At 39.0% G+C, this 257,734-nt stretch overlaps 6 protein-coding genes across 18 annotated transcripts; 2 read left to right on the plus strand and 4 right to left on the minus strand.

The window, feature by feature from the left end:
• Window positions 1–6,364: 6,364 nt before the first annotated feature.
• On the minus strand, window positions 6,365–107,163 carry LOC127662383 (DNA (cytosine-5)-methyltransferase 3A-like). Of its 6 annotated transcripts, none has more exons than XM_052153518.1 (24): window positions 107,040–107,163; window positions 105,222–105,399; window positions 99,413–99,517; window positions 90,552–90,852; window positions 73,836–73,882; window positions 72,688–72,834; window positions 42,289–42,609; window positions 40,376–40,534; window positions 33,867–33,974; window positions 33,596–33,752; window positions 30,981–31,130; window positions 23,377–23,421; window positions 23,208–23,287; window positions 21,005–21,117; window positions 20,731–20,914; window positions 15,507–15,591; window positions 13,463–13,608; window positions 12,363–12,444; window positions 11,992–12,140; window positions 10,172–10,257; window positions 9,865–9,936; window positions 9,697–9,766; window positions 9,487–9,605; window positions 6,365–9,170 (listed from the first exon to the last, which is right to left on the minus strand). In XM_052153518.1, the coding sequence occupies exons 2-24, from the start codon at window positions 105,297–105,299 to the stop codon at window positions 9,029–9,031; spliced, it is 2,946 nt and encodes a 981-aa protein (XP_052009478.1). In that variant the 5' UTR covers window positions 105,300–105,399; window positions 107,040–107,163; the 3' UTR covers window positions 6,365–9,028. The 6 variants fall into 6 exon arrangements, with proteins under 6 accessions (XP_052009478.1, XP_052009477.1, XP_052009481.1 ...); XM_052153517.1 differs by having other exon boundaries at window positions 12,354–12,444; XM_052153521.1 differs by lacking the exon at window positions 72,688–72,834 and having other exon boundaries at window positions 12,354–12,444.
• A 1,852-nt stretch (window positions 107,164–109,015) lies between these two features.
• dtnbb (dystrobrevin, beta b) lies at window positions 109,016–175,806 on the minus strand. 6 transcript variants are annotated; one of them, XM_052153722.1, is made up of 21 exons: window positions 175,564–175,806; window positions 173,500–173,575; window positions 171,365–171,432; window positions 170,320–170,400; window positions 167,735–167,948; window positions 165,626–165,711; window positions 163,991–164,145; window positions 163,764–163,869; window positions 161,247–161,413; window positions 159,945–160,069; window positions 134,219–134,293; window positions 122,640–122,733; window positions 122,276–122,361; window positions 121,153–121,266; window positions 119,501–119,597; window positions 118,705–118,725; window positions 114,499–114,658; window positions 113,234–113,323; window positions 113,097–113,150; window positions 112,831–112,864; window positions 109,016–112,719 (listed from the first exon to the last, which is right to left on the minus strand). In XM_052153722.1, exons 2-20 carry the CDS (start codon window positions 173,559–173,561, stop codon window positions 112,851–112,853), a joined length of 1,869 nt encoding a protein of 622 aa, XP_052009682.1. In that variant the 5' UTR covers window positions 173,562–173,575; window positions 175,564–175,806; the 3' UTR covers window positions 109,016–112,719; window positions 112,831–112,850. The 6 variants fall into 6 exon arrangements, with proteins under 6 accessions (XP_052009682.1, XP_052009683.1, XP_052009681.1 ...); XM_052153723.1 differs by lacking the exon at window positions 112,831–112,864 and having other exon boundaries at window positions 173,500–173,549; XM_052153721.1 differs by lacking the exon at window positions 112,831–112,864 and having other exon boundaries at window positions 163,764–163,866.
• Window positions 175,807–177,539: 1,733 nt separating this feature from the next.
• LOC127662506 (putative Polycomb group protein ASXL2) lies at window positions 177,540–202,651 on the minus strand. The gene is made up of 12 exons (XM_052153707.1): window positions 202,507–202,651; window positions 199,554–199,636; window positions 196,195–196,303; window positions 195,162–195,306; window positions 190,269–190,387; window positions 189,254–189,377; window positions 188,209–188,349; window positions 187,969–188,129; window positions 187,751–187,847; window positions 187,254–187,359; window positions 184,240–184,876; window positions 177,540–183,415 (listed from the first exon to the last, which is right to left on the minus strand). Exons 1-12 carry the CDS (start codon window positions 202,561–202,563, stop codon window positions 181,535–181,537), a joined length of 3,660 nt encoding a protein of 1,219 aa, XP_052009667.1. The 5' UTR covers window positions 202,564–202,651; the 3' UTR covers window positions 177,540–181,534.
• A 6,020-nt stretch (window positions 202,652–208,671) lies between these two features.
• Window positions 208,672–216,429, minus strand: LOC127662508 (kinesin-like protein KIF3B). The gene is made up of 8 exons (XM_052153712.1): window positions 214,713–216,429; window positions 214,515–214,616; window positions 214,301–214,423; window positions 213,084–213,202; window positions 210,390–210,506; window positions 210,195–210,303; window positions 209,050–209,207; window positions 208,672–208,943 (listed from the first exon to the last, which is right to left on the minus strand). Exons 1-8 carry the CDS (start codon window positions 216,150–216,152, stop codon window positions 208,844–208,846), a joined length of 2,268 nt encoding a protein of 755 aa, XP_052009672.1. The 5' UTR covers window positions 216,153–216,429; the 3' UTR covers window positions 208,672–208,843.
• Window positions 216,430–219,308: 2,879 nt separating this feature from the next.
• On the plus strand, window positions 219,309–222,133 carry slc30a1b (solute carrier family 30 member 1b). The gene is made up of 2 exons (XM_052153725.1): window positions 219,309–219,891; window positions 220,777–222,133. Exons 1-2 carry the CDS (start codon window positions 219,309–219,311, stop codon window positions 221,625–221,627), a joined length of 1,434 nt encoding a protein of 477 aa, XP_052009685.1. The 3' UTR covers window positions 221,628–222,133.
• A 16,504-nt stretch (window positions 222,134–238,637) lies between these two features.
• LOC127662510 (transmembrane protein 62-like) lies at window positions 238,638–255,699 on the plus strand. Of its 3 annotated transcripts, none has more exons than XM_052153715.1 (14): window positions 238,638–238,949; window positions 242,043–242,154; window positions 242,275–242,397; window positions 243,666–243,711; window positions 245,717–245,858; window positions 245,946–246,070; window positions 247,327–247,449; window positions 247,619–247,774; window positions 247,964–248,123; window positions 250,762–250,875; window positions 250,998–251,097; window positions 251,192–251,272; window positions 251,615–251,733; window positions 252,882–255,699. In XM_052153715.1, the coding sequence occupies exons 1-14, from the start codon at window positions 238,755–238,757 to the stop codon at window positions 253,200–253,202; spliced, it is 1,917 nt and encodes a 638-aa protein (XP_052009675.1). In that variant the 5' UTR covers window positions 238,638–238,754; the 3' UTR covers window positions 253,203–255,699. The 3 variants fall into 3 exon arrangements, with proteins under 3 accessions (XP_052009675.1, XP_052009676.1, XP_052009678.1); XM_052153716.1 differs by having other exon boundaries at window positions 250,998–251,082; XM_052153718.1 differs by having other exon boundaries at window positions 251,615–251,758; window positions 252,882–253,004.
• The last annotated feature ends 2,035 nt before the right edge of the window (window positions 255,700–257,734 follow it).

Consider the following 257,734-nt stretch of genomic DNA (forward strand, 5'->3'; position numbering starts at 1 on the left):
CTTCATTCATGTTAAGGAGAAGAAAGAAAGTCATGCACATCTGGGATGGTAAATGATGAGAGAATTTCCAATTTTGGGTGAACTATTCCTTTAAGGCAAGGGTCAACTAAATAAAGAACATTCATTATATAATTGACCCTTGCTTTAATGTATGCCGAAATGTAACCGAAAGGTTTAACTGTGTTCTCAGGACAAGTTTTTTTTTTTCATATACATTGTCACAACTTACCCCACAGTGTGGCAACATGCACAGGATGAAACGTCCACTCTACTTTCTCTCAGAGAAACATGGATTTGATGTGACTTGTGGGTTTTTGGTGCATCTTGTACTATTTATCTGGTGGTTGTCTTTGTGATTTCTCTTGGTCCGATCTTTGCACAGGATCAGTGTTTTTCCACTTGATATTGATACTCTCAATAGTGGTGATTTTCACATTTTCAAATCAAATCGTTAGATATGTTTTTACAACCCTTAAAGCAGGGGCGGATTATGACTAGCGAGGGGTCTGGGCCAATTTTCTTTTAGATTGAATTATATTTTAAAGTTGAGATCCACACAATCTATATTCATTGATTTAAGTGTCTTTTTAATACTCTTTCTGTTATTTACAGTCAGATTCATTCTAATCACACATAGGGCAGGTAAAAAAAACTCAACTGAACACATTTGCTGAGCAGGTGCTGTTCCTAAAGAGACCATACCATGTTAGCGCTGGTTATACATATAAAATAGACTCAATATAAATACTTGTAAATGCTGCAAATTATGAATACAGAAACAGGCATGTAACAAAATTAAATGCACAAGTTAAATGTTAGATGTTTAATTCTATTTTCATGTTTAGGTTCCAATCTTGTGAATATTTTATGTTGAAAATCTGTAGCTGACATTAAAGTTTACACAATATGCAGTTTCCTGACACCATATTATTGGTAGAATGAATTAAAAAAAGCTAAAATGTAATTAAACTGATCTCCAATCCTGATTCTGTAGAGGGTTGCAATGCAATGTACACAATGAAAATGTATTATCATAAATATAACAGCGCAAATAATTGAAAAATACCCGTCATAACCAATAAAATCTGATTTTACTGTTGTGTGTATCTATATATATATATATATATATATATATATATATATATATATATATATATATATATATATATATATGTTTTATTTATTTTTTCTAATATACATACTGTTTTATTGCTTATGTTTAAAGGCTAGCTGATGGAACTATATATCTAACTTACATTTTTTTAAAGCTACATCCAACAAACTGCAAAGAGTTTTGGCAGTTCTGGACCGCACTGCTGTATCTGTTCTTACACATCTGAATTATGGGGTGCGTTCTATTTAGAAGTGATCATCCCGATACCCTATTTCTTTCAAAGACTTCACCCCCCTCTGTGAGAGTTTGGAGGGCTGAAAGGTGTCGGGCTCAAAAATAGTGGTCATTTTATTTGATTGGAAATTATGTTTAGAACAACCCAACAATTTGGCTACCATTATTATTATTACTTCCAACCAAGTGCCCTGTGAAGGCATCATTTGAACAAACTTCAATCAATACTTTTCTACACACTTTTGTGTGTGAAAATAAAATATCAATATTTTATTTTCCAAAAACCACTTGAGTCAAGTTCTTTGTTTGTAATGTAGGGAAAACATGCAGATATAGAGAACATCCTGGGATTTTCAGTGATACCAAATATTAGTGAGTTTGTCCATGATAATTTCCTCTCCTTGCTCCATTGAAATGTATGACATTACAATTCAGCACATCAAATACAATATTATGTTTTCTTTATTAAATCAATTATTATCATGTTTTTATACACCAAAAATTATGTTGACATTTGCGGTCTCAAGAGGTTATAGTAAATGGCATCATAATAGCTTGTAATATAAAACTATGAGATCTTTATAATGACAGAGCAAGCTGCAATCTGCAAGTAACTAGCTGTCCACACTTCAAATATCCATCCATCCATCCATCCATCGTCAACCGCTTATCCTGTGTACAGGGTCGCGGGGGGCTGGAGCCTATCCCAGCTAACATTGGGCGAAATGGGGGGGACACCCTGGACAGGTCGCCAGTCCATCGCAGGGCCACACATAGACAGACATACACTCACACACACCTCCACATCCACATCCACATCCACACCTAGGGCAATTTTTTTGGCACTTCAAATATATATATTTTTAATATATTTATTTATATTTTATCCTTTTTCTCCCAATTTGGAATGCCCAATTCCCACTACTTAGTAGGTCCTCTTGGTGGCGCGGTTACTCACCTCAATCCGGGTGGCAGAGGACAAGTCTCAGCTGCCTCCGCTTCTGAGACCGTCAATCCGCACATTTTATCATGTGGCTCCTTGTGTATGACACCACGGAGACTCACAGCATGTGGGGACTTATGCTGTCTCCGCAAATTACCACGTGCCCCATTGAAAGCAAGAACCACTAATCACGACCATGAGGATGTTATCCCATGTGACTCAACCCTCACTAGCAACCAGCCAATTGGGTTGCTTAGGAGACCTGGCTGGAGTCACTCAGCACGCCCTGTATTGGAACTCGCAACTCAAGGGGTGGTTGTCAGCATCAATACTTGCTGAGCTACCAAGGGCCCTTAAATATATCTTATTTTTTTTATTGTGGTTGGCATGGATGTAATGTAATGATGATAAAGAGATATTCCTCAAAACCCTGTTGTATCAATTGTTCTATTAAATAATGTAAAAAAGTTAGCACTTTAGTACATCACAACACGAAGGCAGCCATTTTGGAAATGAAATAGACTGGAGCCCACCATCTTTCTTTGTAATGAGAAAATAATGGCTTGAAAACCCGCTGTGGGAGTCACAGTTCAGACAATCTCTATTGCATTCTTTGCGAGGAGATTTTGAATTTCTGTGCATAATACTGGGGTGTTTCGTATCGGAACCGTGGACGGGAAACTGCTGTTGAAGCGAGGCGACTGTCATGCAAACTGAGTCGTCTAGCTGTGTTTGATTATTTTTAACACCCAATCAGGCTCGTTATGCATCCACGTAACAGGACAGCGGGCTTATTGAGTCACTTGCTAAAGGAGATAGGGTGCTGCTCGTGTGTGAAACGTGAAGAGGAAATAGCTCTTTTATTGGGGTTGGGGGGTGGGGTTTCCTTTGGTGCGGGGTTCACGTTGAAATGGCAGATGCTTTCGCTTGGGCCACGGTTTGTGTGGTTTCACCGACGGTTCAATGGTGGCTCTTGGTGGCACTGGAGCAGCGATGGTGGGATTCTTAGCCAGCCACTGACCAGAAGTAGAACATGAGCAGGGCGGTTGCGAAGAAGCGCTGCTTCTCTTTGGAAGGAAGTGTTTCATCTCTTGCAATTGTTTTTGAGCTGCAATAAAGTGTTCAGCAAATACCAAAAAGGTTGTCAGGTAACACTGGGGTGTTAAGGACCACTGCTTTTTCAGAGTGCATTTCTGTCAGCATGAGCCAGGACCACCAGGCTGCTCATCGCTTTCCCGATGGCTTGGGCAGTCATTTTTTTTGGCTCACAGATAAGTGGCGGTGCAGAGCTTTTTGAAAAGCTCTGGAACTGGGCCTTGCTCATCCACACACTTGAGGAGCCTCGCCTGAAACATTTTTAGCAACACCATCCCGTGGAGTGCTTAACCAGCTTGTCCCTCCACTGTGTAAGCTATTCCAGCCAGTGCGGACATCAGTCTACGTGGCTTGGAGGGGTTGGCGGGGCAGGATTTCAATCCTATACGGGTAGCCAGACAGAGGTGTGCTGCGACCGCTTGTTCTACCAGAGGGAGCTTTGCATAGCCCTTCCCCTCAGTGTGATCCACTAAAGTAAGGAAGGCAGCCCCTCCAACCTGAGTGTGCGACAAGTAGGGTGCACGCCAGGAATTTGTGGGCTCTGAGTGGACCTCTGAAAAGAATGGTGTATGCCTATGGGCTGCGGTCTGTTGGCGACTGCCGGTTTGCAGGAACCGCTCATCTAGGCAAGATTTTTGCAGTTCTGCCGGAGGCGCCACTCTGTGGACATTTCAACTAGTCAACAACAATTCCAGCTCAGCTACTCGGGGCAGTGGTTTGAATTTCAGTAAGCACAGGCCGATTTCAGCAACAGAACTTTTGTCCTCCAGTCACCGAATTCACAGTGTGATGATCAGACTTGAAGAAATAAAAAATGCAGTGCATTCAAGGTAACCAAAGAACTTACAGTATCTGGAAACTTTTTGTCAAGCGAAGTGAGTGGCTCGGAACAATACAGAGATGCATAAACAACAATCACAAATGTTTGCCACTGCAGTCACTATTGCTTGAGGGGGCAACACACAATATATATATATATATATATAAGAAAACTGAAAACAGGACAATTAGTTTATTTTACTATTTGTTAATGCTTGTTTTTATTAAATTAAATTGTTTTTATTGTGTATTAATGCTTTATTTTAAGGGCATCGAAAATAACACTTGCCTTGTATTAATTGCATCAAATTAATACTTAGGGTTAGGGATTAAGAACAAACCATAACCAGAATGCTTGAGGTATATCAATACAGTGCTGCCTTGCGATAAAGATAAGAGATAGTTCACCCAAAAATTTTAATTCTCTCATAATTTACTCACCCTCATGCCATCCTAGATATGTATGACTTTGTTCTGTAGACTGAAACAAAGATTATTTGAAGAATATCTCAGCTCTGTAGGTCCATTCAACTTATTCTTTAATTTCATATATTAAATTAAATGTTTTTTAGAGTTTAAAAAGATGTACAACAGATTTGCTACATCTGTGAAAATGAATGTTTATATGTGTTGTAATTGAGTGCCAACTCATTTTTGTAAAGGTTCTGCTCTCAAATAACACACCTACATAAAACATCACTACACGTTTCACTTATTTTATCAAACAGTTTCCTCAGGGCAGTAAAACAATTTTTTATCATTGCTCTTATTTACATATTTAGTTATGATAGACATCTTCCATGTAAACTTAAGAGCAGATCTGTATGTTATTAATATTACTATTTTAATATAAGTTTATATCTATAGGGAATACCGGGGCTAGTTGTCACAGGCAATATTTCAGTGACTAAAGTTTTGAGTCAAAACTCCAATGATGTGTGTTTTCTCTATCAGTGGTTTTGTATATTGGTTTCAAACACCTAGTTAAAACCATTTGAATGAATTATTAATTTTGTTAATTCTATTCTACATACAAAAATGTCAGTATCATATTTTCTTTGCATTTGCTGAATATAGAAGTGAACATAATTGGGGCAATTTGTCACAAAAAGGTGACTGTACCTATTTCCCTAGACAGTAACTATGGAAATACTCAAAAGTTGTTTTTTGTAGCCAAGACTCCAAGCTATGTTACTATACATAAAAGTTTGACAACTTGTTATTATTACAACATTTCATTCAGAATTTAATCATATGAGTATTTGCTGTAAATATGTGTAAAGTAAACAAACAAATGCATTTGTTTTTCCCACAAAAAACATGACATTTATTCAAGTGTTCTCCAGCACAAGTACATAAGGAGCCTTTTTTTCTTCGTTCTGGGCACATAACAAAAGAAAGGGGGAGAGGTGGTGAATGACTGCTACATTTGCTGTATGAGCTGATTGCAGAAGGAGATAAGGCCTGAAAATGAGTTTACATGACACAACAAAGCTCACACAGATCAACAGTGTCACTGAGATATACAGACAACCTGTTAGGAGAGCAAACAAGAGGCTGTTACAGCCAAAAATATATATAACACACCAAAAGAAAGCAAAATTGAACAAAATAGAGAAAATAAAATGACAAAATGAAACTAGAAATAAAATTACAATGGAGGGTTGGATAAATGGCATGGAATGTAGGACTTAGAAGCAATTCTGCCTGAATATTAAGCAAGTACATGTTGACAGCAAAAGTTAATACTTTTTTTTTTTTTTGTTATTTCCCATTATGAGTACATGATTTTCCACAGATAAGCACCAACTACAGCAATGTCTATTCTAAAACAATATAAGAATCTTTCATCATTTATTATTTTTTTCAAGTACAAAGTTAAAATGCCTTTGTTAATATCTTTATATGAGAGTAAAATAATAGTGCTTCTCCAATATTACCAGGAAAAAAAAAATATATCAAGACAAGTTTAATTCTTTTCCAAATAATATATTTTTCTCAATTAGTTAAAATGTGTAGCACCTTATGAAACACCTACAATCCCTCTCTTATTACATAAAAAAAAAAATGTAATTAAAACACACTTTTGTATGTAGGGCTGTGCAGTAAAGATGGGACTGTTAAAATCACTTAGCAAACTCATTCTTTAGTCTCCCCCTTCAACACATATAAATATGAATTACAAAAGACACGCAGTTCTATCACCCCGCTGCTTTATAGCTTATGTCAATTTACCTGTTGCCATTGTGTCAATTACACCCTCTCTTTGCGTTTTGAGCGCTGTTTTGATTCTATTATAATATATTAGCAAAGAATTATATTTGTACATCTCATAGGTCATTTAAAAAAAAAAGAAAAAGCAACAGACAATTTCTATGTACAAAATGTACAAAAAGAAATCTGGGCATTTGGAAAATAACAAGAAACACTGCTGAACATGAAAAAAGATTAAGGTATTTAAGCAGTGCAATGCCTTAAATAAAAAAAGAAGCTAACAAGGTTTTCATTAGAGCCCGTTTCTAACAAATTCACAAATTTAGCCTCATCTATTACATGGCTTGCATGTTAAAACGAAATTATTGACATGGTCAACATCCATAATTATGTTTTCAGATCTACGCTAAGGACCAGACGTAGTTAAGGATTGTGTCATAATGACAACCCATCCGTGAAAACGACTAATTTCCTACAGGGATTATATACCGGTAGAACTGTGAGCAGACACTACTTTCTCGACGCGCGTTATGATATAGCGACTCTGTAGCACGTGAGAACATGAGAGGGGTGGTATATGAATTCAGCCACTTCCCCGCCAGCACCACAGATGGACTTATTCTATCCTAGCTCATTCTTTCACATCTATTGGCACAGCCCTACTGTACACAACAAAGTATTACCTTATATAACGGCAAGAGTTTCACATCATTTAACATAACCCAAAAAACAATTCACAAGAATCAAGAGGAAAGGTTTTTTTAAAATATCAAAGAAATAAAGAAGTATACATATACAAAAGTGCTTGATATTGTTGGTCACACAGCACAAAAATAGCTATAAAAAGGTAGAAGAACATTGTGAAGCCACGCCTTTTAAAGTTTTGCACCTGACTGAAAATAGTCTGCGCGTGCACCACAGTCGAAGGTTGATTCACCTGGCAGGGAAAGGACCTTCGGCACACTTCCGCGGCTGCCACGCACACTACGAGTTGTACAGTAATGATTCTGGTCTGTGTGACACTAGAAAAAAAAATTAGCTCACCACAGCCTTTGATTTCAAGGTATGGATGACAAAAAACATCACCGCCCATGTGGCTGGTTGTCATGCGCTCCGATTGTAGGCATAACGTAGGAAGCAGACCTCAAAGATTGAAAGGCTGGGATGTTTTATTTTTAAAAGAGCACCAGAGGATATTGTACAAAAAGGCTGTAAAAGATATTAAATGAAATGTGGCAGACCTGGCTTGACCTATTGAAGTTTTAGCGTCATTCGTTTTACCTAGCGACGGTACAAAACGTGACCCCCCATCTTGTTTTGAGAAGTAGCATCACATGAGTTGCAAATTTTTTCACCACCTTGAAGCACCATATTGTCACCTATTACAGTAGTACCTTTTATTACCTTCAGTCGTGTATAGAAACTGTAAACAAAGAGGTATTTGTGATCTGGTGTTTTGGATTGGTTAAGACAGAGCTCCCCTGACACTGAAGAGAAAGATACCCTCTTTTCACTCTCACCAAGGCTCAGATGCTGAAGGAGAGGAAAGACGCGCACCATGAGAATTAGACCAGTCAGCACCCCAGCACTGCCTGATAATCAAAAACTCAGGCAGTCTAAATGTTCAGGCTAACTTAAAAGCTTCAGCTATGTTTTTTTTGATACACTATCTGGCCTAAAGTACGTGGACACCCAAACACCATATCCATATGTGCTTGTTGGCCATTTAATTGAAAAACAATTGGCATTTGAGGAATGTTCCAGGTTCAGTAGATGTTGATTAGCACAAAAAAAAAATTCGACTCGCCCCTTGTTTCAAATCACATTCACAGTAAGGCACTTACAATGGAAGTGAAATTGGTCAGATGACAAACGTTAAAATGACAGTTTCCAAAGCTACAAGATGTAAACATTTGACATGTTAACATGATTTAAGTGTGTTAAAATCAGGGTTTACCGCTGATGTTACGCTGTTTCCTAGATTACAGGGTTTACGGCGTTACATAATCCTGAAAATAAAGTTGTTATTTTGGATATAACTTCAAACGAATAAGGATACTAAGTGATTATATCACACTAAAATCACGTTAACACATATAATGTTAACGTCTTGTGGCAATAATTGTGAAAAAGTGTGTATATGTTTATCATCTGGCCCCATTAACTTACACTGTAAATGACTTACTATCATGGCGATAGATTCATTTTTGTGTGAACTATCCCTTTAAGGGGCATAGCCCAAGCTGTTAATTAGAAGGGGGTGTCCACTCACTTTTGACCATGTAGTATGTATTACATCTGATCAAATTTCCTTATTTACGCCTCTGAAAATTGTTATATCATCTCTCAGTGCCTTAAAAGGAGGCCATGTCTCAAGTATAGCTTGCACACATAAAACAATTCAAATACTGGATAACACTGCTAAAAAGTAAAATGAATAATACAAAAATTAAATAGAATTTTAAAAAAAAGAGTCAATTATTCCAAACCAGAGGAAAACAAACATAAAATACGTTTTTCTGATGTCTAACTTGCTAATAACATACAAGAGCGCAATTTCAAGGCTGTCGGTATTACATCAGTTTTGATTTCTCTCATCTGTACTGTGTTCAGACGCAGGCGAAATACTCTTTGAGTGGTGCAAACAAGTGACGGATGACCGGGACGCTCCACGACCGCCCCAGCAGCCTCTGCCTGGCCAGACGGCTCATGTTAGACACGTCTGTGTAGTGGACAGGGAAGCCAAACACCCTGGTGTTCAGGAATAAGAGAAATGAACAGCACTTTAGTTATTTACATAGTTTCTGTATTCACACAAGAAAGAAGTCACATTTGTCAATGTTAAGAATCTAGCAGAGTATATCTTGATTTACAGATTATTATTACACGGCTCTATGAAATACTTGATTCTGATTGCTCATTCTGCAGACAAGTATTTTTGTACAGTGACCGTCAAACCCATTTAAACCGATGACCCTCTGATTTAAAGTCCACTGACTAAGCTATTCAGGCTCCTTGCACGTATAGATGAATATGTTCTACTTTTGCTAAAGGTATTTTCTTTTACCTCTCCATCTCAGTGCACCACAGGATGTCTTCTTTATCATTCATGAAGACAGGGAAGTGCTGGTCTTTCCCCTGCTTTATGGAATTTGACCGAGTGGTAATGGTCCTCACTTTGCCAAACTGTAAAAGATGAAAATGCTGTTTGTGGTCCTGCACAAAGCTTAATCCAGCAATCAATCAATGATTGGGGTTACTAGGCGGTTTACAGTACCTTAGCTGTCCTGCCATGCTCTAGACAGTCTTGAAGGTCCAGTTTATCAGTGCACATGGAAGTCAACGGTCTGAGAGGAACAGAAAGGAAATAAGGATGAGAAAGAGTGAAAATGGGAGATGTTCACACTGCAGTGAACTGAGTTTGGAAATTAAAGGGATAGTTCACCCATTCTGATGTCTCAATTCTGATGTTGATGAACCCCGACGTTGTTCCAAACCTGTATGACTTTGCTTCTTCCTTTGAACACAAAAGGAGGAAGAATGTTATTCTCAGTCACCATTCACTTTCATTGCATCTTGGTTCCATATGATAAAAGTGAATGGTGACTAAAGCTGTCCTTCTGTCTAACTTCTCATAGGGGTTTTGAACAACATGAGGGTGAATAAATGATGACAGATTTGTCATTTGGGTGAACTGTCGCTTTAACAAAGGGAGCAGTTCAGACAAATGCTGTTGTCCATGGATGACTAACCTGTTCATGCCAGGCAGGTTACCCCAAAAGTAACGCGCTCTGTGGGCAGCAGATACCTCCTTAGCATCAATCATGACTGGGTTGCACTATTAGAAGCAGAGGGTTATATTATGTTATATATCACAAATTCAAAAATAACAGGAACCTTTAAATTAAAACTATCCTGGTGTGCAAAAATGAGCCTTTACAACATTCTTACTAAATGAACATACAGTATAAGGGTTAATTTTTCTTACACAGCAGATTAGTCTACCACAAGGTGGTAGCAAAAACCCATTGGTTTATATCAAAGGCCCAACATCCCTATAAGACAGCATCCAGATATTTTCTTAAAGGGATAGTTTGCCTAAATATGAAAGTTCTCTCATCATTTACTCACCCTCATGCCATCTCAGAAGATTTCTAGAAGAATTTCTCAGCTCTGTAGGTCCATACAATGCAAGTGAATGTTGACCTGAACTTTGAAGTTCCATAAAGCACATAAAAGCAGCATAAAAGTAAACCATAAAACTCCAGTGGTTAAATGCATGTCTTCAGAAGTGATATGATAGGTGTGGATGAGAAAAAAATCAACATTTAAGTCTTTTTTTTATATTTATAAATCTACTTTAACACAGTCCTGCTATGCATGCTCACTACTTCTTTTGTTTTTTGGTGATTTGCATTCTTAGTCCATATCCCCACCTACTGGGCAGTTGTGAAAATAATGATTTATTTATTATTTTCCTATAGTTATCCCTCCCTTTTTGTGGTGATGTGCATAAAGAATGCAAATCTAGAGGGCTGTTTAAAGTGTAGATTTTTAATAAAAAAGGACTTAAATATTGATTTGTTTCTCACCCACATGAATTTACCCACTGGAGTTGTATGGAATAATTTTATGCTGCCTTTATGCATTTTTTGAAGCTTCAAAGTTCTGGCCACAAAACACTTGCATTTTATGGACCAACAGAGCTGAGATATTCTTCTAAAAATCTTTGTTTGTGTTCAGCAGAAGAAAATCATTCACACCTAGGATGGCATGAGGGTGAGTAAATGAGAAAATTAAAATATTTGGGTGAACTATCCCTTTAGTCACAGAACACTGCCAATTTCTCATAGTAAATGATAACTGGCATTCAATTATTGTTAACTATTGATAAGACCTACAAACCTAAATAGCTATTAAACATTAACATTATTTCCCCCATGCGTGCAGCTTATATCTTAAGTATGCACGGCCTCGGTTGCAACAGCAAAAAAGGAAAGTCCTTTCAGAGGCTTTGAAGGTATTTTGAAGGTGCACTCAGTAATTCTCTCCTCATAAAAAAAAGTTTTACACCTAATATGTTTTTATTGTAATTTTAAAATATATGTATAAAATCACAAGTACTCAAATGAGATGGAGACTGAAACAGCTTTTATTTCAGATCAGAAACCCTAATAAAAGCTGTTTTATTCTAAATGGAGAGGGTCCACTCATGGGGGCTGATATGTTAGGATCACATGACCAGCTGAATACTACTCACATAAATATAGTAATCATCCTGTTATCTTAAATTTTAATAGCTCACTGTGAATAGTTAGTTTTTAAAATGGCATCTGAAACTGCAATCTGATTTTGAATCATGTTGCATCCATGCCGCTAGGTGTGTGTCCAAGACGATACAAACCAAAAAGTTACAGAGTGCACCTTTAATGAAAGATTACAAAGATGTTTTTTTCCCCTTTTGAACAACGTGAACTGATGAATCGTACACAATAAGTCCAGGAACATGTTCTAAGAAATTAAATACTGTCGAGTGAATTTGGATTTCACGTTGACTATAAGAGCCACGCACCTCTAAAAAGCGAGAAATGTCCCTCTTGTCGCTGACGCCCATGGCCACCACGTTTTCAAAGAGCCAGAAGAAAGGCCTGTTATCTCCTTCTTTAGGTCGAGCCTCGTGTAACAGCCGGTAGAACTCAAAGAAAAGCCGCCCTGTTCCCTCTAAGAGAGTGGTGACAAAAAACAGGATGTAAACAACATTAGATAGACAGAGACAAACTCAATGCAACACATAGCCTTAAAAATGGCTTGCAAAGATGAAAAATTGGCAAAGAAACACTGATATTTACAGTTATGCTCTATTGACATGATTGCACAAATTTAAACACACACACACACACACACACACACACACACACACACAATATTCTGTACCATAGAGACCTTTCCTTGCAGGATTTACTATGGAGAGGTCATTGCACGGACTTCCACCTATGACAAGATCAAATGGACCCCATTCCTGGATCTGTGAGTGATATGGAAGAGAGAAAAAAACAATAGACAGTAAATTAATACTGTGAAGTATTACAACTGTGCATAGTCAAGACACAAGAATAACAACATTTTAAATTACACTGAGAGTATTACAATACTTTTTTTTTAAGATTTATATATATATATATATATATACTGTATTATATACAGTGATCTGCCACAAAATTAAAACCACTGACATGTGAAGTGAATAACATTGATTATCTCATTACAATTGCACCTGTCAAGGGGAGGGATATATCAGGCAGCAAAGGCGACAGACAGTTGGAAGCAGGAAAAATGGACAAGCGTAAGGATCTGAGCGGCTTTGTCAGGGGCCAAATTGTGATAGCTAGATGACTGGGTCAGAGCATCTCCAAAACGGCAGGTCTTGTGGGGTGTTCCTGGTATGCAGTGGTTACTACCTACCAAAAGTGGTCCAAGGAAGGGCAACCGGTGAACCGGTGACAGGGTCATGGCCAAGGCTCATTGATGCACATGAGGAGTGAAGGCCAGCCTGTCTGTTCTGATCCCACAGAAGAGCTACTGTAGCACAAATTACTAAAAAACGTAATCTGGCCATGATAGAAAGGTGTCAGAACACATGTAGAGTCCAGGACTCGACAGGTCAGAGCTGATTTAGTGGCACTTTGGGGACCTAGTAAACCATGATATTAGGCAGGTGGTTTTAATGTTGTGGCTGATCAGTGTATATATATACTGTACGTGTGTGTGTGTGTATATATATATATATATATATATATATATATAACAAAGCATTATAATACATATAGAATGGTATAATATAGTAATAAGAATGAATTTTCTTTTCATTTTAATTTGGTATAATGTTGCATGCCAGATTCAAACTTGTGTCACCACATAAGAACAACAGCTGAATGTGTCAGTGCATGAACTAACCACATCGGCAATTAGAAAACATTGTAATTAGGTGTGTGAACCATCTAAGTATGAGGGAGCTAAGATGAAAGATGCTTGTGGACACTCACGTGTTTGTGGGTGACATTCCTCACATCACCCACATACATGATGCGTCCCTGGTGCCGAACGATGCCCACAGTGATGGAGTCCTCGCACACTTCTGAGGCCACGTAGCGCTCCACCTGGATCCCCAGCTCCTTCAGAACCAACAGCCCTAAAAAATTCACAAACACCTTGACATTTAAAAAATATATATAGTTTTTTGTATGCTTAATGTAAGTTTCATTCACTGCACGGTAAATAGATGAATCGTTCTCCTCTCAGTGTGCATATCACACGTAAAGATCAGTCAACATGAAATGGCTTTCGAAACCTATTTTATATACATAATGTAGCTTTTTATTTGTGAAACAGTATATTTGAAAAAATAAAATAAATAACAATAATTTGAATATTTGAAATTTAAATGTAAAATATATTTTCTTATTTTATCAGTTAGGAAAAGTGTGAGTTTCATCCAGAATGGACCCAGACCTAAATGCAAGTCTGCAGTTGATTGTGGAAGACAACTCCGGAAACACGACGGCACTTACATTTGAGGAAGCTTTTCGACCGGGATGTACAGGCCGAAGGTCGAGTTATGTTTGAGAGCATCTTGGCATGTCTCGATAACAGCTTCTTGTCATGTCTGTTGTTATGTTTTATTAATTTATTAATTAATTAAATTACCAAGTTAAATATTGGCAAGATTGCATAAATGCTGCATTACCAGTAGCCAAAAACAAGGCCTAAACAGCTGTTTGGCAGTTGTTAAAGGGATAGTTCACCCCAAAATAAAAATTCTCTCATAATTTACTCTCTCTCATGCCATCCCAGGTGTGTCTGACTTTTTTTCTTCTGCAGAGCACAAATTAAGATTTTAGAAAAATATTTCAGCTCTGTAGGTCCTCACAATTAAAGTAAATTGTGACCAGAACTTTGAAGGTCCAAAAAGCACATACAACCAGCATAAAAGCAATCCTTAAGACTCGAGTGGTTAAATCCATGTCTTCAGAAGTGATATGACAGGTGTGGGTGAGAAACAGATCAATAAGTCAAAGTCAATTTTTATCTATAAATCTTCCACATTCTTCTTCTTTTGTTTTTTTGTCAATTCACATTCTTCGTGCATATCACCACCTACTGGTCGTGGCTGGTCAAAGGTGGAGATCAATAATTAAATATTGATCTGTTTCTCACCCACACCTATCATACCACTTCAGAAGACATTCATTGAACTAGTGGAGTCGTATGTATTACTTGTATGATGACTTTGTGATTTTGGACATTCAAAGTTCTGGTCACCATTTACTTGCTTTGTATGGACCTACAGAACTGAGATATTTTTCTAAGATTCTTCATTTTTGTTCTGCAGAAAAAAGAAAGACATACACATCTGGGATGGCATGAGGTTGAGTAAATGATAATAGGATTTTAATTTTTTGGTGAACTATCCAATTACATTATGCATTTGGCAGACGCTTTTATCCAAAGCGACTTACAGTGCACTTATTACAGGGACAATTCACCCGGAGCAACCTGTATTTAAGTGCCTTGCTCAAGGACACAATGCTGGGGCTGTGGGGTCGAACCAGCAACCTTCTGATTACCAGTTATGCGCTTTAGCCCACTACGCCACCACCACTCCTTTTAACCCATTAACATAACGCAGTGAAGCCTAGGTGGCATCAGCTGAAAAAGAAAGTTGTTTCAAATGCGAAGCAAGTAAATACATTTTAATTAATAATTACAAGACAATCCTTATTTCTCTTTGGAGTAATGTGCACTGATGAATCTTACAGAATGAGACCAGGAACATGTCTGAAGAGAGTAAATAGGGTTAATTTTGATTTGACATTGACTTTAAATAGACCATCTATAAGGTCAAAATTGCAATTGCAGTTAATGCTCACACTACTATCACATATTAGAATATGAGGGGTACAGAAGTATTGATGGGCGGCCCCTTTTACAGTTAAGCTAAGTGCACTTCAAAAGTCAGAATGAGTGTAATGTGATCAGCACTGTTTTCTGCTGAGAGGATAAAAGGGAGGCCGGCTGTTCTTCACTAACCTGTTGCGATCCCATCAAAAAGTGACAGCACACGAATGGGTTTTCTGTTCTCTGCCAAAACCGGAGGGTAGAGCTTTGGTGGTTCCTGAAAGAAAGGCAGGAGAAAGGAGGGGGATGAGAGGGACCATTAAAGCACACTGTTTCTGTAATAAAAGAGTACCTGTCTGTACATAATGTCTGTAAGTAACAAAGAAGCCCTTTACATTAAACCAGTCCAGTAACAAGGGGTTATTGTTGTAAAATGAATACAGTATCGCTGGGCAGTTTCATTAACCATACTCTTGTGATTACCTGTAGCTGCTTATCTGCAGTCTTTGTTAAACATCTTAGTATTCACTAACGTCCACAATAGTAAACGCTTGCTGACCTGTACTGTTTCTGTACAAAGAACTGAACATGTAAGCTAAAACTGTAAGATGTTAAGACTTATTTTTTAAGACACAATGAACCGAAGATTATTTGGCTGTTCTTCTTGCACACTGGCTGTTAGCCAAGATGCTCCTTTTTCATTTGAAAAGGGTTTAAGAGCCCTAAACCATTTGCTTTCCAGACCAAATGAAAAAGAAGCATCTATATATATCATTGCACAGTAAAACTCTCAAACTATTAAAAGCATAGTTCTCCCAAAACTGAATGTTATCATTATTTACTAACCCTCATATTATGAAAAGGCATGTTCACTATTCATTTTCATTGTAAGAAAAAAAGATGCAATGAAAGTGAATGGTGACTGAGGCTAATATTCTGCCAAAAACCTCAATTTCTTTCCCCCACGAACTACGTAATATTCTCAAAAATCGAAATATTCCAAGTAATATGGGTGTGGAAAAAACACAAATGTAAGTAAAAGATGAATTTGTACAACTATTTAATTTTGAAAGCTTTTTGTGCTTTCCTCACAAAAAGGACCCACTTCCAAGAATATGTCTAAACTCATGTATGCGTTCACTTATTTGATTTTCCTTTGTTAATTAACCCTTACTGTACTGTATACTGTAGTTTTGGACGGTAAAACTGTGTGTCTGCTTTAGCTAAATTATTTAAAAAATTCATTTTGTTTTTGTCATAACATATTTAAAATTATTTTGTTTTCCTACAAGCTGCAGTTAATACAAAAACACACTAGACTGCTAATATACATATGCTTATTCTGTGCAATATCTCAATTTTGTCATGTCAACTCATCTTCATGATGTCCAATAACAGTGCACTGTCACTTTAAATCAACATAAGCATGAAAAAAATTAATTTGGTGGTGAAACTCCCACAGCACTTCTGCTCACACGAAGCTTCTGCCTTTTATTGACAGACTTCCGATGTAAATACACAAATTTGTTAACATGGACGGCGAAAAAAAAAATGCCCTGCTTCTGTCCTGCTTCGGTGTGCCGAGTAAAACAGGTGTTACATTCCATGACAATGACAACATATATGTTGAATGTTAGGGGCCGTTCAGATCAAACATGTACTTGCATTAAAAAAAAGCTGGGTTGGGGCCCTGGGTAGCTCAGCGAGTAAAGATGCTGACTACCAACTCTGGAGTCACAAGTTCGAATCCCAGGGTGTGCTGTGTGACTCCAGCCAGATCTCCTAAGCAACCAAATTGGCCCGGTTGCTAGGGAGGGTAGCGTCACATGGGGTAACCTCTTTGTGGTCGCTATAATGTGGTTCTCGCTCTCGGTGGGGTGCGTGGTTAGTTGTGCGTGGATGCTGCGGGAAATAGCGTGAAGCCTTCATGCGCGCTATGTCTCCGCGGTAACGCACTCAACAAGCCACATGATTAAATACGTGGATTGACGGTCTCAGACGCGGAGGCAACTGAGATTTGTCCTCCGCCACATGGATTGAGGCAAGTCATTACGCCACCACGAGGACTTAGAGCGCATTGGGAATTGGGCATTCCAAATTGGGGAGAGCAAAAAAAAAAAAAAAAAAGCCGAGATGGGTATCTACTTCCATATGAAAGAGATTGTCTCCCAGATAATGCTGTTATTTATACAGGGGGCCATTAACTAGGTAAATCATTAAATTATTAATTCTACTAATTATATTTCATTACTTTTTCAACATTTTGGTCATAATAAACAAATTCATGTATTCCATAAATAAATATAGTATTATATTGAATATACTATATTTTGTAACATGTTTATTACTTACATGCATAATTGGTGCTATTAACAATTATTTATATTGATTTGTTGAACACCGGTACTGTCTCTTTAAGAAAACCAGCTGTTCTGCAAAGAGCATCTGTAAACAAGCGCATATTAATGTGAGAGGCCCTGTAACGTTCCGGTGTTGTCTGTCCTATGTTCTCTGTTTTCACCCATCACGTTTATATCATGTTTCCTGGTCTGCTCCGTGTTTTCCGTCTCACCTGTCACCGCTCCCATTCCATGTCACGTTTTCCCTGTTGTCCGCCTGTAGTCTCACTGTCCGAGCGTAAAACTACATTTCCCACAATTCCCGGCCCACGTCACTGCCTGCACTCATCAGTGTTTCCACCTGTGTCTCGTTGAGTCTTCATTGTGTTCGTGTATTTAACCGTGTCTGTTTCTCCTTTCCCTGGTCGGTCTTTGTTGTAAGTTGATGCCTGTTTCCCATGCTCCCATCATTGTTACGTCTCCGTTGTTATACCCGTTTATGCCTCCCGTTAACCCTTTGTTTGCCTTTCGTGTTTTCTTTATCTTTTTCCCATCGTGGATGTTTACTTTTGTTCATGTTTTGTATTACCCTTGTTGTCTAAATAAAACCTCCGCTGCGACTAGATCCTCATCCTGTGTCTGCCTCCACCTTCAATCGTGACAGAAATACCGACCGCAAATGGATCTAGCAGCGGTTTTCACCACACTGGCCCATGCAAATTTTCCCGCTTATGCAGTACTCACGGCTCTTCTCCACGGTCGCCATCCACACGGGTTCGACGACGCTTCCTGAAGCTCATCTACCGGAGCGGGTTACCATCAGCCCAGTGGTGGGAAGCGCCGGAATTCGGAGAGCACACTTGGAGGGAGTACGTGAGTCTCACCCTCAGGAAACTCGCACCCGAGGAACCACTCCTCGTGTTTCCGGCTGTCGAGCCTGAGCCCCTGCCTTCCCGGATCGATGAGCCAGCGCAGCCAACTTCTTCCGCCCGGAGAAGGAGGAGAAGGAAAGCCTCCGCTCTCCAGCTCACACCTGCCATGGTCAACGAGCCAGCACCCGCACCTGCCACGGTCAGCGAGTCAGCGCCTGCCACGGTCAGCGAGCCGGCACCTACGCATATCACGGTGAGCGAGCCAACGCCTACGCACATCACTGTGAGCGAGCCTGTCACCCCTGAAGTCCCTGAGCCAGTGCCTGTAGCCTCGACCGTCCCTGAGCCAGCGCCTGTAGCCTCGACCGTCCCTGAGCCAGCGCCTGTAGCCTCGACCGTCCCTGAGCCAGCGCCTGTAGCCTCGACCGTCCCTGAGCCAGCGCCTGTAGCCTCGACCGTCCCTGAGCCAGCGCCTGAAGCCTCGACCGTCCAAGAGCCAGCGCCTGAAGCCTCGACCGTCCAAGAGCCAGCGCCTGAAGCCTCGACCGTCCAAGAGCCAGCGCCTGAAGCCTCGACCGTCCAAGAGCCAGCGCCTGTAGCCTCGACCGTCCAAGAGCCAGCGCCAGCAGCCAGGACCGTCCAACAGCCAGCGCCCCTCGAACCCTCTAGGGCTCTGCTTCCCGAGCCTCCCAGAACTCCGTCTCTCGAGCCTCCCAGAGCTCCGCCTCTCGAGCTTTCCAGAGCTCCGCCTCTCGAGCTTTCCAGAGCTCCTCCTCTCGAGCTTTCCAGAGCTCCGCCCCTCAAGTCACTCGGGCCTTCCAGGGCTCCGCCCCTCAAGTCACTCGAGCCTTCCAGGGCTCCACCTCTCGAGTCTCTCGAGCCTTCTAGAGCTCCACCCCCTGAGCCTCATACGGCTCCGCCTCTCGAGCCTCCTACGGCTCCGCCTCCCGAGCCTCCCACGGCTCTGCTCCCAGAGACTCAGAGCTTTCTACGGCTCCACCTCTTAAGCCTCCTACGGCACCACCGCCCTCGCCTGCACTCATCAGTTTTTCCACCTGTGTCTCGTTGAGTCTTCATTGTGTTCGTGTATTTAACCGTGTCTGTTTCTCCTTTCCCTGGTCGGTCTTTGTTGTAAGTTGATGCCTGTTTCCCATGCTCCCATCATTGTTACTTCTCCGTTGTTATACCCGTTTATGCCTCCCGTTAACCCTTTGTTTGCCTATCGTGTTTTCTTTATCTTTTTCCCATCGTGGATGTTTACTTTTGTTCATGTTTTGTATTACCCTTGTTGTCTAAATAAAACCTCCGCTGCGACTAGATCCTCATCCTGTGTCTGCCTCCACCTTCAATCGTGACCGGCCCCACTGGCTTTACCTCATCAGTGCAATGCGTGATTAGAATTAAATATTTTTTGTTTTTGTTTTTGATCAACAACTGACTGTAAAGGACATTAAAAAATACTATTCAATGACAAATGCATTACACAATCGATTCAAATCAAAATTTAACTCTCAACACGCAGTCAAAGGATCACTTGTGAGAGAAATCTGAACATTTACTAGCCAGTAGCTAATCATAGACATTTTAGTTGCATCAAGGGAAATTTGGTTGCAAATGCAAATGATTTCCTCTCAGTGAATAAAAGATCAATTTTGGTTGTTTAAGAATCGATATTAAGAAAATATAATCAATATTTGTACCCAGTCCAAGTAGGTGTCTCAAAGAGTTATTTTCATTTGTCACCGGTTTTTTAAAATGTGTCACTCCTGTTTGAGATGCTGACAAAAAATTGGCGCAATGTTGTTTCCATAAACATTGCAGATGGATGCATAAAGTTTTATTGTTGAGTTATACGATGCATTAAGTGAATTTGTATTGTCAAACAGGTTGTGTTTTTTTTAAGGTATGCTCATAAAGCACATTTTAAGAAACTGATGTTAAAATGTATTGGACCCTATGAAATTATTTTCAATTTTGCCAGCAATGTGCATTTTGCACTCTGGGGTAAATAAGAGCGTTGTTGTCTGATGTTGAAACTTTTCTAAATCTAGCAATATCTAACATCTAATGAACAGTGAAAACATTATGACCAGATTATCTTGTTTTAGCCTCTTGCTAAGACAATCCTTAACAAATGAAGACATGAATTGCAGGAGAAAGCAATAATATTATTCTTTTTCATCTTCAAAGAGTAAAGTCACTTACAAAGTCCTGATCGTGATTGTTGGCAAAGAAGTGTTGCAGCCTACAAGGCCAGTCTGCCCGGCGCTCCAGCAGGCCGTATTGAGCTTTTGGTCCACACATATAGCAGTTCCACGGGTCCTCTTTAATAGCTGCCTGCGCTGCGCCGGGCCCCACCAACAGATCCACACATTCCACGCAGAAACACCTGCAGATGACACAAGAGGATGTATGCTGCATTATGACTTATCAGAAACAACACTAATCCTACAACAATAATCTTCAATGGGTGTCTTACCTGCAACAGTTATTGTTTCCACACATGAGCACTTCTCTCCCCCCACAGCAGATAGTACAATAGGACTGGTACCCATCATCATCATATTGATATGCACATTCTAGGAAGCAGTTCTACAACACAGTAGACACAGAAATATGAACTCTTTTTTATAAATGAGTTGTGGGCACACATGGTTAACAAAAATGTAAAAGTGTTCACAGTCACTTTGATATTTTTTCTGGGGTTTAAAGTGGGCCTATTATGCAAAATTCACTTTTACACGGTGTTTGTACATAAATGTGAGTCGGCAGTGTGTGTTCACAACCACCGTACAATGTTAAAAGTCCACCCACTCCTCTTTCTTATATTTCTATTAATCAAAAACAGTGTGTCAAAATGAACGGTTTTCATTTCTGCTCTAAAGTGATGTCATGTTAAAGCAGGCCCCGCCAACAACTAGTGACGGACTCCACCCTATTATCATAGATCCTCCCCTGAGTGATCTACACATTGTCTGCCTTTTTTTGTGCTGGAGCAAATACAATGAGAAGAATAACGTCTCAGCTTCGTAAGCGTCATAAGTGTTCTGTTGTTGGCTGTAAAAGTGAGAATAAGAGTCTTCATGTACTCCCAACATCAGAGCCTCTGAAGATGCAGTGGACAAGGAAATGTGCCCCAAAAGATACAAAAATGTGTGTATGTTTGTGCAAATCATTTTACACTGGACTGCTGTGTGAATGAGTGTCAATAAAAAGCAGGATTTTCATCCTGAAGATGTAAGTATTGCACTTTATATTATGTGAATGTTTGCAAATTGCCTTTCCAAATGTGCTTGTTAGCTGATTCCACGGCAAATGCAGCTAAAGTTTCCATTGTCTCTGATTGTATTCACGGAGACCAGAGCTATGTCGGGGCGGGGAACAGCAGCTCATTTGCATTTAAAGAGACACACACGAAAACAGCGTGTTTTGAATTCCACCCAAAAAGAGGCATTTATAACATGGTATAATAAATGATCCGTGGGGTATTTTGCGCTGAAACTTCACAGACACATTCTGGGGACACCTGAGACTTATATAACATCTTGTAAAAAGGGGCATAATAAAAGTATTTAAATGTCAAACCCTGTACCTTTCACGTTCCAAATGCCACCACATATGTGCAAAAAGTATCGAATACTGAGACAATTTACTGAAATTGGACAGCTTGCTGTTTAATTTGACAACTGCAATAGATGGAAATATCAGAATATGGCATTGAAATGGAGCTCGTCTGTATCTGGGATTATTAGAAAGTATTGAATGGAATACTTGGCAAAATACAACAGAAATAGTGGCATTAGTGAGACTGTAATCCTACATTACACTATGTTGGAATTTACATTAAAACTGTCCACCTCTTCTAAAAAAAAAAAAAAAAAAGGGGCATAATAGGTCTCCTTTAATGTAAACAAATGTCTAAGTCACTGTCATGGAAATAATAATAATAATAATAACGTAATTAAAAGCTGAAATGTTTAACAGCACAGGCAGTTTGGAATAACCTGTTATTAATATTTCTTTAAAAAAATCAGCAGTGAAATTTTTGCTTTAAAATATTAATAATATTTGAAATAATTTTGTCCATCAAACCAAAGTCAGGTGGTGTAACTAACATACAAGTAGCAATTCGGTTGTCACGTGAAAACAAAACCATAAATCTGAGACTGCCCCTTTAGATGCTCATGACTGTGAAATTTTTTAAAATAAATGACATTTTAAAAATGTTGACATCTTTATGAAAAGGCAATTTTTGTTTAGGTCATGTGGTGTAACCCTAAGAAAACCTATTGATATGTATGAATAAAAACATCATGATATTTAAAATAAAACATAAAATTAAGAATTTGAAAAGAATTATGATTGTGTTTAATTTGTTATTCTCTCTTGTTTGAACAACAGGGTTTGACATTTAAATACTTTAATCATTGACTCACTTGTCTTAGTACTGTTTGAGTATCTCTGTCTAGTATCTTGGTATGAAGTTCAGCTTTAGGTTCTTAGTTTATTTGCTTAGCTACCTATATATACACATTTATTTTCAAAAGTCGCTCTTGGCAAAAACAAAAGTATCTGTCAAGACCATAAATAATATATAATATATGGAAATGATAAAAAGTTTACACGTAGGTTAACAAAGCAGTCCTAAAGGAAGTAGGAAGCAGGAATTTCCTGGCTTTTACCTTACAGCTTTGGCACATTCCTCCGGTGAAGAGTGGATGCTCCAGGGAAACATTAAGGCTGCCACAGGAGATGCAGATGTCTAAAAGTGTTCAAAGAGAGAGACAGAGATTACTAGAGGCTCCACAACAGACAGAGAGCTATGATGCAACACAACAAAAACATACATACCTTCAATGTTTCTACATTTTTGACGAACTTCATACACAAGTCGCTCTGAAAAACAACAGAAAATAAAATAAATACTTGTTTAAAACTTGGAAAACCTCCCAGCATTTAAAGACATTTGGCCAATTTTGAACACTGATTTCTTTCAAATGAATTATGGGACTTCACTGGCTTACCATGACATAACTTTGTAACAATTTTTTTTTTAATTGAAAACACAACTGTGTTCACTTGACATGAACATTACTTTCAGAAATAATGTTGTAAAATGGGCTGGGCATTATATAAAATATTGAGGATATATTTGCGATTACTTTCCTGGCAATATAAAATGACGCAACATTGTGATTGTCACAATTCATTTAATCCACTTTTTTTATTTGGCCATTACGTTTCCAAAGATCCCTAGCACCTCTGACTTAAACTTTCATAGTAAAAATACCATTCAAGTTGGTAAATTTGATTCAATGTATCAATTGAAAACTCTGATTCTACTATTCGATTGCATAGGTTGCTGTCCGGCACTTTTTATCCAGTATATTAAAAAGTTTTGTAAAATTAGGACTGTCAATCGATTAAATTTTTTTATCAAATTAATTAACGAATTAACGCGATAAATCGACAGCTCTAGTAAAAATGTATGTAAATAAGGTAAATATTTCTGCTTATCACTATGTATTGTTATATTGGTGCATTTAAATAAAACGCTAAAATATTATTTTTCCAGGGGCCTGGGTAACTCAGAGAGTAAAGACGCTGACTATCACACCTGGAGTCATGAGTTCGAATCCAGGGCCTGCTAGCCGGAGTCACTCAGCATGCCCTGGATTCTGAAATTGCTAGGGTGGATAGAGCCACGTTGGGTTAACCTCCTCGTGGTCATTATAATGCGATTCTCGCTCTTGGTGGGGTGTGTGGATGCCACAGATAATAGTGTGAGCCTCAACACACGCTAGGTATTTGCGGTAACGCGCTCAACCAGCCACGTGTTAAGATGCGCAGATTGACGGTCTCAGACGAGGAGGTAACTGAGATTCGTCCTTATGTTCATTTAGTTTAAAACAATTTAAAGAACATGACTTGACACTTGTTTTTATATAGATTCTGACTGTATTTTACTCTGTATTTGTACTGTATTTTCATTAAACATCTTGAAACTAATTGGCGACAATGGCTGTTTGGTTGTTCCTTTAATTGACAAACAATTTTTTTTTTAAAGTAAATACATAAATATTGAGATTTACGTACTGAAAACTTGTTATAAAATGCTAAACATAAAATTTGCACTACAACTACACTAGTGCACTTTTCCAAATGGAGTGAAACATGGCTATACATGTAATCCACAAGGGAGATAATTAAAAGTCTGCTGCTCTAGTTTTTCTCTATTTGATTAATTAATAAAGCTCCCTGCTGATTTTACAGCTTGTCTCCTTATTACTACTGTTACTTTTTACAGCTATAAAACATGGGAACTACTTTTGAATCATTAGGCATTTAATATCATAATAAACACAAATGGGCACTCACAGAAAACATATACACACAAAAGATAATAATTATAATAATTATAGCACTGAGCAATGAATTAATTTTAATGATTAATTAAAAAATTACAATTGCAGTTTTGTGGCTTTTAGTCCAAGTCTGTTTGCTCTGAAACAATCTATATGCTAGTATACTCCTTTAAGTTGATAAAAAGAACTTTCAGCAGATATACAAATGTAAAATGAACCAAGTTACCATCCACTTTTTGTGCTGTTCTGTTATAGACAAAATGAAAATGTGTCAAATGGCCTTTTAACAATAAAATGGTGTGCGTCATGACATCATTCTTTTCACAATCGCAAATTGTGTACCTTTCACGTTCCAAATGCCACCACATATGTGTAAAAAGTATCGAATATTGAGACAATTTACTGAAATTGGACAGCTTGCTGTTTAATTTGACAACTGCAATAGATGGAAATATCAGAATATGGCATTGAAATGGAGCTCGTCTGTATCTGGGATTATTAGAAAGTATTGAATGGAATACTTGGCAAAATACAACAGAAATAGTGGCATTAGTGAGACTGTAATCCTACATTACACTATGTTGGAATTTACGTTAAAACTGTCCACCTCTTCTAAAAAAAAAAAGAAAAAAAAAGACAAAAAATTTGGAATGTGTGAACTAATTTCTTTATCTTTATATAACTTCTGGTATAATATGACCCCATATAGCTCTGCCATTTATGACTTAATCTGTATTTGTAGGCTTGATATGATTTATTTTTCTTCATTTAAAAGATGGGTTCAATACAAGTTAAGTTCAATTGACAGCATAATGTTGATTACCACAAAACATTTATTTTGACTTGTTCCTCCTTTTCTTTAAAAATAGAAGCAAAAATCAAGGTTACAGTGAGGCACTTACAATGGAAGTGAATGGGTGTACATTTCTGACTGTAAAACTCACTGTTTCAAAAGTATAGCCACAAGACATAAAGGATATGTGAAAATTGGCCACATTCACTTTTTGTATGTGCCTCACTGTAATCTTGATTTTTTTAGTAGGGCCAGAGACAAATAATAAAATATAATCTGCGTAAAGCAAAAGCTTATGAGCCATACCTCCTTCCACCACCTCTGGAAAATTATCCTCCTTTCTTATCGCGGCTGCTAATGGTTCCAGGGCAAGAAAGAACAATAATGTGGAAAGAGGGCAACCCTGCCGGGTGCCCCTATCCAGAGTAAAATAATCTGAAATTAATCCATTTATTTGCTCCGCAGCTACCGGGTGTCAATAAAGTAACTTAATCCATCCAATAAAAGTATTCCCGAAACCATACATTTCCAAAATCTTAAAAAGATTATCCCATTCTACCATATCAAACGCCTTTTTGGCATCAAGCAAAATGCAGCAACCGGAGTCTGATCATTCACCACTGACCATGATATTAATGAAATGCCTTAATGTTATCAGAAGAGCTACTGACCCAAATGAACCCTACCTGATCTATATGTATAAGGGAAGTCATAACTTTAGACGAAGATGTGGAAATATTAAAGATCAAGATAGAATTCTTTAAAAGCATTATTAACATCAATGGCCGAGATAAATATTTCACCACCAGCAGATTTCACTGAGGGAATGGTAGAAAAAGACTCTCTCTGCTTTATATATATCAAGCCAAAAGCTTCCCTGCTTTGTCCCCCAACTCAGGGTATGATTGTCTTGCCCTGAATAACCAAAACTCCACCTTCCGTGACAAAATAGTGTTATAGCTGTATTTCAATTGGGTCAATTCGCTGAGGCCATCAGACGACATTCGGCACTTCAGCTCTGCCTCGGCACTTTTAATATTCCCTTCCATCTCCACGAGTTCACGTGGATTTTTTGATGAATGAGGCATACTGTATGATCTGGCCCCTAAGAACTGCCTTAAGTGCCTCCCAAGCCACACCCAAAGAGAATACTGAGGACCAGTTTGTCTCAATATAAGCATTGATTTCAGCCTTTAACATTTGTTGGAATTCAGGATTTTGCAAAAGGGATACATTAAAGTGCCAACTATATGATTTCTTTTTCTCCATATCTGCAACACCTCTAAATTCACCAGGACATTATCTGAAAATAAGATGTTTCCAACTGAGCAATCAACAACAGATGAAATGAGGGACTTAGATATAAAAAAAAACGATATATTCAAGAATAAATCTTATGGACTGATACATTTTTTTATAGTCCCTACCAGATGGGTTCAAAACTCTCCAAATATCTATAAGACCAAGATTTTTACACATCTTGTGAAACGTCAGTGTTGCTCTAGGGGGCTTGCACACTTTTGTTTCACTATGATCAAGGACTGAGTCCATCAATAGATTAAAGTCTCCTCCCAATATTATATCATGAGAGGTACCAGCGGTTTGCAACATCCCTTCAAGATCTATAAAAAAGCCCTGATCATCAGCGTTAAGTGCGTAAATAATAGCCAAAATCAACCTTTGCCCCTGAATTTCTGCTAAAACAATAATGACTCTTCCTAATTTATCTTTAATCTGTTTGAGACATTTGAATTGTAGATGTTTACTTATCAGTGTAATGACTCCCCTCCTCTTAATTGAGCCAGCACTAAAGAAAACATGCCCACCCCATATCTTCCCAAAAGTTTCAGCTTACTGCAGGGAAAGATGCGTTTCTTGAAGAAACACTATATCATATTTCTTACGTTTAAGAAAAGAAATAACCTTCCTTCTTTTTATGGGGTGCCCCAACCCATTCACATTCCACGTAGAGAGAGACAATACACTCATATTAACATTTGCCAATTTGACATATAAGAAAAAATGTATTGTAAATAATAATACAATTATAAAGACCACATTCCAACATTAGTGCAACAATCAAACCTCAAACTTCCCCAGAAAAAACAAAAAAAAGCATGAGCATAAACACCACGCACGACAGCCCCAACCGGCATCGATCCCTCTAAACTCAAACTGTCCATTTATGCCTACGAGAGCCCCCGTGACAACTTTGCCATCAGATTGCTTAAGTCAGGTGCTTCTATAAAAAAATTGTGAAACAGAATTACACAACAAAAGATAATCTATAAAACAAACTCTAGCTAATAAGCGGAATAAACACACACAAAAAAAAAACATGTCGATTCATCCACTTAAAGGTGCGATAAGTAACAGTTTTCATGTAATATTTTCCTTTTTTTGCCAATGTGTGAATGGCTTATAATGCAACTTAAAACATTTGCCCTTCCCGGGCTTCCTAGGTTGCCTATTAAAGCCTGTAGACTGATTTTCATGCCTTTTGCCGGTAAAATCCAAAGGATTTGATGTTTATGCACGCTCCCGAGAGCCTTGCCTCAGTTATAGCTTCTCTTCCGCTAATCAACAGCATCAACAAACTACAACACTAGGTAACGTTATCTTAGAGCTGGAATCCAGCAAACGTCTGGCTCCCAGCACAACACCGACTCCTACACAAACTCTGTGTTAGCCAAAAAAACATATACTGCATCCCGTCTAGCTAAGAGGAACGTGATCGTGGTCGAGCGAAAACTAGAGTGAACATCAGCAGGGCATTTGATTCCTAGAGGGACCTTTGTTTGATTTTGGGGATCAAAACCGACCCTGAATTGGAATACTTCTTATTGGACAGGTAAGCTTACATAACTGCAAAGCATGTGAAATATAGTGTAGCATACACTCCAGCTGCTAGGCTGGAGTTTGGAGTTTTTCCAAAACGGAAAAGGAGCCCAGTATCCTCGGACAGTCAAGCGAATGTTCAGTGAGACAGGTCCACTAGACGGCGACATGAAAATCACCAAATGGCTTACTCACTCCAATGTCTTTATGAAAGACAATGCTTGCTGTGGGCATGTAAATTCCCTATGGCCATCCTTAGTATCTATTCTCAGTTTGGCCGTAAACCATCAGTGTAAAAGCAACCTTAAGTTGATGTAAGAGATTGTTGCATTGCTTGAATCGATCATGTTTCTCTCTTATCAAATTCGCAAAGTCTGGGAACAAGAAAATGTTGTGGTTCTTCCAAGAAACCCTTCCTTTACTCCTCGCCTTGTATAACACAATATATTTATCGGATGATCTCATAAATTTGGCCAGAACTGATCGGAACCTGTCTCCCTCCACGGATCTGCATTCTGGGCTCTGTGAGCTCGCTCACTTTCCATCTTATGGCCTGTTATGTCAAGCAGACATGGATAGAGCTCATCTAAGAATTTCACCATATCTTGGCCTTCCTCATGCTCAGGAATTTCAACAATTTGGATGTTGTTTCGCTGATTACAACCCTCCAAATCCTCCAATATTTCCCAAACCCACTGTAAATCTGTCTTGGTCGCTTGCGGATTAGCAAATAATTCCCTCTCCGATGACTCCAGATAATCGATCCGTTTCTCGATGTCTGACAATCTTGTAACCAACATGAGAATTTTGTCTCCATGGAAGTGATCGATCAACGTATTACAGCCAGATCCTCCAAGTCTGCAATGACCTTCACCAGCATTACAGACACATTCATTAATTCATATCGGATTTCTTTCAGTTCACCGTCCAAATTGAATCCGGGGCTTTTGGCCTACCACTGAGGGGAATCAGCTTGACCACGTAAATGTCTTTTAATATCTCCAGAGCTCGAGGATTTTTAATTTTTTTACATATTGTCTTACTAGAACAGTTAAGAATCAGGGTGTATCGAATCTCACTAGTTTATGGCACAAATAGTATTAAACCTAGCAAAGTGCGCAGAGCTCGCTGATCACACGTCTGCTCCTCACGTGGCGTCATGTGACTCTGCTGTCGAAACCAGCTTAACTGGTACTGAACCCAGAACATTCCTTTTGTTTCTTCCTTCATATCCCTTTTCTCTTGTATATTTCAATCTGTATAATAATTATTTTGGCACTTTTGTTTAATCCCCTTGGCACTAAATTTGATTTCTCATTTTGTTTTTCTGTTATGAAATCTCGTGTCTCTTATTGCAATACAATAAAGACAAAGTGCATCTTCTCATTGGCCAACATTCCACTTCAGACACTCTGAGAACTTAAACAACTATAAAATAAGCTTACAGGCTGGACAGTGCAGATTCCATTTTTTTTTTTTTAAACCTGCATGCCAATCACTCAAGCGGGATTAATATAAAATGGGGATATTTTTTTACTGCCGGTTTTGGTAAAAGATGCCATAATTTTTTACCGGCTCAGGAATGTGCAGCCCATAAAAAGTCTGGAAAAACTTCCATCAAGAATTAAGGTAATGTGTCTCTTAAAGAAATTGAGGAAAACTTGAGTCTTGAGAAAAATAGTTTCTCTCCATTATGCTGTTTGTTGTAAGGACAAATGTAATGTAAATTTTGTCATGTGACACTACATTTTTGCATTGCCATTTTTCCAAACTAGCTTTTCACGACAACTGACGTGTCAACATAGGATTTATGTGCTAAACTTAAACGGGACAATATATGTATATGTCGACACGTCAAATTTTATCGAATATTTGCATTTCAATCAGCTTTATTTTGATATGCTAAAACGTTTTGCACAATAAATCTTTGGGTCAAAACATACTTATTGACAGTCTTACACTTCTAGGAAAACGGAGCAAAATATTGATGACTCACTGCACTATATAGATTTATGTCCAATCATACAGTATGCGTTCTATAATGAGAATGTCCCTTCCCCTAAAACCACCTGCAACTAGCCAAAGTTCAAGGTTGTAAACTAAAACCTGTTGGCTATTTAAAAAACAACAACACACACGACAAAAAACTCTGTATGTCAAACCATTTAATGGGGTTTTAAAGAGAGACTACTTTGTTTTATGGTCCATTGTTATTTCAAACTTAGTGAAGAAAGATTTCCTTTAAAGGGCCATTTACAAAAGCTTTTGAGCAATAACTGAATCCAGGATGTGTCTCCTTAACCTTGTAGGATTATTGAGACCCCTGTCATAGTTCCTGACACACCTTCCTGTGTTTACACTGCCGGCTCAGTAGATCAGTCTGATAATCCATATTTAGCTCATGTGGGTGTGTGTGGTGTGAACTCACTGCCCCTGTTTCAGTGAGAGTATCCACTCACCTCGAGTCCTCTCATCGATGATGTCTTTGACCTTGGGTTTCTCTGTCGCTGTGCTCTTGCGAGGCTTTTTGGCTGGTGGGGGCATGTAGGTCGCCGCCTCTGGCTCCACCCACATCTCTGGGTACACTTCCTTGTATGAGTTACGCTCCTCTGAAATAAGGCACAATTGTATGTTTTACACTTGTGCACTTGATTCGCTAATTGATTATTTGAAGTGTCAATGTACAGTACATGTTTGTAGGTTAGGAATGTCATTTGTTAGACCAGCAGGAGAGCAGGAAAAATTGGAAGGCACAATAAATCTAACATTAGTAATAACTTACTGCACAACGCACTCACCATGGCCATTTCGAGTTTGTACAAACACAATTCAATCCTTTTTTCATTTAAAAATAAGTAAAGTTTAATTTACGATTGACCCAGACATTTATTTGACATTTAATATTATTACTGTTTCATACTTTTGAAAGACTGGTCAAAAATGACCAGGGTTAATCGTGATTATTTTATTGAACTGACAGACATATTTTTAACAGTAATAAATCAAATGAAAATATATATAAAAAATTTATTTCTAAGTGTTTATCTCAGCTTCCTTGCAATGTCCATAATTTCAAGAATAGATTGTACCTGTGCAGTATAAAGCACCGTACAAAATATAATTGAACTGAAAATGTCTTGCTTCAGGTTTATATATCTAGTATTGTACTAATATTGTGTAGTAAAAGATAAGCTGTCAGCTTAATACACAATAAATGCTTTCTAGATAATATTTAATAGTTTCTTTTGTCTTTAGTGCGATAACAATATAAAAGCCAATTATTCAATTATGCAAACAACATGTTGTCTATATAATGTCACATTTACTATTTATGTCACCCAGTATAAATGTGTTACTATACATTAAAATAAATAGCTGGGGCTCCTTGCAATGGGATCATGATGTCTGGGGGTCCTTGGCATCATTACGTTTGAAAACCGCGGTTGAGGTTAAGATTTTAAACTACTCATGTTCCACTTATCTACTTAGAGAGTGCATTTCGGATATACTTTAGGTTTTAAAGTTTGTTAAAATTTGTAACATGTTAGATAGGTAAAAAGTACATATCAGTATCAACTTGTCTTATTTGCTTTGTGTTTATATAGTCTGATCTCACTATTACAGCCCATTTTTTATTATTACATTTGTAACTACTGTTTGAGTATGTGTTGTGCAGGGGAGAAGGAATTATTAACACTGAGGGGTACATGTCCCGCTCACATTTAGAAATAACTAAATTCTAAAAGTGCAACCGTTCACCTAAACCGAAGCCTTTAAGACCCAGCAGAAGCCTCTGAAAGCCGGTTGCTTCGGCAGAGAGCAGAACTAACTCAAAAGCAGCAATCCCATTGGCTAGCACTCACAGTCCACGTTTTGATTCAGCAAATCAGTTCGAGTGAACGAAGACAACGTGATGAATATTAATGAGCCCAACAGCAGCGACAGACACTGAGCTGCAATCTACACTAGATAAGACGTGAGCAAACAGAAAAGTCATCTTTGACTATTGTAAGTAAATGTTGTTAAACAGATGAAATGATTAAACAATTTGGTAACTTTCAGCCAGTTTTAAATCTCTGACCTCTTTATTGATAGTCTTTTTCATTGAAACACTGAATGACCAATAATGTTTCATGTACAACCACCAGCCAGAAAGCTGAAGAGGACAGATATTCAGGATTTATTTCAAGTCACCAGCAGTATAGAGAGAGAGAGAGAGGTGAACAAGCTTCTGAAATTGTTCAGATAAGATCAATTTTTAAACGGATATTAATTCATTTTTTGTTGCTTTGATTCTTTGGTTCTGGCTGACTGGACCAATGTTTGAAATGTTCAAACAGTCATTCAATTATTTTGTTTAATATGAACATTTTCATTTCTATATGGTTTCTATATTTTAGTTCTAATGATTAAAGTTATATCATAATGATATCACACTCACATTCTTAAAAACAAACATGTGACACACCACAATGGATGCTTCCAGTGTAGAAAACATCATTGATTGTAATGGGTTCTATTGCTTTTGACATGATATGCTGCTCATGTCCGGTGTAGGCAGGGTGTTAGTCCCCCACAGTTTTCAGATCGTTCCTACGCCCCTGGTGTTGTTTATTGACTAAGGTTACTTTGTAAACATAAAATATTATTTTTCAGACATCTGTGGTACAATTTCAAAGGTTTAGGCTAAACATTTTCTGAATAAATGAGTAAAAACCATAAAACAATCCCTGGTATCCCTTACTTTCTAGCCAGCTTAACTCCTGGAAGACTGACGTTGAAAGCAAAGATTCTTCAATCTTTAAACTAAAGAACTGTGACATAAAACACCATAAATTTCATCAGATTGCACAAATCTAGTGATAAACAATCTTACATTGACTCAAAACAGGAAGGAAAACATAAAACGTGGAAACCTTTGTATGGGAAACCTTTCCCTAGAGGCAAGTCAAGCTTAACTTGCTAGAAGTGTGACTGCTTGAAGACACTTAAGACTGACATTTTCCTTTGCAAAGCAGGCAGGCATATACAGTATGGTTAATGTTATCCCAATATGAGACTTCAGCAGTCTTACCTGCAGGTGGCTCTAGACCTTTAGGTCCTGTTGGTTGAAATCCGGTTATGGCCCATTCAATCATTTGCTTGTTTTGCATGTCTACTGACTTGGAGGTGTCAGTATCATCACTCTCAGGGCACGTGATAAAGGTTTTGCCTGCTCTAGTGCTGGCTACCTGCATAGTACAGCATCAACATTTTAATTTAGTTAATAATCATATACATAATACCACAAGTCAAAAACATAAGCACTGTTTAAACCTATATCTCATGGCAACAAAAAATCCCACCTGTAGCACTTCAAAGATGGCTTTCTTGTACATTGGTTGTTTATTGTAGGTTGGCTGGTGAAAGGCGTTGTGGAAAGAACTCAAAGGCAACAGTTTTTCTACACAGACCTACCGAGAAAGTTTAAACAAAACATTTAAAGCTGTCATTTCTTTGACAAAGGGAGTTGCAAAAATAATCGAAAACCCCTGCCTACAATGGGTTGTACAAACAGTCTCGCCCCAAACTCACACTATAGGTCAAGCCAATGTTGCTGTGTCGTGCCTGACAGGCTATTCACACAAAAAAGGGATAATTTTATAGTGCCGCAGTGTAACACTTTAACGTATAATCAAGCTACAAAAAGTGTACTTATAGTTGAATCTGCATATAAAGCAGGGATACATTGGAAATATCAACTTTAAAGCTACTCCCACTCAAATGACACCTTCTGCCATAAAACTGAATAAAACGTTTGGTTACGTATGTAACCTCCGTTCCCCGAGGGAGGGAACGACACGTTGTGTTGGAGAAGCGACACTAGGGGTCTCTCTTGAGTGCTGATATCCACCTCTGATCTATAAAAAAAGGCCAATGAGAGTTGGCAGCCAGTATTTGCATGTCCCGCCCCCGGACATACGGGTATTTAAGCGGCGCAAATACGGGAGTTCATTCAGGATTTTTCTGAGGAGCCGAAATGGTCCGCCACAACAGTGGCTCGGTTCAGCGACATGGCGGAGGAAAGACACAACGTGTCGTTCCTCCCTCGGGAACGGAGGTTACATACGTAACCAAACGTTCCCTTCTGTCGCTTCTCCACGTTGTGTCGGAGAAGCGACACTAGGGGACCCATTCCAATCTTGCCATGTGCTGAACCGTATGCGTGAACTGCCGATACAGCGGCGGGCAGGGATTCATCCAGTGCCACGCATCGCCTGTACCCGGCTGCACGCACTCTTCCCCAATGCCCCATACGTAACATCGGGATCCTTCTAGTTACCCTGAGAGGGGAACAAGGCGATGTTTGCCAACATGGGAACGGGCCAGCCTGGCTGGGCCTCTTTTCTCTCTATGTTTCTCAATCACGGCCGGGCCCTTACAGGCATATAGGGAAGGGGTCTTACCCAGACCCCGCGGAGACCACACCTGCCCTTTTTCTTGGGGAGGAAAAGTGGTAGACACGCCACACGGCCGCCTTAGGGCTCGTGTGGAAAGTATGGTGCGGTGGTAGATCCAGCCTCGAAAGGGGAGTTGCTACAGCACGGCGACCGGGCAGCTGTAACTGCCTAAGGGAGACATGGGGTCCACTCGTAAGGGACAGAACCGTGGAAATACACACAGGGGAGTCCGAGCAGGAGGCCTTACCTGTGGAGCACCTATACCAGTACAGGGTAGCCATCAGGGTACCCGCAGTGGCTTGGGTCGGCGAAGTTCCTCCGCTGAACCGCGGACCCGGAGGGCTGTGGAGGAATCGACCAGGGTCCCGACTCGAGTGGGGCACCCTGGGAAAAAAGGAGCACTACTTAACCTTGACGCCAGGAAAGGGCGCTGGCGCAAGCGATCCACCCGGCCGGTCGGTCTACGTGTTACCGAAGTTCTACGGGCTCGACCTGACAAAACACGAGACGCAACCGACTCAACGTGGAGGTTGTAAAACCTCGCGAAGGTGTTGGGTGTTGCCCAACCCGCGGCTCTACAGATGTCTGCTAGGGAGGTGCCCTTGGCCAGTGCCCACGAGGACGCAACACCCCTTGTTGAGTGAGCTTGGACCCGCAAGGGTAGGGGCACGGCCTGGGTGTGATAAGCCAGTGTGATGGCGTCGACAACCCAGTGGGCGAGCCTCTGTTTGGAGACGGCATTCCCTTTCTGCCGTCCCCCAAAGCAGACAAAGAGCTGCTCAGAGCGTCTGGTGCTCTGTGTGCGGTCCAGGTAAATACGCAGGGCGCGCACTGGACATAGCAACGAAAGGGCTGGGTCTGCCTCCTCCCGGGGCAGCGCTTGCAGGTTCACTACCTGATCTCGGAATGGTGTGGTAGGAACCTTGGGCACATGGCCCGGTCGCGGTCTTAGGATCACAGACCTATCTGCCAGACCGAACTCCAGGCAAGTGTCGCTGACAGAGAACGCTTGCAGGTCCCCGACCCTCTTGATAGAGGCGAGCGCGATCAGCAGGGCCATCTTAAGGGAGAGGGCCCTGAGTCCAATTGATTCAAGCGGCTCGAAGGGGGGTCTCTGGAGTCCTGCCAAGGCTACCGAGATATCCCAGGAGGGAACTAGGCCTGGCCGGGAGGGATTCAACCTCCGGGCGCCTCTCAGGAACCTGAGGATCAGGTCGTGCTTACCCAAAGACTTGCCGTCTACAGGATCGTGGTGGGCGGGAATGGCGGTAACATACACCTTGAGGGTGGACGGGGACAGCCTCCTGTCCAGCCTCTCCTGTAGGAACAGGAGCACTGACCTAATCGCGCATATCTGCGGGTCTTCAGTTCGAGAAGAACACCAATCTGCGAACAAGCGCCACTTTAGGGCGTAAAGGTGCCTGGTAGAGGGGGCTCTGGCTTGGTTAATTGTATTCACAACGGTCGCCGGAAAGCCGGCTAGCTCTTCCGCGATCCCGCCCAGGGACCAGACGTGGAGGTTCCAGAGGTCTGGGCGCGGGTGCCAGAGTGTGCCCCGGCCCCTGAGAGAGGAGGTCCTTTCTCAGGGGAATTCGCCAGGGAGGAGCTGTCGCGAGAAGTCTGAGTTCCGAGAACCAAGTCCGAGTGGGCCAGTAGGGGGCCACTAACGTGACTCGCTCCTCGTCCTCCCTGACCTTGCACAGCACCGGTGCAAGAAGGCTCACTGGGGAAATGCGTACTTGCGCAGCCCCGAGGGCCAGCTGTGTGCCAGCCGCCTGTCCCAAGGGGGCCTCTGTTAGGGCGTACCAGAGCGGGCAGTGGGAGATTTCCTGGGAGGCAAACAGGTCTACCTGGGCCTTGCCAAACCGTTCCCAAATCAGCTGGACCGACTGGGGGGTGAAGCCTCCACTTCCCGCCGGGCAGGCGTTGTCGTGATAGCGCGTCCGCTACGACGTTGAGCTTGCCGGGGGATGTGAGTGGCACGCAGCAACCTGAGTCGCTGTTGGCTCCATAGGAGGAGACGGCGGGCGAGTTGTGACATGTGGCGGGAGCGTACGCCGCCTTGGCGATTTATGTACGCCACCACTGTGGTGCTGTCCGATCTCATGAGGACATGTTTGTCTCGAACTAATGGGAGGAACTTCCTGAGGGCGAGAAGGACGGTCAGCAACTCCAGGCAGTTGAAGTGCCAACGCAGCGGGGCCCCTTTCCAACGGCCCGCTGCTGCGTGCCCGCTGCAGACGGCACCCCACCTGGACCGGGAGGCGTCGGTTATGACCAGAACGCGTCGGGACACCTGCTGCAGGGGCACACCTGCCCGTAAAAAGCAGAGGTCTGTCCAGGGTCGGAGTGTTTTGAGGCAGGCGGGGGTGATCCTTACCCGATGCGTGCTGTGGTGCCATGCTTGTCTCGGGACTCGAGTCTGGAGCCAGTGCTGGAGTGGTCTCATATGCATCAACCCCAGCGGCGCGACCGCCGCGGAGGACGCCATATGCCCCAGGAGCCTCTGGAAAAGTTTTAGAGGGACCACTGTGCCTGGCTTGAAGGAAGCGAGGCAATCCAGCACCGACTGAGCACGCCGCTCGCGGAGACGTGCTGTCATTGAGACTGAGTCTAACTCCAACCCGAGAAAAGAGATGCTCTGAACCGGAGTGAGCTTGCTCTTTTCCCAGTTGACCTGAAGCCCCAAGCGGCTGAGGTGCCGGAGCACCTGGTCTCTGTGTGTGCATAGTAACTCTCGAGAGTGTGCTAGGATAAGCCAGTCGTAGAGGTAGTTGAGAATGCGATGCCGGCTACTCGTAGCGGGGCAAGAGCCGCCTCTGCGACCTTCGTGAAGACGCGAGGGGACAGAGACAGGCCGAAGGGGAGGACTTTGTACTGAAACGCCTGGTCGTCGAACGCGAACCGTAAGAAGGGTCGGTGTCGTGGCAGAATTGAGACGTGGAAGTACGCGTCCTTCAGGTCTACCGCTGCGAACCAATCTAGATGCTGAACGCCAGCCAGAATATTTCTCTGCGTGAGCATTTTGAACGGGAGTTTTAACAAGGCCCGATTGAAAACTCGCAGGTCCAGGATTGGTCGTAAGCCACCGCCTTTCTTGGGTACAATGAAGTAAGGGCTGTAGAAACCCTCCCTCATTTCGGTTGGAGGGACGGGCTCTACCGCACCCTTGGCTAAGAGGGTCGCGATTTCCGTGCGCAGGGATCTGGCATGCTCGCCGTGTACTGCGGAAAAGTGGACGTCCCTGAAGGGGGGCGGGAGCCGGGCAAACTGAATTGCGTAACCAAGTCGAATGGTCCGGTGCAGGCAGCGTGATGCGTTGGGAAGCGAAAACCACGCTTCCCAGCTCTGCGCTAGGGGCACCAAAGGGACGAGTATTTTGGACGTACCCGGCGGGGCCTCGCAGCGGGGCAGAACAGGTAATGCAGCGTCGGGCGGCTTCGTTGCGGCCTGAGGCTGGGGTGCTGAGAATAGACTCAAAGCACTTACCTTGCTCTGCGCACACGGCAGGGGGCGGGTTCGTGACTGAGGAGGAGGTCTGCTGGCGTCTGGACTTACGCGTCCGGTGTACCGGGACTGTCGTAATCTGAAAACAGATTGCCGTGAGAACGGCATTTGCGGGCCAGGTGACCCAGAGGCAAAGGAAATAGCTCTTTTATTGAGAATGTGGGTACCACAGCCCCCGTCAGGGGGTGTGGCAAATGAAAAAACAAAGGATTCTCCTCCCGGCCCTCCACCGGGGGACGGAGCGGTCTTACCACCTCCGGAACTAACGTCTTGGGCTCTGGCTCGGCTGTCTCAGGAACGCTTGGGAGCCTTCCGGGTCCTAGAGGGGGTTCGTGAGACAGGGGGCCTGTCCGAGTGCCTGCGCTGTGGCCTTCGTCGCTCTCAGGGCGAGGTCGGTCGCTGAGCACAGTTCCTGCAGCACATCAGGATCAGGTCCACCCCGTGCATGTTTCTGAGTGCTTTGGCCTGGTGGACTTGCAGGAGGGCCATCGCATGCAGGGCGGAGGCAGCGCGTCCAGCCGCACTGTAGGCCTTCGCGTTGACCGAGGATGTTGTCCTACAGGGCTTGGATGGGAGTACGGGGCGGCCACGCCAGGAGGTAGGGCTACCGGGGCATAGATGGTATGCAACTGCCCTATCAACCTGGGGAATCGCCCCGTATCCGTGGCGCTCTCCGCCGTCGAGGGTGGTGAGAGTGGAGCGGGTGGCACCTAGATGAGCGGAGAGCGGGGCTCTCCACGTAGACGTTAGCTCGTCATGCACCTCCGGGAAAAACGGGACCGGGGGGACGCGTGGCCGCGAACGGCGCGCTGCCCCCAGGAACCAGTCATCCAACCGTGAAGGCTGTGGGGAGGATGGAGGGTTCCAATCCAACCCCACGCTCACGGCGGCCCGGGAAAGCATGTCAGACATCTGAGCGTCGGCCTCAGCCTGGGCCTGCTGGCCCGAAGGCGGCAGTCCAGGGGAGTCCTCGGCATCAGACATCACACTCTCCGATGCAGCGGCGAGCTCATCTGCTTCGGGCTCGGGAGGATAGACAGCCGGGCCGTGAGGCGAGCCGCTATCGCCGCTAGCGTAGACGGGGACCAGCGCGCGTGTCAGGGAACGGGAGGTTCGCGGGGGGCTACCCGGCGAAACTGCACCCGCTGCCGCCCCCAAATCGCCCCCAGCGCCAACCGCATCGTCCTCAATCCTGTGGGAAGAAGGAGCAATGCGGGGTGCAGCTGGGGTGGCTTGCTCTCTGTTGAAAGCAAGCCGCGACCGCAACGTGGTCATGGTCATGTTCTCGCAGTGAGAACATGAGCCATCCTCAAACGCCGCCTCGGTGTGATCGCGGCCCAAACACACGAGACAGCGCCTGTGGCCGTCTGAAGCGGAGAGCACTCTACCGCATCCAGGAACAACACAGGGGCGGAAGGGCATCTTGAAAAAGACACGTCCTGAAAAGGACGTTCAACGCCGCTGTGTTTTGCTCTTTTAGAGAAATTCACTCTTTTAAGGGAAATAACTCTTTTAATACACAGTATGTGTGTATGTCTGCGCTGTCGAAGCGCTCAGGGGCAACAATGCACGCCGTGCAATGCGAAGGAGAAAGCCGCTGTTGTGCGCCGTCAAGATCCAACAGCATGCAGATCGTCAGAGGAAACAGGAACGTTAGTGGTGTGTAACTCGCAGCAAACTGCAGACAGACCATCGGCTCAGAAGAAATTTTCTGAATGAACTCCCGTATTTGCGCCACTTAAATACCCGTATGTCCGGGGGCGGGACATGCAAATACTGGCTGCCAACTCTCATTGGCCTTTTTTCATAGATCAGAGGTGGATATCGGCGCTCAAGAGAGACCCCTAGTGTCGCTTCTCCGACACAACGTGGAGAGAGCGACAGAAGGGGAACCAAAAAATACTCACCACAGAAAATTTGCTGTCACCAAACCACATGACCCATCTGGTGCCTTCGGCTGCTCGGCTGCGTCCAGTCATCATCCAGGACACGATGCGACCTGGCCACCAGGAGAATCCTCGTAACTTCCCCCAAACTAACTCTCCAATGCCAAAACCTCTGCCATCCTTTAAAGAAATCACACAGAATTGACTGAGTTAGATGTATTGAGAAAGAAGACAAATTAATGCTGCAATATTTTAGAAACCCTATGTTTTGGTTGGGGCTGTGAACTATTCATAAACTATTTAATTATCATTATCTTTCATGTGTACTATGTTGTCTTTTGGCTTGTTTAATTCCATCGTAGTTTTTATTAATGGGCAAATCTTGACATCTGCTATTGTTGTTGTGGTAAAATGCAGGTATATCCATTCCCACAAGGTGGCTCTGAACTCTTTAAAAGTTTAAACTGTTGTAATAAAATGTTGACACATTACTCATAATAAACAGACACTTAAAGGGACAGTTCACCCAAAAATTCCAATTATTTCATAATTTAATCACCTTCATGCCATCCCAGATATGTATGACTTTTTTTCTTCTGTAGAACACAAAGATTTTTAGATGAATATGTCAGCTCTGGTGGTCCTTACAATGCAAGTGAATGTATGTCAATATTTAAGTCGTTTTTATACCATAAATCTCCACATTCACATTCTTACACATTTTGAAAGAGAAAGTGGAGATTTATGGTAAAAAAGGGCATAAATAATTATCTGTTCTTCACCCACACTTATCATATCGCTTCTGAAGATATGGATGAAACCACTGGAGTCTTATGGATTACTTTTTGTGGCCTTTATGTGAATTTTGGAGCTTCAAAGGTCTGGTCACCATTCATGTGCATTGTAAGGACCAGCAGAGCTGAGATAATCTTCTAAATAACTTTTGTTTGTGTTCTGAAGTAGAAAGAAAGTCATATACATCTGAGATGGCATGAGGGTGAGAAAATGACAAGAGAATGTTCATTTTTGGGGGAACTATTTTCAAAATATCTGGAAAATATCTGGATGCTGTCTATAATGGATAGTTCACCCCAAAATGAAAATTCTCTCACGGTTTACTCACCCTCCTGGCCTCCCAGATGTGTATATGACTTTCTTTCTTCTGCAGAACAAATTAAGATTTTTAGAAGAATATTTCAGCTGTGTAAGCCCATACAATGCAAGTGAATGGGTGCCAAAATTGTGACGCTCCAAAATCCACATAAAGGGAGTATAATGCCATATGTAATCCTTATGACTCCAGTGGTTAAATCCATCTGTTCAGACATGATCATGATATGATAGGTGTGGGTGAGAAACATCAATATTGAAGTAATTTTTTATCATAAATTCTCCTCCCTGCCCAATAGGGGACAAAATGCACAAAGAATGTGAAACACCAAAAACAGAAGAAGAAAGTGACTTAAATATTGATATGTTTCTAACCCACACCTATCATATCATCATCTGGATTACTTTTATGTTGCCCTTATGTGGATTTTGGAGCGTCAACATTTTGGCACCCATTCACTTGCATTGTATGGCCCTGCAGAGCTGAAATATTCTTCTAAAAATATTTGTTTGTGTTCAGCAGATGAAAGAAAATCGTACACATCTGGGATGGCATGAGGGTGAGTAAATGATGAGAGAATTTCCATTTTTGGGAGATCTATCCCTTTAAACACAAGACAGTTACCATTTTTTTAAAGGTAGCTTACTTGGTTAGCTGGATACTTTTCAGGATAATATAAATCTGGTGTGAAAAGACAAATATCTTGCTTTTTTAACATAACTTAATAAATGTAATGCATCTGACAAACCAAATACCCCATGCTTGTTGAACAAAATCAACAGCATGCTAAATAACATTCCAAAGTTGAGGTAGCTTCTCGTACCTCATACTCTGACTCGGTGTCAGTGGACTTGGGTGAGGTCTTGTCTCCATTTCCTATAGATACGGGCTCTGGTGTGGTAGCAACAGTTGGAGAGGCTGGATCTGTATGCTGCTGCTGCTGTTGGAATGGTGGAGGTTGCTTCTGGGGTTTGAGGCTCATCTGAGGTTGAGGCTGGGGTGGTTGCTGCTGTGCTGTCGGTGCTGGTGGGGGAAACAGCAGTGGGACGGAGGTTATGGAGCTCTCTTTCTGGGGCTCCGACTCTACCTCGCCAAGTTCCTCCATTGAGTTCATCACAGACACCAGTTTTGCCTTCTTCTCTGCCTGCAACATAGGGAACAGCAAGACGAGAAGAGAAGGAGGTAAAGCCAAAGTTCCTTTAAGGCAAATTCAATTGGAGACCATCTCAGTAAGCATGTGGAACAGAAGTAGCAACAGGAATAGCCACAGAATTACTACGATTATTATGGTAGTGTTTCATTCCAAGCATTGCACTCATTCAGAACTTAGTCGAGAACAAATCAAAACTTTTGCTGCAGCGTATTCTGATGCAGGCATGCATTGACCACTAGGAATTTTAGAGAGGTGGGTCCAGTTGTATTTTCGCAAACACAATATTCCCATGTGATTTTAAACTGACACAGCTCTTTCCACAACCTCAAAATGGAGCTTATCCATTAAATGCCATCAGAGCTTCCTCCATAGTGCTTTGGCACCTTTATACTGTCTCTGGTAAAGCTTATGGACCAGCAAAGAAAACAGGCTTTCCTGAGTATAGCACAGCTCCAGCTCTATTCTTGAGTAATGGTAACTCATCAGTTTGTTTATAGTACAGTAATCCCTAGTGCCAACATAAATATCCCCATCCTCTTGATAAAGCACAAGTGCTGTCCCTTTAAGATTGATAAGTGGCAGAAATCTGTGAAAACAGTCTCCTTTTCATTTAAGGGAAAGCTGTTTGTGATCACTTCATAACAGCGAGCTTTCCCCCCATGGATGAGATGGATGCATAGAGAGCAACACGCTGGAGAGTTCACTGAGTTTGTCCAACCTGACTCTAAGCTATTAGGTCAAAAACAGAGAACACGAGCCAAGCCATGACTTAAGCAGCTCACAGCAAATCCCCAACAGCTGCACCTCTCTCGCTCCCTCTTTCTCTCTCACTCGCACGTGAATCTCTTTCACAGCTGTACTTTCTCTGCTGCTGGGGTCCAACTTCATCTCCGATTTCACTCACATACACGTGAACCTGGCATAATCATGCGTGTGTGTACGAAGAGAAAGAAAACGACTGGATCCATCCTCAGAAAGTTCTCCCTAGCTCTGTTAGGGAATGAGCTGCCTCACTGCCTATTGCCTAAAAGAATAGGGATGTGGAAAAACTACATATTTTCAAAACCAACTAATTGGTCGGTTGCGTAATCCCAAGTCAACTAATCAGCGTTATGGAAAACCCTGTACAATTAGGCCGGTTTTGGATTCACCTAACACTAATAGGCAGCGTTAACATAAGACATATTCTTTAATTTAAAAACAACATAATGGAGCGTAACGGAATGGAACAGTACGCAGGGATCTCAACGGACGCTTTTATAAGTTGGACTATTTGTTCCTTGAAACACCATCTATTAAAATCACAGTGCTTGTGGCAGGATGTTCAGGGAAACAGCGCAAGACTATTACCATCGACCATTGTAATACATTACAAATACATACTGTAAGTAATTTCCTTCTAAGGCAGCATTCTAACAATCATTGAACCTCATACATGACCAATTTGGGATGCTTTACATAGGCAGCAACATCACAAAAATAACCTTACTAGGAGACCACGACTACAATTAGACCCTACTCTTAATTGACATTAGCATGTAGCTAAGCTAACTGCACAATACTGCAATAAGTTTGAAAATACTAGGGCTGTTAACAGGGCTGAGAGACTAAATATGATTTGTAATTTCATTGACATTAGCATGTAACTAAGCTAAAGACACAATACTCCCATAAACATGAAAATACTAGGGCTGTCAACAGGGCTGAGAGACTAAATTAGATTTTTCATTTAATTTCCCTTCTAGTGTTTTTAGATGTTAGTGCTGCCTTCAACAACATAGATCATGACATTCTCTTAAATAGGCTTGAGAATTATGTTTTCATTTGTGGACTTGCATTAGCATGGTTTAGGTCAATTTAGCAGACCGCTGCCACTTTGTCTGTGTAAACGAGGAATTGTCAAATCAAACAAAATAAAATGTGGAGTGCCACAGGGATCAGTTTTAGGGCCTCTGCTTTTCTCTTTATATATGCTTCCCCTGGGAGATATTAGCAGGAATTGTGGAAAACATTTCCACTATTATGCCGACTATACCTAACTTTATGTCTTCTAAACCCGACGAAATTTCACAATTCAAATTAGCGAGTGTATCAATGAAATTTACCTCAAAACAGAGGTACTAATTATTGGACCAAAAACCTCTAAAAATAAGCTGCTAAAATATTATTTGACTTATGAGTACTGTTACATCATCTTCTACAGCTAAGAACTTAGGTGTTATATTTGCTACCAATCTGCCCTTTGACAATCTCATTTCCAATGTTTGTAGAACAGCATTCTTCCACCTCAGAAATACTGCTAATTTACGACACATGCTCTCTGTTGCTGATGCCAAAAAACGAATTAATATGTTCATGACATCAAGACTACATTATTGTAATGCAATAATAGAGGATATTAGCCCCATTTTACTGTTGTTACATTGGCTACCACCTGTAAAATTTCATATAAAATGTTTACATTTTGTTAACTAAATACAAAGCTTTGAATGGTCTAGCTCCACAGTACTTAAGTGACCTTCTACCACGCTATATTCCATCATGTTCATTATGATCACAAAATGCTGGCCTGTTAGTAGTTCCTATAACATCAAAATACACAAAAGGAGGTAGATCCTTTTCCTATTTGTCTCCTAAACTATGGAATAGTTTCCCTAACACTGTTCGGGACACAGACACACTCACTCAGTTTAATTCTAGACTAAAGACTCATCTATTTAGCCAGGCATACACCTAATTTATCCATCAGCTCACAATTAGGCTGCTTTAGTTAGTTCTGTGGAACCAGAAACATTTATCATGTTCTATAACTCTGCAAAAAATTTAATGGCATCTATGATAATATTATTCTATTTGTTTCCCTGTCTCAACCTCGCGATTCATATCTCAGCCTGCATCACCTTAGTCTAATGATGGACTACACTCTTGAAACGGAATGCATAAACGGTCAATTAATTGCCAACAAAACCCTTTATCAGCCAACTAACAAAGGACAATGCATCAATGTGAACTTCTGCAGTTAATCCAGGATGAACTTCAAAGACATTAGTCATTAATCTTTGTTTAAACACTGGCCCTTAACACTTACTTAGTTTGTTCATTTTAAAACACGACTTGCTCTACACATAAATAAGTAATATTGGCATTATATTAATGCTGGTTAGCCAGAGGGGAACTGGCCCCCACAGTGAGTCTGGTTTCTCGCAATGTTATTTTTTCCATTAATCAACATCTTATGGAGTTTTGTGTTCCTTGCCACAGTCGCTTTCGGCTTGTTCACAGGGGATCTAAATCCAATTATTATTTAATTATTTATTTTTATACAGAATTTACAATCATATTTAATCAAACTACACAATGATGACTAAGACTTTATAGATATTACAGTTTCATTTTATTTTAATGCATGATTTTCTGTAAAGTTGCTTTGAAACAATTTGTGTTGTAAGGCACTATACAAAAAAATGACTTGACTTGACTCATTTAATTGATATTAGCATATAGCTAAGCTAAAGTCCCACTACTCTCATAAGCATGAAAACACCATGGCTGTCAACAGGGTTGAAAGACTAAATTCAATTTTTCATTTAACTGACATTAGCATATAGCTAAGCTAAAATAGCAATACTCTCATAAGCATGAAAATACTAAGGCTGTCAACAGGGCTGATGGTCTAAAAATATTTCATTTAATTGACATCATCATGTAGCTAAGCTAACAGCAAAATACTGCAACAAGTTTGAAAATACTAGGGCTGTCAACAGGGATGAGAGACTGAATTAGATTTTTTCACTTAAACACTACTAAAACTCAAATTATATTGACATTTTAAAGACATTATTTCAGATATGATAAAAAAAGCTACAAAGACAGATTGGTGCTATGGTTCTACCTCGGTACTCAAACTTAAAAATACAGGCAGTGCCACAATGTCTTTCATTCATTACAATTGTATGTTTTAATATTTGGTTGAACTTGGTTGTGAAGCAGTGTTTGCGGCTCAGCCTTACCGTGGTAATGGCATGTATCTGAACTTAGTGATGCAAAAGGGGCTGTTCAAACAGGATACTAGATCAAGTACAACAGAATGGGACAGAAAGCTTTTATCTTGAGATGCGCTCCATTCCTGACACAGTGTTTTAAACACATTGTTTATACTCCAGGACTATGATAAGACAGCAAGACCACCGCCAGTGCTTGGAACACATTTAAATTTTGAAAGCACAGTATTTGCATTGGATGTGTATTTTTATATTAAATATGATGAATATTCGTATTTCAAAAGTTTATTTGACAACCTTACACTCACAAATATTGGTTGAGACAAGCCATTTTTGATTACACAACTATTATTTTGATAATTTTAAGAGAATGAAATATAAGTGCACTCTGAGCCAGTTATCTTAGGAGGCAGCATAATTAAGTTGCCTACCTTTTAGAACAGCCTTTGTGTCAGGAACGCACCTATAATGCCTTTAATGCTGCCTCCACACACAGCTTGCTTTGTTTTGGAACAGAGCACCAATGTCTGTCTTTAGCTCACTCTCCATTATAGTGGCTATACATTCACACAAGCCCACAAAGTTGGAGAGTGGATCTGGAGCCAAGAGCTCATGAGTGTATGTGGATGTGTGTATGTGTGTGTGAATAGAGGGGATGATGGTGTGGAGTAGAAACATGTGGCCTCAAATCAAGGAGCTCCAGTGTAGTTTATAAATATCTGTATAGCTTCACTGGCTACTTTGATGAGCTGGCCCATATGTGTTGTGCTGTTTGTCTTTGACAGTGGTTGACTGTGGAGAGAATTTAAAGGGAACGAACACCCAAAATGGAAAATTCTGCCATTATTTACTCACTGTCCTTTTGCTTCAAACTCGTATGACTTTATTTTTTCTGTGGAACACAAAATGGAAACAGAGTGAGAGATGCGTTATAAAGGGGTGCTGTTAGGCACAGCGGAGATTAGTTGTTTTCGGTTGCCAAGCCATAGCAGCTTTGTGTATTAGCAGGTATTTGTGTGTATGGGCTATTTTACAATGGCTCAAAATGTGGCTCATCCAATCAGAACGGTGTCTGAACTAACTGTTAATAATGTTAGTTTTATTGTTTTGTGTCTTTTGTTTTTAACTCAAGTGTTCCATAATGTAAAGCTGTTTTTCCACTATATTTCTAAAGTATATTTACTATAATTACTGTATATACCAGATATATATTTCAATTTTTATGAATAATCGTATCTATTGGCTTGCGTCCATAAAATTGTAAATAAGAAGAGAAAATAATCAAATGAGATGAAGTGACTTGGTAGCACTTTGCAATAGGGTTCTATTTGTTAAAATAAATAAATGCATTGTGTGTCATGGACAAACAACGAACAATGATTTGTTTACAGCATTTATAAGTGTTGGCTAATGTCAATTAATTCATTGTTTGTTTAAGTTAATTCATATTGCATTTACTAATGATAACATATACAATTTGTAGAAATTAATATTAACAAAGATTAATAAATGCTGTTTATTGATTGTTTATTGTTAGTTAATGTGAATTAATGAAGTGAACTAGTGTCAACATATACAAGCTTATTGTAATGTGTTACCCGTAACTTTAATTTATTAAACATTTAATTCATTGATTTATCTAAAATTAGACATTAGAACCAATCTCAGGGTTGTTTGGTATATAATTATTATTATTTTTTTTATTAATTTCTAGCAAAAAATAACTACAGTATGTACACTGTTGCTATGATAAAATATGACCTCTGCCATTATATACGATTTTGTATTAAATTTGATGTTTGTTTAGTAGCATACATCACTAAAAACTGATTTTACTTTAAGGTAATCTTAGACCAATCATTTCAGGCCAAGCAGATAAATGTGAATGGATTGGGAATTAATTGCTTCCTCCTGAAGGGAGAGGATTATTAATTTTTATATAAAATGTGGAAGAAAGTAACACAGCTATAAGAGATTTTCTTCTGAACTTTTTTTCCCCAGCTGTAAATGCCCCTCTTCGGGGGCCTCAGTTTAGCAAGTCGGGCTCTTGAAATTGAGGGAGGGGGAAACGAGAGGGAAGGAAGGGGGTTGGGTTCAACAAGTACAGTACAGCACTTTACAGTCTTTATCGGTCACAACCACACGGCCCAACTCAGCAATAACAACATTAATGTGCAGTGGTTATGCACAAGGGTAAGCTTAAAATAGCCAATGTTGTTATATATAAGTAAAACCTACTAGAGTATAGAGTATTGGACATATAGCTAGTCAGAAGAAAAACTAAAGAAAAACTAATGTTATTTTGTAATCCCTTTGGCTTTGCCATTTACTTCATGAACTAATAAGCAAAAACAAATTATCATTAAAAATCCTAAAAACATGAATGGGAAATGCTGCATTATGTTTCCATAGAATGGATCAAGATATTCAGGACCATGCGATATATCAAAGTAACACTGGGTAACATGGTATTACCATGACACCATCACTGTACCATGGTAACACCATTGTACATATGTGTAAGGGAACAATCACCACAACATAAATCTCAGAACTTTAATATTCTACATCAGCATTAAGAAAACTTACTTGTTAGTGGCTTTGGTTGAAAAATGTGTAACTTACAATATTGTAATTGAATGCAATTAAGAGAGATACAGAGGAGATGGAAGTATACAATACTAAGAGATGTTCACGTATGGTTGGAAAACTCCCATCCATTCAGGTAGTGCATTTAAGCACTATGGGCAATAAATCCTGTAATAAAAGGCCTTTATGCTCTATGTTAAAGCTGGTGTGCAAAATTATATAGGACAGTGTGGTCTTTAGGAGTGGTACCTATATTTGAAAGGCAACACCCATGGCCTTAAGCTGTTCTCCACGTTACAATGATCAACCAAGCTTCTATTCAAAGAAAGCTCCTTTGGCAAATTCCTGATCTTATTGCTATTATATATATACAGCAAGGATATACTGTAGGTATTACTCAATATCATAACCACCAACTGAACAATACTGCATTGTCTGTATTTGAGTCGATAATAACACAAGATATCTCATAGAGACTGTGTCTGTTCCCCGAACTACCAACCACAAAACCATCACTAAATCATTTAGAATTTTTTTATTAAGGTCAAACTTGAACAAAACAAACAAATAAAAGATAAGCATCATGTAAAAATAGGGCTACTAAACATTAGATCTCTTTCTCCCAGAGCACTAATTGTTAATGAAATTATTACAGATCATAGTTTGGATGTGCTCTGTTTGACTAAACCGGATGAATATATTAGTTTAAATGAATCTACTCCCCCAGGTTATTGTTATAAACATGACCCTTGTCTGAAGGGTCGAGGAGGAGGTGTTGCTACAATTTACAGTGAAGGTTTTGGTGTTACTCAGAGGACAGGATATGAATGTAAGTCTTTTGAACTAATAATGCTTAATGTGACACCGTCAGATATAAATTAAAAAAATTATGTCTTCTTTTACCCTTTCTACAGTGTATAGATAACCCGGGCCTTATTCTGATTTCCTTGGTGAATTTGCAAATTTTTGATCAGATCTTGTAGTTACTGTAGATAGAGCCTTAATTGTTGGTGACTTCAACATTCACATAGATAATGAAAATGACAGTGGAGTGGCTAAAGCACAGGGCTGTTAATCAGAAGGTCACAGGTTCTAACCCCATGGCCACCACCATTGTGTCCTTGAGCAAGGCTTAACTTAACTCCAGGTTGTTCCGGGGGGATTTTCCCTGTAATAATTGCACTGTAAGTCGCTTTGGATAAAAGCCTCTGCCAAATGCGTAAATGTAAATGTAACTCATCACCATAATCATATGCTAGATTTAAATGATGAGTTGATGTTGATAATATAGAAATTCTGCAGCAGAGTGATGACATCACAGATCATTACATCGTCTCTTGTATGCTGCAATCAGTAAATGTAACTCAATCTACACCACACTATCGTTCAGGTAGAACTATTCTTTCGACCACTAAAGATAGCTTCACTAATAATCTTCCAGATCTATCTCATACACTCACTTGTGAACTTGAAATAAAAAAAAATATAAATGCAGTCTTCTCTAGCACTCTTGATAGTGTCACCCCACTTCGATTAAAGAAATAAGCCCTGCACCATGGTACAATGATCACACTCATGCTCTCAAGAGAGCAGCTCGGAAAATGGAGCGTATGTGGAAGAATACAACATTTTAGTAAAGTATTTTGTGGTGCATGGATGGATAGTGTCTGTAGCTACAGACAGGCACTAAGAGCTGCCAGGTCACCATATTTTATCAAACTCATAGAAAATAACCACAACAATCCTAGGTGTTTATTCAGTACTGTGGCTAATTTGGTTAGGAATAAAGCCTCAACAGAACCAGATATTACGTCGTAGCACAAGAGTAATGACTACATGAATTTCTTTACAGATAAAATTGAAATAATCAGAAATAAAATTGGAATTATGAAATCATCTGTCATAGTACCTCAGAAAACAGTGTCTAATAAGAAGAGCTAACAAAACTTATCAAAACATCAAAAGCCACAACATGTCTGTTAGATCCAATACCAACTAAAATCTTAAAAGAGGTATCTCCTGTAATTTCAAAACCTCTTCTTAATATTATTAACTCCTCACTATGGACATGTCCCAAGAAACTAAAAATGGCAGTTATCAAACCGCTTATTAAGAAGCCACAACTTGATCCTGGAGAACTGACTAGTTATAGACCGATTTCAAATCTCCCATTTATGTCAGAAATACTAGAAAAGGTATTGTATTAATCTCAGTTATGTTCATTTATACAGAGAAATAGTATATAAGAAGAATTTCAGTCAGGATTTAGGCCTCATCACAGAACAGAGACTGCACTTATCAGAGTTACAAATTACTTGCTATTATCATCTGATTGTGGCTTCATTTCTCTTCTAGTGCTTTTAATCTTAGTGCTGCATTCGACATGATAGATCACAACATTCTCTTGAATAGGCTGGAGAATTATGTCAGCATATGTGGAGTTGCATTAGGTTTAGGTCATATTTAGCAGACCGCTACCACTTTGTCTATGTAAATGAGGAATTTCCTTCTACTCAATTCTGACAAAACAGAGGTACTAATTATCGGACCAAAAAACTCTAAAATATTATTTGACTCTCAATGGATGTACTGTTACATCATCTTCAACAGCGAAGAACTTAGGTGTTATATGTGATATAAATATGTCTTTGAAAATCAAATTACCAGTGTTTGTAGAACAGCATTCTTCCACCTAAGAAATATTGCTAAATTAAGGCACATGCGCTCTGTTGCTGATGCCGAAAAAAGGAATTAACGTGTTCATGACCTCAAGACTAGATTATTGTAATGCATTACTGGGAGGATGTCCATCAAGATCAATAAATAAACTTCAATTGTTTAAAAATGCAGCAGCCAGAGTGCTAACGAGAACCAAGAAATATGATCATATTAGCCCCATTTTATCATTGTTACATTAGCTACCTGTTAAATTTTGTATTAATTAAAAAATTCTGTTAACCACGTACAAAGCTTTGAATGTTCTAGCTCCGCAATACTTAAGTGACCTTCTACCACGATATATTCCATCATGTTCATTATGATCACAAAATTCTGGCCTGTTAATAGTTCCTAGAATATGAAAATCCACAAAAGGAGGTAGATTCTTTTCCTATTTTTCTCCTAAACTATGGAATAGTCTCCCTAACACCGTTCAAGATGCAGACACACTCTCTCAGTTTAAGTCTAGACTAAAGACTCATCTATTTAGCCAGGCATCCTGATGTCACCAGAACCGGTTGGATTCAGCTCCATTCCTGCTTCGTGTTGGACTCCACTGCTACGTGTCGCTGTGTGATGATGACTAAATGCAGCCGGTGCCAGCCAAACATCACTTCAGTCTATTACGATGGACTTCAGAGGATGAACTGCTGCCAACTCTAACCATAATACATAGGCTACTTCATATGCCATTGTCTGAACCTTGAACGGACCACACCGAACCTTACCGAAATTACCGGTCAGGTTGAACTGTGATGCACCTCACTGATCTCTGCCAGCATCCGTCTATTGATGGACTATGCTCTTATAATCTTATAGACTATCAATTGCCAACAAATGCCTTCATCAGCAAATTAACAAGGACAACTGCATCTATGTGAACTTCTGCAGTTAATATAGGATGGACTTCAAAGATATTACTCATTAATCTTACATTTATACAAAATCTATGTTTAAACACTGACCCTTAACAGTTACTTAGTTTAATCATTTCAAAGCATGACTTGCACTATACATAATTAATATTGGCATTACAGTCAGGTCCATAAATATTGGGACATCAACACAATTCTAATATTTTTGGCTCTATACACCACCACAATGGATTTGAAATGAAACGAACAAGATGTGCTTTAATTTGAGGGTATTTACATCCAAATCAGGTGAACGGTGTAGGAATTACAACAGTTTGTATATGTGCCTCCCACTTTTTAAGGGACCAAAAAGTGAAGTTAAAAAGTGGGATGCAGATATACAAACTGTTGTAATTCCTACACCGTTCACCTGATTTGGATGTAAATACCCTCAAATTAAAGCTGAAAGTCTGCAGTTAAAGCACATCTTGTTCGTTTCATTTCAAATCCATTGTGGTGGTGTATAGAGCCAAAAAGATTAGAATTGTGTCGATATCCCAATATTTATGGACCTGACTGTATATTCATGATGTTAGCCAGAGGGGAACTGGCCCCCACAGTGAGTCTGGTTTCTCCCAAGGATATTTTTCTCCATTAATCAACATCTTGTTGTGAATGGGGCCAGTCGAAAAACTTAAAAAGTTTATTTTTCATTTAATATTAGGTTGTCATGACAATGAAGTTGTAATATTGGACAAAACTTTAAACAGACGATGTTAGTAAGTGATTTTATCACAAAAATCATGTCAACAATTTTAATATATATCATATATTATATTATATTATATTATATATTTTAATATGTTTAAAATAATTTTGACACCTTGTGGCTATACTTTTGAAACTGTGTGTACAGTTTATGTACTGGCCCCATTCAATTCTATTGTAACTGCCTTACTGTAGGGCTGCAAAATTAATTGAAAAACAAATCGCGATTACGAATACGACTGCCACGATTATGTAATCGAGAAAACTGACGATTACAGCATTCAATTTAAGTCTGCGCCTGTTGTGTCAATGGTTTCTATTTCAATGTGTTTTTGCAGCGGTGGAGTGTTCTAACCAATCACTAACATGTCCGTTGAGCAATGAAACGGCAATGGCCAATCAGAGCCACTTAGATTAGTCATCCGTCATATCTGTAATGACAACTTATCCTATTGTGCAAGTTTTAAACCATCTGAATGCCCAGATGCTTGCTTTATGTTCTTGCTGTTGGCGCAGCACACGAAAATTAATACATCACCTGACACTTGAAAAGAAGCTGTAGAACAAGAGCGAAAAGTACTTTGTAAATATTTTGGTTTCATTGCATGTTGCACCACTCACTTTGAACGTAGATATTTAAATACACTGCAAATGAACAACACGACAAAACGAAAAAGATCCTGTTCTAATCAAGGCACAGACGCTGTGTAAATAGTTTATTTACACTGATCTTGTGTCGAAATTCAGATCTCAAACAGTGTTGACCTGCAGTGAGTGACAGTAGTCATTGTAATGGGAGAGTTTGTCATGTTGCTTGATTTCTGTGTACAATTTCTTAAAGTAATAACAGTTTTGTTTTGTCATGTTAATAAGTGGGGCAATGTGAATTTGATTTGTACAAAATAGAAATAAAATAATGAATGTTAACTGTTCTAAGTGTGTTTTGGAGATGTAGCCAACATAAAGAATATGGCATGAATAACATATTTCAGGAATCACCGCCACGCAGCTGGTATTGGTAGATTTAACATTTTCACAAATCACCACTGAGGCCAAAAATGATCTAACGATGATCTTACATGAACAAGATCACCACTGAAGCTCTAACGGGATGAATGGTCCCCTGTCTAGCCACCTAATGGTTTACTGAACGCAGTAACTTTGACGATTTAAATCGACTGTTAATAAGTTTGAATATTGAATATGCCATATTATTTACTGTACGTGGACTAATAATTTAAGCAGTAATTTAGCAATAATTCAATTTATTCTGTACCCATTTACAATCATTTTAATTTGCCTTACCTTAACAAACATTATTACAATATAAAATACACTACAATATAATGCAATATAAAAGATGCTGGAATTCAGCTCATATCCACCATTGAAATCTGCTACTCTGAAGAACCACACAGTTAATTAATTTGTGACGTCACGGTAATTTAATATTTTAATCGACATTAATAATCATGATTACAATATCAAGAGCAATAATCGACAATTATGATATTTGCTATAATCATCCAGCCCTACCTTACTGTAACTGAGATTTTAGCTTTTTTTTTTTTAAATAAACAAGCAACAAGTCAACGTTACTTTTTGTAGTAATCAGCATTATGCCTAAAAAATGCTGTCAACTGGTAACATTTCTTTAAGGGTAAAAATCACACTGACTATCAGACAAGCATCTTGAAGAACTAAATGAGAATTAATCTGTGCATACAAACAGTACAAAGCATTCCCAAACAGATACGCAGGGGCGAACTGGGCATAGGAAGAACCGGGACTTTTTCCGTTGGGCCAGATGTGAAACAGGGCTGAATGGGTGGCGATAAGCTGAAACAGGCTGCCGCATAATGCAGAACGTTCCGCGACTGGCTGAAGAGGGCCACAAAACAGCACCGTGATATGCAGAAAAGGACAGCGAATATTTATTTTGATGTGGCTTTGGTGAACCTGTACAAAGCCTGTTCATGTTTGAGCTCCAGAGTCTAGAGGATAGGGCTGGGCGATATATATTGAATATTCACTTATTCAATCTGAATATTCATAGTCAATTTGTTGGCAATATAAAATTAAGAAATATAGCAAATACTGTATAGTGATGATTTTAATGCACATTGTATTTGGCCACTACATTTACCAATTAGCATGTTATAAGGGTAACTTCACGATGTTTCAAGGCTGCACAAATAATGAAAATGACATCACAATCGTGGTATGGTCATATGTGATTATTAAACAGCAAAAAAGCTGCTATATATTAAATTAAAACTTTGTCATGGTCTGCGTCAGAATGAATAGATGACGCGCTGTTCTCTATGCATGTGCGAGGCTTAAAGAGCAACATGCAGGTTGGACACCCCTATATAGCATAGTGTATGTTGATGATAAAACAACTAGATTTTCTGAACTGGAGTAAATAAATTGTGATAAAATAACTTCCGCGTCTATAAAGCACTAACCGGAAGTGACGATGGCCGAGGGAGTCTGGTCAAGCTCAAGCTCAGGTTACAATGGATGCGAATGAAGAAACAGAGTTCTCCGGTGTGGACGAACATGCCTATGATGGCCCACAGGCCTATAATTATGAGCCTCCTAGGCGAGATAGAAGCCAGGGGGAGGAACAATTGGCAGAGGAGAGAAGTAGAGTTGTGGTGTCAAGAAAACCAGTGGGAGAACAGTTTGAATTGAAATGCGGGGGAAACGACAGAGTTGGGCTAGCTTCCTGCCAATAGCTATAGCATTGTGCAAACTACTAAATTCATTTCAGAAGGCAGACAATTACGTTACGACAACCTGTCCTAAAGCTCAGTCTCTCTCCCTCTCTCTGTATTATTATACTAAATAAATATTAAATATTTAATATTATAAAAAATATATTATATAAAAATATTATACTATTATTATTATGAAATTACACAAATTAAGAGTTAAAATAATTAAAAGTAAGACTTACTCTGCTAAGTGCTCGTTTAGTTGCACAGAATGTCTGCTAACGTTAGCACTTGGTCCTCCAGTCCCGCCCGCGCCAAAATCCGGTGTAAACTTTGACGGTGGACTTGATTCCATCGAGTGCACCGAGGGAACAGCATCAGTAATCAGCCTCACGTGGTCCTTACTCCGAAATCCCATCCGAGACTCCAACAAATCTCCAGGTCAATAATTCTCCGGAGTGAAATGTGCGCCACAAACGACCGAGTGTGTGGTAACAGACGCGGCAGTGAAGTCTGCTCTCTTCACCTGCACAAAATGCACCCAAGACCGAAAAGCCTTGTTTTTCCTAGAAGGAAAATGATGGACACGATGTCCTGACAGGCTGGAATTCGTGCAACCAGCACAAACACAATAATTTACCATTATGGCTTCTCTAAAACTTGATCTAAAACTTTCTGTCTCTCACTACTGCTCTAACTACATCAACACCCAACAATGAGAGAGCCGACCGCGAGCTCTTTTATTTGCCTCGCCCTACGTCATATGGCGCGTTGCTATAGCGGGAAAGGCGTATTCCAGAGCCTAGCACATTTTCATCAAAATCTCTACATCAAATGAGATTTCATTAGTAATTTCTACATATGTGTTTTTAAAAGACCTCTGCAGACAATATAAAGTATTAATTCAGTTATAAATTCAACCTGCATGTTGCTCTTTAAGATATGCTGAGGTTTTTTTGTAATTAACATTTTCATTTTATTCCGACATTATATAAAGAAGAGCAAAACATATAAACATGGAATCAACATTTAAACCCCACAACCACACCGCCCTGACCCCCAACATACATCCCTGTGTCACATATGAGTATAAACACATGATTATAGACACACACCAAAAAATAAAAAAATAAAATATATAATAATAATCACATGTCCAGCAATGTCAGATATCCGCCCTTTAAATTTCCCTAGTCTTCTAAAAGATCCTTCTTCAAAAGCCACCACCCTCCCCATTTCCTAGCACCACTCCTAAAATATGGGCACTCCAGCTGACCTCCAACCCCTTAAAATAATCTTTCTGGCAGTGGTGACATTGGTGAAGACCCATCTCTTTTTGTGTCTATTCTCAATGTCTATGACCGCCCCATTACCCAAAATACAGAGTTTGGGGCAAAATGAAACCCGAGTGCCTAATACATCATTCACAAGGCTCTGAACCTTCAACCAAAACTCCTGGATCTTAACACACCCCCAAAAGACATATGTTGTGTCTCTATCCTCTGATTGGCATCGCCAGCAGGTGGGTGTCTCTTTAAGACTAAGCCTGTACAATCTAGAGGGGGTCCAATAGAATCAAAGTACATTTTGAATTGCATAAGGCACACCCTTGCATCTCTAGATGCAGACGTGATGTATTTTAGAATCCTAGTCCACACTCCCTCCTCCAATACCAAGTTTAAATCTTTCTCCCATAATCTCTTGAGAGAAGTTGAAGCTCCGTCTCCCAGACTCTGAATTAGTAGGCAGAAATACACTGATGCCTCATTATCTTTTCCAAAAGTGGTAATCACCACTTCCAGAGTATCTGCCGCTTTAGGGGTGTGTATGCTACTCCCCAAAATTTTACAGAGCAGGTGACGCAGGTGTAAATATCTAAAGAGCTCAGATCTGTGAATCCCAAAATGTTAAACCAGATTCTCAAAGGATCTCAACACTACGCTCTCATATAGGTCACCGAGTGTATTAATGATTCTTTAATGATTCTGTATAAACTTCTAACAAAAGTGGAGCCAGTTCTGTAGCATAAGATATTAAATATTCTGCTGCAAAACCATCTGGCCCCGGAGCCTTGTTCTATAGGCAAGGTCATAATTACCTCACCAAACTCCTCCCAGGTCATCTCAGAATCAGTTTACGGACTTCTAATTCTTCCACAAAGTTTCTAATATCTTCATCGGTAGACGAAGATGAGGAACTATAAAGATCAAGATAGAATTCTTTAAAAGCATTATTAACATCAATGGCCGAGATAAATATTTCACCACCAGCAGATTTCACTGAGGGAATGGTAGAAAATGACTCTCTCTGCTCTCTCTCAGCCAAAAGCTTCCCTGCTTTGTCCCCCAACTGAAAGTAGGATTGTCTTTCCCTGAATAGCCAAAACTCCACCGTTCGTGACAAAATAGTATTATATCTGTATTTAAATCGGGTCAATTCTCTGAGGCCATCAGACGACATTCGGGGCTTCAGCTCTGCCTCAGTACTTTTAATATTCCCTTACAACTCCACAAGTTCACGTGCTTTGGATTTTTTGGTGAATGAGGCATACAGTATGATCTGGCCCCTAAGAACCACTTTAAGTGCCTCCAAAGCCACACCCACAGAGGATACTGAGGACCAGTTGGTCACCATATAAACATTAATTTCAGCATTTAACATTTGTTAGAATTCAGGATTCTGCAAAAGGGATACATTAAAGCGCCAACTATATGATTTGTTTTTCTCCATATGTGGCAACACCTCTAAACGAAAAGGGCGTAATCTGAAACAAAGATGTTTCCAACTGAGCAATCAACAACAGATGAAATGAGGGACTTAGATATAAAAAAAAAATCTATTCTAGAATAAATCTTATGAAATGATGAAAAAAATATATAGTCCCTGCCGCTTGCATTGTGAAAGCAAAGTGATGCAGGTTCACACATTTAAGCAATTCCAAACATTTGTTACTTCTACAAATCGAAAAACGCAACACAGTATCACAGAAAAAGAGATGACAGCGAGATGACCAGATTTTTAATGACCAACATTGTGAACTGTCCAGGTACACACTGCACACCAGTCTGTTTCTGCCAAAATAAAAGCCCCAGGTGAAGCAAATACAACAGAATTATGCAACTACTGTATAAAACAAATCAAATCCTTAAAATAATAATTATTCAGTATTATATTATAATAATAAACTCGACTGGGTCTGATGATAATAATTCAGTATTACAATAAAATAAGACTCAAAATGAAGAGGTAGTATTTGCACACCCTGATCATTCACCAAAAAATGTTTTAGAAAAATACTGTATACTATTGGTAAATATTGCTTTTTCATACTGTTTTGTTGTATTATTTAATCTAAATGAAAATTATTAAATATCATTCATTCTTTCATTTAGCGATAAACTGTGGAAATCATGATTATCGAGATATCGTCAATAGGCTGAAAAATTTTGACATATACATTTTGAAGCCATATCACCCAGCCATACATGAGGATGCATTTAGTTGCGATTGTGCTGGCTCCGGTAATTAGTCGTGCTGCAGAGGTCAGGCATGCTAAATTAGTTAATTTGTAAGTTTCTTAAAATTGATGCCTTTTCAAAGCTTCACTTCATTTTGTTCAGTTCAAGCTGTTCAAAAGTATACATTTTTTGTCTTTAATCTGTTTTTAACTTATGATTGTGAATTAACTGTCAAAAGCTACGCCTTTGAAACAGCAGTAAAATTCTGCCTGCTTCTGTCTGTGCAGCCTTGACTCAGAGTTCGAATGAGCTCTGGCAGAGCGCTAATCACACACGGTTCTCGGGTTCACTCAGTTCATTCATATTTGCATATCCTTAAAAAGACACTCACCGCATTTCCGTTTCAACACAAATGATATCAGCTACCAGTCTTTTGTGTTTACAGAGCTGACCCAAATCTGTGAGACAGATCTAAAGCACATTATCTTTGTTTTAAACCTTTAAAGCAAAATTGTATTGTAAATAAGTCTAAAAGGACTCGATTGAGACAAACATGTTGCATCTAGGTAGCTTGACAGTGTAAGTAACCACAAAAAGTGTACTGTCAGATAACAGTACACTTAAAGGAGAAGCATAAACTTTCAAATATAAACAAAGGTAAAGATTTGTCTCATGCACAATATCCTGCAGACGCAGTAAAGCAGGAAATACATTCAGCTCTCTGCAATCCCCTTTGATAACATACACTCTAGAAAAGAAAAAAAAAAGCCTTTTAAGGCAAACATCAAAGCATTTTGTATTTTACTTGCAAACATTTTAACCCCAGTCCAGTGCTCTGGTTTTAAAGATATGGGTTTCCTTTAAGCTTCTCTGGGCAGATGGTCCATAACAATTCTCCTGGAAAATACCTGAAGTCAGCATATTCCTCCTCCAGCAAGTCTACTCAGACATGCACACTGTCCCCTGCACTATCAACAACAAACAAGTCAGCCGACCTACCCATAGACGCCTGCACTCGGCACTTTAAATCCAACGTGTGAGTCTCTTTTTTTCCTGACCCACTCTTGGCTTAGAGGAGACCGCTTCAAAATAATTATTACAAAAAATAGAAAGCATGAACATTTCTTTGTCTGGGAATTCAGTGTCGGGTGGTTCCCAAAAGGAATTCTGGTTGGCTAGAGAGGACTTGCAGAATGTTGGCTCCCGGCCAGGAGGTTGTCTTGCAAGTAGCGCTGGAAATTTGCTGTAAACCTCATCTTCAACCTTATATCCATAGTACGGAGTTCATTTCCATAGCGGAGAGGCACGAGGGAGAGGGGGAGGAGTGAACGGCAATAGAATGTGGGTGAGAAAGTGGAATCTACTGTAGCGTTGGGCACTTCTTCAAAAAAAAAAAAAAACAGAGAGACATGATCCCTCAGGCTCGAAGAAAGCAGGCAGGGTTTTGTGACCCCCCTTAGGGCCACCCCCTTCTACACTAAAAAAGCTCTGCCGACAGCATGCAACTCAGGTCTTGTGACCAGAGAAAGGAAATATCTCAAGGCCCCTTTTAATAGAGTTTACTGCTTGCATTGTCATGTCCAGCACTGATAAATTTAAGACAACATGACTGTACAAACCTTAGGAGATCAAACAGATTTTTTTTTTATGTTACTTCCACAATGTGTCTATTCATAGGAAGAAATTCCCAGGCTTCAGATGGACAGAGAATTCAGGCTCTCTGCGTATAGAAACGCCCATTTCTCTGGCATTTTACGATGTTCACTCACGAGACAACTGTGTGTCCGGCTAATCTGGCCATATTTCTTGGATTTCTGACACTTTTATGGCTTTTCCTCAAATGTAGTGGTGAGGGGCTGAGAAAAGAAGTCGGGGGTGGGAGCTCGATGTCGAAGGGTCTGTCCCCTTTTTGGTTACCAAGGAAACATTATGTAACACAGAGGTTCTCACCATACTCAACATTAGCATTAGGAAAATCGTCAGCCACCACAAGTTGCTTTAAAAGAGAGTTGTGAATGCCTTCACAAAAAGCATTGCATTAATTCAAGCTACACCATAATTTCATCCCAGCCTGTGGCCTATGAGTTGGCTCCCGCAACAGGTGTAGATACACATTGACATGAATGCCTAATGGGTGGGGGGTGGACAAACATTAAGTAAAACCTCATTTTTGCCTTCTGTTTACAACCTAGCACTGCCAGAGACTGGTGTTTCTCAGGACACCCATTTTAGAGATTCACTGTCTGTCAGGACATTTTCTGTGTGCTAGTTCATCAGAAAAAAAAATCAAAACACTTATAGCACCTTTAAAGGTACAGCATGTGGTATTCTGTTGATTACCACAGACAATAGTTTTGACTCATCCATCTATGTCTACTCTCATAAACATTACATGACCATGGCAACATTTTTGCAAAACAAAATTGCATGCTTTATTAAACATTTTGCTGCGGTTTCCCAGTGAAATATCCAGCGGGGGTGCCAAAAGCGAGTGAACTGGTGTTGCAATCAGACGAGATTTATTTAAGGTGAATATTAAACTTGATTCTAAATCTACCAAATAATGATGAACAAAACAGATATACTTACCCTAAACCAATGGCTAATCCTAACCGATAGTATGAAAAAAGTAAATGCAACATAAAAAGCAAATTTTCTGAAGACACCACGTTATATTGTGACACTTCTATGACATTTTCATCTTGCGTGTCAGCTTGTGTGTTTGACTGGTCTCGATCTGCTTTCTTCTGAGTCCAACAGCGTATGAGGCAAGCTAACATGGAAGCTAATCACTTTAGAATTAAAATGTGTAAATGTAGGTAGATCTGTAATACAACAATGATGCATTATAGTAAAAGTGTTATGATATCAGAAAATAGCAGTGTGTGAGTAATAGTGCAAAAATGTTGTTTATAAAGACATAATCAGCTGTTACTCATGATTTGTGTGAAAGTGAATAAAACACACAGTTGTTGTAGCACCTATAGTGTTAACTTCACCAGACAATAAGAGCAAAACATAGAATGCAGCACATAAAAAAGTAGTTATAGCATAGTTCGTTCTATGAGTTTAGGTTGGTATAAAAGAAAGAGAAACACATTAATAGTAAACACATTTGTAAAGGACACTTACTGTAGCAAGCAAGCAGGTTGGAGGGTTTCAAAGCAAAAAAATTTTTTTTTAAAGTTGTCTAAAGCATCCTTTGAGGGAGAAAGTACTGAAGTAAGTACTGATTACGCATTCCCTGCTGACAAAAATATCTTTATTTACTCATTTATGCATTTGGCAGACGCTTTTATCCAAAGCGACTTACAGTACTCTTATTACAGGGACAATCCCCCCGGAGCAACCTGTAGTTAAGTGACTTGCTCAAGGACACAATGGTGGTGGTTGTGGGGCTCGAACCAGCGACCTTCTGATTAACAGATATGTGCTTTAGCCCACTACGCCACCACCACTCCATATCTTTAACCACCCTAAGCTGGTTTGTTTGTCTTAGCTCAGCTAAACTGGTCTCCCAGCCTGACCAGCTGAAAAGTGCCCAAAACCTTTAACTTAACTTAATGTCTACAGACTTTAAGTTGGGAGAAATTGTTTCCTTTGTGTGTAATTTCTCCTATCCAACTTATCATCTGCAATCTACTTTAAGCAGGCACAATAATCGCTGAAAAAACATTGCGTTTTCAGTTTTCCATGCAAACATGGCTCCTTTCTATGAAAATTATTATTATAGATTGCACTTCATTCACAAACGCTGTGCTATTAGCCCAGTGCAAGCTATTCCTTCCAAATGAAAGAAGGTGGTAAACTGAAACTAATTTTGTGAGTTTGTGTACATTTTCTTTTGATCACGGCAACAGTAATTCATCAATAATGACCAAATGATGGAGAAGAATGTTATCACCTGGCATATATCCAGACGTGCGGAATAGTCAAGCGAACTTTTGGCATGTTAAAGAGTAGTGCAGTGATGCTGTACATTCCCAGCAGAGTTCATGAGTGAGATCACGGTGGTGCTTTATAGCACTAAGAATTGGCTAGGGCTGGATATTGCCAACAACCCCACGATATGACAGGGCATGACATTAATGACTGATTAAATAACGAAAAAACTACCAGCTATATTTGTGATATAGCCTAGGCCTGTATCATTTTTAACAAAGTATATATTACAGGGCCTGAAATTCGGCAAGGGTATTGCGCACAATTTTAATCATTAAATGCATGTTCCACGTTCATAATGAAGGGAATTACTGCATAATCAACAATGCTGTCAATATTACAAGCACACGACATTGGAGCAATCTAGTTTTGCAACCATTCGTATCATGGCACTCCCTCATAATACAGCACAAAGAAAGGCAGAAACAGTAAAAATATTTTGTGTAAAATGCTTCCAAAACTACTCAGCTGTTGGGTGAAGAGAAACGCTGAAACACGTGTTACATCTCTCATTTCTCTAGAGCTCCATCTGACCTATTCAGGTATTTTCTCTACCATGTGAATTGGTCAATTGTAATAAATATGTAATATATAAATAAACAATAATAATAATATAGTAATATAAATACTCTAATAATAAATACTAAAATAATTTTGTAATAAATACAAAAATAATAATAACACTATAATATATTATACATAATATGAAAATATATGATCTATCTATCTATCTATCTTTAATATACATATTATATAAGCAACACTTTTAATGCATTTTGTTAACATTAAACTGACATTTTTTATGTAGCTGGAGAGTACTTACATGTACTCTTAAAGTGATAGTTGAAAATGTATGAAAATTCTGTTATTACTAAATAACTTTTATGTTGTTGCAAACCTGTATGACTTTCTTGGATTATTGAAGCGCCAGCCAGATAGGTCGAGAGAATATACCAACAAAGTCACGTAAACTTTTTATAAACCACAGTCGCTCAGCACTCTACCTCGGTACGCCTTTCTTGAGCATTCCGAGTGACCATGAACTCTGGCGGTCAACCAGAATTCACAGAACCACAGTTACATGTGTAACTAACATTCTGTTTCATTCCTACTGACCGCCAGAGGCAGTCTAAACACTATTGGATGACACATACCAACATAGTCATGAGGAATGCCACCAACCAGATGAAAAATTAAGGCAGCTCCTGAAGATCTGCAGAACTCACAGCATGATGAGCAGCAATGTTGACCTTATAAATCCTGGCAAACTTGCATGTAGAAGCTGCTATGTCCGCCAAAGAAACTCCTCTAAAAACATCCCATGAAGATGAGATGGCCTTAGTGGAATGGCACTTTAGCCCCCAGGGCAATGGTTGCCTTGCTACCTTGTAAGCCAGTGTAATGGTTTCCACTATCCAGTTTGACAACCTCTGCTTCGACACTGGAGCACCTTTCTTCACACCACCATAGCAGACAAATAACAGGTCTGACAGTCTAAATTGAGCAGTAGTGTCCACATAACACTTCAAGGCACGAACAGGACACAAAAGTTGAGCACTTGAATCAGACCCTGAAGAAGTCTGAAAAGAGGCCAGTTCAATGTGCTGGTTTACGAACTGAGGAAGAAGGACTTTTGGAAAAAAAGAAGGATTGGGCCATAGGACCACCCTGGAGTCATCCGGCAACCAACGCAAGCACTGTTCGCTAACAGACAGTGCGTGCAACTCACTCGTTTCACAGAAGCAATAGCCAACAAAAAGCAGTCTTCAAGGTTAACCATTTAATTTCAATGCTTTGCTAGGGCTCAAACTGGGATGAGCAAAGGAATGCAATTGGGATGTGAAAGTATGCATCTTTCACGTTGACACATACAAAGCAATCGTCTGCTGCCACAGACTGAAGAATGTCGACTGTGCACAGCATTCGAAAAGGAAGGACCTTCAGGAACAAATTCAGATACCTCAAATCGAGAATTGGGCAGAAACCACTGTCCTTCTTCGGAACAAGAAAATATGTTGAACGAGTCTCCCTGAACGAGGGGATGAACTTTTTCTATGGCTCCCTTCTGTAACAGTGAACAAATTTCCAGAGAGAGGGCCATTGAACAAACTGCATCTCTGACAATCTTGGAGGCCGGCATCGAAACTGTAGAGTATATCCCCCTGCTCAGAGTCCTCAAAACCCAAGAGTCTGCTGTGTTGTCCTCCAGTACTCTATCTGTTCTATCAAAAAAAGAGTGTCTCAGGCTTTATGTGTGCGACTTTTAGTGGTCTCAGGGGAATGCTGACGGGGTCCTCCTGGCAAATGTCGATTAGGTGGCTGAAAAACTCTAGCATTCTCAGTAACACGAGGCCTTTGAGGGGGGCTGTGACTGAGGTGTAGCATGCTGGTGGAAACATTACTCCGGTGTGGCATAGCGATGTCGGGTCATCCTAAAGTTAGGGTTGCGCTTTACCTGCGTCAGTTGACAAGTGGCCTTAGACAGCTTTAGCTTCTTTTCCAACAGTTCTGGAACATTAGGACCAAAAAGATACCCGGGAATGAATGGAAGATCTCTCAAGGTTTTCTTACAGTCCTCAGGTAGCCGAGCTTGGGCAAGCCACACTTGGCGGCGGGCTGCCAGAAGCGTGGCTGCAAGACTAACCAGCTCGCAGGTTACACGTCCCATTGCCAAAACAGCCGTTTGCAGAAACTGTGAAAATGAGGGATCAACATTTGCTGGTTCTAGCATACTGGTGGCAGCAAGAAGTAACTGACAGATTGTGTTTTCTGCATGAGTTATGTAGGCAACAGACTCGTATGCCTTTTTTAGCAATGAATCTGTGTGACCACACTGCGCACTGGGACATCGGACATTCCCTCGTAGAGCCTCATCAGAAGACACCACCAAAGCTGCAATGGGCTGCTCTATTTCCAAGCACGACTCACCCCAATGGAATCTGCTTCAGCCATGCTAACGTCTGAGCAATCTTTGAGTGCCGTTTAGGCAGACCAGAACCTGAGAGGGCATTTGATAATTCAGCCACAAAATCTTTACATGGTGACATGGTAAAAGAAGTCGCAGCTGTGGCCTGCCTGAAAAAGACATTGGTTTGGGCAGATTGGACAGGTGACTCATCAAGTCAAAGACGAGCAATTGCCATTTGAAGCATAGCCAAAGTATCATCAGAAGGGGGCTGGGCCTGTCCAGATGACTGAACTGACCTCCCACTAGACCCTCCGCTGCTGGATATACAGTGAAAACATCCTGAGGTGATGGTTGTGCTGTAACATCCACAGCATTTCCATGATCATGAAAAAAAAATCAGAAGCAATAGTAGAAAGCACATCCAAGTCAGAATGATGTGAAAAACGAGTGGAATCAAGAGACTCTTCCCCACCTCCACGACTCTGAACATTCTTACCCTCCTGTGTCATCTTCACAGGTGTAGCAGATGTGACAGGCTGAACCAAGTGAAGCAGAAGTTTCAGCTCCGCCATCTCTGAAGAAACCACAGAAACCGTCTTAGAAAGTGAATTTTCCTTGACGCGCGAATGTTCATCACTTCGTGATGTGGCCCTCCTCTTAGATGGGAGGGGAGCAGAGGCTGCCGCAGATGCCCTGTGCTTCTGAGTGCGAGAAGGGGCTACATCCAACGGCCCAAATTTCACCATTGAATTAGGGTCTAATTCAGCCAGACGGAGCCGCCGTTCCGGCATAAGTAAAAGACTGCAGTGCAGACGCGGGTCCCTGAGCGCCTCTCTCAGATGTTGAACACCCAAACACGATGGGCAGGTGTCATGACCGTCATCCTGGAGGAGATTATTAGGGCACAGCTTACAAGTCAGTGGGAAACCAGTGGCAATCAAGCTGTGAGCCATAGTTACACGCTATTAACACCTTCGGATAGCACAGTAAGTTTTAAGTCAAGCAGAATGATGGTAATGAAGCACAAGACAGGCAAGGAAAATAATAATTATATGATTCCTCCGGTTGAACCGACAGGTAATGGCAAGAAATATCTCACGAAAAAGAGAAAATATATATATAAAATGGCCGATGGATTGCACCAATGGGCACAGAGTATCACATAAGTTTGAGGAAAAATGCTCAGAACAACTGAATGGATGATGATAATATCAACGGGAGACTGTTAACTTATAGCGCGGAAAACACCAGACACCAGATTGCACCGAGAGGCACAGAGTATTACACATGAAAAGAAATTAAACTCACCAAAACACGGATAAAATAATTGCGTGGTGTAGATACGTGCTGACACAGCTTCTGAGGACGATATCTCGCTGCTCTTGTAAGCTACACTTGACAGCACAATATATCACTTAACCAAAACAACCTATCTCAACCAGGCGAGAAAGTGAATGAGGCAGAGTGCTGAATTACTTCATAACCCCCAGGGCTCAGCATATGTCACTACATGACTTTGTTGGTATATTGTCTTGACCTATCTGGCTGGCGCTGCGATAAACCAATAGTGTTTACACTGCCTCTGGCGGTTAGTAGGAATGAAACATATATTCACAGAATCAACATTTAACCCCCACTATTACCCTTCCCCAACCCCACCCCTCAGCAAAAATCCCTGTGGTCACACACGAGTATATACACACACACACACAAAATATGTATATATATATATATATATATATATATATATATATATATATTTATTATAATCACACATTTAAAACTATACTTCTTTCTCCACTTCCCCTCCCTGAGAGCCCTCCAAGAATGCCAAATAGCTATCCATCGAACGTATCCAAGTTCCCAAGGTTTCTCCCATAATCTCTTGATAGAAGTTAAAGCTCCATCCCCTAGACTCTGAATTAGAAGGGAGTCACACACTGATGCCTTATGACCTTTTCCAAAAGCAGTAATCACCACTCCCAGAGTATCTGCAGCTTTAGGGGGGTGTATGCGACTCCCAAAAATAGTACAGAACAGCTGACGCAGCTGTAAATACCTAAAGAATGGAGATCTGGGAATCCCAAAATGTTGAACCAAGTTTTCACAGGACCTCAACAGGCCCATATTGGTCACCGAGTGTACAGGTGAAACTCGAAAAATTTGAATATCATGCAAAAGTTCATTAATTTCAGTAATTCAACTTAAAAGGTGAAACTAATATATTATATAGACTCATTACAAGCAAAGTAAGATATTTCAAGCCTTTATTTGATATAATTTTGATGATTATGGCTTACAGCTTATGAAAACCCCAAATTCAGAATCTCAGAAAATTAGAATATTACATGAAATCAATAAAAAAGGATTTTAAATACAGAAATTTCGGCCCTCTGAAAAGTATAATCATGCATATGTACTCAGTACTTGGTTTGGGCCCCTTTTGCATTAATTACTGCCTCAATGCGGCGTGGCATGGATGCTATCAGCCTGTGGCACTGCTGAGGTGTTATGGAAGACCAAGATGCTTCAATAGCGGCCTTCAGCTCTTCTGCATTGTTTGGTCTCATGTCTCTCATCTTTCTCTTGGCAATGCCCCATAGACTCTCTATGGGGTTCAGGTCAGGCGAGTTTGCTGGCCAATCAAGCACAGTAATACCATGGTCATTGAACCAGGTTTTGGTACTTTTGGCAGTGTGGGCAGGTGCCAAGTCCTGCTGGAAAATGAAGTCAGCATATCCATAAATCTTGTCTGCTGAAGGAAGCATGAAGTGCTCTAAAATGTCCCGGTAGACGGCTGTGTTGACTCTGGACTTAATAAAGCACAGTGGACCAACACCAGCCGATGACATGGCTCCCCAAACCAACACAGACTGTGGAAACTTCACACTGGACTTCAAGCATCTTGGATTGTGTGCCTCTCCATTCTTCCTCCAGACTCTGGGACCTTGGTTTCCAAATGAGATATAAAATTTGCTCTCATCAGAAAAGAGGACTTTGGACCACTGAGCAACAGACCAGTTCTTTTTTCTTTAGCCCAGGTAAGACGTTTGACATTTGAAGCCCATGTCCAGGACCGTCTGTGTGTGGTGGCTCTTGATGCAGTAACTCCAGCCTCAGTCCACTCCTTGTGAAGCTCCCCACACATTTGAATGGCCTTTTCCTGACAATCCTCTCCAGGCTACGGTCATCCCTGCTGCTTGTGCACCTTTTTCTTCCACACTTTTCCCTTCCACTTAACTTTCTATTAATGTGCTTTGATACAGCACTTTGAGAACATCCAACTTCTTTTGCAATTACCTTTTGAGGCTTTCCCTCCTTGTGGAGGGTGTCAATGATGGTTTTCTGCACAACTGTCAGGTCAGCAGTCTTCACCATGATTGTGAATTCAACTGAACCAGACTGAGAGACCATTTAAAGGCTCAGGAACCCTTTGCAGGTGTTTAGCTGATTAGAGTGTGACACTTTGAGCCTACAATACTGAACCTTTTCACAATATTCTAATTTTCTGAGATTCTGAATTTGGGGTTTTCATAAGCTGTAAGCCATAATCATCAAAATTATATCAAATAAAGGCTTGAAATATCTTACTTTGCTTGTAATGAGTCTATATAATATATTAGTTTCACCTTTTAAGTTGAATTACTGAAATTAATGAACTTTTGCACGATATTCTAATTTTTCGAGTTTCACCTGTATTATCCTTGCTCACAATCCACTCTGTCCAGCAGAAAGGGGAGTTATTAATACATAATTTCGGTTCAGCCATATGCTCAAGGCAACATTTCAATTAATGTCGCTTTTGTCCATACCGAGTGCAAATGCGAGATAATGGGGTGTAACTTAAATTCTCCGATTATTTTCATAGAAAGGCTTTGCAATGGCGAATAGAGTCAAGAACTTCCTGTTCAATACAAAACCAGGGAGGGGCTCTCTCAGGTGGAAGTGACCAATGAGCTAAATGTCTGAGATCGAATGCATAATAATAAAATAAAATCTTGGGTAGGCCTAGCTCACCTTTTTCAATCAGCCTGTGCAACTTATTGAAATGTAATCTGTGAAGTTTACCATTCCAAATGAAGGACTTCGCTATGCTATCAAATTGCTTGAAATAAGAGAGGAAGACATCTATAGGGAGAGACTGTAGCAGGTAGTTGAATTTTGGAATACAATTTATTTTAATAACTTTAACCTTCCCAATCATAGATAAATGTATTGAAGCCCACCTGCCCACATTGCTCAAACCTTTTTATTAAAGGGTCAAAATTAAATCACAAATTTGCTGAGAATAAAATACCCAAATACTTAATGCCCTGTTAAGTATTTGGGCCACTTGAAGGCACCCGTCTGAAAAGCTGTTACCAAGCAGTATGCTGTCAGAGCCAAAGCTTCGGATTTAGACCAATTAACTCTGTATCCCGAGAACTTAGAAAAGGAATGAATAATTATGTGGAGGCAAGGCATAGATCTAGTGGGTTCGGAGACGAATAATAAAATATAATCTGCGTAAAGCACAAGCTTATGCGCCACACCTCCCACCATCACCCCTGGAAAATCAATAATTCATTCAATCATCTTTCTTATCGCAGCTGCTAATGGTTCCAGAGCCAAGCAGAACAATAATGTGGAAAGAGGGCAATGCTGCCGGGTGCACCTATCCACAGTAAAATAATCTGAAATAAATCCATTAATTTGTACCGCCACTACCGGATGTCTATTAAGTAAATTAATCCATCCAATTAAAGTATTCCCAAACCCATACATTTCCAAAATCTTAAAAAGATAATCACATTCTACCATATCAAAAGCCTTTTTGGTATCAAGTGAGATGGCAGCAACCAGAGTCTGATCATTCGCCACTGACCACATGATATTGATGAAATGCCTTAATGTCATCAGAAAAGCTGCAGCCCTGAATAAACCCCACCTGATCTATATGTATAAGAGATGTCATAACTTAACTTAAGCTCCTCCATTGTTATCTCAGAATCAATAATTTTTTTTGCTCTGTCGTTTAGGGAGTTCTAATGTTTCCATCAAGTTTCTAATATCTTCATTCACGAAGATGTGGAACTATAAAGATCAAGATAGTATTCTTTAAAATAATTAAAGAAATTAAAAATGTCACCACCAGCAGATTTCACTGAAGGAATGGTAGAAAAAGCTTTGCAGCATCCCTTCAAGATCTATAAAAAAATCCCTGATCATCCATGTTGAATGCACAAATATTAGCCAAAATCAACCTTTGACCCTACATTTCTGCTAAAACAATAATGACTCTTCCTAATTTATCTTTAATCTGTTTGAGACATTTTTATTGTAGATGTTTACTTATCAGTGTAATGACTCCCCTCCTCTTACTTGAGACAGCACTAAAGACAACATGTCCACCCCATCCATATCTTCCCAAACATTTCAGCCTCCTGCAGGGAAAAATACGTTTCTTGAAGAAACACTATATCTTATTTCTTACGTTAAAGAAAATAAATAACCTTCCTTCTTTTTATGGAGTGCCCCAACCGATTCACATTCCACGTAGAGAGAGACAATCCACTCATATTAACATTTGACATTTTGACATATTAGAAAAAATAGATTGTGTGTCAAAAAAACAATTATAAAGACCACATTCTAACATTGGTGCAACAATCAAACCCCGAACTTCCCCTAGAACAAAAAAGAAAGAAAGAAGAAAAACATGTGCTTTAACCCCGTGCATGACTGGCATTCATCCCTCTAAACTCAAACAGTCCATATATGCCTACGAGAGCCCCCGTGACAACTTCATTCATTGCTTGATAAATGTTGCACATGATATTAATCCACAATGCGTTCTGCACAGATTTTGTGGGAGTGTTTGTTCTGTTGCCTGATAAAAACAGCTTTCATTGAGGAAACCAATGGATTAAGTCTAAGCAGCAGCCAGCAAGATGGCTCATGAAATAAATGGTACCTTCATGAGATTTCAAATGGCTTTTCAAATACACTTGGTTTTCGCAGAGTTTATTCGGCACAAATAAATCTGCCTGGCAAACGTTCCTGCTTTAATTGAAATGCTGACAGGCTCCCTATCGCTCTTTCTCTGGGACAGTGGCGAGCAGTGGTACTCACCTCCAACTTCCACTTGGCCAGCAACTCCTCCCTGGTCCTCTTGCTAATGTAATAAGGGTCACCAGCCTGGAAGGTTACTCTGGGCATGGGTCTTTGACGGAGGCCGATTTCCCAGCCCACTCCCCCACGGAGCCTCCCTCGAGCTCCCTGTTTAAAGTGACAAAAAAAAAAAAGAAAGAAAAAAAGGAAAACAAAAATGATGGACTGTTTCTCTATTTTCTTGCACTCTGCTTATCTGTCTTTGTGTTCCTAAATGAAAGAAGGAAGTTGGCAGTTTCTATGCGGAGCATTTTGAGAAAAGCTGGTGGCAGGGTTATGATAGTTTTGCCATTTTAATTTAGTTTATATTTCTGCTTTATTTTCAGAAATATTTCGATTTCATTTTTCAACAGTTTGTAGTTTCAGTTTAGTTTTTGTTTCTCTGTTTAATTCGTTTTAGTTAATCCTGATTTAACGTATTAACTGGTGTAATTTAAATATGTTTTTAACAGTGTTAAAATTCTGACGGCCGTCTGATGTTGCTTTTGCCATCTAGTGGCATTTTCATGTGTAATGAAGACAGGTTCTAAAAATTTTACATTTTAAATGAACTCATGGTAATTTATTTGTAATTTTAGTTATTTCGTTAGTTGTAAAGTTATGTAATTTTTGTTAGTTTCAGTTTCAGTTTTTCCAAATGTTAGTTTTATTTTTATGTTATTTAACACGTTTTTTTTTTTTTTTTCATTCCTTTTTAGTTTTAGTTTAAACTTTAATGATAATAGCAATGGCTAGTGGGGGAAAAGAAGCATCTGCGAGTCTGAAACTAGGGCACTCATTGGTGCAGAGAGGGTTCAGACATGTGGGCGCCCCCTCTAATCTCTCACCTGGCCATGGCCAGTGGAGAACTGGGATCAATCTTTCAACCAGAGGACCAAGTGTATTTGATATTTCAAAATCTAGTCACCATTAGGGTACCATTTCTTTCATAATCAAGTGGCTTTGAAAAACTGGTTCCATGGGAATGTCATTTTCCTGGGAATGTTCTTTTGAGATCATGAGTAATCAGCGGAAAGGTGTAGTTGTATCGTACACAAGACAGTTACAAACATGTGCACATTAGCACACATTTATCACAGACAGACACACAAAAGGAAGACCGTTTTTACCTCATTCTTTGCAGAGTCCCCTCCCTCGTCCTCCTTGTGCTCCACGTCTAGAGGGAAACAGCCACAAGAACAACTGATTACCTGAAATGTTTGTGACAGGCCAGATTTGTAGATTTGTAGTGGAAGAAATAATTTATCTTATCAGTATTTTGTCTTGCTTTCTAAACATCCTTAAAAAAAGTGTTGATAAATGTAGTTGAAAAGCAAAATTTCATAAGATAGTAAAATGATGATTCATCCATAAATAAAAATCATTATTTGGTTATTATTCAACCTCAAATCAAATCAAACCATTAATAAAGCAACATCAAAACTTTAATAAAACAAGATGAGAAGCAATGACATTGGATGTTATTGACGTAGCCTCCATAATTTGAGCAGTTTATTAATTGTTCGATTTGAGATTGAATAACAACATAAATGTAGTTCTGTTCTTTGCAAAAAGTGACCATAGCGCTTTAGAAGACTCGTAATGTAGTGCACATGACTTTCACTGTGGTTTTATGGTGTTTTTGTCCTTTTTTGAGCACGACAGACCCATTTAATGTCATTGTGGCAAATAAACCGTCTAAAGTAGGGCTGTCACGATTATGAAATTTGGCTTATGATGAAATGTCAAACAAATAATTGGGATTATGACGATTAATTGTCTCTTTTAGGGCTTACACGATTAATTGTCATATTCATTGTCATATTTCTTAAGGTGCATGTGTGCTTCGTCCACATTAATATGTAATTTTACATATTTAACAAATATATAAATCAAATAATAAAATAGGGATATATGACAAGATATATTACATTATATTATATTAAGCAATAGTAAAATATTTCTATCCTAATGTCTTCACTTTCACACGTTATTTTAATGCTCTTTGATTAAACCCACGAGCCCTCATTTACGTTTACATTTATGCATTTGGCAGACACTTTTATCCAAAGCGACTTACAGAGCACATATTACAGGGACAATCCCCCCGGATTGGGACACAATGGTGGTGGCTGTGGGGATCGAACCAGCGACCTTCTGATTTACAGTTATGTACTTTAGACCACTACACCACCACCACTCCTAATTTCTCATGAAGCAAAACCTTGGAGATTTTGTTTCATCTCTACAAAAAAATAGAGAAAGAGTGAGTCTCCTCTGTGTCAAATCGTGCAATTAACACTGCGTGTATGAACCCGTTATGACCAGGAACATTTGTCATTACGCGATCATTTAATTAAAGTGAATCGGAGCGCTTTGAGTTCACTATCAAAGTTTATATTTGTTTGTTTATATTTTGGCGCAAACATCAAAGCGCTAAGAAGTGGTTCACGGACAGGAGGAAGAGAGATTCACTCTTACTATGGAAATGTTTTTATTAACCTGAAAATGTATTGTTTTTATACTTACTGTATAATAATGGTTCTAATACAATAAAATGCTTTTTTTTTTTTATGAGATGAGTAGTTCATTCCCTAATGAAAGAATTTAAGTAGTCTTTGTACCCTTGTCTTTTTAATAGATTTTTTTCACTTGTTTTTTGTTTCTCAAAATCAAAGTTTGTAATGTGGATTGTAATTTGGAATAATCTCAGGGCTGTTTGGTTTGGTTCATGGTTTAAAACTCTGAACATCACATTTGTTCTTAAAGGAATGTTCCGGCTTCAATACAAGTTTAACTCAGTCGACAGCATTTGTAGCATAATATCGATTACCACAGAAAAAAAATTGGCTCGCTCCTCGTTTCTTACAAAAAATTAAGATGCAAAAAAATGTGCTTATACTAGTAAGGCACTTACAATAAATGGGGAAAGTACATAAACATTACAATAAAGACCATTTTAAAATTATAGCAATAAAATTATTTTTGTGTTAAAATTGCTTGACGGGTTTACAAGCGTTCCTCCGTCATGGTAACCAAGTTGCAGTCTGAAGATAAAAAAAAACCCTGTTTACAACAGGTGCGACGCAGCGGATAGAGGCTGTCTACACTGGACGTGCGTCAACATGAACGTTCTAAACCATTTCATTTGTGAAGTAGCGGCAGCGCATGCAGTGTAAAATGGAACGTGACACCCGTTTATTGTCGACGCAACGGACGCTTCCAGTGTAGACAACACCGCTGCTTATAATGGGGTTCTATTGCTTTTGATGTGACGCTCGAGTCCGGTGTAGACAGGGTGTTACAGGTTTGGGCCGACATTAGGGTGAAAAAGTAATGATAGGAATTTTCTTTTTTAAGTGAACTGTTCCTTTAAGAGTTGTTTTCAAAGAATATGTCAGAAAACAAATAGCTCACAACAACAATAAACTTTATTCAAGATATATTCTCTAAAAACAAGTTATGTTATCTCACACAATTTTGCTTTACAAGCAAATTTATCTTGTTTTAACAAGGTATCTACAAGATACTTTTACTGGAAACAAGATTAAAAAATACTAATTATAAAAATATATATTTTTGCAGTCAAATCTGTCTGTTATCAGAACCTTCCAGATATTTTGTACCAAGAGAATTTTTAACAAGGCCTCTGAATGCAGTCTGCTTGAAATAGCTTTGAGCAAAAATAAGTGCATAGTAATGTACTTTAAAGAAGAGAAGCGAGCAGCAAAGACAAGAATAAAGAAAGACAGTTTTGGCTTGAGGGCATGTAAGACATCATATTACCAAATAAAAAGCACTATAAAAGTGAACTTCAGAACCAGAATAACAATGTCCGTACATCACTATCAACAAGCCAAAATGGGTTACTTAATATTTACAATGAAAATGCCACAGGGCTTACGTAAAACAAGTTCTACATAGCATAGATTGTTGCATTGCTTGTGCCATCAAAATATTACCATTTAAATGTAATTAACATCTAAAATTAAAATAGGGTACAACTTGATTAGCAGGGTTTTTCTGAATTAAAACCTGTCAGTCTCAAGACATCAACACACAAATCTAAGTCAAACTGGTGGTGATTTGAAAATGTACAATCAAGGCATTAAAAATTGTACACACAAGAAATGCATCCATGATTCATGTTTTTTTTTTTTTTTTTTTGTGAATTGTATTTTGTGAATGTGAATTAGTAGCCTAATGCATTTGTAAATCATATTTGTGAATGTATTCATATTAAGAGTATTCTCTATATCACAAATTTACTCTATATAACATTTCTTTCCCATTTTACTTTTGTACTTCTGTAAATTTCATAACACTTGCAATGTAAAAGAGGGAAGAAAATCAGTCATCTGAATCACAAGTTTAATCAACAACAAATAATTACAACACTCTGAAAAAGACTGTGCTGTTACCACAAAGAGGAAGGTCGGTGTCTGTAAATCAATAAATGTTTTCAGACAAAAGCAATATTTCCATCAGCACATCAGAAGTTCCAATAAATCTGTTCAAGCCATGGTCAGCACCTTTCAAGGCCACAAACAAAAGGAAATAGCATGATATTCTAAGAGAAGGTAACATTATCAAGGACTGTTACAACACTAAAAAGTGCAAGAGGCAATGGCAGAAATACAATAACACTAAAACTGACCAACACGCTCTGATTCATTAGTGTAGCTACATGCATAGAAATGATTTGAAACGTGTGGAGGGCGACGTAAATAAACTAACTAGCTCTGCTAATGAATATTACTTATGTGCAGTGATATTTGCCCAGAAGTCCTACTCGATTTGCTGAAAGGTGATAAAATAGGCACACACTATAGTAGGATTGCCACCTACCATTTACATTTACATTTATGCATTTGGCAGACACTTTTATCCAAAGCGACTTACAGAGCCCTTATTACAGGGACAATCCCCCCGGAGCAACCTGGAGTTAAGTGCCTTGCTCAAGGACACAATGGTGGTGACTGTGGGGATCGAACCAGCGACCTTCTGATTACCAGCTCAGCGCTTTAGCCCACTACGCCACCTACCACTTGCACATTGCAGAACTACTACTTGGCAGAGACTTCTGCTTGTTGTTTTACGGTAGTGGTTTACGTTAGTTTTAAAAGTTGTGCTTTTGCATCTTTTCACTACTGCCATAGAGAATTAAACTATTCAAATATAATGATTATTTCCCAAAATGTGGGGGGACAAACTTAGAAAAGTGCTATTTCTGAAAGGATTTAAAGAGATAGTTCACCCAAAGATGTAAATTCTCACATCATTCACTCACGCTCATGCCATCCCAGATGTGAATGACTTTCTTTCATCTGCTGAACACAAATTAAGATTTTTAGAAGAATATTTCAGCTCTGTAGACACATACAATGCATGTGAACGGTGGCCAGAACTTTGAAGCTAAAAAAAGCACATAAAGGCAGCATAAAAGTAATCCATACAACCCCAGTGGTTTAATCCATGTCTTCAGAAGCAATATACAAGTGTGGGTGAGAAACAGATCAGATTTTTTTATTTATAAATCTCTACTTATACTTTCACATTCTTCTTCTTTTGTTTTTGGTGAACCCATTCTTCATACACATCACCACCTACTGGGCATTGAGGAGAATATATAGTAAAAAAAGGACTTAAATATTGATCTGTTTCTCACCCACACCTATCATATCTCTTCTATAGACATGCTGCCTTTATGTGCTTTTTGGAACTTTTTTTTTGCTACCCAATCACTTGCATTTGAGGACCTACAGAGTTGATGTATTCTTCTAAAAATCTGTTTGTGTTCAGGAGAAGAAAGAACATCATACACATCTGGGATGGCATGAGGGTGAGTAAATGACGAGATAATTTTCATTTGTGGGACAACTATTCCTTTAACAATTCTAACATCATGGATAAAGCTTCCAGTGCAAAAAAAGATTAGAGAGACGGTTTGGAATAGCTGTAACACAAGGTTTAGTAATGCAAAGTTTAGATATCAAATTCTCTGTCTGAGCTAACATCGCACAGTATGCTCCTGTTAAACAGAAAAATACTGGCTGGCTTATGTCTCTGGCTTTTGTAGCCAGCACATTCTTTAATGGTAATAATCATCATAATGAGAAACCATTTTCCCAGTGACCTGTACAATTTTCTTCATGGCCTGTCGGGAAAAGTATAACCTCTTGAGGTTGTATGTTCATTGTTATGTAGAGTATGTGCTTCTCTGGTTTACTTGGTACTTAATTGTATCTGACAAGTTACTCAACGTTGATTTATTATTTGACTCAGGATGTGTAAATAATCTAAAAACAAATGGAATGACAGTTAATATAAGTTTTGCTGTATGACACACAATTTGATATTAGGCCTATTTTGATTACTTGTTATTAGGTCTTACTGGTGTTGGGTGTAACAGATTACAAAATAAATAACTTTTTCCCTGTAATGAACTAATGTAATGGGCTGCATTGTTATTTTTCATATCCCATTACTGAAAACATACTAAAACATGCTGAAACCATTACTGTTCTGTCCTTATTTCCGGTTCATTTTAAACATTCATAATTTACAAGTCGATGACGAATATTGTTTTGTATAAAATGACTACGATCTCTTTCCCATTTCACAGGTTGTCTCATTGCACAATAGCAATTCAACTTCCTCAAGCAATTTAATTCTTGTCACTCCTTAATTTTGTATTTTCATGTATATATGTGGATGTTTATGTACATGTGTTTTCAGTTAAGTACTTGTTAAATACCTTTAGCAGTAAAAGTGCAATATAAGTACAACTTTACTTACTAAAGCACTACATTTAATTGCTCACTATTTCGAAGGATATGCTGTTTACATTTACATTTACGCATTTGGCAGACGCTTTTATCCAAAGCGACTTACAGTGCACTTATTACAGGGACAATCTCCCCAGAGCAACCTGGAGTTAAGTGCCTTGCTCAAGGACACAATGGTGGTGGCCGTGGGGATTGAACCAGTGACCTTCTGATTAACAGTTATGTGCTTTATCCCACTACGCCACCACCACATCCGAGTAAATTCTAGCGTTCTAATTTATCACACTAACAGATAAGAATATAACAGTAAAATATTAGTTATGCCCTGGTGAAAATATAAAAACAGCCTGGTCTCTTAAACATTACGTGAACATTTTTGCGGAAAGTAAATGACATGCTTTCTTACACGTTTGGCTGCAGTTTCCCAGTGAAATGTCCAGTAGGGGGTGTCAAAAACAAGTGAAATGGTGTCATAATCGGACGAGGATTTTAAGTTAAATATTAGATGGCGGTTTTAATGAGTAAAATGTACCTCCCTAAACTAAAACGGTCACTTAAACCTAACCAACAGTGATCTAAAATAAAATGAGAGGTGAAAAAAACAGACATGCAAACCCTTACCAAAACCTAACCGATAGTGTCCAAAAACAAAATGAAAAATGAAAAGCACTTTTTCTGAAGTAACCACGTCATCTCGTGTCACTTCTATGACACTTTCGTCTCACGTGTCAGCTTGCGTGCTTGACTGGTGTCGAACCGCGTACTTCAGAGTCCAAAGTCCAACACACTATCATGTGAGCTATCACACTGGAATAAGTGTGTAAATGTAGGTGAGTCTGTAATAGTAATGTACATTTGTATAGAAATGAATAATTTTTCAAATGATGCGTTATAGTATAAGTGTTTTGATACCTTAACATAGCAGTGTGTGAGTAATAGTGCAAAACATAAGTGTTTATAAAGTCGTAATTAGTTGTTGTACTTGTGATTTCTGTGAAAGTGAATAAAACACAGTTGTTGTAGCATCTCTAGTGTTAATTTCACCAGGAAAATGCGACGAAACAGAATTCGGCATGTAAAGGTCAGCTTGCAAAAATGTAGTTATAGTAACATTCAATCTATGTGACTTGTTGTATATAAATGTAGAACAACAGAAGGTGATATTTTTATGTTATGAATGTGAACTTTAACAATTGATTTGACCTTAAAGAGTTCAAGTTAAATGAAGTGTCCATCTGGTAAAGGTTATTCATTTGTAAGTAATGAGTAATGTGATTACTGTTCAGACAGATTCATATTTAAAACAATCCTATCATACAGAAGAAAAAAACAATTAGTTATTGTAGTAGTTACTGATTACTTTTTATGAATAACTTATTGTATTCAGAAAGCTGTTTTGAAAACAAAGAGTCTTTTTGCAATTCCGTTTGGTGGTGCTAGTGGTGCAGATATACATACTTCGGCTATAAACACTGATTTCAAGAAACTACTTTTGCTTTTCCCACCAAGCACAGTTAAACTTACAAACATTCCACAGCTTCTTAATGGTTCCTCCCCAAATTCCTGAAAATCACTGACTTCTATTTATTCTAGTGATGTCTCCACACTCAAAAGGATGTAGTTCATTCCTTAACAGCTTTGTTTTGGCTGAGTTCAGCAGGGCAGGCCGAGGTTAGCCAAGGGCTACGATTACCAGCGACCTGTAACACTAGCAGGGCTATCATGATTCATGATTCAACTCATTTCAAACTAGAGTTTCAGGAGGGGAATATTCAATGAAGCTTTCTTAAAAACACCCACCATTCCACTGCCACATCAATTAAACACTCTGCCCCAAAATCCTTTTGAATATTCGTTCCCATTGAAGTTTAATTTTTTTTTATAATTGTGTATTCAACAATTCAGCAAATATTTCCTTAATCCATTTCATTCCTTTTTAAATCATGGTTTTTGCACATACAGTAGGTAAATAGTAAGACAGCATGTTTATTTCAGAGAAATCAGGGATCAGAGAAAGGGTGGACTATTAGCATAGGCCTAAATGTAAAATGAATGTAAAAAAAGATTACAACTATAAATGGTGCAAGAAACAGGGTTACCGCTCTTTTAAAAGCACAATTTTCCAGGAAAATTTATGTGCCTGGCAAGCGTAATATTTAAGCCAAAATGCTTTAAATGCGTCCATTTAAATCTAACTTTTATTTTCAGAATTTCTGCTTGTTTTTGATGGTAGTTTCTCACCTCCAGATAAGCAGTTTGTTGCATGGCCCAGTGTCATTATTAATCCCCATAAAGCTGTGATGTAATTTAATGATTATGTGTAGTCTGTATGTGCTGCACATTTCAGAGTGCTATTTTCAGTGTCATCTCACACACAAGCACGCATGATGATCATGATGAGGCATTTTCAGTGTATGAACGGTCATCTCAACACATTCATTTTGAAGTGCACATCACATGCAGATTACATATTTATGCAATTAGCCTAAATCACAGACTTATCACACTATCATATCGCAATTTTATTTTGATTACTTGTGCATTCAAAAATAACTTTTATTCCAAATAAGTCAAATTCCATGAGATTCTGCATTTTATAGCTAATGCCATTTTATGTCAAGATTGTGCCTGTGTTTTCCAGATACTACATGTGATAACCGCGTTATAAGCAGACTCTATTTAAATAAATAAAAATTAGTTGTCCAACCGTCATCATTGTTTAATGTTTATAACAAAAATATTTTTGGGTAACACAACAGCAGAGTTGGAATGACAAAAATATATTTTGTTTATATAATTTTTATAGTATTTTGCACTATATCAATACAAAGCAAAGCAGAGATGACAGCGGATGAGCACAGAATGTGACTGGGATTTGTTTATGACAAACGTCTATGATGTTGTTTCACAATGAGCAGTCGACAGAACTAAACATATTTGTGAATTTGGCTCCTTTTCCGAGTTGGAATCATTACCATGTTTTTGTACATGTAACAAAAAACTTGTTAGCAACAGAGTCACATTTTTTTTAAATGTTTTCCAGGAAAAATCATTATTTTCCAGGACATTTAGCTATTTGTCTTATTTTCCATGACTGTAAAACTGTATTGCAAAATTCCAGGTTTTCCAGAACGTGTGGGAAACCTGAAGAAACCTTGACTAACAATATAATTGGACCTCTGGAAAAAAACTTTAATTTAAAAATATATGATGATATTATATGACCTCTAACGATATGGCCTGGGCTTGTAACCGCAAAGTTGTCGGCTCAAACCCTGCAAGGCGATATTCATGAACTATCACCATTGGGCCCTAACGATTACTCAACGGAGATTGCCACTGTGATAAGTGTACTGCCCCCCACTGTCGAAGACAATATTTGAAGGCCCCCTCAACCGAAACTACACATATCTGATTAAAATAATTAATCATGGATCATTCTTTTATTCTAGAAGTTTCAGAAAGAGCCTGTTTATAATTTGTGGGCATACATCTTAAAGTATTTTTAGCATTTTAATTAAGTTGGATAATTTAAATGATTTTAATATTTCTTATTTTAAATACATTTTAAGTCATATTGAGGCCACCTTGGAAGTGTACTGATGCCCCCTAGTGGGTCCCGGCCCCCTGGTTGAGAACCACTGCAGTATAGTAAATTGCCTGAGATGAAAGCATGCTACAATAAACAGCTATTTACTAAACTGATACATGCTGTGGTGATGGGGGCGTGTCCGAGTGACGTCTGTGGAGAGCGAGTCTGGGAGAGACAGAACGGTAACGATTGACACCTGCGAGAAATTATCTTTAACAGCTGTTTGAGATAATTTCCTTCAGGTGTCAATCCTTAATGTTCCGTCTCTCCCTGCCTCGCTCTCCACAGACGTCACTCGGCCATGCCCCCATTACCACACATGCCTAAAACTCCAAGGCATGAAAGAGCATTGTGACGAGGAGGAGGGCGTGGCCAGGCTGGAACGATGGATGTCCGGCGCTGAATCAGCCCAATCAGGGGGAGAGGGATAAAATTTCCCTGTCCAAGAGAGACTAACGCAGCCGCTTTGTGTGTGTGTGTGTGTTTATGTTTTTTTTAATTCAATTCTGTCATTAAAGTTTTCATTGATTGTTCAGCCGTTTCCCACCTCCTCCTTGGAGGGGAATCGCCAGGGGTCAGACAACTCGCTGTTGTCCACCAGGGGAGGAGCAGCTGTCATCTGCCAGAGGGTGGAGGAGTGGCTGAGGACCAGGCGATGGCGTCTCTGGGAGCAAGTTTTCTCCACGAGGAAGTTTTTTCTCTCTCTCTCTCTCCTCTCTCTCTCTCTCTCTCTGTCTCTCCCCCTCGCTCTTTCCCTCTCCCTCCCCTCATATCTTCCAAGGCTTGAGAGAGGTGGGGAAGACCTGCCAGCAGAAGTAAGGCCAGAGGGGCAACACTTACCCTCCAGGGAGGGAGGGAAGTACGTCATGCCGGAGGTTTCCCCAGCCTGAATCGGACGGCGGCGAAGTGGTACGAGGAGGAGGGTGTGGCTTGGCCACCCAGTGATGGACACCCAGCATCATTCTGAGCCTTCAGTATAACCATTTTTCATACTGACCTGAAGCCAGCACAAGTAGTTAGCACTCATTTTAATAACTTGCTAGTGTAGGGAAGAGAGCTGTTTGAAGTCTATCAGAGCTTCATCATCCAAACAGATCACAACACTTGAGCATTGAGAGGACTCGGGCAAAACCTGAGAGCTTATTTTCTGCACAAGAACTAGCAAAAGCCTGCCAGTGAAGTACCACACATACCCAGCCAAAGCAAAAGGTCTTGACCCAAGAGTTCTCTTCACATTTTCAGCATCCTCTCTCCGGCACACTCACTAAACAATTGTGTATGGTATTTCTGTCCAAAAATCTGTGTCTTATTCACAAAACATCAACAATCCAGTTTAACCTGCCCCTATCTGCGCTTAAATAGCAATGTGGCATATTTAAATTGAGTAATTGTCATTATTTTTGAGCAAAAACACATTATGTCAACGCTATTTGCTTGGTGCAGATAGCGTTGCACTATAACCACCCTTGGAAAGCAGGAGGTAAAGAGAACTTTTTTAAATTGTGTACATTTTCTATTGATCATGGAAGCAGTAATTCATCAATTTATAATGAAATGATAGAGAAGAGTGTTTTAAGTCAGCATACTGTGTACGCAGACGTGGGGTGTAGGTTGAATGCACTTCCATCACTTTCAAGAGTCGATACAGGTGTAAGTCCAAGTAAAGTATGCCGGATGGCTTTAGTCTGCTAAATCGCCAAACCAAACTTGCTGTATTTGCGCCATTACCTTCCTTTAGTGAATCAGGTGCTAAAATGACACAAACAGCATCCGCAACTAAACCACACTATCAGTGAGTGACCAGAATTTATCATTGAATTCCCCCCTCTGACTTTTCCATTCTCCCTCGCTCAACATGTATATGTAATATATATAACGCGTCGGTGAGGAAGGGGTTCATTCCACTGAGACTGCTAAGGTCAATGGGTTTGTGAGTTGGATGGCATTCTCTGCCCATCAAGCCTCCAGCGTGCCAGTTTGAGCACATGCCAGCCTGCGTGTTCCGAGCATTCAGTTCCTCTTCACTGAACTGAAATCCTTCCTGTGGCCTCTAGGTAGAAGCCATAAAAACCACACGGGCACCACCGATCAGTTCAATCACTGTAATTTAGAGCTGGACTAATCAATTGACTATTCTATAAATATATGGATCATGATGGTCAACTTATCGACTTGTTGCTCAGTAAACAACTTGTTATTAAATTTATTTAAGTTTTGATAGCATCCTGTGCTTAAACTGTCAGTTTGCATGGTAAAAACCCGCTATGAAAAGTTTGGTCTTTAAATGCATCCCCTTTAATGCACCATCACTACAGCTATACATTTTCAAATGGATGTCTTTGGCCAAAGTATCTCATCTTGCACTGTTTTTTAAGGGTCTTGCCCTATAAATGTTGTTTTTAAACATCTTTTCTAGTAAAATATAATCCAATTTTTAAAAAACATGTCCTGAGACCCCTGCATTCTGTTTCATTAAGTTGCACTCCATTGAGCTGTTTTTGAACACAAGACGCATCTTATGTTAGCATTTCTGATTTGGTCAAGTGTTGCCGAAATCAGCCTACTTTTAAAGGGCTTCCTCAAGACTGATTGGACGATTACTTGTTCAGGCATCTGACTGACAAGTTGATTTTTAAAATATGTAGTTTTACACATCCTTTTTACTAAATTGTGTTCATAAATCAATTAGGGCTGTGGAATGTATTGCGTTAATTTCTGTATTTAAAGAGCACCATTTATGGTTTTTAAACATGCCTAATGTTTTAAAGGTCTCATACAATAGATTTACATGCATCCAAGTTCAAAAAACACTTTCATTTGCACATAATTTAAATTGCAGCATTACCTTTTTTCCCCAGTGCCAAAACCGACTCGTTCAATGATCCGTTCTAAAGGATTCATTCTAAATTCCTCCTTTCAAAAAGCCTAAACTGCTCTGATTGGTCAGATGTCCCAGTCTGTTGTGATTGGTCTACCGCTTAGTGTAGTGTTTGAGGGCGGGTCAAAGCTGTTTGCGAGCAGCCAATGAAGATCAGTGGCAGGTTTTTTGTTACCAAATTACGTACGTTAAAACCAGAAGTAAGTCTGGAAATTTCAGGTGTACCACTGACGTGCGGTCTGGGTAGGCAAACTAGGCACTGCCTACCCTGCCAAAATTCAAAAATAAAATGTTTATTAAATAATAAACTTGTATTTGTATTTTTACTTTTTTATTCTTGTGATTTATATATGCAATATGTGTGTTATTCCAATTGTTTAGACGTTATGATGACAAATGTAGCAGTTACGCATAATCAACTAAAAACAAATGGTAGAATAAGCAGTGCTTTTACGGTCCATTCATTGCAGACGACACGCGGAAAACCCATGTTACGCATGCGCACTTCGATCCTATATTCTTTAACATGTACGGCAAAAAGCACAAATCTGCTGTGCCTTTTGACGTAAATATGTTATGCCCGTAATCATCTCCGTTACGTATCAGACATGGACCAATTAAAATCGAGATATTCCTGGACATTTGCGTAGCTAACGTCATTACACCACAGCTAGTGTACATGCCTAATCCCGCCAAATTCAAAATCAAAATGACAGCACCGGCCGTAATCACGAATTAAGAAATTTTTCCAAGCTCGATTTTAATTCCAAATATGAGTTAATTGCAAGAGGGAGGTCTACGCCAGCCTTAGAATGACGAGGCCACAAAAATTATCCGATCATTTCAAACTGATTGGTATGTAAGAAAAGATTGGCTATGTGGCTGCGCTAACAATCAGCTCTGCTACTGCTATCTCTGCCTGCTTTTTCAACCAGTCAGACTGTTTGGACTTCAGCGGGATATTGTGATTTGAACAACCTGCCCGCAGCTTTAACCAAGCATGAAAAGTCGTCAGCTCACATCCAGTGTCAAATTACACTGAAAACCTTTGGAAAATCTCGGATCGACCTTGCACTTGATGAGCAAAGGAAGCTGAATATAACCTACCACAATGAAAAGGTAAAGGATTGTTGTATTGTATCTTCTGTTATAAAGATGAAAATTGCACATAAAAAAAATAAGCACATAATGTTGTAAAAAATAAACAACTTATGTTCTGTTATATGTTCTGTGTTTTGACTACTGAATTTTGTATAATAATATCTAATGAAGATATATTAACAAAATCGTATATATTATATATAACACATATATAAAATACATACATTTCTTGATATGCCGCGCTTGTGCATAACGTTCACTGTGTGTGTGTGTGTGTGTGTCTGTGATAGAGAGAGAGAGAGAGAGTACACGATATACATCCTGATTTTTTTATTATTATTGACAAATAATTCATCCTGATTTTTACATTTCTTGACATGCCGCGCTTGTGTGTAACGTTCACTGTTATTACGTATTATTAGCTTAAACAATAAATCAGGTAATCTGGCTTTCATAACTCTGTGCCTAGCCTCTTTAAGACATCGCACGTCACTGAGGTGTACAGAATCGGTTCTTTCTTTTGGAAGTCAATGGCTGTATCTCGTTTGGAAGGCTGCGTCCTCCGGAGGTCGCATTGAATGCAGCCTTCGAATGTGACCTGCTTTCATGGGAATTCGGAGGATGCATGAGAGGTATCCTTCGTGGGCACACACAACCCACAATTCTTTGCTTTAACGGAAATGTCTAAAAAATAAATGACGCCAATTTGCCTGTAAATATGATGTTCAAATTAAGGAATGTTAATTCCCAAGTTAAAGTACCTCAGTAGATGGGTGCAGAGTATATATATATATATATATATATATATATATATATATATATATATATATATATATATATATATATAGATTTATTATATTTATTTAAAATAAAGTATTAGACTAAAAGTACACCTGTAAACTCTTTACATCATTATAACTCTCCTAAATTTTACCTCATACATTCCCTTCTAAAGAGACTTTGTTCCCTTCTCACTCAAAGTGCTCGTGCTTGTTAAAGAGTGGTGTGCTGTCATAGCAACCGTGTTACATTCCGTTTCCATTCGTCCTACGAAGGCCGTCTCATGTAAACGAGGCTTGTTTAAAGGAGGACACTCAGTATACTGCAGCCTCCGAAGGACGTGAACTCTGGAGGACACATCCTTCCAAACGAGACACAGCCCATAACTCCATTTGTCATGCACTTTCATTTTTTAAGCTTTGCAGACTTTTTTACATTCACAAACAGCTATATAACACACTACATGAAAGGTAATATTTAAAAAACCATAATAGGTGCTCTTTAATAGATGACTGTTTAACTTTAAAAAAAATAAAAAATGATGCAGTGAATTGACTCTGCTCATTTGATCCTATTATTAAAATAGTCCACTGGAAGATTTGGCCTAACTTTTAATTACAGCAAGTCCACTCATTTTATGGCAAGTGTACATATACTTGTATCAAATATTTATAACTGTAAAATTGCATCTCGTTAACTATCTGGAAAAAACATTTTAAAATGTTCAAATTCAAATAAATAAAATAAATGATGACTAACCAGAGACAAAGTTAAAAGTAAATCTATATATTTGGTTATATCTTAAATGTTTTTTGTAATGTACTATGTACAATTATTAATTGTAATTAATCACAGAAAACTGTGTAGTACATTAGTTAAAAATTGTAATTGATACACAACCTTAAAATCAATAAAACCTTGGAAAATTGGATTTAATTTAATGGTAGACAAACCACTTATAGGTGTGATTATCTTTTTGTGAATATAATATAGATTAGTTTTAGGATAGTGTTATTGATGTCTAAAAAATGACAGTGTTTGGTTAACTGTAGGGCAGATTGTTGGTCTGTGTTTAAGGGAATGTACAACACAATGATCACTGTAAGGCATTATAGATATTACAGTTTCATGAAAAAAAAAAATGAATGAATGATTTCCTGTAAAGCTGCTTTGAAACGATGTGTATTGTGAAAAGCGCTATACAAATAAAAATGACTTGACTTGACTACTATGCATGGCAAAAAGATAAATACTTATCTGGACCAAAGAGCTGCCCTCTTTTAGCCTGTAAAACTGAACCACTGTGTCCAATCAATCAAACAAATCTTCCATTGACTTGCATAATGTTCGCCGTTCAAAACCTAATGATGACGATGATGAATAGCAATTAGTATTCTTTCTTTTACATTTATTTACAGAGTACATCTGTGTCCAAACGGAATGCATACTTCGAAGCTGTTGAGTGAAGAAGTTGAGTAGGTCTACTAGCTACCAACAGTGCAGCAACTTGGCAACCTTAAGTGATTGAATTGCTGTCAGTGTAAACACCTCTTTTTAATACTGTTAGCATTGCTAGAGAACATCACAAAGTTCCAGTTTTAGAAACATAGTTCTAGGACTACAATAAAGCATAATATACCAAATAATCAAAGTACTGTAAGTGCAGCATCTAGACTTGACAGAATTCAAAATAAGTAAACAATACTACAGTGAGGGCCTTCATCACTATAAAGTGACTGATGCAGGATGAGTGTGTATGTGCCCTGGGCATGATGCCATCCACCTGGCACAGCCCCCCAACTGAAAGAGTGACCAAAACACAGACCTGCTGTCTCTCCATGCACTGCACCCCATCAGGGCAGGTTGCCAAGAGACAGAATTGTCTACCCAGACTTCACTTACTACTCTCATCAAGGTCAATGGCTGACCCAGCAGCAAGGAAAGAGAGAGAGAGAGAGAGGGGGTCTGATAATTGCTAATTGCATCACTCTGGAGAGACTAAATGTTTCAATTCATCTGTGTGCAAAGAATCAAAAGGTCAATGTTAAGAATAGCATAATAAAATACAACTATTGGGCCTGTTTCCAAATAAATACGAAAGCAGCGTGTATTTCGCCAGCCAAATTAATAGCAATGCACCTTTAAATCAACCAATCATTGTTAATCGGCCGATAAAAGCAATTATCTGCACTACCGAACATCAGACGATTGTTTAAAAACAGATGATCAATACACGTTTTTCCCAATAACTGGATGCCACATTGAATTAAACATGCATACTTCAAAAACAGTATGAGGTCATGAATCAACTATTGAGGACACAGCTGTGAAATGTTCATCATTGCATTTTACCTTCTGCTGCATATCATAATTGTTTTTTAAATCGAGAGATCTGATAATTGACCACCATCACACTGGAGAGACAATTTCTCCAAATCGTTTCTTTTGTTTGCAAATAAAAATTTTGGGAGTGTAATTGCCCAGATTTACATATTAATACATCTAGTATGTAATTATTTGTCCTCCAAGTCAATACTGGCTGCAAAGCATCCAAAACCCTTTTACAGCCCCTCTTGTTTCATGACTAAATGCTGAGTTTTTGTTTTTATCATCACAATGACAAGTTCTTGGCCTTAAGCCCACAAGTGGCTCAAAGCGAGCAGACAGCTGTGAAACATGATGCTGAAGAAGGCTAAGTGTAACTCACATTTAGTCGGCCGCTCCAGTTTTCGTCTCCCTCGTTTCTTGCGAGGCAGAGTTGGCAGTGTGTCGTCTTCGTACTTCTCCGATCCCGGCTTGTCCTGTCTGACAACAAAACCGTTACCCAGGGATGGGCTCATGCTCAAATCGGAGGCTGAGTCAACCCGACAGGCTGACTGGCGAGGGACCCCGTTTTCTGTAGCATTCTTGTCCTGCGTGGGGCGGCAACCTGCACGGGACTTGTTCTCATGCCTCTCAACATCTCCATTCTGAGACTGCAAAAACGACAGGAGCTCCTCCCCTTTGTGCTGAAATTACAAAATCGGATTGCATGGTCATGCGTCTTTAAGATTATTATAAACTCTGATAAATAATATATAAGCCCTATGGCAAAATAAAGGATTCAATACTTCAATAAAATTGGCCCTCCAGCATACAAGTAACAATAAAAAAAAAAACAACAAAATTTCCTTCTCATAATTATATGCTTAAATTATTAAACCAACATCAATATGCAAAAACAAATCATTCATAAACCAGACTTCTGTTTGTGTGGAAGAGGAGCCCTCCTTACATATTTCATTTTATTTATTATTAAAATTCCATTAATTACAAGAAAAGGCACAATTATTAGGTCAATTGTATTCCTCAGGTTTAATTTTATTGTTGAACAAACACAATGCTCTCAATCAATCCAAAATGTTATTGAACCACAAACCTGAATGTTTAACAAAAGAAAAAGGTTTTTTTTTTCTTTCTCAGGTGGATTTATAAGTGTGCACAATTATTAGGCTAAATTACAAAAATAATTTCTCCCAAATCAATTGTTTATTCTCAATTTTTAGAGTAGGTGCAACAAATAAGTAGCACAAAATGACAAATAAATAAAATGTTTGGCCTTTCAAAAATATTAATTGACCAATATAGCCAACCTTCTTTTCAATAACTGCCATGAGCCATCCATCCACGGATTCTGTCAGTTTCTTGATCTGTTCACGATCAACTTTCACTGAAGTATCAACCACAGCCTCCCAAATGATGTTCAAAGAGGTGTATGGTCTTCCCTCACTGTAAATCCTACATTTGAGAAGTTCTCAGTAGGATTTAAGTCAGGTGAGGAAGGAAGCCAAGCCATTATTTGGGCATTATTGAGGCTAACCAAGCAGTGGAGTACGTAGATGCATGTGATGGAGCATTGTCCTGCATAAAGATCATGGCCTTCTTGAATGCTGAGGACTTCTTCCTGAAACTGGCAGTAGGTTTGGGAGTTGAGTTTTAGTCCATCTTCAACTCGAAAAGGTCCATCTACCTCATCCTTATTGATAGCAGCCCATACCAGTACCCCTCCTCCACCTTAATGCCACCCGACTCAAAGTGGTGCCATGTGTCCATTAGTGATCCAGCCACGGGCCCATCCATCTGGTCCATCAAGAGTCACTCTCATTTCATCTGTCCATAGAACCTTTGAAAGATCTGTCTTCATGTATTTCTTTGCTCAATCTTGACGCTTCAACTTGTGAATATATTCAGTGGTGTCGTGTTTCAGCATTCTTGACCTTGGCCATGTCTCTGTGCACTTGGCACCTTGTACTTCTGGACACTCCAGGTAGGCTGCAGTTCCGGAATATGGTAGCATTGGAGAATAATGGGTTCCTGGCAGCTTCACGTTTAATTCTTCTCAAGTCTCTGCAGTTAATTGGCGCCTTTTCTTCTCCATGTGTTTTTTGCACCCTAGTTGACTATTTGCAACAAAACGTTTGATGATTCGGTGGTCATGCCTCAATAGTTTAGCTACTTCAAGAGTGTTGCATCCGTCTGAGAGGTATTTTAAAATGTTTCACTTTTCAGTGTCAGTTAAATCTCTTTTTTGGCCCATTTTACTAATGAAGGTAATGAAGCTGCCTAATAATTATGCACACCTTGATATAAGGTGTTAGTCACTTTCGCCATACCCTCCCTCGTTACACAAATACATACCACCTGAAAATGATTGAATCCAAAAAGCATTGAAGTTTAAATGGTTTGGAGTTGGAAAATGTGCATGGAACTAATGATAAGATCAGAATACTCACTTGATTAATAATTGTGCACGCACTGTAAGCATTCAGTCAGTAAAAGGTAAGTTAAGTCAGATGTTAAAGGGTTAGTCCCTAACATTCTATCTAACATCTCCTTATTGGGTGTTTTTTTCTCAACAAATTCAATTCAGACTGTAAGTTTACAAATTGGGTAAAATATTTCTTTTATCATGACACTTTAGCAGCAGCTAAATAACGGTGCAGCAAACACTACCTTAAACGGAAACATTATTTTGAGAATTACTGATATCATCTTGATAACATCACTAACACACAGGAGGATACAGACTAAAATAAAATATATTAAAAATAATCCCATGTTTTATAGAAACTGCACACAAGGTTTGTGATGATAATAATAGTTCTATTCATTTTCTTAAGAATGGTTTGCTTATTAATCACAGAAATAAATAGAGCATGTGTCAAATTGCAATTGCATTTACTGCCATTTGTCTGTTCAATATAGGCCATTTCCGCTGTCCTTGCCTTGACATCAACACTGAAGCATCTAATCTAATAGACCTAGAAATACACAAGACGGAAGCTATTCTTTGGTTACATTAAGTATACGCTGAGTAAATTGTTTCTATGCATCTGTGTACAAAGAAACACAAGTGCTACATTTGGAAGAGTATACTTCCACACTACTTTTACTATTTTTGAAGTTTGCAGACTGTATGCTGCGTTTAGCATGCACATTTTCTTTATGCAAGGAATCAAATAACCTACTACATATGTGAAAATGTCCACTATGAAACAGAGTGTATTGTGCAGAATACTGTATCCCACAATCTCCAAAAAATGCCACAAAATGAACTTGCCCTTTCTTTTTCAGTGTGACAAATAAAGAAGGCTGAATTTCAAATAAAATGTTTTATTTACACATCATTTTAATCAGACCACATAATAAACATGTGAATTAAACGTGCAACGGTATGAGGTAATGTGACAACAATATAGCAAGCTACTGTTTAAACTGCTTAACATTTCATATTGCGTATTGTTTCACATGCTATTTAAACGTATTCTGTGTGCACCGCGCAATATGCAGTAAGTGGGATGCAAGTATTCCATTCAGTACATATGCTGCGTTCCATTCGAAGTCAGATGTGGGATATTCCTACCGGATCCTGTTAGAATAGCAGTGCAACCAAAAGGACAAATTGACAAACAATACTATGCAATCCTTACATTTGTACTACAGGAGTGTTATTATCAAAAGAGAGTATAATTTACCATATTTACACACACGTCTCAACAAACATTTGCTAAACAAGTTTTATTATCATGTAATGTATGAACTTTGACTCATAGATGCTTTTTTCCCATTTGCATAAAAATCCAATGCTTATTTATTTATTTTTATTCATTTATTTATTTTCTCCCTTTTTCCTCGCCAATTTGGAATGCCCAATTCCCAATACGCTCTAAGTCCTCGTGGTGGTGTAGTGACTCACCTCAATCCGGGTGGCAAAGGACGAATCTCAGTTGCCTCCGTGTCTGAGACCGCCAATCCGCGCATCTTATCACGTGGCTTGTTGAGCGTGTTACCGCGGTGGCATAGCGAGTGTGGAGGCTTCACGTCATCCACCACGGCATCCACGCACAACTCACCACACGCCCCACTGAGAGCGAACCAAATTATAGCGCCCACGAGGAGGTTACCCCATGTGACTCTACCCTCCTTAGCAACTGGGCCAATTTGGTTGCTTAGGAGACCTGGCTGGAGTCACTCAGCATGCCCTGGATTCGAACTTGTGAACTCCAGGGGTGGTAGTCAGGGTCTTTACTCGATGAGCTAAAACCAATTCTTATTAAAAACTTTGTAAATCTTCCTGGATGCCAACATGCTCACGTGACCAACATCAACATTTGGTAGTATGCCATTCTGAACTCAGCCATAGAGTTCCACATAGCCATACTATGATTGGCTGGATTGAAAACGTCAAATCTGACTGGCTTAAATAGTATTGTTTCAGTAGTATTTCATTACGAACAAAGCCAACGTTTCGCATACGTTTATACTGTTATCACAATAATAACACAAGTTATTACCACTGGTTTCATAATAAATAACATAAACGACATCTTGAAAAGTGTGCAGTTAATTCGTAGTTTCTTAAAAAATATATATATATATAAAACAATGCCATAATCCACATATTGCACAGTTTACTTTAGTGCCACATATAATAAATCTCTGGGGGCAAAGAAGTTAATGTTTTTTAACATACTACTACACCAGATCTTCCAGAGTCATATCTTGTATGCACATGCACATATGCATCCTAGATATACATCTCTCACACATGGGTGAATAAAAACGGCCAAGTTATCTAAAACACACACAAAGTCCCTATGCTTTATGTCCATACATCCTGTACAGCAAGCCATTTATCTATAACGTCAGACATACATCACTCAACTTAACCAACCACCTGCTTAGCATGTGTGAGAGAAGCCAGACGGATACGAGATGGAGACAGACAGACTGGGAGCCTGGGGAGTGAAGAAGTGCCAGTCTGACAGTGGCATTTCTCTTCAGCAGCAGCTGCTGCCATGCCTCGCTGCATCGGGACATCGAAGTCATTCTCATGAAGGAGAAATCAAAGCGCGATCTGACATAACACAACCGTTACTCCAGTCTTGTGTAACTCAGAAGTGAGGCCTCGACTGTGTCGCTGCCTCGTGTCATCAATGACAGAAGAATTAAAATGGTGAAGTCGTTGTGCTGCATACGTAACTTGTCAAAGCAAGCAGGGCTCAACAATTGGCAATTTTTTGCTTTATATTTTACGTTCTTTATATTTTCACTGGCCACAACTTGTTGTACTGAGTCAAACCAATAACTTGTAAAAAAAAAAAAAAAAAAGGAAAAAGAAAGTTTAACCGATTCTTTAAAGGTGCAATATGTAAAATGTTTCATGTAATATCTGCCTATTTTTGCCTATGTTTGAACGGCTTGTAATGCAACTTAAAAAATTAGCCCTTCTTCGACTTCCTAGGTTGCCTATTAAAGCCTGTAGAATGATTTTCATGCGAAAGGAGCGGGTCGTTTCAAAGGATGTGACGTTTATGCACGCTCCCGAGAGCCTTGCCTTAGTGCTTCTGCTATTCAACAGCATCAACAGACTGCAACACTAGGTAACGTAATCTTAGAGATGGACTCCAGCAAACATCCAACTCCCAGCACAACACCGACTCCTACACAAACTCAGAGTAAGCCAAAAATAAAACATTTAACTACTGAATCCCGTCTGGCTAAGTGGGAACGTGATCGTGGTTGAGCGAAAACTAAAGTGAACATCGGCAGGGCATTTGATTCCTGTTGGGACCTTCGTTCAGTTTTGGGGACCAAAACCGACCCCGAATTGGCGTTCTTCTTATTGAACAGGTAAGCTTATATAACTGCAAAGCATGTGAAATAAGGAAATAAGTGCCATAAGGATTGATCTGTGTAGTTTTAGATAACTTGATCTTGCCTACTAATGCTGACGAATTGCAAGCTAATTTGCTTTGTAACTTTCAAATAATTTAAAGATCTTCTCTTTATACTAAAAGTCAGGTTAATGTCAATGTTAATCTGTATTTATTCAGCAAGGGAAACTACAATAATTAGTTACAAAACTACAAATATTTTAGCCCTGTTCCAGCACTTCAGAGTCAACTATAATATACAGTCTCAAAGTTTGTAGTAAAACAATCATAACTGTGTAATTTTAATTATGAAAAAGCACAAAAATAAAAAAACTTTTTCCAGTCCAATTGAATACTAAAATGTCCGGAAAACTTTGCAACAAAGGTGCAGGCAGCAATCCAAGTTTTTAAAACAATGTGGTATGCTTTGGTATTAGCACCTCCCTTATGTGACCTAGAATAAAATTCCCCCAGATGTATCCTGATATATGCCGCACAGAATATTCGAAATACAGATGGGGGATTTGGAGGGGGGCTTGTTGCTTTTGGAAGCCCAACTGCTGTGTGTAAAAATAGCATATAAAGAAGAACTCATGCTATTCCCAGGTCAGGATGAAAAATAAGCTACATTCACGAAGCAGCGGGATGATTGTTGGCTCTGTTTTAGTGTTAACTACAATTATGTTCACACACAGTTCAATTATAAGCAAGAGTGACAAATGCATTCTATAATCAAAGATAATACCTTAAGGCCATGTCCACACTAATACATTTTTATTTAAAAAACATTTATTTCACTGCGATTATGCCTCTCATCCACACTAGAATGGTGTTTTCCTTCACCAAAGGGGGACTTTCGAAAATACTCTCCATATCCGTATACTTTTGATGACGTTAGGAAAACTGAAAACGGAGGTTTCAAACTTTAGTGGATTAGTGAAAGCCTGGCCTAAATTTATACAACTAAAGGCCCCAGCACACAAATATTTTCTTCTTCGTTCTTCATTCAAACTAAAAAAAAATACGTTTGAAACAGCTGAGCAATGGCATACTTTTTTGCGAACATTCAGACACCCATCGCGCTGTTGGGAGGGGCGTCTAGAGGTACATTTAAGGACACTCAAGTCTACGTATAAAGCATCAATTAATATGACATTGAAATTAATAGAATTCACATGAGATCAGTAAAAGAAGCTGTTTTAATTACTCTACTATGATTTAAACTATTACTGTATGAATGCAGTAGATTATTTGTCATTTGTAATGTTTAATTTTTGCATTTATGGCACTTGTGCACTTACACGCTGTTGTGGCCATAATATATGCAGATTACTCCCTGTTATTGTAATTTATGATGACACTGATACTACAGCAAAGATTGGTGTATAAAAGAGTCTTAATGGGTAGAATACAGGCAAAAGAATGATGATAATCTTACTTTGGGCAGATCTGTGAACATGGAGCTCCATGTCACACTGACCAATGGCGGTAAGAAGGTGTTTAGCAGCCGGTAAGGAGTCCTAAAGAGCTGTCACGAACCACCGAAACGAACTCAATACAACTTCTTTTTGGACAGATTTTGTTCTTAATGATAGCAAATTAAATTTTGTAGTAAATGTGCAGGTGCCTATAGAGCCACATTATGAGAGTGAGTTTGGTTATCAAATGCTGCGCTCTACACTTAAACAATAAATAAACATCCGAAACCACTGTCATTTTGTTAGGTTTGACGGATGAACTCGCATCCCGTTTTGACTTATATTTTAAATAATGTGTTGTGTGAACTGAGACAAGACTTTCCAGCATCACATTCTTTGGTATTTCCTTCCGTTACTGTCACTATGGTTATTCATGGCTATTGCAAAAATAAAAAGGGGCTTAACTTCGGTTATTTATTCATACAGACAATATTCAAGTCACTCTTGTAAGCTGTTGTATGCTGTTCTACCATTCGAAAGCCATCTTGTTACAAAATACTGTTGTTAATCCCAATCACTGACAGTGTGAATGTAGCTATAGAGGGGACACTTCCGGATATCACTCCTGATACTGTACGTCACCAAGATCCTCGTCTCTCCCAGACGGCCTCACAATTGGAAAACATTTCAGCGAGTCAGTCGAACATAGAGCGCTAACAAAAACCTCCACATCAGCAGTCAGCACCTCCATGAGATATGAGTCAAGCATTATTCTATCTGTCTTCACATGGGTAACATTTCACAGAGCAAGCCATCACTCCCCTCGCAGGACAGCAATTACCTGTTGAAGGAATGGGATAGGGGGATAATAAAATCACAATGTCCCCAGGGGAAGGAGGAGAGATGTGGGGCAACCGAGCATCCACATGCCCTGACATGCCCTCTCTGGATTAATTATGCAAAGAACAGGGGTTATTTTCAAATGCAGGAAAATGGGCTCCAGAGAAGGACGGATATCTACCAGGGACTGGGCATGAAACATAACAAACTAAAAGACTCCCGGACTTGTTTGTCACAAAAGTGCAACATAAAAGTGGCATGTGTTTGGAATAAAGCCGCAGAGAAAAAAAAGTGACAAAAACATAACAAAGAGAACAAGCAACGAATCTTCAAAGTAGACAAGTTCAATATGCACACAAGTGGAAGTAAGTCACTATACAATAGAGTCCAACACAGACATTTATAAGCTATCACAAACAAAACAAAAAGACATTACATTTCTATTATATAACAATTTCAAACTCGATTTTTATATTTTCTCAAGAAAATGTGTGTGATGTTTGCAAATGCAAATAACGGAATGTTAGGGTGTTGTGTGTAGTTGCCAGGGTGTTGCTAAGTGGTAACTATGATGTAGCTATGCAGTTGCTGGGGTGTTCTTATTAGTTTGAGCATGTTGCTATGCAGATGTTAGGGTGTTCTAGTTGGCTTAATCAAGTTGCTCTGCTGTTTCTAGGGTGTTCTTAGTGGTTGTTGGGTGGTTGCTTACTGGCCCACATTAAAAGAGCCCACCCCCAAATCTCTATTGCGGAGTTTGGAATTGCATACTACTTATACTACTCTTACTACTTCTGTCATATCTATCAATGGTAGTATGCAATTCTGAACTCGGCATATAGATATGGCTTGACCGAGTTAAGCTACAAAGTTTAATATTAAGGAAATAGTTTGATGTTTATATATCCATTATGTTCAATCATTATCGTCTAATTCTGATACACTTCAAACAATTCATCCAGAGCTCATGTATCATTACCACCAACCACATGTTTGCCTGTTTAACAGTTACCAACCACTGCCAAGACTAGCGCCTTGTGGATAAACAAAAATAAACCAAATCCCAGGGGAAGTTGGGTTTAGATGAATGCTGAGAGCTCAGTTTCTAGGATACTCACAGGGAGGTGCTTGCGTTTGCGACCAGGCCGTCCAACCTTACGGACAGGAGTGCAGAGCGAAGGCATTTCATCAATTATCACTGTGTCCGTTCTAGAGCTCTCATTCTAGACAAATAAAAACACACTTCATTAACCATTACTGCACAACTACACAGCCCAAAAAGCTAAATCTCTGGTCAGGGTTCCCACACTTTCTGACCAATGAATTTCCAGTTGTTTTTTCTAGATCAGGACTCTTAGAAATCATTACAATTCAGGCTGATTTGCTTAATTACAAATTCTATCTAACTAGTGCATCGTTTCGACTGATTAGTTGAAAAGGATCAAATCAAAAGAATGATTGCTCGCAAATCGGACATCATTGTGGGGTTGTTCACACCAAACTCGTTTTGAGCTGAAAAAATCTAGAAGCAGTGCAACGAATAGAACAGAATTTTATAAGTTATTTTGCATGAAGTCTAATGAGCATGACGCTCCTGCACGCGAGACACTGAACAAACCAGCAAGATGCGGCGCAACAGTCAATATATTTAAAAGTTCTTTACAAACAGCGCAGATGGACAGAAAAACGCATTCATTGTGAACGGCCCCAAAGGCTTGCGAGTTAGTTTTATTCTACACAAGAGCATCAAGCATATGAAATATTTAAAAGCTGAGCATAATTAGAAAAATGTGAATTCACTGCAGAAATTCCCATGACTTTTACACGATTTGTTTGTTTTTATTAATTTACATGCCTGGAAAACATACATTTCCAGGTTTTACATGACCAGGGTAAATCCGGTCTGGTATTTTTGAGTAATATGGTTTCATCCAGGTTATTAATGCACATAATGTGGATTAATAAATCATTTTCAGAATAGTGACAGATGTGGCCAGGCCATTTAATCTGTGAATATTTGACCTTTTTGTTTTTGTTTTTTAGATCATTTCCCGGTACTCCAGCCTGTTTGGATAATCAAATTGTATTTGTATTTTATAGCATATATCAGCATTATATAGGCCATCAGTCACTTTGCTCTACAAATATCGACCTTTGAAAACCCCAAAATGGTCAACTATTATTCCAGATCAGTCATTTGATTGATCAAGATGCATGTTTGTGGCATAATGTTGATTACCACTATAATTAATTTCAACTCGTCCCTCCTTTATGTATTAAAAGCACAAATTGAGGTTACAGTGAGGCACTTACAATGGAAGTGAATGTGGCCAATTTTTGCAAGGTTTAAAGGCAGAAATGTGAAGCTTATGTATTATTTGAGCTGTAAATTTGTTTAAATTGTCAATTTAGTGTTTTAGGGTTTGTTGACATTACATCATCATGGCAGCAAAGTTGTAAAATTGTCTATAACTTTACATAGAAAAGGTTACTAAGTGATTTTTTCACAATAAATTATGTTTACATGCATATTGTTTGTCTTGTGAATATACTTTTTAAACAGTGAGTATTTGAACGTTCAAACGTCGTTCAAACATCGTTTTAACGTCGGTAATGTGTTTAATTTCTGCATCTGTATATCACCAAATGGAACTGCAAAAATAATGACTGTTTTCAAACAGGTATTTCCAAACACTCCCCTGTCTTTCACTGGTCTGAAAAACAGCCAGTGTTTCCGCTTTTTAGGGAAATCAGCCTTTGAATGGCTTAACTACTGTATAGTTACCTCTGCATTTTAAAATATGAGAAAATATTTAAGTATTCATTTAAAATAATACTGTGATTCCATTTATTTTTTCCGTAACTTTTACAAACCAAGTCCACGCCGACATTTTAAAGAGCTCAAAAAGATTTTAAAATGTCTCTTCATGTCTCTCGACAAGGTTATTTAGATAATGAGAAAAGCCGGCATTTGAATGGCATCGTCTATTTAGTCAGGATTAAGTGAGAGGTGCTACAGCCATAGAGAGATCCGAACACTTTGCGCTCCCTCTTGACACAGTTACAAAGACATTCAATGGCTCTTTCTCTCACCTCCTTCACTTTCTCTTTGTTTAACACAACCGTGTCTTCCCTCCCTCTTATCACAATAGCCACTCTTCGGCCAACCAAGCACCCTAGGGTGGACGGGGGAGAAAAGATGATCCTAATGTAGCTGCTGCAGCTTCAGGGCTGAATAAGACCACCGGCTCTGAATCAGAATGCTAATGAGAATACTGCCCCTGTCTGCCATGACTACTGAGAAGTCCAGCATGGCCGAAAGATGGTGGAACATGGCTGGAATTTATTATTATTACGTGCAATAAAGCCTCTATGAAGCTTAAATGGATAGTTCACCCATAAATGAAAATTCTGTCGTCACTTACTCACCCTCTTGCTGTTCCAAATCCATATAAGGTTCTTTGTTTCATGGAACACAATATGAAAAATAATGCGGATTCTGAATTATATACAATGTTGATTCTTTTAATGCAATGAAAGTTAATGGGGTCTGAGGTTGTCTGTCAGTCCCTAACATTCTGTCTAACATCTTCTTTGAATAAGATGAATAAATGTTGACATAATTTTCATTTTTGCGCAAACTCTATATTTAATATTAAAATAAACTCTATATTTAATATTAAAATAAACACAGTAAAAATACAATTTTGAATGGGGATCATCTTACAAGACTCCAAGATAAACAGGGGAACATTTTATAATTTTAAATCTAAGTTTTAAATCCACATTTTTTATTAAATGGTAACACTTTTAAAAAAGGTTGTGCATGTTATCATTAGTCAAAGCAGTAGTTAACATTAACAACCCTTTACAGCATTTATTAATATTGGTTACTGCTAACTGATATACTAATACATTTATAACATTAAAATTTATTAAAATGAAAATTCTCTCATCGTTTACTCAACCTCATGCCATCCCAGATGTGTATGGCTTTCTTTTTTCTGGCTAACACAAACAAAGATTTTTAAAAGATTGTCTCAGCTCTGTTGGTCCATTCAATGAAAATAAATGGTGACCAAAACTTTGAAGCTCCAAAAGTCAGCATAAAAGTCATCCATACAACTCCAGTGGTTTAATCCATGTCTTCTGAAGTGATGTGATGGGTGTGGGTTAGAAACAGATCAATATTTAAGTCCTTTTTTACTATAAATCTCCACTTTCAAACAGCCCTCCTAAGCGCTCTATTCTCTCCTAAGAGTTCTTCTTCTTTTGTTTTTGGCGATTCACATTCTTTGTGCATATCGTCAGCTGCTAGGCAAGGAGGAGAATCTATAGTAAACTAGACTAAATACTATGTTAATATAGATGTTTCTCACCCACACTCATCATATTGCTTCAGAAGACATGGATTATACCACTGGAGTTAAATGGATTACTTTTATGCTGCCTTTATGTGCTTTTTTTAGCTTCAAAGTTTTGGTCACCACTCACTTGTATTTTATGGACCTACAGAGCTGAAAAATTCTTCTAAAAATCTTTGTGTTCAGCAGAAGACTGAAAGTCACACAAATCTAGGACGGCATGAGAGTGAGTAAATAATGAGAAGCTTTTTTTGCAACATATATTAAACTTGGTTAATGTTAATTCCACTATGCAATAAGGTTATATTTATTACATTTAGTTAATTGCACAAGTTAACATGAACTAACACAATGGACACATTAACCTAGATTAATAAATGTTGCTTGTTCATTGTTAGTTTATTATACCTAATGCACTGGCACATTTTTAAGGGATACTGTAGCTCACCAAAACAATTTGTTTAATAGAACACAAAAGGAGATGTTAGGCCAAATGTTCGGGACAGACAGACAACCTCAGTCACCATTTACTGTATGGAAAAAGGGCTGTGTAAACATTCTTCAAAATGTCACCTCTTGGGGGGTGGGGTGGGGAGAGGGTCAGTTTTTGTTATGTTTCATGTGAAAAATCTGGGCAATCTGTAATTGACCTTCTTTATATAAAACCAATTAAAAACACCTCTTGTGGAAACAGTTTTAATTTTTGGGTGAGCTAACACTTTAACAAATAGAAACTTTTTAAAAAGTATTACCAATTAAACACCAAAACAAATCAACATTTTCTATCTGTAATTATGTATAAATTCATTTCAAATCTTTTGAAGTTTTGGTGAGTAGTAGACACTTGGCAAAAAGAGCATTGAGGTTTTCCTGCCAAGTTCTTTGGAAAGTGTTTCACCATAAGTGTAAAACCCCGCTAGCCACACACACAATGTTCTCATTACGATACAAATAAACAAACAAAAAACGAAAAAACATTTTTTAAACAAACAAAAACTAAGGGTGTGCTAGGAAATCAGTGTTGCCTTGCATGAACTCAGTAACACCATCCACATCTTTGCTCTACTTCTGTCGGTAGCCGGTTATTTAAGGCAAGTGCTGTTGCCAGGCAACAGGACTACGAGCGTAGCGCGGGTCCATGGGTGCAGGGGAGGGGAAGGATGATTTCCCCTGTAAATCAGGCATACGGCAGCCTCTCCTACACAAGCCAAAACCCGCGTCACTGAACACTCGTACGAAACAGAGCAGACACTATCACCACGGCCAGAGTGGATGATGACAATTCACTTGTGTTTACTAATTTGACTCACAGTAGCCTATTTTACACTGACACCTGTTAACCCTACTAGCCATTGTGGTGAAAATGAATCACAACTGATAGTTTTACAGTGAACGAAACATTGTACGGATTTGAGGAAAGAGTTAAAGACCTCATGAAATATATTTCCTATTGAAACGAAGAATGGGGGGATATATAGAGGGGATCGTCCACTTTATTGTAAATAGCCAGTAGGCTTTAGTTACAGATTTGCTACTTGCAAGTTGGTGGCAGTTGGTATTAGAGGGAGGGACATTCTCATTCTAGTGAGCATCTGATTGGACAAAAATCTGTGTAGAGCAGGATGAGTCATCAATATTTTTTGGTCTAGAGAAAAGAAGAACGTACATTTTAAATGTGTGTGTATTTGCTAAAGGTTACTTTTGTCAACTTTTAGCAAATAGCATATAGATGGCATCAAAGCAAATATCATTTTTTTTTATTTGATTTCAAGGAGTCCTTAAAGGTTGACGTGAGATGCTGGCTGCCATTATTTTCCTTCTTTTTTTACTTAAAAGTAAAAAAAACATCTGGATTTCTTTTTTCTTTAAATAATATGAGGATATTTCTGAATGTGAATGAAAATGAACATTTTGCAGTTGAATTTGTCAATATGTCAGAGATAGATTTAATATAAGGGCTTTTCTAGCATTTGACAATGTACTCATGCATCAGAGGGACACTTTAAGTGTGCTTTTGTTGCTTTGCGTCACTTGAGATCCCTGCATTCAGAATTAAACTCCGTCCAGCTGTGTTTGAACGCAAGTACTCATTCTCAACTTGTTCTGTCTTAAGTGTCAAGCCAGCCTGAGAGTGGTTTGTTCTCTGTACAGCTGCACGTTGCCTATACAGCTGGAGTTTTGCTTACTGCCCCCTGCTGAAAAAAGGTATGGTTCAGGCTTAAAATTGCTCTAATGGTAGCAATATTCCATATTATGGTACGGAGACATGATTAATGGTTAATTTGTTCAACAACATATTTTTATATAACTAATCGCACCGAATTAACGCGTTAAAATATTTAATTATTTAGGATTCAGAAGGTGTTGAAGGTATAGCATTATAAGGTCTTTTTCTTTTAATCATAACTACACAGTTGCAAGTATGAGGATAATTATTTCTAAACCCTTGACACTTCTGTGATGAAGAAAAACACAACGTTATTAGCCTTACTGTGGTCAGTTAGTGGGAATAGATCCACAGCAGGCCCATCATAAAATGCCCAGGGACTCATTAACCTCTTACCATTTGATTGCCATTCGTGTCACAGTTGAAATCAGAGCTCTTGAATGCGGTGGATGTGGTGACTGAGTTGGACGGCATTGTGACTGTTGAACACAATGCAGAAGTGGAAAAAAAGATCAAAACAAAAATAAAAGAACAAAAAAAGGAAAAAATGATGACCCTCCTTCTGTAGGATCCCCTGCGAAAAGGAAAACCGCAATCAGAAAAAAAGAACACAACTCACACTTCGAACAATATTTACAATAAAATAAGATCATGTTAGCAAATTGTACTATATTATATTATGTTATAGCACAGCACATTTACATGAGCACCCCAAATTACTTTTTTTGTCACGAGTCAAATTCCAATTAGCATCATTACAGAATAATACAAATAAGACCTCACATTTCACATAAAAATAGATATGTAAAAGTCACACCCTTGTATGTTCATGCGGCAAATCTAGGGACCAGCAGCTCTTATGGATGCTAACTTGTTTTGTCCAAAATGCACTCAAATAAATCTGATGAGTGCATTTCATTCTTATATTCCCAAATTGTCTCATTGTATGCTTGTAATTCTTGACATATACATCTAGGCATATACTGTAAAAGACTGGCCTTTATGTAAACCATTGGGAATAAGACAACAGCCTGATTTGCATATCAGTCCACGCACGTGACATCAATCTGCAAGAATAGCATGAAGCAACTTATTTTTGGCTTGACCCATACTCACAATGTTCAAATACTCTGTACAACTAACACCCTACTAGGGACTGAAATGTGAACTCTAAGCTTTATTGTATTTCCTATTTTTCCTCTGACAGCAATTTTAATGGAATCTGTACACTAGTCTTCACTCCCATGCATGTGTGATTAGTTCAATGTGCTTGTCTGAACAATGAGGACACTAAAGTCCCATGATATTAGATTTAGAGGTCAATAAATTAGGCAAATCCAGAATTAACCTTTTTTTTTAATTACCACACTAACAGTTATGGTGACTACAAAATGTATGATAACTTGATATTAGCCACCACTGTTATTAAAAAAAGAAATTAAAACTATAGAAATCATCTTATACAGTCTGAATGAGAGCCCATATAAATTAATCATGACTTTACAGTAAAAGAGCAACTGACACACTGTATGGCACATTGACGGAAACTATGGTCACCATAAATGAAATAAAAAAGGGTAATGGTACAACTCATTAATATTCAATAACCCGGTGAGAAATTAATGTATCACACAGGTAACCAATCAGGAAGTGTTGATTGATCACATGTGTCTGTCACGTTCTATAGAAGCATAAAAAGCTCTTTTAATCAGCCTCCTGCTCGGAATATCCGTTCTTTGTACATGACTATCATTTCCAATAGGCAAAGGAGGCTTAATGTTAGCACGTTCGCTGAGACTCAAACCCTAATGAGCTGTCTACCTAGACAGCATTTTTAGTGCATCGTGGGCGCATTTGGAACATTCAGAACGCATATTTGTTATCCAAAACGCGCCTACAGTATGGAGCCCAAAATGCTGTCTTGATAGGCAGTTCACTAGGTTTTGAGACACAGCAATTGTTTCAAATAGAATGTATTGACGCTACGCTGACGAGATGTTACAAACGAGCGGTGGTCAAGTTAAAACGCATTTCGCAGTGCATTAAATCGCTCATCTGCACCCGCAAGAAAAACCACTGGCCACATCGAGCCGCCCCCTCCATAGCTCAAGCCTCCTCGTGCATTAGCGACACGAAATGCGGCCAACCCCACGGCGGAGGTTTACTTCCATGACGGCTTTTTTTTTTAGACAAGTGGATCGCAATGTTAATTACCCTTTCGCCCCTTTTTGTTTTCGCTGACTCCCGGATCCTCCTTCTGCTTCGCTCTCCCCGTCCACCACCACCTCCCCAGCCGGCCAGCACTCCAGTTGCTCCGATCACACCGACTGCAGAGGCTCCGACAGCAGCTCCGCGCTGGTCCTAGAGCCAGTCGAACTCTGGGTGTACTAGCTTGTCAGAGAGGCATCATCATGTCCGATTAAAAATCCAAGTCACCCTTAAAACTTTTTGAAGGGCTAATGTTGCATAGATGTCGTTGTATAAAGCTTAAATTATGAAAGATATAAACCAAGAAAGAGTTAAAGGAATAGTTCACCCAAAAATGAAAGTTTGCTGATCATTTACTCGCCCTCAGGCCAAGATGTATCTGACTTTCTTTCTTCATCAGAACAGGATTTAAGATTTTTAGGAAAGTATCCCAGGTTTTTAGCTTCATCCAATGCTAGTGAATGGACACCAATTTCTGGATTACTTTGATGCTGACTAAGTGTGCTTTTTGGGTCGTCAAAAATTGGTGTCCATTCACTAGCATTGGATGAAGCTAAAAACCTGGGATACTTTCCTAAAAATCTTAAATCCTGTTCTGATGAAGAAAGAAGTCGGATACATATTGGGTAAATGATCAGCAATCTTTCATTTTTGGGTGAAGTATTCCATTAACAGGTGGACTGTCAACCCATGTTTATGGATGGCTGCCTCCATTAATTTGATAGTTCACCCAAAAATGAAAAACTCTCATCATTTACTCCCCCTCATGCCATCTCAAATATGTAGAGCTTTCTTTCTTCTGCAGAAAACAAACAAAGATTTTTAGAAGAATATTTCAGCTCTGTAGGTCCATACAAGGTAGTGAATGATGGCCAGAAGGTTGAAGCTTCAAAAGCATAAAGGCAGCATAAAAGTAATCCATATAACTCCAGTGGTTTAATCCATGTCTTCTGAAGCGATATAAGTGTGGGTGAGAAACAGATCAATATTTAAGTATTTTTTTTTACTATAAATCTACACTTTCACACACCACTCACTATTTGCATTCTTCGTGCATATCGCCACCTACTGGCCAGCGAGGAGATAGAAAAAAAAGGAAGGACAAAGCAAAGGAAAATATTAAATAAATGTTATTTGCACAACAGCCCAGTAAGTGGCGATATCCACAAAGAATGTGAATCTGCAAAAACAGAAGAAGAACTTTTGTGAACGAGCAAAGGAGGTCTGTGTGAACATGGAGATTTTTTGTAAAAAAAAACAATTAAATATTGATCTTCTTTTCACCCACACTTATCATATCACTTCTGAAGACATGGAATTAACCACTGCAGACATTTTGATTAGCTTTATGCCACCTTTATGTACTTTTTGGAATTTCAAAGTTTTGGTCACCGTTCACTAGCATTGCATGGACCAACAGTATTGAGATATTATTCTAAATAAATTGGTTCGCCTTTAAAAAAACAATTATTTAATCAACTTTACATTCAGATCTAATTCACAAGTTTTAACAGAAGCTTTTTTTAAATAAGCGTAACATTTTTGCCTTTAAAAGCACCCCAAAATATTGATTAAAATATTGATTGATAGCAGAAAAGAAACCTAAAGTCATTGTTTTCAATTACAGTTGCCATTGGAGAGTTTCCAGTTTCAGCACCTGTTAGTGATGCAGCAAAGTACTGTATGCTAATGAATTGTGACATGATGCAGCAACTGCAAATGGGAGTGTACAGTGATCCACTGCCTCATGTTGGATAGAGCGTTTTTCTTCAGTCAAGCATGAAGGGGTTTTTGGGAGAAAGTGAAATTTAAGAAAGGTATGATTTTCATGGTTGTCAGTGGCATTAAGGTAAATAGTTCATTCAGTCATTTACAAACTTAATCCTAATGGAGCTGATATATTACTTAAGAAACGTACTGCTTTCTGTGAACATACACGCACGCACACACACACATTCACATTCTCCTTAAGTTTTTTCCACATATTTTACCCTTTAATAATTTACAAATTAGACAAAAGAGGTGACAAACTTAAATATGGACGTAAACCTTTGCAATCAACGATTGTGTACAGCAGCAAAACCATGAAACAAACCTTAATCAATATAAATTAAACAGTGTTTGCAACTTCATCTGATAGTTTTGGTTTTTGAAACAATAAAATCACGATGCTTAAGAAATGAAAATCCAGTGGTGTGCATTTTAGTTATTTTCTAACTTTGAATATTCAGGTGGTCCTCCGTTGGAGGTCCATCTATAACGTATAAATTTGCAATGATGCTTGAAATTGATTTCAAGCAGGGTTCCTTCCGCTTTAACTATATTGTGTTTCAACCATTTAAGGCACCCCGTTATTAGTTACCCTCAGTGGACTGCTTCAGCAAATTCAGAATCAATAAATAGTGGTTAAACACAGACAAATGCACAGAACAAAGACCTAAAAGACACACTACAGGTCAGCAAACAGTTTGGCACAACTTTTAAAAGCAGAACAATATATTTTTTTCACAGGTAAATAATAACTGCATTCCGACTAAGTCACATACTAAAACTTTGATCTAAGGGCTGGCTTGCACATGTGCAGGATATTTTATTTATACAGCACTTTATACAGAACATCCAGGCACACCTATATCAGATTGCATTCATATTTGTAGCAAATGTTGAAACATAATCACACTTTCAGTCTGAGAGTAATTAAAGTGGTTTGTACATTGTCATTCAGTGACAATTATTTATGCTTGTACTGTCATTTCAAGACTCTCTATGGATGTTTTCTTTAATCTTTAAACAATGCATTTCCAAACTATCTTTTATACCCATTTGAAGCATAGAACAAGCATTTAAATGTAAAAAGAGACTTGAAAATGCAAACATATGATTGCGACCACTATTACAGAAGCGACACTTTGTTATCCAGGGTAAAACGTTGAATGAGATCTCACTGTTTGTATTTTCAGCATTCGAGAGACCTCCTTATACAGAATAACAAGCTTTTGTGTTTTTCAGAGACGTAATAAGCAGTGAATAATTCATTGCCTGTTATATCCATCGATGGTGCCCTTAAAAAATCGTAATAATTACACCAAAACTCGCAAACTTCAAAACAAGTCGCTCAATGGAATGATCTACTTTAACATTCATATGTTAGCAGTCATAGTCAAAATATTTTCTTTAATAATTGCGATTATTGTTATTTCTTATTTGAAACAAAACCGACAAAGAACAAAGCACAATTATAACACGACAACAATAATTCAATACAATTATTGAACCTGAATTCTTTCTGATTCAAGTACAGCAAGTATAACCGTCTTCTTCACGACAATAAAGCTTTAGACTCTAATCTCATAGATCAACCCAACAGTAAGGCCGTCCTCTTCATAACATTGCATTTCTACATCTGATGCACAATCCCAGTTCTGTTTACCTCAGCCTGTCCAGTACATCCATAAAGGTTTTTATGACCTGTGCTAATCTCTGACACATGACCCCAGTGGGATTTAAGTAAATTCCACCCATTTGTTCACAAGTGTTGCAACTGCATTCCCCTCTCTCAACAGTCCCTGAGCACTGGTTTCATTTATTTCACACAAGTATACACAATAACTGTTAACTCAATAAAGCTTCTGAAGTCACTTTTACAGAGAGAGACGTCATAGATGGCTGGCTAAGCTGGTTTATGGATATATGGTATACACCTTATGGGGTTACTGTATATCCAAATTCCAAAAATCCCTTCATGCACTCCAAAAAGAGTAGTGAAGATCATGAACTTTGAAGATACATATGAGATAATTGAACTAAGAGGCAATACTAAAGCTCTAAAACAACATTCACAATGACAGGCTAAACGTAACACAATAGCAGAAATCTCAGACAAACAGCGTGCTCTACAAGACATCCCTGATATATGGTGGTTTCCGATGCATGTAGTGCAGAAGAAGCAGCAGTTTGTAGGATGATGTTAGATGATGAGAGGACATGGTAAGCATCATCCACATCGGTCAGAATAAAGTTCACATGCAGAGCAAATACAAGCCCTCTCCACCTAAAGCTGGTGCACACTGTGCGATTTTATCAACAATTTTGCAGTCTGATACAAATTTCAGGAATCGCTAAAAATCTGTAGAGTAAAAATCTGTATACTCTGGCCCTGTCTCAAATGCCGCACATGATGAGACTGGCTGCCTTGGACTGATCTGGACTCCATGGTGGACTACTATGCAAGAGTCCATGTTGAATTACGTCACCAAAGAGTGTACTCAGGAGACCGCAATGGCTAAAGGCCAGGGTATATTTCGTTTTCCCGTGTGCCACCACATCTCACTCATGATCAAGCATTCTAGCCTTTTAAATGTCCTTTTAAAAAAACCTTATCCCATCCCAGGTGTGTTTGAATATCCTCTGCAGAACAAAATATTTTAGAAGAATATCTCAGCTCTGTAGTCCATACATTGTAAGTGAATGATGGTCAGAACTTTAAAGCTCCAAAAATCACATAAAGGCAGCATAACATAATTTATATGATTCCAGTGTTTAAATGTCTTCTGAAGCGATATAATTGGTGTGGGTGAGAAACAAATCAATACTTAAGTCTTTTACTATAAACCTCTTTCACTTCCACATTCTTATTCGATTTTTTTTTTTTTTGGCATATCACATTATTTGTGCATATCGCCGCCTACTGGTTGGGGCTGGTTGAAAGTGGAGATTTATATTATAAAAGGACCTAATATAATACACACCTATCATATCTCTTCTGAAGACATGGTTTTAACCAGTGGGTTTGTATGGATTACTTTTATACTGCCTTGATGTACTTTTTGGAGCTTCAAAGTTCTGGCCACCATTCACTTACATTGAATGGACTAAGAGAGCCAAGATATTATTCTTAAAATCTTTGTTTGTGTCCTGCAGAAAAAAGAAAGTCATTCACATCTGGGATGGCATGAGGGTGAGTAAATGATGATGCACACATTTGATCACTTAGTCAACACATTCAATTGTGAGTCCCAAAATGTATATTGTACAGTCTACTGTAAACTACAGTTGATGTCGCACCTGCAGAGTCTGCCTTGCATTTTATACAAGATCTTACCAGGGTCATTTTGGACAATGTATGTGACAAGTGAAAATCCTAATGTACAGACAAAGAAAAAACTAAATCGAAAACTGTGCACCTGGCTTAACCGAAGAGCCATTCCATGCATTAAAACTCAAACACAAATAATCATCATTAGTCTTACAAAAAACTTCCTGTGCACAGCAGTGAAAAATAGCTACAGCATAGGTCAAGTTGATGATCCCAGTGACGATATAAAAGATGCACAGTGCGATCGTTTTTGAGAACAGAAATTCACTAATTCATAAAGATTTTTTTAAAGAAAGCACAAACAAGCCATTCTCTTTAGGTCATGTATAACATAATAACAATGAATTTATACAGATAGACACACATATATATATATACATATACATATACTTTCTAATTAATACAACTTGCTCTTTGCAAGGTGTGATGAAGAGTTTGTTTCACATAGTGAAACCCATTTGGGGAAGAGCATGCATTGGTCTATGTGCTAATGCCAGAATGGTTTCGATGTCACTGGTTCTCTCCAGTCTCATCCAGTTGTCTAGAATGAAGGGGTGGAGTGCCTTTTCCCAGGATGCTTCAATGATGACACTGGACAAAACACAAACTCAAGGTTATTGGAGAGTAACACATCACAGTGCAATTTACATGTTTAACTTTGGCATATAGGGCATGTCTAGTCACGTTCTCATTTATACTTACATGAAATATTCTATAGTCTTTTACTCTGACTCAGCTAGAAAGAAGAAAAGAGGCCTTAATCAAACCAAGAAACTATTGACAACTAATGACTACATTCTGTTGGTTGGAATTTGTGGAAGTTCAATCCCTTTAAATAATGGCTTGGAAGCATATGAAAGGGAAATGGACTTTGGACTTGTACTGTTTCAATTGTTTAAAAGAACATGTCATCAATCTTTGTTTAGGACAACTGAGGTAAAATGGCAAATGAGGCCACAATGACTCACCCTTGTCTCTTCCATTTCGCATGTGCTCCTCCTCTCCCTCCAGCCCGTCATCCACTGTGAGATTTACAAATTATTACCATTAACACCATGGATGAAGTAATACAGAGATCAGAGGCAAGCATACAGTACAAGTGTACCTGAGTTAAGTTCTTTCACTAGTGACGACATCGTGTTTGTGATCGAGTCTGCAGCCACCAAAAGATCGTTACGGAGATTTCTTGGTACATCTGGATGAAAAAAGAATTTTCAGATCACAATATTCCATTAAAAAAAAAAATACAAACAAATCTGTCATCATTTAATTACCCTCAAGATGTTCCAAACCTATATAACAATTTTTTCCCCATTGGAACCAAAAAGTATAAGTCTGGGGTGCTTTTTTCCATACAATGAAAGTGAATGAGGACGGCACAATCGGTGCTTCAGAAGACTGGTAATATTGCACAGGAGTCATATGGACAACTTTAATGCAACTATATTGTGCTTATTTGTTCTTTTTTTAGATTGAAATACCTAGTTAACATCTACCTTCATTGCACAGAAGAGATCAGCTTGGATATTCTAGTAAACATCTCATTTTGAGTTCCACTAAATACAAAAAAAAAAAAACACACAGGTTCAGAACAGAATATTTAGTTTAATATAAACTGTTCCTTTACCCATATATGAAAATTCTCTCATCATTTACTCACTCTTATACCATCCCAGATGTGTATAACTTTATTTCTTCTGTTGAACAAAACCGAAGATTTTTAGAATAATATTTCAGCTCTGTAAGTCCTCACAATGCAAGTGAATGGGTACCAAAAGATTTGAAGCTCCAAAAAGCAAATAACGGCAGCATAAAAGTTATCTATAAGACTCCAGTGGTTAAATACATGTCTTCAGAAGCAATATGATGAATGTGGGTGAGAAACAGATCAATATTTATGCCCTTTACTATAAATTCGCCTCCCTGCCCAGTAGGTGGCAATATGCACGAAGAAGCGAATCGCCAAAATCAAAATAACAAGTTGAAAGTGAAAGTGGAGATTGACAGAAATAAAAAAGACTTAAATATTAATATGTTTCTCACCAACACCCATCATATTGCTTCGGAAGGTTCTGATTTAACCACTGGACTTTTATGCTGCCTTTATGTGCTGTTTTGGAGCTTCAAAATGTTGGTACACATTCACTTGCATTGTGAGGAATTACAGAGCTGAAATAGTCTTCCAAAAATATTTGTTTGTGTTCTGCAGAAGACAGAAAATCATACATATCTGGGATGGCATGAGGGTGAAAAATAATGAGAGAATAAAAATGTTTGGGTGAACTGTCCCTTTAAATTTTTTATGTTAACTTTTAGATATCAGAATGCAGATTTGATTATATGTGGTTTGACTAGGCTCAGTCTCCTCACCCTGAGAGAAGGCATCCAATACGTCATCTCCGACCCCTGCCAGGCAGTCCTGCGGTGTGTGTGTCGGGGTTGAACCAGCCGATGTGGAGCGGATTGGCATAGGCATGGTGCAACTGGCACTGTGGCTGGGAGAGGAGTGGGGTGAACCCCCTGTCTGAACCTGCAGGAGGGGTGTGAGGGAAGTATGTTAAGATACTAACAGGGTAGAGAAAGCAGAAATTACACTAGTTGTGTAGTATCCTGAACTTCCTTTGATCACTTTTCCCCTAATGAACACAAATTAGCACAAATAGTGCAGACAAATCTACAGATAACCGATCTAGAATTCGGGGGGGAGGGGGGGGGCGGGGTTAATTATTGGTTGAGCTCAATTTAATTTTTTTTAATAAAAGTATGCAAACAAAACAAAACAAAAACTAACTTCAAAATATAACTTCAGCCCTAGCAAAAAAATTTTAGTTGAGCTAAATGTTGCATTGTCCCTCCCACATTGTAATGTAATCGGTACCGCCGCTCCCTATAAGCAGATTGCGCAGCCTGCGTAGGGCGCCAACTCCCTAGTGAGGCACCATCTTAACCTAGGAGGGCACCAGAAAGTCCACCGGCTGCCCTTAATCTCACATACGTTATTCAAGGACCCGAAAGCAGTTGCGAAACACAGATGATTGCTTCACGCTCATATCACGCAATGGAATGAATCATGATGGAATGAATGAACTACAATCCAATGAAGTATTGCAAATTAAGTTAAAATGGATTAATTTTATTTACTCTCCCCTTTCTCTCCACAATTTGAAATACCCAATTCCCACGTCCTCATGTTGGCGTAGTGACTCGCCTTAATCAGGGTGGCAAAGGACGAATCTCAGTTGCCTCCGCGTCTGAGACCGTCAATGCGCACATTTTATCACGTGGCTTGTTGAGCTTGTTGCCACGGAGACTTAGCATGTGTGGAGGCTTCGCGCTATTCTCTGCAGCATCCATGCACAACTCACCACACGCCCCACCGAGAGCGAGAACCACATTATAGCGACCACGAGGAGGTTACCCCATGTGACTCTACCCTCCCTAGCAACTGGGCCAATTTGGTGGCTTAGGAGACCTGGCTGGAGTCACTGAGCACGCACTGGATTCGAACTCACGACTCCAGGTGTGGTAGTCAGCGTCAATAGTTGCTGAGCTACCCAGGCCCAAAATGATTAGTTTATTGATAAAGTATTGTAACATTTTATAGCAAAAAATATAAACCTAAATATTTTGAGAGTGTATGAGACCGCTTGATTACATCATTCACCAGGAATTTCACTATTACATTTTTTAAAAAATTTTTTTTATGAAGTTGAAATAACAAAGACTGATGGCTTCAACAGAAGCATATACAGTACTTTCAATTAAAGGGATAGTACACCCAAAAATGAAAATTCTCTCATCTTTTACACAGCCTCATGATATCCCAGATGACTTTCTTTCTTTTGTAGAACACAAACAAATATTTTGAGAAGAATCTCAGCTCTGTAGGTCCATAGAAGGTAGTGAATGGTGGCCAGCATTTTAAAGCTCCATAAAGCACATAAAGGCAGCATAAAAATATCCATATGATTCCAATGTCTCCTGAAGCGATATGATAGGAATGGGTGAGACACAGATCAATATTTAAGTCTTTTACTATAAATCTCCTCTTTTACATTCACATAAATGTTTTTGCGAATCGCACTATTACGTACATATTGCCACCTACTGGTTGGGGCTGGTAAAAGGTGGAGATTTATAATATATATATGTATATATATATATATACATATATATATATATATATATATATATATATATATATATATACATATATATATATATATATATATATATATATATATATATATATATATACACATATATATACATACACATATATATATACACATATATACATACACATATATATACATACACATATATATATATATATATATATATTACTAAAAGACTCACCCACACCTATCATCGCTTCTGAAGACATGGATTTAACCAGTGGAGTCGTATGGATTACTATTATGCTGACTTTGTGCTTTTTGAAGCTTCAAAGTTCTAGTAACCATTCTCTTACATTGAATGGACTAAGAGAGCTGAAAATCTTCGTTTGTGTTCAGCAGATGAAAGAACATCATACACATATGGGATAGCATAATGGTGAGTAAATTATGAGAAATTCTACATTTTTGGGTAAACTATTCCTTTAACAACCTTAGAGCTAATGGTAGGTCTGTCTTTAAAGACTTATTAGTTCTTGTTAATAATTGATTCCACTGTGGAAAAACATTTTTTACATTTTAAACAGGATTTTTACCTCTGGATCCCAAGTGTTGGGCTCTATTCACCAAGGGGTTTTTGTCCTGAAATAGGGTATAGACCACTGATCTATATCTTAGGGTAGTCTCTATGTTATGCATTCTCCATGCATCTTATTTTCCTGAGAACTCACAGAGAAGCATGCGAGTGCCATTAGAAGAGCAAAATGATGGTCGAAAAGGGGTGCACTGTCCCACAGATTGGTGCAGGGCCCAGTGCCGGTGGCCACTTGCCAGGCAGCAGATGGCTGACCAGACTGCAGTCACATTATACGTGAGGCGCTTAGCCCTGATGCAAGGAGAGCAGGTCTCTGATATTTGGCAGGGAAAGTGCGGCTCGCGGTCCCTCCCTGGGTCACAGGAACAAAGCAGCGGGACTCACCCACTGAGACGGTCTGTGATCAGCCCACCAGACACTGACAATTAATTCTCATTATGAAAATTGTATTCATAAACACTTTCAAAGTTTTTTCTTAGTTATAGAATATGCATAGCTAATGACTAATGATGGTACCTGTTACCTGGTAGGAATAATTCACTGGAAATGTTTTGTTATAATTTACTCACAATGTTCCAAAACTATGAGTTTCTCTTTGCGGAACATAAAAGTTGTTTAGAAAGAGGTTCATATAATGAAAATGAATGGGGATGGACACTGTCAACCTCAATATAAAAAAAGCACCATAAAAAAAAAGTCCATAAAACGAATGTACTATATTCCAAGTCTTCTGAAGCCATACAATACCTTTGTGTGAGGAACAGACAGAAATTAAGTCGTTATTCACAGAAAATGTTCCTTCCTGTAGCACTGGAATCTCATCCGTGCTTGCGCATATTCAAACTTGCCATCTCAACCCGCGTTACACCAAGTTTGATGTCAGTGACAACAAACACTATTCGCTTTCACGTGCCTCATGACCGATCGCAACCCGATACATATGAATGTTTTGAAATGACGCATGTGCAAATGATATTTGAGATCAACAGCAGAAAGATTATCAGTGAATAACATCTTTTATTTATTTTTTTTAACCCCCCCGATTATCACCTCAATCCGGGTGGTGGAGGACAAGTCTAAGTTTCCTCCACTTCTGAGACATCAATCCACGCATCTTATCACGTGGTTCGTTGTGCATGACACCGCGGAGACTCGCAGCATGTGGAGGCTCATGCTACTCTCCGCAATCCACGCACAATTTACCACGCGCCCCATTGAGAGCGAGAACCACTAATCACAATCACGAGGAGGTTACCCCATGTGACTCTACCCTCCCTAGCAACTGGGCCAATTTGGTTGCTTAGGAGATCTGGATGGAGTCACTCAGCACACCATAAATTCGAACTCGCGACTCCAGGGGTAGTAGTCAGCATCAATACTCGCTGAGCTACCCAGGCCCCTCAGGGAATAACATCTTAAAGTTTGGTCTGTTCCTGAATTAATATTATTCTTTGGCTTCAGATCTCTTGGAATATAGTGTAAAAATCTACTTTTATAGTATTTTTGTTCACATTTTCTGCACCATCCGTTTATGTTGCATGGAAAATAGCAGCCTGAACACTCTTTTCTCCTTTTATGTTTCAAGGAAGAAAGAAAATGTTACATATTTAACACGACATAAGGGTGAGTAAATGTTGACAGCACTTAAATATTTGAGAGAACTATTCTTTTAAATCATTTTATAACGTCGCTAAGAAAAATCCATGTTTCTTTCACACTTTCAGGTATGTGAAATCTGTTTACCTTTTACCTGTTAACTTTCTAAAGTGTTTTAATGTAAAATATGTTCAGTATGTTAGAAAAAAAGCAGCTGTGACCCAACATGTTTACAGAATTCATGAGCTTTATTAATGGAAAACTTACTGCCTGTTTCTGCTCTTCATCCTGTCAGCCAGATGATGAGAGATGACAGTGAGTGAAAGCAGACACGTGAGAGACATTGACCAGAGGAAGAAGAGAAAAAAGAGAGAGACACAAAGTGAGCATACAACAAAACAATGAATGATATTCATAAATGGCAAGAAAAATGAAAAGCCAGTGATCTTGAAGAACTGAATATAAATATCGGTCATGGTGAACACACAAGCAATCTTAAAGTCAACATTGCATTTCTGAATGAAACAGAAAACTCAATGTGGAAAAAGATTACAAAAACATTGTAACCATTGGGAAGTGATTGGTGTGTGAAAAGTCCAGACCTGAATATGAGTTTGCTGTTTATTGTGGAGGACTACTCCCCTCCTAAAACACCACCAGCACTCTTTTGAGACTTTTTTGAGGAGCCTTTTTGACATTCTACATTATTGGTTATGATTCTTTATCAAATCTTTTGCTTATTTGCTATTATTGCCATAATGTTTATTCCATTAATGTTAAACATACATTTTTGGCAAGATTTTAAAAAGGCTGCAATAACTACAACAGTAGCGTAAAACTGTATGTAGTTAAACTCTAAGTAGGTACAGAATATGTTATTTGTTATATTAACATTAACCAATCATTCAAATGAACCTAGGTGAAGCAGAAAATGAACGCAGTTTCATTTCAACAAATTACATTAATGAATTATGCACAATAAGACCATCAATGTGTATTAAGATAGTAAATAGAGATAAGTTTGATTTCATTTGATAAATATAATCACCAGGAATTATTTTACCTTAAGTAGCCTCATAAGTCCTTCTAGTTGTACCATCAGTTCTCTCCTGCTCTCCTGAAGTGCTGACATGCGCCTCTCCAGCTCATCCTTTCTGTGCCTGAAGAATAGTATATGCATTCACTGACAAATTAACACATTAATCACCATGTGAGTCATGCAAATCAATGACTGCCACCTACTGGTTGATTTGCTCTTTTGAAATAAAGGAGATTCTTGTTCCACTGTATGTAGACATAATGTAACGTTCACAATGCAAAGCACCCTCCCAAGTCGGCCGAGACAATTTACGCAATCTAAACTGTACATATACTTTGCCTGCCCAGCAGCCCAGTTTGAACTGTGCCAATACACAGAGGTTACCCAATCAAAACAGAGATCATTTCCATACACTAATCTTAAAGATACATTAAAATAAAAACAAAAAACAGAGTTATCAGTCATGTTATGATTGTTTTTACTGCAAGCTACGGAGCACCTTAAAAGTTTGGTAGAGGATTTAATTTCTGAAAATTGGGTACATGGTAAGTTGTGCGTGGATCGCGGAGAGTAGCATGAGCCTCCACATGCTGTGAGTCTCCGTGGTGTCATACACAGTGAGCCACATGATAAGATGCACGGATTGACGTCTCAGAAGCGGAGGCAACTGAGACTTGTCCTCTGCCACCCAGATTGAGGTGAGTAACCACGCCACCACGAGGACCTACTAAGTAGTGGGAAATGGGCATTCCAAAATTGGCAAGAAAAGGGGATAAAATTAGAAAAAAAGGTGGGATTTGTATTCAAACCATAACCACAGTACCCATATTTTATTCATGTTATTTGCAGTTAAATCATTGTAATACAGGAAAACCAAAATTATAGTAATAATTATTCTGCCAAAAAAACATGGTTACAACAGTTTTATGATAGAGACAACATGGTAAATTTGTGGTACATGTATGTACCATGTTTTTTAAACCATAGTTCCTACCAAAAAACATTGTTATTACAGTGATGGTCACTGCATAGTGAAACCATGGTTAATTTTGCAAAGGGGTGTTTTTTGGTAGGAACCGTGGTTTCAAACAATAAGTAAAACTATCCGCAGTAACCACATTTTTTCTACAGAATGATCAAATAATTTTAATTGAGAGGGAATGCAAAACTATTTCAGAACATACATTTCCTCCCTGAAGTTTGCTTACTGAGGTCCTCCTTTGACTGACATAAAAATTATTTATGTATGACAAACGTGTAGAATCTGGCCCCTTTGAAGAATCTTTTAAGAAACTTGGAAGGTTCTGCTCAGATATTCACACAATATAGGTATATCTAAATGAAACCAAATCAAAGAGGACAAAAAAAACTGTTTTATGTGCATAATGGAAATGCACTCATTAGACCCAATCATGAAACCGAAGTAATTTGGCTCCTGCCCTCTGGTGCCTATAAAAGGTACTCCATTTAAATGACATGAACAATGACAATGAGGATTCAAATCCCAGCCAGTCCATTTAAAACCTTTTGCTTTAATGTTCTTTAAACAACCTTAAATGTGCAACTGAAGTCAATGACATTGAAAAGTCACATTATTTTTTTAGGTTCAGCATTCGTTGTGTTTTGTTTAATGCATTCATACTGTATGTGCTGTATGTGTAAATGTGTTTGTGTACCGCAGCAGTCGTAGTTCAGCCAGTAGAGTGGGGTTCTGCTGGGCTTTCTCAGGGGTGGGTTGAGAAGCCTGCTCATGTTCTAGACGTAGACGCTGGATTTCCTGCAGTATCTCTCTATAGCCATGTTATAGCAAACACATTAACCAAAATGAACACAAAATGAACTAAGTTCAAAAGCACCTACTCAAAGTACTCTAATCTTATGCAGCATAGTCTCTGCATTAAATGAACCTTTATTTAAAAAAAGGGTTAATAATTATTTATTAATTAAAGTTAAAGGAGTTAAAGGAATAGTTCACCTAAACATTTCTGTCACAATTTATTCACCTTCATGTCGTTCCAAACCCGTGTCCTCTCTTTCTTATGTGGAAAACAAAAGGTAAATGTTTTATTAATAGTGAGGACCATCTCCTCAATACAGTGGAAGTGGATAGTACCTCACTTTTGTTTTGTTTTGTTAGAAACAATGCAAAATGCATATTCGTGTAAGAACTTGCATTAAGCACAAAAAACAACACAAGATTTTGCGTGAACATACAAGCCACACTCATGCATGCACAACAGACGTAAAGTTTTCTTTACTCACTAACAACCTGTTGAATGCTTTCACAAGACTTATAATATATAATATAATATTATATATTATCGTATTACATTGTATGTATATTCTAATAAAATGCATGACTTGCATGGACAATGTTTATGATACTTTTGGGGGCTTTTTAAGCATTAAAGTAAGTAACTATCAACTGTCATTGTATTGAAAAGACAGAGTGGAATAATTCAATTTTTTTTCTTCAGTGTTCTGATAAAGACAGAAAGTCTTACTGGTTTGGAATGACAAGAGGGTGAGTAAATTATGACTGGATTTTAGGTGAACTATTCCTTTAATGATTAATTCATAATATATAATTCTTTGCAATTACATTTACTAAATGATTACAGTATTTCAATGAGCATTGTTCTGGTATGGGATACTATTAACAGTAATTATAAGTGCTTAATGAGTTATTTTAAGATCATTGCTTTAGTGTTTCAATGTCAAAATTCAAATGCTCTGAATTTTGGAAATGCATAAATTAGTAAAGTCCTCCACTTTACTCCATTACGATCATAAACATACCTATTTTTGTTCTCTAACTCTGCGATGAGCTGCCTCTGTTGCTTATTAGCATCAAAGTTGAAACTCAGATCTGTTGGAGGACATTGCTGAAAGACAAAATGATTAGAGAAGAATATTAAATTATAAATGTTAAATGAACACATCAAACAATGTATTGCCTAATGACTGTATTATAAAAGCCAGCTGTACACCATAATGCATGTATAAAAAAGGCATAATTTTTATCCCATGTAATTTTCCAAGTTCAAATAACACAAATGTGTCCTCTTGAAACTTTACAAGCTTTGTATCATCAGTAGGTGAATATGTGCCTGGTAATGTGTAGAGATGTGCAGTTTGTTTGTGTTTTTGTATTGATTCTCACAGTAGAGTTGCTGGCCTCCGCCGCCAGACGTGCAGCGTATCGAGCGATAAGACGATGCTCTTCATCCAATCTGCTGGGACTCTCAAGTGTGCTACTGTCAAGACAGACAGAGAATGAGAAGAAGCATGAGACAAAGGATGAATGTGATTTTACACAAATCAGCATGAGTAATAAAATATCTCAAATGACAGATGACCATACGAGAGCAGTGTTGAAGAAGCTGCTTTGAAATTGTGGCTTCCCAAAGCATGAGCTACTCATAATTTTAAGATGTTCAACTACAGTCAAGGTACTAGTAGTGAAAGACAGATTTATCGGCCAGGCAAATAAGTTGGCTAAAATGTGGTCATTTAGATTTTATGGGCATTGGCTGATAACCATGTCCATTTATCCAATTAACGCAGGTGTTAAGCCCCCTTGTGTCAAATCTAATGTATAATATAAATGAAAATAAATATGCTGAAATAAACATTCTAATAATAAATCTTGTGATGAGGAGGAGGGCATGGCCGTGCCGTGACAATGCACGGCTGGCGCTGAATCAGATGATCAGTGGGACAGCGAGATAAAGGGGAGCTGGAGGCGCCAGTTCGAGAGAGAGAGAGACGCACATGGCCGCTTTGAATGTGTGTCTTTATGTTTATGTTTCTTTTATGTGTATCTGATTAAACTTTGCGCTGAATGTTCAGCCGGTTCCCGCCTCCTCCTTGCCTATCTTTAACCGTTACAGTGTTGTGTTAAATATTGTGTGAAATAAGAATTCATTTAAATTTAGCAATGGTACGTACCTCTCAATACCCATCAGTAAATTTGACTTTTTATAATTTGTTGGCATTATATCATCCACGCTCCACTGTATTGTATCGGCATCAGTGATTGAGAAATCCATATCGGTTGACCACTACAAGATAACCTTTTGAGAAAGTTGTTAGCTACACTACAAATTACTAATAAACTACACTGTACAAGTCACTAATTTAAGCTATTTAAGAGGGAATAACATCTTTAATTGAATACATTTCAATTGGATACATAAAATGTGTCTAGTGTTAAACGCTCGCTTTGCCATAAGTCATAAGCGCAAAGTCAATGGGCATGGCCATTAAGTTTTGAAATGTTCGTGCAAGCATGCGCTAAGTCTAGGCGCAAGTGGGTTTGGTGAAATCGCCTGCGCAAATCAGAAATGGGCTGGGTCAAGTGCAATTTAATTCTGAGGTTTTTTCTGGTTATTATTCCACCATCTGCATCCTATTATATAGTCCATTCCCTGTCAAGCACCAGTGATAGCCAATAAACAAAGACAGCACATTAATAAGAAGTTGGTAGTATAAATGGACTGTGTGCAATAAATTAGAATTATTAAAAATTATATTCTTTTGTGCATTAATTGCATTCTCAATTAATGGCAGTGGTGGCTCAGCGGTTAAGGCTCTGGGTTACTGATCAGAAGGTCGTGGGTTCAAGCCCCAACACCACCAAGACACCACTGTTGGGCCCTTGAGCAAGGCCCTTGAACCTATCTGCTCCAGGGGCGCCGTATCATGGCTGACCCTGCACTCTGACCCCAGCTTAGCTGGGATATGTGAAAAATAAATAATTTCACCATGTATATGCAGAAATGTATGTATAATGTGTGACAATTGGTCAAATTAAATTAAATTAAATTAAATTAAATTAATTAAATTAAATTAAATTAAATTAAATTAATTCTTTATGATTGTCTGGCATATTTCTATGACAGTGACATGCTCCTTTTATATGCATGGAAAATGTGATTCTCCTCAGAATTTGGATGTACGCTCCATTAAATTACAGAGAATATAAGTATTATTAATCTTTTGCATCTGACACACAAATTATGGCTAGTATTAACAGTGATCGTATCAGTACGCACTTCATTTCTACCGGTCGATTTTGATTTTGAAAAATGTAATACATTTATTGAAGTACAAAGAAATTTAAACAAAAATATTTCTAAATTCAAAATGACACTTCAATCTAAACAAAATTATAATCAAAACTGCTTCCGCCAGCTTGTTTTACAGTGACTTTTGCGAGGAGCCACTCTACGACAACAGCTGGAAAAATTCCATTACGAATTAGATCATAAATACAATTGTAAATTGAAGCATATTAATAATAATAGAAAAATAAATCATGACCTATAGATAGTTTAACACAAAACTAGATTGCTACAACTCTTGATTCTAAGGGACATAATTTGATGTTTCACTATATTTTCAGAGTTTGGACTTGATTACCACCTGCTGGTGGAATCTCCAAACTGCAAATGCATGAACTACTTTAAACTTGACCTAGTTTTCAGACATCTTGGCACAATGGTCTATTTCTCAGGAAAATAGCAAATTGCGCTTCATGCCATGTCATTACCATACAATACACCCACAACAGTGCAAACACTCCCACCCATGCCCACTTGTGCCGGCAAGAAAATTGCAATTAGAATTAGGGCTCTTTGGATAAGGATAAGACGAAAATTGGATAAGACCTTGAGCACGGTCATTGCACATAGCGCTGTATAAAGTAGCTTTTCTGGCACAAAAATTAAGGATCTCAATTTTCAAAAATCTAATTTATACACATACATTTATACTACACAAAAAATACAAAGCCTATTTTGTATAATCTAAACAAAACAGCAGTATTCAACGAATATTTTGTATTTAGTTTTTGCTATAAAAAAGGAAGGAACAAGAAAAGTTTGAGCGGTGACTCGAATAATCAGTGAACCAGTACAAATACTGCTGTATCGATTCATTTGGGTGAACCAATTCGCAGAGGGAGAGACTCTATCTGAGAGAGACATTCCAAGAAATAAAAACAGCATTGTGCCAATGCTTTTGTCACACTACAACACAACTTCTTGGATAAAAATGAGCTCTCAACTGGTAGCCTTTGTCTCAATGGATCTACAACACAGGCATATCTGCACTGGATTCTTAGGCCTCTCATACTGTGGCTGGGTCTTATATTAAAGGGTTCAGCATATGGCTGGAGCAGATGATGGAGCATATGTTATCTTTCCTCATTAAGTGCATTATATTTAGTGAGCAAATTGTGTGAATGTGTATGTTCAGCCAGCTAGACGCCACACGCTTACACAAAACACTCTGTAATCAAAATGCAAACACCACATTCATCAATCAAATATAACATATAGGCAACATATGGTTTTGAAAGCTTATTCAGATAATACAGTAAGAGACAAATGAATTGCATAGAGCTTTACTGCTGTGTTGATCACAGCATGGCTCTGTAAGTGTGACCTGTCTGATCTCTCTCTGTCTCTGGGGAGTGATTCATTAAGAGGGCACTTTCTTTGCCAGCACTCTCACAGTGAGGCATGATGTTTATAATACCGTCACACTGAGAATGATCCTCTGGAATCCACTTGTTGTTATGGCACCCTAACAATGACTGTTGAGCCCTTACATTGACATTTAAATTGTGCTCCCCCAAAACTAAACATCTATCAAAGTATTGCTCCAACAAAAGATAGTGTCTTGTGATTTTCTATAGGGGCTTGCAGCATGATCACACAGGAAATCGACGTGCTGCTTCCGAATGTTCATGTACTCTGAATTCAACCCCATTTCTCCTAATTACTGACAAGCAGTATCCCACATCAGACATTTTTGCATCAATTCGAAAGTGTTTACCTTGCCCTCTGACACAGGCTCTGGTCGTGTGAAAACTCAGAAACTTAGCCAATCCAGTCACGATGATGTAATGAGAAAGAAGCAGATAGTACAAACAAGAAAAGCGATTCTAAACTAAAAATGATGCTGTCCTGGCTGCGTGCAGCACCTGCAGCTCTGCATATCCTTCCAAAGGATCCCAATAACAGGAAAAAAGTGTCTGAAGCCAATTTTATTAAGATCCCTGAATAGTTATTTTGTGATCCTGTCAAAATGTAATACAGGCTTTGCAAAGAGGCTGTTATTGAAAGACGAGTCAGTGCATACTATATTAGATTAGCCAGCAACCCACAGCCTGTTCATTTCAATATGTAAGGGTCAGTGAGAGGGTAGAAGATTGTCATGAAAAATAGTAAACTAAAAAACTATAATACAAATATGTAAGACTTATATGAAAAAAAATAAATAAAAGTTCTTATAAGGGGAAGTTTTTGTATTAATGATCATTAAATAATATAGAAGGTTATGTTAAGTCCATAAATCAGTGGGGATTTCTTTAAGACTGCAAGGGAAGCTCAGCTTCCCCTATAATGTCAAAAAAATAATGGTCAAATATGTACTATTGTGTAAACAATTTATTGACTAAAAATGCGTTAGAACACGTTCATCTCGAAGACGAGTTCGTTCAGAATCAGCTACATTACATATAGCAGGTCGACTGACTCGATTTACTTCTCATACATTCCCGTAGCGTCAGTGCATTTCCCTGTTAAAGCTGAGCGTCCATTGACTTCAATGGGGCTGCTCTGAACAGTTTTTTTCAGTGCTCCGAAAATAGACGGTCATTGGATAAATGCTGCGATTATGTCCCGCCCACGGACACTCAGCGTCTCTGGGGGTGAATGAGGAGTGGGCTGGCCCGGACTCCGGGCTTCCGCGTGATGATTGGAGGATATGTCGAAAGACTGCATCTCCTTTTGATTGACAGCGAATCTGTACTATAAGAAGTCACTGAAGCTATTTCGCAGCTCAGTCCCATCGCGGATTTCTCAAGTGTAGTCGAAAGACAAACTGCTGCAACCTATTTCTTTATATTTGTTTGGCGAAATTGCTAGTCAATTTGCATAATACATTTCACACAATTATACACCACATTCCTTGTTTCAGTTTTACCAAGTTTAATATATTTTGTTTTAGAGCGTTCGTTCGTTCGTTCGTTCATTCATTCATTCATACAGTAGGCTAGGCTAGCGTCGTACGGGTGAAACTGCGCACGATGGCAGACGGTGCTAATATTGTCGACCTGATTTTGGCGAAGCCATTTGAAAGTCTTCCTTACGAGGAAAAAATTAGAATTAAACAGCAGGGCAGATCAACACCTAAGATTGATTTAGTGCAAAAAATAAGGTAAATAAGTTTATAATGTAGGCCGAAAATGAGCTTCCCCTCTTTGAAAGACCAGCAGCCGCCACTGCCATAAATAATAATAAAAAATATATAGCAGTTTGTGTGTCAGACAGAGGGTGAAAAACTATAATGCAAATCTAAAATCGAAATAATATTTTTGGTGCAACAGCACTTAACTAATATTATAAGAATAATTTATGGGAATTTGTTTTATGGTATAACCCCTTTAAATGCAAAAGTCGATAAAGTCTTCCTAGAAGGTAAATGGAGACTATATCAACATACATTCTATATTCAGGTGGAGTCTATGATTTCATATCCAATGACAGGTGTTCAATACTCACTTAAGTTCAAATTAAAAACTTATTCAGAGCAAATGGAAAATGATATTTCGGTCTTGGCAGCAAGACTGGCTCTGACCCAGCAGACGATAAATTCTATACAAGACCACTTGTCCTTGAAAGCCCGACCCGGCAAATTAAAGTTTCCTGGAGAGGATGCACCGTCAGCAGAGGCTCACGCTCATTGCCTACAGTTTTGACATCCCTACAAGGCCATGCAATTATATCGAAACTGGGAAGGAGAGGGGGAAGATTTTCTATTTTAAAGGACAAAACGTTTTAGCCAAGGACCTCCTAAATGAACCCAAGTAGTTTCACATGAGTCTTATTGTATAGGTAATGAGCAGAATATTCAGGCTGTTATACTATCTTAAAGTTAAATCAGAATGATCATATTTAAGAGTTGAGTGCACATGAATCCCACCACAATGGTGTGATTTACCCAATATGATCTCGTTAGTCGTAGGTAATCTTGCGTAAAGTGTGGATCGCACAAACACTGAAACATACTATAATAACGTATTAACAGCATATGAAACATAAAGCTTTTTACTTTTAAACCCCTTCAGAGACAAACAAATGTTTACAATTCCTTTGGGGTTCAAAGCATGGGTCCATAATTAAATTCAGCAATACAAAGTGTGGAAATGATTATAATTTCATTACTCCCATTTGGATGTAATTTATACTGTACATGCCATTCAAAAGGTCTTCCTCTGACAAAGTTTCTCCATCATTCACGTAAATGAGAGTCCTGCTAATGTGTCAGAGTATTGAGCTTGTTCTCCTGCAGCGGTATCCTTGTAAAGGTTCCAGGAATTTCTGTTTCGATCAACCGTAAGAGGATTAGGAAAGACATATGTTTTACAGGCAGTGAATACATTGATAATGTACAGTATGTTTCAGTGTCGATCTAAACGTTCAAAAATGTATATGTACATTTGTATATGAACATGAAAGTGGTATTGATCAAAATAATTAGTATTTTGTGAATGTTGGATTTACAATTTAGTTAGTATGTAACTATGTATTTTGTGTACCATTGCTGAAGAATAAATCTATAAAGCTCCTCAGAAATACCACTTTCCATATGAGGTTTATGAGTTGACAGGCCTACGTGACAAAACAATATTTTCCTTAATTCTCTGTGGCAGCACACATATGACAAAAATACAGAGATAAAACATAATTTACACACCTAACACCGTGTCCTAACCTTGTGTAATGTGACAAAGTGTTTTATCACATACTTTGCATCTGGTTAGTGCCTGCGCTAAAAAGCTCCCTGCATTACTTGGGATGTCAAACAAAGACTAAAAAAAAATATGAAACTTTCCAACACGTCCAAAGTCACTTGAACGCACATCACATCTTAATTACTTCTGAACTTGTAAGTAGGAACTTCCCAGGAGGACTTGACGGCATCATTAGATCATGAAGACTGGTCATAAGATTTATAGACATGGCTGCTAGCCACTTGTACGCCATCCAAATCACGTCCTAGGTTTGTACTAAGGGTCACAACTGAAGTGGAACAGGATTATGATTTTATAACATTGAGCAAGTGAACATAAAAGTGTCTGTTTCATTAAGCTTGAAGAGGAATGTCATTTTGGAAAGTAATCTTCATCAAGCTCTAATGCACAGCATTACTGTCTGAATAAAATCGCCTATAGCTTACAACATGGCAGACGAAATCAATAACGGCGGGTCCTAACATAATTAAATAAGAATTCTAAGCAGTACTCTTTGTGTCCCTACATATCCATCATCGCCAAAACTAAGTCTTTTTTGGCAGATTCCAGTAAACAACAGTTGAGACGAGAATTACAATGTGTCCTAACCAGGAGCGACATGACAAGATTCTAGCAACAAGCAATTTGTCTGTCATCACTTAAAGCGAAATTGCTGCATGACACAATAAAATAAATCCACCAATCAGAACAGTGTCTGAACGAGTTCTCATAGTTTGTGAGCTCTCTTGCAACCACAAAGCACTGCATAGCTGAAAAGCATTACTTAGAGCACATCCTTTGTATTTTCTTGAATTGGGTGATGCTCTTCCTTACGGCATCTCCTTGTGTAACTTTGTGCACATGTCATTAAGTATCATATCTAATGTTTCTAAACTTCCTGTATGATTAAGTAGACCAGTATAGCTACAGGAACAAGAAGCATTTATCACTTTTTATCGTGTTGGGCCTAGTTAGGACAAATTGTTAAGAAAATTTAATCATGCACACGTTTTTAGTGTGCCTGGCAAAAACCCATTTCAGCACTTGACATTGTACTCACACAAACAACACATGACTGAAAGATTGTTAGTTTAAAGGTCTCTAAGTGTGCTCGATTTAACAGTACCACTTAATAGATGGAAATAGAGATAAAACTAACATCATGAGGCATCAGGAGAGTCATGCACTCATTTATTTTAGGGGGGTACAAGTTGCAGTTTTGTCTTACTTGGCTCAACTGGTAGAGCATGGCACTAGCAATGCCTAGATTATGGGTTCGAATCCCAGGAACACAAAAAGTTATAAAATGCATATGTATATGTACTACGTGAGGTAAGAGGAAAGAGATAAAAACATCTTTAAGAAACTTCTTATAATAAGTGTAAAGGAGCATTCACATGACAGTGATTTGAAGCAACAAAGTTACCTAAAGTCATTCATTTTCAATGAGGGTTGGTGATTTTTGGGATCATGGACAACAGAACCTGGTGTCAATGCGACAAAGTTGAGCAGAGCTCAGCTTTATGCTAATGAGCAGTGACATGATGCAGCGACTACAAATGGGAATGCAGACAGAAATCCACCATTTACTCTTATATCGCTCCCTAGCTCCTTATGTCATGAATCAGTATATCATAAACACGAAGGGTGTTGATAAAATCCCATCATAATATATAATTTTTCTTAATAAACCAAGCAAAATTGCTACTGAACTTGACAACCAGTGATCACCATGCATTTACGTTGTATTGAAAAGAGCAGCATCAACATTGCTGCATGACTGATAAAATGTATCTCGTGTTCCACCAGAAAAAAGTCATATGGAGTGACATGAGTGTGGGTATACTATAACAACATTTTCAGCAAATGAGCATCGAAGGTGCATATCATTTGGAACAAATTTGGAAATGTGATTACTGACATTTCTTTTTTATTATTTTTGCATTCAAAATCCACATTTGAATGGACATGTCACTTCTGTGTGGTATATACAATCTCCCTCAACTTCCGACCTCATTTAAATGCATCGCCTCCGTAATCGCCTGAGGTTCAAAAGTCGTGGCTAGTCAGCTCCTTTCAGACTGACTGTGATCATTACACTGAGGAGCTTCATGTAGGATGAAGTGTTTACCCATCCAATCATACCGCCTGGGCTATATTTAGACCTGAATACACAGAAGCCAACCCTTCACTGTGCACAACATGTCACATTTGGTCCATTTTAAGCGATTTGTTGTCACGACACGTGTCGCTCCGAGGCGCAAAAAATATTTTAGCATTCACCCGATATTACGTACTGTCAGGGCCCCGACACAATGACAAGAAATGTAACGGCTTACTTTCCAATATGAGTGGCTGGAATCCTGAGAGAAAAGAGCTGCTTTGACAGCAGCTGTAAATAAACCAGGAATGGTGGATCTTATAAAGACTAGGATTACATTTTCAGCTCATGGAAATGTTTGTGGCGGAGCTTACCAGGATAATGTAATACAAAGTGTTGCACTATAAAGTATAGATTTTTCTTGATAATATTTTTACCAAATCCATCCAACTATCACTTATCAGTCATAAATGTTCCTTGAGGTCAACATGAAATAGACGCAACCCATTTTAATCCATACTGTGATATCTGTTTCCAGGGCCTATACAGAGGATATGGGGGCCATAAGCGAAATCCTACTTTTTTGATGCCGAAAAACCCACATATATCTATAAACTCTCTTCTTGCAGTTAAATTCTCCCTTCTCTCTTTGGCCACAAGGGGGCCCCCATAACTGTCTAATTGAGCCATAACAGCTACAAGAATCTTACTCGCAACTTTTAGTATATTTAAAAATGTATATATATATATATATATACACACACACTCACCTAAAGGATTATTAGGAACACCTGTTCAATTTCTCATTAATGCAATTATCTAATCAACCAATCACATGGTTGCTTCAATGCATTTAGGGGTGTGGTCCTGGTCAAGACATTCTCCTGAACTCCAAACTGAATGTCAGAATGGGAAAGAAAGGTGATTTAAGCAATTTTGAGCGTGGCATGGTTGGTGCCAGACGGGCCGGTCTGAGTATTTCACAATCTGCTCAGTTACTGGGATTTTCATGCACAACCATTTCTAGGGTTTACAAAGAATGGTGTGAAAAGGGAAAAACATCCAGTATGTGGCAGTCCTGTGGGCGAAAATGCCTTGTTGATGCTTGAGGTCAGAGGAGAATTGGCCGAATGATTCAAGCTGATAGAAGAGCAACTTTGCCTGAAATAACCACTCGTTACAACCGAGGTATGCAGCAAAGCATTTGTGAAGCCACAACACGCACAACCTTGAGGCGGATGGGCTACAACAGCAGAAGACCCCACCGGGTACCACTCATCTCCACTACAAATAGGAAAAAGAGGCTACAATTTGCAAGAGCTCACCAAAATTGGACAGTTGAAGACTGGAAAAATGTTGCCTGGTCTGATGAGTCTCGATTTCTGTTGAGCCATTCAGATGGTAGAGTCAGAATTTGGCGTAAACAGAATGAGAACATGGATCCATCATGCCTTGTTACCACTGTGCAGGCTGGTGGTGGTGGTGTAATGGTGTGGGGGATGTTTTCTTGGCACACTTTAGGACCCTTAGTGCCAATTGGGCATCGTTTAAATGCCACGGCCTACCTGAGCATTGTTTCTGACCATGTCCATCCCTTTATGGCCAGCATGTACCCATCCTCTGATGGCTACTTCCAGCAGGATAATGCACCATGTCACAAAGCTCGAATCATTTCAAATTGGTTTCTTGAACATGACAATGAGTTCACTGTACTAAAATGGCCCCCACAGTCACCAGATCTCAACCCAATAGAGCATCTTTGGGATGTGGTGGAATGGGAGCTTCATGCCCTGGATGTGCATCCCACAATTCTCCATCAACTGCAAGATGCTATCCTATCAATATGGGCCAACATTTCTAAAGAATGCTTTCAGCACCTTGTTGAATCAATGCCACGTAGAATTAAGGCAGTTCTGAAGGCGAAAGGGGGTCAAACACAGTATTAGTATGGTGTTCCTAATAATCCTTTAGGTGAGTGTATATATATATATATACACAAAAACACTTTGCTTTGCGGTGCCACCTGGTGGTTCGGGCACTACGCGGCCTCTTATAGCTAGAAATGGCTCTGTGTAGAAGAGATTTCGGGGAGAAGCACAATATTCAATGGAAAAATATGAAGGTGAGTATATGATGCCGAACTACAACTTTTACGTTAACGGACATGAAAATACAGTGTTAACTATTGGCAATATTATAGAAAGGCTGCATTACCTACAAAAATAGTTTTAAGTGATATCTTAAAGGAGATTCGCCAAAAAGTAGAATAGTTTCAGAGGCGGAATCTGGTGTTGTGACACTTTGATGAAAGGATTCTGATACAGTCATTTATTTTCTTTAGAAAAAGTGTACCTATCATGCACAATAAGGCCAGGAATTTGTTTTTTTAAAGCAAATAGGGTTTATTTTGATGTCGCATTGGCCATTGAAAATGGTCTCAAGTCTTGGGAATCTGGGAATGTGGCAAAGGCACACAACAGAAAAAGCCAACTTGGCCAACTCTATATTTACAAGATAAGGCTCTCATTCCACGAGAGTCTATCTTCCAGATCACCTTAGGCTGCGGCCAAGCCTGAGACATTGCAAGAGTTCAGAGACAGCAGGCCAATTTCTCGATTCAATGCTTTTAGTCATCTGCCTCCAAAAGGCAAACATTCAACCTAATTCTGCAGTAATAATACAACACTAAGAACACGAGAAATACACAACAATCTTCTACTCCAACATGAGCAGCATAATTTCAAAACAAGCCACTTTACATAACAAGCTTAAGTGGAGGGGCTTGAAAACACACACAGAGACAGCATGCAGACAGAAACCTGTGGGGAAAGCTTACCTTTTAGAAGGCGTGGGTGTGCCAGAGGAAATGAGTATGGTATCATTCATGTTGTTGGCTACTGGACTCAGCTGACTGCAAAATCACAGAGTTCGGGTCAAACACAGCCACAAATCTATGATTGCCACTCTACAGGGTTCCCACACCTCTGGACCAATAAATAACCAGGACTTTTCCAGTCATTCATGGTTTCTGGATAATGTTTTTATTATTATAGTGAACTATAGTCATAGTGAACTAGAGAAGAACTTTTACTACAGAATTTTCCATGATTCACAGCAAGTCTCAACTCGTAATTTTTTGCCTTGTTTTCCAGTAAAAAAATATCTAACATCCTTAAAACAAGGTACATTTACTTGAGAAACAAAATGACATATGAAGACTTTTTCCAGAGAAAATATTGGCAAATTGTTTTGTCTTGTTCTATGTATAAACATCACACAATTTTGCTACATGATCACATGAGAAAATGACATGCTACTTCCAAATGTTCATGTACCCTGAGATCAGCTCCATTCTGCCAAATTACAATAAAGTGCCATCCACCATCATTTTTACATCAGTTTAAACATATCTACAAGCACTACTGGTAGAATGTTGCATGAGCATTCTCAGAGACATAGGTCCTGGTCAGGGGCGTGGCCAGAAGGGTGGCATGGGGTGGCAGCTACCACCATAAAAATAAGCTTTGCAACACCATTTGCCACCCCAACTCAGACCCTGCTCGCATGCAGGAGATGGTACGCAACAGCTGAACCTGTCTTTTTCGCGCATGGTCCATGACAACGTTCCACCAAGCATATTGTTGTTTCAGAGCGAAGTAATTGTGTTGAAAACATGAGCAGAGGGGAAAATTATTAATCCAACTATGCAAAGATTCAACTCTAATATTAATGTGGTCGTAGTTGGTGTGTTAAATCAGCTTAGCCTGATCATTTTGATTTTACTTAGCGCTGTGACTTGTAAGGGATATGACATTGTGTTGTACCTCACGTATAATTTCAAACAACTGTAGTAGGACTGAGTCGCATGGACTGATGAACAAATTGTGTTGATGTGCTGTCATTCAAATCTGTAAATCAAAAAGTTGTGCAATTTCGCAAAGCCTTCATTATAATGTATGGTTAGAGAAATGAATTGAATGAAGTCCAATGAAGTCACTCTATTGATTACGATTTGTTCCTCACTTTAAATGTTGGATGGAATCCATGGAATTTAGGATTTAATACCACATACAAGCAGGCACTATAATCAAATTGTCTGGCTCTTCTATTCAAACACCAACGAGGACCACATTTCCTGTCATGTATGTCTATGAAAGATGAACAAGCCAATGAAAGTATGTTATGGGTGGAGCTACACGTGTCGCTCCACCCATAACGTACTTTCATTGGCATGTTCATCTCTATTTGACTAAGCCAATGATAGTATGCTATGTGACCCCTCATATGTAGCCCCACCTCATTCTTTGGGCTGCAGACAGGTTCTTATCCATAAACTGGCCAATAAGACTTCTAGCTTCGGCCACCAAGGGCAGTGGAATTTCAGTAAGCACGGACCAAATTCTGCAGCAGAACTCCCTGAATTCACATTGTGATCAGTCTGAATTGAATTCACTTTCTTCAAAAAATGTCTTTGTATTTGCAAATATCTTATGGAATTCTACTTCTCAAGTAAATGTATCTTTTTGTAAAGATGTTTATATATTTTTTTTTTGTCATTGCTTTAACATGACATTTTACATTTAGAATTTTTGTCCTGACTTTCCAGGCATGGAAATCGCAATTTTAAAATTCCCTAATATTTCCAGGTTTACTCTAAAAGATATTAATAACAAAGACAGCAACCACTCTAAGACTTAATGACATTTTAAAGTATACCATTTGAATGTCTGTTAAACATCCTCATCATAATTGTCTTAGAAACACTGACATTTTAATTTAATGCTGTTTGCCCAAACGTAATTAAGTTAACAAGAAGACAAAATGGGTGTGGAGGAATTCTATTTAAAGCTGAAGAAATCAGAGAGGGTAAAGTGAAGGGGAGGGGGTGACATTGCAGAAGGTAATCTGTGTGAATAAACAACACCAGAGGATACATCTGGACCTGATGCCCGCCAGTCCTGATGTAGACACACAACATGAGCTCCACTGTCTCTCTCTCTGTCTATGGTTCTCTATGTCTTCCATTTCATTTCACTAGGGGTTTTTTTTTTCAATCTGCTTCAAAATATTGATGATATTAAGTTTTTGCAAGCACTGGTAAGCTTTAAAAATGTCCCTTTCATCACTTAATTTATATTCTCCATGTATTAGTCAATGGTTCTTTTATCTTCAACAGTTGCAGGAAAAAAGTATTTGAACCCTATAGACAATACGTACCTAAATATCTTTAATATTTCAATTGTTATCCTTCATTAAAAAAGTGGTAACCTGCAATTGCTAGCTCAAGGATCTATTTGTACTCTATCTAACCCATAAAAAATGCTTTTGTTGGTGTAACCTTATATGTCAGGTTGATTTAGTCAGATTACATTACATTTTTAACTTGAATAAAACCAGTTAATTTAGATGTTACCAAATGAAGCACATTTTAGGTTATCTGACAAAACATTTTTACAGTAATGAAAGCAAGGAGATTAAATGGAGAACAAATAGAGAGTTCTGCTTATGTCTCCTCAGGAGGCATAAGCCTCAGATTTCTCAGATTTCTCTCCTGAGAAAAAGCCCCCTGTAATCTCACATGCCTACATGTCATGTAGACATGTTGACATCTCAACAATGCCACAAACTGTGGTCAGATTTACCAAGTCACCACAGTCTGCAATCAAAAGAGGTTTCAATATGAAGGCAAACACTGCTCATCAAATTCTTTCAAGACCAAATCATCTGAGCTACGCTATCCACATTTTATAGCTCTTTACTCTTACTGCATGTCAACAGTTGTCTCATTGTCGGCTCTGACGAACACCTCCAATCTCCTCTCATTGACCAAACTCCAGTTAGCTTCTGGAAAAGTCATTAGCCTATGGATTAACATACTTTTTCCACCATGCACTGTGAATTTTTACATCATGTGTTCAGTTAAGACATGAAAATGCAATATAGTTTGCATGTTATTTGTACTAGAAGACTCTGTTTGTCTACAGCAGTGACTTAGTCGAAGATCAAAATCTAAAGGGTTATCATACTTTTACTTGCAACTGTGTCTCTCTTTTCCCCAGAGTACAGTTTTTGTCTAATACAATCAAAAATTTCAAATGGCAGTTTCTTCAAATAAAGAAAGCATCCAATAGGATGTCAATTCCAAGTTCCCGAGTCTGAAAAATGGTGAGCAGTTGCTCGGAGGGTCAGCGCATTTGCATAGACGTTCTGATATTAATGTTCCCCGGGGCTGCCAGCAGCATGTCACATGGCTCGTGAAACCATGCCTTATCACAATCTGAGCAGTGATATCTTTTGGGGACCTTGAATGAAATAGTACAAATCTGAAAATAGTTGTCGATCTAACACATGGCAAAATCTCACACAACATGCTTACACTTGAATATATTTACTGCACATTAAAAACAAAAACATTCTTTGTAGAGAAAAAGCAAAGGCAATTCTATTCAATGCAATCACTCACTCACCTCTTGCAGGGTTAAGGGTACCCGTCTGTCAAGCACAGAGACAAAAGCAGCAATGCTCTGTCCAGCTGCCTGTCCTGTTCTCCACTCAACTGAAAGAGCATCTCAATGCACAACACTGCTGCTGTCTCCAAGGAAACCTGACAGTCACATGACATGGTGACGATCCAGACACTCTCTTCTCTCCTCTTCTGCTGCTCGCTCTCTCTCTCTCTCTCTCTCTCTCTCTCTCTCTCTCTTCCAGCCTCCTGACTTTACCCAGTCTCTTCTACCTTGTAGACGCACATACTTTCACCCGCCCAGAATAGAGGCTTTACTCCTCCCTAAGAATACCCCTATCTCTGTTTCCAGCCCTGCACATAATTCAGAATCTGCATCCATAACAAATAATGCCCTTTTCTGCAGCAGAGAGCCAGCTTTAGAACACAATATCTATACTGAATGTAACCCACACAGAAACAACAGTCTTATTATATACAGAATAGGGAATAGCGATGTTTCAAAATCGACTAGTTTGTAGGTTGCCCTGTTTAATTACGCTGGTTTAGAGTGACTAGTCAGAAGTGCTTCTTAGGAACACATTGGGCCAAAAAAGTGCTTGGATACTTACTGTAAGCCACTGTATCAATTTCATTGTGTTAGATAACAAATTATCGCAGCAATAGTATTTATTTTGAAAAAAAATAGCACAAGCACAGTTTTCAAGCAAAACATTTAACATCAGGTAAAAAAAAGTGAAATCGAAAACAGTAGGTTGACTTTTCTTTAGCTAAAATCGGTCTGTGCTTACTGAAATACTTGAGCTCAATTTTCAGGGTGTAATGTCCACAGAGGGGCGCCAAAAGTGAGTTGTGAAGCGAGTTGTTTTGAGCTGTATAGATCTGTATTACAGTGAAGGCGAATGGAGATTTCCCAATCCAAACACATGTTAGAGTAATCTCTGATTTCTTCCTGGATTTAACATGGTATCCAAACCCAGTTCTCCCACACTGCTGATGCAATGCGCATTTGGTCACGACACAAGGGAAGGTAATCATGCTGGAACCCATGCAAACATGTCTGAAAGGAGATGGTGCTTGTCAGTGAGTCGGCATAATGTGGCTGATCCTAGGGTACCAGAGGTATCGAAAACAATATGCCGACGTCCTGTCTGATTATGCTTTTCACATTTGTTGGGTTTGGAATTATAAAAACACTGATTTACTATTCCAAATATAGACAAAATTTAGTTTAACACTTTCTGGTTGTCATATGTTAGGGTAACATGTCCATAGTTAATAGATGAACTACTCCTGGTTAGTCTGCTAGGACACCTGTGTAAACTTAAGATTTGATTTTGTACATTATCTAAAATGAAGATTTGGTTAAAGGTCATTGCAAAAAAGAAAGAAAAGCGCTAGCCTCATTTGTGTTCAGATGTCACTAGGTTTGATATTTTGAAATCTATTTCAAAGACATTCAGACATTTTATTAGTGTGGCTTAAGTGTCCAAATATTTTTGGGTTTACTGTATATAAACACTTAGTGTAGTGTAAATAAAAGATAGGGTAACAGATATTCAACAATTTACAAAACCATGGTAGTACTCACCAAAAATAGAGACTTGTGGATTATGCATAATAACAGGAACATTTCACACAGCAGGCAATTTAAGGTAAGCCAGTAGCTGTCTTGAAATGTATTGAATATGGTGAATTTGTCACAAAAGCAGTGCATTGAAGGCAGTAGAGTCAGTGCAATAAAAAGGATGGATTTAGAGATGTAACAGATTGTCAGCATGCTAAAACCCTGTCCCCGAAGCTGTCTCTAAATTCATCAACGATAATGCACACCACACACACAGAAAACGATGAATAAAATGAATCTGTATAGAATACAAGACAAGAATCTGGTAGCCTGCAATCGCTATTTTTACCTGATTTAACCCTAAAAATTGCAGGTTTTGTTTGTGAAACCTAATGTATCCAGGTTAATTCAGTAACATTAAAATAATAATTTTAGTTGAAAAAAAAAAAACAGTAAATTTAGATGTAACCACATGAAACAGTTTTCAATATAGATAAATTAATCAAGCATACTAATCTATTAGATGGCATTTGGACTAGTCACCCAAACTGGAGGGGGTAGGGGATAGAGTTAATAAAATATTAATTAGTGGGTGCATACAATACACATTCCTTTTGACTGTATTAGATCGTATACAACTAAAATTACAACTCGCATTTGGCGCCACTCTGTGGACGTTTCACCCCATTTCACACACCGATTTCAGCAGCAGAACTTCCAACTTACTGTTGCTGAATTCACAGTGAGATCAGTCTAGTAGTCACAGCTGAGCTGATATTCAATAAAACAGCACGAATGAGGTGTGATTTTGCTTTTATACAACAATTCTATAAACAAGAAGTTGATAGCGTAACTTGCATTTTAGACACAATATAGCCAGTTATTTTGTTCTTTTTTGCTCCACAAACAAACATTTTGGGAAATAAAACCAAAGCAGCATCACACATTGCAGGTTGGCAAGCAACACAAAGACAAACACCCTGTCTGAAACATCACAAACGCAGACAAGCAAGTGATTGTTATATTAAATTTCAGCACTTGAAATCTTGGAACACAGCTTGACTAATTAGATTTAAAGACTTGAACTAACTTTTGTATCGTGGGTAGTATGTAATTATTGCAACCCAGATTTATCAGATAAATGGGTTGTTTGGGTGAACTTCAATTGCTTTATAAGTATTAGATGGATCTGTCTAAACATTGAGCGTGTTTATATGCATGTTCCTACACCATTTATGCTTAATATGCCAACAATGTGAAAGGTCATGTTAACCCTTTAAACAGTATGGTTTTTGGGGGGTAAGGTCTTAAACTGTTTATGCAAAAACTGATCGACACAGGTAGATTTTTGCCCATTACACCGATTTTGCGTCGCATGTAAACACCTTTGCCAATATTCTTACTGGCTTATCTAATGTGTGCAATTGGTGTGTGCATGACTGTTTATGTTTGCTATTAAAAGCAGAGAATAACCTGGTTAGTTCAAGTTTTAATTTACTTACTTTGTCATTGTTTTGGAATATGATGATTTTGATAATTATCAATGTATTGCTGTGCATGTAAACACAATTATTGTGCATGAAGTTACAATTTAAAGAATTCTGATCATTACTGCACCTGTACAGTGTATAAAGGGCAACCACATTCCTAACAGGTGCTACCCAATCACCCCCAACAGTCTCAGCCTCTATATCTGGTTTCTTCAGCTCTCATTTCCACCCAAGGTGCCACATTCTAGTTAATCTCAAAAACACTAAAACATCGTCCAGCAGATCAAACCGGGGATGAAACCCTCTTATAGACTTTGATTAGCAAACTCCTCATAGATTCAAAGCCAGAGACTGACAAGTCTTAGAAGTCAGACGTGCAGTGAATGTAGACTGATTCATCCTGATGTTCTGCCCTCAGCAGAGGGAAAGACAAAATTATGCTCACATCTTTTTTATGAGGTCAAATCAATTACATCAAGGGCCGTTCACAACCACCCTTCCTTCCTGTTAATTACAATAAAGTTAAGTACTTTTATAGAGTTAGTGCTGCAGAAATATGAAGTATCTAATATACTGCTTCAGCTGAAAGATATCAATGCATGACCCTCCTGTTTATACGTCCACCACTGAGCATGCAAACATCAGTGTCATGTGACATTGGGCGTTTATTACAATGTCTAATTCAGCTACATTAAACAAATTCATACTAACCATGATTATCCAAATAAAATGGAAATGGTGCACACATAATCATTTGGTAAACAAGAGGCGTTACAGCTTGAAGTAACGGAATTACATGAAGGTGATTAGATGCCGACAGCATCACAACACATTTTGCCAGAAATAAAAGTTGTGAAAAAGTGTTGAGGTCTGTGAACTATCCCCTTAAAACAAGACAAGACTTTGGCTGTCCACACAGCCTCTCTCTGTTTGATGCATGGGGTTGAGCAGAGGCTGCCTGCAGTGTGTGGCAGTGGGGTGTGGAGGATCATGATGATGGATGTCACCTTGAGGTCAAAGACAACAGGAACTATGCAGGCCGATAGTGAGGGGCAGTAAGAAGCAGTCAGACATGTTTACACTGATCTGCAAACTGCCCGAGGTGCTGGAGATGGCCATAATGCATTGAGCAGTAGCAGATCTCTAATAACCGGAATCCTAATTTGTTATCTTCCGGGCTTGAACAAAACAGCAATAATGAAAATCTCACAGCAACAAAGATAGGATAATAGAACTATATATAGAGAAATAATAGAAAAATACATGATCAAATTAAACATCTGTGCCACTTGCCTCATCAAATGGAATTGCAAAAATATTTGTTTTCAAAAAGTTGAACTTCCTGAACATCCAACACACACCACACCCCCTCGGCCCATCAACCATTGGTCAAACAAACAGAAAGTCCCACCCCAAACTCACATCATTGGTTGAGCCAATGTTCCTGTGCTGGGCTGGTCGGGCCACTCTAACAAACAGCAATGTTTTTGAAAGACATTATATACAGTTTATTATATGATAAGTGAAGAAAATTTGAGTGTTGCTTGTCAAAACTCCTTGCCACAATGCTAGTGTGTTTTGAGTGCTTGCTAGGGCATTACTATGCGGTTGCTATGGTGTTCTGGGTGGTTTCTAGGGTATAGTTAGGTGATTTGAAGGATGTTCTGGGTGTTTGCTAAGTGGTTGCCTACTGGACCAATTCAAAAGAGCTCACCCCCAAGTCTCTATGATACTGTATTCTGGTCTCTAGATATGGATCTAGTTCCCCCTTCAGTGCAAGTCTTTTTGCTTAATTTATCGTCCGACAGGTGAAAATGTTTAGTCCAGTCACTTAGAAATGTAATAACACACACAATATGCCGCACGAGTTGAAGTACACTCACCTAAAGGATTATTAGGAACACCTGTTCAATTTCTCATTAATGCAATTATCTAATCAACCAATCACATGGCAGTTGCTTCAATGCATTTAGGGGTGTGGTCCTGGTCAAGACAATCTCCTGAACTCCAAACTGAATGTCAGAATGGGAAAGAAAGGTGATTTAAGCAATTTTGAGCGTGGCATGGTTGTTGGTGCCAGACGGGCCGGTCTGAGTATTTCACAATCTGCTCAGTTACTGGGATTTTCACGCACAACCATTTACAAAGAATGGTGTGAAAAGGGAAAAACATCCAGTATGCGGCAGTCCTGTGGGTGAAAATGCCTTGTTGATGCTAGAGGTCAGAGGAGAATGGGCCGACTGATTCAAGCTGATAGAAGAGCAACTTTGCCTGAAATAACCACTCGTTACAACCGAGGTATGCAGCAAAGCATTTTTGAAGCCACAACACGCACAGCCTTGAGGTGGATGGGCTACAACAGCAGAAGACCCCACCGGGTACCACTCATCTCCACTACAAATAGGAAAAAGAGGCTACAATTTGCAAGAGCTCACCAAAATTGGACAGTTGAAGACTGGAAAATGTTGCCTGGTCTGATGAGTCTCGATTTCTGTTGAGACATTCAGATGGTAGAGTCAGAATTTGGCGTAAACAGAATGAGAACATGGATCCATCATGCCTTGTTACCACTGTGCAGGCTGGTGGTGGTGGTGTAATGGTGTGCGGGATGTTTTCTAAAATGGCCCCCACAGTCACCAGATCTCAACCCAATAGAGCATCTTTGGGATGTGGTGGAACGGGAGCTTCGTGCCCTGGATGTGCATCCCACAAATCTCCATCAACTGCAAGATGCTATCCTATCAATATGGGCCAACAGTTCTAAAGAATGCTTTCAGCACCTTGTTGAATCAATGCCACGTAGAATTAAGGCAGTTCTGAAGTCGAAAGGGGGTCAAACACAGTATTAGCTATGGTGTTCCTAATAATCCTTTAGGTGAGTGTATATATGTATAGCACAAATAAAGCGGGAAAAGTTCTGCGGCAAAATGTACTTGTGGTTTTAAAGGTTTGTTCAAATCCCCAAACCTAAGTATGAGCAATAGTAATAGTGATGCTTGACTGATCAGATTTATCACAACAGAAACACTGCCTTCAATACTCAATAAAAAAATGCTTTAATCTATGTCTGAGAGCAGCTGGGAGACACTGAATGGAAGACACCATAATATCTGTCCATAAAATTGTGATTGTTACATTCCAGAGATACAGTAAACAGCAAATGCCTGTGGGTTGAGATTGATATAGCACTAAAGAACAGATACCAACTGGCCCGCAGGCACCGCAAACTCCATTTAGATAAGCTGGGAGGACAAAATGTGTTTGTGGCAGAAGGGGAGAAGCCACACAGCTATTTCTGAGTAGTTTAAAGAAACCATGAATTTGCTTGATGAGCACAGTTTTCTGTTCTGTGTTGACCTATTTCCTATTGAAACAGGAAGTCTGGGTGGGGCATATGAAAGGACTCCCAATCAAAAATAACCAAGCTTTAGTTACATCAGACCCATAAACCATGATTCAAATCTTAAATGAAATTGCATTTATCCAGCTTATAGGACTTTTGAGTTACTATATATCCACATAAAAACACATGTTGTCCCAACTAGCCTAACAGAGTTGTCTGAACGAACAATTTAACACTGAACAATGTTGCTGATTTGCAAGTTCGCAGCATTCATTACAACATGAATAGATTATGCCATTAGTGTTATAGGCTTATTTTTTCTGTTTGCAGACTTTATGTTGATATTGTTCATTTTGTTGCCACCGTTAGTCAGTTCTTGTGTGGTTGTAACGCTTGAGTAACGAGGCAGACGAGGAGATGCGGATCCAAACGCAGTTTAAACTTTATTTAATTAACAAACAGGTAAACACAAAGGAACAACCCACAATGGGGAAATCAAACATAAAAACTGTTAACTAAACACGATGTAAACAAACAGAGGACTCGGGAAGGAAACACACACCAGGCTAACATCAAACAAGATAACAAAGTGATTAACAGAAGCAAAAGGCAAACTAATGAGGACAGGTGAAAACAATGACAGAAAACACGAACGCTAACAAAGAGACCATGGAGTTACATAAGGGACTAAAGTGAAAACTAAGAAATGCAAAAGTGACAAAATGGCAAACAAAAGGGCAACAGTGAAACAAGACAGGGTATACATAACAGAGCCCCCCTCAAAGGATCGGCTTCCAGATGATCCTAGAAGACAAAGACAAAAGACAAAAACCCACAGAGAACAAAATGATGGCACCGGGGGCAGACAGGCAGACCAGGGGGGGGCACAAGAACAAGGAGGCAGTCCAAGGGGCACAGAGGGCAGGCAGGAAGTCCAAGGGGGGCCACGAGGAGAAATGAGACCGTCCACGGGGGCACAAAGGGAGATGAGACAGTCCACGGGGGCACAAAGGGAGATGAGACAGTCCACGGGGGCACAAGGGACAATTAAGAAGTCCATGGGGGCACAAAGGGACAGGTTTAGGAGGCTGGGGTGGTATCGACCGGGCAGGGACAGGTTTCGATGGTCTGGGAGCTGGCCACCGGGCAAGGGTAGGTGCAGGAGGCCTGGGAGCTGGCCACAGGGCAAGGACAGGTTTGGGGGACCTGGGAGGAGGCCACTGGACAGGGACTGGGTCAGGGGGCCTGGGGGGAGGCCTCAGGACGGGAACAGGGTCAGGAGGCCTGGGTGGAGGCCACAGGACAGGGACTGGGTCAGGGGGCCTGGGAAGAGGCCACGGGACTGGGACTGGGTCAGGAGGTCTGGGAAGAGGCCATGACAGGGACTGGGTCAGGGGCCTGGGAAGAGGCCACAGGGTCAGAAGCCCTGGGAGGAGGCCACAGGACAGGGACCAGGTCAGGAGGCCTGGGAGGAGGCCACAGGATAGAGGCCGGCTTTGGTGGCCTGGGAGGTGGTCGTGGGCCAAGGGCCGGTTCAGGGGACCTGGGAGGTGACCACAGGACAGAGGCCGGTTTTGGTGGCCTAGGAGATGGAGTGGCCACTGGGGAGGCCGGCGGAGCCGCGTGAGGCGGAGCCAAGGAGGACCTCTGAGGCGGAGCCGAGGGAGGTGATGGCTCAGAAGGCCCAGAAGGCGGAGCTGAGGGAGGCTCAGGAGGTGGAGCTGAAGGAGGCTCAGGAGGCAGAGCCGAGGGAGGTGATGGCTCAGAAGGCCCAGAAGGCGGAGCTGAGGGAGGCTCAGGAGGTGGAGCTGAAGGAGGCACAGGAGGCGGAGCCGAGGTAGGCGGCGCCATGGGAGGCTTTAGGAACGGTGACCAGGAAGGCTCTGGAGTCTCTGGGGGCAGAGACGTAGGAGGCTCTGAGGGTGGAGCCGCCGAAGGCTTGAGTGGCTCGAGAGGCGGAGCCATAGGAGGCTCGGGAGGCGGAGCCGTAGGAGGCTCGGGAGGCTCTGAGGGCAGAGCCGTCGAAGGCTTGAGTGGCTCGAGAGGCGGAGCCGTAGGAGGCTCGGGAGGCGGAGCCGTAGGAGGCCCCGGAGGCGGAGCTGCAGGAGGCTCGAGAGGCTCTGGGGGCGGAGCCGTAGGAGGCTCAAGAGGCTATGGGGGCGGAGCCGTAGGAGACTCGGGGGGCGGAGCCCTGGAAGGCTCGAGAGGTGGAGCCCTGGGAGGCTCGAGAGGCTTGAGAGGCAGAGCCCCAGGAGGCTCGGGAGGAGGAGCTCTGGAAAGCTCGGGAGGCTTGAGAGACGGAGCCCTGGAAGACTCGAGAGACTTGAGAGGCGGAGCCCTGGGAGGCTCGAGAGGCTTGAGGGGCGGAGCCCTGGAAGGCTCGAGAGGCTTGAGAGGTGGAGCTCTGGGAAGCTCGGAGGGCAGAGCTCTGGAAAGCTCGGGAGGCGGAGCTCTGGAAAGCTCAGGAAGCTCGGAAGGAGGGGCTCTGGAAAGCTCAGAAGGTGGAGCTCTGGAAAGCTCAGAAGGCGGTGCTCTGGAAAGCTCAGAAGGCGGAGCTCTGGAAAGCTCGGTAAACTCGGAAGGCGGAGCTCTGGAAAGCTCGGGAAACTCGGAAGGCGGAGCTCTGAAAGCTCGGGAAACTCGGAAGGCGGAGCTCTGGAAAGCTCGGGAAACTCGGAAGGCGGAGCTCTGGAAAGCTAGGGAAACTCGGAAGGCGGAGCTTTGGAAAGCTCGGGAGGAGGAGCCCTGGAAGACTCGAGAGACTTGAGAGACTTGGGAGGCGGAGCCCTGGTAGGCTCGAGAGGCGGAGCCCTGGAAGGCTCGGGAGGCGGAGCCCTGGAAGGCTCGGGAGGCGGAGCCCTGGAAGGCTCAGGAGGCGCTGGCTCTAGGACGGGCACGACCACTGGCGCTGGCTCTTGGACGGTCCTGGCTATAGGCGCTGGCTCAGGGACGGTCGAGGCTACAGGCGCTGGCTCAGGGACGGTCGAGGCTACAGGCGCTGGCTCAGGGACAGTCGAGGCTACAGGCTCTGGCTGGCTCAGGGATGGTCGAGGCTACAGGCGCTGGCTCAGGGACGGTCGAGGCTACATGCGCTGGCTCAGGGACATCTGAGGCTACAGGCACTGGCACACTGACGTTTGAGGCTATCGGCACTGGCTCACTGACGTCTGAGGCTACAGGCTCTGGCTGGGTTACCGTGGTATGTGCCGGCTTGGGTTCGCCGGGCGCTGAGGGCAGAGCCAAAGGGGGTTTAGGGCATGGGGCTGCGGCAGGCGGAGGCTGGAGTGCAGAGACCTCTCCCTTTCTCCTCTTCCTCCGGGCTGATGCGACTGGCGAAGCTGGGATGCTGTTCCTGGTCAGCGTGGCTTCAGGCTTGCTGGCCGTGGTTGACGAGGGCTCAGGCTCGCTGACCGTGGTTGACGAGGGCTCAGGCTCGCTGACGGTAGAGGCCGTAGGCGCTGGTTCGCTCACTGTGACTTGCGTGGCCGCTGGCTCGCTCACTGTGACATGCGTGGCCGCTGGCTCGCTCACTGTGACAAGCGTGGCCGCTGGCTCGCTCACTGTGACAGGCGTGGGCTCTGGCTCGCAGACCGGGGCAGGCGTGGGCTCTGGCTCGCAGACCGGGGCAGGCGTGGGCCGGGAGGCGGAAGCCTGTCTTTTCCTCCTCCTCCGGGCGGACGAAGTGGACTGTGCAGGTTCAAGGGAAGCCACTGGCGTGGGGGGTTGCTCGCTGACAGGTGAGGCTGGTGTGACAGGGAGCGGTGAGCTGCACGCTAGTAGGGTCGTCTCCAGGTAGTCGCGGAGAGTGCAGCCGGGCGTTGCCTGTGGCACCCGCTCCCTCAGCGAGGGATTTAAGCTGTCCTTAAAAAAACCACCAATGCGGAGTCCGGGAAGTCCGTAAAGGTCGCCAGGAGGAGAAAGTAGAGAGCGTGGTCTACCAAAGGCTGGTCTTCTTGCCGCAAGTTGAGCAGCCGGCATTTGGCCCGTATAGCTGCTGGATCCATGTGTGGTCTATCGTTCTGTAACGCTTGAGTAACGAGGCAGACGAGGAGATGCGGATCCAAACGCAGTTTAAACTTTATTTAATTAACAAACAGGTAAACACAAAGGAACAACCCACAATGGGGAAATCAAACATAAAAACTGTTAACTAAACACGATGTAAACAAACAGAGGACTCGGGAAGGAAACACACACCAGGCTAACATCAAACAAGATAACAAGGTGATTAACAGAAGCAAAAGGCAAACTAATGAGGACAGGTGAAAACAATGACAGAAAACACGAACGCTAACAAAGAGACTATGGAGTTACATAAGGGACTAAAGTGAAAACTAAGAAATGCAAAAGTGACAAAATGGCAAACAAAAGGGCAACAGCGAAACAAGACAGGGTATACATAACAGTGGTGATGTTAAGAGCTCATGTTGTAATTTAACGAGTTTTGTTGATTGTCACCGTTCATGAAAAAGTTATTAAAATAGTGACAAAATGAAAGTTCTCGTGTTGTGAATTGATAGTTGGCTGAACAAGAAATTAGCAGTTCTTTCAACAATAATATTTGCATTTAGTGAACTAGCAAATTTACATTGAAAAAACATGAAAATTTCATGTAATTTAACTCGTCATAAATTGGACGTGGCCGGAGTTTTAGAACCGGAGTTTTGCGACACTGGAGCTTTGCGGCACATGCTTTCCGGCACTCTCTCGCGTTAGAAACGTGAGAACATACATTGTGCAAGAGAGCTCCTGGTTTTGTTCATTGGTTGAGAATTCTTTGTTTAAATATCACATTTTACACAAAATGCTCATAAATTGCATTAAAATGTTGTTCAGAAGAGTCGTATGTTAAAAGTGAGGGTTTATTATGGATAATTTTTGAAGAATGTGTATTAAATGCATGTGTGGAGCTTGACCACAGTTTGTATACATACAAGGACTGGGTATGTAAAATATCTAATTTAATGATTTATAGCCCAGAGTGTTTTCCAGTTAATTGAATAAGTGTAATATGTGTTATATGTGTAATGATAATTTTATTGCTTGAACTGTTATGCATGTCCTTAAAGCATGGTTGGAAATGCATAACATGCTGTGAGTGGTTTGAGTAAGGTCTTAAGTCCATAGGGTGCTGTTAATTATATAAGCATGTATTAAGTATCTGTTTAGCCATATGGGTAGGCTGATTCCCTGTTTGTATTTTCATTTGACATTAGCCTCTACTGTATTTCAGTTTCTGTATTTACTTATATATATATATATATGAGCCCCATCAACCACTGTTTTTTTTTATAGAACAGCCTTCAGAATAAAACCCCAAAAGATATTTTTGTATCCTTGTGGCAGCGGGGGCGTGGTCAAGCGCCCGTCCGGGAGAGAAAAGCGGTAAGGGCGCTCACACCTGAGCTAAATCATGTCTAACACCTGTCTCTAATTGCAGTAGAGCGAGGAGAGTGGATAAAAAGCCGGCAGCCACAGAGCATGGGGAGAGACCGACAACGAACTCAGCGTTCGAGTGCAGAGAATATTGTGAATACTATTGTCACTAAAAAGGGGAATTAAAAAGGCTTACCGTGTCCTGAAGTCTTGCTTCCTGTCGTCCTTGTAGTAGACAGTGCTACACTGGTGCCAAAACCCGGGAAGATTATTAGGAACACCTGTTTTGCCAAAGGATGGAACAGAATCGCCCCATAGAGTCCTCCCAGCTGGTGGAAGTCCTCCAGTCCCTTGCTACACTCCATCAGAGCCACCAACAATCCCTGCTTGAGCTCCGGCAAGACCAGGATCGTCGGTTCTTCGAGATCATGCGGGCTCAAGCAGAGGACCGGCACGCCATCCGGAGCCTCCTCAGCCAGGAGGCCGCTCCAGCCGCAGCCGCGACCCCGGACACCCGCGCCACATTGCCCCCACCCGCGTTACAGAAGATGGGGCCGGCAGATGATCCAGAGGCGTTCATCGATCTGTTTGAACGCTCGGCGGAAATTTGGGGGTGGCCCCAAGACCAGTGGGCAGCCCGTCTAGTCCCACTCTTGTCCGGGGAAGCACAGCTCGCGGCGCAACAGCTGCCGGCAACAAGCCTCCTGGCTTATCCCGATCTGAGGAGAGCCATTTTGCAACGGGTTGGTCGGAGTCCGGAAGAAAGTCGCCAGCTCTTCCGGGCCTTGAAGCTCGATAAATCCGACCGCCCGTTTGCGTTCGCCCAGCGGCTCCGTGATGCCTGTCGGAGGTGGCTGCTCGCGCGGGACCGCGACGTCGAGGAGCTAGTCGATCAGGTGGTACTGGAGCAGTTTGTCCAGCGTTTGCCCCGGAAGACGGCGGAGTGGGTCCAGTGCCACCGCCCGGCGTCGCTGGAGGAAGCCGTCCGACTCGCGGAGGACCACATGGCGGCGATTCCCAGGGCGGATGAGCCCTCTCTCTCTCTCCCCTTCCCCTGTGTCTTCCCCTGTGTTTTTTCCCTCCCCTCTTCCCTCTCGCTCTGCTCTCTCCCCAGGGTCCGTTCCTGCCCCCCGCAGGCGCGGAGCGTTTGTGAGACCAGCCTCCCGGACTTGGGAACACCCGCCTAGCCCTTCCCCGTCCTTCAGCCGCTCTCCTCCTCAGGTGGGGGCACCCGCCAGCACGGGTGCGGCCGCAGCGCCTGGGCCGGTCTGCTGGAGGTGCGGAGACCCGGACCACTTCCGGGATCAGTGTCCGCTGATGGAAATAGGGGCAGTGGTGCGGGTCTCCGATGTTCAGCAGGCTGCCCCCGATCGGGCTGGAGCGTACCGGATTCCGGTAAGAATCCAGGGGGGTACATACCAAGCTTTGTTGGATACCGGCTGTAACCAGACCACCATCCACCAACGCTTGGTTCAACCCGGGGCTCTGGGCTCAGCTAAACTGGTGAGGGTGAGGTGTGTGCATGGGGATATTCACAAGTATCCCGTGGTGACTCTGGCGATCAAATTCCGGGGAGAAAGACATAGTGTGGAGGCAGCGGTTAGTTCCCGCCTCACCCATCCGCTAATCTTGGGTACTGATTGGCCGAATTTTAGAAAATTATTGGAGGGGGTTTGTGCGGATGGGTCCTGCATGGAAGTAAAGGGATGTGTGATGTGCGATGCTTTGGCGGGGGAGGCGGAGCCGGGGCCGTCCTCGGCTGCTCCGAATGACGTGGGAAGGGGCGAGGTTGTCGCTCCTCCTCTCCGGGAATTCCCGGAGGGGGACTTCCCCTTGGAGCAGTCGCGAGATGAAACCCTTAAGCACGCTTTTGACCAAGTGAGAGTAATCGATGGTCAACAACTCCGGCCGGGTGTCGCCGTTTCATATCCGTATTTTTCGCTTATTAAAGATCGCTTATACAGGGTGACGCAGGACGCCCAAACAAAGGAGGAAGTAACGCAATTATTGATTCCACGGAGCCGCCGGGAAATGGTTTTCCAGGCGGCTCACTATAATCCCATGGCCGGTCACCTAGGGGAACGGAAAACACTTCTCCGTCTAATAGCCCGTTTCTATTGGCCGGGCATTGGCGGTGACGTCCGCAGGTGGTGTGCGGCGTGCCGTGAATGTCAGCTGGTAAACCCACCGGCCACCCCAAAAGCGCCATTGCGCCCTCTACCGTTAATCGAGGTCCCCTTCGAAAGAATTGGGATGGACCTCGTCGGGCCATTAGAACGGTCAGCACGCGGACATCGCTTCGTGTTAGTCCTAGTGGATTACGCGACGCGATATCCGGAAGCAGTGCCTCTGAGCAACATCTCCGCACGTAGTGTTGCAGGGGCACTCTTCAAGATAATCTCCCGGGTGGGGATTCCGAAAGAAATCCTCACCGATCAAGGCACGACTTTTATGTCACGAACACTTCGCGAACTTTACGAGCTCTTGGGCATCAAATCGATTCGCACTAGCGTTTACCATCCTCAGACAGATGGCCTAGTGGAACGATTTAATAAAACGCTCAAGAACATGATTCGTAAATTCGTACACGATGACGCTAGGAATTGGGATAAGTGGCTAGACCCCCTGTTGTTTGCAGTACGAGAGGTCCCGCAAGCCTCCACCGGGTTCTCCCCGTTTGAGCTGCTGTACGGGCGACGCCCCCGCAGTGTCCTTGACGTCATCCGCGAAGCGTGGGAGGAGGGACCTTCTAACAGTAAAAATGAAATTCAGTTCGTTCTCGATCTTAGAGCAAAACTCCACACACTGGGGCAACTAACACAGGAGAATTTGCTCCAAGCTCAAGAACGCCAACGCCGGCTGTATGACAGGGGTGCTCGGCTACGGGAATTTGCACCGGGAGATAAGGTACTCGTATTACTCCCAACATCGAGCTCTAAATTACTCGCCAAGTGGCAAGGACCCTTTGAGGTCACACGACGAGTGGGGGATCTCGATTATGAGGTTAGACGTACCGATAGAGGGGGCGCGCGCCAAATTTATCACCTCAACCTCCTGAAATTATGGAGGGAGGAGGCGGCCTCTGTGACGCTGGCCACGGTAGTTCCGGAGAGGGCGGAGCTCGGACCGGAGATAAACAAAAACTACAATCTCAACACTCCGGTTCCTTGTGGAGACCAACTCTCACCGCGGCAGCTCACAGAGGTTTCTGAATTACAAAAAGAATTTGCGGACGTGTTTTCCCCTCTACCGGGCCGCACAAACATCATACAGCACCACATCGAGACCGAGCCGGGCGCGGTGGTGCGTTGCCGCCCCTATCGCTTACCCGAACATAAAAAGAAAATAGTACGGGAAGAATTAGATGCGATGCTTGATATGGGCGTAATAGAGGAATCCCACAGTGATTGGTCCAGCCCGGTTGTTCTTGTTCCCAAGAGTGATGGGTCTGTTCGATTCTGTGTGGATTACAGAAAAGTCAACGCGGTGTCTAAATTTGACGCGTACCCAATGCCCCGTGTTGATGAACTGCTCGATCGGTTAGGTACTGCTCGATTTTATTCGACCTTGGATTTAACGAAGGGTTATTGGCAGATCCCCTTGACACCAATGTCCTGTGAGAAAACAGCCTTCACTACGCCGTTTGGATTACACCAATTTGTGACGCTTCCTTTCGGTTTGTTTGGGGCACCAGCCACGTTTCAGCGACTCATGGATCGGATCCTCAGACCGCACACCGCGTACGCCGCTGCCTATTTAGATGATATTATCATTTACAGCAATGATTGGCAGCGGCACATGCAACATCTGAGGGCCGTCCTGAGATCGCTGCGGCGGGCGGGGCTCACAGCAAACCCTAAGAAGTGCGCGATTGGGCGTGTGGAGGTACGGTATCTGGGGTTCCACTTGGGTCATGGCCAGGTGCGTCCCCAAATTGATAAGACCGCGGCGATTGCGACTTGCCCTAGACCTAAGACCAAAAAGGGGGTGAGGCAGTTCCTGGGGCTGGCTGGCTATTACAGAAGATTTGTGCCTAATTATTCGGACGTCACCAGCCCGCTGACTGACCTCACTAAAAAGGGGGCTCCAGATCCGGTCCAATGGTCAGAGCAGTGCCAACAGGCGTTTACGCAGATTAAAGCTGCACTTTGTGGGGGGCCGCTTTTGCATGCACCTGACTTCTCTCTCCCTTTTGTATTGCAGACGGACGCTTCAGACAGAGGGCTGGGGGCCGTACTCTCGCAGCTGGTGGAGGGAGAGGAGCGCCCGGTGCTGTACATTAGCCGGAAACTCTCCTTAAGGGAGACTAAGTACAGCACCGTGGAGAAGGAGTGTCTGGCCATCAAGTGGGCGGTCCTCACCCTCCGGTACTACCTGCTGGGGCGGGCCTTCACCCTCTGCTCGGATCATGCCCCACTGCAGTGGCTCCACCGCATGAAGGATACTAACGCCCGGATCACCCGTTGGTATCTGGCCCTCCAGCCGTTTAAGTTCAAGGTGGTCCACAGACCGGGGGTGCAGATGGCTGCCGCCGACTTCCTCTCCAGAAATGGGGGGGGAGTGGTAGGCAGGCCGGATGACGCCCCGGCCTGAGTCGGGCGGTGGGGGTATGTGGCAGCGGGGGCGTGGTCAAGCGCCCGTCCGGGAGAGAAAAGCGGTAAGGGCGCTCACACCTGAGCTAAATCATGTCTAACACCTGTCTCTAATTGCAGTAGAGCGAGGAGAGCGGATAAAAAGCCGGCAGCCACAGAGCATGGGGAGAGACCGACAACGAACTCAGCGTTCAAGTGCAGAGAATATTGTGAATACTATTGTCACTAAAAAGGGGAATTAAAAAGGCTTACCGTGTCCTGAAGTCTTGCTTCCTGTCGTCCTTGTAGTAGACAGTGCTACAATCCTATGTGTTTATTTACAACCCACCGGCTACACAAACAGTATATCTGCTAAAAGTTCATTTTGTCAACTTCTAGAAGTGCACTAGCATATACATAGCTTCAAACACTGCTGAAAAGACTTGCATTGCTGGTTACCAGCTTATGTTGAGTTTTGGTGCAGATCCCCCAGCATGGGATGCTTTTGTGCTGGTTTCTCCACCAGGCTTTTAAACTAGACTAACCAGCTTCATAAAAAGACAATACTAGTCAACCAGCTTCACCAGCTAAGTTTGGCTGGTGAAAAGCATGGTAATAGCTAGACCAGCACCAAACCAGCACTAACCAGAATAACTAGCCTAGACCAGCATGGGAATTGCATGCTGGTTAAGCTGGTCTTTTTTAGCAGGGAAGCAAATATGCAGGAAATAAAAGCTACAAAACACCCATTTTTATTCCTTGAGGTCTTTAAGACTGTGAAAATGTGCTTCACATTCTAGACAAGCTCTGATATTCATTTATTCTAATTTGAGTCTTTCATATCTCCAATTTTCACATGGCTAATTAAAGCAAGTATTAGTAAAGACCTTATACTGGCTCTGTTCATAAATAGAAGGCATTATTTAACAGGAAAAATCTACAAGACTTCCACACAAGGACTATTTAAAAGACATTTGAAGCGAATGCTATTTGAGTGGTAAAAAGGATATTTCAAGAGCAGTTTAATTGCTTTGTAATATGAATTTGTGCACTAAAAAAAGAAAATGTTGGCAGCAGAATGAGAGTTGGCAAATGTGCCCTTCGGTCACAGTGAGTTCAGAGATAATTTATCGTAAAGACAGAATCTATTCTAGGTGTTAATTAGACAAAAGATTCCTGGTTCTTTCATAAGACTTCTTATATTATAACTGATTTAAATGCACATATTTATTTAGAAAATAGTCTAAGCAAACATTGGTGTGACAAGGAGAAGGGCATGGCTGGGCCGTAAGGATGCACGTCTGTCGCTAAAGACGGGATAAAGACGAGCCAGAGGCACCAGTGAGAGTGAGAGAGGGACACACACGGCCTCTGTGTGTTTGTGTCTATGTGTTTATGTTTAAGTTGATTTATGTCATTAAAGTTATGTTGACTGTTCTGCTGGTTCCCTCCTCCTTGCCCTGTTACACTGGTGCCGAAACCCGGTAAGGAGGAGGAAGGCACTGTCATGGAGTCTTCGTGCTGCCATCTGCCAGGGGATAGAGTCGCCGCTACCGGCCGCTGGGAGTTGGAGGAACCACTGCCGTCCACCAGGGGAGGAGCGGCTGTCCTCGGCCAGAGACCAGGCCATGACGTGTCCGGGGATCGGCAAGCAAGTTTTTCTCTCCTCTCTCTCTGTGTCTCCCCCTCACATGTTCCCTCTCCCCTCTCCCTCCCCTCCACTCTCCCAGGGCACCAGAGAGATGGGGAAGACCTGCCAGGAGAAGGACGGCTGGAAGGGTGACACCTCCCCTCCAGAAAGGTAGGTATGTCAAGCTGGAGCACGTCCATCACTTATTTGTCCTAATCAGCCGGGAGGGGGATAAAGACGAGCCAGGGGCGCAAGTTAGAGAGAGACACGCACACCCAGCCGCAGTGTGTGTGTGTGTGTGTGTGTGTGTGTGTTTGTTTATGTTTGTTTAAGTTGAATGCTGTCATTAAAGTTATGTTGACTGTTCTGCAGGCTCCCAGCTCCTCCTTGCCCATCCTGAACTCTTTTACAATTGGCACTTTAACAGTATTTTGAAGGTTTTTTGAGCCTGATTTCAAGAAAATTCCATGACTGTGGCGATATTTTGCAAAATTATATTATGTGGCTCCTTACATGTATCTCAGCATTTCCGAGGTGAAATTTCTTCTGTTTGTGCTTAAATCAAGTTACATTTTCTCCCAGATTTTAAGGTTTTAAAGGTTAATGCTCTATCAATTCTTAAACCTAAAACTAACCGATAGTGTCATAAAAAGCAAATGTGAGATGAACAAGCAATTGCTGAAACATCCAAGTCATTTTGTGGTGCATCTATGATATGTTCAGCTCATGGCTCGACTAGCATTGTCTTCAGGACTTGTGCTATAGTCCTTAACATGGCAAATACAACACTCTGTCAGTAGAGCTGCTGTGTAATTTCGTCGGAATCAAACAAGCTTGCAAATGTATTTTTTATTGAATGCAAAGGTTAAAATATATCACCTGGTGGTCTGATGTCACAAGACAGTATTGTCTGAAAAGGGCAAAAAGTAAGAGTTAATGAACTGATAATCTTTTACTTGTGATTTGTGTAAATGGAAATAAAAGTAATTGCTGTTGTAGAGCCTCTAGTGTTCATTTCACCAGCAAACTGCTGCGATACGTACAACAAGCTCAAAAATGTAGGTATAGTAACCTGTTTCTAAGAGACAGACCAGGTAGAATTTTTTCCAATGTATACATTTTAACCCTAAAGAGATGAATAGTGCTTTTGAAAAATATAATGTACACACACTGAAGACTCATTTACATCAGCATACTAAAAAAAAACTATTTTATTCTACATGCAGTGTGTATTTAGCATGTGTTAAGTACGTAAATGAGGTCAATTTGATTACATGTTGACTTTATTACCTGCTGGTGTCCTTTAAGGTTAGGTTTGATGCATTTCAGGTGTCACAAAAAAAGATTAGTAAATCATTCTATCAGCAAATTCACTATCGTAAACTCACTATCAGCCAAAAATAATGGCACTTGTCATCCACCATACCTCGCTACAGACAGAAAGGGTCAAAGAGAATGTCTGCGAGACAAACATTTGGTTTTAAGAGCTTGTGTGTCTCTATTAGGATACAGAGCAGCACCCTTGAGGGCATGTGCCTCAGGTACTATCAGCTGCTTCCATTAAATTTAAAACTCCATCAGTTTTAGTGCAGCTTTTCTCTGGCAATTCGGAAATGTCACTGGAGCATGAGAGTGCACTTTGGCTAGTATTTTCGTCCCCCATAGGAGGCTGTCTTCCTGGCTTGGATCTTAGTAGCGGTAGATCTTGTTTTTATATCATGTTATTGAGTCATATAAACAGCACTGTGCACATTGACTTGACTGGCGTGACCACTGCATTATTAAGAGTAATACTGATATTTCAGCAGTGTCCAGGAGTGGAGCTTTTAAAATCTAATGATTTTAAGAATTTAATAGTCTGAACTCTGCTGTTGAGTAGACAAATTCAGACAAAACAGACACTTCCATTCTCTAAATCTAATAGTGGATGACCTCTTCCAAAAGAATGGTTTGAAACTATACTGATATTCACCATTTGTAAATCATCTAAATGCTTAGATATTGTTACAATAATTAATTTATTCTCATTTATTCTCATCTAATGCTGTCTTAAAGTCAATGTGGAATAAAATATGACCCTATTTACAGTGCATTCTGGAAGGATTCTGATTTTTCCCCTTATAGATCTACGCTCAATACCTCATAATAGCAAAGTGAAAACAGGATTTTAGACATTTTGAAACTTTATTAAAAACAAAAAACGGAGGGGGGCCATAGTTGCTCAGCGAGTAAAGACACAGACTACCACCCCTGGAGTCGTGAGTTTGAGTCCAGGGTGAATCCAGCCAGGTCTCCTAAGCAACCAAATTGGCCCGGTTGCTAGGGAGGGTAGAGTCACATGGGGTAACCTCCTCATGGTCACAATTAGTAGTTCTTGCTCTCAATGTGGCAAGTGGTAAGTTGTGCGTGGATCGAGGAGAGTACCTACTAAGTAGTAGGAATTGGGCATTACAATTTGGGAGAAAAATTTCATATCGCATTGACACAAGTATTCAGACCCTTTCTATATCTTCTGAAGCGATAAGATGGATGTGGGTGAGAAACAGATCAATATTTAAGACCTTTTTTACTAAACATTCTCTCCCTCCCCTTTAGGGGGTGGTATGCACGAAGAATGCGAACCGCCAAAAAATAAAATAAGAATGTGAAAGTGAAAGTGGAAGTGGAGGTTGATAGTAAAAAAGGAATTAAAGATTGATCTATTCCTCACCCACACTTAACATGCCTCTTCAGAAGACACAGATTTAACGTGCTTAATGTGCTTTTGTTACCCATTCACTTGCATTGTGATGAACTACAGAGCTGAGATATTCTTCTAAAAATATTTGTTTGTGTTTAGCAGAAGAAGAAAAAACATACACATCTGGGATGGCATGAGGGTGAGTAAATCCCTTTAAATTAACACAGAAGAACTTCCTTTTGTCGCCGTCCATTTGCCACATTCACAGGTCAAACACTATAAGCAAAATTATATAATGTCATGCGATCATTATCCAAGCTTGTTATTCTTCACATGGCTCATAATCAAATAATGCTTTTAATTTATCAGAAAAATAAATGACTACTGTAAATCTGCTATACATTCCCTCTATGGGAGGGCAGGGCCCATTTGTTTATGGTCTTCATCAATCCTCAAATTCATGTGTCAGTAAATGAAAGTACTTACAGAGCAGGGCCAGTTGCTGTGACCGAAGGTCTGACTAGACTGATTCAGCTCCCTGATATTTATAATGCAGCAACCCAGAAAACTACACCCATATATATTTTTTTACACAGAATATCTTTATTCTTGGCATTTCCTAATTACATTTTCCCCCAATGACAGATTCAAAGATCAATATTCACTCTCAATCTGGCTATAAAAATAAGACCATAACACAGACTGAAGGACATGGTTACAATTATTATGGCCTGAATACTATACAGTATATGAATTGGAATATGTTCAAACAGTGCATTGCCTAATATTAACAATCTGCTAAAACTTCCAAGATTTTGCTTTAGGAAATGAATGATTCTGGTCTACAAAATTATTGCCATTTGTGCAAAGTAAAGGAAGACGATAATATAGGAAGGTGAATGTATTATGTACATTCTGTATTATATATTATGTACTTTATGTAGTAGAAAGCTTCTTAAAATAGTCCAGACTGGCCCTGTTTATACTCTGTCATTCAGTCGGAGGTGTAGGCGAGCATAAATAAATGAAACTAGGTTTTGACATTTTCTGAGTGGTGCCTGCCATGCAAAGCCCTTTCTTCATGTCAAATGGATTCCCTCAGTTGAATCTGGAAAGCTTTCCTTGCACATGCCTATAGTTTACAGTACTTTTATGCATTTAGCAAACACTTTTATCGAAGGTATGCATCTAGTTTTTGTGTTCACTGGAAATCAAACCCACAACACTGTGGTGGCTAGCACCATGTAGGGAAAGAAAATCCTGTTCCCTTAAAATACAGCATCCCATCTGATCTTTGAGTTTTTACAGCAGCATTTATTGAGTTGTTTCTTTAAAAATATCGAGAAACACAGTGAAATGAATGGGATGAAATGTGCAAGTACTAGTACACAACTGAGAGGACTGTGAATGTTTTAATTAAATCATCGCTCCAGAGAACTTACGTAGTGTGTGCAAGGTCCTGAGGTCTTTCAGCTGCCTCTGGGAAAACAGGGTGAGGGGGCTCTCCTATCGGCATACAGCCCAGAGACTTACTGATGGCATGGCTGAGCTTCTTTGCTGGAGATTTCTGCAAAAGGAGCAAAAAAAAAAAAACCCAATAATGATAAAACACTGAACTACCTCCCATTCTTCACCAAAAATCAAAACCAATTAAAAAATGTATAGTACTGTGACATAAAAGCGCAATATATGCATCTTTGATCTGCACATAAAAGTACTTTCTCCCCAAGTGCAGTTAGACAATTTTATTACATATCATTTAATTTAGAGTTAATGAAAAATACTATTTGACTCAGCATAATCCTTGCTATGGGTTAGAAAAATAAATCTTTATCGAGGTAGTAAGTGTGAGGGAAAAAAATCTCTTATGATTGGATTTGGGAGGCAGTGCGAATCGTTTCCCAAGCTGTAATTTCCAGCAGTGTGACTGAACTGAGGGAGGATACTTGAACATTAAAAATGTAATCATACTAACTCACTAGCTGAAAAACATGAACCCCTTGAAATCCTGAATTAGAGGAAAATGACTTTTAGCAGGAAACAAGAAAATTTTTATTGCTTGTGTGTCCCTCCTTCATGACAGAATAGAACAAGTTAAGCGTGTCCATTCTTTATTATTGCATAGTACTTAGTATCATAGGCTATTTAAAATATATGTACTTACACAACCCCCCCACCCCCAGAAAGCTAAATTATTTTAAGAACTATCCCTTTAATAGATACTGTGCATTATACATTGAATATTGCTTACTATTGTTTATTAGTGTGTGAAACAGAACGCATTATGGCATACATTTTTCAAACAATAATCTGTTACATTGTCATCACATAATATTACTGGGTTTGTCATATGAACTCATTGTGTGCATATTTTCAAGATGGACCAGTTAGCCCCTGCTGGTTTATGCTGTAACTACACCATACTGCAGTCAAATGGCCATTCACAAGTATCCTTGTATTTTTGCAAGAAACAGATAAATTGTAATTCTTTCATTATACAAGTCAAAAGAAAGAAGTTGAAAATCACAAGGTGATATTATTGGATAGAGTTCCCAGTCCAGTGTGCTCCGTTATGTACTGCACATTTTGGCAAATTTAGCAGGTCATCTGGGTATTACATACTGCAAATGTTCATACTATGCATACTATACATTATTTATACTGCAGAAGTAGTAATTGTAGTATGTTAATATGCATAAACATAAGTGTACTTCATAATAGCTTGATATCTTAAAGAGACATACCCATGAGGAGTGTTCCTTCATCTGGTGCTGGTTGCTATGGGGACCGCTGGCATGACCACGCCAGAAACAGCTTTGACAAAGCTGGTAGCCATGGCACTGTTGGCAGCGATACCGGAAACCCATCATGCTCTCACTCCGGCAGTACGAACATTCAACTGGATGGAAGACTGTGGAATAAACAAGGGTTTCAACAATAACAATGATAAACCTTAACAGTGTTTCCTGGTTGGCAATTCAATGGCAGCACTCTGCCAATGCTGAGTCCGCAGTGCCATAAATTATATTTAAGCCCAATTGTGAAAATTGTGATTTGAATGTTATGAGATAAAAGGTAAAATTTGTGTTCTATTGTGTTGTCTTTGTTTGCTGCACTCAAAAACAAAGATAGGCCCGAAACATACTTTACGCAGGTATGCGAACCCACGCGCGAGTGCTTGGCCAACACATTGCCAACCCGCAGTCCGGTAGAACACACTTGACATGCATTCTTGCTTTAATGTGGTGGAAGCAAACCTCAGTTCTCACAGGGGAAATACAGGTATCTGCAAAAGTTTGTGCAATTAAACAAGATGTGTAATTATTCGGGTTATTTGCTGTAAATATTTTGCCTTTAACATACTTGCTCAGCAATATTCTCTCCACACTGTTACAGTAGTTGACGTGAAAGAGAAAACTCACTGTAGAAGCGAAGAGTTCACACAAATATAGCACCCCTTGTGGCAAAACTGAGAATGCAATGTGTATTTGAAATCAAGCTTGCGTTACTACAAGCATCTACGCTCAAGAACCCGTGTAGAGTATGTTTTGGTTTATAAAGTTCAACTAGAGCAGTCTGATTCATGAACTAATAACTCTCGTGTCACAAGTCGTGAGCCAGTTTATTTTAACATGTCACTCAAAAAGGCTAATTGGCTTACAAGTTAATGGTTTGAGTGAGTCTGATAGTCAATTATGCAGAGTTTACACTACACAATTTTAAGCCCGATTTTTGCTCGCCGACAGTTTTATGCAGATCGCCGACAAAAGCCTGAAATCGTAGGCAAATCGGAGCTCGCTCCCATGAGCAACGATCGCAATGTATGAACTATCAAAGACGCAATTTGAGAGAAGCATTGACGCATCGCTGATGTCAGCGAGATATCAAGGATGTTAAATATCTGGACCTGTCTGTGATTCCAACTCGAGCAATGTGAAATTTGATTTGACTGAATACACTGCAGCGCTGACCTACAGCCAATGAGAGAGCAAGAAACGGGGCACAGGAAGTTTCAGTGGGAGGAGTCCTGATGTACCTGCTATTGAACATCAACTAGCATGGCTGCGATATCAAGAAAGTCTCACTGGACCGAAGAAATGGAGGAATAAATAGTGGAACATTGGCAGGAGCACCATTGCCTATTTGATGTTTCATCTGAACTGTCCCACAACCGGTTGGAGAAAGAGAAGTGTTTAAGAGAAATTGCCAATTCTCTTGGACAGTCAGGGAAACAAATAGGTAGATTTTTTAGTAGGAGGTACTTTTTTATATTATAACCAATAAAATATATGATGCCTTTAGGTGATTAAAAACATACACATTATATTCTAAAATGCATAACATATGATCATGCATTTGTTTTTGTATCTCGTATCACTTCTGATGTGTACTTTGTTGTGAAACACAATTTGGAGTCCAGGCAGAGTCGTCGGAGATTTGTAGATAGTGAAATGTCTTGTAATGTGTTCACCCTGTTGCTGATTCCTTGAGTAATTTGAAAACGATACGACTTCCATGACAAAACAGACAGTTATGTAATATGAATGGTACCACAATCTGACGTCTTTGAAAGTCGTGTAGTGTAAAGTGAAAAGTATTCAGCTGGTCAAGTGATCCTAACATGGCCGCCCCCATGAGGGGACCCTCTCCATGTAAAATAAAACAGCTTTACTGATATGACTGAGTCATCATCTCATTTGAGTCCACATGATTTTATACATCCGTTTTAAATTTTGTATTAATTTGGACTTAAAATGGACTGCGTAAAAGCTGAAGCATGTAAATTCCTTGCCACTAGCGTCACCAGACAGTCTTGCAAAAATAATGTCTCCCATATCTACCATTAGTTAAAAAAAAAAGAAAAAAGTGTCCTGCCCCACATTCATGGCTTTGTTTAAGTCAACGTTGCAGTGTCGGGCAGGTCGTGATGCTCAAACAGAGCAATGTTTTGATAGCACCAAAGAGCCACTTTGTTTACACTTTCCAGGGGAATCAAACTATGAATGGCTTTATTATACTGTAGTTGTCTCTATATGTTAAACTGGGATAGCAGAATCAGTGTTAACAATGGAAAGAAATGACATCAGCTTTGATGTTTGTGAAACTTTCAATCAATATCAGTACTGACTGGTTGTGCATAAGATAATGTGTACATAAAGATCCACATTTACTTATTTTTTGTCATAAATTCCATTTTAAAACATGAAACTATAAATAAAAAAAATTTAGTTTTAAAAATACATTGCCAAAATAAGACGTACCATTCTCTACATTAGCAAGTCGGTGCATGAGAGGTAGCCATACGAGGTACTGCGGGGGCGGATCTGCCATCAACACGTCCAAAAACGTATTCAGCAAGATCTTCTTCTGACGAAGAACAGATAAGACACTGTCAGTGAAAGCCTCTAAGATTCGAGACAGGTTGAATGAGATCCCAATCGTGTTAAAGGGACTCTTGCTGCTCTCTGAAGGAGATTATTGTACTCACCTGCTGAGGGAAGCATGTTCTCACAGAGTGCTCGGTGTAGCCAAACGAAGGGCCCTCGAACACTGCTGTGGGGAGCTTCAGCACCTCCCTCAGAAACTGGTCAAACTTGGCAAAGACCATCACCCCATTGGAGTCTGATATCTGGGAAAATATATCTAGAAGAGAAAGCATTTTATAAACGTTATCCTTATACCATCGCAGAAAGCTGTGAATAGACATTTAATTTAACAAAAATATTCTTACAAAATGATTAATTTACATATCAAATATAACGTATAAGAATGTATTATTCCATTAACATAAAAAGCAGCTTAAAATGTGACTTGGATGCCCAGTGTTCTGGAGAAATGCAAGAAGATGATTTTACAGACATTACAGAGATCCTAAACATTTGAATTGTTTGTTTATATGCATCACTGAAACATACATCTTATTACATTCAAAAACTCATCAAGGTCAAATCCATAAGTGCTGCACCTTTAAGATAATATGTCAAAACAGCACTGTGATGTTGGTGTAATTGCATTAAAGAATGTGCACATGATGAATGGAATTGCAAGCACAAAGATAGTTTTGCAGGAGGATAAAACAGACTTTTATTTTACTTTTCCCAAAAAGGGCTGATTGGTCAAAGGCACTATCCAGCGTTCACATATTGCTCTGTAACAACTGCACATCTGGGATTAGGACATATCAGACCAATCATCTGGGTTCCGCGAGCTATCTCTCCTGCTTCTTGGCTCACTATACGATCTCTACAAGTAAGCTAATAAAATAATTTCAACTCAAATCAATGTTTCATGTGTATTTATTTAGCAAATAGTCTTGTAATGGGCTGAATAATGAGCAGTCAGACAGTCATTTTTACAAAATAAAAATCAACAATTCTCTGACACAAACCGGAGGTTGATTTCAGCTGTTCAGCGATTTCTATCTTCTCTAATTGCATAATTTTAACGCAAATTAAAATTTGATGTCCATTGTGGCGGAACGATCCACCCCTCCGGCTTGTCATCATTGCCCCACCTTTTAGGCCTGCCCTTCAACCAGGCTCACGATGGGAGTTGGGCGGGAGAGCGAGAAGAGGTGCATAATTAATAAGCTTAATTTAGTCAGCGGTGAATGAAGCACACCTGATGGGAATAATGCTTCATCACCTCTGTCTTTAAAACGTAGATTGCACCTCTTTTTGAGGAGCCAGCAGTGACGCCGCCACCCCTCGAGGGGAGTGTGAGTGGCCGACTGACCCAGCTCGTGCCTGGACCTTCCTATTGACACTACCTCACCCTTTCACGGAGCCCCGTTCACCGCGAGGATGCCAGATTCCATTTATTATTCCCCCTTGGACACTTTATAATTATTGTTTCCAATAAATGCCTCTCCGAGGCTTGACACCACACCCACTGTGTCTGTCTCTTGCTCACCCTGCCGTGTAATAAGTGGGATATATTCACGTCAGGGTCCTCATCACCCTGTCTGGGTTTATTGTATGATAACAACCGCCTGACTGTACATTATCCCTTACTTACAATTGCAGTATAAGTAGTCCGTTTAATGTATCAGTTTGCCAGACAAGGTCCAATTTTTCCCTATAAAGTCACTTTGTACTGGTTATTCAACAAGTGTAATACTCACAACGTAATTTGTCCAGTATTTTACCACCGCACATGGTAGCTAGCATGGCCTTCATAGCAAACACTGTTAGTTTCCCGTGGCCTTCACTGAAACACAAACAACAAATAATCTGAAATGATTTAAATTTTAACCAGAAGCCTTCAGGACATTTAACTTTCATTGAAAGTTTGCACAGCTTTAGTTTTGGAATTATGTAAGCAAACAGAACGTGTTTGACAAAGAATCAGTTCAGAGTGTTATGGGAACCAAATTAATTTGATAAAAGGGACTGAGTGAATATTGATTAGATTAGAAAAAGTATGTTCACTAAAAACATCCTACAATGGTGAAACTCCTTGGCACTTATTTTTATTATGCAGAAATTGCAGTAGGGTAACATTTGTACATAGTCACCACTTTATATAATATTAATGGAAGGCACACTCAAGATTTACTGTAAGCATTTCAGTTTTATAACAAAATTCATCAAATTTAATAAAGTAACCTTTAATAAAATAAAATAAATATATATAGTTTGTTAAACATTACACAATTCAATATGATTTACAAAATTGAAATGTGCTAAATTCTTTTTTGAGTGCAGGATGTTTCTTTAAGGTTGGAGGATGTAGTTTTGTCTTTGTTAAAATATCTTCTTCTGTCCCAGTTTAATGTGCAGAGACTAGTAGTCGACCAAAACTGTTTTTTCCATGCAATACAGATAAGTAGAGATCTGTGTGGCTGATTGCTGATCTATGAAATTGGATTATAGCAATTGAGACATTTACAATTTAAAGGGATAGTTCATCCAAAAATGAAATTTCTCTCATCAGTTACTCACCCTCATATCATCCAAGATGTGAATGACTGTCTTTCTCATGCAGAACACAAAATGGATGTGTATGACTTTCTTTAATTTGCTGAACTTAAATGAATATTTTTAGAAGAATTTCTCAGCTCTTATGGTCCATACAATGCAAGTGAATGGGTGCCAAAATTTTGAAGCCCTAAAAATCACATAAATCAGCATAAAAATAATCCATTAGTCTCTAGTGGCTAAATAAATACCTTCAGAAGTGATATGATAGGTGTGGGTGATCAGACTTTCACATTCTTCGTTTGTTTTTGGTGATTCGCATTCTGTATGCATATCACCCCCTACTGGGCAGGGAGAACAATTTCTAAGACTTAAATATTGATCTGTTTCTCACCCACACCTATCATATCACTTCTGAAGGTATTTATTTAGCCACTAGAGACTAATGTATTACTTTTATGCTGATTTGTGTGATTTTTAGGGCTTCAAAATTTTGGCACCCATTCACTTGCATTGTATGGACCATAAGAGCTGAGAAATGCTTCTAAAAATCTTCATTTAAGTTCAGCAAATGAAGAAAGTCATACACATCTGGGATGGCATAAAGGTTAATGATCAGATCATTTTAATTTTTGGCTGAACTATTCCTTAAAGTAAACTAAATATTTTGCATATTTACTCAAAAGTACAAATATTTGAAAAGATACATTTTCTACTGACAAAGCTGTCTGTAGATTTTGGAATTGATTCAAGAGCTAGACTTTTGTTAATCGGTGAAGCATGTACAGTTATCAGCCGATACTATAATCAAATAATGAAATCAACCGATATATCCATCTTTCACTAGCGGAGATGATTAGAAGTACACCATTCGTAGGTTGACTTCCTAAAGAGTGTAAACATTGTGTTTGAAACTTAAGGCAGGCTAGCTCCCTCATATTCAAATTCAAGGTTAATCTTTGTACTGTTACTGGTTGGATAAACACATTTGGTGCTCAAACTGAAAGAGCAAGAGCCACAGAGCTGCAGTGTTCAGACTTTTAGGGGAAATCAGCCTACAAATAGCTTGCTTACAGCTGTCTCTGTATTTCAGCTGGGTAAGAGAAAATACATTAACAAAAATTATCATTACAATACTCATAATGTTACTCTTACTGTGCTTTTGAAAGCTTATTAAGTGGACAGTGGAGACTGTATTTCTTTCAAACGCTCACTCACAGGGCATATGACTCACAGTCCATCAGGTTTGCAGGGACATCCGGCCACAAGGGACCCCCTGAGAGAAAAACAAATCTCCCTCGCTAACAACACACCTGTCATAAGTGGCCACGATGAAGTTTAGCAGCAGGCCGATGGACTGCTCCACATTTATCTGGTGAGTAGTGGGCAGCCGCTTGTTGAGTTGGTAGAAGATGGAGGACAAAATGGTCTCCAGGCGTGACACATTTATCTCTGCGTTGTGGTCTAACGTGCTCAGCCCATTGTCACGGAAGGCTTCAATCATGTTCCACACGTCCACCAGGTGAACTACAATAGAAATGTTTAAGAGAAGTGACAGCAGGAAAAGATATTGGGCCTCATTCACTAAGCATGAAAATTTAATAATAAATATAATACATTTTCACGCAAAAGTTATGATTCATAAATAAGTTTGCACTTACATTTTTGTTACATTTTAGTACTCTAATTTGGAATGTGTTAAGGAAAAATGCATTTTTGTATATATTATAATTAGAAATCGAATAACTAAGTGATTCAACCACAGATGAAGGACTGATAGCTTCAGCTGAGGTATATACCATCGGTTAACAACTTTGGAGCTTAGGGTATTGCCTGTCTTTAAAGGTTTATCAGTTATTTGAATAATCAATTCCCCCATGGAAAAAAAATGTATGGGATTTTTACTTCCGGAACCATACTGTTGCATTCTATAGTTGCATGCACAGATGGATAATGTAGGGTGGCCAGACGTCCTGCTTTTCCCGGGACAGTCCTGCATTTAAGCACTTTTTCTAGAGTCCCGACTTACTCTGAAAAAAACATGTTTTGTCCCGTATTTCCACTCACCTAAAATGTATCTATCACCTATGCTGCTTTCTCAGTCACATGAGTATTCTAATCACATGTAGCCAAGGATACGGGTTGTAAAACCAATTAAATCACACCGTGTTATTTGAAGTTCATGATTGGATTACAATCCCCTCTCAATAGATGTACAGTTACTGAACTGATTGAAGAGTCAGTTTGAAAGAGCACACAGATGAAATTGTCAGATGAAAAATGTCAAGGAAGTGTGCATGTACATTTAATGAGGATCTTCAAAAAGAGTTCACATTTCTAAAAAAGGAGTCACAGACAGAGCCAAGTAAAGTGAGGTGTGTGATTTGTGGAGCTCGCTTTTCCATTGCCCATGGAGGCCACACCGACATCGCGCAGCATGTTCATACAAAAAAGCATGTGGATGCTGCTAAAAGTAAGTGTGCCACATCAAGTGTTAGCAATTTTTTTGTGAAGCAAAGTTCAGAATCTGACAAGGTGCACGCAACTGAAGGACTTTTTGCTTATCATTCTGTTGTGCACGGCAATAGTTTTGCACATTCATGACCTGAGAAAAGTCTTGCAGGCCAGGCTGGAGGAATTATTCATACCCTCTGATATTAAAAAGCAGTTGGATGCCCTGGTTGAATCTGGTGATATGCGAAACATGGATGATTTATTTTGTGCAGTGAGAAACTTTTATTCAGCATCGATGGATTACCTCCAAAATTGGAGCCCCTCATTGGAGAACACAGAAAAACTTGAGTGGGCCCTACTGAGAGACATCCCAGAGTGGAAAGACATTCAGAGCAGCCTCAAACACTTCTACTCCTGAATCCCCGCTCTCAGTTTGATTGACGAAACCACGATCTTTAATGAGTGGGCTTGCGCAAAAAACATTGTCACTCATCGCATCACTGAGTGGAACATGAACATGATGGCCGTGTCTGAGAGATGGACAGACATTTTTTGTGAGCTGGAGAACAAGACCATCAACTTTGGAGTCTTAGCCAAGGTCGTGGAGTTTGTTTTATGCCTGCCTAGGACAGCTGCATCTGTGGACCGTGTGTTCTCATTAATGAATGCAGCATGGGCACTGGATAAATCTCGAGTCATGAAGACAATACCTTTCGTACAACTTAATTTTGGACTGGACTGCTCTGCATTTTACGATAAACTCTTGAAAGACAAGCGCACACTGAGAAAAATTGCTGCCAGCGAAAAGTACAAGATGACAACAGTTACAGATGCAGATGCACCCTCTACTTCACATTGATCTGCGCCTAGCTAAGAATACGTCAATTACATTTTTGCTGGGAGAGTGCTGTCCTGTTTTCCACAAGCAGGAATCTGGTCACCCTGGGCTTGAGAAGTCTAAATCACAGTCACGTACTGTATAAAAAGTGTATATGTGCTTCAACTGGTTTTGAGAATTGCACATTTGGACTTTCATAGAAGAATTTGCTGCGGCCTTATATGGGCGTGTATTATGCTAATTACTAACTGTGGACATGCATTTCCTCATTTAGAATAATCTAGATTTGTCAATGTTACAATGAGGGTAAGAACACAATTATGTGTATTTGTGTCTGTTGTAAATGCTGTGGGAACCTTTTCTGTGCATTTAAGTAAAAAAAATTGATGCAATTATTAGTGAATAAAAGTGAAACCCATTGAGAACTCAGGTGAGTAAGCATGGACATGTTTAGGAAGTTAGAACTGTTTTTCATGCATTAAAATAAAGCTGACAAACATTCTCGTGATACCACACAGTAACTAAAACAAATACACATACAGTGGCATTTGAGGAAATTGAATATCTAAGTAAAGATACCATTTAAAATAAAAAAGCAGTACTTACGGTTGCACCTTTTTTGAACAAACCGTAGCTTGCAAGCCGTCCTATATGTTGAAAGACGAATCACATCAAAGTTTTGTGCCCCTGGTGAAAATAACATGCATCAGTTATTTTTGTCACTTTTAAGTTGCCAAGACCCTTAAAGGGGTGTAATCAATGGACCACGACAGGGGTCGGCACTCTTTTTGACATGGAGTGCCATTTTTTATTTTCCTGGTCAATGGCTGTGCCAACGCCACAAAACATGCAAAAGTATGCAATTTTCCGAACTATGAGTCCACTTGTGAAAATGTTTCTATTTTGCATTTTTGTAATTGAATCGTTTATTTTTCATTACAAATGATATTATCAGCATAAATGTTTGAGTGAAAATGTTGCGCAAGTCCTGATGATTATGATATCAGGGGCGTGTTTACAATTTCTGAGGCCCCAAGCAACCGACCACACTATTAAAAGCACACTATTAAACAAGAGTGCTGCCGGCTCGTGATGCACTAATGGCTTGCACGCGCGGCATGAGTCTGTTGGGTATACTGCAGTCTCGTCACATTTTAACTTTTTGTTTAGCCTCCCATTCAGCTGATGAAAACACGCTTTGTGATCAAGAGGAAGGACTACATCAAGATGTAGACTGGAATGCAGATGCAGAATTTATATAAATAAAATAGTCTACTCCTCTCTCGCCATTGCTGGCGTGCCAGTGATTACCCCTCCATGTGCCACTGCTGGCATGCGTGCCATAGGTTGCCGACCCCTGGACTACGACATGGGCAAACATACTTTCACACCCTTTATGAACCTCAAAGGCAGCAACAATATATAATGTTCATCATTCTTTGAAGGATTCATATTTGTTTTACATGGACCATCAACTTGATTCTGGCATTTGCTCAAAATTAGTTTTGTTTTCCATCGATACTCTGCCAGTGTTTTGCCCTGTGGCAGTGTGTAGGGTGAACAGGATTTGACAAGGCCTCTGTTTATGTGTGTGTGCAATGTATTGTGCAGGAAATGTTTAAGGCTGTTGATAACTCTAAAAGCAACTCACTCATCTCCATGAAGAGCTGTCTCTTCTCCACCATGGACTTGCTGCTTTTACTTCCCTCCTCAATCATTCTACACAACACAAAAGGTCCATTTAATTCCACAGCTTAACCAAGGCCTGTAAAAGCTGCGTTATGAGGCTGCAACTTACACTAACAACAAAAAAATCAAAAGCAAGCATTTCAATATGTATGGCAGCAAATCTGTGAAAATATTTTAAAATAAAATAAGCTGCGATGCAGCTACTCAAAGGGTTTCAAATATCAGGATTTTGTTGTTATTTAGTTAATGTTTAATTTCATGATTTCCTTAAACAATAAGGTACGAGAGGCCGTGCTATAGTGTAAATATAGGCACGACCTGGAGCAAACAATATATTCAGAATATGGAACAGCCTCTCGTACCTTATTGCTTAAGTAAATCAAATGGCAGAAAAGTGCCTTATTGCTTTTATAAAAAGAAGTTGCCACATAATAAAAAATTAAGGCAATGAATTTGAATTAAAATGCAATATTTCTAAGTTAAATCATTAAATGCCATTTTTCCATTAGAAGATATAGTTCCTGACAGTAAATAGAACGTTGCTATGCAACAAAAATATAAATCAGCAATGGGTGCTGCGCATTGATACAAATTAGAGGTAGACTGATTTAACGGTTTTACAGATTAATTGGTGCAGACAGGCAAAAATCAAAGCGGATAGTTTTTTTAATTCCTCCATGTTCCTCTATACTACATGATTCTACAATTCTACAGTCTTTCGTCATTGAAAATATCCATCCATATTTTCATTCTCACTTCAATGCAAATTTGGTTATTTTGGTTAGATAAATGAAGTTTTATAAATTAAAGTGAGGGCATGAAAAAAATTGTGAATATAGGAAACGTCATACATTATGTCACCAACTTGTTAACTTGTGAGTAATAATAATAATAATAATTTAAAAACAAATCTGGCTTATAAAAAGGCTTAACTTGGTAACTACTTCAATATACAGCATTGTAATAGAGCCACGTCTCCGTAATTTCAAAATAAGAGTCACCGAAATAAGTAAGTGTATTTCAGTGTTGTTCATATATGTTCATATTTTCTGGTTATTTTGGGGATTTTGTTTGGACAATAAAGCAAATCTAAGATTTTATTCATTATTTACTTTCATAGTCTCTACTGTAGTCTGTTCACATCATAGTAAAGACTAAGAATTATGATTTATTTATGATCTATAAATCAATTTTAAAAACGATTAGCCTATTAATCAGTTCTCTGTTTTTTCCACCACCTTAGTTTTCGTATCGGCAAAATCCACTAATACATTTTAGAACAATCAGAATATATTTTATGTTTAATGAACAGTTATGAGGAAACACGTCAACGCAAAAATAGAAACCAAGCAGTCAACAGAATGGCATGTCTCTCATTGTGGTTGTGGCTGGTTAGGACAAAAACTCTGATTAACATGGAAGAGATATCTTTAATCACATCACGCTCTATTTAATGGAGTCTATTATGTAGCTTATGGTTAGGACATGGTTTAAGTTCACTGAATTTTGGCCAATACCATATTCTGTACAGCATTTTCAAACTTGGTGCTTCAAGATGCATTGCACCAGGTATGAAGTCAGAACACCACTGGTTCTCGCGTGTCTTGTAACCAATTGTGACGCGCTAAGTTTGAAAATACTGAAGCAAAAAAGCAAGATTTTCAGAGAAAAGGGACTTACTTTTCTGTCTATTCCTCTAGCTATTGTATGGGTTCAGAAGACTTGGAATAAAGCTTATGTGTTATATGACAGCCCATAATCACTGTCTGCTCTCATTGTATTAAATACAAACAACCTGAACATTTATCAAAATATTTTGTTTCGAGATCTACATAAAAAAATGTTGATATGGGTTTGGAACGACATGATGATGACATAATTTTCATTTTGGGGTGAACTATTCCTTTAAAACTATGAAAATCCAAAATCAATCAATCTATCTATCTATCTCTTTCATGTTCTTCTCATTCAGTGTTGATTCTACATTCCTTTGATTAATGGACATTGAGCACTCTCTTAAAAATCCTGACTCATAGCTTTTGCAAATGGTACATATCTTAATTCTACAGGTTAACTCTCGAACACTCTATTACTCACCTTTCAGGTTGTCTGGGACTCAGATAAGGTGATGCAAAACCAGGAAGCTCCTGCACAGACATTCAGATGTTGACATCTGTGGAAACACCCCCTCCCCCAAGTCACAGACATAAAAACAAATAAACCAATTCTGCTTTCCTGAATCACAAAAGGGCATTTGAGTTCTCTTGCTGCACACAAGGGCTGATTATGTATGGCAATAGAGTCTTCAAAGGCCGCATCCTGCGAGTTAATGGTACAAGAGCTGTTATGGAGCCACTTAAACCATGTGTGTCAATTTAAATAAGTTACTCAGAGGTCCTTAGATGACAAAAATATCTGCTTAAAAAACTGCCATAATAATATTATTTCCCACTTTTAATTACTTAATATTTTTAAATCAACATCAGTACTGATCATAGTTACCAAATATTCATTCATTTTCAGGATTTTTAACCCTTTAAATGCCAGTTTGTATAATAATGCCACTGTTGTTGTTTTTTACACACACACACACACACACACACACACACAAAGACAAAGATCCCCCATTTAGCGTTAACAGACTGTAGGGGCAAGTGCTGTTAGTGAGCACCTATGAAGGCCGGAAACAGTACACGAGGGGGTGGGTGGCCCGACCGCTTTTGTCTCCCCAGTGACAATGTTTTACACACCGCAGCAGGTACTCATTTTAGGCTGAGTCGATCTAGGGGAGGCCAGGGACCGGTTCAGATAATCGTCACTGGTGTTGGCCATGAGCAGGAATCGAACTCGGGTCGCCAGGTTCGTAGCGCAGCACGCTAACCGCTACACTACCGCACTACCACTACACTAACACGCACGCACACGCACGCACACACACACACACACACACACACAATTTTAGCAATAAATAATTTATTAAATTGGCCTGCAGTGCTCTATAATACAGCAAACAGAGAACAGGAAAATAGCATGTATTTGCTCCATAGGCTAAACATGAGGATAAATGGCGACATCTGGTGGAAAATATTAAAGGTTTACATTTTGAAGCCAGGGCTCTGGAATGAAAGCATAATATCATAGAATTCATGATTTTATGCTTTAATGGTACTGGGATCAAATATTGCAGTTTTAATGGTTTCAATGGGGACAATTTTGTCCTTTAAGGTCCTGAGTGTAACTATTTTGTGTACACAGTGTATTGTAGATTTATTATAGGAACTGAGGATGAAATATTAAAATTACCCCAAAAATGCATACCTTTGGGATTAACACAGCCAAAACTATTGAAAAATGAAAAAGACATAAATGTCCCGAAGGCTCATGGTTTAAAAGTGACAGAGAATTCATCATATAGGCAACGAGTGAAGCATTCTGAACAGAATGACTGTGTAAATCTTGGTTAATACTGGATATTATGCGATGCGTTTGAAGTTGTGAGTAAAAGCAATGTGCACAATTACAATTACTGTTATTGTGTCGCTGTAGTTGTTACATCATGAACATAAAGCATTACATCAGCTATCAACTCACATTTAATCAGTGTACTATCCATCATTCCAGCATCTCCACATCACATCATTCGCCTGAGCCAATGAATACACTCTAGTGTTGAGCTAACGGACCAGTCGAAAGCATTATGTCATTCCTGCTGACGTTAAAACTTCTGGCTTCAAATCATTCCTCTCGTTTTGGTAGTGTTATCGCATCTTTCCTTGTTACTATGGAGTGCTCTATGAATATAGGCCCACTGTAAATGACAGAAGTAACACCGCACCTTTACATTACGACAGCGCGCGCACTGACGTGACTCAACGTGAGAATTGTACACTACAATCAAGAAACACCGTGAAAACAACTGCATCATTAAAATAATAGGGAATGAAGACACAGCATCTACATGATAACGGATAGGCATCATAGTCATTAAGCACACGGCCATGCTATCTTAATTTAAGTCCCTATGCGCCTTTATATTAAATAAATGTGATGATATACGGTGCCTAAACACAGCTAGATCAATAAGATGATATTCTAGGGATGTGTTTGGTTGTGAGTCGCTCCCGTGTTTGTAGTTGAATCTGAATGTAAAAGCATCATTACCAGCAGGAGGAGATCACGCAGGTCGCGCGATCATTATCAGCATCTGATGAGAGCGATCAACGGTCTCGCGATTCCTGGCGTATCAACAGCATCTTCATCGTCATACCTCTTTCGTTTGGCTATTTTTAAAATACTGACCGAATATTACCGACACAATTATCCGTAATTTGGTATCCTGCGTTTCCCCATCGTCACATTTGATCCGTGGTTACCGTTCCGTTTGATTCGGTCTCAGGAACTGCAGTCGCCCACTGCGCGAGCGCTTCTCTGAGCATCATCTAACAGCAGAGGACAGCAGAGCACTCTTGCCTTTCCCATTACAAGTGAGCATCACTATAAGTCGTTATGCAGTTATCGTCACACAATTAGTTTTAATGCAGTGCATTCTCATATAAAGTGAGTAGCTGCAGCTGAAGTCATAAGTTTACATACACTTAGTCATTAGAAGTCTTAAGTCATTAAAACTCATTTATTTAAACCACTCCACAAATTTAATATTAGCAATCTATAGTTTTGGCAAGTCGTTTAGGACATCAACTTTGTGCATGAAACAAGTATTTTTTCCAGCAATTGTTTACAGATAGATCGTTTCACTTTTTACTGACTATATCATCAGACTATATCAGTGGGTCAGAGGTTTACATAAGTTAACTGTGCTTTTAAGCAGCTTGGAAAATTCCAGAAAATTATGTCAAGCCTTTAGACAATTAGCTTCTGATAGGAGGTGTACAGAATTGGAGGTGTACCTGTGAATGTATTTTAAGGCCTACCTTCAAACTTGCTTGACATCATGACGTGGAGCTAAAGCACAGAACTGGTAAGCAGAAGATTGTTGGTTCAATCCCCATAGCCACCACTACTAACTCCAGGTTGCTCCGGGTGTATTGTCTCTGTAATAAGTGTCGCTTTGTATAAAAGCATCTACCAAATGCATAAATGTAAATGAAAATCAAAAGAAATCAGCCAAGACCTCAGAAAAACCAATTGTGAACCTCCACAAGACTGGTTCATACTTGGGAGAAATTTCAAAAGGCCTGAAGGTACCACGTTCATCTGTACAAACAGATAACAAAAGTAAAACAGTCAGTATTTGCATTAACATGCATAACACCAGCTGCATTAAGTATTGCAGTGCATCTCCTCCACATGGACTGCACCAGATTTGCCAGTTCCTGCTGTGAGATGTTACCCGACTCTTCCACCAATGCACTTGCAAGTTAATTTCTGGGGGGAATGGCCCTAGCCCTCACCATCCAATCCAACAGGTCCCAGATGTGCTCAATGGGATTGAGATCCGTGCTATTCGCTGGCCATGGCAGAACACTGACATTCCTGTCTTACAGAACATCATGCACATAATGGCTGGTGGCATTGTCATGCTGGAGGGTCATGTCAGGATGAGCCTGCAGGAAGGGTACCACATGAGGGAGGAGGATATCTTTCAGCTTATTGTGGACAGTCTGAGCACCAATGGAGGCATTGTGCATTCCTGGTGTAACTCGGGCAGTTGTTGTTGCCATCCTGTACCTGTCCCACAGGTGTGATATTCGGATGTACATCCAAATATCGTACGGATGTACAGGATGACCGGGTGTTGTTACACGTGGTCTGCCACTGCGAGGACGATCAGCTGTCCTTCCTGTCTCCCTGTAGCACTGTCTTAGGCATCTCACAGTACGGATATGGCAATTTATTGCCAGGCCACATCTGCAGTCCTCATGCCTTCATGCAGCATGCAAAAGGCACGTTCACGCAGATGAGCAGGGACCCTGGGCATCTTTCTTTTGATGTTTTTCAGAGTCAGTAGAAAGGTCTCTTTAGTGTCCTAAGTTTTTATAACTGTGACCTTAAATGCCTACCGTAACACTCACTGTGGTCATGTTATATGGGATTTAATATACTGTAATCAGATATAATTAGATTAAATTAAATGAACTGTATGAAAAAATACCCCATTACCACATTTGTTTTACTGCGTTTTATTCATATTGTTTCTTGATAAAATACACTTTTCTTACAAGTGCTGATTACAAATACTATATTACATTCACTTTTATTATACATAAAATATTTTACTTCTGAAAACATAAAATATTACACACATTGTGGAAGCCACTCTAAAAAGACATTTCTTCTTTCATAAAACATTCCAGGAATACCAACACCTCCGACACTACACTATAAGTCATCAAATTTCAGGGTTATTCAAAGGACAATATTGAATCATTAATCAAAAATCCAAGTGTTTTGTAAAATGTAACAAGGTTGTGGACAGAGTCAGTGGTAAGTCATGCGTTGCAACTCTATCACAGAAAATAAAGGCAGTAAATAACTAATGACAATTAAAAACTGCTTGTTTGCAGATCTAATTGAAATATTTAAAAAAAATTAGAAGTAAATTCAACCTACAGATTTTATCAATCAGTTCTAAGGCCTGATATAAAGTATCACAGTAATATTCAAAACAGTCTTTTGTATGTGTATGTTTAAATGCTGCATATGTATATATAATGTAAATGAAAGCGACAGTTTAGAGAAACCTACTGACCTGTCCCCACATAAATAAGTAATTGAAAGCCACCTGAAAAAAAAAAAAACACACCCTCACACCCAAAGACATTCAGCACAACCCAACTACCGAGCTATAGTTTAAAGTTGATTCACATACAAACACTATAACCTGTAATTTAAGTCTTTCAGTAATCAATAAAGTGGACTGTATATGTCATACATATATTTTAGTCAAATAAAAATCCACTGTGAGGGTACGTCAATGCATTGCAGGCAAGAATAGCCACAAAAAAATAAAGACCGACATACTCAAAGGAGCAGACTATTACAAGTGCCCTGGTAAGTGTAAAAAGTTAAGGTACACCGTGGACAAAGGTACAACAAAATGGGACAGCCAATATAAAGATATAGTAAATACCCTGTTTCTTAAATGGTTTGTAAAATGATTTGTAAATAGATTTCTTATAATAAAATATATTACTTAAAATATATTACTTTGCTTAACTAGACATTAAAAACAAAATCTGATTATCTAATCCCCATAAATTGACTTTGGTATATTACCAAGCAAATATTATCTAAAATTAGTTTTTGCCTAGGAGTCATACAATAATAAAAAAAGACCGATTCAAAGGTTCATGCATCTCGATTCATATCAAAATGGACCTGTTTAGCTGAATTGTTTTAGGACTTTGAGCAACAACATTTAATGTTGAAAACATGATTAAAATTACAATTGGTGTTTGACAGTAATGAGGCAATTGGACATGTTTAGGCAAGATACATGAAAGCTTTGCAGAAATCGATTTATCAGTACTCAAAGAAAGTCAGTATTTACAATATAAAACATAACAAAGCAAAATAAAAATCTTCATATTTTCCCTTCTGAATGTTTTACTTCATTGCTCAAATAGATTTCTTTTGTGTTTTTATCATTATTGATTATTTTTGATTTAACACAAAAGACTAAGATTATAGGGAATATATACTATTCCATTATGTCAATTGGAGAAACGCCAACAACTCAAATGATTAGACATAGGCTACTGAAATTATTAAGACCTGGTTTTGCTTCAGAGGGGGTACAATAGATTGATTAGATTAAGTGCTTCAACTCTGAACCATAAGTGTCATTTTTGGGTGTTTTGTATAGATCACAAGTCCTTTACAGAAGTTTCAACATTAAAAGTGCAACCCTAATAAATCTAATGTCAGATTTTTTTCTGAATTAAATGAGATGTTAGGGACCTTAATGCTCTTAATTTTATAAATATTGTAAATATACAAATTATAGCCATTATCAATCATCAATATAAGCATGTTCTTACATTCTTCTCTTTTCACAAAAACCCCACCAATGGAAGAGAAGTGCTTGCCTGTTAACAAAGTGGACAAAGCTTCCTTCTATTAAAACTTTTAACAGTACCATATAAGCCTAGTAACAAGGCAGGTTAATATATTAGGTTTACATATTCACAGTAATTCTGTAAAATAACTGGTATTTCAGTTGTGTGGTTCTTTGCTTAAATCACAAAGGCTTAAAACTAACCAACAAACAGCTTTGCAGGATAAGCTAATCTAATTTGATGTTACCAGTTACTAATCCAGCAAGATAGTGTGTACTGTGTGTAAAATATATTCTTTAAAATCTGAGGGGCATAATAATGATTTTTACATCTACAAAAACAGTAGTACATTGATTTCCATTTCTAATATTGTTACAAAAATATAACCGAAAAAGACCAAGCATTAATTATTGCCACTATTGAATGAGTTTTGAGTCTAAAACAAGGTGTGCACTGAGAGGAAGTATTACTCGACATTGCACATATACATACCTCATCTATTATCGTGCTAAATGTCTATGTGCTGTACAGAAAAACTGTAACAGTACAACAGCCTGCCTCTCAAAAGACAACAACAGGTTACCAGAGCAAGATCATCACTGCTATACTGACAACAAACATTTATGCTATCCCTCAATGCAGTGGTTTAATATAAAGGTGAAGTGTGTAATTTCTGTGTCACTAGCGTCAGTGAACGGAATTGTAAAAATAACTAGATTGCTACATATTCTGAAAAAATTTAGTGATGCTTCTCGTGGAAAACTCGCCTCCACCAAGTGCCTCAGTACACTGCCCCAAGTCAAAAGACCCCACATGTCTCTACAAAGTTCTGTTGGCAAAATATTGCTGGGGCCCCCAGTGACAAGGGTCTCATGGGTCCCACAATGGGTATCAGTACACTGTCAAAAGTGCTCACTCCGGTTCTGCGTAGTTCAGTGAGTATTGACGCTGACTATCAACCCTTGAGTCACGAGTTCAAATCCAGGGTGTGCTGAGTGACTCCAGCCAAGTCTTCCAAGCAAACAAACTGGCACTGTTGCTAGGGAGGGTAGACATGGGGTAACCTCCACATGGTCGCAATTAGTTGTTCTCACTCTCAATGGGGTGCGTGGTACATTGTGCATGGATCGCGGAGAGTAGCATTAGCCTCCACATGCTTTGAATCTCTGTGGTGTCACAAACTGAGCCACGTGATAAGATGTGTGGATTGACTGTCTCAGAAGCAGAGGCAACTGAGACTTGTCCTCTGCCACTCGGATTGAGGTGAGTAACCGTGCCACCACAAGGACCTACTAAGTAGTGGGAATTGGGCATTCCAAATTGGGAGAAAAGGGGGATAAAATAAAAAAATTAAAAATGCATTTTTAAAATACATTTTTTAAATAAAAAATAAAAAAGTCTCTACAATGTTCTGGTGGCAAGATATTGCTGGGGCTCCCAAAGGCCCTCAATCGGCCTCATTCTACAAATGGCCTCCGTACACTCCCCCAAGTCAAACGAATCCACTCCTATGTTTCAACTGGTGCAGAGATATGGGAGGGGCCCCAAGGAGCCCCCAGGGGCCTTCAAGGGTCTTAAGGGGCCAACAAAGAACATCAGTAAACTGCTCAGAGTAAAACATGCCCACCCCCATGTGTCAACGATGATCTGGTGTCAAAACATGGATTTCTAGGGCATGGCTAGGCAGTTGCTAGGGTGTTACTGAATGACTGCTTGCTGGCCTGAGTCAAATAAGCCCACCCCCAAATCTCTATGACATTCTGATTCAGAGATATGATCACTCTGTTCGCTTTTCAATGTTAAGTCTATGGAACAGTTTTCAATGACAGGATGAGTCAGATGCCAAAATGTTTTTTTTTAAATTGAGTTTAAAACAAGCCCCAAACAAATGGTCATTGGTTAAGCTAAACTAACTATGTCAGGTTGGTTGGAATGCTCAAAATTGCCACAGATCCACAGTGTTTACACTTCTCATTGGAATTAACCTACGAATGGCTTACTTATGGTTGTCTCTGCATATCATGCTGGGATAGAAGTTTTTTTTTAAACATGGAAATAATTACACACCTCACCTTTAATTCTCATTGTTGCAGTTTATCCCGTGTATATGACCATTATCGTACCACCAAACAGGAGACACATAGTTTGGATGGACCAATGCAATCATCGTGACAAAAGGCACCACATCCCTTGCACATAATCATGGCCTTTAGTCGACAGTAGCACTTTGACTGGACATCCTCCATTCCAGATGTTTCTATGAAGGCTTGCTCAGGTGAGGTCTCGCCCTGATTGCTCTCATCCAGTAGGTGACCAGCAGGTATGGCCGTAACAGTGACGGAAAAAGACATCATACCACCACCAGCAGCATCACTGTCACCAGTGCAGGACACTGTAGGAGAGGTTGGAGTGTCAGCCATGCTGTGGTTTCGTGCATGAGGGACAGACATGCTGATGGTGCCACCGTACTGAGGGCCCATTATAAGTTCTTGTACATTATGAGATTTCTGAGACAGGTACATGCGTTGGTGACAGTCACTTAACTGATTTGGGTCTGTGTTACCCTGAGTTCTTGTGTACGTTTCTTTGGTTCTAGTGTTTACTTTTTCTTTGTTGGATAAACAGTTCAACGATGGGGAGTCTGACTTTATTTCAGAACAGGGTTGTGATGCCAAACCCTTATCGGTTTTTGTGATGCAATGCCCCATCTGTTCCATTTTGACCCTTGAAGAATTCAGTTGTCCTTGAGAACAGGTATGAGACCCTCCAAATGATTCTGCCCTTTCTTTCACATGCTCCTCAACTTCCATTTTCTCTTTCTTCATTTGCTTTAAGTTGGCAAAGGTTGTGCTTGTATTACTAGATAGATGTGGCCATTTGCTGCTCTCAGATCCTCTACCATATGTGGAGACATTGAGGAGGTAGTGTCCTGTCATAGCTGGCTTGGACATCCTCTTCCGCCCAAAGATGCCTAGATGGATACTCACCTGGTCCTGGCTGCACTCAAGGTGCCCTAGATGACAGGATTGAAATTGCGAGGGTGGGTGGCTTAAACTTGAGTGTTTCGGCTCACATTTGGGCCCCAGTGGGTGGAGGATTAGGTCCTTAGTGCTATTGACCAGCTTGTCTACACTTATCGCAGATCTGAATTGCATCGTAGATGGACCAGCAAGAACTTGATGCCCAAATCTACTGATATGTTCTTTGTTTGTAAGGTTTTCTTTTTTTAACCCAGCTGTGGTGGTAACAAGGTTACCTTCATCTCGGTCAGATATGGCCACAGACTGAATCTCCATCTTGGCTAGTGGCTTTGGAAGGATCTTTTCCAGGGGAACATCTTTCCCCCGAAGAAGCTGGGTGACCAGAGGATTATTCGCTGTGATTAAAGAGCTAGGCTTGGTCATTGATGCTCCTGGCAAAGGTGTCTGTTGTGATCTCTGGTTTTGTGCAATTACGTTTGAGACGGTCAGGTTTCCTGACTGACTAATAGGTGTTAGCACCCCTCCACCACTGAGAAGGCTATGTTCATCCTTCACCATTGAGTTCAATGTACACTGAGTGGTTTGGGACCCCATCAAAGCACGATTGTCTTTTAAAAAAACTTGTCTTGCAAAACCAGTATCTGTTTGTCCAGTAAAACCTGAGGAAAAAGTTTGTGAAAGACCCACTGTGTCCTCCGGAGACCCAGAGCTCTGCTTTATGGGTGACAAAGATTGATTTCTGCTGCTTCCAGTTGAAAACTCCTCAGACATAGACCGAGCTAGGGAGGGTGTGGAGGTTCCTCCAACTGAGCTGGCTCCCCTTGAGGAAGATGAACCAGCAGCTGCCGCTGCGGCACACTGTGCCCGCGCTAACTGGGCTTTTGCCTTGATGTCAGCAAGAGTGCGAACACCGGTACGACCAGGACGAATGCTAGGTGGTGTCAAGGGGACAGGAGTCCTTGGGGATACTGTCTCAATACCGGCAGGAGCAGAGAGAATTCGAGACACTGGGATCTGCACAGATTTAGAGAGAGTTTTAATGTTACTATAAGAGCTAAAATTCCACTGTAGTTTAATAACTTTTTACAGATTTTCTTAAGAAACTAGGAGTGGTGCTTGCCCATACAAAACTTGCCACCAAGATACTGGAGTGTTGTGGGGGGTTGCCAGGGTATTGGTAGGGTGTTCTAGATGGTTTTTAGTTAAGTGGTTTATTATTGGTAGTTGCTTAATGGCCAAAGTCAAAAGAACCCACCCCCAAGTCTCAATGATATTCTGGTCACTACATGTGGCATGAGTTCCTCCTTCAGTGTACGTAAGTCTATGTTTTATTGTCACTTAAGCAAGTTATAGCACTCACATGGCAAAAATAGTATGTTCAATCACTTAGAAACATAATGGCACACCTCTCCCCTACAAGCCACACAATTTAAGGTATCATTAATATCTGTAGCAAAGTGGTGTTGGATAAGTTATGTGGCAAAGTTTAATACTTGGGCAACATTTACATCTGGTATTAAGATTTTGGTGAGTCGTTTTAAACAGGATGACGCTAAAGAGTGGTGTTAACATTAACACTAATCACGCAGTACCACACTGACCCTTGACCCCTTTAAGCACCCTCCCCTTGAAATCCAAATACACGTGGTCAAAAGAGATGCATTGAGATTAATATTACGACCTGGTGTAAACGGTGATGTGTCTGGCCTGTCCACTTATGATTGGATAGCCCAAAATGCATCTTAATATCAGGGATAAACAGGGTCTTAAGCTTATGGGTTTAGCACAAGCAAGTATGAGCAAGCACCTCTAAAATACTAACTAAACATAAAACATACTTTGAGAGGAGGTACTCTATGTTCTACTGTTTCTTTAGATTTCACTGGGGATGACACATCATGTGTAGTGACACGGGGCTTCTTCTCTGTTCTGAGCTCAGTATCCGGTTCACTGGAGACCTTCCTCTTTAGGTGCTCAGATGTGACAGCAAGTATTGGAGACCCAGCTTGATTCCTCTCTGTTAATGTCTGTCCAACCTCAGCCACAGGGATTTCAATTTTAGTTAGTTGTGTCTCCTTTATTTTCAAAATAGTGACAATTGCTTCCGAAGGTACTATTGGGTTCTTACACTTGATCTCAATTTCCAGTGCTTTTTCATTGTCTGGTTTGGGCTCCACTGCTTTCTGAACAGGCAACTCTGCAGTCAGTTCTTCTGGTGCTTCATTCCTTTTATCTAGGGACAACTGTGGCTGTTCTGGAGCTGGAAGTTTTATTGGCTCTTCTTGGGTAGGATGTGTTACTACTGGTTTTACATCTCTGGATCTCAACTCCCTGTGGCTGACCTCTATTACTTGATGTACCTTCTGTGACTCTTTAACGATCTCTGGCTTGTCTGGCTGCGCTTTGCTTTTAGCTGATTCAGGATTGTCAGCAGCTTCTGTCAATTCTCTTGATTCCTCTATACTTAGGCCAGAGCTGGAATGAAAAACAGGCAGAGACAAAAAAATCAAAAATTACAATAAAATATAGCATATGATGCATAAAGCGAACGGCCTACTGACTTTTCCATCAGTTTTCAGGTGTTAAGGCCTTGTCACACCGAAAGCATAATGAAAAGAAGAGACGAATCACTGACAAATGGCCTGTTCGCACCAAAACCGTTGCAAATCTTTACAACATCCACACCTTTACAATAGGTGGTGCTGACCAACAGTCAATTCTACTACAGTACTCTGGTAAGTTCACAGGTCCACCCTCCGCCTATCACGGATGAGAAGAAGAACTACTTGACAAGTTTGAAAAAACAACCATGGAACAACAGCACAAAAGACAAGCAAGCAAGTTCTCTAGAGAGCTGCTATTTGATTTGCTGTTGTTGGTGATTTGTTCAAAGAGAAAAAAAAAACATTCGAGACAAAATATTTCAATTCACACGCTGGACAAGTTGACTGGTCATGTTACACCACATTCTGAGGGTTGATAGATAGAGAGAGACGCAAGTTTACATATAATACTATAATATTATAATTTTGTAAAGAAATTGCCACGTCTTTGGTATACAACTGCACTTTGATAGAAAGACAAATATGCATCTATGTAGTTCATTAATAAGTCACAGCAACATAATAAGTCACGAAAGGCCACGTATAATCCATGAAATAGTTTATTAAAGTGATAAAATGTGATGATTAAGTCAAAGATGCCGCAATGTCCATATTATTGTGATGACAACTCACGAGATTAAAAAGGATGCAAAGGGAAAAATGCAGCAATCTTAAATAAATTAAGACAATAATTCACATAAAATCAAAAAATGTTTGAAAGGTGAAGCAAGGCGTAGATGCAGCAATACCATTTACATGTAAAGAGAAACCATATGTGAAAAGACATAAAATGCACATCCTCACTGCCAGTTCAGGATTTCTTCCAGCGTTTAATGTCGGTGAGCAAAACAGCTTTCTGTGCTTGAACGCCAATGTTTGCACTGGTTTGGGTAAGTACAGTGGCTCCTGACACATGATCGAAAGCTCTTATTTTATTAGTCGAGGCACATCATCGCTGCAGGACAAAGAAAAAAAATCGACACGCTCAGTGTAAAAAAAAAAAATTGCTTTGTTGCCACACAGATGTTCACTCGGTGTGAATGGCACAATAGGAATCAATTTCTGTATTAAAAATGTTTATGTCGTGAGAGAAATTGTGCCGAAAATTGGCCTTGCATTGTAAGTGCCTCCTCTGTAACCTCCATTTTTTGTGGCAATCGACACTATGCGATTGAGCTTAACATGTAATGAAACCAGACCAAGAACTTGAACGTTAATGGCCCTAACAACTCTGTACAGCTGTATAGCATGTACTCTGTCTGGGAACATTAAATAGAATATAATTTTTTATTGGCTGTTGACAGATGGGCTCTCATAGCCTTTGAAGTGACCAATGAGCTCCAGGCAGGAGTACAATGCACTTGTCTGGTCCAAACTTTTCAGCTTCTTTCTCTTTTCCTCAGCAGAAGCAAAGGCATTTAGTGCAAATGCATGAACAAGATTGTTGTCCATTATGATTGTTTATGTTCTGTAGTTTCACAATGACATGTTAATACATGATGTGGAATCAGTGAGATATGTCAAAAGCACTTGCTTAATTTGAAGCCGTCTTAATTTTAAGACCGTATTTACACCTGGTGTTAAGATGCATTTCAGGAGATCAGTCACAAGTGTTCAGCGTCAAATACAGGTGTAAACGGGGTGCAAAACGTTTTGTGATCGGATCCCAAAAACCACATACAGAGGTAGTCAAAAATGCATGTAACCACATCGCATTTGAGGTGTAAACACTTATCTGTCCTAAATGCGTCATGAACAGTAGCATTGCACCACCCCTTACCTGTCAATCAAAATGTGCACTAAAACAAGAGTTTCAACTTTGCCAGTTATGATCGGCTTTAAAAGGAAACCATCCTTTATTTGTCTTTGATTACTATTCCATGGTTTATTATCATGCAGTAACACAATACAATAGGGATTATTGTGTGTCGTCAACTTGAAATCTGAACACAAATGGTCACAAGAGACGCATCTGAGCGACCAGGTTTACACAGCGATGTGTCTCACCTAAACACATGTGAAGGCATCACTCTAGACGCATCTTAATGCGGTGTAAACCAGGTGTAAACAGGGTCTAAGAGTGTGATAGACCCACAAGTAAGGAATGGCAAGACTTCAGAAATAGCAGTCGATAGTTGTAAAATCCACAACCATTATTGAAGTATTTCAAGTTGGGTAGTGGGCAGCTTGCTTAACCTAGACCATGCACTTTCTGATTCGTACTCAGTAATTTCCATAAGGTGACTTACTGTTCACCATAGTAGCTCTCAAAGAAATGCTCTTTCCAATGCTCCACCTTCTTTTCCTTCTCAATTTCCTGTCGCATTCTCAGTCTCAGCTCAGGGGTGAAGTCACCTGAGATTAAGAAGTAGTCTTGCATAAGTCACACACAAATTGCATATCCATCTACTTATTAAAGGTGCAGATTTTGTGTAGTTTGGTATACGAAATGTACAGTTCTTCAAAAAAAGTTTAAAGTGATGTACACTCACATCAGATTCGAAGACTTCATACCAAAGGCTAGAAAAGATTATTTATTCTACAGAGATCACCCACCATATACAGTATTTAAAAGAAAATTGCATTGGCAACCAAAAAAGTTTGCGTTTGCACGATGCTGCATCCACACCGGTAAGTTTAATTTTAAAGTCTAAAAATACAGTCAAATCAGCCAACCAAACAAAAATTACTTGGTGTACCTTTAAGTTTGTTTTAATACTATTTAGACATGAGGACAACAACATACCCTCTGCCAGCCTCTCCTTCCAAGATTGTGCAGCAGATGTGAAGAACTCATTGTTCAAGGTAGAACTGGTCACCTTCAATGCCCCATCCATACTAGCCTGTAACAAAGAGTGAGAACTCAGCACTATACCTGTAATTCAATTCAACAATAACAATCAACTGTTGAATAGCCACAAAAATACATGTTGAATAAAGCAGGATTCTTCTGCATTTTGATACCTGCTGGTCAACCTCTGGCAGCATCTTCAGAAGTTTCTGCTGGCATTCTGTAGGCAACATTGAGAACGTGTGCTTGTTGATTAGTGCTCGCAGGTTGGTGTTGACAAGGATGGAGTCTGGTGTCTCAACATCTATCTCACACTTTGAACGCCTCAGTTGTCCTGCAAATCAAGGGTGCTGGTATCAGTTACGGCATATCATGCGCTGACATATATGACATCGATCAGTGAAAATACTCACTGGCATTGAGCCGACTGGAGTGCTGAGACACCTTCCGGGCTCCAGCTGTGTGGCACACATCTGCTTTGACAGAAGAGGACGAGCTGGAGGTAGAGTTCTGTGGACTGGCAGGGCAGCGCTCTGTCTGTTTTAGTTCCCAAGCTACAATAGACAAGATAGGTATTATACTTCTATTGTATGTATATTAATATACAGTAACAGTCAAATGTTTAGACACACTTGACTGAATGTATGTTTCTCCTGATTTTAAAGACCTTTTGGCTTCCGTTTCCACCTTTCAGTGATACACATCTCAAATGGGTCTGCTGTTACCACTTATGTTCAGATTTTGAGGTAAGTGTCTCTGATTTCATGATGACATATATCAATCACTGTGTTACTGGATGATAATTGTTACAAAAAGCAACTATCGGCACCGATTAATTGGTAAAACCGATATATCGTCCACCTCTAGTGTCATGGTCCCTGTTAAAAATCATGACTCATATATTGCACTGCTGGGCATATATTATACTGCCTTCATGCTGAAGCATAAATGTCAAGTCATATGGTGGCTCATATACAGTATATGCATATAATCAGATAAAAAATGTCTGGACAGTCAAAGAAAGCACGAAAAAAACAGTGACCTGTTTCTCCCAGATGCAGCTTATATGATCTAAGCATATGATCTAAGCACAAGCACATCATTTCAAGTAGAATTCTCCATTATTTTAGTATTAACCTGAGCTTCAGATGTGTGTGCTTGTCAACTGTGTCTCTTCGTGTTGATATCAGACACACAGAAGAAGATCTGTGAAGTTCATTTGATTGTGTATATATATATATTCGCTTTCTCAAATTTTCTGATTGGATAGTTATTTCAAACATAACCGCACAAAACCGGCAAAGTTTAAACTCTTGTTTTGTGGAATGTGGAAATTGTAAAAAAAAAAAATAATAATAAACTAACAGTAGGTTTGTCCAAACTTTTGACTGGCACTGTACATGCTTTTGCAGCTTTTATTTATTATTTTGTTGATTTATGATATAATCTTGCATGTACATGATTTGAAGGAGGATGAATCACGAGTTATGTCTTTGACAGTCTTGAGAAGCAGGCTTGGGCTGGAGGTTGTTGGTATTCCACACTGTCTCCGTTGACTCCTCTGCTGCTGTTGTTTCAGTGCCTAGAAGAATTGCCATAAATCCACCAATTACATACCATAGGACACTGCTATGTTGTCAACTTAGAGGAAGACTGCTAGCTCAAATATTACATCATCAAACAGAGATTAAAGAATGTTCTGGTTTCATTACATGTTAAGCTCAATCGACAGCATTTGTGGCATAGTGTCGATTGCCACAAAAAATAGAGGTTACAGAGGAGGCACTTACAATGCAAGTGATGCAAAATACATAGTGTTTCAAAACAAAAGCTACAAGACATAAGGTAATACAATAGAGCATGATTTTACAGGCATTATGGAGTTTTACCAGATTACAGGATTTACTGCCGCAATATCGCTTTGACAACAGTTTTAATATTGGATATAACTTCACGCTGAAAAGCTTAGTAAGCGATAACACTATGGCTATACATTGGTGTATTTTAGCATTTATGGACATGTCCCATTCACTTCCAATCTAAGTGCCCTACTGTTACTGTATAAAAGGGAGACAGGTCAAAATTATTTTTTTGAGGTAATCAAATGGTAAATGGTCTACACTTATATAACGTCTTTTTAACCTTAGTGGTATTCAAAGCACTTTACACCGTAACTCATTCACACACACATTCACACACCAATGACGGCAGGGCTGCCATGCAAGGTGCTAGCCTGACATTGGGAGCAACTTTGGGTTCAGTGTCAAGGATACTTCGGCATGTGGAGTCACGTGGGCCGGGAATCGAACCACCAACCCTGCAATTAGGAAATAACCCGCTCTACCACCTGAGCCACAGCCGCCCCAAGCCCCATAATAATCAACATCATGCCACAATGTACAGTAGTTGCTATTTATACCATAATACTGGCTTAACAGCCAGTAATATGAGATTTGAATTTAGGGTTAGTTACCTGTTTGAGGGCCTTCTTGCTATGTTTCTGTGATGGGGAGATGAGTTTGCTGCTGGACACTGATGGAGATGAGCAGCGTGACTGTGGTGAGGGCGGCTGAGACTGTAGTTTCGTCGGTACTGAGATTCACACAAGAAAAATGCATTGGGACCATGTTTGCAGAAAATCAATTGGAATTTATTGTAAGCACAACATGTGTAATTAGTCTGTCTAAATAGGTTGCATCTTGCCATAATTAACTATAAAAATATCTGAGACATAGACAAATAGAGTGAAAGGCCCTCAACATATTCAAACTAGTACTGCACGCTGTATACTGAACTCTTCAATATGTTGTTTATAGAGCAAAAAACAGGCCTGTAATGAGTCAGAACCTTTAACAATGTAAGCACGGTGTATTTTACTCTAGCATGAAAATACAGTTATCCAAGCAAGTTTATAAAAAGATAACAAAAGTATTTTCACAAAGAGATTTACTTGATCAAACTAATCAACAAACTAGCTATCGTGAATTATATGTTACTGCTGATTATATTCTAGTTTTTGCAGAGTTTGTTTCTTCCTCTATGATACAACAATTCTTAATGTTTTCAATACAACATCAAGTCTTACAGTACTTGACTCTGCAAAAATTCACTCAGTTAGAGTGCATTATTCTCAAATATTTATTAAAAAAAGTTTCTGCAAGATGGCTTGGTGTATAACCTGCGTTTGGCTGGACAGCTTCACACTGCTCTCACGTATAGGAGGAAGTGAAGAAACCAAAGAAAAATTTCCGGTTCAAAGGATGTTTTGCATTCAAATAATAATATGATTCTAAAGGGGCACAGTTCACCTAAAGGGTGAGGTAAAATTCATATACTGTATATGAGCCACCATATGCTTCAGCATGAAGGCAGTATAATATATGCCCAGCAGCGCAATATATGAGTAATGATTTTTAACAGGGACCATGAGACTAGAGGTGGACCGATATATTGGTTTTACTGATTAATCGGTGCCGATAGTTGCTTTTTGTATCTATTGGTTATCTGCAAAAATCTATGCCGATATTTGCAGATAGCTTCTTTTTTTTTGTCTTTTCTCCTTCGTGTTAATCTGTAGATGGAACTGGAGGATTCTACAGTTAAAACGGCTTGATTCTTCAGAATAACAGCGGCCTCTAGAAAAACAATCATGTAGGGGGTTAAAACAATCATGTAGGGGGTTAAAAAAATACCTTTTTGTATTATTGACAAAATTCATATTCATATTTTTATCCTCACTTCAATACATATATTGGTATTTTGATAAGATAACCATGCATTCTAAATTGTAATTCTAAAAGTGAGGGTATGCAAAGAAATAATGCATCTATATGGAGATGCCCCAGCAGCACATACAGTACATTGTGTCTCCAACTTCATATCTTGTTAATAATAATAGGCTAAACCTTTTTCCTTATTAAACTTCATCTGGTGAAATACATAGGATATAGCAAGCTTAAGTTGGTAAATAATTAATTATGGAGCATTGTAACAGAGCCAATTTTGGTTCAACAATAAAATGCATATGGGATTGTATTCATTTTGGATTCTTGTAGCCTCAATGTCTGTGCCTGTCATAGTAAGAAAAGACTAAGAAAATGATTCAACATTCTATAGATCGATTTTAATTAATCAGTTATCTGCCTTTTCCACCACCTTAGTTATCGGTATCAAAATCAACTATAGGTCGATCTCTACATGAGACCAAATTTGCATACTTATTTTACAGACACAAATTTATATTCCTTGTCATTTTTAAACCGATATATAGGCCAGGTTGATTAATCCAATGATATTAGGCCATATTGAGATGATCGGCATGTGGCAATAACAGTGAGTGATTAGCCAATTAACAGAAGTGTTTATTCTAACAAGTATCAGTCCTAAAATCTGCAGATTGTCTTGTCAGTGGATAATGAACATTCTGTTTTTTCAGATATTTTTTGTTCAGTAAATGTTGTGTAAAATGTTATTTAAATGAAGAAATGCTGATCTTGTTTGCCATGCAAATAATAAATTGTAAAAATGAATTGTATAATGCACAATATATCGGCCGCTCTGCTCTCTTGATATTGGTATAAGCAATTGTGACAGGGCAGAGGGCGGGGCTGGGTCGTGATTTTATACACCCGGTCCCTTATCAGGCTAATTAAGCCTCCAAGAGGGATAAAGGCCGACTGCGGATGGTGGTGCGAGAAAGAGAGAGAGCGTTTACGGGCAGCTGACATCATGTGTGTGTTTTTCATTCAAATATTATTTCTAATGTCAAGCCGGTTCTCGCATCCTCCTTTCCATCGAACTCCTTTACAGCAATATAAATCGACCACTTATTAATATTAAACATAAAATACATTTTGTAGCCTATTTGATAATGTATAACAAACACAAATACTGTTACTTTGTGTGAATGTACCAGGATATCATAATGCACATCAACTCATAAAATAACAAAAAGCTTCAAATAATGTTCTCCTAAACTTGCAATAAGCACAATCAGAACGATCAAAACAAACATACAAACATACATAGCTTATAACCTTCCATTTTCCTTGGATGTATTTAGTAAGTATTTCTCATCTAGCCTCCTTTTTTTATTTCTTTTTAATTTGTAATTTGTAAATACCAGGGTTCTCCCACTTTTTGACCAATTAATTCCCATGACTTTTCCAGTTGTTTGTGAAAACTAAATAAGGATTCTTACAAATATTTCTAATTCACACTGATTTGTATTCAGAATGATTTGTGAACCGGTTTGACCAATTCACAGAATATTCAACTCAAAAGAACAATCCGCTCACATATCGGACATCACTATGGCTTGTGAACAGTTTTATTTTACACAAAAGCAGTTTTTATCCTATTAAACAACTAGAGGAAATTTTGACCAAGACTTTCAAAGAAGATTTTAAATTTTTTAAATTCCCTGATATTTCCCAATTTTCTGTGGGAACCCTGAAAAACATATACAAGTGTAAATGCATATTGGACTTAAAGGGACGGTTCACCCAAAAATGAAGTCACAATTGGCCTTTTTCACTCTTCCACGTTTCTCACTTCCGGGGGTGCCCCTCGCAGGGTAAGCTTACTTCCGATATCAACAATGACCATTGAAACGTGAGCAAGATCTGCTGAAATCAAAGTCTTCACACAAATTATATAGCGTTTAAATGTTTGATCTGACTTTTTGCTTTGTTGCTGACTCTTCAGAACTCTAATTATGAGCTTGATTATGGTAAAAGAAGGTGACTGAATCCAACAGATTTAGTGAGAAATTCAAGCTGCTACTTGCCCTAGACTACACCGATTATAATTAGCTTGTGAATTTGCTCTCATTTTACTCTCTGTGCCTGTTTGGTTTGGCACTGCATTATCGCAAGAGAAAACAGCACATTGTGTGTGAAAATAATCAGCAGCAGCAGCTCCTCTCCCTGTACAACTCCAGAATGAGAAGCAGCGCATCTGATTGCTCGCACCATGGACACTTTCAAAAACTTCTGTCATCTCTCTCTCTGTTATTTCATCTCATTCACATGCTTCTGACACCATCATAAAACCAAGTGCAATAGAGTCGATATTCGGGATAATATTCATTCAACTCAGATATACAGGTACATCTGCCCTTTTTATAGCAAATGGCTCAAATGTCTAAATAATTTTTTTTTAAATTGTCATTTTATCATCCGTGTATAAAGAAGACAGAACCATGACTGAAATGTTCAGGAAAAACATCAATACATTTTGTGAATATATATATATTATTATTATAAATGTAGCTAATATTCTTACTCTGTTCAACTGTAATGGCTCTTTTGGCTGCTCATCATCATCTGTGATATTCTTGATCTTTTACTGGGATGGTGGGGTAAATAGGAAAATAAATTCTATAGGGCGGCACGGTGGCTCTGTGGTTAGCACTGTTGCCTCACAACAAGAAGGTCCAGGGTTTGAGTCCCTGCTCAACTAGGGCCTTTCTGTGTGGAGTTTGCATGTTCTCTCTGTGTTTGCATGGGTTTCCTCCAGGTACTCTGGTTTCCTCCACAAGTGCAAAAACATGCAGGTTAAGTGAATTGGAGACTCTAAATAGTCCTGTATGTGAGAGTCCCCAGCCACTGGGGGTTTCGTCAGGAAGGGCATCTGGTGTAAAACTTGTGCCAAATCATATATTATATATATTTATATATATGTAATTAATATAAAATTTCATTACTAAATTTTATCATTTATTCTTTTAAAAATGCCATTTAATATTTTTGGGAGTTCCATACAAGGTTCAGTTTGACATTCCCATGATAAGGTGATGAGAGGAGGGGAAATGGTTTAATGAATATTCCTGCTGAGATGGTAGCTGGTGAAGAAACCATTGCAGTGCTGCATTTCAGCACATTAACTCAAAAGAGACTGTGGCCTGAATAGCCGAATCAGTGGGGAAAATATGATACATCATGTCTTTGTATATTATGTTGTGACTTGTTGGAAAACAGACCAGACAGAAGAGATAAGAAGCATTAGTAGAGGCAAATGTAAACTAAAGCAATAGCCACAAACCAGTAGCGGAAGTAGCTTTACCCTGCGGTGACGTAGTTTCCAATTCTTGTGAAAAAGGCTGATTCACTCATATTTGTTGTTCTAGACTTGCATGACTTTCTTCCGAGGTACACAAAAATAGATATTAGTCAGAATGTTGGAGACTGATAACAGCATTCGGCTTTACATCTTTTGTGTTCCATAAAAGAAAGTCGTACAGGTTTGGAACAACATTAGCGTGAGTAAATGATGACAGAATTTTCCTTTTTGGGTGAATTAACCCTTTAAGTTTGGCCAATCAGAGATGTAGATTTGCCAGTACTGCTGTAAGAAAATGTGCTACCTCTCCTCTTCCACCTTCCTCTGCGGACATCTTTGCTGTTGGTGATGGTGCTGTTATTTTCTGTGCATCCTGTATCAGACATGTTATCACTGCTGTCCTCTGAGGCCTCTTCTGACAGCTCCTTCAACACATCTGCAATGTCCTTCTGCTCACATGCAAACACAAACCATATGCATCAGTGGCTGCATACACAAAAAGACCTAATACTAATTTCCAAGTAGGCCCACAACCCAATTGAATCTAATACAAGTGTTTGAATGGTTATTAATACATAGTATAGACTAATAGAAGCATAAAGAGCATATTTAAATGTTCAAAACAAAAAGGCTTTCATCTCATCACTGACAAGCGTGGACTATTATGACAACATTAAAGTGCACTCAGAAGTTCTTTTTTTGTTTATCTTGAACTTTTTCTGACACCTAGGGGTGTGGATTCAGCATCATTTAAACACAATAATTTTACATTTTCGATACCACTGTAGAAATTCACTACTCACAGTCAGCCATGATTATTTTGATCCATGAGTGAAAGTGTCCAATAACAGGTCGGTTACTAAAATTGATCGAGTAGTATTAAGTTGGTCATGTGATCCTAACATGGCCACCCCATGAGGAGACCCTCTACATGTAGAATAAAACAGCTTTTAAAAGGCTTCTGATAAGACTGGAGACTTAATCTCATGTGAGTGCTCATGATTGTATACATATGTTTCAAAATTACTATTCATTTCTTCTGGAGTAAAAATTAAATTTAATGAGGAAAAACATTACAGAATGCACCTTTAAGTAATCATTAATTATATATACAATTATCGGTAGAGTAAACATCCAATGTGTTATATACATCATAACCCTCTGAACTTTAGAAACCACACAAAGCAAAGGAAAACATGTGCTCGGGCTTAGCATCTGTTAGAAACCTTGGCTGTATCTATGGCATTATTCATGGATCGTTACATGCTTAGAAAAACCATAAGGGTGAGTAGATTTTCATTTTTGTGTGAACTATTCCTTTAAGTATATTTTCCAACCTTCAGTGTATAGACTCCCATTCGACCAGGGACTTTATAGAAGATCCCTTCCTCTCCACGTGAGTTTGTATGGAGCATGGCATTGAGACAGGCAAGAGGGGAAGTCCCACTGGATAATGAAAAATTAGCAAGTTTAATCACTGTGTCTACTTTAACACAACTGAAAAACTGCATCAAATGATCATAGTTCACCTGTCTTCTTACAGCAATTCATTCAACTTCGTGAGAATACATTTAAATAAATAACAAATATTGGAATTATACTCCATTACTAAAGATCTGACAGAATCGTTTTTTAAATATTCTAGATTTTTTTATCTCGCAAAATCAACATAATAAAGGTTTCATTTGCATTGGGTGCAGTAGCAAAGTTTAATTTCGCAGGCATTAAAAAAAATAATACATTTAGCAAAAAGTACATGCAGAAGTGCTGTAAGCTTTTTTATTTATTTTTTAAATACCATGCATACAATGACCCTACAACCTGAAATATTTCACTGAAATGGGGGAGGTCTAATACAGTGGTTGAAGGTAGTAAAATGAAGTTAGTAAAACAAAAAAGGAAATCGCTTACAGTTTTACACATTTAAGTACATTTTTCCAGAATATGATTGTGGTTTTATCTTGATATATTTTGCTACCTACTGAGAAGTAATTGTTGACACTACAGTATATTTGCATTCTTTTAAGACACTTTAAGAGGAAAATGTATGCAAAGGACTTTAATATATAAAATAAACATATGGACATAAAACGATTTTTAGAATTTGCTCGTGAATGGGAGTTTTCCCTTATAATTTGAGAATCAAAATTGTAATTATTTGCTTTTGCTTCAAATTTCTCTAACTAATATTACAGTAAGCATTATAGTAGGATAATAAACAAATTTAAAGGAAGCATTTACCACAAAATTGAAATTCTGTCATAATTTACTCATCCTCATGTCATTCCAAACCCATATGACTTTCTTATGTGGAACACAAAAAGAGATGTTTTAATCAACATAGCAAGCTGTCTTTTCAGTACAATTGCAATTTTTCAGTGACAATTTTATGTCCATTGCGCATTCTCGAGCGCTATGAGGGAAGCTTGTTCACAGTGGCAGGCATGTTCACACACACTTGCGTTAAACTTGCGATGTCTTAAACAAAGTGAGGCACTGCTCGCTGCCATTGTATTGAAAAGACGGCCCACAATACAGGTGAAACTCGAAAAATTTGAATATCATGCAAAAGTTCATTAATTTCAGTAATTCAACTTAAAAGGTGAAACTAATATATTATATAGACTCATTACAAGCAAAGTAAGATATTTCAAGCCTTTATTTGATATAATTCTGATGATTATGACTTACAGCTTATGAAAACCCCAAATTCAGAATCTCAGAAAATTAGAATATTACATGAAATCAATAAAAAAAGGATTTTAAATACAGAAATGTCGGCCCTCTGAAAAGTATAATCATGCATATGTACTCAGTACTTGGTTTGGGCCCCTTTTGCATTAATTACTGCCTCAATGCGGCGTGGCATGGATGCTATCAGCCTGTGGCACTGCTGAGGTGTTATGGAAGACCAAGATGCTTCAATAGTGGCCTTCAGCTCTTCTGCATTGTTTGGTCTCATGTCTCTCATCTTTCTCTTGGCAATGCCCCATAGATTCTCTATGGGGTTCAGGTCAGGCGAGTTTGCTGGCCAATCAAGCACAGTAACACCATGGTCATTGAACCAGGTTTTGGTACTTTTGGCAGTGTGGGCAGGTGCCAAGTCCTGCTGGAAAATGAAGTCAGCATCTCCATAAAGCTTGTCTGCTGAAGGAAGCATGAAGTGCTCTAAAATGTCCCGGTAGACGGCTGCGTTGACTCTGGACTTAATAAAGCACAGTGGACCAACACCAGCCGATGACATGGCTCCCCAAACCAATACAGACTGTGGAAACTTCACACTGGACTTCAAGCATCTTGGATTGTGTGCCTCTCCATTCTTCCTCCAGACTCTGGGACCTTGGTTTCCAAATGAGATGCAAAATTTGCTCTCATCAGAAAAGAGGACTTTGGACCACTGAGCAACAGACCAGTTCTTTTTTCTTTAGCCCAGGTAAGACGTTTGACATTTGAAGCCCATGTCCAGGACCCGTCTGTGTGTGGTGGCTCTTGATGCAGTAACACCAGCCTCAGTCCACTCCTTGTGAAGCTCCCCCACACATTTGAATGGCCTTTTCCTGACAATCCTCTCCAGGCTATGGTCATCCCTGCTGCTTGTGCACCTTTTTCTTCCACACTTTTCCCTTCCACTTAACTTTCTATTAATGTGCTTTGATACAGCACTTTGAGAACATCCAACTTCTTTTGCAGTTACCTTTTGAGGCTTTCCCTCCTTGTGGAGGGTGTCAATGATGGTTTTCTGCACAACTGTCAGGTCAGCAGTCTTCCCCATGATTGTGAATTCAACTGAACCAGACTGAGAGACCATTTAAAGGCTCAGGAACCCTTTGCAGGTGTTTAGCTGATTAGAGTGTGACACTTTGAGCCTACAATACTGAACCTTTTCACAATATTCTAATTTTCTGAGATTCTGAATTTGGGGTTTTCATAAGCTGTAAGCCATAATCATCAAAATTATATCAAATAAAGGCTTGAAATATCTTACTTTGCTTGTAATGAGTCTATATAATATATTAGTTTCACCTTTTAAGTTGAATTAGTGAAATTAATGAACTTTTGCACGATATTCTAATTTTTCGAGTTTCACCTGTATTCATTAAAACATCACCTTTTCTGTTCTGCATTAGAAACAATGGCATTTGGGTTTTGAACACCATGAGTGTGAGTAAATAATGACAGAATTTTCATTTCTGGGTGAACTATTCCTTTAAGAAGGCTCAACAATGGGGTCACATATTCAGTACATTAAATATTATGGAGAATCTTCAAATGGAAGCAATGCTGGTAACAGCGAATCCAGCCACTTGATATTTGAGAGAAGAAGCACTTGTTAAAGCCATGGCCATACGTCCATGCTCTTGGGGTTTAAGAGTCCCTTGCATGCTGTGTCAACTGATGACAGGTGAATAACATGCACAGGGATTGGCTAGTTAGTTGGGGTATACTACTGTACTGTACAGTATAATCTTACCTTCTGGAAGATAACAGAGAAATGAAACAAAAAAAGAAATGTGATTATTAGACATGTGGGCACAATAAATTGGCAAATAAATTGAGACAATTAAAACTAAACAAAAAAAAATGCATATGATGTGTTACAGATCAGGGCTTGGCTGAATAACCTAAACTGGAGACAATAAAGTGTTTTTGATAAAGAATCAGTACAAGTGGACAAACATCTGGAGAATGACCTCACCTTATCTCCTTGAGTCGTTCTCTCTGAATTACTTGTAGTATCTCTTTATGACTCATCGGTGTGTTGGGGTACTTTTCCAGCACCTGTGAACAGTATTACGGGAATAAGCGAAATAGTCAGTGGTGACTCACACTATAGCAGCAACCACAAAGTAAGTAGAAGAACTGATGGTCTTTTCAAAAGTGGTTTAATTAAATGGCAATGCCTTGGAGTTCTTTTATTTGTTGACCTCAATGTAGCAGACAACCCTCTTATTAAAAGATTTTGACTGATGGTTTATCAATATGGATTTTTATTATGGTTAATGCCGATACTGATATCTCTGGAAAGAAGGGAGGCCAGTGGCCAATATAATACAGATCTATAACATGATTTAATTAAAAGCAAATAAGCAGAATTGTATTTATTTACTTATATTAAACACTATTAACAAAAAAACGAAAAATATGCACTATCCATTCAGACAAGGCTGTTATTACATTTTGGAACTGATACTAGGCCGAAACACAACTTAGTTGGTGAATCGGGCAGTTATCAAGACAATAAATTGGACAGCCACTACTTCTAACCAGAAACCACTCTTTAGTTTGGGTTAATTATTTTAGTTTGGTTTAGTTTGAGTGAGATATCCACTATTCTCTTAAGCCACTCAAGAAAATCAAGATATCTCTGAGAGTGAAGTTATGTATAAAACAGATCTCTAACCTTATTATTATGGTTGAAAATATTTTTTCATCAGAAGATTCTACAATTTGAATGTATGAAATGTGCAGCATGAACAAGCAAATATCTACAGATGCATAAGCATGCAATGAGATGTTCACTTTGCATTGTTGTGTCTCAGGAGTTTTGGAAATGCAGACAGACTCCAGACATTCCAGAGATCTGTGGCTTTTAGCCACACATGATTTCAGCTGCTGGATCAAGACCCAAGAGCAGTTTACACCCTGCTGTTTCTGGGTGATGACATGATCTCACATCCTGCATTCATTTCATTCATCCTGAATTTTCTTCAGGGATCAACAAAGCACATTTATTTATCAATTCTTTCATCTTAAGCTTGAATGAAACTCAGTTTATTGTGATGCATATACAGTGGCCACAAAAGGTTTTTGAACACGATCCCAATTCATATGCAACCAAAATAACAAACCAAGCGGCATCTGCAAACAATTTATGATAGACCTTCTCAGAACTAATCCACTTACTCAATTAAACCCTAGAACGCATAGGTAACTTCCTCCACCTTAAATGCATATGTGGGTCAAAAAAGACCCAGGTGAAATGTAGATGCTTTTTCTCTATAAAACGACTTATTTTTTTCAATGAAATTAACTCTAAAAGAGTTGCAGTGTAAAAAAATGTCTGTATAACAGAAATATGGGCAATTTGTTGCTGTATTTGTTGTTCACAGTAGCGAGGCATACTGAAAAAAGAAAAGTTGCAGATTCAAATTTAAAAACAATTTCAGCTACATTTTTTAAAAGTTAGTTCACATGATAACTAAATTGAGGAATACTGTACTTGGAGTGGCAGATCAAATGACTACTTCATGTAAAAATAGAAATGAGATGCTTGGTCATTTTTTACCCACATTTGTTGTGGGGGTTAAATGGATTTGAAAAATTACTCTGAAGTTTACACAGGTGTAGTTAATCACAATAATCTACTGACCCAGACAGCATATGTACATCTCAAAGATATCTGTTCAAGGGCTTTTTATCGGTAAAGCATCACATTCTATTTAATATCAGATAAACATCTTAAAAAAAAGAGCAATTTTACATACATTCTAAATCATAAATGTCTCAAAAGATATCTGCTGAATGTCTTTTTGACATCTGTGAGGAAAGGTTTTATGTATTGCAGATGAACAAACGCTCTAAAAATAAATCTGTCATCCAGATGAAAAACTCACTGGGTGATGTACGAGTGCTATCAGGTTAAGTTTGAAAGCCAAAAAGTGCCCAAATACTGTAGCCCATCACATATTGTTATATAATTTAATGCCTAACAAACATGTGTGTGTGACATATTTTGCTCATCATTGATTACGCATTCTCTCTTTAAAATATATAAGTTTGAATGAACCATGTATGAATAAATAGACATCTTTTTAAACGTACACATTTATTAATCTTGACTTTATTACCATGGGTTGGGGTGTTGCAGCGTGAAGCATTTACATGTTACATGCTTGCTTGCTTGTATTATTGGCGGGGTTACTTCCCTCCCATCCCCCCCGGACTCTACGCCCCTCATTTGAATCTATCACTTAGATATCGCTGAACAAATATACTGTTCAGATATAGTATGTCATCGTGTGCTATTGCATTATTCCATGCAGCAAACTCTACATGCAACGTGATGTGATAAAAACAGCTATGTGGGGAGTTTGACTGAAATAAACATAAATAAACATGGGTGAAACGAACTACGGCTAAAGTAAACAAGCTCAGCAAACACTGTTTTATTCCGACAGTTTACAGCAGTTCCGACAGTTTACAGCAGGAAAAAAAAACAGTCAAATTCAAAGTAAGAATCATATTAAAGTGTCCTCGCTGAGTAAAAAGGAAATACTCTCTTGATTGGGATTTACGCAAGCTAAGCTAACAGGCTAACCATTGAAGTGGCACTAATAGTAAACATGAGCGCGATAAGTAGAGAACACGCACGTCATAATACAGTCGTTACTTCAAATCACCAGCCGGATCAGAAAGTTACGAATGACACGTAATTATCCAGAAACATACGTTCAATGCGCGCGTTATGTCATTCTATAAAGTGTGCGGATCTAAATACACTTTTGTAGCCCCAGCCGATACCAGGCCCCGAAATGCATACGTAATACTTCGCCTACAACAGCGGGTCATGAACTCATAAACACAGTTGTACAAGTGAGAGCATAGGCGAAAACAAGCCTAACAAACGCAAAGGAAGTCTTTCGTTTTACCGTTTTGGCGGCCTCTGCCCACGTCCTCCCCTTTTTCTTCTTCTGTCTATCTCTCATGTCTGCTGTCGGTCGCGGAAAATCGAACCGTTTTCAAAGGTTCGGTAGAAAGTGTTGTTGCTTTAGTTACCGTGCAAGACCGACCATCTCTGCCATATTGGGTTTTACTGTAAGAGACATGTCATGTGACCCTCTGGGAAACGTCATCTTACTGTACGCTGACAGTTCAAGGGAAACCACCTACCCCAGGCTACTCTCTCGCCATTGTTTTGATTTGTGTAAACTTGTAAAATCGAGAGTATACATGGTAGGCTATACAATGTATAGAGAAAAAATTTGCATATAAACTAATAGTTTTCCCCAAAGTGAAAAAACTCATAATTGCTTTCTTTTGTATAACACTAACAAAGATTTGTAAAAGATTATCTCATAGGTCCTGTGTCCTGTTCGGTTGCCACCAAAACTTTGAAGCGCCAAAAAGGACATAAATGCCGCATAAAAGCAAGCTATACAACTCCAGTGGTTTGAGTTATGTCTTCTGTAGTGATCCAATTGGTTTTGGGGTAGAACAGACCAAAATATAACACCCTTTTCACCATAAATATTGATATCAGCTTTGTCCTTGGTAATCATGATTTCAAGCTCAAATAAAACAATTGAAATTAAGGCAAAAATAAATTGGACACTTTTATGTTGTCAAATTCATTGGAATATGTCCTTAGTTCATGTGATAAACACGTGTTTTTACTTTGCTATGACACATCCCAGCTAACCAAATTACATGGCCATTATGTAACTGCAACATAACATTTGATGACCACACTTTCATCATGGCAATGTAACCGATTACGTTGTGACAACCAGAAAAGTTAAATTCCTGGATTAGTTTCCACAACGTAACTTTGTAACTGTGCCAGTCCGTCATGATGACGGTGTGGCAACGTCAAGGATCAATAATTGTTTATTGGTAACCAGTCTGTAATTTTTGCTTTTAGTGAATATACTATGGGCGGACTTGCAGTAGTCTAACCTAATTTATGTCCTCATTTGCCCAACATTAATTTAAAGGCTATTTAAACAGTTGTGCATGTGAATAATGAATGCAGACTCAAAGTTAATGTACTTCATTTATATTGACAGAGAACAGAGGAAAAATAACAATAAAATAAATTGAGACCTATTGCCACATGAATTGCTATGAAATCACAAGCCTAAATTACTTTTGAACTTAGACCAGCTTAACACATAATGCCTTGAATTACATTTATTAATTTAATTTAATGCAATTTTAAGGATATATAAAAATGGTTAACGTCTTCATTACAATATAATCTTCAGAAGATCTACATATTTCTTTCAATAAATAGCCCAATTATATTAAATTATAGCAAAAATGTAAAACGAATCAGTTAGCAAAAAATAACAATAAAAAATGTATATATATATATATATATATATATATATATATATATATATATATACGTAACTCAGATAACTGCTCTGTACAATTGTGGTGAGAAGAATATCATATATATATATATATATATGTGGTGAGAAGAATATCATATATACAGTGAGGAAAATAAGTATTTGAACACCCTGCTATTTTGCAAGTTCTCCCAATTAGAAATCATGGAGGGGTCTGAAATTGTCATCGTAGGTGCATGTCCACTGTGAGAGACATAATCTAAAAAGAAAATCCAGAAATCACAATGTATGATTTTTTAAATATTTATTGGTATGATACAGCTGCAAATAAGTATTTGAACACCTGAGAAAATCAATGTTAATATTGCAATTACAGAGGTCAAACGTTTCCTGTAGTTTTTCACCAGGTTTGCACACACTGCAGGAGGGATTTTGGCCCACTCCTCCACACAGATCTTCTCTAGATCAGTCAGGTTTCTGGGCTGTCGCTGAGAAACACGGAGTTTGAGCTCCCTCCAAAGATTCTCTATTGGGTTTAGGTCTGGAGACTGGCTAGGCCACGCCAGAACCTTGATATGCTTCTTACAGAGCCACTCCTTGGTTATCCTGGCTGTGTGCTTCGGGTCATTGTCATGTTGGAAGACCCAGCCTCGACCCATCTTCAATGCTCTAACTGAGGGAAGGAGGTTGTTCCCCAAAATCTCGCAATACATGGCCCCGGTCATCCTCTCCTTAATACAGTGCAGTCGCCCTGTCCCATGTGCAGAAAAACACCCCCAAAGCATGATGCTACCACCCCATGCTTCACAGTAGGGATGGTGTTCTTGGGATGGTACTCATCATTCTTGTTCCTCCAAACACGGTTAGTGGAATTATGACCAAAAGTTCTATTTTGGTCTCATCTGACCACATGACTTTCTCCCATGACTCCTCTGGATCATCCAAATGGTCATTGGCAAACTTAAGACAGGCCTTGACATGTGCTGGTTTACGCAGGGGAACCTTCCGTGCCATGCATGATTTCAAACCATGACGTCTTGGTGTAATACCAACAGTAACCTTGGAAACGGTGGTCCCAGCTCTTTTCAGGTCATTGACCAGCTCCTCCCGTGTAGTTCTGGGCTGATTTCTCACCTTTCTTAGGATCATTGAGACCCCACGAGGTGAGATCTTGCATGGAGCCCCAGTCCGAGGGAGATTGACAGTCATGTTTAGCTTCTTCCATTTTCTAATGATTGCTCCAACAGTGGAACTTTTTTCACAAAGCTGCTTGGCAATTTCCCCGTAGCCCTTTCCAGCCTTGTGGAGGTGTACAATTTTGTCTCTAGTGTCTTTGGACAGCTCTTTGGTCTTGGCCATGTTAGTAGTTGGATTCTTACTGATTGTATGGGGTGGACAGGTGTCTTTATGCAGCTAACAACCTCAAACAGGTGCATCTAATTTAGGATAATAAATGGAGTGGAGGTGGACATTTTAAAGGCAGACTAACAGGTCTTTGAGGGTCAGAATTCTAGCTGATAGACAGGTGTTCAAATACTTATTTGCAGCTGTATCATACAAATAAATAGTTAAAAAATCATACATTGTGATTTCTGGATTTTTTTTTTAGATTATGTCTCTCACAGTGGACATGCACCTACGATGACAATTTCAGACCCTCCATGATTTCCAAGTGGGAGAACTTGCAAAATAGCAGGGTGTTCAAATACTTATTTTCCTCACTGTATATATATATATATATATATATATATACACCGATCAGCCACAACATTAAAACCTTCCTAATGTTGTGTAGGTCCCCCTCGTGGCACCAAAACATCACCAACACGCATCTCAGAATATCATTCTGAGATGATATTCTTCTCACCACAATTGTACAGAGCAGTTATCTGAGTTACCGTAGATTATCCGGCCATTTTCTGTTGACCTCTTTCAGCAACAAGGCTTTTCCATCAACAGAACTGTCACTATCTGGATGTTTGTTGTTTTTGGCACGATTCTGAATATTAAATATTAGAGACTGTTGTGTGTGAAAATCCCAGGAGATCAGCAGTTACAGAAATACTCAAACCAGCCCATCTGGTACCAAATAACACACTGCAAAGTTATGGTGGTTTCAGTTTGTTAATATGTAGGCACTTGATTTATGCACATTTTGTGAATGTCTCGCAACATATCTAATTCAAATCACTGTTTTTGTTTTGTTTTGTTTTTACTTGAATTTGACATGCAGGCAGTTATATTGTGCAGAGGGTTTATAATATGTAATGTACAAATAAATAATCATCTGAGACTGTAAAGCAAACAGATACAAAATCAAATGATGCATGAAATGCTTAGTAGTATGTAAACATTTTATAAATATAAATATAAAATAATAATAATACTAATCACACACATTTATCCTATTAATCCCTCTCCACTGCTCATCACCGAGAGCCTTCCAAAAAGGTCAGATAGCAGCCCCACTTCATATTAAACACCCCCAGGTTGCCTAGCCTTCTATCTGACATCTCCTCAAATGCCGCCACCCTGCCCATCTCCTCGCACCACTCCCAAAATGAGACCATATATATATATATATATATATATATATATATATATATATATATATATATTCTAGAGTAAATCTTATGGACTGATGAAAAAAATTTAATAGTCCTTACCAGATGGGTTCAAAAGTCTCCAAATATGTGTAAGACCAAGATTTTTACACATCCTGAGAAATGTCAGTGTTGCTCTAGGGGGCTTGCACACTTTTGCTTCACTATGATCAATAGATTAAAGTCTCCTCCCAATATTATATCATGAGGGGTGCCAGCGGTTTGCAACATCCCTTCAAGATCTATAAAAAAAGACCTGATAATCAGCGTAAGGTGTGTAAATATTAGCCAATATCAACCTTTGCCCTTGAATTTCTGCTAAAACAATAATGACTCTTCCTAATTGATCTTTAATCTGTTTGAGACATTTGAATTGTAGATGATTACTTATCAGTGTAATGACTCCCCTCCTCTTACTTGAGACAGCACTAAAGACAACATGTCCACCCCATATCTTCCCAAACTTTTCAGCTTCCTGCAGGAAAGATGGGTTTCTTGAAGAAACACTATATCACATTTCTTACGTTAAAGAAAAGAAATAACCTTCCTTCTTTTTATGGGGTGCCCCAACCCATTCACATTCCACGTGGAGAGAGACAATCCACTCATATTAACATTTGACTGTAAGGGGGTTAAGAGGAGGAGGCGAGAACCGGCTTGTCAATATAAATAATAATTTAATTAAACTCAAAACAAAAGCACAAACATAAATACACACATGACGGACATGCCCGTAATTCTCTCTCTCTCTCTAACCTTCATCTCGCCGTTCACACGTCCAATCCTCGCATGGTGTCACGTGACTCAAAAATTCCACTTTCTAAACTTAACAAACTTGTGTCTTCAGTGCCCAAATGCTTTATAAGTGTTATCAGAAGAAATGGTGATGTTTCACAGCGGTAAACACTCGACTGTCCCAAATTATTTTAGAGGGTGTTGCAATCATCTGATTTGAAATGACGGTACATTTAAAAAACTATGAAATTCACAATGTAAAACATTATTAAATAATTAGTTGTAGTGCTTTCTATATAGCAAATGTTGAATATAATGTACAAATCACTCCTTTTTGTTTTAATTAGCATTTCTCATTCTGTCCCAGCTTTTTCGGAATTGGGGTTGTACCAAATAGGATGAATAAATTATGTAACTTGTGTGTCTTGTGTTAGCAGGGATGTAAGAACTTGAGGGGATCATCCACTAAAAATTACCTTTGGACAAGTTGGTTAAAAGTAATAAAAAAATGGCTAATAAAAGTGAAGTTAATTCTGAGAAAAGGACATTTGTTTGCAGATGCCTCTTGGTTTGATGTTTGTTATATAATGCAATGCCATTTCTAAATTTTAAGAGTACCTTAAGCCGGGACTCAAACCATTTTGTCCCTGGTCTTAAGTTTCCAAATAATTTTTGGGGGCACTACATTTATGCATATTTATCTAAATATTTATGTACATGATGCAAGTTTGATGTTTGTGGGTGTGCTTGTGTGAGTTTAATAGTTGACGCTTGGCCAAACTTGTGATCAAACACCCAGAGCTCTGAAATTAAAGTGGTCTACAATGGCATGTAATATAGTCATACAAGATATGGTATACTAGCATCCTTATTCAAAGCCGTGTTTATTTTTTACATTGCCTTTCATTTTTAATATGCTCCTGTTTCAGCTCTTGTCTGTCTGGAGTCACCTGTGCAATTACACTGTATAAACCTGAATATGTACACTATATATTTTTTATGAGGTAACCTAAAATGTGCTTAATGTGGTAACACTTAAACTAACTGGGTTTTATTCAGTTAAAACATTTTTTTATTTAATCTGACTTAATTTATTTGTCAAATTAGTTAATTTTGTATTTTTTTGTGGTGGGTTAGATCAAGTAGAAAAATCCTCAAAAAATGATCCTTAAGGTAAGTATAGCAGGTTACCACTTTTTCTATTTCTATTTATTTTACACCTTACTTATATTATTTTTTTGTCCATTATCAAACAACTGCTAATTTTAATCTATACTTAACCTTTGTATATGGTATATAGACCAGATAATAGTTTTATACACATTAATTTTTTTATGATACATTTATTGTTTTCATTTCTGTTCAATAATGACATCACTTCAAAGCAAAAAGCTTAAACAGGATACACTTGCATTTTCAAGTATATAGTAGACAGTTGTGCTTAAAATCAGTGCGCAAATCCACAGCTAAATCAGTGATACAAAAGACAAATGACCTAGCTTTAAAAGAGCAAAGAATAATTAAATGTGCTTTCTATGCTTCTGTTCCTTGAATGATTAATACACTGTACAGGCTCATGGTTGGTGGGTTGCCGCACAGGCCCCCATTGTAGAGGCTGGACATTGTGACCCAGGGCTGGTTGATGAAGAAGCAGATTGACTTGGCCCTTGGTACCTTGAGGAGGAAGTTAAAAACAAAGGTTTAAATGCTGATATTTTCAGCTTTCAGGGTAGCAGCTGAATATAGCCAATAGTGGACGAGAAACATGCAAGGTATTCACCACGATCTTGCTTTCATGACCCGTGAAGCAGTCGTCCTCTTTCTGTAATGGCCAAAGTCACAAATCAAGTCTTGGGTCCTTATTTCTGACCTTTGAAGGTCCAGAGAGACCATGGTAGGTTGAGACATGTCCAGTTCCAGAAGCATGATGTTCTCAGCCTGGCCCCCCCACCCCAAAAAAAATTAAGCAAATATTGAAGGGTTTATCTGTGTGCACAATGCCTCACAATTATAGCAGATTTAATAAAAAATATATTTTTTTTTGTATAGGGAAGGAGGTATTGCCCCAAGTGAAGGAGTTCAAGTACCTCAGGGTCTTGTTCACGAGTGAGGGGACAATGGAGCTGGAGGTTGGCCGGAGAATTGGGGCAGCGGGGGCGGTATTGCACTCGCTCTATCGCACCGTTGTCACGCAAAGAGAGCTGAGCCGAAAGGCAAAGCTCTCGATCTACCGGTCAATTTTTGTTCCTACCCTCACCTATGGTCATGAAGGCTGGGTCATGACCGAAAGAACTAGGTCATGAGTACAAGCGGCCGAAATGGGCTTCCTCAGAAGGGTGGCGGGCTTCTCCCTTAGAGATAGGGTGAGGAGCTCAGTCATCCGTGAGGAGCTCGGAGTAGAGCCGGTGCTCCTTTGCGTCGAAAGGAGTCAGTTGAGGTGGTTTGGGCATCTGGTAAGGATGCCCCCTGGCCGCCTCCCTAGGGAGGTGTTTCAGGCACGTCCAGCTGGGAGGAGGCCTAAGGGAAGACCCAGGATTAGGTGGAGAGAGTACATCTCCACACTGGCCTGGGAACACCTCGGGGTCCCCCAGTCAGAGCTGGTTAATGTGGCTCGGGATAGGGAAATTTGGGGCCCCCAGCTGGAGCAGCTGCCCCCGCGACCCGAATTTGGATAAGCGGTTGAAGATGGATGGATGTATATTTTTGTACAGTTTTGTTGCATTTTTACTCTCTTTTTACATTGCCATTGCACACAGTAATTTATTACTTTTTTGCTGATTGCTATACTTTTAAACAAAAAGAACAATTTAAAAAGTTACAAAATAATTAACTAATAATACATAAAAAAAATAACCTTTATTGTTTCATACTATTCTAAAAAGACTCAACAAAGACAATGATTTCGTATCTCTGCACAATACCAACCCTGTATCTAGAAGGAGAACCGGTTGCCGCAGCAACTTGTGCATACTGACTAAGCGGTCTCTTGTATCCCACTACTGAAGTTGGCCTTCGCCTGACAACAGGTGTGTTACTGGAAAATGAGAAAATGAATTATTGTTAGAGATAAGCATATCATCATAACGGTCTTGTGATGTTTGGAACAGTTATTTTTCTTACTTTTCTGAAGGGAGTAGTGGTAAGACTCTCCACTGGTCTTCCTCGCTGTCAAAGTGGAGACGATTTATGATCTTATTCTTTTCCTCATGAGGAATGAAGTTCTCGATAATGAGGTTTCTGGAGAAAAAGGACAAACAATAAGAACAAAATGTGTTAAGCCGACAACACAAACATCTATATGGAATAATACTTGTGCCACTTGGACCTGAATTTGAAAATGCGTACTTGAAATGAAATATGTATTTGTGCAACAAGGACTTGAATTTGAATGTACTTGAAACTGAATATGCATTTTGAACTTGGATTACAGTACATTGATTCCAGTTAAAAAATGGAGTCAGGTACAATTCAGGTTTTATATTCAGATTACAAAAATATCTGGGGTACTCTGACAAAGAGATCCAGGTAGCTTGTATGTCATCAAACTAAGGGAAGGAAGAACAGCAGTGGCCGAGCAAGAGCCACCACCTATCTCAAGGATTAGCTACTTGTTTTGCCCTAGAACTGCATTGTGATTGGTCAGACTGATCTCACATTAATATCAGAAACAGTAAGTTAACTTTTCTTTAGCTAAAATCAGACTGTGCTTACCGAAATGTGAAACACTGCCCCCAGTGGCCAAAGCAGTAAGTGATGTTTGGTGTATGAGAACATGTGAGCTCCATTTTCAGATTGTAATGTCCACAGAGGGGCGCCAAAAGTGAGTTGGGAAAGGAGTTGTTTTCAGCTGTACGGGCTGAAATACAGTAAGGTTGAATGCATATTTTATAAACAGTACCCCAAACAAAAACCTAAACCTAACCACCAGTGGAGTAGAAATGAAATGTTAAAAGGAAGAATGCAACCTTTGAATTTCGCTCGTCACTTATTACGTTTACGCAATTACTTCCTTGTTTCAATGTGGGATCTGGACCCAGGTCTCCAAAGCTGCTGACGAAACACACTTCCGGTCACGGCACAGGGGAAGGTAAGCATGCTGGAGCCAATGCAAACATGTCTGATAGGAGATGGCGCTTATCAGTAGGTCGGCATAATGTGGCCGATCCTAGGGTACCGGAACTCTCGGAAACAATTCGACTTGTGATCGTGTGATCATGTTGGATTGGTCAAGAAGTAGTTTTATTACTTACTGGATATCTTTAAGTAGCCTACCCTGGATGTCTTCCTTGAATTTACCTGAATATAAATATAAAACCTAAAATATTAATTGTATTATCTGAAATTTTGGAACCTAAGTGTGTATTCAAAATCTAATTTCAAGCCACATACATTTAAATTTCAAGTTTAATGTAATCCAAGTTCAAAATGCATATTAAATTTCAAGTAAACATATAAAAATTGAAGTCCTAAAATTACAATTTAAAGGATTAGTTCACCCAAAAATGAAAATTATTTCATTAATTACCCAACGTCATAATATCCCAGGTGTGTATGACTTTCTTTCTTCACCAGAACACATTTGAAGAAAAATAGAAAAATATCTTAGCTCAGAAGGTCTTTAAAATGCAAGTGAATGTTGATTTCTCTTTTAAAGCTCCAATAATCACAGGCAGTCAGCATAAACGGCATCCAGACGACTCCAGCGGTTTAATGAATGTCTTCTAAAGCAATAGGATCGCTTTTGGTGTGAAAATGATAAATATTTAAGTATTTTTTAAACTCTAAATCATGCTTCCGTTATGCAGCGGTATGCACATGACATAATCACTTTGGCATTTGAAACATGCTAGAACTGAGGCATGTGTGTGTGTAACACAGATAATGATGGGCAAGGAGGAGGCGAGAACCGGCTTTTCAATATAAATAATAGTTTTAATGATAAACTTAAAAGAAGACATAAACACACACATGACGGACATGTCCGCTAATTATCTCTCTCTCCCGCACGATACTCTGCAGTTGACCTTTAAACCTCAGCGGCTTGATTAGCCCAATACGGGACCGGGTGTGTATGATCACGACCCGGCCCCGCCCTCCGCCCTGCCACAGTGTGTCACAGCCAGAAGAGCAGCACTGTTTACAAGCGAGAAAGAGGAATGCTAGAGCTTGGTTGGGTTTGGTTTAGATCTGTATTTATCTGTTTCTTTACTCACAATGGTGCATTTGTGTCCTTATCCTGGATGTCTCAACCGAGTGGAAAATGTGAGATTGCATATGTATCATGGCAACACGAATATGTCACACGAGAGACTGCTTAGACTCCACCCTCTCAAAAATTGGAAGCGCTGGTTTATGGTTAAAAAGTAGTTAAATACTGATGGTGATGCATTTTGAATTGGTAGTTGTGATTAAATTATAAGATTAGCGCTGATTTAAGTAATTACAAATGAGTTTTTTCGCATCAAACGTGATTGTATCACTTTAGATGACATTCATTTAACAGCTGGAGTTGTATGAATGACATTTATGCTGACTGTCTGTGATTTTTGGAGCTTAAAAAGGGAAATATCCATTCCCTTGCATTTTAAGGACCTACTGTTTCTTCAGATGAGTTCTGGTGAAGACAGAAAGTCATACACGCCTGGTTTAATCACGAGGGTGAGTAAATAATGAGATCATTTAAATTTTGGGGTGAACTATCCCTTTAAGTCCTTGTGCCACAAATATCATTGTCTATGCATGCAAAAAGATTGTGTGATGTTGTAGCATATTTCTGAGTTAGTCTTAGAGCATGAGACCAGGTGTTGGACATACTTGAATTTCATTTCTCTTGTCAGCTCATTCAGTGTTTGCTCCAGTTCCTGCCTCATTGTGACATGTTCATTGATGATGTCTCCAATCTCAGACCTTGACAGCTGCAGCTTACTGTAAAACTGTGAGACGAACAACCAATGTAATTTTGCATTGAAAACAAGGCATTGTATTAACTATAACAGCACTAAAATGTTTTTTTTTTTTTTTTTAATAAATCTTAAACACACTATTCACAACTTAGCTCTCAAAAAAAGGTTTTGTCTTAAGTCCTTTTAAAGTTCTACCTGATAATTATACAGTAAGAATCAAACATGGGCATGTTAAAGACATAAAGTAGTAAATACAAAACTGCAACCTGCAATGGTCTTAAAAACACTATGAGAAAGAAGAACAACTATTTTATTTATTGAACACTGGCTCAACCTTTTGAACAGACTAAACTAAATGAACTAAAACTAAAGAACTAAATAAACTACTTTATGTCATGTCTAAAACAGCCACATAAAACCTGTATCATGACCATTAATACAATAAGGTCCTAAATATCAATACTTATTACACAGCTCTCTGAAACACTTGATTCTGATTTGTCAATGGCGCCATCTAGCGATTTGATATTTTTGAGTAACAACTGCACATCTATTTATCAGACCGCACATCCGGGTTTTGCGAGCCATCTTTCCTGCAGTTTGGATCACTGTACGATCTCTTCAAGTGAGCTAATGACATATGTTTCACGTGCATGTATTTATTTATTTGGCAATTTGTCTTTTAATTTCACTGGTTAATGATCAGTCAGACAGTCATTAATTACAAAATAAACCCCAACAGAACTCTGATGCAATCCGGACGTGGATTTCAGCTGGTCAGTGATTTATTTCTTCTCACATATTTACATAATTTTAAGTTCCATGTACTTATTTATTTGGTTAGTAGGTTACTAACCAAATAAATAAATAAATAAATAAAAATAGTAAGCAAAATAATAATGTGCAGTCAGCCAGTTGTTATCCATTTTGCGCAGGGGTCCTCCTGATCACCCTGTCAGGGTTTATTTGGCGATAACAACCGGCTGAATGTACATTATCCCTTACTTAACTGTTGGATAAAAAGATTAGTACAATTTGCCCAATTTATATGTTTTGTGTGTAATACAATGAGTACTGTGTGAATGCATGAGTTTACAAGTTTACTAATAGACATAAAAGATTACGCACCTTTCTTAGCTTCTTGGTCTTAAATTCCACCTCTTGCTGTAGTGAGGAGAACGTCTCTTTTAGTTCAATTGTCTCTTCATCTTGATCAAACATCAGCTGCTGCATCTCTAATTCCATTCTCTCCTAGCAGGGTTTATTACCAACACTTATCAGATTCTGATCCTTGAAATGCTTTTATGCAGGTATGCTTTGATTATGTTTTCACTACTGTTACCTGCTCAGCAATTTCCTGCCTCTTCAGTTCCAACATCCTCTGCTGTTCATTGGTGTGGTCAATGATGTTTTTCCCTCCAACCAAAAGTTTACTTTCCATAGCCTACAAACAATCATGGCGCACAGAATAATATATCAATTATGATTAATATGATCTATAACTTTGCATGAAGAGAAGAGCTGAGTGGAAAAAACTAACCTTATACTTTTCAATCATGGTTGCTATAGCTTGTTGCTCCTTTAGCAACTCTTCAACAGTCTTGGCTTTCTCATCTAATGTGCCAAGTTTCCTGCTGAAATCGGGTTTGTAATTGGCAGAGGTCTTCGCAATCTGCTGCTTCCACCAATATTCCTCTACACTCTCATCCTGTTCTGTCTTAACTACCCCCACCTCTCCATCTCTGGGAGGATCCACCTCTCCACTACTCATGCTCCTCTTCATCTGCATACTATTTCTCCTCTGTCTCCTCCTTGCTTTGGCCAGCATCCCTCGTTCCTCAAGCTGCACCTTCAAATGGGCTATTTCCTCTTGAAACTCACGAAGCAGTGCATCTTTGGGGTCCTCATTGATTTTTGGCTTGTTCCTGATGTTCTTCGCTCTGTTAGCATACCTCAGTGTGGTAAGAGTCTCATCATAGTGGCATGAAGCTGGTCCAATTGTGGCCACCATAACTGTTTTGGAGTTGCCTCCAAGGGAGTCCTGTAACAGGCGGGTGAGTTTGGAATCCCGGTAGGGAACGTGGGTACTCTTCCCATCCACTAGGGCTGAGATGACATTTCCAAGGGCAGAAAGAGACAAGTTTATTTTTGCAGCCTCTTTAAACCTCTGTCCCTCTACACCTGTTTTGCTTTGGCGCTCACTGCCAGCCAGATCCACCATGTTTAACTTTCCAACACGAATGTGCTCCTCACCATCGATGCCCATTTCACTACATTCAATTGTAATCATGAAAATCGCATGTGATCTTGAACTCCGCTCATTCATGTTTGTGAATCCAACAGATCTTGACTGGTTCCCCAAGTTCATGACATGTTCGATTTCCTTTATGTTTTTGGTCACCACAGATGAAAGATCTCTGACATAGACACCTAACTCTGGATTTTCCTTAAGATCAAGTTTTTTGCTGTCATCCTTGCACAGGAGATCTCTTATCTCTTCTTGATATATCTCAATATATGACACTCTCACAAGATACTGTTGATTCCGAGATCTGGATATTTGAGTGAAAATTTGCTGAAATGAATTTGGGATGACTCCCCTGGTCTCTGGGTCTGTGGGCACACCTTCCATTGTATATGTTTTGCCAGTGCCAGTTTGGCCATAGGCAAATATAGTTCCATTGAAACCAAGCAAAACAGAGTCAATAAGAGGTTTGCATGCATAATCATACAACTCGTTTTGTTTTGAACGAGTGTCATAGACTGCATCAAACGTGAATGTTTTCATGAGGCTTCCGGATGATTTTGGTTTACGCACGTTCACCTGTCCCAGTCTGACATCTACTTCAACAATTCTCTCTTGATTCATCGCTTCTTCTTTCTTGTTTAAAGGGCGGCACCGCACCACAACCTTGACAGCCTCTGATGTTTTGCCAATCGACATAGAGCGTGCTCGCAACGGGCTGTTTTTCTTCATCATCTTTCTGAAAACAATTTACAAAGCCTTTGCGTCTTAAATGTTCTGCTATGTCATAAATGGACGAGGAAACATGGAAACGGTGTGATCAGCCATAAAATGCACACGCCATGCAGAATAAAATATACCCTTCAGAATGAGGCGAATGCATGTCCATCACATGGAAACTAGCGCAACACATCTTGGTCCAACGCCCAAGTTAGGGATGATGCTCCGTCTTCACATGCCGCTCCATCCATTGAGCTCCACAGAAAGCGAGCATCGTTCATCTCCTGCTCTGTCAGTACACACCCTGCTCCGTCACAGACAATAGAGCGAGCGAGTGCGTTCACGCGCGCCAGGATACTGATAGGATAAAAATCATTTGTATTCTTCTTCGCTTGAGATGGTGATGCATTCTGAGTCGGTTGCTGTGATTCAATTATAAGATTAGCACTGATTAAGTAATTACAAATTAGTTAACCTATAAAATATAATCAGTTTATGACGGTTTGGGGTAGCCCAAAAACAATCATAACATTTTAGTATCAGGTTAGCCTATTTTTTCTAATCTTATGATAGAGGATTAGCCTATAAACAAAATGCCAACATCAAACATCATCTATTAGGGTAGACCGATTTTGGAATGCCCAATTCCCAGTGTCCCCGTGATGGCGTAGTGACTCGCCTCAATCTGGGTGGTGGAGAATGGATCTTTGTTACCTCTGTGTCTGAGACAATCAATCTGTGCATCTTATCACGTGGCTGTGCGTTACAGCAGAGACGTAGCGCATGTGGAGGCTCACGCTATTCAACGCAGCATCCTTGCACAACTCACCACAAGCCACACCAAGAGTGAACCACATTATAGCGACCACTAGGAGGTTACCCCATGTGACTCTACCCTCCCTAGCAACTAGGCCAATTTGGTTGCATAGGAGACCTGGCTGGAGTCACTCCCTGGAGTCGAACTCACAACTCCAGGGATGGTAGTCAGTGTGTTTACTCGCTGAGCTACCCAGGCCCCCGCCATAAATTCGTTTAACACCACCAATATTTTTAAAGCCGCTAACGCATATATGTCAATCGCGCAAATGGCGCTAATGTCACATGCATTACCGTTCAGGAAAACAGATGGTGGGAGACATTATGCTTAGACCTGCGCCAAGCTATTTATCAATGAAGCAAAGCAGTAGAACATGCCCGCAAAGTACACATAAAGCTCGTAACGTTGTAAAATCATTGCAGCGCCATTTGAACACCAGCATTGCACTGTTGAGGTGCGGTGCGAGTGAGAGGCAAAAGTTGTGAGACGTGGTGCGAGCAAGATGTGATCATCTGTGTTCCACGACTGCTACCGGATCCTTAAATAACATATAACATGTGAGTAAGGGCAGCCGGTGGAGTTTCTGGTGTACCCTGGGGAGTTGGTACGAAATATGTGTTTAGGGAGCGCCGGTACTGATTAGTCTAACAGAAACCCTGCTGCTGTCTCCAAGGTTCTGTCACAGTGTCGCGGTTTGATAGTGCACTACTAGCCAATGCAGAAGTTGGAGACATTGCTGGAACCCTGCAGGTAATCTACACTCACCGGTTACAATTGTGACCAGGGTCTAAAATAAGTTTTAGATGCATTTTGCACAGAGTTGTCAATTGTAAATGACAGTGCAGAGTTTTTAGCATGTCTGTCAAAACATCATAAAAAGAAGCAAATAAATCCTATCTCTTATTAAATAAAATATCTCTTCAGAAGACATGGATTTAACCACTGGAGTCTTATGGATAACTTGTATGCTGTTTATGTGATTTTTGGAGCTTCAAAGGTCTGGTATTTTTCTAGATATTTTTCTAAAAATCTTTGTTCCTGTTCTGCAGAAGAAATAAAGTCATACGCATCTGAGGGTGAGCAAATGATGAGAGAATTATCATTGAAATTGCATATCACCCTGCAGCTCAAGACTGATTGACCACAGAAGCTAAGCAGATTTGAGTCTGGGCAGTACCTGAATGGGAAAACTAAGGTTGCTGCAGGATGAGGTGTTAATGAGGCCAGCAGGTGGTGCTCTCCCCTTGGTCTGAGTGGATCATAACGCCCCAGTATAGTGAAAGGGACATTATACTGAAAAAAAGGCACTGTCCTCAAGATTCTCACTCTCTGTGGTCATTACAAATCCCAGGGCACTTCTTGTGAAGATTAGGGGTGTAACCAAAGTGTGTCCTGGTCATACACCCCCCCCCCCCACCAACCAACCCTTTTCAATGGCCTCCTTATAATCCCCATCCATTAATTGGCTCTTTCACTCTACTCTCTCCTCTTGTCTCCACCAGCAGCTGGTGTGTAGTAAGCGCACTGGCATACTATGGCTGCCGTTGCATCATCCGGGTGGATGCTGCACGCTGGTGGTGGTTAAGAAGAGTCCCCTGTTCATTATGTAAAGTTCTTTGAGTGTACAACTAGTACTAAAGTACTATTTTGGCAACTGTTTAAAACAGTTTGCAGTGATTGGATATTTAATCTTATAGAACTATGACACTCCAACCTTATCTGGCACAATTGACCTCACTGCCAACTTTAGCTGAAATCACCATCAATTATGTGAGGATAGTCTGTTTTATTAACGCTCTTTAGAGTTTACTTTGGAGTCATTTTCATTCATTTGCATACAATGTCATAGGCACGTGCATTGATGTCTACACAATGCCATTACAACTTTGTTTGAATGGCTTTTTATTTCCTCACACTGGCCATGTGACTCCAGAGTCTTGCAAAGTGATTCCGCCAATGGGGACACAAGGGAGTGCGTTTCCCCCCTGACTCAGACTGTGTGGAGTAGTTTACCGGTCCGGGTGCAAAAGCCTTGCACTCCGCCAGAGTTGCAGTTGGAGGTCCACTGGTGTCTTTTTATTCCATTGTCACTTTATGGCAGCTGATGTCACGCGCCGGTGTTTTTCTTTGAAGTTGAACGAATATTTCGTGCGTCGCGCAACTTACACGAACTGCATGAATTCGAGAGTTGCTAAATGCGACAGCGTACACGCGTTTTTGCTTCTCCAGAATAATCTAATGTTTAACGGCGTAGACATCTAAATACTCATCTTTACGAAATGTGAATTACTTTAAATTCACAAAAAAAAAAAAACCATTTCCCGTAACGCATTAATTTGTGAGGACGAAATAATATGGGTTTGGGACATAATCGGACACGGCTGCTGTGCATGCTGTCTCTAACTCTTGGATTTTGTATCGTTGAAGTTGTGGTTAGCAGAATAACGGCGTCTCTCTCAATGTTGTCTGACTCTTTTCATATGCTGTCGGATGTAATTGCCTTGGCGGTTGCGCTGATCGCCGTGAGCTTTGCGCAGTCAACTCGATCCACAAGTAAAAACACTTACGGATGGATCCGCGCAGAAGTGATGGGAGCTTTAGTTAACGCTGTGTTTTTGACGGCCCTCTGCTTCACTATTTTACTAGAAGCCATTGAGCGCTACACTTTACCACACGAGATCGAGAATCCACGCGTGGTCATCTGGGTTGGCATTGCTGGTCTCCTGGTGAACCTGCTTGGTCTTTTCCTGTTCCATGGACACGCAGGGTTTGGTGGGCATGGGCACTCTCATGGGGGGCACTCACATGGTGGTGGACACTCTCATGTTCACAAGAGGAAGCGCAGAGATTATGAAAAATCAAAGGCACATGAAGAGGTGTACAATCTCATGATAAACAGCATCATTTCACAAGATCAACCTGCTGAATCTACATCAGGTAGGCTGTTTGACAAAAAGAAAAGAAAATAAATAAAGCCTATTTTTTATATTTATGCATGTCATTTTCATAACAAACATCCATCAAATGTATTGGTGTAATGTTTAACTAAATTAAATGAATACAACTTAAAAAAAAAAAAAAAAAAAGGTTATTTTACTTGATTAAAGATTATAAAAAACATAAAAAATTATTTTGGGAATTAATAGTGAATCATAATTTGTCTAGTTATACTTAAATTATAAAATTATGATTTTCAGGCCTGGTAAAGTCATGGAAATTAATAAAAATCTTAAAAGATCATGGAAATTATCAATAAAGTTTCCCATTGCTCAAACTTTAAAATGGCATTTTCCTGGCCTAGGAATGCCTTGAAAATTAAAAAATCAGAAAAGTCATGGAAATTAATAATAAAAGATCATGAAAATTATCAATAGTGAGTCTTTATGCTGAAGCTTTCGAATTGATTTCCACACCTGCAGTCATAGAAATTCATAAAATTTTAAAAGGTCATGGAAATTAGCAATAGTGAATCTTCATTTTTCTATTTATGCTCAAACATAAAAATTATGATTTCCAGGCCTGGGAAAAATAATTCAACTTAATGCAGTCTTAAAAGGTAATGAAAATGAATTATAGGTGCATAGTTTTGCTCAGATTTAAAACATTAGAAACTAGAAATGGCCCCTTCTGAGTTCAATTTCTATATAATGATTTTGAAAAATCTTTATCCACTGCAGGAAAAGTCATGAAATGTAACTAATTATTATTACTAGCGTCTTACTTTTTTGCACATGATATAATTGAAAATGTAATTTCAATTTAAGTTTAAATAATTGGACATGTTATATATATATATTCTTTTTTTTCTTCTCTGCTTTACAGACAACATAGATTTCAGAATCACTGCCAATGGCTCTTTGGAGGATCTGGATCAAAGTTCGGAGTCAGCCTCCCAGTTGAACATGCGTGGGGTGTTCCTGCACGTGTTGGGTGATGCATTAGGTTCCGTCGTTGTGGTATTCAATGCTTTGATTTTTACTTTTGTGTGGACGCCTTGCCACAGCGACGGTATCTGCTTCAATCCCTGCCGTAGCAGCCACTTCACCAAACACCAGCATGTTAATACCACCGTCCTGAGCATTTCCAAACTATCCTCCAACAGGGACCCCAGAACTGTCTCTGTAGCTGGGCCGTGCTGGGTGCTTTACCTGGACCCAACACTATGTGTAATAATGGTGTTGATTTTACTCTACACAACTTTCCCTCTTCTGAAGGAGTCGGCTCTCATCCTCCTGCAAACAGTACCAAAACAGATTGATATGCACAAACTGAATGGTAAGCTAAGGAGTCTGGATGGTGTTCTTGCTGTCCATGATCTGCACATCTGGCAATTGGCTGGGAGTCGCATTATTGCCACTGTTCACATCAAATGTGCAGATCCATCCTCATACATGGACATAGCAAAACGCATTAAAGACTTCTTCCATGATCAGGGCATCCATGCTACTACTGTTCAACCAGAGTTTTCTTCTATTACTGAAGAATCTTGTGACTCCCGCTGTGAGCTTTCTTGTCGGAGTCAGTGCGGCCCTAAGCTTTGTTGTGATCCGACCAAAAGAACTAAGCCAGAGTTGCCCTCGAGTAAAGAAAAGTCCCACAGGCATGTTGTAGGATGGGGTGATCAGAAGAAATTGGAGGATACTGTCCACACGGAGATGGAATCAACAGTTTAGGTCAACTATGACATTATCCGTAGTACTGCATGTGTTGCAGAGGACCGCTTACTCAGTGTTGATATTCTCAATTGCAGGAATTGTGTCAAATTAGGGCAATTGTCTGGACTTCATCAAATCTGCTTATTGTGGAATTATGTTTTAGAGAGTGTGTGTTGTTATGTCCAAAAGCATTAGATTCTATGCTATGTTCTGTATTTTAACCTGTACAATGAAACTGCAATGCATAATTTTATCCATGTTGTGTACTGTTGTTTTTTATCGCTAAGTAGATAGATACAGTATTTATTAATTGCAAATAAAGTCTGAGATTTATGAGATTAAGAAATAGATTGATGCAAATGATATTAGGAGCAGATACTTATTTCTCAAAAGTTATAATGCAAGAATATATCATTTCATATTTGTATTTGTGTTTTTAAATACATATATGAAGCACTTTGGCCAAACAATACAGGCATTCAATACACTACTTGTTCACCTGTGAGATAAATTATTTATTATTTTCCAATAAAATAGAAATGTTCTTAGATATTAATCTGTCCATTGTTTATCTGTTTAATGAAGTCTTGTTTTTAAATTAAACCAATAAAGTATATAATGCTATCTATATATTTATAGTGCAGTATTTCTGCTTTTAGTGATGCTATTTCATTTATTATGATCATTCAATTTATTATCAGCATTGCAAAACCACTAAAAGGCACATCAAGAATTTTGCTATACTGATGCAAAAGTTGTACAGTATTATGGATACATGATTTTTCATGCTCTAGAAGGAAGCCAATATTATGTTCCTAGATTGATGAGTAATGCATACTGTTTGTTAATATTCATGGTGTTATAGGCATAGTTAAACCAAAAATTACAATTCTCACAACGTACTCCCCCCTGTTTCTCATTGACACTTATCATATCACTTCTGAAAGCATGCTACAGGAGTTGTATGAATTACTTTTATGCTGCATTTATGTCCTTTTATGAGTTTTAAATTTATGGCCACCATTCACTTGCAGTGGACCAACAATGGACCGACAATGCTGAGATATTCTTCTAAAAATCTTATTTTGTGTTCAGCAGAAGAAAGAAAGTCATACACATCTGGGATGGCATGAGGGTGAATAAATGATGAAGGAATTTTCACTTTGAATTTTTTTATTATAAATCTCCACTTCACTTTCCCATTCTTCTTTTGTTTTTGGCATTTTGCCTCCTTTGTGCACATTGCCACATAATGGGTAGTAACTAGGGAGGAGAATTTATGATAAAAATTTACTTGTATGTTGATTTGTTTTTCACTGACACATCAAATCGCTTCTGAATACATGGAATTAACCGCTGGAGTTTAAAGAATGACTTGTATGCTGCCGTTATGTCCTTTTTGGAGCTTCAAAGTTCTGGTCACCATTCACTTGCATTGTATGTACCAATAAAGCTGAAGTATTCTTCTAAAAACCTTCAATTGTGTTCTGCAGATGAAAGAAAGTCGTACACATCTGGGATGGCATGAGGATGAGTAAATGAGAGAATTTTCACTTTTGGGTGAACTATCCCTTTAAATGTTAAATGGAGCAATTGGTGGCGTTCTCTCATGCAAAATGACAGCTTGCTCCTTGCACAGCTGAACAAACACATCATGTCTTGAACTGACCTTGGAACCGACTGTACTCCCATGTATGAGCACAAACACTGACTGTGATAAGTGTTTAACGACTGGTTTGAATTCTTTAAATGGATTTCCACTCTATTCTCCTTGTGGAGGATCAGGGGATGGTTGTTGTGAAACAACAGTATTGGGATAAGGGGAGAACAAGTGCGTTTTAGCTAAATGGGGGCAGTGTGATGCAATCAGTAAAGCAGTGTATTGTGCCCTGTTTCAAAACAATAGAGAATGGTCATTATTCAGTCTTTGCACAGTCTTCAAATCAATTCTCTAGTTAAGAGACCTGAAGTGATATCTACTACTGTTACAATTAATAATTGATTTAAAATGATGATGCAATCACTATCTTCAGTTAGCAATTCTTTTTTTGCTACTTTAAGCAGGTTTGGTGTGAAATTTAAAGGAATATTTCTGGACCAGAACAAGTAAAGCTCTATCAACAGCATTTGTGGCATAAAGTTGATGTTACGACAAAAGTAACATCGACTTGTCCCTACTTTTCTTTAAAAAAAAAAAAGTTGCAGTGGGCACTTACTTAGAAGTGAATGAAAAGCAGTTACATTAATTCGTCTGATACATTTGTGTATTATTTGGTCTGTAAAATTGTCTTTTTACAGTCGTTTTAGTGTTTTTGGCATTATGTCATCATGGCAACAGAAAACATCAGCAAGCATTTTTGTCACTAAAATCATGTGAACACAAATATTGTTTACTTCTTGTGGCTATACTTTTGAAACAGTGAGTATTTGAATGTTTAAGGATTGGCCCCATTCACTTCCATTGTAAGTCCCTCACTGTAAACCAGATTTTTTTTTAAAGTTGGGACAAGGACAAGTCAAAATTTAATGGGAAGTATGATTGAGGGGCTCAGGATTTATCTGTATTTATCTATGGTCCTGACAGAGTTTATCGTGTCACAATTGTCCCGATTTCATGAGGAACTCTCTGTCAAAGTATAATCTGTAAAATGAGATAACACAAATGAACAAAATAAACAGAAAAAAATAATTTTTGCCAGAACCTGGTATACAATTACACACTTAAATAATTTTATTATTTTGCTTTAAATATCTTTTGCATGTTTAAATACTTAATTTAATAATGTATGAGTGCCAAAGGGATTTGATTTATTATGTACAATCAATGGAATCTTTCTAATTAATTTCAAGGAACTTCACCATGGCTGAGGTCGCATATGCATACTACCATACCACTCGTGCTATTTCTGCCATATACACAGATGGCAGAAGCAGTAAGAGTAGTTTGGGTAGTACTACGTCATTGCGAACACAGCACATGAGCTACAGCATCTATGCGCTTCATTTTTCAGTAATTGTTGTATATTTTTGCCATCTTGTGGATGCACATCACACTGCAGCTTTTCAAATAGTTTTCAAAAATTTTATTTTCTCAGTTGATTGATTTGCACTTGATTGCACCATTTGCACTTGTTCATAAAAGTTGCAAACTGCAATGTAATATATCAAGAATTTGCATGCAGATGGTTATATTGAGTTATATTTATTTATATAGATTATGGGATACTCATGAAGACCCAATTGGTTCCAAAGCAAAAGTCAGTAAAGAATGAGCAAATAAATAAACATCGTCAATGTCACAAATTTGCATACATCTGAAAACCATTTTACGTCATAACATTTCTTTGTTTACTTTTTATGTTTAATTTGTCGTTTAACTTAACAAAACAAAAAAATCCAATTTTTTCCATCTGTTCTACTATTTTTTTAACCTAAAGCGTAATGTAATAGTTTTCCATAATAGTCTTATTCAGATAGTAGCGATGTTTTTGATCAGCGGGTCCCTACTCCAGCAGCAGTGAGTGGACTGAAATAATGGTCTCCTCCTGCCTGCTGTCATTACACACATTGACCTCCAAACATGGCCGATATACAAGCCTTGGGCTCTCTCCCCAGACTCTCAATCAAGAGATATACTATACGGCTCCCCTTAAACTGCTCCACTTCGCTATTTAACTTAGCTTGGACACTCGGAAAAATAAACCCCTTTGAGAGCCATCTCGGTGTTACTTTCATTTGGTAGCTTAGCTCGATTGCGAAGTATTGTATTGATTCCTTTGCGACTGTCTTGAAATTACACGCGCGCGCACTTTGCATTTTAGGAACATTTTGGCGCGTGGCATGAAATGCGCGTGCTTATAAATGTTTATTTCAGTCTTAGCTAACTGGGTTTTGACATGCTGGTCCTATTAAATGAAATAGCTAACTCTACCAATTAACTATTTATGATATAGAAGAGAGATAACAATGAATCAGTTGAGTTATAAATGAATAAAGTGATCCCCTATGATATAGAAGAGAGATAACTATGAATCAGTTGAGTTATAAATGAATAAAGTGATCCCAAAAGTTACTCAAAGAGGTCCTTAGAGGACAAAAACGTCATTATATATTAATATATTTCCCACTTTCAATTAGTAAATTTTTTTTTAACCAACATCAGTCCTGACCATAACCACACACACACACACACACACACACACACACACACACACACACACACACACACACACACACACACGAAACACAAAACACACTCTGACATCCTTACCAACACACCCACACAATTATTTTAGAGGCATCATTTATTCAACAGAGAACAGGAAAAAAGCATGTATTTGCTCCATAGGCTTAATATGAGAAAAAATGGTGCCATCTGGTAGAAAATATTAAACATTTAAATGCTTAAGCCAGGGCTCTGGAATGAAAGCATAATATCATAGAATTCATGATTTTATGCTTTAATGGTACTGGGATCAAATATTGCAGTTTTAATGGTTTCAATGGGGACAATTTTGTCCATTAAGGTCCTGAGTGTAACTATTATGTGTACACAGTTTATTATAGATGTATTATACAAAATTCCCGCCAAAATACACACCTTTGGCAAAATATATGCCGTTGGCATTAACACATGAAAAAGACAAAAATGTTCTAAAGGTTGCACAAGGGTTAATATGTGCTAGCTGCATTGCTGTTGCCACTGTCGTTGAAAACAGGATTAATGGTGTTTAGTTTGGAGATTACAACTATAAAGGCTATGTAATAATACAGCTACATCTAGAATGTGTCCTGTTAAATCATGTCTAATATATTCAGTTTTGTTTCCAGAGAGGATTTGCATTCATTTTAAAAGTGTTCACATCATCTGTGGATGTTGTATATGTATGCCATTATCATTGTGTTAGTAGCATAGGGCAATGGGAATCTAGGTTAAAGTTCACCTGTGACTGTATTGTGAGTCGTGTCCTCTATAGCTGTGGCTCTCAACTGCTTTGGGACCAGAGTTTACAATGTACATCAAAATGAAACGTGACCACTAAATGTAGCCTAGGAGGCATTTTCTATAGCATAATTTTGTATAAATGCATGTATCAAGTGACATTATCACAGCAAGTTTGTTGATGAGCCTGTTTATTTATATCAGCCCATTATATTTATATCCTGTTTGAAAAATAAATGATCAAATTGATTAATAACTTATCACCTGAATAACACAATGTGTTTCATTTTAAAGACTTTACAATGCATACAGGCAATGTAACCAACTCTTACCAGGTGCTTTTTAATTTGCTGACAAATTAGAAGTATTCAGTTTCCATAACTTATGAAATATGATTATTTACTCTACTGGATCTTTGTTCAGTCCTTGTCTATCGTTGAATGTTGTTCAGCCTGGTATGCTGTCCCTGCCCAAGTTCTCTGTTTTATGTTTATTCCCCCATTGAGGGTTTTCCTTTGTGTTTATTCGGTTGACTTCTGTAATAAAGTTAAGCTGCATCTGGATCCGCATCTCCTCGTCTGCCTTCGCGGCTCATTCGTTACAGAACGATAGACAAGGACTGAACAAAGAACCAGGGTATAAATACATGAACATGGGACAAAGGGGCCAATGAACAAACAGAACTCAAAACAAGATAACAAGGTGATAGACAGAAACCAATGGTAAATTAACGAGGGCAGGTGAAAACAATGAACGGAGAACACGAACGCTAACAGGGAGACTGTGGAGCTACAAAAGGGACAAAAGTGAAAACTAAGGAATTACAAAAGTGACAAAAATGGTAAACAAAGGGCAACGGTGAAACAAGACAAGGTATATGTAACAGGTATGCAGCAGAATATCTGATTATCAACATTTTGTTTACAGATAATCACCCATTAATAACAGATGTTTAGATTAAATGAGAAATTTAGTAATATACAAATGATATAATTCACAAATAATAAAGCATCAAGACATGACAACATATAAACCTCTAAGAATTATAAACTATTTTTTAATCAGTTGCCAAGAAACAAAATAGCCTAACTGCTTCAAGTTTCCTACACTGTAAATGCAGCAAATCTCATGTCCGGAAATGTTTTTTTTTTTTTTTTTTAACATAACAAAGTTGATAAATAATTTATTAGATTAAAAACATTAGATTGAGAGTGGGTTTTGCCCTCTGTACAAAAAACCTGAGTTCATATTGTTTTATGTTTTTGTATATGCAATCGCCTGTCAGTATAGAATTGCCACAAAGAATAAGAAGACGGTGTTGGGCACCCCTGATGTCATGCTCGGTCTTTTGCCTGGAGCCGGAGGAACGCAGAGACTGCCCAAAATGGTTCATAGTATGCCAAAGACACAAGCTAAGTACTTATTTTCATGATTGGTTCTTCACATCTCAGTGTTTATACACCCCATCTTTTTATGTAGGTTGGCCTTCCCATTGCCTTTGATATGATGCTAACAGGAAGGAACATCCGTGCAGATAAAAGCCAAGAAAATGGGACTGGTTCACCAGGTGGTGGACACTCTTAGTAAAACAACTTATACAGCTGTATAGTAATTGTGTGTATGTGTATATATACACTTAACGGACCACTTTATTTGGTACACCTGAAAACATACTTAAACTGGCCATTCTCCTTTGACCTCTCTCATCAACAAGGCATTTCCGTCCGCAGAACTGCTGCTCACTGGATTTTTTGTGTGTTTTTGGAAATTCTGTGAAAAATGGAGAGACTGTTGTGCGTGAAAATTCAGGCGATCAGCAGCTCATTGACATTCTTTGGTTTCTGTGCTGCCACTGCTTCCTTGAAATCCCAATTAAGAATTTTAATGGGATTTTTTTTACACTTGGATGTATCCTTGGTGTTATTGTTTTGCTGGAAATTCCAGTGATCACCGCTGTTCAATTTACACACAGAAAGCATCACATTTTTGCCAAAATGGCCTGATACCCGAAATAATCCATGGGGCCACATGCCATGTCTCATTTCGAAGGCTGCATGCTAGGTAGGACGCATCCTTTGAAGGCTGCAGTATACTGAGCGTGGCCTTCGAAGGATAAACGGAATGTGACATGGTTGCTATGACAGCACGCCACTCTTTAACAAGCGTGCGCGCTTTGAGTGAGAAGCGAGCCAAGTCCCTCTGGAAGGGAATATATGAGGTAGATTTTAGGAGAGTTATAATGATGTAAAGAGCAAAGAAAATAGATTTTACAGGTGTACTTTTAGTCTAATAGTTTATATATTAATATAATTATACAGATTAAATACGCTGCACCATCTACTGAGGTACTTCAACTTGGGAGTCAATGCAAAAGAATTGTGGGTTGTGAGTGCCTGTGCAGGATACACTCAATGCAGGATGTGACATTCTTGCATCACCTTGCCTTTCTTACTCCAGAGGTACTGCTGATTCATGGGTATAAAACACATTTTCAGTTTAGTATCATACATCCATAAAACCTTCTTCCAGGACTACACAGGTTTTTCCAAATTCATGTCAACATTTAACTTGGTGAAGTTTTGGTTGCATCCACACCCAAGAAGGTTGCTATTGTACCATATTTAAAAAAATGTATGAATGGTGCTGCCATATTGGAAATTGAAGTGCCTTGGAAATGTACTTTTAGCCATGACCTTTCTTGTGTAATGAAATAATCTCCTCTATTATCTTTTTTGACAGCTTATTTTGAATGGCATTTTTTTTGTATAGAAATACATTTTTGCTTTCGACACTTAACTTACATGTTTAAACTTAAATAAGTGCCATTTTAGAGTGATGGCTTAATTTTGTTTAAAAACAATTACTTGTGTAGCCTTACATATTTAAGAAACAGCTACATGCTATAGTGGTTGAATAATTATGCCATGGCTGTATTTGTTAAAAATCCTGCGTTTTGGAATTATTAGGTTATATATTCACAATATGACTTCAAATATGTCACTCAACTTATATAGATGTATAAAAATTCTGGGTCATCACAAAAGATTACCCATGTAAATCCTTACTGGGAAAATTGCAATTGTATAGACATACATACACTGTATATACAGTATACTATATATCGGTAAGAACATTGATCTGATCTTAATTAAAAACCCAGGACCTGGACTGAAGAGTCCCAAGGAGAGGACCATTGACTACTTGGAGGAAGTAGCTGTGGACATTGCCAGAGGAATCGCTAACAGAAGATCCCACTTACCAAAGAGAAGGGCACAATGCAGAGCAGTGGGGATTTCTTTAAGACTGCAAGGGAAGCTCAGCTTCCCCTATAATGTCAAAAAAATAATGGTCAAATATGTACTATTGTGTAAACAATTTATTGACTAAAATGCGTTAGAACACGTTCATCTCAATGACGAGTTCGTTCAGAATCAGCTACATTACATATAGCAGGTCGACTGACTCGATTTACTTCTCATACATTCCAGTAGCGTCAGTGCATTTCCTGTTGAAGCCAGAGTCCATTGACTTCAATGGGGCTGCTCTGAACAGTTTTTCAGTGCTCGAAAATAGACGGTCATTGGATAAATGCTGCGATTATGTCCTGCCCACGGACGCTCAGCGCCTCTGGGGTGAATGAGATGGGCTGGCCAGACTCGGCTTCCGTGATGATTGGAGGATCTGTCGAAGACTGCATCTCCTTTTGATTGACAGCAATCTGTACTATAAGAAGTCACTGAAGCTATTTCACACAGTCCCATCACGATTTCTCAAGTGTAGTCGACAGACAAACTGCTGCAACCTATTTCTTTATATTTGTTTGGCGACATTGCTAGTCAATTTGCATAATACATTTCACACAATTATACACCACATTGCTGTGTTTCCATGTTTTACCAAGACTTTACATATATATATTGGTTTTAGAGTGTTCGTTCGATACGTTCGTTCATTCATTCATACAGTAGGCTAGCGCTAGCGCCTAAACCGGTGAAACCTCACACGATGGCAGTCTGCATTGCTACATATTGTCAAAACCATGATTTAGTATGCCATTTGTAAGATGTCTTCCTCACGAGGACAACAAAATAGAATTAACCAGCAGGGTCAGATCAACACCTAAGATTGATTTAGTGCAAAAATAGGGTAAATATGGTCTCTATAATGTAGGCATAAATGAGCTCCCTCTTGAAAGACCAGCAGCACACACTGACAGTACAGGGCACACACACGACACGACAGCACAGCACACATGTCTCTCAAATTCACACACATTATTCTCTATGAGTGTACACATACCGACACGCCCATTCTGCAATCTGTCAACTGCATCATTTACTGACTCAGGACCTTGTTCAAACCCTGCTGCTACAATAGCAGCCATTTACATAGTTGTATATTAAATTTACATTTATTTGTCTCAAATCGTCGTTAATGTATACATACTGACTTCATCCTGTGCTGCAATATACATTTAGTTTAACATTCCTAATTTAACAGCATGAATGAAATTCATAATTGGAAAAATAGATAACAAACATAGCCCTTTTAAATGCTTTAATTTTCCCTGTTGATGCCATTATTGCAATTCTCTACCATAACCATACTCTAACCCTTGCTTTCACTGGGTTAGCTAAACGCTAGCTAAATAAATACTATTGTATTATAGTAACATAGTTGCCAAGACAACGGATAACGTTGACATATCAAAATAACAGACTTAACAACGTGATAGACACTTTTACTTGATTAACGTTCAAACATCAGCTATTAATCAATTAACATAAAAAATAAATAATACATCAAGTTAAAACTCACCCATCGTGCAGCTCTTCTAGACTTCTACCAGGAGTTGATTCAAAATTGAGCTCGCGCGAATAGAATGTGCGCGTCTGGTGTGCGATACCTATGAGTTGTTCTAGACTTGGCGCGGCGCTGCGCTTTTAGATCTATTATGTTAATTGGCGTTGCATTTCTGGATTGTTAAGGCACGGTCACATCAACTTAGCATGGCGAAATTCTGTGGGCGAAGATGGCGTGGGCAGATGTTGAGCGCACATGAAATCAGCAAAAACAACTGCCAAGCAACCTTGTTTTTTAATGCTGTGCTTTATACTTTGTGAGAGTGAAGTTAAAAGAAACCCGCCGCTAATATGATATCCGTACCCATTGTGAATAATCAGTGCAGCTGTATACAAACTGAATCACCCCCCACAGAGATCAACGCCAAACCAAACAAATTCGTATTGGTCAACGTAGCAAATTTGACTGTCAAAGTTCACAAACATGAACTCCACATGAAATCCGTGAGGGGAAATTTCACCACCAGAAGTCCATCGTGCAAAATTCACAATTTCTTTAAAGAGTTTGTTCACCCAAAAATGAAAATTCTCTCATCATTTACTCACCATCATGTAACCCCAGATGTGTATGACTTTCATCTGCAGAACACAAATGAAGATTTTTAGAAGAGTATTTCAGCAAGTGAAAGGGTACCAAACTCTTTAAGCTCCAAAAGCACATTAAGGCAGCATAAAAGTAATCTAAATGACTCCAGTGGTTTAATCTGTGTCTTTTGAAGTGATATGATGGGTGTGGCTGAGAAACAGGTCTATGTGCAAGTCCTTTTTTACTATAAATGTCCACTTTAACATGCTTCTTGTTTTGTTCTTGCGATTTGCATTCATCATGTATATTGCCACCTATTGGGCAGGGAGAATTTATAATAAAAAAGGACTTAAATATCTAATCGTTTCTCACCCACACCAGCATATCACTTCTGAAGACCTGAATTTAACCAGTGGAGTCTTATGGATTACTTTTATGCTGACTTTATGTGGTTTTTGGAGCTTCAAAAACAAAATAGATTTTTGCTACCTATTCACTTGGATTGTATTGATCTACAGAGCTGTGATCTGGGATGACATGAGGGTGAGTAAATGATGAGAGAATTTTCATTTTTGGGTGAACTATCTCTTTAAGGATAATAGGCACCCAGTCACTTAATTATGTTTCTTTTGATATTGTATGTCATATATGTAGGTCCCTTCAGAGTTTTGGACAGCAGGTGCTGACAAACTGGTGAAGAAGATGAGGAGGTTTGAAGAGTTCACTCCTTGTCAGCTGCTGCTTGATCATGCCAAGGATTCGAACAAAAAATTCACAAGTGTCTTCAGCCATCATGTACCATTACTACTTCATAGAAAATTTGAAGAGATCAACATGAAAATGTTGATCTCATGGTTCCTTAAAAAGGAAATGATAACATTTTCCCCCATAAGAAACCGATGGCATGGCTAATATTTAGGTAGCCTTTGGCTAAGCCTTTTTTATTGACATAGAAATGTTACTTTTTGTGTTGTTTTTTACATTAATGAACTCTTCGGGTAGAAATATTTTCTAATGATGGTGTACAAATAAAACATACAGACAGTGTGGGACCTTGAGTGCATTCCATTGCAGCCCAGATGTCAAATCAGAACCTCCTCATGTGATTCCTCCTCACATGTTTTGAAAGTATAGTGAAATAACTTAATTTTAGTGTGCTTTGGCATGTATGCTCTCTCTCTCTCTCTCTCTCTGGACTTAGAAAGTGGACTCTGAAAATAATTAATATAAATTAATTAAATGAAATGTTAATAAATGTCTTGGGAGATTATTGCTTATTTTTTTATTGAGTTTTAGTTTGCTGATTATTTGCTACAGGCCTGCTTAAAGGAATACTTCATCCAAAAATGAATATTCTCTCATCTCATTTTCAGCCTCATACATCCCTGATGCGTATGACTTTCTTCTGCAGAACAAAGATGTTTAGAAGAATATTTCATCTCTGTAAGTAAATGGGGACCAAATCTTGTAAGGTCCAAAAAGCACATAAAGGTAGCATAAAATTAATCCATATGACTCCAGTGGTTTAATCAATGTCCACTTAAGCAATCTAATCGGTTTTGGGTGAGAACAGGCCAAAATGTAACAATTTTTCACTCTGCATCTTGCTATTGCAGTCTCTAGGAACAATCATATTTTCAGGCTTGATTACACTTTATAGTGCTTGACCCATGCACAGAGTGTTGGATGGTGCTATAGGAAGAGTAATCAAGCTTGAAATCATGATTGCCAATGAGACTGCTGATGTCAAGATTTATAGTAAAAAGGAATTTTATGTTCTCACCCAAATTCAAATTGATCACTTCAGAAGTCATGGATTTAACCACTGGAGTCAAAAAGATTTAACGTTTTTATGTCACAATTCACTTGTATTCTATGGATCTACAGAGCTGATATCTTCGTTTGTGTTCTGCAGAAGAAATAAAGTCATACATGGATGGCATAAGAGTAAATTATGAGATAATTTAAATTATTTGGTGAACTATCCAGTTCAACAGCCCGTTCATTTGAGATCTTTGGCGTGGTTGAATCAATTAACTAAATCTAGTGGAATGGTCAACGTTTGCTTGAGGATTTTTATTAGGGCACAACTTGATCTGCAGGGGGCGCTTGGTGGCTCAACATTTTTTTTTATTGACCAGCTTTCAGGGTGGATTTTAAGTAATTGGAGAAATTGCCACATTAAAAGTGAGGAGGTAAGCGTTTAAAAAAAAATGCATGTCATGAAATGGCCCCACAACCTGAAATATACCCAGTGTTGGGTAAGTTGCCCTAAAAATTAATAACTACTAATTACATCGACAGAGTAATAAGATTACTGTACTAATTAATCTGTCTGAAAAGTAATTGCATTACTTATTACTAATTACTTTCTAAAACCCTTACCTACCACGACCAGATAAAAAATACAACTTTAGACATTAAATGGTTTTAATTCTTTCAAATAAATCAAATAAAATCAAATACATTTTTCATGAACTGGACAAAGAATTTAAGGGGGCAGCGGTAAATTAGAAAACATAGATGTTAAATTTTAAATTCAGTATTGTTTTATATAGAATTGTTCTATAGTCTATACAGTATTCAACATAATAACATTAAAAGTAACTGCAATTAATTTACTTAAAAATTAAGAGTAATCCTTTACTTGAATTTTTTTCCAATGAAAAAGTAATTTAATTACATTATTAACTAATTAGTAATGCATTACACCCAACACTTACCAGCTACGGAAGCAATGGAACTCAAAACAGTACAGAATATATCATATGCTCAAGCAGTCAAGCAAGTAAAAGTGACTAATGGAAATTTGAGGGAAAATAACATAACCCAGTCTAAAGATACTTGTAGTCATAAGTGTCTTGAGGATGGAAACATGCTTGTGGTAAACAAAATTAATTTAGTAGCTTTTATAGCAGAAGTCATTAATTGTTCAGCTCAAACAGACAAAAGAACAGAAAAGCTGAAAATTATTTTATCTGCAGCTGCCCGACATCTGGGTATTACTGAAGTTTCAGTTGAACAGATTCAAATGATACTTGGACAAACTGAAGGAACAGCAGGGATGGGTGATCCTTTGGGAAGTCAAAGAGGTACAAATAAAATATGAACATTTTACAGTGGAATGCCCGAAGTTTGATTGCGAATGGACAAGAATTTAAAAGATTTGTTTATCAGCTAGCAGTTTTACCTGATATTATATGTATTCAGGAAACTTGGCTTCGTCCGCAATTAAATTTTAGCATTCCTGGCTACAAGTTGGTTAGAAAGGATAGAGTTGGTACAAACGGTGGAGGATGTGGGACATTTGTTAAAGATGGGGTGGCTTTTAGAGAAATAATAATAGATGCTCCAGGGGAATGTGTGATTGTAGAGGTGTGGACACAGGGAGGGGGATTAAAGGTGGTAAACTTTTTTAATCCTTGCAATCAGTTAATATTAGATGATCTAAATACAATAAGAATCAAGGCTGGGGACAATTTGATATGGTGTGGGGATTTTAATGCACATAATTCACTTTGGGGAAGTTTATGCACAGAAAATAATGGAAGGATAGTAGAAGAGTTTATGGAGGAATATGCTTTAGTGTATTTAAATAATGGGAAGGGTACTAGATACAATATAAGGGATTCATCAACTTCTTGTATAGATCTAACAATAGTCTCTGGAGCTATAGCTTTAGAATGTCAATGGGAAGTTCTAGAGCAATCAACAAATGTGATGTTGGATTGGAAATTTATCAACACAATAAAATAATGCACAATAGATGGAGGTTTGATAAAGCTGATTGGGATAAATTTAACAGTTTTTGTATTGATGAAATGGAGAATTTTAGCTTAGAAGATAATATAGACTTGTGTTCTGTCAGATTAAATGCAATTATTATAAATGCAGCTGATGAATCATTCCTAAATCAGAAGGTAAAGGCAGGTTGAAAATTGTTCCATGGTGGAACGATGAATGCACTAAAGCCGTTAAAGTTAGAAATAAAGCTTTTAGAGAGCTAAAGAAAACCTTAATACCCATAACTTTAATTATATATCAGAGGAAATGGGCTCAGGAGAGGAAGATAATAAAGCAAGCTAAAAGGAATAGGAAGGGAAACCCAACTAGGAGAAGTATGGTGTGTCCTTAAAAAGATGGTTGGTGTTTATAGAACTCAGAATATTCCAGTCATAGATGAAGGGAAAACAGCAGTGACGCAAGAAGATAAAGCGGAAATGTTAGCTTCCACCTTTCAAAAGGCACACAGTTCAGATAACCTAGGAATAAATTATAAGAGAAGGAGGGAAGAAATTAAAGCAACATCAAGATATTTATTTAAAAAAAAAAAACTGATAGTCAAACAGCTTTGGATGCTGCCTTTAATATGTGGGAACTTAAAAGAGTATTAATGAGGGTTAGAAGTACTGCCCCTGGAAAAGATAGAATTTGCTATATTATGATTAAACAGATGGATGAAGTAATACTTAAAGTAATATTGGTTCTTTTCAACAAAATTTGGATGGAAGGACAACTACCGTTATCCTGGAAACAAGCTATAGTAATCCCTATTCACAAACCAGGGAAAGATTCTGCAATAGCTGGAAATTATAGGCCGATAGCTCTGACGTCTAACCTTTGTAAAATAATGGGAAAAATGATAGTTAATCGACTTTATTATGCGTGTTAGAAAGCAAAGGTTTAACAGCTCCTTATCAGTATGGTTTTCGACCAGGTGGATCCACCCTAGACGCACTAATACGATTAGAAACTGATGTTAAAAATGCTCTAGCAATGAAAGAGGTGTTAGTGGCAGTATACTTTGACATTGAAAAAGCATATGATATGATGTGGAGAGAAGGATTGCTATTAATGTTGCAAAGAATTGGAATTGAAGGAAGATTTTATAATTGGGTTTTAAGTTTCTTATTTGGACGTTCGATTCAAGTCAAGGTAGGCAATACATTATCTCAGATGGTGAATGTAGAAAATGGAACACCACAGGGAAGTGCCATAAGTCCTGTATTATTTAACATAATGATCAATGATATATTTGAAGGAATTCATACAGGTATTAAAACAGCATTATATGCAGATGATGGAGCAATGTGGAAGAGGGGAAGAAATGTTAAATATATAGTGAAAAAATTACAAGAAGCAACTGAGAATGTAGAGAAATGGTCAGTGGAATGGGGATTTAGATTCTCCATTTCCAAAACATGTTGTCAGTTTTTTACTAAAAAGAGGATTTCAGAAAATATTAAACTTTATTTATATAAACAGCCACTAGAAAGGGTATCAAATTTTAAATATTTAGGTTTATGGTTTGACTCCAAATTAACTTGGAAAATTCATGTCAAATATATTGAAGAGAAATGCAGCAAAGTACTAAATCTAATGAGATGTATAGTAGGCCAAGAATGGGGGACTGATAAACAATCTATGATCAACATATATTGTGCTCTCTTACGATCCGTTTTGGATTATGGATGCATTATATATGGATCTACATCAACTAGTACGCTAAAAAGGTTAGATTTAATTCAAGCACGAGCTTTGAGATGTATCACAGGAGCAATTAAAACAACTCCAATCTCAGCAATGCAAGTGGAAACAGGAGAGTCCCCATTATAAATAAGACGTCAAAAATGATCTGTTGCTTACTGGATCAATTCACTAGGGCATAAACAGGAACATTTTACAAGAGCAATAATAGAGGGGAGTTGGGAAACAATAAACTTAACAGGAACGGAATTTGCATGGAATGCAAAGGAATGGGCTACAGAAATGTTGCTAAATAATATATTATTTTCATTAATGACCCTATTATTTTCTCCAATACCCCCCTGGTTTTTTTAACCAACCTGAAGTTGATTTACAAATTCATGAGTGTTAAAAAAGGACAAATTGATATTAAAAGCTATACAATTGAATATATCAGAACAGTTTATTATGCATTTCTTCCAATATACACAGATGGATCAAGAAATCCAGAGATAGGTCATACTGGATCAGCATTTTATGTTCCAGAATTTAAAATAGGAAAATATGGGAGATTAACAGAAGGGAATTCAGTGTATACAGCAGAATTGGTGGCAATTCAGATGGCTCTTAGTTGGGTGGAAGAAGTGATGCCAAATAAAGTTGTGATATGTTTAGATTCAATGGCATCACTTATAAGCCTACAAACATATCAAACAGTTAGATATGACATCTATATAGAAATACTGAATATTTTGTATGGATTAAGGCAAGCTGGAACAATAATAAAATTTGTTTGGGTACTAGCACATGCTGATGTACCAGGAAATGAAAGATATGATAAAATGACTAAAGAGTCACTTAAACTAAACATCCCTACTATTACAGTTGCATTAAGTAGGATGGAAGGAAAAAGTATCATTAAAGATGCTTGCAACCAGAAAGAGCTACTAGAAATGGGACGCAAAGAATTTACAATCAATAACATATTAAACACAAAACAAGGATCCGGGGAAATTGTAAGGTCAGTTTTAAAATTCATTAAGCATAGTGGTCTTAGGAATAGAATATAGACATCTTTTAACATACATCTAGACTGAAATCACTTCACACTCCAGCACAGGTGGTGGCGGTATGCACCTTAAAGTTAGTATGCAACCCGCCAATAAATCCATAGAAGAAGAAGATGATGATGTTGGCGAATACAGCGCGCTGATTTGTTCGTCCATTGTGGCTCTGTCACCACTTCATTGAGCCGAGTGGGAGGATGTAATCTGTCTGACTGAGAAAAGTGCATGACCAGAGGCTGCATGTGTCCGGGACCTCAGTGAAGACAGGGACATTTCGGCAGGATGCTCCGGCTGTTTGCGGCTCTGGTGATTGTTGGGCTTCTGCTCGCCTGCTTCACTTCCTGGGTGTTTGACAGCTATGACACTGCTTGGCACCCTAAACGTAGTTTGGATGAATCCGGTGATAAAAGCATGAACAAGAGGATCGGCCCACCGTATCCCAGCGGACAGCTGGAGAATATCTTTTGGTTTGTGCAGGTAAAAACAGGTTTGCGCTGTCAATAAGACTGCTAGTCTATGGAATTACGATTGTGTCAATAATAATGAATGTAACTTTACAAAACTGAACGTAACTTTATAAAACGGAACGTAACTTTTTCAGAAACTATCAAAAATATTCCATTGCAAAAAAAAAAAACACAATTAAAATGAAAAAAAAATAAATAAATAAAATGAACTCAGTCGCACGAATTTAAAAGGCTCTTCAAATATGCTTCAATTTTTGTTAATGTTTTTCAAAGATTCGTTTTCGCAAATCGTGGTATTGTCAGATATGCCTAATTCTCTAAAAAATTCAAAATATCCTGCAGAGCTGAAGTGGTTAAACAATAAATTTGCAGAACTGTTGCACACTGTAACGTTACATGAATAAAACTTTTATCGATGTTATTAGTTACTTCAGTAACACGAACTTACTTCAAGCTGCCTTGAAGGACAAGAGGAGGAAGATGATGCCGCTCCGTGTCTCTCCTGAGAGCTCATCTTTACAGACTGATCGAAGACGATTATTAGACGATCGATCGAAGGTCGTATATAATATTCTAATATTAAATTATATAATAATAGGTCAAATATTATTTACATATTGTTAGTAAGTAATACAACAAGGCATGACGTATTGCATAACTACAAATCACCGCGAGAGCTTTCCAATATGCGCGCCACTGAGTGACGTCTGTACATCCGAGAGAGAGCACCTGTCCATCAAAAGCTCACTATCCAATCAGAGTAGATCACTGTTAAGCCCACCCCCACGAGAGCTTTGTCTCAAAACAGCAAACGAAAAACTGCGAAGCGTAAGCGAAATCTGTGGCAATGTATTCAGAATCCACGATTTGCGAAAACGAATCTTTGAAAAACATTAACAAAAAATGAAGCATATTTGAAGAGCCTTTTAAATTCGTGCGACTGAGTTCATTTTTTCATTTTAATTGTGTTTTTCTTCTTTTGTAATGGAATATTTTTGATAGTTTCTGAAAAAGTTACGTTCATTATTATTGACACAATCGTAATTCCATACTAGTCACGAGAGGTCACAAAAACGTGTCATGCTGTCAATGAGCTGATCATGTGATTGATTGGGGGAATTGCTTTTATTTTGTGTTCTTCTATCATTTATTCTCGATTCAGTAAACAGGGTGATTGTTATATTTAAGCATTAAAAGTCAGGAAAAATCACAGTGAACGAGCCATGAATATCATGTAGTTGTGATGAAAATAAACGTTACAAATTTATCACAAAAAATTTAAAAAAGCATCACTAACAATAATTTGTGTAATCAAGCCTTTATTTAGCTTATTCATTAACTTGTATTTTTTTTATTTTTAATAACAAAACAGACCACCCTACCTGCTGGAGACCTTATTTACAGCAGCGCCAAATTAGATTTTTAATGGGAATGACAACGAGGCTGTTTCACAAGAGTGTTTTTGTTTATCGTTCCATGAAGAATCAATGATGAATTATCTGTCCAAGAACATTAAGTACACAAAGAACTCCAGACAACACGAGTTGTGGGAAAGCAGGAGCTTTATACCGTTCGTGCCATTGAGAAGACTGTAAAAACAGCCTTTTTGTCATTCCCATTAAAAATCAAAGATGGCGCTAGCGTGAATAAGAAATGTAAATATCGTACTAAACTAATTTGTAACTAAAGTGAAAATGATCTCATCATTTACTCAACCTCAAGCCACCCCAGATGTTTATGACTTTCTTGTGCAGAACACAGATTAATATTTTTAGAAGAATATTTCAGCTCTGTAGGTTCATACAATGCAAGTGTAAGGTGCCAGAACTTTGAAGCTTCAAAAAGCACATGAAGGCATCATAAAAGTAATCCATAAGACTCCAGTGGTTTAATCCATGTCTTCAGAAGAAATATGATAGGTGTGGGTGAGAAACAGATCTCACCACATCACACAATCTTAAAATCACCACAATCACATTCTTCTTCTTTTGTTTTTTGCATCTCACCTTCTTCCTGTATATCACAACTACTGGGCAGGGATGAGAATGTATTGTAAAACATGACTTAAATATTTATCTGATTCTCACCCACACTTGTATAGCTTCAGAAGACATGGATAAAACCACTGGAGTCTTATGAATTTGTTTTTTATGCCTCCTTTATGTACTTTTTGGAGCTTCATAGTTCTGGCCAAAATTCACTTGTATTGTATGGACCTACAGAGCAGAAATATTCTTTTTAAAACCATAATTTGTGTTCAGTATTTGAGAAAGTCATAAACGTCTGGGATGGCATGAGGATGAGTAAATGATGAGAGAATTTTCATTTTTGGATGAACTGTCCCTTTAAAACCTTTCTTTGATGGTAATGTCATTTAGATTTTCAAACAGTGTCCCATGATCATAGAAAACGTAAAATTATCAGGACAATTTAAAATTGTAATTTCTAGGCTTTGAAATGTCTTGGAAATTAATAAAATCAATGAAAAGTTGTGAAAATTTCAATAGACAATATGCATTTTACCAGTTATGCTAAGCTCTGTAATATTTCAGCGGCTAGAAATTGCTCTTTGTGTGTGCAATCTCTGTGAAATTTTATATATATATATATAAAAATAAAAAAAAAGTCTTTATCCAGTAATTGATGATCAGAAAATTCATAGAAATTAATTGGTCAAAGGGGTGGAAACTCTGTTCATAGTTGTATATTACATTTTAATAACTACAAATAATAGTAACATTTTAATAATTGTATTGATGTCTCACACTATATGATAGAAATAACAGAAAAACTTAATAATAAAATAGAATAACTAAAATAAACAGAAGTAATTTTCATGTCACCTTCAGGATCTTGTCCTTTCATTAATGGTTCCTGTCTGTTAGCTTTCTGACATCAGTGGATGTATGCTTTTTAGAAATGTTATCGTTATTATGCATTGTGTTATAGTTTGGCTGGAGAAACATTCAGCCATTAAGTGACTGGCACATGAGAGGTGCCTCCTACAATATGACACTTGTTCTATAAATAGGCAAGTTTTATGTGAGAGTTTTCAAACACAAGCATGTGTTAGACTTCTCACCATGCCGATTCTTCTGTGCAGGTGTCTGACATCCATATCAGTCGTTTCCATGATCCCAAGCGCATAACAGACTTCGAAAGGTTTTGTAGTGACACCATTGATGTGATAAAACCAGATCTTGTGCTGGCCACAGGTGAGCTGGGCTGTTAGTTGGCAACACAACTTGACAATTTAAGTTATCTCTTTATTAATAAATACATAGTAAATAGTCACATGGCCACATTACACCAAATCATGTTTTACTTTTTAACAGGGGACTTAACAGATGCAGTAGGCTCTCTTCAACATGAGGTGGAGTGGCAGTCCTACCAGAACGTCCTTAAAAGATCACGAGTGCTGGAGCGCACAAAATGGATCGACATTCGGGGAAACCATGGTGATTATTTTATTTTTCTTGACTTTATTTTTAATATCAGCTGGGTCCAGTAATCTGCTGGTAGAGTTTGACAGTTTGGGAGCTAAATAAAGATCAGAATTAAGTTTCTTCTATCCAAATCTCTGTTGGTTTATAAGAATAATTGACCATCTCTTTCTGCTAGCAATAAAACATTTAAAGCATATTGAGTGCAGACAGTTGGACACTGTTCTGCAGCACTAATGACTTGAAATGAATCCTGGCTCTATATTAAACAGGATATTGTCTGCTTGTGATAAGAGAACAAACCTGAATGGATTTATAAATCTTAGCTTGAGTAAAGCTGCATATTTATTAGTTCTGTCTTGATTTGTTTAGCCAAAAATGAACAATTTGTAATCGTTACTCACCATCATGTCATTATAAAACCTCTCTCTATTTTTTTGTTCCAAAGAATGTTAAAGGACATGTTTAACAGAACATCCACTCTGCTATTTCGCATTCAACCAGAGTGGTTGACCATTTAGTATATGAAATTTTGTTGTTATTAACTGAAATCTCACCTTCCACGACTGTGTACGTTACACTTTGTTCCCTATTATACTGTGTGACATGATGAGTTTTCCAGACTTGTGACATTTATATACTGTGTAGATATATGCAATATAATATGTGCAATTTTAACATTAATTTTATTAATTGATGAAATGCATGGATTTGTACATTTTTAAAAAGATAAAATGTGACCGAAATGATGAAAAATGTATGATAAAATAACATTTGTAGAATTAAGATTTTCATAATGTACCTAGTTAGAAGGTCCCCTTATAATTAACAGCATTAGCTCAGAGAGAATCATTTCACATGTTATCAAAATGGATATTATAACTTTAAAATTCCCATGTGAGTCAGAAATAAATTGAGAGCTTGTGAATCAAAATTGAATGTAATAAAATCAGGAAATCTGTATCAATAACTAGCCCTAATGTTTAATGTTATATAGAGTGCAATGTAAAATAACGTGATCGTGTGGAGCAGGATTTTGGAATGAATATGGTGGGCGGGGCTACCCATGATGCTGCAGAAACAGAAACGAAGCGACCAACATAACATCTTGTTCCTTGTCATGGTCACACATTTGGTTAGGACACAGTGTTGGTGTTTGTTGGCCTCATTGTTGTTTTAGATCTCTGTGTTGCTGCACTGGTGTATTATTAGTTATTTTGTCCCCATTCTTCTGCTTCTGTTTCCAGGGAATCTTTACTGATATACTTTTATTTCCTCCACAGATGCCATTAATATTTTATCACTGGAGAGCATGAACAATTACTACAGGTCTGTACCAATATTACAAATGCAGAACATTGTGGCTATTAAACTACTAAATTAATATAAAGTTTCACTTTAATGCAACATACTTAGTAATTAAAGTCAACATGAAGTCAAAATCGACCCCATTTACTTTTTTCATACATGTTCCTGGTCTTATTATGAACGATTTATTGGTTGATGTTATTCCAAAGGAAATTATTTTATTTTTTCCGTCTCTGTAATCTTTCATCAAAATGTTATAACTTGCTCTGCCTCTGAAATGACTTCCCTTTTCGGCCGACATTACCAAGCCATCCTATTTTTCATTTCAAAACATTAAGCTGTAGTTGACTTAACAAGTATATGTCATTGTGAAATGGCGTTCACACCCTATTTTACTTCCGTATTGTAGTGTGATTTAAATGAAAATGTAGGATAGGAATATTTTATTTAATTTTTATTTAGTTGTGAAAAGTGCTAAGTATTTGAAAAAAAGTCAATTAAGTCAGCTAAGGTTAGGGTATACTTTGGCTATGTATCTGATTGGAATACGATCTTCATGATTGACTGTGTATCGCAACTAATCCGATTTTTGCTTCCTGAATTTTCTGGCATAGCTGTATCGGTTGCTATAGCAATGACGCATACCTGCCAACACTCCCGATTTTACTAGGCTTCTCCCGATTTTCCACCCCTCCTCCCACTGTACTCCCAATTTACAATTTCTTCCAATAAACATGATTTTTCGCTCATACAGGATCGTCCCTTATGTAAATATGAAATAATGTGTCCCGTATTGAATCAATACGGGACACGATTTGTCCCGTAAACTGGTCAGATGGTGTCACGGTAAAATTGTTCCAGATTGTTAATTTAACATTGATATAATTTGGAAAAAAATGTCTACAGTAGGTAAGGAACCATCTGAAAAGTCCACACATTGTTCTAAATCTGTGGATATTTTGATTGAAAAACAGAAGGTTCAATATTAATGTTCAGTAAGATGTACAAAATTACACAGATCCAACAATGTATGATAATTTTCACTGAGTTATAAAGACAAGAAGTACAGGTAAAGGCAAGAAATGTTGTAAAGTAAATGACTAAAAAGTAAAATAAATAAATATATATAAAAATATAAACCAACACAGATGTATACATAAGATAAAGAAGATATAATCAAAGAAAATATTTTTTAGAAGTCATGGGTCAGAAATTTCTCAGCATATAAGAAAGGATATAATTTTTTTTTTATTATTAGTAACTCAAAAAGCATTTATTGCTTAAACGGTGAAGTAAGGGACAATCTGAATACATGGTACATTTTTGGTATTATTCATCTTCAGTGTAGTATTATTGACTGGTACTATCGCTCCCTATACGTATATTAAGTAGTCTGTGTGGTAGTCCACCGGCTGCCGTTCCTCGCACCACGACCCCCCCGGAAAAAAAATCTCCCTATTTTATCACAATCCAATGTTAGCAGGTATGATGACATTGTGTCTATACACAAAAAAAACAAAAAACCAACATGCAGGAAGTTGAATAGAGATTTTAGCTTATAACATTGCAGTGGCAGAGACTGTGGAGGCTGGCATGTGCTGCTTTATTTCGTGCTAAATATTATCGGATTTCAATTGGATATGTACAAAAATCGTATTTGGACTGACAGTCTGGTGATAATATTTGGACTTACTTTAAAAGGCTGAGCACTCAACTGTTCCTTCAACGGAACGGGACTCATAAAAATGAAATATACCCTAGCCTATAACCTTTCAAAGTATAGGCTTTATTATTATTTTTAAAAAATGCTGTGATGTTATAGCAAGTTTTTAGAGCCAGGCGGTGCAGTTGCTTTCTTTTTACAAGCACGACAGGGAACGACTTGCTTATGACTCTGCTTAATACACCTTGTTCTGTGGAATGTTTCCCCAAAGATTGCTCCAATGGATGAGAAACAAGATGTTGATTTACTGTTGAGAACAATACATCTTGAAATGTTTCATTCCCTCCATCCCTGAATATCTAGGAAGTACTCTGCCCATCAGAAAGTTGGATCCTTCCACTACATCCACAGAACTTCTTTTGGAAACTACTCGTTCATTTGTGCTGATGCCACTCTAACCCCTGGGCCCAAACGACCCTATAACTTTTTTGGGATCCTCAATCAGGTAGGAGAACTGTGCTACCCACAGCATTGTCTGTTTGAAAGTGATGTCTGCCTTTTCTGTGGATTTAAATGTAAATGTTCCCCTTAGACTCAGATGGATTTGTTGGCGACCTTTAGAGAAGAGAGTTTGAGCAGTAACAAGTCCATCTGGTTTGGGCATTATACCACATCTACCATCATCTCCCCCTTTCCAGGAGTCAGAGAACTCATGAGGTTTGGCTAAATCTCTTCCCCTCTTTGGCCACAATTACACTGCCAACCAATTTCTTTCACCAATATCTGATATATATCTCGCATCTGGTTACATGCATGTAAACAGCAAAAACACTTAAGAGATTAAATTTAGTTTTTGCATCCACTTTCACATGTGGTTCCATATCTGATGTAAATCTGATATCTAAACCCTCATATCTGATTCTCCTCTTAAAGGGATAGTTCACCCTAAATGAAAAGATATTAACACTTGTTTTCAGAGAGTATATCTTGCAGTTGCCCTTTTGACAACCTAAATTTGTCATTTTTATACTTAAAACATAAAAACAAAAAACAATTAGCCAATTGGGTAAGAAAAATTTACTTTGTTACCTGAGCTCACCCCAAACGTAGTTAATTTTGGAAGTTAAGGTTAGCAGTCAGGTTACAGGGTAATTGCAGTCTATTGGGGCTTTTCCACTACACGTACAACTCGACTCTGCTCGCTTTTTGGGGGGTCTCCACTGTGGATAGTACCTGATATTTTTTTTTTTTTGTACCACTTCGGTCGAGGTTGAAAGCAAGCCAAGCCGATACTAAATTGGATGTCAAAATCCTGCAGATCACTGATTGTCAGAGAGAATCGTCACTACCAGCATCACTGGATTTCCGACACGGGACATCAACCCTCTAGTTTTAAAGTTAGCAACAGTATCATTTGTTCACATGCCTTTCAAATTGTGAAAAAAAAAATAGCTGTGAATAAAACCACGCCGTGGTCAATAAACGAGGTGCAGACGGTCCACTCGTTGGCGAAGAAATAAACGATGCAAAACTAAAAAGTATTTCAGTAAGTGTATGGCCGCACATGGCTACCACCGGACTTACCAACAGTGTAGGGAAAAGTAAAAAAAAACAACAACTCAAAAGTGACTACAGAACCATCAAGGAAAAGTGGAAGTGGTTCGACCAAATGGATGCTATCTCAATGACAAGCAATGGGAGGGAGAGTGCCGTGGACTGGCGTTGATCCAGGATGGAGGATGGTATGTTTGGTTATGTTAACTCTATACTCTGCTTGAAATGCACTATCCAGCAGTGGAAAAGAAAGCTCAGAAAAATAAAGCAAGTAGAGTTGAGGCAAATCGAACTGTAACGTGCAGTGGAAAAGTGCCATAGACCTTTTATTTTTACCTTCCATTGATGAAGGTGCAAACAACTTAGTCCAAGTGTGTGTTTTGCTAAATAAAGAGTCTTATCTATTGGTTTTTAAACAGTACAGCTGTGGCATATCTGTGTGGGCACTTGCATACACTAAGAGGCTTCATGCCAGTATTGCATAGTAGACATCAAGGAGGCACGCTGGAGCTAGAGCTTGGAGACTGGAAGGACAAACGCAGGTAAGATCACTTGAGCAAAGAACAAGGCCCACACTCAAGGGACTACTACCTGGTGTAAATATAGCTGACTTTTAATCTTAGCAAGTATAAAAACAACTGATAAATGAGAGAGGCATTTCATAAAAACAGTTTGAAAATAGTCACCCACAGTTCTCCTTCCTTGGTTCAGGTACAGGATACTGGCTTTTGATCATGACCTGCTTAGTTTCTCTGACTTCACTTTTGAGGACTGGCCAGCTGTGCTGATCACCAATCCCAAAGATGCGCAGTACCTGCACCCAGGAGTGGAGCCTTTGGTTCGCATTCGCAGTTCCACACACATCAGGTGTCTCTGTGTGTGTCCTTTTGAACCTTCAACCACTCAAATCTTTATCGACATTATCATCTCCCTTCCAAACTTAATTCATGTTCCTTGCCTGCATTCAGTCTTGTCCTGTCATTCCAAGAATGTTGAAGTGTGTTGTTCATCACATCACTTATAGTTCCCCTGTGTGCTGTGCCTCGGGTTGTGTAGGGTCATCACTTTCTCAGAATCTCCAATCACAGCCGTGTATGTGAGTGTGGATGAAGTTCCGCTTGGAGAAGCTGCCAGTGCAGGCGGACCTCTTTATGTACTGCACTGGGATCCATCACTCTACGCCACTGGACTGCACACTATCAGTGTTAAAGTGGAGGTACATACAGTAACTATAGTGTTAGCTATGTTGAAAGATCCCCAGCAGATCCTTTTATAAGTAGTAATTGCTAAGGCAAGCATCACTCTAACTATTGCACATACTGAAAGTGATACCTCAAATTGTGCTACTTGAGTAGAGGTGTGCTATTACTTTTCTCAGCAATCAGACTTAAGATTATTGCCTGGCAGGCAATACAAGATTCTGTTTGTTGCAACTTGTCACAAAATATCAAGTTTGCATCACTTTCTGATTTAATTTAGTTTAGTAGAAAAATGCAGGAGAAACGCTTGGTGACAGAATCACTTTGAATGACAATCAGCATTTGTGAGTGTAATAACAGATGAAAAATTTCAGATCAGCTTGATGTCTTAGAAGTAAAAGAAGAAGCTCACTGGTCACTTCAAGAGAACACAAAAGCCCGCCCTGGCAAAATAACGATTCTTTCAAGCAAGCCTGATGTGCTTTTTAAGTTTTTGAAGCCATTAACACAGCAGGAAGTTCTGACGGTCAAGTGATTAATGACCTCCTGCTAATGTGTGCTTCATCTCCCTACGCCTGGCTGGCAATTATGTAAATGAAGCTCATATCTGAAAATCACTGGAAAAATGTAATAGCACCCTAGCACCCAACCTGGGCTGTGTTTCCCTAAAGCATCATATGCTATGTAGATTGTAGAAACCATTTGCTCCAGTGGTCTCTAAGAGCAACTTGCAATGCTTTTGGGAAATTCAGCCCAGAGCACACTTGCAACGTCATAGCCAGTGTTGGACTACAAGTTGTGACGCTACTAACTTAACTACATTTTTCATTAATGTAGTGAATAGCTCTTCCATTAGCAAACTACATTTTCCAGCAAGTAGCGCGACCAAACGCTACATCATGTTTTGATCAAGAGTATAACCAATAGCCTTGTTCACTGCGTAGAAGCCAAACTTCTACTGGCAAAACATCTGACAAACTTGAAGCATATTCTGGCTGCAGCACCATTCTATTCTATAAAACAAAGAATGTTTCAGACACTTTGTTGTTAATAGACAACACAACAGCATATTTACCAAATTAAATAATTCAAAAGGTTATTATTGCCTTTTGGAGGATTTTGTTTCTGTTCTGAATATATATATATATATATATATTCTTATTATAAATTACTGTCATGTATAACTCATTTCATGGCATTTAATTAACTGTTATTTTCATGTAATATAAATACAATAATTTGTAAAAGAAACTTATTATGGCATTTATTATTATGCAACAATCTATAAAGCAAACAAATATTTGTAGCGCAGCCTCTGAATGTGACCTGTAAAGCTGGCATTGCTTGTCAATGGCAAAAAAAACAGTAATCCAGAATTCCACTAATATAGGTAACAGATCCAAACCGCCAAGCAGGAATCAGAGTCCAAATATACAGGCAAAAAGTCAATACAATGTTGAGAGAGCAACAATACATAAACACTCAGAATTGCTGTTGGAATTGGCAATCCTTAGACTAGAGAATGTGTGCATGACTAGTGGCATATATACTAAAGAGTGATTAGACACAGGTGAAACTGCCTATTATGGTAGAACTAAAATAAACTCTGGAGATAGCTCCCTCTGGTGACTGGGAGCCATATTGTCATGAAGCGATGCCACAGGTGAGGAGAGAAACAAGCCCTGAGTCTCATTCACATATTATCCATAAATATTATGTGACCAGCACAAAACATCAGCCCATGGAGAGTTTGTCATAAAATGTGATCTTTAAGAAAGTACGCTACAGTACACCTGGCCACAGTAAGAGGAGTGAGAAGTGTGAAGTATAGTATCAAAATGATTTTTTTAATGGCGTCTGGTCTTTTCTGTTTTTATTTTCTGTTGTATTTTATTTTATGGCCATTATTAACTGTATAAATGTTACTTTTCGTTAAATGTATTCAATATGCATTGATAGTAACTTGTAGTGTAGCTAACTACTTTTTCAAAAGGGTAGCTTGAATGTAGCTTAACTACTTTAAATTATGAGTTGCTTGTAGCTTGTCAAACTACTGTTTCAAAGTAGCTTCCCAAACACTGATCATATCAACATGTTAAAACCATATGACATTCTTTCTAACGTGGAACAGACAAGTTACATTTTTAAATACAATTTCAGGGTTTATTTACCCTATAATGAAAGTGCACTCTGGTCTGGTTTAAGATTTGAAGTTCCATAAGTTGAGTTTCAAATGTATTATCCCAAATGGAACATTTTTGTGTGCATTCCTGCCATATTTAATTTTAGCGCATTATTCATTATTTAATTTGAGATTGAACTTTAAATCGGGTCCTGTTCATTACACAAAGTGATCAAATGGCTTCAGAAGTCTTAGAATATAGTTCGCGATTCATATAGGTTGCTTTTAATTTAGTTTTAGTGTGTTTTTTTTGTCCTTTTTGTAGCTTGACAGACAAACTTTTCTCCTTTTGTGTTCCATTGAAGTCACACAGGCTTGGAGAGAAATCAGGGTTTGTAAATAATAGCAGACTTTTCATTTTGGGAGAACTATTCCTTTTAAATACAGAACTTATTGTATGACACTAGAAAAAAGTGACATGGTGCAGGCTGCATTTCTGCTATGAACAACTAATTTCTCTGTCCCCGTGCCAGGACTCAGCAGGTCGCTCAAAAGTGCGAGAGCAGCAGTTCACCCTAGAAGAGGACCTCACCCCCAGTTTTGGCTTCATACAATCCTTCATCCTGCTAACAGATCACTACATACTGGTGGGGAAATCGAATAGATTTATTTTGTCCTGTTATAAAACCTTTACAAAAAACTTTATCACCTGTTTTACTTCAATTAATTAGTATTTGATGCATCTCTATACCTGCATTTCTTCCTTCAGGCACGGATTGCCTTTGTAGCAATAGTGTCACTAAACCTAGGCGGGCTTGTAGTCTTCAGAGTTATGCGTGTATCCTCTGCAAGAGGTATGTCAGTTGAAGGTCATTTTTATGCATGAAAAATTAAATGCATTTAACACCATTGACACTAGACAACTATGTACCTCTCATAATTTATTGGGGCTTTCTTCTCAAGCATGGATGTCCCTACATCTTGTCAGTAAGATCAACACCTTCTACTACTCTCTGTTGCTGTTCAACCTGTGCACAGCATTGGGTAAGTCACTCTCTGACACCCACTTAACAGTTTTGCAAATTGTTGAGACATAATTGCTTATGATGACACTACAGAAGCCTGTATTAATGTTTTATAATCAAAAGAATGGAGTGTTTTTCCATCCTTGCTGAGGCTATTATGAATCATTGATAATGATATATTATTACGTGATTATTAAATGAATGTATCATAGATAATCAGCTCTCAAAAGTCTTATGCATACCTATAATCAACCGATGACCCCATTCATTTGCTCTTGAAAATACTAGTAACGTCAGTATGGACTCATGCACCAAGTCCTGTCATGCATTAATTGTCCTTGCTGTGTATGGTGCTTTTTAGGTCCATGGTTCATTGGGGAAGTAATTGATGGTCACAATGGGGCCTGCTTTGCTTTTGGTGTGTTTGTGGATGGGCATTTCCTTGAAGGCAGTCTATCCTATGTCGTGGGAGTTAAACAGGTATGATGCTGATCATTATGAAACGGTGTGTTTTTTTATTAGGGATGGGTTATGGTGGTGGACTAGATGTCCAAAAATGTCTGTTGACCAGTAAGGTCTACTAGTTTGTCTAAATTTGATTGGCTTTATTTATTATTATTTTTTTTTTTATATTTGTCTCTTACATTGTTGCATTATATATTTGGCTGTCTGGTGCTGGTTTTGGAGTGTCCTACCATGAACATTGCGTTTTTAAGATATTGCGTTAAGTCGCTATGGACCGGTGCCTCAAAACTAACAGGAATGTTTATAGTGGCTCAGAGAAACAAAGTTTACAGTTCTCGAGAAAATTAATCTACTAATGGCTTACTTCCATTTGTCTTTGCATATTAAGTTGGGATAAGAGAGAATTGGGGGGTGTTTCCCCTTTTCGGAATTCCCAATGCGCTCCCAAGTCTTCGTAGTGGTGTAGTGACTTGCCTTAATCGGGGTGGCGGAGGACGAATCTCAGTTTCCTCTGCATCTGAGACCATCAATCAGGGCATCTTATTATGTGGCTTGTTGAGCTTGTTACCACAGAGACGTAGCGCGTGTGGAGGCTTCACGCTATTCTCCGCGGCATCCACGCACAACTCGCCACGTGCCACACCGAGAGTGAGAACCACATTATAGCGACCACGAGGAGGTTTACCCAATGTGACTCAACCCCCCCTAGCAACTGGGCCAATTGGTTGCTTCGGAGACCTGGCTGGAGTCATTCTGCATGCCACTTCACACTTCAGCTTTATTTGTAATATATTTAAACAACTTTTGATCGTTGCATTAAAAACAGCTCATGATGGCATAAAGACACTGAATTTGATATTAAAATATGTTCTCAGAACCCACAATACTTGTAAACTCCACCTTATTTTCCCTGTCTGACAAAAAAAACAAATTATTACAAATATATGTGTGAATTGATTGTTATTAATTTTGTTCAATAAAGCTTTTGCTGTTTGCATCAAAAGCTGGTCATAAAGCCATAAAGACGCAAAATTAAAATTGACTTAAGGTCAGGTGAACCCGAAAAAACTAGTCGTCCAGGCAACCAACTGATTTTAAAAATGTAGTTTTGCACATCCCTAGCTAGAAGTATTTGGTCATAAAAGGATGTCTGTCCTCCACAGATGCTCTTCTTCAATATGCCTCTCACTTATTACCTCTGCTGGAGTCTACATCACAGGTTTCGCGGCGCCAACTTTTGTTCGCACTTCTGCCACCCAGGGTGCCGCTGGCGGACTCTGGCTGTGCACCTGGGCATGCTGGTCCTCTTGATCTGGCAGGCCTATTCTTGCTACTTACTGTTGAAGACCTACGGGCCACTGGCCTTCTTCCTGTCACCGGTACGTACATGGGCCCTGCTCATGGGCTTGCTGCTGGTGTACAGGGTGTGGTGGGGACCGCATCCTCGAATCTCTGATTTCAACAAGACCAACAGACCATTTTGACAGTGACAGTTGAAGTGAGGCCTTCACTTGTTTTATTCTCTTGATGGACGTTGTTTTGTGCCAAGATATTCCCTCCTGCCTCTCTTTTCAAAATCACTTAAATCCTTTTTATGAATGGATGATCGCATCACACATTGAGGACAGGGCCCTTTCAAACCTGGCTCTGATACTCCATTGACAGTAAGATGCATTTTTTGATTTTATAGCAAACTGCCACAGTTTTGAACCCAAAATGTTTTAAATTGAAGTCTTGCCAGTGTTGAAAGATGTATGTGGTTAAGCACACCTACCTATTACTTTAAACTGCAGATTGTTCTTTTTTATATTTAATTACATGTCTGTTTTAATTGTGAAAGGCAGTCAAGAATGGAATAAGACTGCCTGTTACTCTTAATAATTAATATTTCTGCATAAAACCCACCTGATCAGATTCAACTAATGGGTGGGTGAATCTCTTGAAACCTGTCAGGTACAAATTGTATTTGACCTCAAAAATTCTCAAAAGAAAACATATTTTAATGAAAGAAAATGCAGCTATTTTTTAGGGCCATTAAGATTTTTTTCCCTCTTTACTGTAGTGCAAAAAAACACTCCCTCTTTAATATATATATATATTATTTTTTTATTTTTTTCACATTTTAGAATATTAGTAAAGTCATCAAAACTATGGAATAACATAAATGGAACTTTGGGAATTATGTTGTGACTAAACAAAATCCAAATAAATCAAAACTGTGTTATATTTTAGCTTCTTCACTGTAGTCGCCCTTTGCCTAGAATTTGCAGACATGAACTCTTGACATTTTCTCAAGCAACTTCTTGAGGTTTCACCCTGGGTTGCTTTTTAAACAGTATTGAAGGAGTTCCCATCTATGTTGGGCACTTATTGGCTGCTTTTCTTAATTATTTGGTCCAAGTCATCAAATTCAAAACTTTTTTTTTTTTTAAATAACATTTTAGTTTTATAATGAAATAAATTAATATGTTGGCACAGTTATATTTTTGTCTACAAAACAAATTTCAAACATTTAAGCAAACGCCTTCAGATCAAAAGATTTTTAAGATCATGAGAAACATTTCAGTCAAGTGTTCCAAAAGTGTGTATATATATATACACACCTTGTATGTAAAGTACTTTTAAAAATAAAGGAGTAATGCGAATCGCCACTCAGAATAATAGCAAGTACAGAAAACACTTGATGCAGTAATGAGAATTTTGGGGGAAATGTGCTTGATGTCAATAATTCAATGAGGCTTAATTTTCTGTATGCAAAATATAATCTATTATTATTTATAATTTTATACATAATGCAAGTACAGTTGCATAAATAGGAACGTCGCCTTGTCGTACCAAAACAAAGAGGCACCAAAACACTTTCCCGGACTTTCAGTTTCATCATACCACGGTGGTGGAATGACCTTCCCAACTCAATCCGGGAAGCTAACTCACTCTCTATCTTCAAAAAACGGCTAAAAACACATCTTTTCCAAAAGCACTTAACCGGTCAATAAAAAAAAAATAAATAAATAAATAAATAAATATATATATATATATATTTACATTTCTTGTTGCACTTAAATCTGTTTTGTATACTATTATGATGATAGTGAAACTTTGTAATATGGCACTTTTTTTGTACCACTGTCTCCCTAAGATGATTCGCTGATGTTCTTCCTCTTTTGTAAGTTGCTTTGGATAAAAGCGTCTGCCAAATGAATAAATGTAAATGTAAATGTAAATATTAAAACATTGAAAAATAAGGAAACAAAATATGCACAATCATGTTACGTGTTTATTAACACCTTCTAACAGATCCTTTATAGTTAGTTTTGCACATTTGCAAACCACACAACCAACCTAGAACAAAAAGATATTTTGAAAAGAAACACTTGTGTTGTCAGAGGTCTTTCTTTGTCCCCCCACAATCCACTTGACCGGTAACAGAAAAGAGCTGTGACAGAGTTTCTGGTATATTCACTGACATTTGTGGTTTTCTGTGTTATGTCAGTTCACACAAGGTCTCTTTTGTGTCTCAGGAAAGAAACGACTTGAACAATAGGCTGCTAGTTTGTCTTTCAATGACCTGCACGTTATTTTGGAAGACTTTTGTTGCCGTTTTAAGGCACATGATGAAGAGAATGAACACTGTTAGAAGATTTCACATTTACTCAGTACTGTTAATCTAGATTTGTGGTGAATCTGTGAATGTTTGATGAACATATGATTACACAAATAAAAATATTTGATTGTTTATCAATATTGATATTGTATTTTCTGATTGTTCTGCACTGTTTTATTGGCATTCTCTCTTTCTGTGGTCATGTGACTTTCGTAGTTTCACTGATGTTGGAAAGTGCTGTTCACTTCTATGTGGAAGGATGTGTATATTATTGATAAGTTTTTTCTTTCAGTGCAACATAAAAGACATTATATAATTATTCAGGGTTTACTTTAAAACAATGGCTTTGCAACACAATAAGGGAAAAATGTTTTAAAGCTGGCATTTTTTTTGTATCTTTACATTCGATTTTTTTTTATTTATATGGCTGTGTTCACATATAACGAAGTAAACAAGTTTCATATTGTGACTTTCATATTGTGTGGTTCCTTTTTCAAGTAAAGGCACTGGTCAGAAAGATAAAGAAACTTTTATTCTGATGTAAGGTAATTCTGATCCAGTAACACTTTACAATAAGGCTCTATCTGTTAACATTCGTAAATGCCTTAGATTTAATGAAGAAACAATGAAGAATATATTTGACAGAATTAGTAATGTTACTATTTCTAAATAAAATAGTTCAATGTTAGTTCATAATGCATAAACTAATTAATCCAAAGAGACTTTCATCACAATTATTATGGGATCAACCCATTGGGGTTAAGTGTCTTGCATGGTGATGAACCTTCACCCTCTGTGAGTTTGAACTCTCGACCTTTTGGTCACCACCCCCACACGACTCAGTCTGAAACTGAGGACTTGTTTACCTACGTTGCCCATGGTCATCATGGAGCAGAATGCCTCTGAAATGTGCAACATATCGAGTTTTATAAACATAGACAGTTCATACAATATGTGTGCAATGGTAAACATGGAAAATAATGATAACAACTCTCACCTCCCATGATTTCTACACCATTTACAACGGTTTCCAACACCTGTAAATTGCAGATAATTTTTATATTGTATGACGAACAAAAGGTCTGAAATCATTTAAATCAAAGGATACATGGCTGTACTTTTCATAACAGTAGATTTTATTCATTATTAATTTCTGCTCACATTTTTCTGGCCTGTCTTTACCAAGTGACTGAGCTGCACAAGGCCTTCTTCATGATTTTCCATGTAGTTCAATACAACAAATCTCTCCCAATATGTAGTAGAAGTAAATAAAGTGACTAAGCATACAGGTTGACAGGGTTTTAACAAGTTAAATTTAAGACTTTAATACCTTTTTAAGAGCGTTATGAATGCAATTTAAGACCAATTTCATGTCCTTACTGGCAAACAAAGTATGAAGGAAAGTCCCAGAATTACTGGCAAAGTAAATTAATTTATTCTCATTTAACATGAACATTCAACTGAACATGACTTCACAGAACCGTGTACGCAAGAGGTGTGTGTGTGTACACAAGAACTAGGACTAATCTGAGCTCTTCACCTTTGGTCGCAATCTCCTCAATGTTCTTGAGCTCGGCTAACTTTTCCTAGCAGCCTCTCCTCGGTTCATTTGACTTTGTTATGATCTGGGCCATCTGACTGCCAGCCTTGCCTTCAGCCTCTTTGATATACAATTTAATGTACATGGTGCATCAAGGCAATTCAAATAATACCATGGTACTACTATGGCATTTCACTTTATGACTACCTTATTAGTAAACCACTGTATTAAGATAGTGCTCATATGTAATGATACATGTCCAAAAAATTTTTGTGATATTTAGTGTTTTGATACTCTTTTGGTTGTGCAATTTCTTTACCTGCAGAAGTCGTTTACAAGCTGCACACATGTTGAACTTAATAAAGACCTTCGTTATCACTGGCAAACGATAGGATGCACTTGCAGGTTTGATATCCATTGATTGTAGATCCACTGCAACCCGCATTATCTTTATTTTCTGTGTTTTAAAATATTCTGTGTGTGTTGGCAAATGAGAGCGCACACCAAATGATTCAGCAGTGCACGCATAAGCTTTCTGAGTCATTCAGATTGAATCATGAACCGATTCAGACAGCTTTGCTCTAACCTGTGACCAATGCATTGTAAAGAACAGACTCAGATGAGAGATTAATTTGAGTCAGATATCTTTAGTTCGGATTCAAAACTGGCAATAGTTTATCAAAGCTAGGTGCTACATAATCAAAAATATAGCTTCGCTACTGAAAAGCTACTTGGTTTAAAAACTAGCAAAGTTACCACCTCGCTACTGAGAAATGTAATAAAGCTAATAGCTTTGCTATTTGTAGCGAAGCTACTGCCCATCACTGCATGTAGGACAGTGGCAATGGAAGCTTCCTCACATGGTTTTAGCA

Source organism: Xyrauchen texanus, chromosome 22 (assembly GCF_025860055.1).
Source record: "Xyrauchen texanus isolate HMW12.3.18 chromosome 22, RBS_HiC_50CHRs, whole genome shotgun sequence".
Lineage (NCBI taxonomy): Eukaryota > Metazoa > Chordata > Actinopteri > Cypriniformes > Catostomidae > Xyrauchen > Xyrauchen texanus.

Coding starts and splice junctions, on each gene's coding strand:
- LOC127662506 (XM_052153707.1), bottom strand. CDS start 202,563: ATGAGAGATAGACAGAAGAAGAAAAAGGGGAGGACGTGGGCAGAGGCC. Junction 188,130..188,208: donor CTCCAGTCGGCTCAATGCCA/GTGAGTATTTTC, acceptor CTTGATTTGCAG/GACAACTGAGGCGTTCAAAG. Junction 187,360..187,750: donor GAAGGAGAGGCTGGCAGAGG/GTATGTTGTTGT, acceptor TCTTAATCTCAG/GTGACTTCACCCCTGAGCTG.
- LOC127662383 (XM_052153517.1), bottom strand. CDS start 105,299: ATGCCGTCCAACTCAGTCACCACATCCACCGCATTCAAGAGCTCTGAT. Junction 42,610..72,687: donor TGGCCAAGTGGAAGTTGGAG/GTGAGTACCACT, acceptor CCTATGTTGCAG/GCAGAGAAGAAGGCAAAACT. Junction 9,171..9,486: donor TGGTGCACTGAGATGGAGAG/GTAAAAGAAAAT, acceptor CCTGAACACCAG/GGTGTTTGGCTTCCCTGTCC.
- dtnbb (XM_052153719.1), bottom strand. CDS start 173,561: ATGTCTGTGCAGGAGCTTCCTGGTTTTGCATCACCTTATCTGAGTCCC. Junction 171,433..173,499: donor AGTCCCAGACAACCTGAAAG/GTGAGTAATAGA, acceptor TGTGTTGTGTAG/AATGATTGAGGAGGGAAGTA. Junction 114,659..118,704: donor ATGAAGAGCAGAAACAGGCA/GTAAGTTTTCCA, acceptor CCCCTCCTGCAG/GTTCAGACAGGGGGTTCACC.
- slc30a1b (XM_052153725.1), top strand. CDS start 219,309: ATGGGTTTGGGACATAATCGGACACGGCTGCTGTGCATGCTGTCTCTA. Junction 219,892..220,776: donor ACCTGCTGAATCTACATCAG/GTAGGCTGTTTG, acceptor TCTGCTTTACAG/ACAACATAGATTTCAGAATC.
- LOC127662510 (XM_052153715.1), top strand. CDS start 238,755: ATGCTCCGGCTGTTTGCGGCTCTGGTGATTGTTGGGCTTCTGCTCGCC. Junction 245,859..245,945: donor TTTTTGGGATCCTCAATCAG/GTAGGAGAACTG, acceptor TGTTCCCCTTAG/ACTCAGATGGATTTGTTGGC. Junction 247,450..247,618: donor GACTGGAAGGACAAACGCAG/GTAAGATCACTT, acceptor TCCTTGGTTCAG/GTACAGGATACTGGCTTTTG.
- LOC127662508 (XM_052153712.1), bottom strand. CDS start 216,152: ATGATGAAGAAAAACAGCCCGTTGCGAGCACGCTCTATGTCGATTGGC. Junction 210,304..210,389: donor CCACTACTCCCTTCAGAAAA/GTAAGAAAAATA, acceptor CTCATTTTCCAG/TAACACACCTGTTGTCAGGC. Junction 208,944..209,049: donor GTCATGAAAGCAAGATCGTG/GTGAATACCTTG, acceptor TTCCTCCTCAAG/GTACCAAGGGCCAAGTCAAT.